The sequence below is a fragment of the Lithobates pipiens genome, unplaced genomic scaffold, assembly GCF_037356315.1.
Source record: "Lithobates pipiens isolate NorthernLeopardFrog02 unplaced genomic scaffold, aLitPip1_a1.2 Scaffold_27, whole genome shotgun sequence".
Classification (NCBI taxonomy): Eukaryota; Metazoa; Chordata; class Amphibia; order Anura; family Ranidae; genus Lithobates; species Lithobates pipiens.
Window position 1 is genome coordinate 101,716,857 of NW_027507788.1, and position 288,358 is coordinate 102,005,214.

Genomic DNA, 288,358 nt, shown 5'->3' on the forward strand with positions numbered 1-288,358 from the left:
TAGGGTTGAGTGAGGTACAGTCTGCTAATCCTTAAGGACTGGTATATCACGGTGCTGGTGTCAGTGCTTTATGTCACGCTGCTGATGTCAGTGCTCTCTATCACGGTGCTGGCGTCAGATCACTCTATCACGGTGCAGGTGTCAGTGCTCTATATCATGGTGCTGGTGCTGGTTATCATCTCCTGCACCCTCTTCTTTGCCTACCCTGACCTTCCCTCGCCTCCATTGTCTCAAGAGTCCTGAATTTTCAGAATTTCACATATAATAAAAGAATGCTTGTAGTTGTCGATCCCAGATTCACCTCATACATGTGTTATGTCATTGGCCATGTGGTGGGACTATGTGTGCACAGCTAGTAATTATTTTGTGGCTGCAAATATGACCTCTAGGTTTGTAAAGTTCACCATCCCTGTGCTGTGCTGACTTCCTCCTGGGGCTGCTTATTATGAGGGGCTCCCACCATCCATGTGCTGTGCTGACTTCCTCCTGGGGCTGCTTATTATGAGGGGCTCCCACCATCCCTGTGCTGTGCTGACTTCCTCCTGGGGTTGTACCTCTGCTGTGCATATTATGAGGGGCTCCCACCATCCCTGTGCTATGCTCATTATGAGGCGCTCCCACCATCCATGTGCTGTGCTGACTTCCTCCTGGGGCTGCTTATTATGAGGGGCTCCCACCATCCCTGTGCTATGCTGACTTCCTCCTGGGGCTGCTTATTATGAGGGGCTCCCACCATCCCTGTGCTGTGCTGACTTCCTCCTGGGGTTGTACCTCTGCTGTGCATATTATTAGGAGCTCCCATCATCCCTGTGCTATGCTCATTATGAGGCGCTCCCACCATCCATGTGCTGTGCTGACTTCCTCCTGGGGCTGTACCTCTGCTGTGCATATTATGAGGGGCTCAACCATACCTGTGCTATGCTCATTATGAGGGGCTCCCACCATCCCTGTGCTATGCTGACTTCCTCCTGGGGCTGCTTACGGTGCAGGTGTCAGTGCTGTATATCTCGGTGCTGGTGTCAGTGCTGTATATCACGGTGCTGGTGCCAGTGCTTTATGTCACGCTGCTGATGTCAGTGCTCTCTATCACGGTACTGGTGTCAGTGCTGTATATCACGGTGCTGGTGTCAGTGCTTTATGTCACGCTGCTGATGTCAGTGCTCTCTATCACGGTGCTGGTGTCAGATCACTCTATCATTGTGCAGGTGTCATTGCTGTATGTCACGCTGCAGATGTCAGTGCTGTATATCACGGTGCTGGTGTCAGTGCTGTATATCACGGTGCTGGTGTCAGTGCTTTATGTCACGCTTCTGATGTCAGTGCTCTCTATCACGGTGCTGGTGTCAGATCACTCTATCACAGTGCAGGTGTCAATGCTGTATGTCACGCTGCTGATGTCAGTGCTCTCTATCACGGTGTTGGTGTCAGTGCTGTATATCATGGTGCTGGTGTCAGTGCTGTATATCACGGTGCTGGTGTCAGTGCTTTATGTCACGCTGCTGATGTCAGTGCTCTCTATCACGGTGCTGGTGTCAGTGCTGTATATCACGGTGCTGGTGTCAGTGCTTTATGTCACTGTGCTGATGTCAGTGCTCTCTATCATGGTGCTGGTGTCAGATCACTCTATCACGGTACAGGTGTCATTGCTTTATATCACGCTGCTGATGTCAGTGCTCTCTATCACGCAGCTGGTGTCAGATCACTCTATCACAGTGCAGGTGTAATTGCTGTATGTCACGCTGCTGATGTCAGTGCTGTATATCACGGTGCTGATGTCAGTGCTGTATATCACGGTGCTGGTGGCATTGCTGTATGTCACGCTGCTGGTGATCATCTCCTGCACCCTCTTCTTTGCCTACCCTGACCTTCCCTCTCCTCCATTGCCTTCATGCGCTCCACAGTCCTGAATTGTCACAACAATTTCACATATAAAAAAAGAATGCTTGTAGTTGTCGATCCCAGATTCACCTCATACATGTGTTATGTCATTGGCCATGTGGTGGGACTATGTTTGCACAGCTAGTAATTATTTTGTGGCTGCAAATTTGATTTGTAAAGTTCGCCTTCCACTGAAGTCAATGGGGCCTGCCGCGAACGTTACGGTTCGCGAACTATCGGCCGCATTCGCGGTCCGCGTTCGCGAAACATCCCGTCGAAAGTTCGTCCATCACTACTAGCTATCTTGCTCGTTTTAAATAGAGCTTGCAGTCAGTGGTAGGAGATTGAGCGTGCTGTCTGCGTGCTCTGAACCCAGTATACACTGCTATATCCATCTATATAGCTAGCTATCTTGCTCGTTTTAAATAGAGCTTGCAGTCAGTGGTAGGAGATTGTGCGTGCTGTCTGCGTGCTCTGAACCCAGTATACACCACTATATCCACCTTTATAGCTAACTATCTTGCTCATTTTAAATAGAGCTTGCAGTCAGTGGTAGGAGATTGTGCGTGCTGTCTGCGTGCTCTGAACCCCGTATACACCGCTATATCCATCTATATAGCTAGCTATCTTGCTCGTTTTAAATAGAGCTTGCAGTCAGTGGTAGGAGATTGTGCGTGCTGTCTGCGTGCTCTGAACCCAGTATACACCTACATAGCTCTTCTCTATTTGAGCTATCTGCCATCTGCAGGAGTTAGTGGAAGTTGTGTGTGCCTCCAGCACAATACACACTACCCAATTGCTGGTTTTCCCAACTCCCTTCAGGCCATTACCATGTCTGGAAGGCCAGCAGGGAGAGGCAGACAGGCGCGAGCTGATAAAAGAGGGCAAGCAGGCTCTGTGTCTAGAGACAACAGTGCTGGTCGTGGACGCGGTGCATCATCATCATCATCCGCACGTGGCCATGGGACACGCTTGTCTTTCTTTTCGGCAGCTGGACATGTTGAGCCGCAACATGCCAATGACTTGGTAGAGTGGATGACCAAGCCCTCTTCATCCTCCTCATCGTCTCTAACCCAGGCTCAGGTTACTAGCAAAGCAGCTGCCAACGCATCGTCTTCCCTCCTCTCAATGTCATCATCAGTGACTCCTTCCCTAGACCCACCACGTCCTCCTGAGGAGTCTCCTGAACTCTTTGAGCACAGTGTTGGGTACATGCTCCAGGAGGATGCACAGTGTTTTGTAGGCTCTGATGATGATACTCAGCTAGAGGAAGGCAGTAGCGTGAATGCAGTGAGAGGGGATGCTCAAGAAGGACAGCAATCTGGCAGTCATGTTCCACAAGCTGCAGCATACTGCCAGGTTTGCTCCAGTGATGAAGACGGAGGGGATGATGAGGGCACTGACTCCACGTGGGTGCCTGGTAGGAGAGAGGAGGAGGAGGCACATGTCCAACGAGGCAGGATGCCCTCCGGGGGCCAGCTTAGGGGCAGCACACCAACTGAATCACACCGCAGAGCTCCGCCTGTGCAGGGCGCTGCCTCTGCGTGTTATTCTAAAAGTTCTTTGGTGTGGGCCTTTTTTGAGACGAGTGCATCCGATTGCACCGCTGCTATTTGCAACATATGTCTCAAGTGTATCTTGCGTGGCCAAAACATCAGCCGCTTGGGCACCACATGCTTGATCAGACATATGTTGACCTGCCATGCAGCTCGTTGGCAAGCGTACCTCAAAGACCCACACCAAAGAACAAAGCGGACATCTCCTTGCTCCTCATCAGCTGGCATCTCCAACCCCACTAGACCTTTAGTCCTCTCTGAAACCTGCTCTGAGAGGAATGAAGGTGTAGAATTAGGTGTGTCACAGCCAAGTGCTTCCGGGCACTCTGCTAGCAGTACACCCACGTCCGATTATAGCAGGCAAATGTCCCTGCCCCAGCTGCTGGACCGTCGAAAGAAGTTCACTCCCAGCCATCCACATGCCCAGCGGTTGAATGATAGCTTGGCTAAATTGCTAGCACTTCAACTGCTGCCTTTTCAGTTGGTAGACTCGGCCCCCTCCTGTGAGTTTGTACAATGTGCGGTTCCTCAGTGGCAGGTCCCCAAACGCCACTTTTTCTCACGGAAGGCGATTCCGGCTCTCTACCGGCAATGTCCTTGCCTCGCTGGACAGGGCGGTCAGCGGTAAGGTGTATATTACCACTGACTCATGGTCCAGCAGGCATGGACAGGGACGTTACCTGTCTTTCATGGCTCATTGGGTCACTCTTCTGGCAGCTGGGAAGGATGCAGGACAAGGTGCAGTAGTGTTGGAGGTTGTTCCGCCACCACGCCTCCAAAATGCTACTATTGGTTGTGACACGCCTCCCTCCTCCACCCCCTCCTCTTCTTCTTCCTCCATGGCCTCTTCCAGTGCTCTGTCCTCAGAAGCAGCGGTGCTCTGTAGGCGTGCCAGGGGCTACGCAAGTATGCAGGCAAAACAATGCCATGCCGTGCTTGCACTGGTTTGTTTGGGGGACAGGAGCCACACTGGGGCGGATGTTTTGTCAGCTCTGCAGGGGCAGGCCGAGAGGTGGTTGACGCCACGCCAGCTTAAGCCAGGAATGGTGGTTTGCGACAATGACACCAACCTCCTCTCCGCCCTCTGATAGGGACAACTGACCCATGTGCCCTGTGTGGCTCACATCCTTAACCTGGTGGTGCAGCAGTTCTTGGGCAGGTACCCGGGCTTACAGGATGTCCTGAAGCAGGCTAGGAAAGTCTGTGTGCATTTCCGCCGATCATTTAATGCCTGTGCTCGGCTGGCTGAGCTCCAAAAGGAGTTGAACCTGCCCAAGAACCGCCTTATATGTGACATGCCCACCAGGTGGAACTCAACGTTGGCCATGCTGCAGTGGCTGCACGCGAAGCAGAGGGCCGTCAATGAGTACCTGTGCGACTATGGCACCAGGACAGGGTCAGGGGAGCTCATTTTTTTCTCACCACGCCAGTGGGGCATGATCAGGGATGCATGCACTGTCCTGTCACCATTTGAGGAGGCCACAAGGATGGTGAGCAGTGACAGTGCATGCATCAGTGACACTGTACCTCTTGTCCACCTCTTGGAGCATACGCTGCGTGGAATAATGGACAGGGCCCTTGAGGCAGAACAGAGGCAGGAAGAGGAGGACTTTCTTGCCTCTCAAGGCCCCCTTTATCCAGACAGTGTTACTGCTGTGCCACCCATCACACAGGAAGAGGATGAGGAGGAGGAGGAGGAGGATTGTGTCAGCATGGAGGTGGAGGCTGGCACTCAGCATCAGCAGCAGCAGCAGTCTTGTAGGGATGATTTACAGTCCCAAGAAACCCGTGGACTTGTACGTGGCTGGGAGGAGGTAGCTGCGGATCATGTTGTCCTTAGTGACCCAGAGGACTCCGGACCGAATGCCTCAGCTAACCTACACTGCATGGCCTCCCTTATCCTGCAAAGCCTGCGGAAGGATCCTCGTATTCTTCGGATCAAGGAGAGGGACCATTACTGGCTGGCCACTCTATTTGATCCACGGTACAAGGGTAAGGTTGCCGACCTTATCTTGCCGTCGCAGAGGGAGCAGAGGATGAGACATCTCCGGGAGGCCTTGCAGAAAGGTCTGTGCAACGCGTTCCCAGAGACTGGGAGGTTACAAACTCCTGGTCCTGGACAACGTGTTGCTGAGGCATCGGTCAAAAGGAGTGGTGGAGAAGGTGGCCGTCTGACCGATGCTTTCAGACAATTTTTTAGTCCGCAGCCCCAAGGTATGATCGGTTCCAGCAACCATCGCCAGCGTCTGATTTACATGGTGCAGGAATACCTAGGGGCAAGGTCAGACTTGGACACCTTTCCCACCGAAAATCCTCTGGCTTACTGGGTCTTGAGGATGGATCACTGGCCAGAGCTTGCACAGTATGCAATTGAGCTACTGGCCTGACCTGCATCCAGCATTCTTTCGGAACGCACCTTCAGTGCTGCTGGTGGCTTTGTTACCGATCGCAGGGTGCGCCTGTCCACCGAATCAGTTGATCGACTGACCTTCATCAAGATGAATCAGTCTTGGATCACCCACAGCTACCAAGCACCTGAAGCTGATGTAACCGAATAATTTTTTTGGAAATATCACATCCCTTCAAGACTGCCTATGCTGATGCTGAGTGACTGTCCTGTTATGTTGATTGTCTATCCTCTTCCTCCTCTGCTGATATGTTGGAAGAACATTTTTGGTTCTGGGTGATGCCATCAGCCCAATTTTTCTGCCCCTGTTTAACAGGGGCATTTAATTACAATTTTTGATGCAATGCTTTGCAGCAGGGCTAATTCCTGCACTAAAACTAGAGTATATGGGAGAGGTTGCAGTGTCGTGGCACCAGCACCAGTGCCTAAGGCCCAATTATTCTGCCCCTGTTTAACAGGGGCGTTTAATTACAATTTTTGATGCAATGCTTTGCAGCAGGGCTAATTCCTGCACTAAAACTAGAGTATATGGGAGAGGTTGCAGTGTCGTGGCACCAGCACCAGTGCCTAAGGCCCAATATTTCTGCCCCTGTTTAACAGGGGCGTTTAACTACAATTTTTGATGCAATGCTTTGCAGCAGGGCTAATTCCTGCACTAAAACTAGAGTATATGGGAGAGGTTGCAGTGTCGTGGCACCAGCACCAGTGCCTAAGGCCCAATTTTTCTGCCCCTGTTTAACAGGGACATGTAATTACAATTCTTGATATAATATTTCACAGGAGGGCCAGTTTCTGTGCCCACCCAGAGTAACTGTGAGGACTTGTAGTGTTGTGGCACCAGCACCACAACCACCAAAGGTCAATTTTTCTACCACTGTTCAACAATGGCATGTAATTACAATTCTTGATCTAATCGTTCACAGCAGGGCGCTCCAGTGCCCACCAAGAGTCACTTTGAGGGCTTACAATGTTGTGGCAAAACCAACACCTTGTTCCGCCATTTCTGCAGAGCATATAGGGCAGGCCCCTACTTTCAAACATCCAATTTACAAACATCTCCTACTTGCAAACGGAAGGAGACAACAGCAAGTGAGATGAAAAAAGACAGACGGCAAAACATATTATACAGGGGTGTTAACCCTTCCCTATGTTTTCCAAAAAGCTTAAAAATCGTTCTTTTGACTGGAGCTACACTTTAAAAATTTACCAGTTGAAAATGACAAACAGATTCAACTTAACACAACAAATCTACACAGTCCCTGTCTTGTTTGCACCGCCTGTATACTGCTGTTCTGAGTATATAGGGCCTGGGGGCCACACGTATTTCCTTTTTTTAATATGGGTACGGGGTTCCCCTTAATATCCGTGCAAGACCTGGGCTGGTAATGGGCAGGGAGGGCTACCCATGCCATTTTTCTCAATGATTTTCAACCATATTGCAGGAACCAGATATAACATTAAAACCGCAAGCAGTTTGAAATGACGTTATTTCCCTTAAATGTCATTTTGTGCAGGGACTGTTATAAACACGGGAAACACGTGGCACTTCACAGGCATACTATAGACACCCCCCAGGCACGATATTTAAAGGAATATTTCACTTTTTTTTCACTTTAATCGTCATTAAAATCAGTGCTCCCGCCAAAACGGACATTTTTGAAACTCTTTTTTTTGCATTGACCCATGTCCCCTGGGGCAGGAGCCAGGTCCCCAAACCCTTTTTAGGACAGTATCTTGCATATTAGCCGTTAAAATTAGCACTTTTAATTTCGAACGTTCGAGTCCCATAGACTTCAATGGGGTTCTAACGTTCGTACGAATTTGGGGTCCGTTCGAATGTTCTGGTGCGAACCGAACCGGGGAGTGTTCGGCTCATCCCTAATCCTGATATGCCTTATGTCCTGTACATAACTTGCTGAGTACCAAGCAACTTCCCCAGAGCTCATACACTGTAAGAGATCAAGATAAATTCAATAGATTTAATACAGTACGTATATAAGATGGAACATATGTGAAGGTGGGAGGAGCTAGTGAACCACTAAAAGACCCCAGAACACCTGCCAACATCCCGATATGCAACTAGACAGGAAATTTCCCAAGCGTGGACTTTATAGGCAGGTTGGGGGAGTGTGAAAGAATATTTACTCTTTCACACTCCCCCAACCTGCCTATAAAGTCCACGCTGAGGCAATTTCCTTTCTAAAAGGATGGAACATATGGCAAGCCTGGCAATTTTTTTAAGTTGACGGAAATCTGGTACCCTTTTTTTGTGAAGATTAACTCTATATGGGTTTTTCTCAGTGCAGGAGTTCTTCTATGAAGTGTCAGACAAAGAGATGAATGATGTATATTGTCCTCAATTTGAGACTGCACACATGTTGACACATATCTTAACAATCTTAACAACCTACACCCCATCTCTTTGCTCCCCTTTTTATCCGAACTCCTTGAACGTCTGGTCTACAACCGGCTAAGTAACCACCTCGCCAAGAATAACCTTTTTGATCCCCTTCAGTCTGGATTGCACTCTCAACACTCCTCGAAAACTGCTTTCTTTAAACTCACAAATTATCTACTAACAGCTAAATCCAATAGACTCTATTCAAAACTCCTACTCTTAGACCTCTCTGCTGCCTTTGGCACAGTGGACCACCCCTTCCTCCTCAAAAAACTCCACTCCTTTGGTCTTCATGACTGTACTCTTCACTGGTTCTCCTCCTACTTATCCAACCACACCTCTTGCACCTCTCCTATTCTCCATCTACACCTCCTCCCTGGGTGAGGTAATAGCCTCCATGGCTTCCAATATCTCTATGCTGACGACACCCAAATCTATCTCTATACCCCTCATCTCACTCCTTCAGTCTCTTCACGTATCACTAACTTACTAGCAGACATATCAGCCTGGATGTCACACCACTTCCTCAAACTCAATTTATCTTAAATTGAACTTATGATTTTTCCTTCCCCCCTCTGCCTCTGATCTCTCTGTCAAAATCAATAGCATTACTAATAGCCCATCCTCGCATGCCAAGGTTCTAGGTGTAACCCTGGACTCTGAACTATTCTTTCGGCCCCACATCCAAACACTTTCCAAATCTTGCCGTCTCAACCTCCACAACATCTCCAAAATATACCCCTTCCTAACCAATGACACCACAAAACTCCTAGTTCACTCCATGGTCATCTCCTGCCTCGACTACTACAACTCTCTCCTCACGGGATTACCTTCACATAGGCTATCCCACTTCAGGCCATCAAGAATGCTGCTGCCAGGCTCATGCACCTTACCAACTGCTCAGTGTCTGCTACCCCTTTCTGTTAATCCCTCCACTGGCTTCCACTCACCCAACAAATTGAATTGAAAATTCTAACTTACAAAGCCATCCTCAACTCGGCCCCCGGCTACATCACTGACCTAGTCTCAAAACACCAACCTACTTGTTCCCTTCATTCCTCCCAAGACCTCCTGCTCTCTAGTTTCCTCATCACCTCCTCCCATGCTTGCCTCCAGGACACTGGAACTCCCTACCCCAATCTGTCTGACTATCTCCTACTCTGCTTGCTTTTAGACACTCCCTGAAAACCCTCCTCTTCAGAGTAGCCTATCTGGCCCCCACCTAACAATTGTACTTTTACTTTCTCCATCAGATCATACCCCACAGCTATTACCTTTTGTAACACTTGCCCCTCTCTCCTAGATTGTAAGCTCTAACCAGCAGGGCCCTCCGATTCCTCCTGTATTGAATTGTATTGTAACTGTACTGCCTGCCCTCCTGTTGTAAAGTGCTGTGAAAACTGTTGGCACTATATAAATCCTGTATAATAATAATAATATTAATATCTTCAGCTACTGGTCTATTTATTTTAATAATCTGTACACTTTGGCCTACGTTTTCTTAAACATGTGTGTTTGTTAGATTTTTGTTTTTTTTTCATGAATAAAATATATTTTTGTAAATTGAGAATACATGTATAATTGGTTTATCACTTGGCAGGTGGTTCTTACTAATCATTGTTATACATTTTTTTGAAACTATTTGTTGGGTTTTTGACTCAAAGCCAGGGTTTTTAACAAAAAAATTCCTTTCTGCTGGAATTTATTATACCCGGTGACTCCTCCACACTTGGCTGCAGCCTCAAAAACACTGCAGTTGGTGCAGTCAAAGCAGGCCTGTACCTCCAGCTTAGTCAATCACTTAACAGTCTTAACTTAATTTTTGCCTATAAGATATACTGTATATAGGATAGGAATTTGCCTATAGAAACATGCAGTGATCAGAGACCTAGGATGCATGGGGCAACAGAGCGATTTACATTCTTTATTACAGTTTAGTAGTGGTCCAGTGTGTTTCTGTTGCTCGTCGAACACATAATGTGTTGTCTATATTTTGGAGGCTTGTGGTTAAGATTTTGTTCTGTTAAAATCCCCAAGTATATTGAGAAAGCAGTATGCAAAGATCTTTTCTATGCTTATTATCTGTTCAACCAAATGCTGTAATATCTCCTTGATACAGTCTTAACCCTTTAAAGTCCACATTTTTCAATGAGTTAGCGTGACTCAAAATGCGCGCTACCAAACGGTGGAGCAGAACATTAAAGGGTTAAGATGTGGAATGTAGACACCAACAAAAAAAAAGGACGTACATTCCCAAGGTGAATGAAAAGGCTTGCAGTTTATGAAGGGAGACTACATAAGTAGTGCATATTTTCTTTAACACTTTGACATCTGTACACCAACCTCTGCTAATGTACAAATAGATTCCACCTCCCTTTTTTTACCCTGATAGCTCCATTACACAGCCCACTTGGTGGAGTTGAAAGCTTGTTAGATGTTAGATGTTACATTTTCTAGGATAGGATCACCTAGTCAGACTTTGGTAAAGCAGAGTACAGCAGTGCTTGAAAAGTAGGTATTTACATTGTTGTGGAGTAGTACTTTTGTTGGCCATTTTAGTTGGCCATTAAGTTGAGGTTTGCCAGATTAAACACAGGGAGCAGAGTTCAAAATCTCAGTTGTTTGTGCTTCACTTCCACCACTGGCATCTCCTGTGTCTCTGCCAGAACACACAAACAGTTGAGCTGCAGCTTCTCCGGTTCCCTGCAAAATAACTACTTTAACTTAATTTGAAAACAGACAAAAAATGTTGTGGGGTGAATTGTAAGTTTGGCAGCCCTTCTCTGGTGTATTTGATCAGAAAATAAGAGCTGGAAATTTGACAGACAAAAAAAAAACACACACCACGTGTGGCACCTTCAGAAAGTAACTATGAATTTCAACTTAATGACTTGAACACACACTCAAATGCACACACCAATATCTATGCTGCCACCACTCACAACTTACAGACTTGTGAGGATCCTTGACCTTGCCCCTGACATCCTCAGTTAGTACACTCTGCACTCAAGCATGATAGCACCCAGGTTTTCTCAGACCATACATACTGCTCTCACCAGCAGGTATAGGTTAGCTAAATCAGCCAATACTACTTATAAGCAAAGTGAAACCACACGCTCAGAGTCATTTACCATCAGCCACCCCTAGAGGGAAATTAACAAAATGTCAGGCTGGGCTCAGCCCTTCCTTCTCGGAGCTGGTCGCTCAGCTGTCAGCTAATTGCCAGCTCCTATCTCTCCACAGTGACTCACCTGTTGATGATATCCTGCTCGTCAGTCCTGCCTACTTAAGCCATCCAGTCCAGATGATCTCTGCCATCACCTTGGTCACATCTCTAGACACGCTCTCCTGTGTTACTGTTAAAGACTTGCTTAGCTGACATTCCTTCTGGCTCCAGATCCTGCATGCGGTTCTACTACACTGTTCTCTGGCTCCCTGACATTTTGGCTTGTCTGACTATCTTTTCCGGTTCTAGAACTCTGGCTATGTTTTGACTAGGTTTACCTTTTTTTGATCACTATTAAACACGTGTGATTTAACTGTACTTCTGTCTCAGTCTTATTCATGGTTTCTGACACAAAATCCAGCTAGCTAGACTCACAAAGGCAGATGCAATTTTTACTTAGTCTGGAGCACGCTTAAGGTTATGCAATTGCTAAGTTATTCCCACATTCTTTTGAAAATCTCCAAACTATCCTGTGAAATGACAACCTTTCACAATGTTCATTACCACTGCCCACACATAAAAATACCAAGCACAGAGAAACCTGTCTGGCAAAGAGATCTATCCCTGCCTATGGGGCAAACCGGAACTTACACACACTGGTACTAAACGGCATGCATTCAGGCTCACCATCTCATTCTCTGTAAACCAACTACTGTAGTAAAAATAGATTACATGAAATAAAATTATACAAATATAATAAAACTAACATCACTGTAAAAATAAAAACTTAGCCTACCTTTAAGTGGTTCTAAAGGCAGAATTCTATGCATTAAGGTAAAAAACCTTCTGGGTGCATACACCCCTTCCCCCCAGCCCCCCTCTTATACTTACCTGAGTCCCATCTCGATCTAGCAATATGCATGAGAGCAGCAGCTCTCCCGAGCCTCTCTCTCCCCATTGGCTCTCACAGCAGTGGGAGCCATTGGAGAGAACAGAACAACCGGCTGGGGACCCAAAAGAAGAGAATCAGGGCAATGGCTTTCCACAGAGCAGATAAGTATAACATGTTTGTTATTTTGAAAAAATCCTTTAGAATCACTTTATAAGATAGCTTCTGTGATAAACTTGCCATTCACTTTTTTTCACAATGTTTTCATGTTTTGAAAGTAATTGGTCACCTCCACAAGTCTGATGCTGGAGTATGTAGGGCATTGTACAGAGGTCAGCAGTTTCTAGGGCAAGTACAGGGGTCAGCACACCAAGTCTGACAAATAGGCTGGTCCTTAAGTGGTTAAATAAAAAAGATCTTCTACTTAACTGCTCCTACTCTCCTGATTGTGCCTTCATAGCAAGCCACTTGCTATAGGGGCATATGTGTGCGTGTGCTCCCGAGCTGGGCTGTGTTCATCTATAGACACACAGTGTGGCTCGGCCATGCCACCCACTCATGGGCGTCCCCAGGTAGGGGCAAGGGGGTCAAGTGCCCCCCCCTGGAATTGGGGATCAGATCTTAAATTTAGCACAGTTGCGTCGCTATCGGGGCTTCCTGCCCACTCCGTTCCTTCCCTATTGGCGATAACTGAGTGCCAAACAAAGGAAACCAGGAGAGGAGAGCATCATGGGACATGTAGTCCCAAAGATTGTCAGCCACATTTGCCACAGGGAGGAGGCTACAGCTCGATCAAGAGAGAGATTGAGAGACTGCAGGCTGGAAAAAAGCTGAGGGAGAGAGCGCTACAGGACAAAGAATGAGGAGTGTGCAGGGGCAGAAGCTAGAGAGAGAGCCACACTTCCCACTGCCACCAGGGAGAGCCACACTGCCCAGTGCCACCAGAGAGAGCCACTCTGCCCAGCACCACCAGCGAGAGAAACACTGAGCCACTGCCAGGGTACAGACATGTTACACTACTGACCAGAATCTCCCCCCAGGGAACCCAGAGTGAGCGATCGTCCAGCCGGAGGGATCACTGCTGTAGTTTCGCTGGGTCTGGTAAGAGGGCCTGTTGGTCATTATCCATTACTTACCCTAGGAACTGTACTACGTCTGTAGTCTCTGACCATGATAATGTGATAATTACATTATCGAAAATGGGCGGTGAATGGTTGACCCTAAAATGATGCCCCCCCTGAAAAAAGTTCTGCGGACGCCCATGCACCCACTCCATAATTTCAGTATTTGTTTGACAGCAGCAAGAACTAATGGCTGCCACTGCTATCAGTGCAGCCTGTGAGAGCAGGGAGAGGGGAGAGAAGAACTGCAGCTGGGCACAGCTCTTGATTGATACAGGACCCAGGTAAGTGTTCGGAAGGGAGGTGGGGAGAACAGGCAGTGGAGAGCTTTTTACCTTCATCCAGAGAATGTATGAAGGTAAAAAAGAGTTTAGAACCACTTTAATATCTCCCTCATAAGTTTCCTTAACCTTAGCATGTTTGACTTGTCTAACATCTCATCTCTGAGCAAAAAGTTTTTTGCGGGAAGTTTTATAATTATGCACTGTATGATATGGGAGTTATGAGTTATTACATTTTTCAGAATTTTTAAGATTGTAATATACACATTTGTCTCATAAGATGAGGAAATTAGAGTGACTCTCTCTAGTATTTACACAAGTGGGTGAGTGCAGTGTGGTGCAGTTGTAATAATTCACACACAGTAGAGATGCAATCATTATAATTTGTATTGCAGAAAAGGAAGAACTTGTATTGTAGTCAAGGCAAACAGTTCACCACAAACCAGGAGGGAGAGGACTCAACCAGGAGCATCATGAACACCAAAAGCATGTAGCGGAGCAGGTATCAGCTGAACTGACAGTGTCTGTCTAGAGGGGCAAAATGCAGCCTGGCTGTCTCACTGTAAGATGTCCAAGGCAATTTTGAGCCCTAAGCTTTCCCTTCCCATTTGGCACTTCTACCTGCCACTAATACTGTCCCTGACAGACAGGGAACCTGTCCCTACACTACCCACATGCAAATGTGTGCCAAAACCTGGGGATCAGAGACAGAAAAAGACTCTTTTGATCCAAGATGGCTACCAAGGGTTACCTGGAGGCAGCACAGCCAATCACAACGCTGCCTCCAGGGATCATAAAACCAGGGAGAAACCAATTTGGCCTTGGCTTTCTCTCCAGGCTCTGATGCCCCTCTGGTCGGCACCACATATAGTGGAGGAAACAGGCTACAAAAAAAACTCTTTCTGCTCTATCCAAGATTACAAAAAGTTTGGCTTTAGATATGCTATAAGGAAAGGCACTGTCTTGGAACTGGAATTCATATTCTACTACCACTTTCCCCACCCTCTGCTTGAAACAATTAGGAATTATTTTCAGAACTTTGATGAACTCTGTCATGTTTACATGTTTTACTCGTTTAGACTTATTTACTAAAAACCTGATAGCAAACCATGTTGGAAGATTTAAAAATTTGTAAACTCGAATTGAACTTGAATTATATGTTCAAAATAACAATTGGTCCTGCCAAAAATATATTAAGCTAATAACTTCTTGAACTTTCTATGTTTGCTGCTCTGTTCTTGGTTGGAATTATTCCTAGCTTTCTTTGTGAACTACATAACAACTCTCCCCTATGCTATGGAGATGAAGGTGTTTTGTAGAGCTAAAACATTTTGGGGGAGATTTACTTAAATTGATGCACACAGAATCTGGTGCAGCTGTGCGTAGTAACCAATCAGCTTCTAGGTTTTATTATCTAAACTTAATTGAACACGCTGAAGTTAAAAGTTGACTGGTTACTATGCATAGCTGCACCAGATTTGGATATAGTAATCATTTTATGAGTGCTTATGGATTTCAGAATCAAGTAGGTTAAGTGTGAGCAGGTTAATTTGCTAAGTGCTGGCAAAAAATCAGTCATTAATTAGCCATTGCATAGCAAGAACTATTCAGCTCAAAACGTAAAAACAGCAGGGGCAGCCAAAATACTCGCACTTGAGTGTCAAGTGTTAATATAATTAAAACCAATTTAAGGTACATTTTATAAATTAAATACCATCAGTTGCATCCTATTTAAAATTTGGTCAGGCAAAGTTGTTGGAAATGACTACACAAATAAAATGCATTTTCTAAATTAGCCCTCTAAAATTTTGACCATAAGCTAGAGATTCGGCTGGTGCATTGGATCTCTTGGAACATTTTCCATATTTGATAACAAACATTTCAAAGAACAACAGAACCACTCATATAATATCAACATATTCTGACATACAATTGCCTTTAAACAGATATATTTTCTATCTTTACATTAGTATAATTTCAAATATTATTGACTCAAAGGAATTAACTATAATTTTACCCATTAGGTGAGTATCAGAAAGTTTAAAGTCCATTCATTAACATGCAGTCATCCTAAATCTGAACTTATTTTTGCATAAGCTCTTGGCCATTCTAAATAAGGAGCTCTCCAATATGCAGATTTAACATCAGAGAAATCAGAGGTCTACCATCACTTTGCAGCACCCCCAGCTCCTTAAAGGACAATTAGGGGTTGATTTACTGAAGCCAGACAAGCTGACCCCTTAACCCCCGATGAAGACACATGACCCTATAGCGTAACGCATAGGGGAGAGGCTTGATGACGTCATCACGCTCTTCAGATGAGACAGTGTGGTAATTATACCAGCGAGTGGATTGTACATTGATGACCCTGTATGTGTTTATGTACATTGCATGCAAGGCATAGTTTGGTACACTGGTAGCACCCTGAGCAAGTGAGTGTACACCTGGAAGTTTGCGTTTTTATGGTTAATAAATTAATCTCAAGGATAAAGTACTGTGTTTGGCGCTTTCCCTTTCTTTATGTACAGGTGAATGGAGACATTCACGAACGATGCAGCAGGTTAAGAGGTTTTTGTAAAACCCTATGATTTGGAACGTTTTTAGTCCTCTAAGAGAAACACAAGCCTACATAGACCATATTTAAAAGTGTGGTCATATATCTGAGGTGAGAGCACCTCTGGCGGAGGAATCACTTAAAAAAACACAATTTTTATTGAAGCAAAAACTTGCTTTTGTATTTTCTTTGCATGTGATTAAATCTTTTTTGCTATGTGGATGTTTTACCACATTTACCAAACTAAGTGTAATTTCCTTGAATGTGAACATCTTATTTGCCTTTAATAAATCAACAAATGTTAGCCACCTATCAACTTGAAAAATCAATTGCTTAATTAGAAAGTGGGACGGATAGGTTCAGTCCTCCACTGTCCCCACATAAACTGAGATACTGCTCTGTCAGATTTCAGGGCAAGATAACTGTTCATGTAAAAGGCACCCCAACCAACCTACTAACCTTGCAGGTGTTCCTGTACCGTTCCTTCCTGTACTTTAACTTAAAAAAACCCTGTACTTCCAGGTATGAGGGAGCATGTGACCTCCTCCCGCGTGACAGTGTACAGGTCTAGCAAGTTAATGAAATATAACAGAGGAAGCATTGAAATACTAAGCAGTGACATTACTGCTCTCCTTAGTGTCCAGCACCAACCAACAGTGAGGATTCTGATTCTTCCTGGAGGAAGGAGCAACAGGGGTTGGTTGCCAAAGTGATGATCAGTGAGTTGAGGGAGCCCCCTTACATAGACCCTGTTACTTTGCCCTGAAATGGCAAGGTGAGAGTGTCTTTTTAACTATATATAAAATACTATTCCTTCTTCTCTTGAAACACTCTGTATTTCTTTTGTTGTTAATCAACACTCTTCACATGTTCTATGCAGCTTTGGCATATGGGTTGCTACATCCATTTTAAATGTGAAATAAAAGTATTTTTTGATTCTTGTAAGAAAAGACATTGAACATAAATCAAAATTAAATGACTCAGAGACAAACAGCAAATTATTTATCACACCCACAAAAATTATATTCTGTATTTGAGACAGCAAAGGAGAAAAAGCAGCATATTTCTTTCTACAAATACCTATATAATAGATTGTAACAGGTTTTGCTCTTTCTTACTGTATATGTCTTGCTGTGTTTTCCAGTTGACAAATGTGGTATTATAGAGGTAGCAATAACTGCAGCTAGCAGGCCATCATTAATGTTTCACTCTAAATGGGTTCTTGCTCCAAGACAACTGACACTAAACAATATCCATGACACTAAGATCTATTTATCCCGCCTTGCATTTTCCTCGCCGATCTTGCTGCTGAAACCGTCTCAGTTTGTGTGCCCAGACATCACGCCAAGGTAGTGACAGGCTGTTCTTATCCAGTATCACACGAGCAGGATCTGGAGATTCCTCATCATTACCGATGATCAAATAAGACTTTCCTACTTGAACCCGGAGGCAATCACATGCCAAATCTTGATCTGGAACCCATATTGGTTGATCACCACGTCTGATGGGAACCCTCCGCTGTCTATATACTGTAAGCACGTTAGCTGTAAATTGCCACCATTCTCCAGATTTCTCCATAGACAGTAGCTGGGCCCGGAGAACTGTAAAAAATAAGGTAGACATAGCATCATCTCATGTTTAAAATGTTATACTGGTAGAATGCTTACTAAACTGGTATGTGTGGTGTAGCAAAAATCTCTACCAACACAGGGCACAAAAATCACTGTCTTTACTTTTCTCTGCACCATTTAAGCATTTTCTTTATTTACTCATTAGAGGTACTTATATAGCGCTGTCAGTTAACGCAGCACTTTACATATTTTCTATACCTTCATATTAATCCCTGCCCTCAAGAAGCTTACAATCTAAGGTCCCTAACTCGCATTCATTCATACAAATACTAGGACCAATTTGGACAGGAGCCAATTAACCTAACAGCATGTCTTTAGAGTGTGGGAGGAAACCTGAGTAACCAGAGGAAACCTATGCAGGCACGGAGAGAACCTGCAAAGTCCAGGCAGATAGTGCCATGGTTGGGATTCAAACCAATGACCCCAGTCCTGCTTGGCGGAAGTGCTAAACACTTAGCCACTGTGCTGCCTCAAAATATTATCTTGATATTTTGTCAGCTAAAAAGGCTTTCATACTCACAAGTTTGTCCTGATCAGTGATTATCTGCAGGGTAGGTATGTTCATTACAACACCTTTCATGTACGACAATGTCAAGGCTGATACAAAGACATAAATCAAGTGTGACATGGTGCTACAGGCGATTTCATCTGATCAGTGCCACAGCAAGAGCTCTTGGCTGCCATGCTGGAGCCACTGTCTCAAGCAAATTTCATATTCTGCACCCTATTGACCTGGGTATTACACTGGTTACGGAACCACGACTCTACTTTTACCAACTAATACAAAAATTGATAAAGAAATAATTGTAATGCATTTTATCACAGCATATGAAATGGATTGCTGGACTTACAAAACCATTCTGATACCCACATTCACCAAACATTAGTGGAAGAACTGAAAACACTGCTATAGCTTTACTTTTAACATATACAACTTTCTTATTTAAAGCTTAAAAGCAAACTATTTATAAAATAGTATCTAATATTTGATCACAGATCTTCAGATCTATTGGATTGCTTAAGAAAATGTATGACCTTGTGACTGAGCATATCCTCTCAGTGTGCATATATATATATATATATATATATATATATATATATATATATATATATATATATATAATATATATATATACATATATATATACATATATTCATAGAAGGCAGTTGTTCTATAGAAAGCAATCATAGGTGGTTTAATGACAGTGAGTCTAAAATGACAAAAAATGTTGAAAAGTTAAATAGCAGGATGATTGAAGATTATTTTTAGTATTTTAGAAATAACAAGGTAAGTCTGTATTATGTTGTTATTAGGCTGCTTGCAAACCAACAGATTATCATATGCATTTGCAGCACCACTTAAAAAACAAAAACACTCCTCAGAAGTTTGAAAACTCCCAGTAAACAACGCACCATAAAAATTAAAGTGATGACAGTTACCATAAAAGCGCATACAACATAATAAACAATTTATAAAATCTTACAATTTATAAAATCTAACAATTTATAAAAGAGCCAGCAAAATTCTCTAACGATGAAGTTCATAAAAGTGTGCAAAAATAGTCAGTCCTCCACCATCAGGTATAAATTGCCTGCAAACCTTCCAGTGTATGATCACACATGTTACCCGACAGAATGAACACTCACCAGACACTTGTGCTACAACAGGTATAGCAAATAGAGCATGGTCTAATCAGCTTATATTACACCCCCTGCAAGCCTCAGGTCAGTGTCTTTTTACAAATGCCTCCTATGCCCAGTAATGGATGTCACTACAGCTCATAAAAGGAGCAAACCAAAATCATAGTGCAGTATAGTTTATTATATACTAAAAGCCACCAAGATTAAAACCCACTGTGAAACAATCACAAATATACAGCTGTGCACTTACATCTCTGACCACTGCAGACAGAAGTATGCAGCAGTGTGACATCATCTCTTAGACAGAGCATTTTAGATTATACGACCATGCTGTATTTGCTACAGCTGTTATAGCCAAGTGTTTGGTGAGTGTCCATTCCTATGGAGTGTTGGTTTGTATTACAACTTCTATACTTGTACTCCCCCCAGAAGCTGCTTGGTAGATTGACTACTCTGTTCTTTGGCCTCAACTCTGTAAACAACCTTGGCCCCTCTGACACACCTGGTTGAATGAAAGTTGCTGCAAACTCTTAGCCCTTGTACACACGGTCGTACATTTTGACGGAAAATGTCCGGATGGACCGTGTTGTCGGATAATCCGACCATGTGTGGGCTCCATCAGACTGTTTCCGTCAGAATATCCGACCAACAAAGTTTTAGATTTGGGCTATAACATTTTCCGACAACATGATCCGATCGGACTTTGTCCGATCGTTTGTAGAGAGTTCCGATCGGACAAAGTGCAACGCATGCTCAGACCAAAGCTATTGGCTACTAGCCTGAACGTAGTCCTGTCGTAACTAAATTACGCCATCACGTTACGAATGTTACAACTTTGTCCGACCGTGTGTATGCAACACCAGTTTCGGACAAAATCTAATTTTGTTGTCGGAATCTCCGACCATGTGTACGAGGGCTTACAGGAACACCAGTATGAAAAAAATGCACCCAGATGTAATTCAGTACCAGAAAATAAACACCAGACTGGTTAATGTTAAATGTTAATGTTAAATGAATTCAGTGTATTATCCACTTGCCGACTGCCCTATAGCAGTTTCACTGCTACAGGGCAGATGTATATATATGTGATCCTGCACTTCTGGGTATTGGGAATGAGTGCGTGCCATTGGAGGCTCGCTTCCGCTGTAATTCTACACAGCAGGAGCCGATCAGTGGGTCCTGTGGACTTAATGTCTTCTGGCACCCGCTGATCGTTCGGTACCAGGCAGAACAGCAGTCTGCCAATGTAGGCAAGGCAGATTGCTATTCTATCAGTAAGGAAGGCATGGATCCTGTGTTCCTGCAAAGTAGGGACCTGGATCCATGCAGGAACACAGTAAAAGCACCTCCCACACACAGAGATGGTAAAATACCCCCAAAAGAAAGCTCTATTTGTGGAAAAAAAGGACAAAAGTTTATTTGGGTACAGTGTCGCACAACTGTGCAATTGTCAGTTAAAGTAATGCAAAAAATAGCCCGGCCATGAACGGGGGTAAATCTTCCAGAGCTGAAGTGGATATAATTGGTTGAGGTAAATGCCAGTATGTATATAATGAGAAAATAGAGAAATAGGTCAACCACAGCTCAGTAAACAATTGAATCACTAGGTTATAGCAGTTTAAAATAGAGTTCCATATTGAATTTGTTTTATACCTGATAATCTATAAATCAGCAGTAAGGATGAGCCAAACCCCCCCCCCCCCCCCTGGTTCGGTTCGCACCAGAACATGCAAACAGACCTAAACTTCGTGTGAACTTTAGAACCCTATTAAAGTTTATGGGACTCGAACGTTCAAAATCTAAAGTGCTAATTTTAAGGGTTAATATGCAAGTTACTGTCCTAAAAAGTGTTTGGGGACCAGGTACGAAATTTAAAGGAATATTACACTTTTATTGTCTCACTTTAATCATTATTAAAATCACTGCTCCCAAAAAAAAGTCAGTTTTTAAAACTTTTTTTGCATTGATACATGTCCCGTGGGGCAGGACCCAGGTCCCCAAACACTTTTTAGGACAGTTCGCTCAGCGGAGTCCCCCAGCTCAGTGGGAGATCACTCCGTTGACCTACGCTGAGACGGCGGATGACAGGTCCGTCTCTGCTCACTGAGCAGGGAGGGACCTGTCAGAGCCCCATTGATTCTTATCGGGAGAGCGGACTAAAAACAAACAGCATGTCCGTTTTCATCAGATCTCCTCCGATCTGCCAGATGGATGGCTGGACGTATTACCATAGGTCTGTCTTGAGCGGATCAGATGGCAGGCGGGTGTCAGAGGACACCCGCCTACCCATTGGAGTCAATGCGTGGCCCGCTTGGATCCGTCTGAAAAATGGACAGGCAGATCCGAGCGGACTTGTCATGTGAAAGGTGCCTAAGACTTAGATCTTCATACGGAGGTTCCTATTACTCCGGATAACCAATAAAGTCCTTATAGAAAAGCAATTTTAAAAGACAGTCCTTCCTATAATTCTTCAGCTGGCCAAAGTTGAGGTCCAGTCTTTCCGGTGGTGCACAAAAGCACATTTCCATTAAAGTCTGCATGCAGTGAATAAGACTGTTAGTTGGATTGTTAGTTAGATGGCTAGTCCATATGTACTCAGTCTCTGATAGTAATGATTTATATATAGATTAATAGCCGCAATGCACTCTCACTAGTCCCAGTGATACCACAACTTTGGTCCTGCCGTTCATAGCTCATATCTTCACCTGCCTGTCCTCAGCACACAGGTTTAACAGTGCTCTGTTTTCTGTCTCAGGCTGCAGGTTTGTAGCAAGTTAGTGTGCACTCAGAAACAGTGATATTCCCAGCAAGAAGAAGTTCTCTTTCTAAAATCCAAAAGAAACATTGCTTCTTTGCCCTCCTGTTAAGAGTGTATATCTGGGAGTTGCAGTCCACATTCCATCTACCCCCATACAAAACCATCTTCCCAGACTACACTTTCTAGAGTTCACTGCAGCTTGCATCAAAGTTCCTCAGTCCATCATGCCCATCTGCCCTCTCTGCTGGATAGATGCTGAATGGAACTAAAAGCCAGCATAAGATTCTTGTAAAGGCACACAAAGCAGCTGCAGCACAGTGTCTTTATGATGTCCCTTTTCTAGACACGCACCTGGCTACATACATGTTTATACCTTTACATCTGCTGTATAGGTTAAAATGCCTTTACTATACCCAGGGAAAATATGATGCATGCTAGTCTCAAAATCAAGACTTGAAAATTAAAACATTAATTTGGATATAATTCAAGCATTAGTTGAATATGAGGAAACAATTTTCTCACTAAGTACTCAATTTTAAAGGTTATCCTGGCTTTATATTGCAGCTGACACATAAAATACTGACCATAAAATGCATGAAAAAAAAATCAGAAGACTGAATGTTGTGGTAGTTATACCTTAAAGAAATTAAACCGTCTTCTTTGGAATCAAGTGAAAATGTGACTGTGGCTATCTACCGACAGAATAATGATGACTTTAATCAAACGCGGATATTTTTCTCACTTAGAATAAATTAAAAACAGGGCAACGTAGAAGTGGTAAAGCTTTTTAACCTTGATTACAGAAAAAAAAATTGTGATAATGACCCCTTCCTGCAATATTAAAATATATCTAAAGTAATTTTTTCTTGTTTTAGTTAGATTATGGAAGTGTTAAACCCGTGACAATTTTGCATTGCTATCTGCATCCAAATTAGGAAGATTTGCCCTCTCTAAAGTATTGTTTTTATATAAACTTTAAGCAGTAATCATGTATTTATTGTTAAATAAATGACCAGATTATAGCCAGTAATGCTCAGCTCTGTTGGATCACATTAATTGAGTTACGCATGGCCACCAGTATTTCACTGAACCATATAGATAGTTGTTTTTTAGCGTAAAAAATAAAGAAGCCTGGCCATAGAAAGGCAGATCTAATTTGCCTGCCCTCAAAGATTTTTGATTACTATGTACTAGGAGGTAAACTCTCAGTTGTTGAAGTATCTTATAAGATAATAATTTATCTAAGAGATTATCCAATATGACTTTTTACACATACTAAATATTGTTGCTACTGATGCTGGTATCAGCCATATCAAGGGCTACAATTACGAAGGATATAGTATCCCTAGTTATTCAAATATACTAGCAAGAATAATACCTTATATAATTGCAATAAAATAGGTTTTCCACTCTTCAAAAAAAGCTGAAAATCCCTTTGGTGCCAATGCACTCAGAGCTTTTTCAAACAAGAAATTTGATGCAGCTCTTCTCTCGGTATCCCACTGGGATATCAGTACTTAAATAGTGGTGGATTCCTATGAGCTAAGGTCCGAGTTGTTTCCTGTTATTCTGCACTCCTACAGAGGAATGTTTTTAGAAACCATTTAATAAAATATATGTCTAACTTATGCCAATGTAATTTTGCATTACAATTGTCTTACAATATCTTGAACAGTCTTCTAAGACAGCAAGCTTGAGGGCTCTGTAGTATTACTCTAATGTATACATACACCTTGGGTGGCTGCACACACTTAACCTGTGACCTCATGCCTTTAATTTGAGCTGTTGCTCTGTTGCTCATCATTTGTTTGAAGACTGTTTAGTTTTATTGGTCCTGACATAAAGACGATCAATCACAGAGACTTCTTTTCTTTGCTTCTTATTCTCTTACCACTGACTACGGCTTAAGGGCCCCTTATCCCTTTCTTTACAGGGTGCTTGCCCTGGAACTCACTGTGTTTTTAATGCACAGTAGGCCACCCCGAAAGATGTTTAACCCTTCATCTGAATGTGTGTGCATTATACAGTACACAAAAGATAAAGAGGTACTCAACACATTTTGCAGGTGAAGACTCATGTGCATTTGTTTATGATGTATGTCTATAAATAAATGCTACAGTCATCTTAAATCTAGTCTCCAGTCTAGCCTTCTGTTTTTAGTCTTCTTTGCCCTCACTTCTTTAAAAGCAGCAAGAGGAAATCAGCTTAACTTGATAATTCCCTTTGTGCTCTTAAAAACATTCTTCTTACGCAGCGGGGCTTGGACCCGATAGTTCTATCTCATCTCTGGCTTTCAGTGCTCACTTTCCTTCCCAGCCGAACATTGCCATTTTCTCAGAAGCCATGGCTTTAACTAATCCCATGAAATGATGATCCTTCAGTCATCTTATCCCAGCTGTGCCCGTGGGATCAAGAAAAGGACCCGCTGGGAGGAAAGTGACCCAAAGCAAGCAGGGAGTAAAATAAAAGCCATGGAATTCAGTGCTTCAGCCCTACTAATTAATCTATTTGCATCTAAAAGGTCCTTCAAACTGAAGGTCTATCACATCTCATTTACTGACCATGGTTAAAAAAAAAAAGAAACACAGCATGGCTATGCTGATAAAATGGAACCTTGCTTTTGCTTTTACCAGTTCTGTTCTATTATTGCAAAGAGAAATTCTAAATGGTGGGTGACAGTTAAAGCAAGGTTGAAATCTTTATAAAGAAAAACAAATACAGAAAAATGTTCAGGGAAAGCAGCTTCATTAATTTGATGTGTATTTATATGTAGAGAATAAACATCATAACTGTGCTGTGCTTTGTGACAGTATTTGAGTGCAGCAGGGAGACAGAATTATGCATCCCAACTGTACATATCAGGACAGCTCTGCAGAGCTTAGAGAACTCCTAAAGGAGAGGAAAAGTTTGAACATTATTGTGACTTTTGTAACACCAAGAAATTCAGGTTTAGTTCACCCTAAAACAGTCTGTGAATATGATAAGCCTTTTATTTTGCACACAAAGGTTCTTTATTGCTTGCAAGTTCGTTCTGGCCACAATGCAAGAAAATAATTAGGTTCTCCAACATTTATATTTATGTAACATATAATTTTGTATAATGTTCTCTATAGAACATTAGACCATATTTCTATATGTGAAATAAAGATCTCAACATGTCTATTTATTCTCCATCATCTTCTGCTAGCATGGACACTAGTAACCATGGACAACAGGGAAGCAAAATCTACATCCACACAAATTTAAGGGGTCTATTTATAAAATAATTGTGTCAATCATTCACATAGCTGTCACAAATCAGCTTTCTTATTTACCTAATACCATATATACCAACCTGAATATAAGCTGAGGCACCTCATTTTGCAACAAAAGGCTGGGAAAACATATTGACTCCAGTATAAGCCTAGGGTGGGAAATGCCACAGCTACTGGGTAAACAGTGCCCATCTGCAGCCTCACTGTGCCCATTTGAAGCCTCACTGTGCCTACCTGTATCATCAGTGCCCATTTACAGCCTCACTGTGCCCACTTGCAGCCTTATTGTGCCCATCTGCAGCCTCACTGTGCCCATTTGCAGCCTAATTCTGCCCATCTGCAGCCTCAATGTGCCCATTTGCAGCCTCACTGTGCCCATTTGCAGCCTCATGGTGCCCCTCTGCAGCTGTACCTGTGATAACTAAAACAGCAGGTGTCTCCCACTTTGTCATGCCCATCTGCAGCTGTATCTGTGATAACTAAAACAGAAGGTGTCTCCCGCTGTGTCATGCCCATTTGCAGCTGTGCCTTTGATAACTAAAACAGCGGGTGTCTCCTGCTGTGTCATGCAGTCTGTTCGGCCGTCCATTGTAACAAAGCCCTGCCTCCTCCTCGTCCGTGATAGATGGAACACTGATACCTTTTCCAAGAATTGTATCAGTGTTCCATCTATCACAGATGAGGTGAGGAGGAGGCAGGGCTTTGTTACAATGGCAGCCGAGCAGCCTGCATGACACAGCGGAAGACACCCGCTGTTTTAGTTATCAAAGATACAGCTGCAGATGGGCATGACACATCGGGAGACACCCGCTGTTTTAGTAATCACAGGTACAGCTGAAGATGGGCACCCTCACTCGAGTATAAGCTGGGGGGGGGGGGGGGGGTTTCAGCCTAAAAAAAGTGTTAAAATACTCAGCTTATACTCGAGTATGTACGGTATGTTTATTTCCTAGGATTGTGAGGCCTATCTTGTGTCAATAATGAGGTATTTTCAGGAAAGTATTGCATTACAGCCTCCAGATGGAGATGACAAATGATATAAACATAATCACAAATTACAGTGAAGATTCCTGTCAGCTGTGTAAATGACTGACACATTTGCATAGTAATGTTTTTATAGACACCTAAGTGTTTTCTTATATAGTACTAGACCTGAGACCGTTATTGTGTGCTCCTTCATATCTACACATAGCTCCCAACTAGCTGGTGAGAATGCCTACATAGGATAATTATTTAGGCCTCTGAGATCTTTGGGCTTCCACGGCTGGAGCTGCATCTCATCAAAAACAATGAATGATCTCCAAGCATTATCACAAGCTTGGAGCTGCTTTATAAAGGCCTTCTGTTCTGTGTAAGTGAGCATTCCCCAAGTTTCCCTCTTGTTGAAAATGATAAATTATCACAATCATTTTACATACCGTAGTCCTTTTTGCAATACTTGCGTAGATTCATGTGCACACGGCTGTGAGATGGCTTACAATAAGACTGGCATTCAGAGACTAAAAAAAAAATCAGATATTATCAAATCTAAATCCTGCTACACAGCAAAACTCAAATACTGCTTTAATACTATACAGTAAGTTTGATATACCTGATCCTGCTTTCCATTCCACAGGATATGCTGCTGTTGTAGTCATCTCCTCTTGAATCCCTAGTTTTAAGCAAAATAAATATGTTAATGTTAATATATTGCAGTAAAATGTATTGATAAAATGTACCAAATCCTGTGTAAATGATCAATTTTCCAGGTATCACCAGAGCCTAGTTTACATAGCTGTATCCTTCAAGCATGCAGACAATGAACCCCCTAAGTTCATTCCACAACCATTAGAAACCTTTCCTTTACACAGAAAAATATATTCAATTTGTCAAGAAGCAAAGCCATGCCAAACAAGTAGACAAATGCTATGTCTATGTATAATATGGAATTTTATGTAGCCCAAAATAATGAAAAAAATACCATTCAAATGCCCCCTAAACTATCATTCAGGTCAGCATGTGGATAGACTGGTGCAAGACAAACAGGATCAGCTTTTCAGGCTTGAACAAAATGGAGGCCGTCCTCACACAAATACCAGCTCTCTTTCATGAACGTGAATAAAAAATGTAAAACATGGCTTCAGCTCCTATTGTTCACCTGTAGAGAACATCTGAGATGAATGAATGAATAATTTGTATAGCGCTCAAAGCGAACTGAATCCCATCATTGAATCATTTCATCTTTTTCGGGGGGCTTAATTATAGAGGCCCCTATGATTAAGAAAGGACAAACTGTGTCTGAAGAGTTATCTGCAGGTGGAGAACAGAAGCTGAAGCCATCTTTTACCCATTTCATTCACATTCATGCAACAGGGAGTCAAAAATACAGTCGGGGGGGGGGGGGGGGGGGCGTTAATATGTACTCAATCACTTCTCAGAATTGGTGCACGCATAGGCAGATAAACAATTCCATGATATGGATAATGGTATGGTGATATAAAGAATCATCTAGTAAATCAAAGGGTATTTACTATCACCATACGGTGCTATACTGTTATTCTTATTTTTAACTTTTTATATAATTATACAGTATTTATAAATTCAGTCTAATGTCTGTTCAAATTTTTGGGCAACATACGATGAGTTTTCAGGACTGGCTTCCTATTTTGACTGGCCCCAAATTTATAAAAAAAATGTTTTCAATAAATTTGTATTAAAGACAACTTTAAAAAATACACTCACCTTATAATAAACAGAGTGCTTAATGTATTGCTTAAAATTACTTACGGACACAAGGCATATGGGGAGATCGACTTTGTTGGTATCCTTGAGTGCAGCGATTGCATGTTAGGCCAGTCACTCCAGTCTTACATGGGCATTGACCAGTTGTTTGGTTGCACATGCCATTGACAGCCCCTATTGGGTGACACTGGCAAGCTGCAGTAATAAAAAAAATAGTAACAATAGTAAAAACATTAATAGGAAAAACTTGATTTATCTGTAGTATCTATCCGTAACACTCTGTATTTTTTAGACAGGATGTGCTTTGTAAGAGTCTTTAACTGGAAATGATTTTGGGATTTTTGCACATTTACATGATTAGCAAATATATAATAGAATAACTAGACCAAGACTGTATTGTTTTAGAAAGTGCCAAACATTCCCAACCATTTCAGATGTGCTGCCTGCTCAGTGCTCTAAAGCTCATTGTCAAAAATCCTCTCTGCCAGGCAATCTCTATCCAGTTCTATCAAGGGCTCATACTTCATATTTCAAAGATGTATGAATTCTCTATAGGAATGAAATGAGAGAACACCACACTTGCAGAGGTCACGTGGAAGGAGTTTTTACAAGAAAACACTGGATCAGAGAAAGGTGAGGCAAGGAAGGGTGAGAGATCTCAAAAATAAATGTACTGAAATCTGAAGAATCCTTTATTTCCAGTAATATTCAAATCTGTTCAAAACTTAATCAAGCTGACTTGGATATCAGGAGTAAGACAGATGTGCAATCACAATTTGAATGCCAAAATATTGTTCTTCTGAAAAGACATCCGATAAACATGCATTCTTGGAATATTCCAGTTTATTTGCTCAAAGCTATGCAGGCAGTGGTGTATCTAAGGTATGGCAGCCATGCAAGTGCCATGGGCACCATGGGAGGGGCGGCGGCAAAAAAGCTGCCCCACGCACGAAAAATAACTTCCACCTGTCCTCCTGCGGCTGGCTCTCACACTAATATAGCCCCTGGCACTGTGGCCAGCCTGCTGGAGTGTTGCGCCGGCAAGGCACTTGCTAATGGTCACTTGGCCTGGGGAGGGGATCGACAGGCGCACGCTCCCATAACGGCTGATAACTGGCCAGACCAGGTCCACGTAGAGGGTAGGGTTACTGGTGGAGGCACAGCCTAATGCTCCATCTACCCTCCTCTGTGTGGCTGGCATTATCTTCTCCTCTGAGGGTGGTCTGTGACATCACATGATGTGAGGAGGAGAACAGAGGAGTCACTTTATGAAAGAACCCCCAGGCAGCAGGATTTGCAGGATTTGCAGGATTAGCACTGCAGCCTAGCAGGTACTGATCTTGATCATCATCATGTGTGCCTCGATTCCATCCCACTGCCAAAGAGAAGCAAGCAGCCAATCAACTATAGTGCTGAATGTGGATTAAATAAAAATGCATAGACATTGATATCATAAATAAAGTGTAATAAAGTGATTTGTGCAACAGTAGGTACTACTTCTAATTAAAAGTAGTACCTGTTGTTGCACAAATCACGTTATTACACTTTATTTATAATATCAATGGCTATGCATATTTATTTAATCCATATTCAGCACTATATTTGATTGGCTGCATCTGCTTGGGCCTGGCACACATGCACAATCGCACATGATGACGATGACTTAAAGTCATCATCATGTGCGATTGTACGTGTGTGCCAAGCAGAAGCAGCCAATCAAATATAGTGCTCAATATGGATTAAATAAATATATATCATAAATAAAGTGTAATAAAGTGATTTGTGTAACAAGCTCATTGAACTGTTCACATTCAGTGAAAGTTCATGTACTTTCACTGAATGTGAATAGTTTAATGAGCAGAGGCAGACTGACCCGTTGGGCTCTCGGGTATTGTCCGAGGGCCTGGGGCCATTAGGGGGCCGCATAAGAGGCTCTGCAAGACTGCAACACATATAGTCTAGCACAGCCAGCAGCTGTAATAAGACCTTTCATGGCGCGCTGCCTTCCGCCTCCCCTTCCTTCCCTCCCATCCACCCCAGGTGCTTGTACTGTACATTACATCACTGGACAGAGGAGAAGAGAGGAGGGGCTGGTGGGATCAGCGTGCCCTGAGAGATCTTATTATTACATTCATTAGGTGAGGCTGTGTACTTTTTATTTTTTACAGGAGTCTAGAGACAGCAGGGCTGCCACCATCGGGGAGAGGGGGGAGGGGCAGCAAGTACAGATGAAGGGGGCCTGGGCCCCAACAGGACTGCAGGAGGCCCCATGATGTCTCCTGGTCCCACCCAGTGTCCCCTTGTGTCCCCTCCCCCACACAGTGTCCCCTGGCACCCCCCTGTGTCCCCTGTCTGCACTGCATCCCTCTCTGGTCTCATCGCACTGCGTCCCTCTGTCTGTCCCCAGCGACCCTCTCTGTTCTTGTCGCATGTGTCCCTATCTGTCCCCGCTGTCCCTCTCTGTCCTTATCACACTGTGTCCCTCTGTCTGTCGCCAGTGTCCCATCCTGTCCCTGGCATCTCTCTCTGTCCTCGTTGCACTGCCTCCCTCTTTGTCTGTCCCCAGCGTCTCTCTCTGTCCCTGGTGTCCCAGTCTGTCCTCATCACACAGGGGCGCAGTTTCAGTGCTTGCCATAGGTGCCATTTTCACTAGATACGCCTCTGTATGCATGACGTACAGGGAAAAGCAAAGAGATCATCCTCTTGTATAGGGATGAGCTTCAAGTTCGAGTTGAACTCATTTTCAACTTGAACATTGCCTGTTCGCCTGTTCCGCGAACAGTGAACAATTTGGGGTGTTCGCGGCAAATACGAAAAGCCGCGGAACACCCTGTACAAGTCTATGGGAGAAATCTAAAGTGCTAATTTTAAAGGCTAATATGCAAGTTACTGTCCTAAAAAGTGTTTGGGGGCCTGGGTCCTGCCCCAGGGGACATGTATCAATGCAAAAAAAAGTTTTAAAAATGGCTGTTATTTCGGGAGCAGTGATTTTAATAATGATTAAAGTGAAACAATAAAAGTGTAATATTCCTTTAAATGTCGCACCTGGGGGGTGTGTATAGTATGCCTGTGAAGGGGCACATGTTTCCCCTGCTTAGAGCTGTCCCTGCACAAAGTGTCATTTCTGCAGGAAAAAAAGTAATTTAAAATCACGCTATAATGAATTGTCGGCTCCCCGTAATACAGAGAACAGTCATTGAACGTCATTGATAAAAAAAATAAAGCATGGGGTTCCCCCAAATTCAATTACCAGGCCCTTCAGGTCTGGTATGGATATTAAGGAGAACCCTGCATCAATCCCGCCCCCCCTGTTTGGTGGCCCTCCTCATATAAGAAATGTCAGGCTGCTGGGATCCTGCAGTGTCTCCGCCAGTGGAGACAGAGGAAGGATGGATGGACTGCGCTGTTCTGGACGAAGAGATCACCCATTGCTGGATCAGATCAGCCATCGCTGAACCCAGGAGAGATGATCATCCGTGGCTGAATAGCAAGAGTGGATTACCACCGCTGGAATCTTTTTTTATTTATTTTTTATTTTTAATAAAGAACTTTTTCAAAAGTATGTTTGTCTTTTTTAACATTCTTTTACATTTTATTTGAGAAATGGTAGGGGTACTTTTGTACCCCCTTACCATTTCAAACAGGGGGGCCAGGATCTGGGGGTCCCCTTGTTAAAGGGGGCTTACAGATTCTGACAAGCGCACTGCCCGCAGACCCCCACAACCACCGACCAGGGTTGTGGGGATGAGGCCCTTGTCCTCATCAAATGGGGACCCCAAAGCATTTCAAACGGGGGGCGGAATATGGGGGTCCCCTTGTTAAAGGGGGCTTCCAGATTCTGATAAGTCCCCTGCATGAAGACCCCCACAACCACCCCAAAGCATCCTCCCAATGTTGAGGGCATGTGGCCTGGTACGGTTCGGGGGGGGGCGCTCTCTCCTGGGACGCCAGGTTGCGTGCTCGGATAAAGGGTCTGGTATGAATTTTAGGGGGAACCCCACCTCATTTTTTTTAATTGATGTGGGTTCCCCTTAATATCCATATTTAGGGGGAACCCCGCATTTTTTTCTTTAAAATTGACACAGGGTTCCCCTTAATATCAAAACCAGACCTGAAGGGCCTGGTAATTGAATTTGGGGGAACCCCACGCTTTTTTTTTATCATTGACTTTTCATTATAGCCATGAGTGATTTTAAATGACTTTTTTTTCCTGCAGAAATGACACTTTCTGCAGGGACAGTTCTAAGCACGGGAAACATGCGCCCCTTCACAGGCATACTATACACACCCCCCAGGTATGACATTTAAAGGAATATTACACTTTTCTTGTTTCACTTTAAGCATTATTAAAATCACTGCTCCCGAAAAAACGTCAGTTTTTAAAACTTTTTTTTTGCATTGATACATGTCCCCTGGGGCAGGACCCAGGCCCCCAAACACTTATTAGGACAGTAACTCGCATATTAACCTTTAAAATTAGCACTTTAGATTTTGAATGTTTTAGTCCCATAAACTTTAATAGGGTTCTAAAGTTCACATGAAGTTTAGATCTGTTCGCAGGTTCTGGTGCGAACCGAACCAGGGGGTGTTCGGCTCATCCTTACTCTTGAACCACCTTATCCAAATTGGCCAATGCCATCTTCGTTAAGGTTGGTTTGTTAGGGATGACTTTGAAGATTTGCTGCTCTCAGAAATTTAGGAGGCGCTTTCAACCTTTGTAGGGCTTATTGTAGATATAAGAATGCGGTTATAAGACTGGTAAAATAGCCCCATCTCACCTCCTTTAACTGATCACTGGCAGTAAAAAAAGAAGAAAAAATCAAAACGTCTATTTTATTTACCAAAAGCTGGGGTTACGTGATCCTCCAGTATTTTTTCTTCCTTTGTTTACATCAGGTGAGGTCCTTCTTCCAGCGTTCATATCACTGATGCAGACATTCCTACTGGCTCTCCAGCGGTGAAGGTCTCTTCAGGATCCATAAGAGGAGCATTATAACAAGGGAATGGTAGGGGACAAACTGGCTAGTGATGATCTGCATTGTTAGATCAGTGGGCCCCTGCATCTAGAAATGACACCAGCTAGGGGCTTGGAGGATGGAACTAGGGTAAGTATAACTTGCTCAGGCAGGTAAGAAAAATAAAAAAAAAACCCTGCTGGATGACGTAAAGGGGGGGACAAGGATAGGAGGGATGGGGGGTGGTCATAGTTTGTCTGGAGTGGGGCTTAAAGAAGAAGTAAAGTCAAAGATCTTTTGGATCTACTTCTACTGTTCACAGGAGTGCACTTAGTTCTGCACTCTTGTTATCCAGACTCAGCTGACAGGTTCAGCCCCTTGTTGGCTGAAATCACTCAGCCAGTCCAGACTCTAGAAGAATCCCAACTTCAATGTCGGCATCCATCCAGATGTCTGAACGGCAGCCTGCTCAGCCTCTCATTGTGCCCCTAAGAGCCTGAGCTAGCTGCTCCCTCCCCATCCACAGTCCAATGCTCCAATGAGCCCTGGAGGGGCAAAGGAGAGAGCCAATTAATGAAAATGAGAACTGAGTGATCAGTGGTCATTGGTTGCTCAGCATCTCAGAGGTGACAGGGGACTTAGGCTGTGCACACCTAGGCGAGTATGATCGTTTATTATTTTGAAATCCCACACTTCTCTTTTAAACAGTAACAATCCTACTTATTAAAAAAAAAAAAAAAAACATTTTTGCAAAATACACATAGGACAGTGTCAAATGATATAAACTTCTAGCAGATGTGGAAAATCTTCATACATCTTAATTTTGTATAATTGTTCAATTATGTACATATGAAAAAATAGAATTGCAAAAATTATGTTCCTTTAACAGAAAACGGTAAAACAATTCCAGCTCCATCAATCAGTTATTCGAATACTCTCAGAAAACCTTTTCTCCCAAAAATCTTTCTTAGATTAAGTGTTTCTTTACACTGTTATCTGATGTCTTTGGGCATTTTATCATTGAAAAATCTTGCCTAAAGACTAGAACAAATGTTTTAACATAAATCCAAACAGTGAAAGATGACATCTGTACTTACGCTTACAGGCTTTTCGACTGGCTATAGCTTTGCTCAAGTCACGTTTGTAACCCTGTTTACAGTAGTGACAATGGCGCCCGGCAGTGTTATGACGGCAGTTTAGGCAAATGCCTCCACTCTTCCTACCAGACAGCTTGTAGAGTTCCATGTTAAAACGACAGCGATGAGAATGTTGATTGCACTCGCAAGCTAAAAGGAAAGATCCAAATTGATTTATAATCTATAGTATTTATCATTATTATTATACAGGATTTATATAGCGCCAACAGTATCACTAATAATATGTTGTTTGGACAAACATGAATATAAAATAAAAAAAATTTAATATAACAATGCAAAGAATAAACTTTTAAGAAAACACTTTAGCATTTTGGGTCAATTTTACTTTTTGTGGCATTTAAATTAATGTTTGAAATCTGTTTTTAACAAACCAGGGAAGTTCTTTGTTGATATTTACTCTGAGGGTATTTGCACCTAAAAAAATAGTGTGAACTAGAGTACCATGTGTTAGTTACAAGCAATGTACTGTAGTAAGTTTTTTGTTTATTATGGTAAAAAATGTATTTGCTTATTTTACTTTTTTAGTCAGGTGCACTTTGTTTTGCAAATAAATATTTCATCATTGACAAATGATTTCTAGAGCACTGCAGGTTACACAAAGAGACAAGACAGCAGTAGATGCCTTCCTTTGTCTGAACAAACCTTAGGCATAGTCATCCAATAAGGAATGAGTCAGTGCCCTGACTGATTCGTGTGTGTGTGTGTGTGTGTGTGTGTGTGTGTGTGTGTGTGTGTGTGTGTGTGTGTGTGTGTGTGTGTGTGTGTGTGTGTGTGTGTGCTAATTTCATCTTGAGCTACTTATCTATAAAACAATATAAATTTTACAAAAAGAGGGTGAAGGAATTTCTAAATGAAAACTAAACTCCACCGGACATCTGGATAGGAAACGACATACTATTTGTGTGAAATATTTCATGGTTAGGGCTGGGTTCACATTTGTCCGGCTGCGGTTTCCAGCCTGGGGTCTGGTGCGTTTCTGTTCACCGGTTCAAGTGTGACTCAGGCTGGAACTTTTGCCTGAATTTGCACCTGAACCGAACTCAAAAACGCACAGGACCCTTTTGGAAACTGCACCATGGCCACCCAGGACATGTGTGAACCAGCTCCATTGAGAACCGGTCACACTCACATGCCATGTGAATAGGATGCATAAAAACTGAATCCAATTCGCAGATATGTGAAAAAAAAATTAAACTACATTTTTACTTATATATCCTGACAATATTAAAGCGTAACTCCACTTTTGTTGAGAAAAAGCTTTGTTACAGATTCCTACCTTTTGTTATTCTGAAGAAATCCATGTGTGTTTGTCTGTGCCTCTGTTCCGAGTAAGACCCTTTTCACATTGAGGCAATTTACAGAGGCTACAGCGCTTAAAATAGTGACTGTAAAGTGCCTCTCCTCTCACTCCAGTGTGAAAGCCGAACCGCTGGCAGAACCGCCGGCAATACTTTTTTTCAGCAAACTGTTTGCAGGCTTTCTTGTGCATCATCTTTAGAAGAGGCTTCCTTCTGGGATGACAGCCATGCAGACCAATTTGATGCAGTGTGCGGCATATGGTCTGAGCACTGACAGGCTGACCCCTCCACCCATTCAATCTCTGCAGCAATGCTGGCAGCACTTATACATCTATTTCCCAAAGACAACCTCTGGATATGATGCTGAACATGTGCACTCAGCTTCTTTGATCGACCATGGTGAGGCCTGTTCTGAGTAGAACCTGTCCTGTTAAACCGCTGCATGATCTTGGCCACCATGCTGCAGCTCAGTTTTTAGGTCTTGAGCTTGGCAATCTTCTTGTAGCCTAGACCATCTTTATGTAGAGCAACAATTATTTTTTTCAGATCCTCAGAGAGTTTTTTGCCATGAGGTGCCATGTTGAACTTCCAGTGACCAGTATGAGAGAGTGAGAACACCAAATGTAACACTCCTGCTCCCCATTCACACCTGAGACCTTATAACACTAATAAGTCACATGACATCAGGGAGGGAAAATGGTGATTGGGCCCAATTTGGAACTTTTCACTTAAGTGCATACTCACTTTTGTTGGCAGCCGCTTAGGTATTAATGGCTGTGTGTTGAGTTATTTTGAGGGAATAGCAAATGTACACTGTTATACAAGCTGTACACTCACTACTTTACATTATAGCAAAGTGTAATTTCTTCAGTGTTGTCACATGAAAAGATATAATAAAATATTTACAAAAAATGTGAGTTTACTCACTTTTCTGAGATACTGTAATTCCTGAAAATTAAAGAGGATGTAAAGTCTTATTTTAATTTTTTTTCCATATTGTTTTATTAAGGTATTTATGCAAGTACAAGCCAAATTTGGAAAAAGCAAAGAATAGTGGAGGTTCACCATTAGGAAAACAACTAGTGGAGTTGTAGGCAAGCATTAATGCTCAAACAGAACATATCAATACAAGTAGAGTGATAAATATAAACTATGTGCAACTAGGCGTGAAAAAGAAAGGGCAGTGGAGGTTTTCAATACTATGACTTTCACACCTGTTGATGGTAAAGTATGTAAGGGAAGGTGAGTAATCCCAAGATGTCCCTACAAGCACAGATTGGGTTGGAGTTCCCCGATGGTTGTGATTGTCGGGGGAGATATGATCGTGTAAGGGTGGTAGGACTAAGACAAAGGGCCAGGGCCCCTGTGTTCAGTAAGCCAGTTGTTTCAGTTGGTAAGACATTTTTCTATTTGAAAGTGTGGTTTAGAGAACTTATATTCAAGATGGCATTGTGTGTTTAGGATGGTATTAACTTCTGCTGTTGTAGGTGGGTGGGGACATTTCAATCTTCTGGCAACAGCTAAGTGTGCTGCTATAAAGATGTGGGTTACAATGGTTTGAAAGTGGGGACGCCACAAGGAAGATTCTATGCCTAGTACAACCATCAGGTGAATAGGGCTAAACATAACATTAGTTATGGAAGTAACCAGAAGGGTGACATCTGCCCAGAAATTGCATAGGTTGGGGCATTGCCACAAAATATGGAGTAGAGTCCTAGTGTTTCCACAATTTCTCCAGCAGTCAGATGATGCAGTGGGATATATGCGTGCCAGTTTAGCAGGAGTAAATTATCAATTATGGAAGATTGTTTGCATCGATTCCAAATGGGTAATACAATGGGAAGCTTTTAGAGTGGAGGCCAGAGCTTGATGCCATTGTGAGGTGGTGATAGTAAGGTGGGTTATTCGCTCCCAATATTGCATTGAAGAGTTTTTGATCAACGGTGTTGGGTTTATCAGTAGTTTGTAGATGGATGCAATGCCTTTGGAACATGGGTTGGGATGGTTGTAGAATTTCACTAAGTCCAAAAGTAGAGGCTGATTGGTCCATCTTGTATGGGAGAGAGCTGAGCATATCTGAAGATACATGTAAAAGTTTCTATGGTTCAGTTGATATTGCTGACATAGGTGTTGAAATTAGCTCAGATTTGTTTTCAAGGTTGAACTGGATGGACTTGTGTCTTTTTTCAACCTGACTAACTAGGTAACTAACTATGTAACTATGTAAGATGATTAGTGGTGAACAAGTTTCTAATGGTGTTAATACCTGCTTTGGTCCAGGGAGTAAGGGAGACCTGTGGCATCAAGAGCTCCAGGGAGGAAAGGGGCAAGTACGAAAGAAGTTCCCATGGTATGCCATGGGTTTGTTGGAGTAGGGACTTCCAGGTTTTTATTGTTGCGTTGATAGTGTCCAGGAATGAGAAAGAGGGTTGTAGCGGTAGAAGTAAGGCACTCAGGAATATCTTGGGATCAGTTGAGAGGGCTGATCTCTCAATTTGCAGCCAAGTAGGTACTTGAATAGGATTCCACCAGGCCTTGGATTGATCAAGAATTGTATCTTTATAGTATGCTGCAATGTCTGGGGCACCCATTCCCAGCAGATTTTGGAGGAGTGCACAGGATATGGCATTTGAGCCTGGATCATTTGCCATTCCAGATGAAGGATACCAGGGTCGCTTGTAGCTTGGTCAGTTGTGTGGATAAAATAGGAAGTGGGAGAGTTTGGAATGTGTACAAGCTGTGGGGTAGCAGGTACCTTTTTGTCAGGGCTATGCGGCCCACCCAGAAAGCATGAGTTATTTGTAAGCTTTGGGAGATGCATTGCAATTTAGAATGTAGAGCATTTAGGTTGAGTTGGAAGAGTTGAGAAGAAGGTGAGAACAGCTGAATAACTAAATATTGGAGAGTGGAGTTAGGTGCCCATGAGAAAGGAGAGATGAACACAATGTTACGTTTGACAGTCGGATGCAGACAAATATCCAACATAGAGGATTTGCTATAATTGATTTTGTAGTATGAGCTGGTGCTAAAGGAGGCAAGCAATCATTGAAGGTGGGGGAGGAAGTTGACTGGATTAGTCAGAGAAATGATAACGTCATTGGCATAAAGGCCTATTTTATGGGTAGTGTCTCCGACCTTTATGCCAGTGATGTAAGAGTCAGTTCATATAGTTTGTGTCAATGGTTCCATTACTAAGGCAAAGATTAGTGGTGATAGTAAAGTCTTATTTTTTTATTGTACCTACAGGTAAGCCTATAATAAGAATTACCTGTAGGCACTGTGAATATCTCCATAAACTTGCACAGTTTAGGAGATATATGGGGTGCATGCAACCGATGATGTCATTGGCGCATATGCTCTGAAGGTCCTGCTTACCCTGCTGGACCTTCAGAGACTGTATCATAAATGGTGGCTCCCGTGCGCACTCATAGGAAGAAACACCGGGGAAGATGTAAGCTGTCTAAGCGCTGTGCGGGTGCCATTGGAGGGCTTTGTCCTAAGGTAAATATTTCATACAGTTTTTTTTGGGGGGGGGGAGGGGGGTTCTCTGGGTTTACAACCTTTTTTTTTTTTTAATACAAGAGGAACTTTTATTTCTGAAAAATGGGAGTACAAAAAAAAAAAAAGAACAACGAAAACAGAGCAATGCATGTACATGTTACATACATAGGGTCAGAGGATACATCATGTATAGTATGATGGGCATTGATAACTTCGAGTACATTATTTGGTACTTATACTACATCACATTACATCAATTCTCTAGTATGTCTGGTTTACAACCTTTTTGAGTGATTTCCTTACAGCCCCCAGCACTAGAACCCACATACTAAGATTCCCCCTCTATTTCTTTTCTGGGGACAACCCAAAATTTGTGATTTTCTATTAGTTTCACTTTCAATGATAATAGTAAACAGGACAAATAGAGAGGGAGAATCTCCCTTTTGGGGACACAGATAGCAGTAAAAACCTGGTAGGTGTTCTAATATATTTCCACTCTATCCAAAGCTAAAAAAACAATTGAGGTAGGGAAGGAGTAAAATATTTTGAAGAAGTGCTTTATATATTAACCTAAAATTCTTTTCTTGATCATACATCACGGGACACAGGAGCTTCATTACATAGTGGGTTATATAGGCACCTCTGGTGATTGGACACTGGTTAACCCCCAATTAAGGAGAATTCCTCTCCTATATAACCCCTCCCATATGGGAGGCACCACAGTTTTTTCGCCAGTGTCTATGGTGGTTGTTCACGTAAAACATGTGCTATGAAGAAAGCTCTGTGCAGGTCCCTGCGGGGGCCTAAGGGCTACAACAAACCGGATCCATATCTTGGGCTGATATTTTGACTCCCAAGATGATATGGTACCCGGGCCTCATCATCCGAAGAAACAAGGTTTTGCCTGTAAGTCCTCTCCTATTGGAAGACTGGGCTCTGGAAAAACCAGACTTGGTGTACTATTTACATAGTGGCACGAAAGTTTCTGGCAGAGTCTTTTACAAGGTCCAGGTAGGAGGTTCTTCTGAAAAAGAACCCCAAAAAAACCTGAAGGTTGGCACAACTCTGCCCGACGTGATGGGGGAAGGCTGGAATCTGTCTGTTTTCAGCAATTCCTGCGGCGAGGACAGGTAAGGGAAGTTAATCCTATATAAATTATATTATGGATTTCTTCATTGAGTAGTAGTATGTCTTACCTGGTTTCCACCACTAGAGGGAGTAAGAGCAGCCTGATGCATACTTACATGCCTTTCAGTACACACGCTCAGTGAAGCCTGGTTCTCGAGATGTCTCACGTCTCCACTGCAATCCCTGCCACAATAAAGTTAATACAGGGGTCCCACGTAGTCTGGGGGTCCCACACAGCTCCGATGGCATTTCCCTTCCCACCCTGGATACAGGCGGTCCTCGTGCATGCGCGCTGAGCGTGCGTGCACATGCGCCGAGCGTGCTCCCAGGCTAATGGAGGAGGGGGAGTGTGGTTGCGAGCCGTGCACGTCGGTGTGCACGGCGCTGTACTGCGCAGGTGCCAGGCGGCAGTTTTAAAAAGCCCAGAGCGTCAGGGGGCTGTAAGTGGAGACACAGGAGCCGTGGGCAGTAAGCATCCCAAGGGATTGGATCCAGGCAAACCTTAGACACCTACTCAGCATCAGGTTGTGCAGTTTAAGCATATATATTTATTGTGAGACTTTAAGCACAACAGTGATTGCACTTTGTACTAGTACTTCTGCTTTGTAGCTTAGGACTATGTCTCCTCGTAAGAGGGTCTCAGGAGGAGGTAACAAGGGCACTGGTAAATCACCGCCTAGGTCCAGGGGTTCTAAAAATGCCTGTAAGTTACCATCCCCCCTGCAAGACTGGAGCCAGCCTCACAGGATGAGTCAGTGCCCCTGTCAGGTTTTGCAGCCTCTCCTAATTATTCAGCCCCGGTATACGTCACTGAGGACTCCCTTAGGGCTACATTGGAGGGTTTTGAAGGGAGAATCGTGAATTTTATTTCAGCTTCCCTGAAAGATAGCAGGAAAAGGGGTAGATCCCCTCCCTCTGCTGAGATTCCTCTTTCAGATGACACTTCTGACAATGAGGAGAGATCTCTATCTTGGGACAGGGATATTAAGCAGTTGGATGGATCAGAGGAAGAGGAGAGAGTCCCCCCCTCCCAGGCGCTCAGAAAACAGGTGCAATATTATACTGAATTGGTGCGTACCACATTCAGAATGCCTGCTGCTGAGGTCGCTACGTCCTCTGTTTCTTCCCTGGGAGTCAGGAAAGTCCCACAGACTGCCTTTTCATTTCCAATTCATCCCTTAATGGATAAATTGTTGTATGCAGATTGGGGACATCCCGATAAACTGTTTTCTCCTCCTAAAAGGTTTTCTATGCTTTATCCTCTGGAGGAAAGCTTCACCAAGAAATGGGGGGTCCCATCTGTCGATGCGGCTGTTTCTTGCGTGAATAGAAACCTGACCTGTCCTTTGGATAATGCTCAGGTATTTAAAGATCCAACTGATAAGAAGCTGGAAACATTATTAAAAACCTTTTCCATGACTGGCGCTGTAGTGCAACCTACAGTGGCAGCTTTGGGGTTGAGCACCAAAAATATATGTAACCGTTGACTGTATGATTGATATCCTTGATCCCTCATTTGTATAGATATATACTTTGTTTTTTTCTTTTCCTTTTTGGAAATTTGAAAAGGTTGTTATTATGTTTGATAGGATGTCAATTAGGTCTTAATTGTGCAATTTTAAGGAGGAAACTTTTTTTCCCTTTTTTTGTGTAAAAGGGAAACTGAACTTTTTCCTGTTCTTTTTTAAATTGTCTTTTTTATTTTAAATAAATAGAAATAATTATTTTTCATACTGGTCGTGTTTACAACTTTCTTTATGCCTAAAAAGTCCAACTGAACCCACATTTTTTTGAGGTCTTTTTGTGTGAAGGTTCTTTCATTTCTTTTTTATTTTTTTCCCCTCATTTCCCCTTTTCCCTGTCAATATTTATATTCACAAAGCTTTGGGGTTGTGTCAGTTCCTCAAGGAACAGGTTAAGCAGATGCTTGGCCTCCTTCCCAGTGAGGAAGTGGAGAATTATGCAGAAATACCTCAAATTCTGTGTTTTATGATTGATGCGATTTTGGATTCTGTCCAACAAGCATCTCGTTTGTCTCTCCTGTTAGTACACATGCAAAGGGCCCTATGGCTAAAGAATTGGGCAGCTGAGCTATCATGCAAAAAGCATTTGATTGGGTTCCCGTTTAAAGGGGAATGTTTGTTTGGAGAAGAATTAGACAAATTCATCCAAAAAATTTCAGGGGGTAAATCTACTCTCCTGCCAGTCAGAAGGAGCAAACGCCCATCATTTAGGCGTTCCCTTTCTCCCGAAGCATCAAGCTCTAAGCAGTGGCGACGGCCTTCTCAACCCTCCTCTACAGGAAAGGCTCAAGGCCGGGCCCAGGGGCAGAAGAAATCCTGGGGGCGAAAGCCTGCCAAGCAGAGCCCAAAAGCTTCCTTGTGAATGGGCGCCCCCGCTCGGCCGAGTGGGGGGAAGGCTCCTGCAGTTTGCGGGAGCCTGGCGGGAAGAGATCCGGGACAAGTGGGTGGTCTCTTCGGTATCTCTGGGCTACAAGCTAGAGTTTCAGGAGATTCCACCTTCTCGCTTTCTAAGGTCAAGGATCCCCAGGGACCCAGTAAAGCAAAGACCGCTATTTCTGGCCTTAGATCACTTACTATCCCAGGGGGTGATAGTAGAAGTGGACCCAAAAGAACAGGGTTCAGGGTTTTACTCGATTCTCTTCACCGTTCCAAAGCCAAATGGAAGTGTCAGACCTATCCTGGATCTGAAGGATCTGAACCGGTTTTTACGCACCCGGTCCTTCCGAATGCAGTCAATTCGCACTGTGGTCTCCTCCCTGCAAGGGGGAGAGTTTATGGCATCAATAGACATCAAGGATGCATATCTCCATGTGCCAATTTTTCCCGCACACCAAAAGTATCTAAGGTTCGCGGTAGAGCGGCGCCATTTTCAATTTGTGGCCTTGCCGTTCGGGCTCACTACGGCCCCTCGAGTCTTCACAAAGACTCTGGACTCTCTCTTGGCAAACCTAAGAGCTCAGGGTATAGCCATCTTGGCTTATCTAGACGATTTGCTTCTCAAAGAGAAAACAGTAGCGCTCCTGAACCACAGTGTTACCAGAACGCTAGAACACCTGGAACGCCTAGGTTGGATTATAAACCTAGAAAAGTCATCCCTACAGCCTGCTACCAGGTTGGAATACCTGGGTATGGTTATCGACACCGCTCAGGGCAAGGCGTTTCTACCAAGGCCAAAAGCCTTGGCCATTGGGGATCTGGTGCGCCTAATTCTGGGCAGAAGATCTTCCCCCATTCGGTTGTGCATGAGACTGTTAGGGAAAATGGTCGCCTCCTTCGAGGCCGTTCCATTCACTGACTTCCATTCAAGGCATCTGCAAAGATGCATCCTTGCAGCTTGGAACAGGAAGCCCCAGTCCTTGGATCTTCCTATGCGTCTATCCCCAGGGACACGCAAAAGTCTCGTCTGGTGGTTACAAACCGAGAATTTGCTGAAAGGCAAAACTTTTCTTCCTCTTCCATGGAAGATTATTACGACAGATGCCAGCCTGACAGGCTGGGGAGCAGTGTTGGAGGAGACGTGCTCGCAGGGGAAATGGTCTGCAATCGAGAAGCTATTGCCCATAAATGTCTTGGAGATCCGGGCAGTTTATATGGCTCTCATAAACTGGTCTTTCAGACTACGGGGTCTCCCTGTTCGGGTTCAGTCCGACAATGCCACAGCAATGGCCTATATCAATCACCAGGGCGGTACCAGGAGTCTGGTTGCGCAAAAAGAGGTGAATCGCATACTTGTCTGGGCAGAAAGGCATGTTCCATACCTTTCTGCAGTCTTCATTCCAGGAGTGGAAAATTGGCAGGCGGATTTTCTGAGCCGCCAACAGTTGAGCCCAGGAGAATGGGCTCTGCACCCCGACGTATTTTGGAACATATGTCGCAGGTGGGGTACTCCAGACGTAGATCTGTTTGCATCCAGGTTCAACAGAACACTGGACAAATTAGTGTCAAGGACAAGAGATACACTCGCTCAGCGGTCGGATGCTCTGACAGTTCCCTGGGATCAGTACAATTTGATTTATGCCCTCCCCCCCCCCGTGCCCGCTGCTGTTGCGGTTCCTGGGAAGAGTCAAGAGGGAGACAAAGTCGGTTCTTTTGGTAGCCCCGGCTTGGCCCAGGTGACCGTGGTACGCAGAGATCATGAAGTTGGCAGTAGGCAGGCCATGGATCCTCCCTGTCCGGCCAGATCTGCTCTCACAGGGTCCAATTTACCATCCTGCTTTACACAGTCTGAATTTGACGGTTTGGCTGCTGAGACCCACATTCTGAGAGACCGTGGGCTTTCGGGCCAGTCCTTTCTACTCTGGTCAATGCCAGAAAGCCGGCCTCCAGGCTTATTTACTACAAAATCTGGAGGGCATATGTTTCCTGGTGTGAACTCAGGGAATGGCATCCTAGAAAGTATGTCATTAGCAGAATCTTGGCCTTCCTCCAGTCGGGTCTAGAAATGAATTTGGCCGTAAGCACTATCAAGGTGCAGATTTCGGCCTTGTCAGTGTTTTTTCAGAAGCCACTTGCATCGCATTCCCTGTTGCGGGCTTTCATCCAGGGGACTATGCGGATAAGGCCACCAGTCAAACCTCCGGTATGCCCATGGGATCTGAATTTGGTTCTCTCGGCTTTGCAGGGGCAACCTTTTGAACCTTTGCATCTGGCTTCGTTAGTTCTTTTGACTAAAAAATTGGTTTTCTTGGTAGCCATATCCACGGCTAGAAGAGTGTCAGAACTAGCAGCTCTCTCCAGTGAAGAGCCGTATCTAATTATTCATAAGGACCGGGTGGTAATGCGTCCCAACAGGTCCTTTCTGCCTAAGGTGGTTTCAGGATTCCATTTGAATCAAGATGTAATCCTACCATCCTTTTTCCCGGACCCACTGTCCGCAGAAGAGGAATCTTTGGATGTGGTAAGGGCAATCAGTATCTATCTTCAGGCAACTGCTCAGATAAGGAAAACGGATTGCTTATTTATTTTGCCGGAAGGCCCTAGGAAGGGCCAGGCGGCATCAAAATCCACTCTCATCTGGCGCTATAAGGCCCACAGGATAGCTAGTTCCGTAGTGCTCACTAGAGGTGGACTGGGGGCCCCGGACCTCCTTAAATATTATTATGCTACACACTTGAAACCGGTCATAGTATGGTCACATAGAATGTCATCCAGTGTGTGGTCTGACATTGAAATGAGCATTACTACCCCGGTCCACCCCTGCTCGATGATTTGGGCAGAATTGGAAACCTCCATACATCAACTTAGGAACCTTTCTCTCCGCCCCATGCTCTTTACCCTTTCTATTTGGAAGAAATGTACCCAGCGTTTCTCCCTGACCTCTCCGTGCTCGCCATTATTAAACGTATTGTTCAACCCTGACATCCCGGACAGCCTGTCTTACTCGCGCATGCTCCCTTGGACACGTGCGGGCATTTTCCAACTTCGTAATCTGGTACATCCACTTACGCATTCGCTTCTATCCTTCGCTGATATTCAACGTAAATTTCAGGTCCCCAAGGGTTTGTTTTACTCCTATCTTCAAATCAGACATTACTTTAGCTCCAAAAACCCCACCCTTACCTTGAATAACCCTACCCCTTTTGACCTTCTCTGCTCCCAAGGTCCATACCAAACGAGACTCATCTCTGAGATTTACAAGTATTTACAGGCCTCTCCCTCTCTTTCTGGCCCAGGTCACCTCTATATGCGCAAGTGGTCTCGGCTTCTTGGCCAGACCATTACCACCCCCCAGTGGCTGAAAATTTGGGAGACTGCCTCTAAATCGTCTCGATGTGTAGAACAGAAAGAGACAATCTATAAAATCCTAATGTTTTGGTACAGGACCCCACAGCTCCTACATAAATACGATCCCTGGGCTTCCCCACTCTGCTGGAGATGTCGGAAAGGCTATTGGATCTCTTTTTCACATCTTCTGGGAATGTTCGGTCATTAAACCTTTTTGGTCCTCGGTCCATGTATATTTGCAAGAACTTTCCGACACCATCCTTCCTCTAACCCCAATCCACTTTCTGTTAGGCTTACCCTTTCCTGACCTGCCTGCCAATGTCCAGAAACTTTTAGGCTATATTCTACTGGCAGCAAGATGGGCCATACCAGTCAGATGGCTGTCGCAGTCCCCGCCAACGCTCCCACAGATATTGCAAACTCTGGAACAGATCCGTAGGATGGAGCACCTTACCGCTGTTATTCATGATACTTTACCTAGGTTTTCCCGAGTTTGGGACTTAATCCGGGACTCCCTACTGCCCCCCCTTAAAGATTACTTGATGTCTTTCCTTACCCCCCCCCCGCCAGTATATGTCTCTCCCCGAGGATGCCTCAGTCTGGTATAGGCTCCTCCCGGAAATGAGCGTACCCCAGATCCAGTGGTTGGCTATGCTTTTCTTGCAGACACGTAGCTATCTGGCCTACCCACCCATTGGACTCTTTCCTACACCCCCCCTCCTGACTCTTCCCCCCTGTCCCCCCCGTTACTGGATGCATTACTGCTTTAACTGTGCCTGTGACTTCATATTGCCTGACCATTATATAACTTTTTTTTTTCTTCTTGTGTTTATTTTCTGTTTATTTTTATTTTCTTGCTCTTTGGCCTATGGTCTGTAACATTGTTGACACTGACAATCATTTGTTGTTATACTTCCCTTTGTATATTCTCTCTGAAAATTTTCAATAAAAATACAATTGAAAAAAAAAATCCACTCTCTCAAGGTGGATTAGACAGATTATTTCTCAGGCCTATAGTGTTAAAGGGAAGATCCCTCCTTTTCAAGTGAAAGCGCACTCAACTAGGGCTGTAAGTGCTTCTTGGGCAGTGCATCACCAGGCCTCCCTGGTTCAGATCTGTAAGGCTGCAACTTGGTCATCAGTCCACACATTCACCAGATTCTATCAGGTGGATGTCAGAGGGCAAGAGGATATCGCCTTTGGGCGCAGTGTACTGCAGGCTGCAGTTTAGGTCCTCCAGTCCATGGCGGTCTATAATTATGATCTGTGTCTCCCCCCCTCAATCTGAGCATTGCTTTGGGACATCCCGCTATGTAATGAAGCTCCTGTGTCCAGTGATGTATGATCAAGAAAATAGGATTTTTATATACAGCTTACCTGTAAAATCCTTTTCTTGAGAGTACATCACAGGACACAGGGCTCCCGCCCCTCTTTGGGTTTTATGTGGTTTCCTATTGCTTTGCTACAAAACTGAGGTGCCTCCCATATGGGAGGGGTTATATAGGGGAGGAATTCTCCTTAATTGGGGGTTAACCAGTGTCCAATCACCAGAGGTGCCTATATAACCCACTATGTAATGAAGCTCCTGTGTCCCGTGATGTACTCTCAAGAAAAGGATTTTACAGGTAAACTGTATATAAAATCCTATTTTTTAACAGCACCCTTACCCATTTCAAAGGATACGACTAAAGTACTGCTTCCAAAAATGAATGAGAAGTGATGAGCAGTTAATTTTCATATCTAGAGAATGACCAACACCCACAATAACTTTGCATCAGAAGTGTTCCTTACAGTACATTAACCTAACTGATGGTCAACAAAAATCATTTGAAAATATGGAAATAAAATATTTTTCTCCTAGATGAGGACTATTCAGTTGTAGTATTCTTAAAAAGTAGACACATAGGAACAACATTCCTCATGATTTACCTATGGCTGGGTTCACGCTATGCGAATTGGACGTGGGGTTCCCCAAATCCAAATCGCTTGACAAGAGATTGAGACTGGCTATCAATGGAAGCGGTGCACACATCACCAGAGCGGGGGAGCAGAGCGAATTGCACAGGAGTTCTGTGCGTCTTTGGTATTGTTTCAAATCCAAATTTGGGCAAAAATTCGGGCCTGATTATTCCCTGGAAATGGAGAACAGGGACGCACCGGACCCCTGCTGTCAGCCGCATCCATCTGCAGTGTGAACCTAGCTTAACAGTTTTTTCTCAAAAAGGTAGGTCATTTTTTCCCCCTATTTTCTTTTAAATTATGTGTTCATATTGGATGTAGGTTTTGCCTACTGGAATTAAAAGTTGAGGAATGATGGATCTAGGCTATTTAATTGACTCGTTTGACGAATAATGCATTGTAAAAATTCATTATAAACCAAACAATGAAAATTCATTGTACCCTCAGAGTTCTTTATTCTTTTATTCTCTGTGACAGGAACACTAAAAGATTAAGGAAATGTAGTTGAAATCAATTATTCTTACCAGCCCCAGTGAAGCTCCCCTGCTGTTGGATTTGTGCATTATACTATAGGTGAAAGAAGAGCATGCTTCATTGCAGTGGAAAATCAATAGCTAAGTCCTGGAATGTATCATATGTTTTCTTCCCTGACCTCCAGCTCTAGAGGTACATTAAATTAGTAGCTATAAGTTAAGAAGCGACATGTAAATCTTAATTCCTTTCAGAAGCCCAAAGAGTTAGTGCAGCCATAAGAGGTTAAAGCTAGAGTTTTTACATCTATTGAGTTTTTAACATGACAGGCATAATGGTATTCTGCAGACTTCTCAGCTGTTAATTGTCTGCCTGGACTATTGCCATGTAGTTTAGTATTGTAAAATTATTTATAAGTGCTCAGCATGACCCTGAATCTCCTTTAATGTAATTTAGTTCTTTCATTTTTACCAGTTCCAATGAATGTTGTGAGAATTATCAATCATGTACACTTCTGATAAATAAACTAACAGGGCTCTCTTAGCCCATGATGGCTTTATGTCTGTAGAAAACTAATATAAAGCAACATGAATTGTAAAATAGATCAAAAGGGATTATCCATAAAGACAAATGAAGATGTCAGAATTGGTTCAATAGTTGGCTGGTTTCTTTAAAAATGTAAAAAAAGCTAATTCTGATTTATGATTTTTTTTTTCAAAATAAGGAATTGTAATACAAATACATAAATACAACCAATTAGGAGTAGGCAGGAGGTTTGGGTTCACTGCTACCATGGGTTCAAGAAAAAATCTCAGGATTCGCAAAGTACAAAATTCACAAACTTTTGGATGAAAAGTTACTGCCCTTTGGTCCTGAACTAGTTAACAGCTATATCAGCAATATGAGGGAGCTGCTGAGCAGGAAGAGTTTAGTAGCCTGAGTCAGACATCACTGCACAGTCAGAACTGTAGTCCAAAGGAGAGAGAGACTCTGTCATTATTAAGAGCATTTCAACTGCATTTACCAGGAGGAGGGGAAAGAGCTGCGTTTTCTCAGGCTGTACAGCTACCTTTTGCCATGAGGGAGACCGGAGAGGGCACATGGCTGTCCAATGTGCATCATCACTGTTGCATGACAGCTGTCTGAGTGGGATCCAGAGTGCTGAGTTTAGGGGTGCCGACAGCAAGAGTCACCTTAGTGCAGAGCAGAAAGTGAACTAATTGCTGTGTGTGACCAAATAGTGCCCCGGAATATCACTGGGGCTGGTGAGCTGCTACTGTGGAGAACTAGAGACAGAGACTGAACCCATTAGGAACTGACCCTACAGTACAATACAGTACAAGAATGAGACAGACAATATTACACTGGAAGGGGTGCTTAAATTTATCCGCTTTTATTTATTTATGTAAAACTTTTATCCCAAAGGAAAAACTGATTATAATGTATTAGTTGGAATCCAGCTTTAATTTATTACTGTATTTAAATCTACTAGTACCTTTACACCCCCCCCCCCCCAGACTGACAGTTGTGCTGTCCAAATTTGCCCCCTGTGCTCATTCATCCACAGTGGTATCTGTATATCACAGGAGGTGTGTTACTAGCCAGATCACCAGAATACCAAGGGAAAACAAAAGAAATCTAATACAGCCACCCCATTTAATGATTGTTGTTCTGCAATATATTACATTTTTAGTTTTGGTTTTAAAACCAATGGACAATGTGAATCAGCACAACAGCCTATAGTTTCTATTGGGAGAGAATGTAATGGTGATTTACAGGCAGGAGATAGTGGGAAATGGGGCAGAGCATTTTTTACCCTATGATACAAACTGAAAAACAAGGACCTTTGGGGTTAATTTACTTAAACTGGAGAGTGCAAAATCTGTTATGAATGATAGCCAATTGGCTTCTAATTTTAGCTTGTTCAATTAAGCTTTGGCAAAAAAAGACTGGAAGCTGATTAGTTTCTATGCAGCGCTGCACCAGATCTTGCACTCTCCAGTATTAGTAAATCAACCCCTTTATGTCAGTATTACCAGCGGATATTTTCAAGAAAGCTAGCGATTAGAATGAACATAGGCTTTTCATGTAATATTATTATGCCAAAGATAATCTTCTTTAACAAACTAGTTGAGTTCTTCAAATTTCAATGCTAAGGTGTGCCCTGCCATTGTACACAGCCCTCTACACACAAAAATCCTTTAAAGAATACAAATCTATGATGACAACAACTGATTGATAGCTGTTTTTTTAATCTTTAACACATTAGCTAAATTTTTCTTTTAATTATGATCGTTTCCCATTTTTTAGATTATAGCTTTTAGCTTGGGGTGATTAATGTGCATTAGGCAGCAGTTACTGACAGTCTTTTCAAGAGCTTCCTTTTTTGTCCCACCTCACTTCCTCCTTTCAAAAAAAACACTGCAGAACCTCACTCCACGTGCACCGCAGCCCCTTGGCATATCAACATATACTCAAAAAGTGCTTGATTTATTTTTTTAGTTAAAAAAATTTAGCACTACCCCCAAAGACATTGCAGATGACAGGGTTCCATTCTGCTGCACAGCCTGTCACATAACATTTTCAACTTTCATCCAGACACAGTGAATAGTCCTTAAAGTGAATGTAAACCCTCACATATACTCAGTGAGGTGAATAGCTTCAGATGATACACAAAGATGAAACAATAAGTTTTACATGTATATCTGCTGTCTTTCCCTTTCTATATTCTTTAGAATGTTAGAAGAATGCTTATATTGTGTTAGGATTTTTACTTCCTCATTCTGCACTGTCAGTGTAGTGTTGGATTACATTAGGAGACAGCTGATTGGAGGAAACATTGGTCGAAGAATGGAAATGCTTTCAGAGCTCTGCTCTGAATAGACCAGCACTGTGCTAATCTATTTATAGCAACCTCCAATGACACAAATTTCAGACTGTTTTTATCTCCAGTCTCAAAGAACTTGTCAGAAGTTATCAGGCTGATAACAGAGCTAGGGACAGAAGAAACACAAGGTGCTTTGGAGAGAGATAAGAAAACACTACAGATATACAATGTATGTGCCCAGCTCAAATTTCATGAATCAGTTTTAGTTTAAGCTTTGTTTTTGTGTTTTTTTTTTTAGAGGGTGATAACTTGGATGTGGATAGGAATTGTGAGATATCCAACTAGACAGTGACAAAACCAGGAAAACTTCTTCCCTATATACAGCTCTACTTGATACTCTGTACAACCCCAATTGGTTCTTCTTTAGTGGCTAACAGTCTCTGTTAGAAGAGCTACAACCTCTTACAGGCTAGGAACCCTCTCTAGTAGCATACCGTGTTGTGAACTGCATCCTGAAGTACCTTCAACTCCCCTGTAGATGCTGGTCCAGGCTCTACAAATGCAGGAAAATGCTAGCTCACCTGGCAACCTCTTCACCCACCCACCTGGCTGCTTCTTCACCAGCCCACCTATCTGCTTCTCTTCACCAGTCTACACATCTGACTCTCTTCACCAGTCTACCCATCTGACTCTCTGGAGAACTCCCAAGGCAAGGTTAGGCACACAGCTGTCTTCAAGAGAGACATGCTACATGTGGAAGTCTCTCCCCTTGTAAGTCCCTGCACTGTGCTGTAGTACTCTCATTGTCCTTCTTGTTAAAACCATTGCCTCTCCAGAAAGACTACTTCTGTTTTCAGGATCCTCCCAGGCCAGCGCCTAAAACCCAGGCCAGAGCAGAGCACCCCCCAGCCTCAATGGCCACTGACAGTCTCCTCAGCTCTCTATCTCCATCTCAACTGCCCTGCCAGCATGACTCACCCAATACGTAAGGGCTAGCCCAACCACCCTGCCAGGACCTCCACACCTAATTAAGGAGATCAATCCTCCTGGCCTTCGCCCACTAGCCTCTAGAAGTTTCTCCAAACTTCTAGACCCAGGGGGAGGCACCAGAGACTTGTCTGCAGGAGTCACTCAGCCCTAAACTCTAATAACCCTGTCCCAGATTCAAGAACTCCAGGCTTACACATGGGGCAGGCTATACTTTACCTACTCTCACACTAGTAACACACTAGAGGGTGCTACACAAAGAAAAAATGTACATATTGGTTGTATTGGTAACCCCTGTTATGAGTGTTTAGTAGTCCTCAGTGATCTAGGTCTGATCGGTTTTATTAAAAGTCAGCTTCTTAGTCACAAATTACCTCCCCCACCTGCTGTGCAATGGCCCCTCAATGACATGACATGGGCAGCAGGACAAGCTAGTACCTCAAGCACATATTGGGCCACCTTCAGCCAGTGGTGAATTTTTGAAAGTCAATACTCAATTTTTAGTTAGAGCCTTTTGTCCAAGCCCACAATTGTTAGAGCAAATAAAAATAAAATAAAACAAATTAATATTATATAAAAATGTAAATCTTCAAATAATGTTCAGTGAAAAAAAGAATTCAAAATTGTGACGGGGTGAGAAAATATTAATGTCGGACAGCCTCCAGAGAAACTGGTCTGTCTTTAACAACTAGTGTGGAGGTGCCAAGCTGGCATGCAGGCACTTAGTGTATAAGGGGTTTGGGGACTTTTAATTTCTGCTCCAGCAAAAACCTGGCATGGGAATATGGTTACTGGAGATGATGCTGAAGGCACTGGAAAGTGCTGATCTGAGTTTCAAGACATTACTCTGGAGAAAGGTAGGCAGGCCTTGGATAATGAGTGCCAGGGAACCCCACAAAATTCCAGACAGGGTTTTACTTCCCTCCTGCCATTGCTTTTACCCAGTTTGTGTTGCTGTTACTGCTTGTGCTTGTTTCACCATAATGCAATATTCTCCACATTTAACCTAAGCTCCCTAGAGTCTCTTCTTGTACCAGAATGCCATTGAAGGAGATGGAAGAAGCAGTAGAGCAACAGGAGGAGGGGAAGCTGGAGGAAAAGGTGAAGGAGAAAGGGAAGGAGGAGTAGAAAGTGGAGGAAGAGATCACATTAGCAAGCACATCTCCACCTATTACCTATTATTTGACAACACCTCTACTTTTTTTAGGCTTGATTACCATTTTCATTTTCAATAGTCCTCATTTGAGCTGGAAGCCTAGGACCATGGTATTCTACAATACATTTTTGCTGCTCTTCTGCCTGGTCAAAGAAGTGTTCTCCTACATTTATTGCTTCATGCCCTTCCACCTGCATTGTGAAAGGGCAGGTATCCTATGGCCATCGTTTTTTCCCCCTGCAACTATACCTCCAATGCCCTGACTATAATAAAATAAATACATATTAAAATAAAATATAACTGGCTACTGGGATGCCTGGAAGAGAAAAGAATAAACTGGCAAATCAAAGAAATTGCAGATATGCCCGGCCTCTCCTGTATGCAGCCCAACCACCACATCAATACAAAAAATACATAAAATAATACAAATAAAGTATATAACTGCATATGAAAATACAAATGAATAAATTATATTTTATATATTATATATTATATTATATATATAAAATGCTGCAGGGTATCTGCCAATCTGGGAAAACCCAGGCCAGGAAATGACCACTAGATTATAAGGTTTTCAGTGCAAAGAGCTTGGGCTTAAAGTGCCGTGACATGGAGATCATTATAGTGGAGCTCTTTTCTGCAGCTCCAGATGGCATTTCTGGAGCTGCAATATGCCGCCTCCTTCTTCAGGGTTACCTGAAGAAGGAGGCCACGCCTCCGAAACATGTTGTCCCAGCAACTGCACGAAGCATACTAGAGGAGTCAGCTGCTCTCGCTGTGCATCCCCTCCCCTGGCCACGAGTAGCGTCAGCGCCGGCTGGTCCGAGCATATGCCTTGTGCGGCATGTGATATGAGGAAGCAAGCGGCTTACTGAAACCTTTACCACGCTGCCAGCTACCTGTGAGCCAACTGATCCTTACAGACCAGGAGAGGTTGTTTAATGCCATCTTATATCAGATGTTTATGAGTGCAACCCTCCCTTGTTTACATATTGAATTTTAACAATTAAACGATAATATACTAGGGTCAGCATGCGCTCTCTCTTGCTTTGTATATTTTCATACACTAGAGTTGGTGCCTTTAAGAGAGCTAGTCAAGTCCTCTATGAGCCTAATATCCTCAACTCGACACAATCATTTTGTATCTTTGGTGGTGAAGGGGCCTTCCACTGAGCTGGTATTGAAGAGAAGGTTGCTTTCCCTAGGTGTCACACTACAGATTTCTTTGTACAGAAAATGGCACTGTATTGTGGTGAAGGTGGAAGAACACTTGCATTTTGTGGCACTGCTATCTGTATATTTATAGATGATGGTGTGTCCAAAAATTCTGCAATCTTGGGCAAGTCCAAAAAATATAAAGCATGTGATCAAGCCCAGAACCATATATCAAAAAAGTGTCTGCGAGGGAAGGAAAAATGGCATGCAACATTAAGAGTGATGATCTTATAACCTGATTCCTGATACCTATTGCTAATGGAGGACTTGTAATAAAGAGTCAAGATTTTGATGTGTGCCTCTGGAATAGAGTAATCTGGAAGTCTTTCTCCCATAGATCTAAAAGGTCCAGTGGTGTCCCAGAGGTCTCTGTAAGAAGTAGTTTATTGTTATAAGAAAGAGAATGTCTCACCTGTCCAGTAGACCTGCATTCACATGCAAACTTAGTTAGTGGGGTTCAATGTTAAAGTGGTTGTAAACCTCAGTCCTGAAATCTGAACAAAGCACATATATATCTGTAGTGTTTACTTGTCTCTCTCCAAAGCTAATTTCTTGTCATTTCTCTCTGGAACTTCACTCCTCTGTTATCAGCATGTGCCACTTCCCTGTCCCCTCCCCTGTGCCCCTGATAGATAAAGAAGGATTCTAAAAGGAATACACGGATAAAGAAAGAATCTAAATTCAGCACTTTTAAAGGGATGCAAAAAAAAAAAAAAACCTGAAGATAACCAATAAAAATTATGTAGGAGGATTTGTTTAATCTGGGTGTATCATCTGATGCTGTTCCCTTTACTGGGTATATGTGAGGGTTTACATCCACTTTAAATTTTAGTTACATCGAACCCCTTCTCAATCAGTCCTTGGCTGATTTGCTCACCCCTACTGTTCAATTATTCCTCACTCTTGTGGAATTCAGACAATTATCATCTATTGTGATTTTAAAGGCATTTTACATTTGCATGTACATGTTGCTGCAAATCAGACACTTTTAAAACTATACATCTAGACGTAGGCAGATAAATGTCATTGCTGATATATAATAAAATATTCATTCTAGTAAGTGAACTTGTAATACATTTTAATAAAGCTTTCCTACTTACCCACACATTCATGTGCATTACTTGGTGTTGCTCTTTGCCAGGGCCTGTCATAATAAAAAGGCTTGCAAGCATCACATTCTGGACCAATGGTGTTATGTTGGCAGTCACACATAAGTCCATCCTTTGAAGCAGTACAACGGGAAGCATGACCATTGCATTTACACCTTCCACCAACCTGAAGTTCAGAAACTCCATAAAAAGCAGTCTTCCTACGGATGCCCAACTTCTTACCATGGTGTAAACGGTTAAAGACTATGCGGATATCTGTAGCAGTCACCCAATCTTGTAGAACTGGACTGTATTCAAATCTACGGGCTGATGGGCGACCAGCCAATGGCATGAAGGCTACAAGTCCTTTAGTGAGAGGTTTAAATCCTGTTTGGAAATCTGTACAAGTAGCTTCATGCTGCATGGGTTTTGTAATGGCACTAGTAGTAGCTTGGTCATAAACACGACGGCAATGAGTAGAGTAAAACTGGAAAGGGATCCAAGTCTTTCCATGGTCCATGGATTTATAAATTGCCATAGAATCAGGACGGGGAGAACAGAAACGCAAGCTGACATAAACAAGCTCAAATCTACGCCCCAATGGTAAGGTCAATGTCACATTTTGTGGAAATGTTAAACCACTTTCTGACCTCCAGCATGTTTGAGCATCTGTGTCAGTCATATAGGAAGGTGGGTAAGACGTATCAAGTTTTTTCTGGTCACAAAGCTGACATCTGCGTGATGTCACATTTGTAGAGTCTAGAAAATAACACAGTTTTTGTGGTGTTCGTCCACAAGTGCTGGAGGTGATCACCTCTTGTCCAAGAGCCACATTGATAAAATCAGGGATGCAGTACTTCGGCCTCTGTTTGGCATCATAGCAGGGGCTATCTGGAGTCCCACGGTGGGTTGAAGCTTTGTTGGAATTGCTCTCCTGTCCCTTGGACACTGGGCACAGCAAGGAGATGATATAAAAAGGAAGAAAACCCCACAATATTCGAGGCATGACAGAACAATCAGGATGTTGGAAACATTACCTTAAAGAAAAAGAAAATGTATTAATTATGTAATAACAAAACTAAAGTAGAGTTTACATGTTTATTAAATATACTCAACAGATTACAAGGCTGTACTTTATATATCATTGTCATATATTGTGCTAAGTACTACTAGAAACAGTTAGGAAAACTCTTAATTTATGTAATGCAGAGATTCATCGAATCTGTATAACCAAATGAATACAAAAGTGTGGAAAATAAATAATGGAAGGTATTGCACATGAAGCCATGGGGTTGATTTACCTAAACTGGAGAGTGCAATATTTGGTGCAGCACAGCATAGAAACTAATCAGCTTCCATTTTTTTTTGGTCAAATTTTGATTGAAAAAGCTGAAGTTAGAAGCTGATTGGCTACCATGCACAGCTTCACTAGATATTACACACTCCACTTTTTGTACCCCTATGCACTCCCTATGTGCTGAATTTGATCATGTAAACTGATATATTAAAATCCACATCGTACATAGTATGTATTGATAAGGATGAGCAAACTACTTGCAGATTATTAGTTACCAACACTATCTTGATGTTCACCATTTACCTTCCATGTGTGCTTTTTCTGTGACATTAGTGGGCCATCCTACCTGTCATGGTTATGCAGTGATCTTTCTCTGTTTGCTTACCTCCCTTCATGTGTTCAGACTAAGAGGCCAGCCACTTCCACCTGGTGGTTTTTATAACCTCTCCTCTAAGCGTGGCTCCACCCCAGGCCCTATCAGGGAACCCTATATTAACCCGTGCACTGCAAGCCAGCAGGGCTGATCAACCATTGTGTATTCATTATGTGTTTGGCTTCATGTTTCCTGCTTGCCGTGTGCTCTACTTTTGACTCTGTTACCGACCTTGGCGTGTTCTCTACGATTCCTGTCTGCTTACGACCTTGACCTTTTGCATGTCTCTGACCATCCCTGTCTGCCTGTGACCCTGAACCTTTGGCGTGTACTCTGTTGTTCCTGTCTGCTAGTTGCCCTGACCTCTGCCTTATCCCCTTACTATTCTTGTTGTTCCAGCCTGCTGCTTCCTTCTCCTGTAGTCTACTGTGAGTGTGAGCTGTGAGACCCTGGAGGCCGTGACCTGGAGCCAGACTGCAGCGAAGTCCATCCTCACCACTGGAGGCTCTGGTGAATACCTGCTGGCTCTTAGATTCTGCACCCTGGAGAATCTATGCTCTAGCTCCTACTGGGATCTGTGTTAGTGATCCAGTAGACCTGTGTCCTGAATCTCCCTGGGTACAATCTGCAGCAGTCAGTCCTAGTGTCCACTACCTAGTGGTGCACTTACGGAGTGCATCTGTCACCTGCTCTCAGGTGACCTGACACTACCATCTTCTCTGAACCATCTAATGTAGCCAATTAACAAGGATGAAGTTGCTACTTTTAGGGCAGGACTTTGTGAATTTCATCATCAGTTATAGTAGAGTGATTACTGCTTTACTGCTCTCAGTATCCTGTGCAATTCCGCATTAGTTCCAGTGTAAGAAGTGGATGCTGCTGTACTGCGCTAAATGCCATTTCTTTCTAAAAGGGTCCCATAAAATGCAACATTCAGTTTTATGGCCAAAATACTTTTGGAAATGTAAAAAAAAAAATCTGCAAGGGAAAAAAATGTTCTCCTGGCTTCTGCCCATAGTGCCTAGGCAAGGGTGACATCACCATTCTTTTTCAAAGATCCTGGGCATTGCTGAGTATTAGAGATGTAAAACATGCTTCTGCACTGGAGCATCTTCTCAGGAGATTTTAGGGAATCAGCAATGCCCAGAATATCATCATATAAATGATGATGTCATCCCCTACAGTATGGGTGGTAAGGGAAAGATAATTATTTGACCTAACTTTTTGTTAGGTCAAATAATTCCATTTTTTTTTTTTTTTGCATGAAAGGTTGGTTTTATTTTCTGTCAATAAACAGTTATTGCATGGCATGTCTACTACTCTCTAAAGCAGGGGTAGACAACCTGGGGCCCTCCAATTACTCCCAGAGGCATGATGGGACTTGTAGTTCTGCAACAGCTGGAGGGCCCCAGGTTGCCTACCCTGCTCTAAAGTCTCTATTTTTCTTCTTAGGCCGCGTACACACGGGCGGACTGTTCGCCCAACTTTGTCCGCTGAACAGTGTTTCAGCGGACAGTCCGCTCGTGTGTGGGCTTCAGCGGACAGTTTCAGCGGACAGTCTGACGAACAAAGTTTTTCGGAATTTCCGTAAGACTGTCCGCTGAAACTTGGTTTGAGCGGACAGTCCGCTCGTGTGTAGGCTTGCTCGACAAACGAAGTCTCGCGCATGCTCAGAAAGAATTTACACGGCGAAGGTTGCATTGCAGTGTATTGGACTTCGAATTTCTCGTCCCGTCGTACGTGCCGTTCACGTCATCGCGCAAGTTTTCAGCAGACTGTTCGTTCGTCGTGTGTGGTCAAGTCCGTTCATGCTAATTTTGAACGGACTGTTTGTCAAACTGTTTGACGAACCTAGTTGGGCGGACAGTCCGCCCGTGTGTACGCGGCCTTAGATTGATAAGCAGGCATTGTCAATGCAAGTTGGCATGTTAAATGTCATAAATTTTATTTGGTAGAATAAACGCCCCAGATTTTCAAAACACATTCTTTATAAATCGCAATCCGCTGGAAGTCTGGGTCTTCCTAACCTTTGGTTCTACTTCTTAGCTGCATGGTTTTCCCAGATAGCGCAGTGGAACATCCCAAAATCAAAGTACCCTGGGTCAAATTTGAAGCCAATTCCGATAGGCTTTATTGCCTCTTGTCTATTCTATGGTCTCCTTCCAACTTTACACATAAACTTACTTCACTCAACTCAATTGTTTCTCATTCTCTCACCCTCTGGCACCATTATAAAAACAATCTTAGCCTAATTTCACCTGTCCTTCCAGGCTCATCCTTTCTTGGGGAACCACTATTCGCCACAGAGTTCAATCACACTGAAAGTTTTGCATGGTTGGGTTTCAATTCCCTGATCACCTTAGCGGACCTTCAGATTGGAGATACATTTGCTGTGTTCGATCTCCTCCGCACACAAAAACAAATCCCACTTTGGGAACACTTTCATTTTAGGCAAATAAGAAATTTTTATATCTCCCATTACAACCTTACCGCTTCACCCCCACGTCCTTCGAACAGATCTGCCGCAATGCCCCCAGAGGTAAGGGCCTTAGTTCAACTCTCTACAAAACAGCATTGGCTTCGTATCAGTTTCAGGCGAACCTCTATATAGAAATAAATGGGAGTCTGACTGTAATGAACAGTTTCCCCCCGGAGGACTGGGATACCATGCTGACAAACCTACGGAAGGCCACTAAATCACTGCTGGTTAGGTAATGACCAGGTGGTATTACACTCCTGCCAAACTCCAGGTAATGTTCCCAGGAATGTCTGGACTGTGCTATAGAGGCTGCCAACTACCTTCAGACACATTTTTTTGGGATTGTGCGCTGCTAGCCCCAGTTTGGAGAAGAATGACCGCCATCACTTCTGCAATATCTGGAACTCCTTTGGGCTCACAATCCCAATGTGTTTACTTGGAGCAACAATCCCAGGGATCCTCCATAGGGAAGAATGTCTCATACATACTATTTGTGTATCTACTCTGTGGGCCATTGCCCTTCAATGGAAATCCCCTGTAGTAACTCTGTCCTCTATTCTGGACAGAGTTGATGTGGTGATGATGGAAAGGATTTTGTATACCCTACAAGATAAGTTGCACCTATTCGATCGTAGATGGGAAGCCTGGAAAACTCATAGGCACATTTTGTTAGCACAAGGCTAAAGGCAGTTCATGGTTGTTATGTCTTAACTGCTTGATACCTTTGTATGTACCTTGGCTATATCTCTTTTTATGTTAGACATGTGCACTGTCAATAAATTTGTTTTGTTTTGTTCTGTTTCGTATTAGCCATTAATTCTTATTTCGTAATTCGTGTCCGAAACTCAATCTGGATTTGTACGAAATACGAATTTTCGTTAGGTTTGTTAACTTTTTGTAATGATTATGAACATTCTGTATGATGAATTTAAAAAGCAAAAAATACCTTACTCAATATGGTAGTTGTCGACTAATTCTGCTCATTATGAGGGGCTCCCATCATCCCTGTGCTGTGCTTACTTCCTCCTGGGGCTGTACCCCTGCTGTGCTCATTATGAGAGGCTCCCACCATCCCTGTGCTGTGCTCATTATGAGGGGCTCCCACCATTCCTGTGCTGTGCTGACTTCCTCCTGGGACTGTACCCCTGCTGTGCTCATTATGAGGGGCTCTCACCATACCTGTGCTTTGCTGACTTCCTGGGTTTTCAACTTCATCATAATGAATAATTGTAATTATTATGACAATAATAAAACAATATTAACGAACATTCTTATTTTGTCAGATTTTGAATCTCACATCGACTACCAGTACCAGTCTCCCACTCCCATATTAAAAAAGATAATTTTCCCAACCCTCACTCAGCAGCAGAAGAAAACCTCTGATTGGTCAATAAAACACCAGTCACGTTTCCGTTGTAACGGAATTTGGATTCAAAATTCGTCAACAAAATTTTGTATTTCGTATACAATTCGGAAGCATAGAAATTTGTATTTCGGATGCTTCTGAATGTACGAATTTTCGATTTGTATGAAACGAACTGCACATGTCTATTTTCTGTATGCTTCGGACTTGGGCCTTCTCCTACTCATGGTATGCTTTGAATGTCAATTTTATGATGTATACTGTTACATGATTGTACGATTTTGTTTTATTCTTTATTATTTTACCTTCTTTAAAATAAAAATAAAAAACATTTGTAAACAAAAAAAATGTCATAAATTTATTGTAATTTTGTTTTTGGTTTACAATAACACTAATGCTAAACTGCTGTGCTTAATAAGTAATGTGCTTAATAAATGTATGGTAGTTTTATTTTTTATTTTCATTTTTTTTTGGGGGGGTTACATTACATTATAAATGGGGTCCTAAGCATACCTCACCTGCTCCATGGTATAAAAATAAGTCTATATTTATGCTATACGTTTCTCTGTGACATTTGCAGATGTGTTCAGTAAAGAAAGTTCCTATAACCCAAAAGAGGCAGTTTTGTAAAGATAGCTTGATTTGTTATACTAGGTTACCATGCTGCACTGTCTGCATTGCTTTACTACCATGTTTGGTTTAAATGTGACCTCAAACTATTGCATGCTTATTAAAATATATGTATGAATGGTATGTAACTTTTTTGGCACATATCCTGTGCAATGACTTAAGGAAAGTAGTAAATTGCCAGGAGCATTGTGTATCCATCTTTTCCACTTCAGTACTAACTGAAAGATTTGTTTGGCATTATTTTGTTTTATCTACGTTTCTTCACACCATTTTACTTTTCTTTTTCACATGCTTTCCAGAGCAAACAGTGTGTATATTCACATTCTGGTGTGAAATGTACTGGCCAAATATTAAAGGAATGTAAATGTGTGAATTCTTATGGAGCAGCCTTCCAAACTCATTAGACACAATAATGTTATCTGACATCCATGGCTTGATGAGATCCTGTCTAGTAACCAATCTCCAAGTCTCTATTGTTCAAAAAAACACAGACCTCGTGTCAACCTTAATGTAATGTGACAGCAGTTCAAAAGAGTACGTTAATTATTAATCAATGATAACTTAAAGATAAAGTGTTTTATCATTGAATGAGGTCATTATCAGTAAACAACATAATCTTCTAGTCCCTATACTGGCGATTCTTAAGATTTCAGTATTTTCAGTAAAAACATGCTCTCAGTTGTGATTTCAAAGTTACCTAAAAGCATTTTAGTTTTTTTTAGTTTTCATACTATGTTTAATGTGCAATTTACATATATGTAAGTTCTTCTTTTACTGCCTGCCTGTCAAATTGTGTAATCAAAATTCTTGACTGGTTTAAGAAAATCAGTTACAAGGTTAGGCTGATGAGTGTTTTCCTCTCTTTGCTTTACACAAGTAGGAGACATGCTGTTGACAGTCCAAGTATCAGTTTATCTCACGGGAATAACAGTGATTGAACAATGTTTTCTAACTTGTCCAATTATTTTCTTTCTAACATCTGTTGGTTGGGCCTTTCTGCAGCTACCTATAGAAATGACTGTTGCCCAACTCAACCAAAATCATCTCATGTCTATAGTTAGTTTAACACTATATCTGATTTACAATAAATAGAAGGCCTTACTCCTGATGCCAATCAGTGCTGAGCCTGTAGTTATCAGATTAAAAAGAAAAAAATGTTGATGATGTAATGATACTTGATATAGGAGCTTACAAGAAAGGTGTCTGTGATTCATCTATGCCTGATGTATACAAACTTGTTATAGTTGTATTTGCCCAATGGTAAGTTCAATCAGTTATGACTATTTGTGTATGGCCCACATCATTGTTATGGTGAGAAATATTCTTATTTTTCATGGCGCTCATTTATTCAAGCTGTTCAAAATATCTATGTATACATTTGTATCAGTTTCATACCACATTACATATCAAGCAAAAAGATGCAATTCTAAGTTGTCTGGATGCATTTCTACTAATTTTTTTAATTGTGATAATTTAACAACTTTAAGTGCAAAAGGAGAATCAGTTTACTTCCACCTTAAGGCTGGGTTCACACTGGAGAATGCAGTGGCTCACAGCCGCACATAGAATCCGGTGCATCTCCATTCACCGTTTCTGGTCTGATTTCATTAATTTTTGGCTGACTTCAGACCTGAAATGGACCAAAAGATGCAATTTGCATCAGAGCCGCTATGTAGATGTGTGAACCGGTCCATTGAGAGCCGGTTCACACATCTCCTGACATGCAAATTGGATGCGGAGAAACCCGCATCCAATTTGCAATAGTGTGAACCCAGCCTAAAGGGTAAGTAACATATAACATGTTCTAGCACCCCCTTCTTGGGCTCCTCTCGCAAAACTGCATCATTAATTCACAGGAATCTGTCCCATCTGCCACTGCACACTTGTAATATAACAAGAATTTAAATTAAGGCGCCACACAACTTTATTCCATTAAAAGTAAGAAGTACAATCCAAAAAAGTAGCCTACTTTTTTGGATTGTACCCCTGACTTTTAATGGAATAAAGTTGTATCTGGACCTCTTAGCAGTAGAGTGGCCCTTCAATTTCTATTCTTGTTACATTACATTACAAGCCATGGAGACTGTGGAGATCCTCTCGAGTGTAGAGGCTGCCTGTCCAGGAACCAGATAATTTAAACCAACATCAATACCTTGAGATAAAAATACCAGCAAGATAACACTTTGGGTCCAGTGCTATCTTTCCACCTTCCTCAACTGCGCACTTGTTGTCCTTTGATACTTTCTTCAGCTTTCTACCTAAAAGCCTATATGGAGGGATGTGCAGAAAGCTGGAAGACAGATCTGTAGGAGCCTGCAATGCTTTGTCGGCTCCTGCTGGAGATAATAATAAATGCACATTTCTGTCCTGCAAAAAATATGTGGATTTATTACTTTTTCCTTAATGGTGAATTTAGCTTTTAAAACCTTATTGTACATTTAGTGTATATTAGCTAAAGGAAAAAAGCTGGAGGCTGTAACTTCAGGAGCCTGACATTTTACCCCTTGACACACTGATATTGGGTGTAATGCTTTGCAGACTCCTGTGGGAAAAATTATAAATGCATTTTTTTTCCTGCAAAAATATGTGCATTTATTTATTTTTTTCCCTGAAGGTGAACTTAGCCTTTAAGACACTTCACTTACTCATGCTGAGCCTTACATGGTGTTCAGTGAACAAAAATCCTTATAACAACAGAAAAGTGAGTTAAACCATATGGAAGCTGTATCTGTTCACAATGTATGCCTCTCTCATTTCTGCAGCTCCCCCAAGCAATCCCATCCACCTGTGTATCATTTCTCATAGACAGTTTTACAAAGGTACTGGGTGTGCATCTACAGACAATGTAGTTGATTTTCTAAAACTGGAGAGTGCAAAATCTGGTGCAGCACTGCATAGAGACCAATTAGGCCCCTTTCACACTGGAGTGGTGGCGGCGTTGGCGGTAAAGCGCGTAGACACATTTCACACATACATCTTGTGCTTAATCATTACCAATGGTAATGATTAAGCACAAGATGTATGTGTGAAGCGCGTCTACTTGACCACAGTTTGGTGTCTTTGGTGTTATCTTTGTGAAACAAAATAAAAGGAAATCGGAAGTTGTGGATGTGCAGCCATTTCTTTCTTCTTTCTAACCATAATCCACTGTTGGAGACCTATAAATCTGATACAAACACTCTTTTTCTGAAAGTTGCTATTTGCATAAGCCTTTCTAACTGGTTATTTAGGCCATCTAATAACTGAGCACAGAATTGTGGGAGTCAGATGGCAACATTACATTTGCTCCATACCTGAGAGAAGCTGGTTTTTGAGCATGCTATAGGGAAAATTGGGGAAATTGGAGAGCACACTAAAGGTTGGTGCAGCATATGATGCCTACTTTACCGCCTATGAGGTTGATTTAATAAAGAAAACATTTTTCCCTTTGCAAGGGAAGCTACACTTTGCAAGATTATTTTCTACAGAGTTTAATAGATGAGGTGAAGCTCTGCTGACATCCACCACACAATCACATGGAAGCAAAAATGCTGCTTTTTAAATTCTCTTGCACATGATTGGGTATTCATTGCAAAGGAACATTTCACCACAATCACTAAGCTCTGGGGAAAATTCCTTTGCAAAGTGAACAACCTATGAGCCTTTAGTACCATGTTTTGTCTAAATACATAATCACTTTAGGCAAGAACATTTTTTGTGTCCACTACTTTATTTTCTATAATGTTTTATTACCATTATGTAATACATCCAGACATACATTTTTATGAAGAAAAAAATAAAGTAAATAAAACACATGAATAGAAGCGCACACATTGCAGTTCATATGCTGCAATGTTATTACTCTAGTTAAATCTTACTTTCAGCTCTAGCCAGTAAGTAGCACTGTGGGCTCATTGTCCCAGCATAGGACATGTTCATCTGCCAAAGAGCGAGACGTGTATTCCCTCTGAATGTAAAGTGCTGAAAGAACATCTTGTAGCAGCAGCTCCACGTTTAATCATGTAAGTTGGATTATCTTGCCACATCCTGAGAAAGTTTACCAACAAACAAAACAGGAGCATTTCACTGACAGCTCTTTCCTCCGTCCCCAGCTTGGCAATTAATTTGTTCGGAATCTGGCGGTGGATTTTTTTTGTGTGATACACAGATAGGGGTTTAATGGGCATGTGATGACAGACATAAAGTTTGTCTTCACGGAGCAGGCACGGACAGAATTAGCCCAGTTGCACAAGCGTATGGGCTGCAATTACTTTCTGTTTAACCTTATATTTCCAGCTGCTTCACTGCAATAGATATTCTGTATTTTGTTTTATTTCTTTTGTTCATTTTTCAACTTTAGCAGTCCTCCAGTTTATAGAAAAATATCTTAGTGCTCCTAAATTTTGAGTATCTTCTGTCCCAAAACCCCATTTACACACACACACACACACACACACACACACACACACACACACACACACACACACACACACTCATACACACACTTACATACACACCCATATGCACACACACACAAACACACATATGCACATACACACACACATACGCACACACACACATATACACACACTTACATACACACCCATATGCACACACACACAAACACACATATGCACATACACACACACATACGCACACACACACATATACACACACACGTATACACACACACACACACACACACACACACTTACATACACACCCATACACATACACACACATACACAAACACACACGCACACACATACACATACACATACTTACATACGCACACACACAAACACACACATACATACACAAACACTGTCCTTTATCAGCATGCACAGTGAAAAATAAAAAGTAGACTGATTTATTAACAGCGTTTAGACTGTTCGCACCAAAATTATGGGAATACTGAACACTTGTTTACAGTGGAAAGTACCTGATTAGTGTATATCCCAGCCCAGATTTGTAGAAAGGTTACATAGCCCATGTACATTGTATTATTCTTTCAGTACACTCACTTATAGTCAAGGGGTATATTGGTTTGTATGGTCTCAAAGATTAGTCATCTGGAATAGAATGATGAAAGTTAGAGGAAGTAACATTTAGTTCAAATGTATTTATGGGAGATTAATTCAATTAATCTACGGTAATTAAAGATGTATTTAGAGGCACAATGATATGTTCTAAATATCGGATGACTGTAGACAATTGAGTGCAGTTTAAGGTAAAGTAATTTGTAAACTGTAATTGTCAGATGTTTTTGAACTACATTTCCCATGATGCTCAACTACACTGCAGAGTGGATGAGCATCATGGGGCGCCAAGGTTTGCCATCACTGATCTATACTATAGTAGAGTCTATATAAACCCATGGCCTTGCAATAAATGTGTTTGTGTTTTAAGAAAATATATGTATTGTACATGGACAATTTGTAGCAGATTTATAGATAAGGATCACCATATTGCTGTAATATGATTATCTCCTATGATTGCCTGCTCCATCTAGTGGTCATAGTTCAATATTATTTCAGTTGAGGTATTTCAGAAAAATACCAGATCCTGGCCACTAGATGGAGCTGATGATAATATTACAAATAATACCATGATTATTCATTTTACCCAGGACTTTTTCCCCAAAGAATAGGTGCAGGTACTCCTAGCTCTGTCCCTTAGTTCCAACCCTTACCCACATCTCATTACCACCCTTTTTAGAGAATACAGAACCAAGTATAATTTTGTAGTGCTAAGTAATTTATATAGAATGTGTTAATAAAAAACACAAAAAGAAGTTACGTAGTTCCCCTACAGCCAGCAACAATAGAGCCCCCCACAACAATAAATTCTTTCCAGCAACAATAGATCTCCCAGCAGCCAGCAGCAGGAGATCCCACCCTCAACAATAGATCCCCCTGATAAACAATCAACTCCCTATCGACATATGAACCCCCCAGCAACAATAGACCCTCAACAATAGATCCCCCTAGTGACAATAGATCCCCTAGCAGCCAGCATCAAAAGACCCACCAGCACACCCATCACCTCTTGCCATTACATACATTCAGTGCTGGAGGTGCCGTAGCTGCATTCCCCCATGTTTCCAGTGAAAAAAAGCCCTGAATATACCTGTTTGAATACTTAAGACATACATATGGCAAATTATTTATACATAGATTACATATTTTTGTATATGTAAAATTTCAGATTAAAGTGGCACACTTTGATCTGGTAAGAAGAATAAACACTTGCTTTAGGAGGTTACCACTAAGCTATTATTTAACAATATCCATATTCATGGCAGGTCTTACATTTATCACCCTCTCTCACCACCCTATTGCAGAGTTGAGAAATAATTTCATGGACAAAATCCAATCATCTACACAAGAAACTTTACCTGTTCCATCATTTTATAAGAGCAGACAGGGTCTGCGTTACTATAAGATAAGTCATTTTTGATTTTGGGTGGCAAAGAGATTGCTTTGTCCTGTATAGATTTTGGCCACACATTAGAAAGACAAAAAAAAAGAAAGAAAATGTCATGGTTGAAAGAATGACTAAATTAATTAAAAATAGTTATATGAAAATGGTAACATGCATATTTATGTGACTGAGATACTGGTAAAGTTTGCATAAGTTCATAATATATTATGTACCCACAATTGATAATACCCCAGAGATCTACTTAACTAAATATACATATACTATTCATAAAATGCATAGACATACTGTATATAACAGAAATATTTTCCCAGAGTATGTCCCAGACATGCCATAATAAGGTATCAAGTTGGTAAGTTTAGCAAATGGTTTTATAATAATGGAATTCAAGCATTAATATAACACTTTAAAAAAAATATATATATATATTAAAATTATGAATTTAAACTACAGCCATGAAGCAGTAAGGCTTTAATGAGTTTCGGCACTAGTTGGTAATAGCAAAAAAATAAATAGCTATTTTTATTTTTTACTTCTCAAAAAATAGCCATAAAAAGGAAACACAACAAATGGGAAAAATAGTATTTATTTTGCAACCACTGATATATGGTAGTAGTTAAATAATGCGCCAACAGACATTTCATAATCATTGTTTAAAATCTGAAGTTCTGACAACACCAGAAGGCAACTGAGCTGACAGAGAGACACCCTAAATGTGGAAACCCAGTCACTGAAATTTCGTATTTTGTTTAACACGTTAATCTAATTTCAAATGTCATTTTCAATTCTATATATCTTCATTTTTTATTAAGATATTGCCTGCTAATCCTGCCATAAAGGGTCTTGTTTAGGCACTTCCTTTTATGAGGTGCCAATGCTTCATCCTTGTCTCCAAGTTATGCTTTGCCTTGTCATTCTGGGGTTGATTTACTAAAACTGGAGAGTGTAAAATGTGATGCAGCTGTGCATGGTAGCCAATCACCTTCTAACTTCAGCTTGTTCAATTAAGCTTTGACAATAAAACCTGGAAGCTTATGGATTCAATGCAGAGCTGCACTAGATTTTGTACTCTACAGTTTTAGTAAATCAACCCCAGTGCTTTTTCATTGAAGACTTTAAAGTAAGGGTTTAACTTTTTTTTGGAATCATACTTAACTCGGAGCGATGCTGCATCTATCCCCCGGAACCTCTGCACTGAGAAACAGGCAGTTGAACATTGTCAATCACTCGGTTCTGACAGTTCCCCAAAAAAGAGAGCTTCAGACTGTCAGCTCTCTTCTGTGCTCCCTTCTCACTCACTGAAGCGCTGGGCAGTGGAGGGGCGGGGCGGGCTGGCTCAGTTTCCCAGTGTCTCGCTGAAAGGCTGAGTGAGGTGTCAGCCCAGGCAACTGGCAGATCTACACTCCATGGCCGGGATGACGTGGTGACTGGACTGATATCCGTGACGTCAGCAGAGAGTGGACTTCAGAACGATCTCCGCTGAAAACGGATCACAGGAGTGCAAAATGAATTGCACTCCTGTGATCCATAGGAGAAGTCCAGCCAAGTAAACTTTGTATAGACTTCTCCTTTAAATGGCTGTACAAATGACACGCAAAATATAGGAAGCGCCTAAAAGATGTTAGAGGACATCAGCTTCACTGAAATGCAGAGAAAGATGAAAAAAGTGAAAACAGAATTTTGTAAAGCAAAAAAAACGAGAAAAAAAAACCCAACATAGTTACATAGTTAGTCAGGTTGAAAAAAGACACACATCCATCCAGTTCAACCTTAAAAACAATAAATAAAAAAAAATAAAATAAAATTGTACAATCCAATATACCCAATTTTATACCCACAGTTGATCCAGAGGAAGGCAAAAAAAAAAAAAACAGCAACATGACAATCGTTTGGTATTACAGAGTGTTTAGCAAACTAAATGATAACCAATAAGGGTTTAGATCTTCTTAAAAGTCTAATTCCCTTTTATTATCAAACATGCGTCATGTTATGTCCAAGTAGATGAAAATTTATGCAAACACATTTTTTGATTGACTAGTAAGAATATTGTATGAGTTGATGATGACCTGAATTCAAGTGAAACAAATACCATTTAAAGAAATATGAGACCTAAGTATATTCATTATGTCAATAACAGCAGCTATATATTACCAAGAATTTCAATGCTAACAAAAATAAATATGATCTTCAAACTACTGGCTTTATAAAAAGTTTAATAAAATAGATTAGACCTTCTGAAAGTCCAGCTGTAGGTTCTCCACATCCCTTAGGGACAACCTGTCTAAAGCATGAGGAAAATACATAAATCAAATGTTGCTTCAGGTTATTTAAAATATTTGGGCTGGTGTGCTGCCACATGCTTTCTCTCTTCCTCCTTCTTCTCCATTCTCAAATCCTGTTCCAATGCCTAATTTGTTTCACATAATACAAGCTCTCCTACTCTTCAAAGAGAACACCACCATGTGTGTCTTACTCTGTTGATCCTGACTGTCCGGTTCAGAGTGTGCTGTGAATCCTCTCTATGGTTCGGTGAACACTAGATATTTATTTGAGACTGCAAAAGACATTAATTTTTAAAATGCACACCTGCTTTTAGCTAAGTGACCGATATAGAATGTTTTCACTGCAGAGGATAAAACAAAAATGAATGTTCCTACATATTTTTGTACTGATGAATTTACAGTACTACAGCATGTAAAATATTAATTAGAAAATTATTTATAAGCCTTGAAAGATGGTTAAATATGCACTTTCCTTTTGGGACTAATTAAAACTGTTATTTTTTAATAGCTTAAAGTAAGTAACAGATGTAGTAATAACATATGTTATAACAAAAGTCTACTAAGAACTTTCACTAAACCTTTATAGAAACTTTGAAACTTAAGACAAAAATATAAGCACCTCATTTGGCACCTAAAACTTTCACTATTAGAGTTTAAAGCCTAGTACACACTAGTATTTTTTTTTCATTCAACCTAGAAGCACTGAACGTAAAAAACCTGACAGCTCAGGTCAGAGCCGCTGTACTAACTATGCAACGTTAGTACAGCGATCTCCCCTGCTGTGCTATTGTGTTCTGACAGGGGGACACCCCTTCATTGGCTGGGAGCGTTGACCGGGAACTGATTGGGAGACGTTTTTCACTCATGCCCCATCGGCAGAAGCCAGGCGAACGGTCGGCTTTTGTTGAACCAGCTTCAGTACAGAAGGGACGAAAGTTGGCTGATTTCTATTTAACCAGCCAATGCCACCCGACATTCAGCCCGTATGTACTCGGCTCAAGGAAACACTATGATAGATGATAGATCTACCCTATCTCAAACCATGAGACCACACCATGTTATAAACAACATTTGGAGAAACAAGTGTACTGAATAAGACCAAAAAACATGCTTATAGTAATGATACCAATCTAGAGGTCATAGTAAATATTCTAATGCCGCGTACACAAGATTGGAATTTTGGTCCGAAAAAGCTCTGATGGTTTTCTCAAGCTGTCTTGCATACACACGGTTACACCAAATTCCGACCGTCAAGAATGCGGTGACGTACAACACATACGACAGGACTAGAAAAAGGAAGTTCAATACCCAGTAGCCAACAGCTTCCATCTCATAGTTGAATCTGAGCATGCGTGAGTTTTTGCGTGTCGGAATTGCATACACACAATCAGAACTTCCGATAGAAAATTTTTCTGTCGGAAGAATTGAGAACATGCTCTCAAATTTTTGCTGGCGGGAATTTGGCCAGCTAAATTCCAATGGAGCATACACATGGTCGCATTTTCAGATGAAAAGCTCTCATCGGCCTTTTGCTGGCTGAAATTCCGTGTACGCGGCATTACTCTAATACCTGCACCAACTGGACAATATTTTTAAAAATAACAGCCTTGTTTGAGGTGATTGTAGCCATTAAAATATTACAGGCTTGTTTGAGGTTTGAGGTTTTTAGTCAGAACAAGTACAGAATAAAATTTCTGCAATTTTTCTGGCACTTGTGTCAACTATGCTTATTCTGGGTCTGTGAATTAAAGTATTAAAGCTATGCACAGCTAGGCGACTCTTTTTTTTTTTTTTTTTTTAGGAGGTCATAATTTGCTCATGACAAAGTTATAGTTTAACCACTTCCCGACCAGCGCACGACGATGTACGTCGACAGCATGGCACGGGCAGGCATATTGGCGTACATGTACGTCCAATATTCGTTGCCGCCGTGCCGTCGGGAGCGCGCCGCCGGCGGCGCGCTCCCGCGCTGGTCGGGACCTCCGTGAGTCCGGTCGCGGGACCCGCAGACTCGATCGCCGCGGGCATCCCCGCGATCGTCTCACGGAGCGGCGGAATGGAGGAAATGCTGTATAAACAACATTTTCTCATTCTGCCTAGCAACTAGTGACGCTGATCTCTGCTCCATGTGATTGGAGCAGAGATCAGTGTACACTAAATGAAAGCCCAACCCCCCCACAGTTAGTAACACACCCCTAGGAACACTTAACCCCTACACTGCCACCCACAGGTTAACCCTTTCACTGCCAGTGTCATTTACACAGGAATCACTGCATTTATATAGCAGTGATTACTGTATAAATGACAATGGTCCCAAAAATGTGTCAAAAATGTCCGATGGGTCCCCGACAATGTCGCAGTCACAATAAAAATCGCAGATCGCCGCCATTACTAGTAAAAAAAAAAATAATAAAAAATGATTAATAAAAATGCTATAAAACTATCCCTATTTTGTAAACGCTATAACTTTTGCGCAAACCAATCAATAATCGCTTATTGCGATTTTTTTTACCAAAAATATGTAGAAGAATACGTATCGGCCTAAATTGAGGGAAAAAAATGTTTTTTTATATATTTTTGGGGGATATTTATTATAACAAAAAGTAAAAAATAATGCGTTTTTTTCAAAATTGTCGCTCTATTTTTGTTTATAGCGCAAAAAATAAAAACCGCAGGGGTGATCAAATACCACCAAAAGAAAGCTCTATTTGTGGGAAAAAAAGGACGTCAATTTTGTTTGGGAGCCACATCGCACGACCGCGCAATTGTCAGTTAAAGCGACGCAGTGCCGAATCGCAAAAAGTGGTCTGGTCTTTGACCAGCAAATTGGTCCGGTCTGAAAGTGGTTAATGACCAATTATTTATTTCAAATGCAATTATTAAGAGATTATGACAAGAGAACATCATGTAAAATGCTACACATTTGCACTTCCCAATTCCACTTTCTATAGACTGCTATGATCCACATTCATGATTTGTTGCCAGACTACACCCTTTCCCTAATCCTAAAAAAGACACTGTAGCTTTACATGTGGTCAGTAAATAATAATGGAAAGATAAAGAAGCTGGCCACTGGTTTCAAAAGGACAAGCAGCCAGGAATTTGAGGAACCGCCAATGCTAAATTGTTTTTATTAATGCAAACTATTCACTTTCTCTGACCTTCCAAATTGTAACTCATATTTTAAAGGCCCTTTAAATTATAATTTAAATGTTTACTTGCATTGTTTTTTTTACGTTCAATAAATTCATTTTTATTCACTTGCAACGTGCTTTTGAACTTGCTAGGAAATTTGACAACAGCTAGAGTCCTCCAACTCTTATATAGCTTCAGAGGAAGGAGCCAAACAGAACTCTATAGATTGCCAGTTTTCCACCAAAATGACCGATTTGAGTCTTTTGGAACTGCTGACATCAATCAAAGAAGGAAGCATATAGAAGTGCTTTAGGATGTCTACACAAGGAAGGTAAATACCATGCATAAAATAAGTTAAATGTACATCTTATGGGATGTTTTTTGTTGAACTGAAATGTTTGGTGACATGGTATCTTTACTGCTGTAAATTGTCTTGCGCATCATGTATACCAAGCATACCTTATATAAAATATATTACCAAAAGTATTGGGAAGCCTGCCTTTACATGCACATGAACCTTAATTGCATCCCAGTCTTGGTCCATAGGGTTCAATATTGAGTTGTCCCACCCTTTGCAGCTATAACAGCTACACTCTTTTGGGAAGGCTGTCCACAAGGTTTAGTAGTTTGTCTATGGTATTGTTTGACCATTTTTCCAAAAGCGCATTTGTGAGGTCAGGCACTGATGTGGACGCGAAGGCCTGGCTTCGCAGTCTCCGCTCTAATTCATCCCAAAAGGTGTTGAGGTCGGGACTCTTTGCAGGCCAGTCAAATTCCTCCACCTCAAAGTCACTCATTCATTTCTTTAAGGACCTTGTTTGTGCACTGGTGCGCAGTCATGTTGGAACAGGAGGGGGAAATCCCCAAACTGTTCCCACAAAATTTGTAGAATTAAATTGTCCAAAATATCTTGGTATGCTGATGCCTTAAGAGTTCCCTTCACTGGAACTAAGGGGCCAATACCAACCGCTGAAAAATAACCCCACACCATAATCCCCCATCCACCAAATGATTTGGACCAGTGCACAAAGCATGGGCCGTAAAGACATGGATGAGCAAGTTTGGGGTGGAGGAACTTGACTGGCCTGCACAGAGTCCTGACCTTAACCTGATAGAATACCTTTGGGATGAATTAGAGCGGAGACTGCAAGCCAGGCTTTCTTGTCCACATCAGTGCCTGACCTCACAAATGACCTTCTGGAAGACTGGTCAAACATTCCCATAGACACACTCCTAAACCTTGTGGACAGCCTTCCCAGAGGAGTTGAAGCTGTTATAGCTGAAAAGGGTGGGCCAACTCGATATTGAACCCTGCGGACTAAGACTGGGATGCCATTAAAGTTCATGTGCGTGTAAAGGCAGGTGTCCCAATACTTTTGGTAATGTTGTGTATTTCGTATTGCTTTACTTTAAAATAAAACAAGTTAATTTATAGCAATCGTATAAAAGAAAAAAAATGGAAGGGATAAAAACTATCCTCTTAAAACCAACCCAACACATTTTGTAAGTCTGAGTATTTTGAAATCCATTTAACCAACCTTCCTGAATCTACTGGGACACAGTTGGATGCGGAAATACAACAGATGTGCCAAGTTGCATAGAGATTACATTTTCCTCTTGAATTTATGACCAGGAAAATAAACACTAAAAGAAAATAATTACTATGGCTATACTTTATTGCCGCAATTGTGCAGGTGTCCTTAAAGAAAATTTAAAACTGTCCAAACCTGCAATACACATGTCTGTATATCTAGATAAAATTTACAGTGCTCTAGTACCATATGTCATATTGCTCGGGCTTAGTTGTTTACTTCTGTTAGCAGTGTAGGTGGTAAGGCTTAGCTGGTGCCAGTTATGATTGAAAAGAACAGGATGAGAAGATATGCCATAAATAAAAGCAAAAAAGAACATAGGAGAATGACTACAAGGACGTTGTATAACTGGTGTTATGATGGATGGTTAGGGAGAATAAGAACTGCTGTTTAAGATGTGTTGATAGAGGAATTAGATTTTAGGAGGGTGAAATGGTATGTTAAAAGGGGATGACCCCTAGAGGCCTAGTGACCTTTTCTTGCCAAGTGGATTAGGAATTTGTATAAATGATCTAACTCAAACCAAGTGAACAGCACATAACATTTCTTCGTTTTCCATAAATATGCCACCTTAGTCATTTTCAAATAAAAGATAGATGTACTTAGAGTATTTATGTTTTTATAGCCTTTTTTCTTTAAACTAATAAGTAAATATTTTGTTTCTCTTAGCTAATAAATACATTTAATTAGAAAAAAACAAAATGCAAGAATTTAACAGATATGAACACAATGATCATCATGTATAATCCAGTTTCAACAATAACAATAACAACATTATATTATATTATATTATTATACATTTCATCTTGGTTTGTTGTATGCTACTTGAATTCATTTGGATACATTAATGAAGCACTGTAAATATTCTTGGCTACATTGAGCTGGATGTAATGTACTTGTTTTTTTTTATTTTATTTTTTTTTTGTAATCCTTTGGAAAAATTATAAACAGGTATTGAACTAAAAAAGTTGTATTTTTCAAAATTGTAATTTACATTTTTATGGATATATTAGAGTTAGAAAATGTATATGAACCTTTTACTTATTTTTATTCAATAGTTTATTAGAATGTAAAGCTTTATGCTTTTATAATTAACAGTATTGAATCATTTCTTTTTTTTTAATTTACGGTAGTTATTTCTATTTCTAAGCAAAATAATACTCAATAAATATTAAATCTGCACAGTCTACAGCCATCATTTCAAAGGGGTACTAGCATTATCTTTAAAGGAAACACATCATTATGCAAATGTCCTGAGCTTATCTTGTATTACAGTCTGCAGAGAAAGAAAGACACTGTAAAGGAAAACATTATTTCCGTTTTTAAATAGTTTATAATTAAAACACTTTGGTCTGCAATATTGTCATTCACTAAGCAGGTTTAAGGTTTTCTTAACTTCCCTGTAACTGAGCAACTTGTTTTGCTAACACATTATCTTCAGCACTAAACACAGCTAATCTAAAAATCCCCTTGCATTATCTTTAATTAACTGGATAAGATGAGGAAAATGCTACCCCTGTTGAGAAAGTGAAAGTGACAGATGAAAGTCATAACAATATATAGGCTTTCAAAAAAAAAAGAAAAAAAGCAATGTACATAATGTTCATAGACTAAGCTGCTTTATTTACTTTTTAGTCATTTAGATTTTTTTTTTTTTTTTAAATAAATCAAATATTTAAAAAATAAATTCTAATGAGATATATTTATTATTCATTACAATACATATATGTACAGTGTATTTGGCTGAAACTTTTGGTGTATATATTTAAATGTAAAATCAGATAAGGCACAAAGGTATTTTCTCTCACCAAAACAGGTTTGTTTAGTTGAGTGACCATTTGGGCTGATTTACTAAAGGTGTTAACACTCTGCGCACAATAAATTATGCAAACATTTGCTTCAATTATCTATTCACGTGAAAAGCAGATTCCTGTTCAATTTAAATTCTCAATCACATACATTCGCTTTTCATTTGATTGGATTATTGAATTGCATATTTGCCCACTTTATTGTGTGAAGATTCTCAATTCCTTATGTAAATCATATTATTCCCTACTCTGAATATTATATTTAATATATACTTTTAATCAATGCCAGATATATAATTATAAACTGAAAAAAATTCACTTTGTTCTGGACAGAAAAATGTTACTAAATAAATGTAACCTACTATACTGTCATTTTGTAGAAACCCCTTGGAGATTAGGTGATAACCTTTATTAGATCATTTTTTTTATTAACGATTTATATAGCGCCAACAGTTTACGCAGTGCTTTACAATGTATAGGGGAGACAACACAATTACAGTACAGTACAATAGAAAAGGTACAGGAGGGCCCTGCTCATAGAGCTTACATTCTAAAGGGAGGGGGTGGTGGTACAAAAGGTAATAGCTGCAGAGAATGATTTGATGGGGGCGGCTCGGGGACAGTTAGGTGGGTGTGGGATAGGCTTCCCTGAATAAATGAGTTTTCAGGGAACTCTTAAAGGTGGACATTTAAGATCATTTAAGATATTAGACTTACTGACGTGGTGCGCTTGTTGCTCATTGGTGCACTGTGGTGATATTCCATGTTAATGGCACTCCAATGCACCTGGCTAAAAGATGTGTGTTGTAGCACACTATGAGACACAGTAATGCACTACTGTGCATTTTCATGCATGCACAATATCGCACCACAATGGTGAAGACTGCCTTAACCACTTTCAGCCCCACTCTTACAGATATACTGCAACAGGGTGGCACGGGCAGGCACATTTGCGTATATATATATATATATATATATGGGACTGAGCCTTTTTTGGGTTAGACGCGGACTCAGCGAATCACTGCTATTGGTATCCGGAAACCGCGTATCATGTGATCGCACCAATCACAAGATAACAACGTAAACAACCTGTCATGAATGGCTTTCGATTTATGAACAGCTTGCTTAATATTGTGAACTGTGATTGGCCCAAAGCAATTACATGGTGCCTGGCTACCTGTACCATATGGTTAGCTTAGCCAATCACAGTTTACAAAAATAATCAAGCTGTTCATGAATGGCTAACCTATTCACGACAGCTAAAACAATTGTTTATGCAATGATCATCATTGTATAAGCAAAAACAGTGTAAAAAAAAATCCTAATTGGCCCCTCAAAGGAGTACAGTATTACTATGGTGACACTGAATAACTCTGATGAAAACATATAAAAAAATGGTAAAATAATAAAAAAGTAAAAAAAAGATTAAAAATGTAATACAAATGTATTTTTATTTATTTTTTACATACTGTCACTAGTCAGTATTCCTGATCACCGTCATGCCAGTCATATAATGCCACACTGTACTGGTGACAGTATATAAAGAAAAATGTGAAGAAAAAAACATTTTTTTAAATTTCAACACTTACTCAGAAAATGTTGACAAAAAAATGACAACTTCAAAAAACTCTCTATGCCTCTTACTAAATGCTTCAGGCTGTCTGCTTTCCAAAAAGTGATCATTTGGGGGTTAATGTACTGTCCTTGCAGTTTGTAGACTCTATAACTTCTATCACACAAACCAATTAATATACATTATTTGTTTTGTTTTGTTTTTTACTAAAGACATGTAGCAGAATACATTTTGGCCTACATTTATGAAGAAATTTGATTTTATTGGATATGTTTTATATTTTATAACAGAAAGTAGAAAATATATTCTTTCTTTTTCCAAATTGTCTGGTCTTTTTTGGTTTATATAATATAAAATAAAATAAATAAATAAAAAAAAAACCCAGTGGCGATCAAATACCACCAAAAAGAAAGCTCTATTTGTGTGAGTTGCATGACTGTGCAATTGCCAGTTAAAGTAGCACAGTGCTAAAAAGCAAAAAAATACCCTTCCGGGAGTCAAATGGTTAAAGTCTCAAGCTTTTGGGACATTCCTTAAGTCACTTATTGCATTATAGACCTACTGATCTTGAAAGCTTAACTCTTTAATATTATAAATTAGCCAAAAATGGGTATTACTTAGCCCCTTAAGCCCTGGACCAATTTGCAGCCAAAGGACCAGGCCCCTTTTTGTGATTCGGCACTGCGTCACTTTAACTGACAATTGCGCGGTCGTGTGACGTGGCTCCCAAACAAAATTGGCGTCATTTTTTCCCTATAAATAGAGCTTTCTTTTGGTGGTATTTGATCACCTCTTTTTATTTTTTGCGCTATAAACAAAAATAGAGCAACAATTTTTTTTAAAAATTTAATATTTTTTACTTTTTGCTATAATAAATATCCCCCAAAAATATATAATTTTTTTTTTCCTCAGTTTAGGCCAATAGGTATTCTTTTACATATTTATGGTAAAAAAACGCAATTAGCGATTATTGATTGGTTTGCGCAAGTTATAGCATTTACAAAATAGGGGATAGTTTTATAGCATTTTTATTAATTTTTTTTTTACTAGTAATATCGGCGATCAGCGATTTTTATTGTGACTGCGACATTATGGCGGACACATTGGACATTTTTGACACATTTTTGGAACCATTGTCATTTATACAGCAATCAGTGCTATTTAAATGCACTGATTCATGTGTAAATGACACTGGTAGTGAAGGAGTTAAGCACTAGGGGCAGTGTATGACGTTATGTGTTTTTTATTGTAGGGGGCATGGTCTGGCATGTTACGTCACTGATCGTCCTTCCCTATAAGAGGGAACAGACGATCGGTGACAGCCACACAGGGAAGCACGGGGAGAGGTTTATTTACACAGACCTCTCCTTGTTCTTCATCTCTGTGACCAGATCGCGGGACACCAGCGGCGATCGGGTCCGCTGGTCCCGCGGCCACAGTCACAGAGCTCAGGACCGGATCGGGAGCGCGCCGGTGGCGGTGCGCTCCCGTACCCACGGCTGGGCACTTAAAAAGCAACGTACAGGTATGTGCTTGTGCCCAGCCATGCCATTCTGCTGACAAACATCAGTGGTTATCCCTAAACACATACAGTGCATTTTAGCCATGCCAACATTCCCTCCTCACAGGATTTGCATGACAGCTGCAGGGGCCTATGGCTCCCACTGCTGCCTGTGTCTACTAAGAGACCAGGGAGAGAAGGAGTGGTGCTGCAGCTGGGAGAATGCTGGATCGCTGAAAGGAGGCAGGTTAGTGTTATGGAAGGGGGGAAACAGGTATCGGGGCATTTTTAACCTTAAGCCCCCTGGTGGTATTCCCGAGTCTGGCTCAGGGTCAAAATGTTGTACCATTAGCGGTAACCCCGAGCCAGACTCAGGACCGCATCACTGGATCCAGGATGAGTATACGTACCTTATCCCCTGAATCCAGCGATGTCCCCCCCGCTGTACGAGCGAGCCATCCTCCACTTGATCTATCACATCGCCGGGCTCCGTTCCCTGCGAGCGTTGCGACGCACGGGGATGGAGAACAGCGCCAAATTCAAAAAGTAAAACACACAGTATACATACAGTATAATGTAGTCTTACAGATTACATTACTGTATGTAATCATTTCACATCCCCTTTGTCCCTAGTGGTCTGCCAAGTGCCCTGCATGCAGTTTTATATTATAAAAACTGTTCTTTCTGCCTGTAAACTGGAGATTGTCCATAGCAACCAAAAATGTCCCTTTACAGGAAAAATGGTTTTAGACCAGCTAGAAAACAGCGATAAAAAATTGGAATCACTCGCAGAATTGAGAGATATCGATTTGTGGGGACATCCGTCATCAAATATTGAAAAGTAATGACAGTGACAATTCTGCAACTGAGCAAATTTCAGTGTTTTTGATTTGATTACATTATTGAATATTTTTTATTATTGTTATAATATTATTTGGTATAATTATTTATAGTTATTTATTATATTATAATTTATAATTTCATTTTTCAAACTTTATCATACCCGGATGTTTACTAGACTCTGGTTTGGACAGATTTAAGTAAGTTATTCCTAAGAATTACAGGACTACAATATAAAACGCCAAATTTTCATGCAAAATAATTGTACCGCTTTCAGCACCTAAAATCTGAAATAATCATACCGTCAGGGAGGTTAATGTATATAATGTATTAAGGTAAAAAATGCATAGACTTTTAGAATCACTTTAAACTCAATTGTTTTCTCTATGAATTTATGGCTAACATGTCACATTATATTGTCTATAATATAAGGGCAACAGATAATGGGAATCCTTTTTCATTATCAATTTTCTTGAGTATTGATGATTCTCAGTGAGGTATTTTACTATATCACTAGAGACTGTACACTCATCAAAATGAATTTTCACATAGATTAGTGACTATGGAAAAGCTACCTCCAATTTGAATACCCAATTTTTAAAATGAAAAAAAAAAATGTTTTTATCAGCATATGATGTTATTAATAAGTCAAGTCCAATGCTGATTTCTTAGGTCTCTTACACATTAATGTAATAATTTACTAATCTGTATATGCATTATTTTGCTGGCAGAATAATCCTCAGTTAAAAACACAAGTTATATTCCATAAAGATATTGCATATAAGCGCATACAAGCATGTAAACATACATATAAGTATAAGTCCTGCATGCAGCTTTTTATTTATATATAATCATGTTTTTTTCTGGATATTTTGATGTATTGCTATAATACCTTCCTACATGTCTATTAGATATGAAAGCTCCTGAAGTCCATCAGAAACTCCAGTGTTCCAAAATATCCAGTGCTGTTCAATAAATTGATATCCAATAGTGACAGTTCAAAAATATTCATGCAGTGTTTGAAAAGTGCAAGCAGGCTCCACCATTATATCGCTCCACCTTCAGTGCTCTAGTAGTGCACCCCCCGTTTCCCCCAGCCTCCCACCTTAATTCAAGACCCCTCAGGGTCAAAAGCACTTGAAAGGGAAAGATGCTGTTTTTTCTTCAAATGACCCGCTCATCCATAAATTCAAAACGTAGTGTAACCCCCCTGAGGGAGGAGCCAGGTGTCTTGTCCGTCACTTCCGGTCGCGGCCGAGACCGGAAGATCCTTTGTTTACAAGCGCAAGATAGTATATTTAAATGTAAGTGTGGATTTTATATTTTTATTACAATTTTTGGATTACTACACATGAGAGTCCCCCTTTCTTTCCCCATGATCTGTTACACTATGTTTTGAGTTTATGGATGAGCGGGTCATTTGAAGAAAAACCAGCATCTTTCCCTATCGCAGTGACCTATTTCACTTCCGCCGCTTACTCTGTCCTCCATCAGTGAGGACGCGCATGCGCAGTAGGGAACCAGGAAATGAAGCCACGTGAGCTGATGGACAGATCGGCTTTGGCTGCCGACATCGCAGGCTCCCTGGACAGGTAAGTGTCCATATATTAAAAGTCAGCAGCTGCAGTATTTGTAGCTGCTGGCTTTTAATATTTTTTTTCAACGGACCTCCGCTTTAAATCTGGCACTGAGGCCATTTCCTTTGACTCCCCAGCCATGGCTGCTTGTGAGAAGTCACATACCTCTAATGTAGGGTTACCAACATTCCCCTCAAGTAGAGACAAAATAGTAAAAACATTTACGCCAGACACACTTCCAGAACTGGCTGCCTCCCCCCGCTTCCACAGTTCTCAAAACAGCAGATCATAACATATGATCATCATCATAAGATCATAGCAATATGGGACTTTAACAAGTATTTTATATGCCTAGCATAGTTTACTAGTGGATTTCTTTGTCTGTGGAGCTGCACAGGACACATGCAGCCTGCCATATGGAGAACAGGCTCAGAAGGTGTCATCTCCGCTTCACTGGGCACCCTGAAGGTGTGGAAGGTAGGGACCTGACCACTTGCCTTGAACAGCTTCTTATTACCACCTACGGCCAGGAGTCTTTCTCTCCCACCCTGGCAGTTGAAAGGGCCCATCGCATGCCACCCAGACTTCTTCATCAGGGGACTCCCCCCGCACATTCGTAGCTAGGTTCCTCCAGGGGTCAATTCCTGGGGAAAAAAGTGTGGGAACTCCCACCCAAGATCCACTCCCCCACCAAAAAAAAAAAAAAAGATACGCTCATATGCATATATATATATATATTTCACATAAAATACAGTGACTGCAAATGTGACATGCTACAAGAGATGACCAGACTGCGAATGTGACTACAGGAGATGACCAGACTGCGAATGCGACTACAGGAGATGACCAGACCGGGAATGAGACTACAGGAGATGACCAGACTGCGAATGCGACTACAGGAGATGACCAGACTGCGAATGCGACTACAGGAGATGATCAGACTGCGAATGCGACTACAGGAGATGACCAGACTGCGAATGCGACTACAGGAGATGACCAGACTGCGAATGCGACATAGTACAGGAGATGACCAGACCGGGAATGAGACTACAGGAGATGACCAGACCGCGAATGCGACTACAGAAGATGATCAGACTGCGAATGCGACTACAGGAGATGACCAGAGTGCGAATGCGACTACAGGAGATGACCAGACTGCGAATGCGACTACAGGAGATGACCAGACTGCGAATGAGACTACAGGAGATGACCAGACTGCGAATGCGACTACAGGAGATGATCAGACTGCGAATGCGACTACAGGAGATGATCAGACTGCGAATGCGACTACAGGAGATGATCAGACTGCGAATGCGACTACAGGAGATGAGCAGACTGCGAATGCGACTACAGGAGATGACCAGACTGTGAATGCGACTACAGGAGATGACCAGACCGGGAATGAGACTACAGGAGATGATCAGACTGCGAATGCGACTACAGGAGATGACCAGACTGTGAATGCGACATAGTACAGGAGATGACCAGACCGGGAATGAGACTACAAGAGATGACCAGACTGCGAATGCGACTACAGGAGATGATCAGACTGCGAATGCGACTACAGGAGATGATCAGACTGCGAATGCGACTACAGGAGATGACCAGACTGTGAATGCGACATACTACAGGAGATGATCAGACTGCGAATGCGACTACAGGAGATGATCAGACTGTGAATGCGACTACAGGAGATGATCAGACTGTGAATGCGACTACAGGAGATGACCAGACTGCGAATGCGACTACAGGAGATGACCAGACTGCGAATGCGACTACAGGAGATGACCAGACTGCGAATGCGACTACAGGAGATGATCAGACTGTGAATGCGACTACAGGAGATGATCAGACTGCGAATGCGACATACTACAGGAGATGACCAGACTGTGAATGCGACATACTACAGGAGATGATCAGACTGCGAATGCGACATAGTACGGAAGATGACCAAGTAGCTAGTTTTAAAATTTAAACCTGTCCTCAGCCCCTTTATGGCACCTCCTTTACATTCCTGTCCTCACCCCCTTTGTAGAACCCCCCTTCACATTCCTGCGCTGCCTCCCTTTTATATCACCTCTCCTCATTCCTTTCAGTTTCTGATACTTTCCCCCTCCCTCCTTCATAACAGCCCCCTCTTCCCTGTCTTACCTTACACAGGACACAGCAAATGACATCGGAAGTGCAGCAAAGGGATGGACAGAGGGCGGGACCTGCCCCAGTTAACTGATTGGTTGATAGAATGCAGAGCAGTTCTATTAACCAATCAGTTAACTGAGCCAGCCCCTGCCCTCCGTGCATCACTGTGCTGCTCTTCCGATGTCAGCTCTGTGAAGACAACACAGCTAGCAGACTGTGCTAGAGCCTCGGGCGGCTCTGGTCCTGCAAAGGGAACGGCGTTCCTGCTGTGAAAAAAGTGCGGGGACGCCGTTCCCACGCGTTCCCGCAGGACTCGAGCCCTGGGTTCCTCAATTACAAGGATCGAGATGCAGCTCTAAGATTGGTCAAGGGAAAGGGCAATATACCTCATGGGAATATTAAGATGGCTATATTTCCTGACTTTTCGGCCACCAAAGCTTCATGGACACAAAATGTAGGCTGCAAATCCAACACCTAAAGTATTCTATGCTATTCCCTGCACGTCTAAAGGTGGAGTTGGAAGACCATGCCCTCTTTTTTGAAGATCCAGAGGAGGTAATCACTTGGCTGGAACACTGTGAAGCTTCTGGTGGAATGGCAAAATAAATGACAAGTAAGCTGGTCTGGGCCTATACCTCTGTAATGGCACCACACTCAGGTGTTTCTCCCTTCTTCCCTTTTTTTGTTGCTTCATTCCCCCAAGATGCTGCCACTGGCAGTGATCCAGAAGAACCACATTCCGGTTATGTTCTCCTATGCCCCACAGTTACTTCAATTTAGGGGAATTTCCACTGAATGACCAGTTGTCATTCCACTGAATAATTTCTACAAAATGACTCCCGGGAGTGCAGCTTCCCTTATAGGGTCCAATTACTGTTCATTATTACTATTTGCCCTTTTATATCTGTTTTTGACATTGTAACTCCGGAGACAATGCTGTCCTACTAGAAGCATGCAAAGCGCAGCAAAACTTTGCCCAATCTTCAACTAGGAAACATAGTCATACTAGTAGGTCTGGATACTAGGTCTGATCCTCGCTCTCCATCTTAACCAAGTTATTTTGACCCTGATACACGAGGACCAAGCAGGTTTTATGCCCGGCCGTAACACCTCGTTCAACTTCAGGCAACTATTCATTAACTTACAAGTGACACATGATAATGTAGGTGAGTGAGTAGTGGTGACATTAGATACAGCCAAAGAATTTGATTCGGTAGAGTGGGAGTATCTGTGGAGATGCTTGGAGGGATATGGCTTTGGACTTAGGTTCACCAAGTGGTTTCAATTACTGTATCAAGCTCCGATGACCAAAGTGGTGGCTAATGGATGGCCATCCACAACATTTCACCTCACCAGAGGCACACACCAGGGCTGCCCGCTGTCCCCACTATTGTATGCCCTTGCAGTAAAACCACTTGCCATATCCATCTGAGAAAATCCAGAGTCTAGGGTCTTTAACGGAAGAAATCAGTATGTATGCTGACGACACATTGCTGTACTTGGCTGATTCGGGTCAGATTGCGCTCCATACGATAGAACAATTCAGGTAATTTTCTGGATTTAAAATGAACTGGGACAAGACCCAAATTTTGCCCGTAGATAGCTTCCCACCCTCTAGGACATAGGCCTAACTCCCACTACAACGAGTAAATTTTATAAAATACTTAGGGATCCATATATCCCGGTCCCTAGCTGATTATATCTCCCTTAATATAGACCCTCTCTACACTTTAATCAAATCCAAAATAAATGGTACTCTTGCCCAAAATGCTTTATATCCTTTGGCACACCCTGGTTCACCTTCCCCTGAAATATTCTAAATCCTTTGAGGCCCTACTTAAGCCCTTTGTCCGGGGTAGCAACAGACATAAACTGGCCTGGCAGACTCTTAAGAACCCCACTGATATAGGCGGCACAGTTGTCCCAACCATTCCATATCGATAAAACTGACAAGGAGAGATTCAGTATACTCCTTTGACCAACCTCAGACCCAATTTGTGTGATTGCAGTGGGATCTAGGGGAGCTAACCCTAAGGGAGATAGTAAGACCTTATTATATCACTACAGATGAATATGGGATATTGTTTATGAAAAATTAGGGATACCACAATATGACTTCACTCCTCTATGGCACAATAAATTACTATCTGAACTCAAGATTCCCAACACAGAGATCTGGGACACACGGGGGATATACTACTTACGTCATATCCTCGTGGCTGGGAATCTTAAAACGTTTAACGCCCTTCAAAGTGAATTTGCACTACCAAATCATATGTTCTTTCTATTCCCACAAGTCCGCCATGCCATAAACTCACAATTTCCTAGTGCTATTCCACAGCCCACCCCTAACGCTATTATAGCAATAGTCAAAAGCAAAGACCCTCAAAAACTTCAACCTTCTACAGTATGCTTATTACTCCTTCTTCAACCAAATTGGCATATGACAAGTTAACAATACTCTCTCTTATAAAAAAATCTTATACATTAATAGAGGATGCCCAGCCAAGTACCATAAGATCTGGGAACGCTGGCTATGTGATTCCGAAACCAGTAATTAAATGGTATTTTGACTGTCCAGGGGTGTTATATATGAAATGTAATTGCACTATGACTGCACGCTCGTGTGGGGTTCCACACCTTAATCCTCTTTATCACTCCTCTGTTTGTCACACCAATATACATGGAATTTACTAAGTACATTTATATTCCCTTATTTGTTCTTTTTTACCTTGTAATGTATTGCCTGTATACCACTAAATGCCACTTGTCTCCCATTTGTGTCTATAAAACACTAAAAAGTATTTTTTATGTTACTGAGATCTGGATAGCTCATTGTAGTGTGAGTAATCTAGATATGTGATATATGGCAGTACATGCAGCTTGATCTAAAGGACATGCAATCCATGATCACTATTCTCTCTCCAGTAAACATAATAAATGTAATACAATATTATTATTATTCACGATTTATATAGCGCCAACAGTTTACACAGTGCTTTACAATGTATAGGGGGGACAACACAATTACAGTACAATACAAAAGGTACAGGAGGGCCCTGCTCATAGAGCTTACATTCAGGTGTGGGAATTATTATATCTTAATGATGTGCAAGAGGTGTGTATGAAATGTTTTAAAGCATACACTGCTACAATGGTCAAAATTGGAGTTTGTATAAAGGCGGAGAAGGATTTACGAATCTTATTCTTTTAAGATCAAAATGAGAGGATGCTGTATTTCACCCATGAAATTATAATTAGCATGAGGCAAGCTACAAACTGCTTGCACACTGGTACCTGATAGTCCTCTAGACCTTTTTCCTGTGATCTCAAACCAAGTGTTGGCATCATGGAGTAGCAGGTGTCACAATTCTTCATATCTTCTTCTGTGTCCAAAATATAGGTTACTTTATTTTGGAATTACCCTATTTTTCCTTTTCAATAACAATAAAGTTGTTTTGGAAAACAGTGCATTTTGTTATGGGAACAAAGGCCTTCATTAAAGCCTCTTGGAATTAATTAGGTGGCCCAGTGCTTCACCAGGGTTTAAGACAATAAAAATATAGAAGATCCCACAGCATAATTAACTGCTCTGAGGAAGTCTTCCAGAATAGATGGGTTTACTAAATGAAAATTAGTCTAATAACAGAATATTGTGGAAGGTTTGGTGCCATCCTAAAGTAAAGTTAAAATTACAGCTGTGACCCAAAAGAGACTGGTATTTGACCTGCTTTTGAGGGGATGTAAGTCCTCAATCCATTGCTATGAGTACTGGCTTGGGGGGGGGGGGGGGGGGGGACTCGTCCCAACTCCTACGGTCACTGTGTAGGTGCAGATCAACCAGGGCTCCAACCAGGCCATGCCCCCAATGCATTTTGCTCCACCCATCAGAGGTTAATCATGGGGAACAGGCTGAGGTTGCTATACACTGAAGATCAGCTCTAACAGTAGTCTGAAACATCAGTTAAAGGAAAGAGTAGGAACCCTCTTTTAAAACCCTCTAGCTCTGATACTGCTTCTCTCATTAAGCCCCAATTTGTTTCCTATTCTCTTTTCCCTCATTCTTTCTGCCCTTTTTCTGTTTTTCTTTGCATTCTTTTCTTTCTTTACTCCCACCCACTTTGATTTTAAGTGGTATTAAACCAAACGTGTAATCAACTTTAGCTTACCAATCATTCGATGTGGTGGCTGCATTTGTTTTCTTTTTGTAGGATGTTTTGTCTCTGTCTGCACCTTGTGTTCTCTCCAGTAAAACACCTCCTTTAATAATGTCCACACTCTGGATGAAGGAGCACAGAGACACATTTGGACAGCAACATTGTCAATTTGGGGGTGGAAGTGCTAGATGTACTAACATATTTAGCTACACAAACAAATTGAAGCCAAACTCCAGCTACGTAACTCTTTGTAAGCAGTTACAGTAAAAGTGTTTTCCCTATTTAGATGAAGTTTTTGCAATGTATAAATGCAAGCAAGTTTTTCTTTTTACCGGCTGTTGTTTAATTAAGGGAGCCAGAAATTAATTTGGAACAAAGTGTGGAAGAGAAAAGGCAAGATATGAATAGAAAGTTATATATATATATAAAATTAGATTTTAGGGGGTAGTTTACACATAACCCATTTCTTTAAAATCAGATTTTCTTAGTTTTTCTGTTTAATGTGATGGAACATTACTTCATTATAAAAAATGTTTTTAAAAAAAGGAAAATAAATCAGTCAAAGGAATGTATTGCAAAGCCCTCCACTAACATGTCAGCAATGCTTAGTCTTTGCCTTGGCCCTGCAGGATTTTTATTCTGTTTAGAAAAGGAAAATAAGCCGCACAGTTGGATTTTGTATTGTACTAGAGTTCTTATCCTTCGGGACTTCCATCCCACCCCCTCAAAACACTTCTGACTTCCCCTCTGTTTCACCATCTGTTCTATATCCCATTTTCATGTTTGCCTTCCTACTCAAATATTTTATTTTTTGCAGAATGTACTTTTTGCTGTACCTTTTTAATAGGTCTGAACAGGGTGAGAGCTGTCCAGCCCATGACTGCATTAAATCCACTTTAAAGGTAATTTTTAACTTGCTTTTTGCTATATGTAAATAACATTAAGCAACCAGTTTGAAAATTGTGCATTAATTAATTAATAATTCCTGACTTATTTATTACACAGATGTAACTGATTTATGGAGATTAAGCATGCATTTGTATGAGCTATTGCCCAGTGGAGTGTATAATTTATTTACTCCTATCACAGTCATGTGCATGCATATACTGTTTACACTTACTGTACTCAGATAAAAATGCCAGAACAGTAAGAACACCCCTGAAATTACCCTTTTTTTGAAAAATAGACACTCCGAGGTTTCCATTTTTTTTATATGCAAATGAAGAAACATGCTGGCATTGAAAGAGTTAAAACTAAAATTTTGGTAGTGATGTACTAGATACATTATTGCCAGTTCATACACAGCGTTAAAGTGGTTGTAAAGCTTATTTTTTTTTATAAAAACGAAAAACATGCCTATACTTACCTGCACTTTGCAATGGTTTTGCACAGAGCAGCTCCATTCCTCTTCTTCAGGGTGTTCCAGCCCCCTCCTCTTTATTGGATGCCCACATGCAAAGCCACTTTCCATGGGGGTACCTTTGTGTGCTCACTCCCAAGTCTCACTGCTGCGTTCATTGACACAAGCAGCTCCCGTGTCATTAGATTTGATTGACAGCAGTGGGAGCCAATCTGCTATCAATCTGTCCAATGAGGATGAGAGACAGCGGCAGGAGCTTCTGTGCTCATGCACATTGCTTGATCAGATGGGCTCAGGAAAGAAAAAGGGGGGTCTGGGAGATAGCTGCAGAAGAGAAGGTTTTTCGCCTTAAGGCATAGAATGCACTAAGGTCGAAAACATTAACCGCTTAAGCCCCGGACCATTTTGCTGGCCAAAGACCAGAGCGCTTTTTGCAATTCGGCACTGCACTGCTTTAACTGACAATTTTGCGGTCGTGCGATGTGGCTCCCAAACAAAATTGACGTATTTTTTTCCCACAAATAGAGCTTTCTTTTGGTGGTATTTGGTAAAATAGCGCCAATTTTGAAAAAAATATTTTTTTTTCTTTTTGCTATAATAAATATCTTCCAAAAATATATAGAAAAATATATATTTTTTCCTCAGTTTAGGCCGATACGTATTCTTCTACATATTTTTGGTAAAAAAAAATCGCAATAAGCGTTTATTGATTGATTTTATGGCATTTTTATTCATATTTTTTTTACTAGTAATGGCGGCGATCAGCGATTTTTATTGTGACTGCAACACGTCTGACAATTTTGGCGTGATTTTGGGACCATTCACATTTATACAGCGATCAGTGCAATTAAAATTGCATTGAATACTGTGTAAATGTGACTGGCAGTGAAGGAGTTAACACTAGGTGGCGATGCAGGGGTTAAGTGTGTCCTAGGGATGTGTTCTAACTGTAGAGGGGATGGGCTAGCTGTGACACATCACTGATCATAGCTCCCGTTCACAGGGAGCTATGATCAGTGACACTGTGACTAGGCAGAATGGGGAAGCTGCTTGTTTACATTAGCATCTCCCCGTTCTTCCTCTCCATGAGACGATCGTGGGTATCCTGCGACCCGACTCACGGAGGTCCTGGCTGGTGCACATGCGTGCCGCTGGCAGCTCTCACGAGATGGCATAGCAGCAAATTTAAAGGGACATACAGGTACGCCCATTTGCCCAGCCGTGCCATTCTGCCAACGTACATTGGCGTGCGCTTGTTGGGAACCGGTTAAAGTGGTTGTAAAGGCAGAACTTTTTTTTATCTTAATGCATTTTCTGCATTAAGATAAAAAGCCTCCTGTGTGCAGCAGCCCCCCTAATACTTACCTGAGCCTCTTTTCTTACCAGCTATGTCCACATGTGCCTTGTCCGTGCGGGACTCTCCCTCTTGATTGACTGGGATACAGCAGCGGCACCATTGGCTCCCACTGCAGTCAATCAAACTCAGCCAATCAGGATAGAGAGGGGGTGGGATCAAACCGTGGCTCTGTGTCTGAATGGATACACAGAGCTGCAGCTCACTTTAAGGCTTTAGAACCATGTACAGGTCACATACAGTGGGAGGATGGAGATGAGATGGTTAATGTGCAGATGATGTACATGAATAAGGGAGGTAGAGTGTTAGAATATAGTTCATATACAGAGACAATATTCAAATCAGATGTGTAGGTGAGGAGAGGTAACAAAGGGGTTAAAAAATGTAATTGAATGGATGGATCTGCAGCTGATCATTCTTTTTCTATTTAACAAATTATTGTTATCTATCTCCTACCTCTGTTGTAAGATGAAAGGGAGGGAGCAACTATGTAAACAATAATATGTCATCACTAAGAAAACCAATCACAGTGATCACAAGGTGCCAAGCTCCTCGGATTGTCTCGATACACTGTCTGTATTTACTGTACATAGCTGTCTATTGATGGCTTTGTACTTAGCAGTTATTGGGGGAACATCCCCAAGATGCTGTTTATGCAGTGCTATTTTTAGACAACATTGGGTAAATATCGGCCTGCCAATCTGACATAAAATGTACCCTGGTGGTATGGTTTAGTACTCAGAAGAGGCTACATGGTCTAAGCCCTTGTACACACAGTCGGAGATTCCGACGGAATGTGTCCGATCGGACCATTTTGTCGGATATTCTGACTGTGTGTGGTCTCCATCGGACTGTTTCCGTTGGAGTATCCGACGGACCAAGTTTTCCAACTTGTTGGTAAAATTTTCTGACAAAATGCTCCGATCGGACATACTCCGATCATGTGTAGAGAATTCCGATCGGACAAAGTGCCACGCATGCTCAGATCAAATTCCTACACCAAAGCTATTGGCTACTAGCATGAACGTAGTCCCGTCGTAACAAAATAACGTTATCGCGTCGGATTTTCCGACAACTTTGTCCGACCGTGTGTATGCAATAGTTTCGGACAAAATCCGACGGACATAATCTGACGGATTTGGTTTTTGGAATCTCCGACCGTGTGTACAAGGGCTAACACAAACTCAGTTAGAAAAAGATTGATTATATGTATTGCTCCTTTTCACCCTTCCAATGTAGTTTACTATTAAGTACCTGTGTTAGGTACTGTACCTCCCATGCCTCAATTATAGTGAAGGGGCAGGGCTCTGAAACATATGGAGTCACCCACTCCCAAGCAGTCAGATCAATCCCCCAATAGAGCATATCATTCCTGGATGAGTTGTTGGATTCCACTCTTCCAAGGGTTCACATGAACATCACATAACCTGCACATTATCACTTGTTATTCTGGCCTTTGAAAGTGAACAGTTTTCTTGTGTCATGACCTGACATGCCATTGGAGTCTTTAAAAACCAGGAGACTTTTGATTGTCAATATTCTCTGATCAAGTTGATGCTTTTTTAATGTATTTTAACATAAAGTTTTGCTCATACAAGATACAATACACTCCAAAAGTATTGGGACACCTGAACTGTAATGGCCTCCCAGTCCGTAGGGTTCAATATTGAGTTAGCCCACCTTTTGCAGCTAAAGCAGCTTCAACTCTTCTGGGAAGGCTGTCCACAAGGTTTAGGAGTGCGTCTATGGGAATGTTTGACCTTGCTTTGTGCACTGGCCCAAATCATTTGGTGGATGGGCATTATGGTGTGGGGTCGTTTTTCAGGGGTTGGGCTTGGAGCCTTCGTTTCAGTGAAGAGAACTCTTAAGGTGTCAGCATACCAAGACATTTTGGACAATTTTATGCTCTCAACTTTGTGGGAACAGTTTGAGGATTTTGTTCCAACATGACCTCACACTAGTGCACAAAGTAAGGTCCATAAAGGCATGGCTGAGTGAATTTCGAGTGGAGGAATTGACTGGCCCACACAGGGTCCTGACCTCAACCTGATAGACACCTTTGGGATGAATTAGAGCGGAGATTGCGAGCCAAGCCTTCTCGTCCAACATCAGGGCCTGACCTTAAAAATGCGCTTCTGGAAGAACGGTCAAACATTTCCATAGACACACTCTTAAACCTTGTGGACAGCCTTCCTAGAAGAGTTGAAGTTGTTATAGCTGCAAAGGGTGGGCCAACTCAATATTGATTAAGACTGAAATGCCATTAACCACTTCAGCCCCGGAGGATTTTACCTCCTTCCTGACCAGAGCACTTTTTGTGATTCGGCATTGCGTCACTTTAACTGACGATTGTGCGATCATGCGACGTTGTACCCAAACAAAGTTGACGTCCTTTTTTTCCTACAAATAGAGTTTTCTTTTGGTGGCATTTGATGGCCTCTGTGTTTTAGTTTTTTTGTGCTATAAACAAAAAAAGAGTGACAATTTTGGAAAAAAAACGCTATATTTTTTACTTTTTGCTATAATAAATATCCCCCAACTCCTCAGTTTAGACCGATATGTATTCTACATATTTTTGGTAAAAAAAAATCGCAATAACCATATATTGTTTGGTTTGCACAAAATTTATAGCATCTACAAAATAGGTGATCATTTTATGGCATTTTTTTTCTTTTTTATGAGTAATGGCAACTATCTGTGATTTTTTTCAGGACTGCGACATTATGGCGGACACATCGGACATTTTTGACACTATTTTGAGACCATTGTCATTATACAGCGATCAATGCTATAAAAATGCATTGATTCCTGTGTAAATGACACTGGAAGTGAAGGGGTTAATCCCTAGGGGGCAGTGAAGGGGTTAAGTGTGTCCTAGGGAGTGATTCTAACTGTGGGGGGGCTGGACTTCAACACACAGGACAGTGATCATTGCTCTTGATGAGAGAGAGCTGTGATCACTGTCCTGTCACTAGGCAGAATGGGGAAACGCTTTGTTTACAAAAGCACCTTGCCATCTTCCTCTCCGTGACACGATCGCAGGCACCGAGGACATTGAGTCCGTGGGACCCGCGGTCACGGGCACGCTCCCGCGACACCGCTTCATAAAGGGGACGTACCTGTATGCCCTTTTGCCTATAAGCGCCATTCTGCCAACGTGCATTGGCACGCACTGGTCCGCAAGCGGTTAAAGTTCATGTACGTGTAAAGGCAGGTGTACCAATACTTTTGGAAATATAGGGTATGTATCGGCCAAACCCAGTACACTCTGTTTGCTTACTGTTTTACAGTTAGTAATGTAGGTTTGTACACATCAAAGCAGATTGCAATATAAAAGAAACAATGAGAGCATATTCCAGTGTATGAAATATGACCAGCTAAAGTAGGACAAGTATTTTTCTGTAGATTAGATGAGACCTGAAATGACATTGAGTGACATAAGGTGATCTTTCTAATAGTGAGTTACAACACTTTCTCTCCCTCTCTCTCTCTCTCTCTCTTTCATCCAGACTCATCACTACTTTCTGCATACTTTAACAAATATCATACTGTAAAGCGAAGCAAAGCGATAATAAAGATTGGTAATTACATTTATTGTCTGTCTTGATCCATAATGCATGCACTGGATGTTATACTGAAAGTGAAATGCTTTTTCTTATTTTTCTGGTAGAAACTGATATGAACTTTACCATATGGTGAGGATTCGGACGATCTACTGACACAAATCTACTGATCCTGAGGTGGTATACCGTACTGAAATAAAGTTTGCTCCAAACTTTGCTAGATCAAAAAATTCTAGCTCATAACCAGTGGCATGTGGTTGCCATCATCCCTTCTAATGAGTACAAATTTGAAAAGGACCTCTGTTTGGTGGGATTGTAAAGGCAACAATATAAAAAAAAAGAATCATAAAATATATAAATTTATTAACATCAATCAGTCAAAATTGTACATGACAGAAAAGAAAAAAAGAGAAAAAGAACAAACAATGCGTATTCTAGATTACATCTAAAAACAATTATTGGTGTGATACTATCCATTTTTAGGTTCCAGGGCCTCCAGAAGCTGGTGGTAATGGAATAAGCAGGTCATCCAACATGTTTCGATATTTCAAACACTATACTCTTGATCAGGGATGAAATATTGTAACATGCTTATACACCATTGATTCACTGAGACATATGCATTCCCCCTGTGGCTGAAGAGGAGAGGAAATCTCCACCCTATTAAAACAGGTCCACCCATGGCCCCTCTGACATCTCACGCAGGGAGACTGAACATCACTATCCTCAAATGACGTTTAAAAAAGGAATATGTGAGACTACACTGGAAATACCTATTGTGAGGAAGTGAGGGGCTAGATGATGGGACTCCAGTTCCAGATCTCCTAATCTGTAGTGTCCTGTGACCTCTCCATTGGCAAAAATGGGAATTCCCATGAAATGTCAGAGGGGCCATGGGTGGACAGTTTTGCCTAGAGTGGGGTTTAAAACCCCTTGCCTTCCCTCGTGCACCCTTCTCACCTATTCCCCAATTTTTTCCTTAAAATACAATTAAACTTTTTCACTTATCTAAGTTTTCCTTCACATGTCCCACTGTGGCATCTCTTGAGGAGACTAGAGATCCAGCCCTGCAGTCTGTATCTGCTGCTGATTTATTTTCCTTTTTGAGTTTGCAAGGCCTTCAAAGTCTGCAAGGACCCTCCCGTTATTTAACAGGATCCTCTGCTGACAGCAGAATGTAAACAAAAGAGCCAACATTAAGGCATGCGGTTTCCAAACCCCCAATCCATACCAGGCCCTTTGGGTCAGATACAGATTTGGGGGGCCTCATGCCAGAAAAAATGTAAAAAATTATATGAGGCCCCCAAAAATCTATATCAGACCCTTATCTGAGCATGTAGCCTTCCAGGCCAGGAAAGAGATGTATGAGCATGAGCCCCCACACGTCTGAACCATACCAGGCCACACACCCTTAACCACTTGCTTACTGGGCACTTAAACCCCCCTCCTGCCCAGACTAATTTTCAGCTTTCAGCGCTGATGCACTTTAAATGACAATTGCGCGGCCATACAACACTGTACCCAAGTGAAATTTTTATCATTTTTTTCCCACAAATAGAGCTTTCTTTTGGTGGTATTTAGTTACAGCTGGGAGTTTTATTTTTTGCTAAACAAACAAAAAAAGATGCAAAAAAAAAAAAATCCTGTTTAATAGTTTGTTATAAAATTTTGCAAACAGGTCATTTTTCTCCTTCATTGAAATGTGCTGATGAGGCGGCACTGGTGGGCACTGATAGGCTGCACTGGTGGGCACTGATAGGCACAGTTAAGGCGGCACTAATAGGCACAGATAAGGTGGCACTGATAGGCACAGATAAGGCAGTGCTGATGGGCACAGATAAGGCGGCACTGATGGGCAAAGATGGGCACAGATAAGATGGCACTGATGGGTGGCACTGATGGGTGGCATGGAAGGGTGGCACTAAGGGGCACTGATAGGTACCACTGATGGATGGGACTGATGGGCACTGATAGGTGGCTCTGATAGGTGGCACTGCTGGGCACTGATGGGCACTGGTAGATGGCACTGATGGGCATGGATATGTGGCACTGGGGTGCAGCACTGTTGTTGAGGCAGATTGTGGGCACTGATAGGTGGCACTGTGGGTACTGCTGGGTGGCACTGTGGGTACTGATGGGTGGCACTGTGGGCACTGATGGGTGGCACTGATGGGGGGGCACTTTTTTATTAAATAGGTAGCACTGTCAGGGGGCAGGTGGGCACTGATACGCTGGCCGTGATCGGGACTGATGTCCCGATCACGGCCGCCGGTGATCGGCTTTTTTTTTTCTCCTCAGCGCGAGGAGGAAAAATAGCCGATTACCGGCTCTGTTGTCTCACATGATCACCTGCGCGCCGCTGTCTATGGCGCATGCTCCGTAGACAGCGGTGCCTGTGTTTTGGCAAATATCTCCTAAACCTTAATCTAGGCTTACCTGTAGGTCAAAGTGGTTTGTAAGGGTTTACAACCACTTTAACTTTGGAGGCTACTTTGTCAGGGATGACTGCCCCTGGCAAAGCACCTTGTCCCTGTGTTAATGAGGACAAGGGCCTCTTCCTTGGAAACTCTGGCCCCCTGGTTGTGGGGGTGTGGGGGGTGACTTATCGGAATCTGTAAGCCCCCTATATAACAAGGGGCCCCAGATATCCCCCCCTCAATGTCAGTGAGTATGTGTTACCCCTACTCAGTCACCTAAAAAAATGTCAGTAGTAAATTAAATCACAAAGACAGTTTTTGACAAGCACTTTATTTAAAAAAAAAGTCCCAAAATGTATATCCATCATCAATCATGATGAACGATGGTTGGTCAACCTTCACTAGAACACTGCCCGCTGACACCCAAAATCTGCTGCTTGGCTCCTGCCTACTGACACTCTGCTTCTCCCGCTGCTGAAATAAACGAAAGGGCGGGATCAGCCAGTGGCCTTAACAACCAGTGACTCCTCTCTGCTGCTAAGAGCTTCTGGTTCCTAACAACTAATGCAAAAATGGATGCAAAAGCAGATGCAAAAATGGACATTGTTAGTTTACTTCTGTTTACCTCCATTTAAGTCTGTTTAAATGGAACAGGACAGAGATTTGTTCCATTTAAAAAAACAGACCCGAACGGATCATATGTTTACATCCGTTTTCACATAGAAATGCATTGCTATCCTCTTTTTATTTGTCAACGGATGGATGAAAAATGGACAGACAGAACATCTGTGTGAAAGGGACCCAAAGGTGTTTCTTTTATTAAATTATTTTAATACTGTTAATTTCCAGAGTTTTTTTTAGTCATTTTTACTATTAGGTATGAGCAAGTCGTTTTACATGGATAATTCTATTTGAGTATGACATACTTGCCATTAGGAAAATGTACCAGAATATGATAATTAGTGGCAGAATATATTAAAAGTTTAATCTCTTATGCATATTGTGAGTTTTCTTTTGCTATCTAGTGTCATCTACTGTTCTGTGAATTTAAAATGTTTCATATTACAGCTTTCCTCTAATCGAATTAGCCTGTGAAGTTGGGGTGACATGCTGCCAATTGCTTTTGTTATTTATGGAACCTAATTGTTTTGCTAATTGCTTTCTCTGTTGCGAATTGTCCTCTTCACATTACGTCCCTACTGTGCAAGCAACTTTTCTTTGATCCACTCTTTGCAAAAGTGGCCATCAAGTTCAAAGTCGTTTTAGTTCAAAGCTGGGGATTATTTATGCCTTCAAACAGCTTTGAAATCCCTAAAGAGATAGCATATTATTATTTATTATTCCATAGTGAGAAAAACAACAACCAACCAGCAACCAAGGATTAACATATGGACTCATGTTATTGAAAGGAGAATGAATGAACAGCTGTATGTTAAATGAGGAATTGCAGTGCCAAAAAAACAACTTAACATTTAATTTGGTCTACACAAACCCATTTTGCTTACTGATTGCAGGTTCCTTTAAGATATCATTGGTGGCTTCACCTTCTCTGTGTGGAATACCAGATTCCCCCCAAGTCATATGTCATGCTTGGAAGAGCATCACCCACATATGAACTTCTTCCCAGCCTCCTGAGGACGCTACATTGTGAAATACTTCAAGTAAAGATTGCTCCTCTTTCAACAAGAAAATCTATAGGTTTTTTTTTAAAGTGTTTACATAATTATATAAATAGTATGACGACTCTAAAGGGGAGGGTCATAGGTGAAAGGATATTTACAACAATACCTTTGTATTGACACAGGGGGGTTTATTTACTAAAGGCAAATCCACTTTGTACTACAAGTGCACTTGGAAGTGCATTCACTGTAGATCTGAGGGGGACATGCAAGGAAAATAAAAAGCTGTATTTTTGCTTGTACATGATTGGATGATAAAATCAGCAGAGCGTCCCCTCATTTCAGATCTTCTCCTCAGATCTATAGGTACTGCACTTCCAAGTGCACTTCTAGTGCAAAGTGGATTTGCCTTTAGTAAATAAACCCCATGGTGTGTAGGATTGTTCACGTTTATGAATTTTTCTCTTTCAAATTTTTTATTGGTTTTAATGCAATTTACACTGGAAATCAGCAAAACATTGTCCCAGATGGCACACAAAGCAGAAGGGTGGGGGTGGGGATTAATGAAATGCCATTTTCTTAATGTGAAGAGGAAACAATTGAGACTTAGCTCGATCATGGGAGATGAAGGCCTGAAAAATGTCCTTTTACTGTAAGTCTGGAGCCCGGAACTGTAGCTGACAAACTATCATCCTAGTACTGATCATATAATAACAGGGGTGGCAATCAGCTCCAAAGGTAAGGTGAGGTAAGTATACCATGGGTTTTGGGGATGGTAAATGTAAATTAAGGGGCTAAGAAGTGTCAGAGAAAAAAAGAGACAGAGAAGAGCTTAAGTAGAGGAATGGAAAGAATAGGGGGGAAAGTAAGGTGGTTGGGAAAGGGAAAACCAGAAGAGAAAAGGAGAAATGGGATGGAGGGTTTCGGTTGCAATAACCTTCTGCTGCAGCACCTTAGAGAAGAGTTTTCAAGGGACCAATAGCACAGAGTAGAGGAAGTCTGCCAGAGTAAGGAGTATGGTAAATATAACATCTTATTTTTCACTTCTAGGAGTGACTATAGTACAGTGAGTATGGCTGGATCCACAGAGGTGAGTTCATAAGTAACCCAGGAGGACGAGAGTTTAAGAAATTTGTCATCCATGTCTGAAAAATGCTTGATATCTTCACATTGATCACGAAACTGTGTACATGAATTTTGACCTCATAGGATAAAAGGGATTGTAATTTTTACGCAGAAGCTACGTTTTGTTTTAATACAAGGAAAATAAATGTGGCCATTGTGCAGTGGTATCCTCAGATGGAATAAGGTTTGTATGAGCTTAAAAAGTTTAGAACAGAATGTGGCAGCAAATGGCAAATTTGCTCTTAACTTCACCAACCTTGTTTCAGCCCCTGATACTCTTATAGTTTGTTTTGCTGCTGGGAATATGAATGTGACCAGCCCCTAAATTACTTATTTTAAACAGTTTTCTAAAATTACCTACCCTAGATGGGACCAGATAACAACAGGTCAATTATGTTGACAATTAGGAAGTAAAATTGGAGGAGCATTTACAAATGTTCAGCTAAACCTATAACCAGTCCTCATTGGTTTTAGTGGCAGGGAATGTCAAGAGCCATTCATTAACATAAGATTAAGCCTGGGGGGAGGAAAGGGCCATAAATGGACAAATACGGTAGTGATTAGTTCGGTGGAACAAGGGTCATCAGAGCAGATAGGTCACAATATATAAAAATATTTGAGATAAGAGGTGATGGGAATAAAGGAGTTATAAGGGACCCAGTGTCAAATTTGTGTGAAGCACAAAATCTCCCCGGGAGAAACTTGATGATGATGTCTCAAGACCTCCCAGTATATAAGGTCCAAGGAACTAATTAATTGGTGTATAGTTGTGAAACCATTATCTGACCCTCATTGATATGCCCTATTTTTTTTCAGGTAGGCTGAAACATAAGATTTCCCAGAAAGGTGTAAAGAGAGGTGAGCAGAGATTAAGAAGCTGTAAAACCTAAGGGAGTTCCAGACTGTGTGCTGAATTTACTTCTGGAGACACTTTATTTAAAGGTATGTATTGTGTTTTAAGTTATGAAAAGATTTTTAATTTAGTGCTGGTGTTTTTTTGGGGTTTTAAACATTTTATGAGAATGGATAGAGGGTACTAATTATGGATGGGCGAACGGTTCTGCCAGTGCATAAGTTTGGGCTGTTCGCTGTTCGGATGTTCAATGAACAGCCCCTCAAACCGACCACAATCCATTGCAGAGCTGAACAGTACATTGCAAGCCCTGATTGGTTGAAGCAGTGAAAGCTTCAGTCAATCAGGGCCCAGAGCACTGTCAGAGTCATGATTGAACAATGTCATCATGACTTTATCCAATCATGGCTTATTCCTGCCTCACAGTATAAAAGTATTCTTTCAATGGCAGGCATTTTCAGTTTGATTTTGGCATAGAGAGAGATAGAACAGGGCTCTATTCAGTGCTATTAGTTAGTTAGTGTGTTATACTGTGCTATTTTGCTTTAGTGTCAGTCTAGGGATAGTGTGAGTGTAGTGAGGAGGGCCATCATTCAGCTTTGCATATTGTGCAGCTAGAGTAGGGACAGCTCAGATAGTTTCACTGTAGTGTAGCGAGACCGTGTCATTCATACATACATTAGTGTAGAGTAGGGACAGCTCATATAGTTTCAGTGTTGTGTAGTGAGACCGTGTCAGTAATCTTTACATTAGTGTATAGCTAGAATGAGGACAGTTCAAATAGTGTCAGTGTAGTGACGGTTGAACACTATTTGACTGCGTTACTGCCAGTTTAGCGCTATTTACTTCTGTGTGTGTTACTGCAAGTTTAACGCCATATAGTTTTGTGCGTTACTGCCAGTTTAACACCATTTACTTCTGTGTGCATTACTGCCAGTTTAACACCATTTACTTCTGTGTGTGTTACTGCCAGTTTAACGCCATATAGTTTTTCATGCGTTACTGCCAGTTAATCGCCATATAGTTCTGTGTACATTACTGCCAGTTTTAACGCTAACATTGTTTTGCATGCATTACTGCCAGTTTAACATCATATAGTTTTGCGTGCGTTACCGTCAGTTTAATGCCATATAGTTCTGTGTGCATTACTGCCAGTTTAACACCATATAGTTCTGTGTGCGCTACTGTCAGATTAATGCCATTTACTTGTGTGTGCAGTACTGCCAGTTTAACGCCATATTGTTTTGTGTGGGTTACTGCCAGTTTAACGCCATATAGTTTTGTGCGTTACTGCCAGGTTAACGCTATATAGTCTTGCATGCATTACTGACAGTTTAACTCCATATAGTTCTGTGCGTCACTGTGTGTTTGGCGCATTATATTGCAGTATATTATAGTGTATCCATGGAGTGTGTCTGTGTAGTGTGAGTACTCAAATTAAAGCGCACCAAACACCACTTGACATAGATTAAAATGCATCTACGTACAGATTTCAGCTTCTTCTTTACATTTTCTTATAAGCACCGCCCCCCTCCCTCCCAATAATGTCTGGGAGGACAACAAGGAGAGGCAGTTGTTCTCTTGGCACTCTAAGGGGGCCAGCAACAAATGTGTCCACAGGCAAAGTTAGATACGTTGGTCAAAAATCCTCAGGCAGGGCATAATTTCCTCCGTTTAGTGAGTTTGCCTGTGCTATCCAGCCACAGCAGGCAGAGGAGGTGGTGGACTGAGTTACTAAATCTTCCTCATCCTCCTCATTCTATGTCATGCAAGCAGAGACAAGTGTTTAGTCCCCTGCAGTTGCCAGAGTGGATAAACCTGCCGCCTTGTCCACAAAGAGTAATTTTTCTGCACCTGTTTAACAGGTGCATATCATTGCAATTTTTTTTACAGCAAGGCTAATTCTTGATTTGATTCAAGATTACCTCTATAGGGTTACAGTGGGAAGGCAACACTGACACCAAACTATCAATTTTTGGCGACCAGTTACTTCTATCCAAAGTCAAAGTGATACCAGAATGTATCCAAAAAATGTCCAATCTTGTTCCCAGTGCACTACTTTGTGGCCTCATCATACACACTGGCTCCTCAGCTGTTGCTGAGCAAAATAAAGGCAGCTTGCAGGGAAAATGTCATTTTTGTTGGCTTTATAAATGCAGTTATTGCTGCAGAAGATAAGGGGACCCCCCAGGCACTATATTGGAAGGAATTTTTCATTTTTATGCTTTCACTTTAAAAATCAAAAATTTTTTTTTATTGATACATGTCCCGCAGGGCAGGGCCCGGACCCCAATAACCAATGTATGCACAATTACTTGCATATAATCCTTCAAAATAGGCACTTTTGATTTTGTATGTTCGGGTCCCATTGACTTTAATGGTGTTCATTATTCGGGGTTCAAGTGCTTTGCAAGGGGGTAGTCTTTCCTCCCCACCTTGCAAGGTACCCATCCAATTTTAAAAGCCAAAATACATGATATAGTACGGGTAGGGGTGTTGCAAGCTTGCTACCTTCCCTCGCCAGGCCTCACAGCCTGCATACCTGGGTAAGGGTATGGTTAAGGAGAACTCCATGCCGTTAAAAAAATAATAATTACTACATAACCCCCGCAGCTCTTAGAGGCTTTTTGTATAATTTTTTATGGCAATACATTGCCAGATTATAAACCAGCTCCATACTGGTTTATAACTTAACAATGTAAATACAAAGATGCTGAGTTTAAAAAAATCATGTGTAATTATATTCATATAGCTGCTGATATGCACATCTAATTATGTGCACTGTGTGGAGTTCTGTGCACTCGGATATCAAACATTTTCAGATCTATCTTTTCAGAACCAAATCTGTGATGATTTGGACAAACTGAGCATTTTCGTGAACATGAAAAGCAACACTGCTTCTGTTCTTTGGGGTACAGGAAGGGCATGGATACATTTTTACATTGCCTTTCTCTGGTAATTTTGATGTTAAAGTACTGGCCTCTAAAAAGTGTGTATTTAATAAGTATATTTCTTTGAGCTAATATTTTTTTTTATATATATATATATTTTGTTTGTACTATATTTGACTGTAGAGTAGCTTTTTGTGTTTATAAACCTTTCTGTAATTGTGTTTCTGAAAGGTCTCTGTAAAATACTTTATATCAACTTTATATTATTGTAAGCTCTCGAACTTAGCTACAAAACTGCATGCAGTGTGGGGATTAATTAAATTAATTACATCAAATGAGAAACATATTGGACGTTAGTTAATTTGGATTATGCATCATCAGGTCCATAAATCTTCCAAATTAGTTCAGAGTTTACTAACATCTACTTTTTAGCACTGCATTAAATTATTATTTTTTCACAATTAGCCATTAGCATGCTGGGGGATGTCAGTTCAGCAGCTGCACAATGTCGTTTTCCTTTGATTTTGCCTTTACACTAATTAAGAGTTTCTGCTGTAAGAGCTTGGACCACATGCAATAGATTATAAAAAAAACGGTAGAGTACAAAAGACATATCTTTTGAGATCCAAATGCTTTGTGTGCTTTTCATGAATGGTATGTGTATTCAATTCTGGGTAAACGTGTTAACTCCACTGATTTAAAAATTAATACCTGAGTGGTGTATCTTGGTGTATTTTGATCTGTTGAAGATTATAGTAAAGTAATAAAGTAGGATAAAACATACACTTACACCCCTTATGTTAATGGAATTAATTGGCTAAGTTTGCCTTGGCCTTTACAGCCTTATGCGCCTTTCAGAAAAAGGAGAGTGTATTAATTTCACTGTCTAGAAAGCTAAGACATGAGCTGATGTCCTTATGTAGCTCTGAGTATAGGTAGAATGTTAATTGCATCTCTTAATGAAACAAAGGCTTTTTTGAATCCTAATTAGTTGATGGTAAACTACTTACAAGTAAACTTTTCTTGGTGTCGTATAAGTTATCAAAAGAGTCATACAATAAAATAATGAGCAAACCTATTAAAATCTGCTCTACCATTAATTCCTCTGATTGTGCCCGTTACTTCATTCACTGCATTACATTATGCTTAATCTGCACTTTTTTTTTTTTTTTTTTTTACTTTTTTTTGCAGTTATATCTTTTTTGTTCCAATTTCATGAAAATACTCTCTGCTGAATATTTACACACATTTTACCACTATTGAGTTAAACATGGTTTTATAAATGTGCAAATATAAAATGTGACACATTGGCAAAGTGCATATTTTATTTACACAGCCCTACTGAAATTATACATTTAAAAAATGAATTGTAACTAGTAACTTGACTTGAGCATAGTTGAGTCTTCATTTTACTGAAATTTTGTAAAAATTAATTTTAGTCAATGAGGAATGTAAAAGTAGAGATTATGTAATGCCTAACAATAAACTTCTCTTATTGTATGTCCCCCTGTTGTTCTGATAAATGCAGGTGTTTTTTTTTTTTAATTTATGCCTTTTTTTGACAAGGCATAGGAGATTGACTGTCTGATTAAGGCACTGTAGCTTGCTACATCTCCTACGCTGCCAGGGTAATAGTTTTGTCACTGGTCACTGCATCCTGAAAGCTGAATCAAATTTGTATATATGAGAATTCTTTACCGTCCGTGATTTTAGAACTTTGGGGAAAATCAGTTTTTTTTAGGAAACAACAGCCAATAAAAAAATGCATTGAAGCTGTCAATTTTTCTTTCTTTTACCAACGGTTTATTAAAACCTGGGATTATAAGTGTTGTTTTTTTTCCCTCAAAATAACAAACATGTTATACTTACCTGCTCTTTGCAATGGTTTTTCACAGAGTGGTCCCAAACCTCCCCCACTGGCACTTTTGGTTCCTCCTCTCTTCCAAATTGCCTCCATAGCAAGCTGCTTGCTGTGCGGGGACAATCCTGAGCCGGGCTGTGTATGTCTGTGTATGTCTTTAGACACACATAGTGATGCTTGGCTCCAACCCACACTCCCTGTTTATATGATTTGACTGATAGCAGAAGCCAATGTGGTTGATTTACTAAAGGCAAATGGACTGACTGTGCACTTTGCAGGTGCTCCAGAGCTTAGTAAATGAGCAGAAACTCTGCTGACTTTCATCATTCAATCACGTGCAAGCAAAAGTGCTGTTTTATTCTTAATTTTCCTTGCACATGATCAGGTATACTTTGCAAAGTGAAGCTTTACCTCACTTACTAAGCTCTGGATGAACTACACTTGCAAAGGGCAATGTGCAAGTCTATTTGCCTTTAGTAAATCAACCCCAATAACTCCCACTGATCTTAGACAAGCAAGTACAGCACTGGACTGATATAGGACCCAGGTAGTTTTTTTTTTAAAGGGGTGGGGGGGCTGGTGCTCTGGTATTGGAAAGTTTTTAATCTTAATGCAGAGAATGCATTAAGGTAAAAAAAAAGCATTTTGCCTTTACGAACCACTTTGACCTATAGGTAAGCCTAGATTAAGGCTTACTTGTAGGTCCAAGAAATATCTCCTAAACCTACATGGTTTAGGAGATATTTGCCAAAACACGGGCACCGATGTCTACGGCGCATGCACCGTAGACAGGCGCAATGAGCACACCGCTGTTAACGGCGATGTGCCGCGAGTGGCAGCTCCCGTGCGCATGCGCGGAAGTGACGTCATCGCGGCTCCATTGTATGACAGCGCCGGAGCAGCGAGACCCACCAAGAAGATGGAGGCTCTGTACACAAGGGGACAGCAGTGACTTCGCTGGCTCCTGTGTCAGGTAAGTGACACATAATGGACTACTATGCGATGCATAGTAGTCCATTATGCTTTACCTTTGCAGGGAAACAAAGAGGAAGTAAACCCATCAGGGTTTACTTCCAGTTTAAGATTCTATGCACACTGAACTTCGCTGCTTCTACAGGAGTTTTGCCTGTAGAAGCAGCTCAATGTTATCCTATGTGTCCATACACATTAAGACATTTAGAGGCATATTTTAAGCTCAGCGCTTAGAGGTTTTCTGGAATATGTTTTTGAGAGGAGTTTTCCTGTAGAAAAAAAACACTAAACGTTCCTAAACCCTTGTACAAATACCTCTATATGAGTGTTTTTTTTAAACCCAGTGTGCATGGACTCTAAAGATAACATTGAGTTACAGGTTGGGTACATGGTTACAATGTAGAATGTTGTTCCATACAAAGCACAAGCAGGAAAATAGGTCGGAATCTCTTAACGCTATCCCTAACAAGTTCAGTTTCCTAACACTAACCCAAATAATACTTCAGTTTTTTTGTAAACTGCATTGGTAGCAAAGTCTGTCAGCTCAAGTTTCTAAGCACCTTTACACCATGGAATATGTCACCGCAAGAAGAGTTAGTACTTATATTACTATGTTCACTATACTAATAAAATGCATTCAAATTTTAAAATGGAATATGTGAAAGAATAGAAAGAAAAGAGTTAAAGTGTTACTAAACTCAGGACCCATTCGTCACTATATCTGGTCTCTCACAGCACACAAAACATGGAAATGCAATTATTTTTGGAAGTATAAACTGCTAAATACCTTTTCTCATCAGCAGTATATAGCAGTGATGACGAGCCTTGGCACCCCAGATGTTTTGGAACTACATTTTTTACTACCCATGATGTGCATGCACTCTGCAGTGTAGTTGAGCATCATGGGAAATGTAGTTCCAAAACATCTGGGGTGCCAAGGGTCACCATAATTGGTATATAGCAATCTTGTGACTTCTATCAGTGTCTGGTTAAAGCTTTTTGGAGGAATTTTCATTCTCCCATGACTGTCCTATGAGGCTGCAAGACCCCTGAACCCCTGTGCTAATCACATGCACCTTCACAAGAAAATAAAAAAACCTCTAGCAATATACATCAAACTGACCATGTGTAGTATGTCCCCAAGGCTCTGTTTTATCAGGAGATGGATTAGGGACTGTGGAAGAAGGGGAGGATCAAAGAAGACAGGATCAAACAGCTATTTTACACAATGTAGATGATTTAGCTCTCAGGTTCCACAGTTAGTATAACAATATAGGGAAAAAACAACAATGGGTAGTGGCGCAGGTTATAGTATGATAGCATGCCATGCAAGTTCATACAGTAGTCCTTTGAGCATAAACAGCTCTGTGTAAAGATGTACAGTCTGTATTGATAGGGCAGCCTTGTGAGGGGAGTTGAAGCCACTCCAAATATGTAAAGAGAAAAAACAAAGCAACAGGCGCCTCTTAGTAAGGCTGTTTGAAATTTAATAGCCAAATGCATTAAAACACTCACGTGTAAGTATCTGTTATCAGGCACAGGGGAGTCCAGTTTAGTCACAGTCAATCTCTGCAATCAGGATGGTAGTGTGTTCTGTTTGTCCATGCAGCCAGCGTCCTGTTCCACAGAAGACTTTGGGTATTCGGGTGGGATCCAAAGTGAGGCTTGGAGCACAGCTGGACAATCACAGAGGGGCTGGGTTGCAGAGTTCAGTGAGGAGACTGTGCTGCCATAAAGCAAAGCATTTCTGAGCATTGCCACCAAGGGAATACACAAGGTGCATGCTCCTTTCTCAGCTTGAGAAAGGAGCGCACACCTTGTGTATTCCCTTGGTGTGCATGCTCGGAAACGTGTCACCAGTACAGTCACCTCACTGAACTCTGCACTCCAACCCTCTCTGTGATTGTCCGGCTGCGCTCCAAGCCTCGCTTTGGATCCCACCCGAATACCCAAAGTCTTCTGTGGAACAGGACACCGGCTGCATGGACAAAAAGAACACGCTACCATCCTAAGACTGAATGTGACTACACTGGATTCCCCTGTGCCTGACAACAGATACTTCCATGTAAGTGTTTTAATGTATTTCACTATTACATTTCAAACAGTCTTACTAAGAGGCGCCTGTTGTCTTGTTTTTTCTCTTAGTATAACAAGCAATGCTTTACTGCAGATACAGGCTGATTTTACTGTTGTGGTTTTATTAACACTTTAAGAACTTGAGTCAGCAAAAAATGTGCATTACAGACATTACCATCTGTTTATTTCAACAGCCAGGGAAGCTTCCAGGACTTGCTGCCCTCTTTAGATTTGGGAATCTTTCAAACTAAATAGAAATAAAAAAAGGGGACACACCAGCCTTGTGCGTTACCTGGGATGCCATTCATTGTATAGATAACATAATAAATATATTCACAAACCAACTTGGTCATAAATGCATAGAAAAAAACAGAAAAGTCTGCCTTGCTGTGGATCACACATACCCTGGTGATGAGACTGACTTAGGCAACACTCCATGGCAGATTCAGTAGCTTATGTGTTTCGAGGGACATGCCCTCTTTATCAGAGCTGTAATGAAGAGTGGTATGCCCTTCAAAATGTTTTTTATACAATAAATGGTTTAGGAGGTAATGTAAGAGGCTGGTATATCGGCTTTTTGGATCTTTGGTGGAGTGTCTGAAAACCTATTTGTACTTGCATGGAAGATGGGTGAGCCTTAAAACTGATTTGCAAAATCAGCACACCTGTTTGGGAAAATTAGAAAAATAAGAAACTGATGGGCCATATATATCAACAGCATGCAGGATATATAATTATAATTTTGTGGTTAAATAACTCTTTAGGATTATAGTACAGCCATAACATTAAAAATAACTCTTCATTCAGGAAAAAGGTAAGTAATGCTCCAACTTTGTAGAAGACATAATAGGGTTGATTAACTAAAGGCAAATAGACTTTTCACTTTCCAAAGTGCAGTTGCACTCTGCATGAGTTGCTTCAGAGTTTCGTAATTGAGCAGAAGCTCTACTGACTTCCCTCATCCAATCATGTGCAAGCAAAAATGCTGTTTTCTTTAATTTTATTTGCATGTGATTGGCTATTCTTTGCAGAGTGACGCATTAAGGATTAATTATTTGCATTAAAGGGATTGTAAAGCTTTGTTTTTTATTTTCTAAATAGGTTCCTTTAAGCTAGTGCATTGTTGGTTCACTTACCTATTACTTCGATTTCCCTTCTAAATGTTTTTTTTGTCTGAATTTCTCACTTCCTGTTTCTCCTCAGTAAACTTCACACCATCATCCGAGCGGTGTTTAGTCAGCCAGAACAGCTTACTGAACAGCTTACTGAGGAGGAACAGGAAGTGAGAAATTCAGACAAAGAAAAATGAGGGGAAGGGAAGGGAAGGGAAGAAGGGAAATCGAAGGAAAAGGTAAGTGAACCAACAATGCACTAGCTTAAAGGAACCTATTTAGAAAATAAAAAGCAAACCTTTACAACCCCTTTAAGCTCTGGAGCAACTACACTTGCAGAGTGCACAGTCTATTTGCCTTTAGTAAATCAACCCCAGTGTGCCTCTTCCTATCGTGTCTGCACTCCCTATGGTTATAACCAAATCCACTACTTCAGCCCCAAATAAAACCAGGTAGTATTTCTGTATTTGAGAAACATGTTATAGACCCACCTACCTTCCACAGAGCAGTACTTAGCCATTAACAGCTAACCACCAGGCCAGGGCACAGTCACAGTCACTGAGCAGGGGCATACCTACAGTAGATATATGCAATTATCCTTTAGAAAGCCTACATTTGCATACATTTTTCAGTTAGGTTAGTAGTAGACATCTACCAAGCTTTATAGCAGCAGTAAAGTCCACTTTTTGAAGTTATACCTTCAGGCAAGCCTATAATAAGACTTGTAGGTACAGTAAATTTACAGTTTAGGACATACTATAATCGCAGCTGGTGAGGTCACCGGTACATGCGCTCTGTGCTCTTAATGGATGGCGGTGATATCATTACAGCTCGGCCATTCAAACGGACAGAGCCTGCGAGCCCGGAAGGAACACTAGGTGAAGATGGAAGCCCTGTCAGTGATGAGAGTGTGCTGCTGGAGGGCTTAGTTTTAAGGTAAGATTTTAATAATGTGGGGGTAGGCGATCCATACTCACACATATATTGCAAGGACCAGATTTTTTTTGTCACGACTTTACCATCACTTTAATATTACTTTCATTTTCTTACAGTAAGTATCTAATCATTTAAAACCACAAAGGATGTGTTTTATAATAAATAAACAGCTGACTAAACAGGCCATACATGCTCCAGTGTATACCTATCACTTACTTTAGATTTAATAGTTTTTTCTGATTATTATTCTTGGATGATATTTCAGAATTAAGCTGCCAAGAAATTCTAAGCTGCACTTCGGTACTTTGGCAATTAAATATAATTATGTCATTGACAAAAGAATGTTTAAGCATTTTCCCTCAATATGTAGTATTTATATATCCGATGGAAATTAATACGCACGGAACGTCTTGTGATTCACAATATATTGAATTAGTAAAACATTTTGAAACTTAATCTTTTAGACTCTATTGGTCAAAAGAATTTTTCAGTACAACATGAAAAATCAATTTGAGCTATTTCCTAAGGCTCGGTGCATTGATCCAGCAATCCTTGTCAAATGGAGAAAGATGAGATTTTTTTTAATAGTCTGTGGTTTTCTGCTGGAGATTTTAGGGTACAAATCCAGAGATGGAATTTAAACAATGTATCAGCCTTTTTTAAAGCTTTTTATTTTAATTCTGTGTATAAAATGACACACATTTGCTTGCTTACTTTTTTTTTTTTTTCAATACCTAACCACTTCAATACAGGGCAATTTTACCCCTTTCCTGCCCAAGCCAATTTTCAGCTTTCAGCACTGTCCCGCATTGAATGACAATTGCACGGTCTTGCGACACTGTACATATATGAATTTTCATCTTCCCCCCCCACAAATAGAGCTTTCTTTTGATGATATTTGATCCCCACTGGTTTGTTTATTATTTGCACTACAAATAAAAAAAGTCTGAAAATGTTGCAAAAAAAAAAATGTTTTTCTTTGTTTCTGTTATAAAATTTTGTAAATAACTACATTTTCTTCTTCACTGACGGGCACTGATGAGACAGCACTGATGAGGCAGCACAGATGAGGTGGCACTGATGGGCTCTGATGAGGAGGCACTAATGTGCAGCACCGATTAAACATGTTGGATCAATTATTTTGTGTGCAGGCGTTTTACTTCTGTTCAATGATCTTCGATGGCCAGTCGTAGTATTGCACCCAGCACTATTCTGACACTGCAGTGAGAGGCGTGCCTCCACTGGAACGTTGTTATTAGACAGCTTGGGCTAATGGTACTTTACCATTGGTCCAAGACTCCAAGCTGTCCATTGAACTCAATGCCTCTGATAAGAAGGGAGGAGAGGCACTGTGAGCTCACCCTCTCAGTCTGCTGAAAACAGAGTGTACCAGCTTGTATTTAAACGAGCTGCTCTGTATGTAGCTTCTGACAGGTTGCGCAAGGAGCCCCAGATCTCTGGAACCAGGTCATAGGAGCCCAACATTTTGACCAGTGGTGGGGTAGAACTTCAGCTGTGAACCCAGGTTGCCAAGCTATGACCCTTAAAGTTTAATAGTTTTTTCTTATTATTATTATTTTATTATTATCTATTTATTTTTTGTGTTCATGGCAGGTGAGGCTCTGCATTACCTGTCTCCCCTGACTGCATATCCCTGACTTATTCTGGGTTACTGAAATTTACTTAGGTAAGTGACAAAAAAAACTCAGTAAGGGTTGATTCACATTTTTTTTTTTTGTGTGCTGTTAAGTCAGTCAACCAGAATAGAATATTAGAAATCTAAAATGTCATAGTAACGATTGTCAAGCACCTTGGAGGCATCCTCGACAGACGTATTCTGAATTTGGTCCCTGCAAAAATATTTCTAGATATACTGCATATTGCATGAACATTATTTACCCTTACATTTTAGTGTGATTTTATTTAACTCTGTATATTGCCAAAAAATGTTTTACTGCATTTTGTTACGAGACAAAAAACTAGCAAATTAAAAATGTAACATATATAGCAGTTCACATTGTATTTAAATGTTAATACAAATTACATTTCCTTTCAATCTGCAGCACTGTAAGTTCTGTAAAATTCAGTGCAATATGGCTACCTGGAGGAGTTTTATACACAGTTGATGTATGGAAAGCCTCCAGAAATGTAATTTCCTTCTTGTGTGTTTGGCACACAAATCTTCACTAAATTAAAGCGGAGTTCCACCCAAAAGTGGAACTCTCGTTTTTACTTCCCCCCCAGTGCCAAATTTGGTACCATTCAGAGGGGAGGGGAGGGGAGAACGGGGGACCCCTTCCCCACTTCCAGAGATGGGTAGCTGCTGACTTTCAATTTTTTTCACCCAGGCTGGACCTCTTCTTTAAAAGCCAGATTTTAGGCATCCTCTGCAACTAAAATTTCATTTTTAGTAAGATGCTCCTAATACATTCAAAAGAAGCTTTCCTCATTTGAGCCCTGCAAGTGCGGCAGTTGATCAGTAATGAAAAGTGGCTCCCATTGCGAATCAGTATCCAAAAATGAAAGGTTAATTATAAATGATAAGGTTAGAAATAAATGTAAAAACACACTGATGTGGATGCTTGTGAAAACTACTCTCTTTTTAAAATATTTATTACTGGACATGACAGACATTTCCAAAGCCTATGACCAAGGCTGCTAAAAAATATTACACACAAGTATTTATAACATATTTATAACATATTTTTTTAAAGATAAGTTAACAGCAATGCCATTTTTTTTGATGGGACCTTCCCTAAATAGTAAAATGAATTGCAGATTGTGGCTGTTTCAAGGAATATTTCCTTGACAGGCACAGAAAATCTTTCTCCCCAAGTGATGAGGCTGTCTGTGTTTATTTTAAATAAGCTTCATGCATGTAGAAAGTTATCAGTTGTAGGAATTCCAGCTCGCTCGTTTCCCTTTACATTTCATGCATTTATGTGAACAGATTTTTTTTTATCTGTGCAACAGATGTTGCTGTCTGTAAGGATATGAATGAATTAAATTATATATGAGTTATGAACGTGGTATAAACTATTTTGCTGTCTATTAAGATGTGTTAGCACTGAAAAAAATGCAGTAATTATGTTGCTTCTGTGCTACAGCATATTACATGGCTCATTTAGGTAGTTTGCATTACACATCTCTAACTATAAGTTGAATAATTTTTCAGCAATCTGTAAAACAAGACACTGAAGGATCTGTAAAATTATATTACAAAATAAACTTTGTTTCACTAGTGCAGCCAATTTGTACCTCCTTTCAATCTCAATCAGGTAGAAAGAACTAAATGCAAATTGAAATTCCCTTTAGTGTTATTGGATGTTTAATTGAAAACTGCAAACTTTTGTTAAGTACACTTTTCACTGTCAAGTTATCATATACAAATAAAGTGCACTTGTAAATCGTTTATTTTAGCAACAAACAGCGTACTCTTTGCAAATGATGTTTGCTTAAAAGGATAACAGACATGGTGAACTGCCCTAAAAGCAAGTCCCTGCACCATAACAGACATCTCCACCAGCACCTACAGCCCTGTAATGTTTGTTTTACAGAAATTTCTAACAAATCTTTTTATGTCTTTCAGCATTCCTGTTTCTGCCATGAGACTTTTGGTGTGAAATGGAGCATCTTCTAGCTAATAAAAAAAAGTGATAATTTAATAGATAACACTTTTTTTTAAACAACTAGTATAAAGATAGTTTTTAACTAAACCAGTATGAATTAAAAGAAATGCTTTAATAAAAATGATTGGATTAAAAAAAAAAAAAACAGTATGAATTGGAACCACAGTATCAGTGTGACTGTTTTTTAACCGCATCCAATTCACATAACATATTAATTTAATCAGCTCTCAATGAAGCTGCTGCACACATGTGCGGGACGGCCGCGGTCCATTTTTGATAAGGGTCCTGTGTGTTTTTGGGTCCAGTTCAGATGCAAATGCAGGTAAAAATGTGCACCTGAATCAGTGAACAAAAAAATGACCGCACTGTAAACCGCAGACATGTGTGAACCCAGACTTAAAGTAGAACTATTGGCAAAACTTTTTTTTTTTTTTTTGGATAGAAAGGGAAAGGTTATAACTCCTATCAGGTTTATTTTTTTCATCATCAGTGTCCCATTGCAGAGTTTTACCTTCACTTCCTGTCCCATAGCTCACTTCCTGTCCCATAGCCAAACAGGAAGTGAGGGGAAATCCCTAAAAATTAAGAGAATTCCTTGAGGACCCCCAGGTCACCAGAACTAGTGTTCCCATTGAAAGATTTCCCCTCTATTACTTCTCTGGGGACAACCCAAAATTTGGGATTTTATTTTACTTTCACTTTCAATGATAATGAAAAATAAAACAAACAGAAAGGGTGAATCTCCTTAATGGGGACACAGACCACAATACAAACTGATAGGTGTTCTAATTCCATTTTTTGTTTTGGGTAAAAAGCGTTAATATTTCTGTAAGGTTTTTATTTTTATCTGTGACTGTCAGGGATACCCTGTGACAAGGCAGGCACACAGCGTGCGCGCGTGTGCGCACATGTGGTCCTGCGAGAATGAGCCACATGGGTCAGCGGTGCGTGAACATGCGCAGAAGCACATGGCAGGTGCGCGTATGCACGAACGTGCGGCAGGAAAAGACAACAGCTGCTCCAGTACAGTGCTGTCTGATCTACAGCTTTACCTGAGTCTGATCCTGTACCTGCTGTTATATGATCCTGCTTCATCTGACTACTGCTGCCTTCTCCTCTTCTGACCTGGCCTGCCTTGACTCTGCTATTCCTGAACCTGCTTACCTTTTGTTGCCGAACCACTGCCTGCCTACTGACTACTCTCTGCCTGCTGTATTTACTACCTGATTACCCGTGTTTGACCTGGCTTGTCTCACCTTGCTCCAGTCTAGTCCTGATCCAGTTCCTGCCTAGATCCAGGGGTGGCTGGCCCACACCTGTTGCCACTGCTTCCAACTGCCTCTACAGTCCAGTCCATCCAGTGGATCTTCTCTATGTATCTGTACCAGCTACCACGGATCATACAGGCACTCCTATCTCACTGCGCTCTTGTACCACTGTTAGAACCACAGTGGTCCCCGAGCCAGAGCTGTAAGTCCTTGTACACACGGTCGGACATTCCGACAACAAAATCCGTCAGATTTTGTCCAACGGATTTTGTCCGAAACTGGTGTTGCATACACACGGACGGACAAAGTTGTCGGAAAATCTGACCGTTCGTAACATGATGAAGTTTTTTCGTTACGACGGGACTACGTTCAGGCTAGTAGCCAATAGCTTTGGTCTAGGAATTTGACCTGAGCATGCGTGGCACTTTGTCCAATCGGAATTCTCTACAAATGATCGGACAAAGTCCGATTGGATCATATTTCGGAAAATTTTACAGCCCAGCTCTAAAACTTTGTCGGTCGGATATTCCGACGGAAACAGTCCGATGTAGCCCACACATGGTCCGATCGGACATTTTCCGTCAGAATGTCCGACTGTGTGTACAAGGGCTAAGAGAGGTCTCCTTCTACAATTGGCTCTGATACCAGGTATGTGACAGTATCAGACAGCCATGACTGAGCCTACAGAAGGAGCCTCAAAGATGGATGAAGTGGGCCACCACCTCTCGACTCTCACACAAGCTGTACAGTTCCTACATGAGGGGTACCTTAAGTTGGAAGGACAAATTCAGACTCTTCCTGTCAGCTCAGCTCCAGTATCCTTCACTACACCTCCAGCTGAGCCCAGAGTTCCCGTTCCTGAGAAGTTCTCTGCGCTCTTGTACCACTGTTACAACCCCAGTGGTCCCCGAGCCAGAGCTGTAAGAGAGGTCGCCTTCTACAATTGGCTCTGATACCAGGTACATGATAGTGACCCCCAGACAGAGATCTTCCCTTGGCTTCTGTCCCCATGATACCTATACAAGAAATTAGGGAAGTAAAGTACTGGCACAGGAAAGCACAGACAGCAGCAATACAAGCTTCAAGAAAATTGGAAAGAGTTCATCTTTCACATATAGAACCATGACTTTTAAGGTCACTTTTTCTCAATGTGTGAACAACATGAGTCATATTGTCAGTAATGATACTTGTTCCCAGCAAAAGCTTAGAGGATTCTTGAGCATAGAGTCATCTATGTCATTCCTATGTCAAAAATGAAAAAAATGTTTTGCCTTTAGTTACACTTTGTTTAATAGTGTTATGCCGCGTACACACAATCGGAATTTCGGACAGCAAAAGACCAATGAGAGCTTTTCATCACAAAAATGCGACCGTGTGTATGCTTCATCGGAATTTAGGTGGTCAAATTTCCACCAGCAAAAATTTGAGAGCATGATCTCAATTTTCCCAACGGAAAAAGTTTTGATCGGAAATCCCGATCATCTATAGCAATTCCTACGCATGCTCAGAAACAATTTGACGCATGCTCGGAAGCATTGAAATTAATTTTCTTGGCTTGTCTTGTCATAGTTTTGTATGTCACCACGCTTATGATGGTCGAAAGTTCAGCAAACTTTTGTGTGACCGTGTGCATTTAAGCCAAGTTTGAGCAGAATTCCGTTGGAAAAACCATCATAGCGAGAATTCTGATCGTGTGTACAAGGCATTACAGTTCACCCAGGTGCATGACCTTACTACTCAACCATGTTACTGTTTAGACCTGTAAATTGGTTGCTCAGGCCAGAACACTTGCATATAGGGAAAGTAAAATGTTACATTTTAGTCAGCAGTCCCCAGGTAGCAGCCAGTGCAAGGGTTTCAACAAAGCCTGGATGGGTGAGCATGCCTAGATGGGTGGGTAGGCCTTCAGGAGGCTGCCCAAATGGGCACAGTGAAAATGGGTATTTAAACAGATTTTTTTTTAATAAATAAGAGACCTGGTATTGGACAATAAAGCTAGAAAGCCCAACAGTTCTACAATACTGTGGTCAGTATTTTATTTTTATTATTATTATTTTCTTTTATTAAAGCTGATCTCAGCCTTTTTCTTAGACTTTACTTATGTTTTAGTGCAGAGATATTTAGGTTGAGTTACTTAAGGCAAATAAGCTGTTCATTTTTCATGTGAATTTTCAATTTTCCAGGGAATTTTCCCTTAGCTTAGTGAATGAGGTGAAACTCTGCTAACTTCCATCATCCAGACATCCACAAGAAAAGAATAGTGCTCTTTTTCTTGCACGTGATTGGGTATACTTTGCAAAGTAAACCTTTATTACATTCACTTAGCTGAGAGAAAATTCCCTTGTAAAGTGAAAGTTCCTTTGCAAACTATGCTCTATTTGCCTTTAGGAAAACAACCCCTGTGAGTTCAAAGGATCCCACTGGAGTGAGATAGGAACTCAGTTTTCTTGGTAAAGCCGGGTCTTATCCAATACATCTCCCCACATGACCTGTACCACATCATTTAATTCACCTTTAAAATAAATGTAATAAAAAAGAAGGGACAAAAAAAAGAATGGATTAAACATTTAGCAGATGGATTCCTGAGAACTGGTTAGACAAATGCTGGTAGAACAGATTTAATTTTTTTTACAAGAATCTCTTAGTGACAATATTAAATATAATGTATCTGTTATTTCAGCTTTCTGTATGCTTTGCAGGCTGAATCCCCACATACATCTTTTACATGTCAAGAATTCTAGTATTGTGATCTCTGCCTTTGAATCCTCGTCACATCTTACAAGAGAGGTCTTATAAAGGGGGTTCATTCTTCAATGCAGATTATACTAAATCACAAAGAATGCAAAAGGAGCAAGATACCGCATGGATGAGACTTTGATTGGTTTTACTGCTATTTAAATACAGCGTTTTCCTTCTTTAATTATGTTTATCCCCTTTTATCAGCCAAACTACAATTTCCAATGTGAGGTAGCCTAAGGCTAATATATACAGTAGTGGTATGGGACTGTCTTTGTTCACTTCTCTCTTACAGCACAGCATGTGCGTAATTTGGCATCACACTATCTTTTACAAGGGTCAGCTATAAAATACACAGGGGGAGTCAGTGCAGTAAATATAAAGGATGAAAAAAAAAGGTTAATGGATGATTTACGTTTTTGCAGTTCAGTTGATACACAATAATAGCAGCTGTGTGTGGCATTGCAAAATTATAAAGTAAAGTTCTAAAATAAAAATAATTTTTTTTTTTTTAAAAGCTATAGTTGAGAATTCTCCTGATAGCCAGTCACAATTATTATGTAAATTCTCAGTACTTAGTTTCCAATCCTGTCTCATTTCTCAAATAGCTAATGAAGGGTACACGTGTCTCTGATCATCTCTGGACATTTTTGAAAAAAAAAATTTTATTTACATTTAATTCTACAATTCTGTGTGGTCTTCTATTATTTACCAGGCTAGGTGGTATTGGAGATCAAAGCAAATGATCCATTCATTAAAAGTGGTTGTGAAGATGGAAAAAACTTGTGAACTGCGGCCTGAACCTTGGGCAACACTAACAGAGAGTGGTGTGGGACGGGGTGGCTCATTTTTGAAAAGTATTGCAGATTGTCAACTTTAAGACCAGGCTTTTTCTAGCACTTTTTGTTTACAAGTTGAAATCGGTATTTTTTGCTAGAAAATCCCTTATAACCCCTACACATTATACGGTTTTGCAAATGCAATGTTTGGATAAAATACACTTTAGTAAATAAAATAAAAAAACACAATATATACCCCGTTTTTTTGTTTTATAAAATGTGAAAGATGATGTTACACAGTCTGAATAAATAGATACTTAACATGTCATGCTTTAAAATTGCACACGCTCGTGGAATGGTGAAGAACTGCAGTACTTAAAAATCTCCATAGGTGATGCTTTAAATGCATTTACAGGTTACCTGTTTAGAGTTACAGAGGAGGACTAGTGCTAGAATTATTGCTCTCGCTCTAATGTTCGTGTTGATACCTCACATGTGCGGTGCGAATACCGTTTGCATATGTGTGCACAACTTATGTATATGTTTGCTTCTGCACGCAAGTGCGGAGGAATGGGGGCGCTTACAAAAACAATTCTTATTTTACTGTTGGATCATTTCTCGGGTGAGCCAGTGAAAACTATGCCCGAGAACACCAACGAGCAGCGGAAGAGGAGCCGCTCAGAACACTTTCATGAATAAAGACAGCCGCTGGCTGTAAATAACAATACCGGGGTAATGGCTGATAACTACGTATTGCGTTCTTTAATCGGTTATTTCGCTATACAGTATATAAATTATTAATAATAACAGTAATAATAATTGGAATAGTGGTAGGGTAGTATCTGTGAAGCTTTTTTAGACTATACAATTGCACATGTAGAATATACAATTTAGTGTTTTGTGAAAAGTGTTAAAACTTTTAACAGCTACCAACATTGTTCATAAAAATGTCACTTGCTGTAGTTCTCACTTTTCACTAATTTTAATGAAACAATAAAATATGTTTCATGTATTGTGTCTGAGTACTCTATAATGTCTACAGTTATTGCAAGAGATACAGTACAGACAGCAGTAAAACAACTGGATCCCTTTGTCATGGATGTTATAGGCATGCATGGATAATAACATTTTATACATACACAATTTACAGTGAAATCAATCCAAGCAGATGGTAAATGCAATTTATGTTAGGATTCGGTTGGTTAAATGCAGCTTTACTATATGAAACACCTGTAGTACAATGAAGTTCTCAAGAATTTAAGAAAAATCTGTTTACTTTATACATAATAAAGATGCACTATAAGTATTCACATAAAGTTATGATTACAGAAAAAATATAAATTTTTGTCTTGTATAACATATTAAACATGATAAAGGGGTCGCAGATAAAGTATCAGTTTCCTGACAATAATTTGTAGAAGAACATGCAGGTTCAAATAAAAATTTAAAATATGCCCATACTTAAAAGTGACTAAGGGAAATGTCTGATGTATTTTAGTAAGCCTTGTCTGGTGTCATCTGATACAATTCTGAAGAGAATTCGTGGAGACAATCAGCAGTGTTATGTTATTACTCAGATACAGTAGAGTGGATATATTAGCAGTATCTAATCAGAATATATTTGCCACTAGATGAAAAAATATATAATTTGTGATTTGCGGTTGGCTACACACTACAATATACAAAACAAATATACAAAGGCCTTTAAAATTAGCTTCCTTTGACCCTTCTATTACCAATAAAGGAACTTCATGGTAGCCCCATACAAGTATTTGGAGACACCTCTGACACTGGGGTGAATGTAAGCTCAAGTCATATTTCCAAGAGTTGCTGAGACCCAAATATTCAAAAAGGTTTCTATTTCTATACACAAGCACAATCTTGTGTTTTGGACTTTTGATGTAAAAAAACAAGGTGTCAGGAGTCTATGGTAGTGAGCTCTTGTAGATCGCCAACTTGTGGAGGCGTGAAGTAGAACTCCCAGCCTTCTTCTTCACCAGAGACTCTGGTAGTGGGGATGGACCTGCAGCAAGATGGAAAAAGGTCGTGGTCCCCAGGTATGCCTAGCCAAGGATGCGGAGGCCACTCGCGTGTGAAAAGTACACACAGCAGGCAAAAGGGAATCTAGAAGACAAGCCGAGTTCAGGGCAGACAACCAACAAGCACAGATGGTAAACAAAGCTGGGGTCGGTACACAGGTAGTCAGACAAAGTATGGACAAGGCATATGCAAACGGGACTATGAAGTTGCTCAGGCAATGTAGGTTACACTGAGCATGTATTAAATAGACAGGCAAACTAGAGGCGGGCCAGGAAGTGATGGAAGGAAATAAAGGTCCACAGAATAGCAGACGATGCCCATAGGGGAGCACAGCCAAGCCACACATGTGAAAGTAATCAGGTAGAGAAACACTGAAGCAAGGAGGTAAGAGCAGGAAACTGCAGGCTAACTTGTGACATGAGGTTTTTTCAAAAAAAAATTTATGAGCTTTTATTTTTTTCATTTTTATGGCAAATAGGCACCAACAACAACCAACAAAACAAAACAAACAAACCTTCAAGTCAAGATCAAATCACTGTTCCAATGAGTATCAACATCAGTTTCATACATCATCACCTAGATTTTCCCAAGTTGTTCACAGATATTAAAAAGATATTCAAAAATATTCATAGATATACAAAAATATTCAGAACGACTCCAGAGCAGATGGTATATAGGTCTTTGACATGCCCCACCTCACACTAATAACATATCTACTATTTATAAAGGATTTAAATTGAAATTAGAATGTGATGCAACAAGGAATTTTCTCCAGATTCTTTCAAATTTGTGCGTTAAACATAAGCGTATTTTTCAAACATATTTATCCATTTCCCAAATCCAGTCCCCAAGGGTAGGAGGGTTGGATGAAACCCAATGAGAGGTTATCAACTTGTGTGCTATAAAAAGAGATCTTATAATAGCCACTATCTGATTATTATCCGTGCTATTGGGATTTTCATAACCCAAAAGGCATGAAATGGGGTCTGGAGTCAGCCTGGTGTTATTTGCAGAACTTACTATATCCAGCAGTTCCTGCCAGTACCCAAATATCATTGGACATCTCCAAAACTGGTACATAAAGGAACCAGGAGATTGAGCGCATCTTATGCCTACAGAGTTGTCTCTCCTGCCTACCCTGTACAACAGTTCTGGGGTACAATAAGCTCTATGCAAAATAAAAAAGTTTAGTCACTCTATGGGTAGGAGATATTGAGGCAAGCTGCACATTCTGCAATATTAGATCCCATATATCCCCTAGAATCACATCTGTTTCTGCCTCCCATCTTTGCTTACATGGAACAGTAACATTAGAAAGCATTTCAGATAATAATCTCATATAAATCTTAGTAATAATGCCCTTAGTAGTATTTGCTCTAGATATACTGTCCAAGATAGGAACAGAAGAGAAGGTGACCATTGAGGCCAAATCTGGAGTCTTCAGAGCATGTCTGAGGCCGCGTACACACGGGCGGACTGTTGGCTCAACTTTGTCCGCTGAACAGTGTTTCAGCAGACAGTCCGCTCGTGTGTGGGGCTTCAGCGGACAGTTTCAGCGGACAGTTTGACGAACAAAGTTTTTCGGAAATTCCGAAAAACTGTCCGCTGAAACTTGGTTTGAGCGAACAGTCCGCCCGTGTGTAGGCTACTTTCGAAATGAGCAAACTGTTCCCGCTCGGAGGGAAGTCTGCTAATTTCGAGCGCAGGTAATTACGTGTGCAGGTAGGCGGGGCCCGCGACGGAGACGTCGCGGGCTACGCCGCCTGGAATGGACTTAAAGGGGAACCCCAACGCCGAAAAAAATCGGCGTGGGGGTCCCCCCAAAGTCCACAACAGACCCTTGTCCGAGCACGCTACCCGGCCGGCCAGGAAAGGGGGGCGAGCGAGCGCGCCCCCCCTCCTGAGCCGTACCAGGCCGCGTGCCCTCAACATGGGGGGTGCCTTGGGGAAGGGGGGGCCGCGCCCCCCCCCCCCACCCCAAAGCACCTTGTCCCCATGTTGATGAGGACAATGGCCTCTTCCCGACAACCCTGGCCATTGGTTGTCGGGGTCTGCGGGCGGGGGGCTTATCGGAATCCGGGAGCCCCCTTTAATAACGGGGCCCCCGGATACCGGCCCCCCACCCTATGTGAATGAGTATGGGGTACAATGTACCCCTACCCATTCACCTGTAAAATAAAAGTACCCAAAAAAAACACAACACACGAGATAAAATATTTTATTGCACAGCTCCGGGGGTCTTCCGTCTTCGGGGGTCTTCTCGCCGGACTCCTCCGCTATCTTCTTGTAGCTCTTTTGCTAGCGGAGGAGTCCGGCTTTCTTCCTCCCCGCCGCCGGCCTCTTCTCCCGACTTCGGGGGTCTTGTCCCCCTCTTCGGTTCTTCTGCCGGGCCACCGCGCCTTCTTATAGCTCTTTTGCAGGCGGTGGCCCGGTCTTCTGTCGCCATGTGACATATACCATGTGACACCGCCCCATTGTCACTATATAAGTGGCCGCACAGCGCGGCTCTGGCATTCCGGCCAGAGAGAGCGACGTGTCAACATCTCCTGGAGAAGAACAAGAAGAACAAGAACAAGAACAAGAATGGAAGGCGGTGGCGACAGCGGCGACAGCGGCGACAGAAGACCGGGCCACCGCCTGCAAAAGAGCTATAAGAAGGCGCGGTGGCCCGGCAGAAGAACCGAAGAGGGGGACAAGACCCCCGAAGTCGGGAGAAGAGGCCGGCGGCGGGGAGGAAGAAAGCCGGACTCCTCCGCTAGCAAAAGAGCTACAAGAAGGAGTCCGGCGAGAAGACCCCCGAAGACGGAAGACCCCCGGAGCTGTGCAATAAAATATTTTATCTCGTGTGTTGTGTTTTTTTTGGGGTACTTTTATTTTACAGGTGAATGGGTAGGGGTACATTGTACCCCATACTCATTCACATAGGGTGGGGGGCCGGTATCCGGGGGCCCCCTTATTAAAGGGGGCTCCCGGATTCCGATAAGCCCCCCGCCCGCAGACCCCGACAACCAACGGCCAGGGTTGTCGGGAAGAGGCCCTTGTCCTCATCAACATGGGGACAAGGTGCTTTGGGGTGGGGGGGGGCCGCGCGGCCCCCCCTTCCCCAAGGCACCCCCCATGTTGAGGGCACGCGGCCTGGTACGGCTCAGGAGGGGGGGCGCGCTCGCTCGCCCCCCTTTCCTGGCCGGCCGGGTAGCGTGCTCAGACAAGGGTCTGTTGTGGACTTTGGGGGGACCCCCACGCCGATTTTTTTCGGCGTTGGGGTTCCCCTTTAAGTCCATTCCAGGCGGCGGAGCCCGCGACGTCTCCTTCGCGGGCCCCGCCTACCTGCACACGCGCTCGAAATGAGCGGACTGTTGCCTCGTGTGTGGGCGAGTCCGCTCATTTCAAAAGTTGCGCGGACTTAGTACGACGAACAAAGTTTGCCGTATTTGTCCGCTCAAAAAGTGCCGTGTGTGGGCGTGTTCGTTCATTCAAAAGTTTGAGCGGACTGTTTGACGAACTTAGTTTCGGCAGACAGTCCCCGCGTGTGTACGCCGCCTTAGTTCAAAATATAAAAAAAAAAAAAACATTTTTCAATCTAAATTAGATTCAGTTCAGAGTTTTTGATACATTTTCAATACTCCATCAGAGTACAGTTGTATCAAGGTAGTAATTCCTGCAAGTTCCCATCTGGAAAATCCTGGCAGTAATAGGATTTCTGGAAATGCTCTGTTCGACCATAATGCCATAAAAAAATAAGTTAACACAGACCCATCCATCCTTATACCAAAGAAAAGGTCCCCGTTCCAGCAACTGTGTGACTTCCATGACTATATTTTTCATATTCTTTCGACGAATGTGAGAAAAGTGCCAGAAACTATTTTGAAAAGAAGAAAATATAGGTCTTATGCACTATATAAGAGTCTGGGACTCCATTTGGTTAAAACATGTAAATGCTGCAAAAAATCCGTAAGGTGGCCACATGCAGCCCCAAATCCACAGTCTGAGTGTATGGGGTAAATGGAATTCCAGATCTCATCTATAGGTGGGTCTGATAACTCTGACTCAAAGAAACCTATTAAATAATTGCTTAAAGTTTATGTCAAGCTTAACAAAAATTTCTTAGTTTTGGATAGACCAGGGAATAATAAGTACCCCTGTCAAATGTTTAACACTATTCAGGGCTCCTTTACGCTTTCCCCTACTTTAGAAAAAGACTATGTTTTTGGTAATGTTTTAACAGACAGAAAGTGAGTATTACTCTTCTACGGCAATACCGACAGAGATAAAGATACTTTTTAGTATAGTTATTAACCACTTCAATACTGAGCACTTAAACACCTTCCTGCCCAGACCAATTTTGAGCTTTCAGCGCTGTCGCAATTTGAATGACAATTGCGCGGTCATGCTACACTGTATCCAAATGACATTTTTATCATTTTTTTTCCACAAATAGAGCTTTCTTTTGGTGGTATTTGATCACCTCTACGGTTTTTATTTTTTGCTAAACAAATAAAAAAAGACAGAAAATTTTGAAAAAAAATATGTTTTTTTGTTTCAGTTTCAAAACTTTGTAAATAAGTAAGTTTTTTCCTTCACTGACGGGCACTTATGGGGCTGCACTGATGGGCACTGATAAGGTGGCACTGATCGGCACTGATGAGGTGGCACCAATGAAGTGGCACTGATGAGGTGACATTGATGGGCACTGATATGTGGCACTGATAGGCGGCACTGATGGGCACTGATAGGTGGCACTGATGGGCGACATGGATAGACACTGATAGGTGGCACAAATTCTCACTGATAGCTGGCATGGATTGGCATGGATAGGTAGCATGAATGGGCATGGATAGGAGGCACAGATGGGCATGGATAGGCAGCACAGATGGGCATGGATGGGCATTGATAGGCGGCATGGATGGGCACTGATAGATGGCAGGGATAGGCACTGATAGGCTGCATGGATGGACACTGATATTGTATTGTTTTGTACTGATGGATGCCAATCAGTGCCAAACAATAATGCATACCAATCAGTGATGCCCATTGTGGGCACTGGTTGGCATCCATTTTGGGGACTGATTTGCATCCATTGTGGGCACTGACTGGCATACCTGGTGCTGGGCATCCCTGGTGGTCTGGTGGTGTCCCTGGTGGTCCAGAGTGGGCATCCTCTGGGGGCTGCGCTGATAATTGATCAGCACAGACCCCCCATCAGAGGAGCAGCCGATCAACGGCTCTTCCTATTTCCTAGGAAGACGGCTCTTCCTATTTACACTGATTGGACACGGCTGATCATGTGGTAAAGAGTCTCTTTACCGAGATCGTAGTTGCGGAGGATCAGACTGACACCCCGCAACAACGATCACTGCGATGCGTGCCTCAAAATCCTGAGGATGTCATATGACGCCCAGTCAGGATTTTGAAACCACTTTGCAGCCGTCATTCGCCTATAGGGCGGGTGGCAAGTGGTTAAGAAAACTTCAGGAAAAATTACTTTTCAATTTTTGTAAGTATTTAAACTCACTGAGTGAAGGAACAACTATGCACAGAGAATCGTTGTTAGCATATATTACTATCTTATTAACCACTTGACAACCAGAAGGTTTTACCCCCTTTGTGACCAAGGCATTTTTTGTTATTCAGCACAGTGCTACTTTACCTGGCAATTGCTTGGTCATGCAACACTGTATGCAAATTAAAATCGCTTCATTGTTTCACACAAATAGAGCTTTCTTTTAGTGGTATTGGGTTTTTTGTTTTTTGTACATCAAGGAAAAAAATGTTTTTATTAGTTGCTGTTATAAAATTTTGCAAACAAATAATCTTTCTTTATAAATTTAGGACAAAATGCAGTCTGATACATTTCTTTGGTAAACATAAACCAAATCAGTGTACATTATTTAGTCTGTGAGTAAGTTATAGAGTTTACAAACAATGGTATGTACCGTATATTTGAAAATCAATCAATCCTGATGTACTGATACTGATATGTACTGGCAAGGTTTTTGAAATTTGTAGTTGTAATTTTTTGTCCCAATTATATGGAAAATAAGAATTACATTTTTTTCTTTTACTCTCAGGGGGTTATCAGGGTTTTTTTTTTTTTTACACTACTATTGCTTATAACAATGATGATTACTGTTATAAGCAACAGTTTTAGCTGTTATGAATGGCTTTCAATCATGACCGCTTGCTTCATATTGTGATCTTTGATTGGCCACAGATTGAAGCCCATGATGACCAAATGAATACATATGAATCAGATGGGCTTTGTTCTTGGGAGGGAGGGGGGAAATAACACCATTAGGATGCTATTGTTTATCCATAGTGCAGGCGATAGTAGGTCCCCAGTTCTCCTTTTGTTTATAGATGCTGAAAAAGTTTTCAACAGAGTGGACTGGAGATTGATGTTTGCCATGCTGGGAGAATTAGGTTTGGGTTCTAGGATGAGGTAGTGGCTAGCTGCCCTATGTCAGTATCCTACAGCTAAAGTACGTATCATTGGCATTCTTTCTCAACCTTTGGAGGGGTGAGGATTGGTGATGTGCGGCATATGCAGACAACATAGTGCTCTACGTCTCTAGTCCTAGACGTATACTTACAAATGTCCTTAAAGAACTCAAGTAGTATGGAATTTTATCTAATCTAAAAATCAATCTGACAAAATCAGAGATTCTGAATATTACTGTTTTAAAAAAGAAGAAATATTACAACCGCTTGCTGTTTGCATGGCAGATGAAAGAACATCATTTTTCAGGTATATAATTAACACCAGCCTTGGATTTCCTATATAAGGCAAATTATTCTATCCCATTGTTTACTTTTATTAAGAAATATCTGAATCCCCTAAGGTCCAGGTCCATGGAGTGGGAGATTTTTTTTTTGTAAAAATGCACATTCTATCCAAGATATTATATAAATTTCACATGCATCTGATACATTTACGACATGTATTTTTTACCTGTACTGCGATCTCTCATGTTGAAGTCTATATAGACAAGGAGGTAAGAGATCCAGGATCACTAAAGCAAAAGGAGAAGGGGGTATAACAGAACCAGATTTTAAGAGGTGTTACCAAGCAAGTTATAATATCCTTTATAATTGACTGGACCCAAAATGTACATTCTAGCATTTGGGTTAAGATAGAAAAAGGCTTGAGAAGCTGTTGTTTTTATCAACCTGGTTTTGTGACCTTTATAAGGAGACTAACCCACTCACAGTAATGCCACGTACACATGATCAGACTATGCAGCTGTGGACCACCGGACTTTCAAGTGAACGGACTTGGCCACACATGATCACTCCAAAAGTCAGATGAATTAGAACGTGATGACGTAGAATAAGGAAAGTCATAGCCAGTAGCTGCCCTATCATCGCTTTTAGTCCGTCGGACTAGCACACAGACGAACGGATTGTCCACTAAAAGCCGAGTCTGGAGGACAATTTTGAAGAAAGTCTTATTTCTAAGTCCGCTAGACTTTTGGGAAGAAAAAGTCCGCTGGAGCCCACACACGATCGAATTGTCTGGTGGACTCTGGTCCGCCGGACTAAGTCAGCCGGATAGTCCAATCGTGTGTACATGGCATAAATGTATTTAAGATTTGGGACACAATACACAATCAATTCCACTGGGAGTATAACTCACCATTATTACCTCTCACAGGCACTAATTATTTTGTTAAAGAGAAGGTAGAGCATTTTTGGATTGGACAGAAGAGGACACATTCAAATTGAACTATGTAATGTAATTAGGGTTTATACATTGCAGGAGTTACATCAAAAATAAGGGTACACACTCTTAGATTTGTGGAGATATGGGCAGATGAACCAATTTATATCTTCTGTACCTCAACTTTACAGCCCAGAGCCTGCACTGACAGTTCCCCCTCCCTCCTCCCTTACACGGATGGTAGAAGAGAGAGCCAACCTGCTCCTTCTCCTCCTGCCCCTCTCCTCCTGTGTGCGCATGATCAAATTCAGGTGCTGGGCTTCATACTTCCTGTGGTGCACAAAGGAGGAGAGGGGGGGAGGAGAAAGAGAAGATCGGCTCTCTCCTCTCTCCCCCCCCCCCGGTGTTCCGCCACTGTCAGTGGGCCCAGCGGGATTGCTTACTGTAGGTCTCTGACCTAAGAACGTCTCTCTCATAGAGCCCAAAACCTGCACTGATATCCGTGTGAGGGAGGGGAAACTTTCAGTGCAGGTTTTTGGGCTCTATAAGAGAGATGTTCTCAGCTTAGAGACCTACTGCAAGCAACCTCGCTGGGGCCCCTGACAGTGGCAGGACACCAGGGCCTGTTTGCTAATGCGACCTTTGCGACCCTAGTAGTTCCACCACTTGTAGATCTTAAAATGTCTGAATCAAACTTTAAATTGTTGGCAAGATGCTATGTAATGCCAATAAGGGTGCAGAGGCTTCAGCCAGAAATACCACCTTTGTGTTGGGGGGCTGTATCTCTGATGGAAGATTTGCATATATGGTGGCCCATCAAACCATGGACTTGCTTGCTCCATACCATGGATATTTTGGTGTTACGGTATAGGAGATCATTAATTCCACATTTAATTTATTTTAAAAACACTGGTGTTCACAGCATATTTCTACTGTGAAAGAAAAAGTAGATTTATCTTTAATAGAGGAATTATTGTACTTGCACAAAGATTTTGTGTGTGTGTGTGTGTGTGTGTGTTTTTTTTGCCTACCTTAACTAAAGATTGGATTGGTTTAGGATATATTAGGGGGATTGAGCTGACATGGATGGCAGGAGGGGGGCAAGTGAGGAGTACTGGGTTAAGGACTGTGTAAACCAAGTGCCATTGAGGTCTAGAATGGGATAGTTTAAAGTAAGTTGTTGGGGAAAAAGGAGCTCTCAAGATCCTTAATAATAATTTGTGAATAATTTAGTGGGGGCAATATTAAGACCCCTTGTGAAGTGTCTCAGTGGCGTTAAGGAAGAAGTGAGAGAATCATTGGGACATTACCCTATGTGTGGGAAGGACCTATTTTATTGTCTTGAGTTGTAGTGGAGGGGGAGGAGAAAGGATGCCATAAAATATTTTGTGTATGGTATATTGTGGAAAATTTAAAAAAATAAATAAATAAATACAAATCAAAACACTTTTTAGTAGAATAGGAGAAAGCTGAAACCCCTATATTTTTATTGTCCCCATCACCGATTTTTCCCTGTTCTCTGTTTGGTAAAGCCATTGTTATTAGGTCATAACGTAAGGGAAATCCCTCTAACAGAGTCCAAGATAGCGGGGAAAACCACAGAGGGTTTTTTTTTATCCTTCCTTACTAAAATTTTAAAAAAAATTTAAGCTTGGCGCCTTATTCTATAATGGGCATATGGATTGCTAGGTTTGCTCGTTGTGAAATGTAGTTTTTACTTTTTTGCTTGCTTTAATGTTTCTACCCAAGTAGTCATTTTTGAAACAATACAGCAATATATTGTATAAGATATATCGGATATGAGTCCTTTGTTAGCATAAAATCATTTGTGTTTTAGCAGAGTGTTGTCTAAAAAAACAATGCCAAAATGTGTAATCTATACCAGATAGTTGTGAAAAGCAACAAGTACCCATTAATGTACTTTACAAGTTTTTTTTAGCCTCAATCACATGCCGAGTGAAAGATGACAAAAGATAGTATTGAATGTCTGCCAGCTACCTGCTGCGATCCACATTTCATCAGAAACACTATACTTACTATTTAGAGTGCCACTGGGCTCACACAGACTATCCTATACTGCGTATAAAGACTGATTTCAAGGAACATGCAGTGTTTGTTTCTATCCCAGAGTTTTAGAAAAATAAAGACCACCCGGACAGTACAAGAACCTGTATTTGTATTTGTCAGAGGAAATCATAAAACTATTTTTAAAACGTAGTACTCGGCATCAATGCGTGTGGCTTAGCAAAGCACAGAATGGCTTTGGAATGCTGTAAGTTCAACATATGGGTTATATTTGTAAAGCTGGTGATTTCAATGCTCTAACCAACTGAACAGACTAACCTTTGAACACTCACACTCTTTTAATCTGTACCATTCTTCTTTTCTTTTTTATGTTGGCTCTCTGGATTACACTTGGCATTATCACTCATCTGTGCTGCTGATTGCTTTGCATAGTGCATGTCTCCTTTTAAAACTTACATTAATTACATTACATACAGTGTACATACAATGTAATTACATACAATACAAAAATGAAAATCACTTGAGTATTAAAACTCCCAAATAGGTAAACATTAGTAATATGCGTTCTATTGAAATGCTTTGCAATTACCTGTTGCTCCTGCCACTCGCCAAATCAGCAATTGCCTTCCCATGGTCCATTGATATTGCTCTCTGGCCGCCATTGAATTACATATAGCCTCAGTGTTGTTGACACCAAGGAGAAACTAGGATAGTGATGGACCAGAGAACCTTTACTCACACTAAGGAGATCAATGATATGGTTGGGAGGGGGAGAAAGCGGGAGAGGGGGTGAGAGGGAGAGAGAGGGGGGGAAAGGGGGAATAGTGGGAGGCGAGACCAGGAGGTATAAGATAGATGGGGGAGAAAGGGTGAGGGAGAGGGGAAGAAAAAGAGGGGGAGATGGGAAGAAGAGAGAGAGGGTCTTAGAGAGAGAGAGAGAGAGATAGAATGAGATTGGAAGATGGAGAAAGAGAGGGGGGAGAGAAAGGGAAGAAGGGTGGAGGAGACAGAAAGAGAAGGGGGTGAAAGAGAGAGTCCTGAAAGAGGGAGAGAGAGAACGAGGGGAGAGCTACAGAGGGAGAAAAAGGTGGAGGGAGAAAGATGGGAGGTGAGAGAGAAAGGAAAAGGGATACAGGGAAAGACTAAGCCATGCCTCCGATGCATTTCGTTCCGCCCCCTGGAGCTTAGTTATGGGGAACATCGGGGGTGTGGCTTGGTCAAGTCCAGGCTGAGGTTGCCACTCCACTCACTTCCCTATTATCTTTCAGATGTGTGGCAACAGGGGTCACCCCTTTTCCCTTGGTTTCATAACAGTTAGGCTTAATGTACACGGGATGTTTTACAACCTCTCCTGAATGATTTAATTTGACAGATAGTAACCGACGTTAAAAAACATCAATTTTTCTCCAAATCTGTTGCCCTTCCTATAGGTTTTGCTCCCACTGATTTAGCCCTTATTAAACAAAACTACTCCTTTACGTGGGCCACTTCCCACATACCCTACTTGGGAGTAGGACTGCCCGGAAATTTTCGCGATCTCTTTGGGGTTAATTACCCCCCATTGATTAGAAAACTTAAAAATACTATTAAGAGCTGGCTTTCTTTACATATTCCCTTTATAGGGAGAATCACAGCGCTCAAAATGGTCATCCTTCCCAGGCTGTTATATCTGTTTCGTTCCCTACCAGTTAAGGTTTCTAAATCTTTTCTCCTCAACCTTCAGTCCCATTTTAACAGATTAATTTGGAGTAATAGGCCTAGGTTTGCCAGGGGAGTCCTATACAGCTCTATGAGAAGTGGAGGCCTAGGGGTTCCTCAAATTTGGTTGTATTATCTTACCTGCAGATTTACGCAACAAGCACAGTGGTCGATCCCTAACTCCAGAGTTCCTTGGGTGCAATTTGAGAGTGATTCGATAGCACCCTTTTATCTCCCTGGCCTTATGTGGTCAACGCATCGACCTCATTCAACCTTATGCACGCTTAATATTATAGTTGCGGACAGTCTACTACTGTGGCACCGCTACAAACACAAATACAACCTCACTTCGGAGAGCTCTATGGGCGCCTCTTACCTGGGGGATCCTGGGTTCCCCCCAGCCTATCTCCATCCTGAGTCTTTCAGATTGTGGGTTCAATGCAAACTTACTCAGTTAAGGGACTTCGTGACGGGTTCTGATTTCACTCCCTTCTCGGTATTACAGACCCAGCACCAACTCCCCGATGGGGAACTTTTTAGATACCTGCAAATCCGTCACTTCTTTCTCTCCCATTACAGACTCCGGTCCCCGGTCCAACTCACCATCTTTGAGGATTTATGTTTTAACTTCCCACGCCAAAAAGGCCTGATTTCCCTGATCTACAAAGCTCTTGAGGGACTTAAGCCGCGTACACACGGGCGGATTGTATGGCCTACTTAGTCCGTCATACAATCCGACGGACAGTCCGTCATACTTTCGAATGAACGGACTTGACCACACACGGATGCACAAACAGTCTGTCGAAAGCTTGCGCGATGACGTGTACAGCACGTACGACGGGACTAGAAATAGGAAGTCCAATACACAGCAATGCAGCCGTGTAAATCCTTTCTGAGCATGCGCCATTCTTAGTCCGTCGAACTAGCCTACTCACGAGCGGATTGTCCGCTGAAACCAAAGTATGACGGACAATATTACGGAAATTACGAAATACTTAGTACGCCAGACTGCACGCTGAAAAAGTCCGCTGAAGCCCACACACGAGCGGACTGTCCGCTGAAATGTGTTTCGACGGACTAAGTAGGCCATACAGTCCGCCCGTGTGTACCCGGCTTTACAGTTGTCCAGACTCTGAATTATAGATCACAATGGGAACAGGAGCTTGCACTGGGGGCCGGTGTTGTGGACTGGGAGGAGGGATGGGACAAAACGTGTAAATGCACCAGATCCTTAACAATTAGGGAAACGGCTATTAAAGTAATTACCAGATGGTACTACACTCCGGTGTGTTTGCACAAGATTTACGTTCATACATCCCCAGCTGTTTTAGAGGTTGCAATCACCTGGGCACCTTTGTTCACATTTTTTGGGACTGTGAGTTGATTCGACCAGTTTGGCAGGAGGTTTTGAGAATGATGGATAAGCTCGCTGGTCGTGCGTTGTCCCTTACTTACCACCACTGTCTTCTCTTCCAAACCCCGCCGGACACCCCTAAACCCCTAGTAAGGCTCGTTCATTCCATCTGTGTCTCTATGCTATGGACTATAGCATTACATTGGAAGTCCCCATCGATCCCTTTATCTCAGGTTCTCTCACGCATTGATCAAGTAATGCTGACTGAAAAGATTTTACATACTCTGCAGGACACGACTCATATATATGACCTAAAGTGGAACCCATGGTTCCTATTCCGATTACAAAAATGATTACACCTTGGGTTTTTTCTCTTGGCTATCTGAAAAAAAATGTATTATTTTTTTATTTTTTTCTTTCTTTCTAGACTTTTCTCATTTCTTTCTTAGTGTTGTCTATTTTTATACATTACAAATATGAAGGTCAGGACATTGAATATTTTAGCTTTCCCTTTCTTGCAATCTTTCGTTGGATGTAAGATCTATACCAATGTTTATATTCTTTGTATGGTCCGTAGAGTCCTATGGTCTGTTTGCCATTTTATTATAATCTTGTCATCCAACTGCTTATGATGTATATGTCATCTGATCCTTTTTGCTGACGCTGTTTTCTATTTATCGCTTTAATAAACTTTTTTGAAAACAAAAAAAAAAAACATCCATTTTGCAGCATTTACATGCTGTGTTTAGCCACAGTTATCCGTGTTTGCATTTAGAAGCGTTTTTTAAATGTATTTATTTATTTTACACACGTTTACAAACTGTTACAGGCGTTTGCCATTTCAAATTCCTCTGAACATCCATTCTGAACGCATTTTGTAGCTTTCCAAAAAATTCTTCTAAACTCAACTGCCTAGAAATGACTATAAACGACCCTGTGTACATGTGCTGATAAGATAATATAGAGGAGAATTCAGGGGCAGTTAAAAAAAAAGCCCAACTGCTCCTAAACGTCAGTTTACCAGCAGCAGTGTACATGAAGCCTAATTAGGCAGCATGCATGCAGCTGACATCTGAGCTGACTTAGACAGTTGCAGGTTGTAATTAGAAAATTTGCATTTTTTGCCCAGTTCCCACACAAACCCTGCAGAGCCTGGCAGCAGGCAGTCATTTAACTCTAGTGCCCCCTCAACCCCCTCCACAGGCTCAACATGAAAATGTGCACAATCTCATATCTCACTGTACATCAAGGGGTTGGAGTGCATGTGGACACACTCAACTGCCGTCTGCTGTCTCTGCCTGCAACCTGTCAGAACTGCAGCATGGAGCTAAAGAGGCATTTCAGGGCTCCTCCTGCTTATGCTTCCCTGTAGACAGGCTGGGAAAGATCTGGGTCATGTGACCGCTGTATATCAATTAGAAAAATATATACTTAGATGTTTCTTTTTATTAAAATATTTACAGTGCCATCATCCACATTCAGAAAGAGAAGGGATGATGTAAATGATAGGCAGGGAGGAATATGTTACATAATATTATGTAGTATTTCATACTTGCCTAACTAAACCAGTGTTAATTTTGTCAACAAATACGTTTTTGTCATAATTTTCGTCAGTGGCATTTTTAGAGTGACAAAAACAAAACTAAAAGTACACCACATTTTCGTTCACTCATGGAAATTATGACAAAAATCGATTCCAATTTCGTTAATAAATGAAAACAAAATGAAAATGTGAGGCAGGGATATTTACCCTCTGAACTTCTGGTTTCCCTGGAGCTCTGCCTGCTTCCTCAGGATGGAGACAACTGACTCTGCTATGCTGTCACTGCGAAACGAAGCAGCAACTATCCAGGTCAGTACCATCTCCCATTAAGTCTCCCTTCCATCTCACACCTCCCTCCCCTTCTCTCCCCCCCAGCACAATTCTTGGGGTTCAGTCCTGTCATCCACCTTCACTACTTGAACGGACTCACTGCATTTTTTCCCCAGCAGTTGCCATCACAGACCATTGCTCCATCCCCTCTCCGCCAGCGGTCACCGCTCCTTACCCCTCCCACCAGCAGTCCCAACAGACCTCAGCCACATACCACAGATTCATCTCCCCACCAGCCCTCTGTCCTTCTCCTGCATGAGCACATATCCACACAGCCAGCTGGCTTGCGGACCACTCGTTCTCCTTGTCAGCTGTCACAAAGGCTACAGTCTCCCATCCCAGCTCATCATCCCCTACATGTCCTTCAGATTCCCATGTGCCATTGACTATCTATTTCAGTTCACTTCATATTAGCCTCTTCTACCCATTTATCTCCCCGACACGCTCCCATAATTCTCCCATATACTCTACTCCCAACATTTGCAACTCCCATTCTATGCCTCACAACATAACAGATAGGAGATCCATTCCAGTTCATTTTGTCACCTCCCCTGGCCATATCCTCTCTCCCACCCAAACCCCCCCTCCCCCCTTGAGCTCTCCCTTCATCCCTCCCATCTTTCCCCCTCGCTATCCCAAGCCATCCTTTTTCCCCCAAGTCTGGGTCCACACACTCTAGTCCTCCCCTTTCTCCCCTCCCACCTATCCCCCACTCTACCCTCACCACCTCCCTGTCCATCTTTCTCCTCCCCTTCTCCCCCCCTCACCCTCCCCATACCATTCCCAGACCCCCGGCAGACTCTTTGACTACAGATTTCAGTGTCACAGACAGACCAATTTGTGATATAGCCCCAATAACATACACTAGCAGGTCAGTTACTGAATTATTATAATTACTTTAAAAGGGAGTTTACTTATTAAAGTATTTTATTGCATGAATTTTAGAACACATTACTTTTTAAGAAGCTTCTCTTATCTAGTTCAATGTTTTGCTTCTCCTTCCCTTCGGCTGTTTTTACTAGGTTTTAAATACTATGTCAAATAGACATATACGTATATGTTTTAAATAGAGCTTCACTCCACTGTACAATGTTCTGATACATGTCATGTAAAAGATTTTTACCTTTCAACATTTTCACATATGTACATCATGCTATATACATACAGTGGGGAGAACAAGTATTTGATACACTGCCGATTTTGCAGGTTTTCCTACTTACAAAGCATGTAGAAGTCTGTAATTTTTATCATAGGTACTCTTCAACTGTGAGAGACGGAATCTAAAACAAAAATCCAGAAAATCACATTGTATGATTTTTAAATAATTCATTTGCATTTTATTGCATGACATAAGTATTTGATCACCTACCAACCAGTAAGAATTCCGGCTCTCACAGACCTGTTATTTTTTTTTTTTTTTAAGAAGCCCTCCTGTTCTCCATTTATTACCTGCATTAACAACACCTGTTTGAACTTGTTACTTATATAAAAAACACCTGTCCACATACTCAATCAAACAGACTCCAACCTCTCCACACTGGCCAAGACCAGAGAGCTGTGTAAGGACATGAGGGATAAAATTGTAGATTTGCACAAGGCTGGGATTAGCAACAGGACAATAGGCAAGCAGCTTGATGAGAAGGCAACAACTGTTGGTGCAATTATTAGAAAATGGAATAAGTTCAAGATGATGGTCAATCTCCCTTGGTCTGGGGCTCCATGCAAGATCTCACCTTGTGGGGCACCAATGATCATGCGGAAGGTGAGGGATCAGCCCAGAACTACATGGCAGGACCTGGTCAATGACCTGAAGAGAGCTGGGACCACAGTCTCAAATAAAACCATTAGTAACACTATGCCATCTTGGATTAAAATCCTGCAGCACACGCAAGGTCCCCCTGCTCAAGCCAGCCCATGTCCAGGCCCATCTGAAGTTTTACAATGACCATCTGGATGATCCAGAGGAGGAATGGGAGAAGATAATGTGGTCTGATGAGACAAAAATAAGGCTTTTTGGTCTAAACTCCACTCGCTGTGTTTGGAGGAAGAAGAAGGATGAGTGCAACCCCAAGAACACCATCCCAACCATGAAGCATGGAGGTGGAAACATCATTCTTTGGGGCTGCTTTTCTGCAAAGGGGGCAGGATGACTGCACCATATTGAAGGGGGATGGATGGGGCCATGTATCTTGAGATCTTGGTCAACAACCTTCTTCCCTTAGTAATAGCATTGATGGGTCGTGGCTGGGTCTTCCAGCATGACAACGACCCAAAACACACAGCTAGGGCAACTAAGAAGTGGCTCTGTAAGAAGCATCTCAAGTTCCTGGAGTGGCCTAGCCAGTCTCCAGACCTGAACCCAATAGAAAATCTTTGGAGGGAGCTGAAAGTCCGTATTGACCAGCGACAGCCCCGAAACCTGAAGGATCTGGATAAGGTCTGTATGGAGGAGTGGTCCAAAATCCCCGCTGCAGTGTGTAAACCTGGTCAAGAAGTACAGGAAACATATGATCTCTGTAATTGCAAACAAAGGTTTCTGTACCAAATATTAAGTTCTGCTTTTCTGATTTATCAAATACTTATGTCATGCAATAAAATGCAAATTAACTATTTAAAAAGCATAAAAATCAACCTGCAAAATCAGCAGTGTATAAAAAACTTGTTCTCCTCACTGTATATATTTCTGTACAATTTTATTTTAGATTTTCCACTCCAAGAGTATATAATGAGTTTGGAAATTGTAGAGAAATGCATAAATAATGAATTACAATTTAACTAAACCCATTCAATTTTAGTCGACTAAATCTTTAGTACATTTTAGTCGACTAAAATACGACTAAAACTAAAACAATTGCAGAAGACCAAAATGGGACTAAAGCTAAAATGGGATTTTGGTCAAAAGACTAGGACAAACTAAATCAAAATTTGCTGCCATAACTAAACACATATTTTTATTTTTATTTGGGAATTACCATTATAAACACAATAAGTACATGCGTATGTGCTTTTTAAGTGTCATTTCATGAGATAATTTATGAGGGCGTGTTTAGGGGTGGGGCAACTGGTGGCGAGTAACCCTTGAGGCCTGGCTACTAGCTCAAGGCTTGAAATTTTGAGCCCTGTAAAAAGATAACCAAGGAATTGAGAGTGCCAATCAGCAGTATTCAAACTCTAATCAAGAAGTGGAAAATTAGGGGTTCTGTGGAAACCAAACCACAGTCAGGTAGACCAACTAAAATTTCAGCCACAACTGGCAGGAAAATTGTTCGGTATGCAAAGAAAAGCCCACAAATAACTTCAGGGGAAATGCAGGGCTCTCTGAAAACATGTGGTGTGGCTGTTTCAAGATGCACAATAAGGAGGCACTTGAAGAAAGATGGGCTGCATGGCCGAGTTGCCAGAAGAAAGCCATTACTACACAAATGCCACAAAGTATCCCATGTACAATATCCTGGACAGCACAGAGACAAGCCTCAAACCTTCTGACACAAATTCATTTGGAGTGATGAGACCAAAATTTAGCTTTTTAGCCACAACCATAAATGCTACATTTGGAGAGGAGTCAACAAGGCCTATGATGAAAGGTACTGAGGTGGATCGCTGATGTTTTGGGGATGTGTGCGTTACAAAGGCACAGGAAATGTGGTCAAAATTGTTGGCATGATTAATGCAGTATGTCAGTGTTTCTCAATTCCAGTCCTCAAGGCACCTCAACAGGACATGTCTTCAGGATTTCCCTCAGATGAAACAGCTTTGGTAATTACTAAGGCAGTGAAACTGATCAAATCACCTGTGCAAAATAATGAAGAGCCTGAAAAAATGACCTGTTGGTGCGCCTTGAGGGCTGGAGTTGAGAAACACTGCAGTATGTTATCAAAAAATGCCGGAGAAACATTTGCATTCATCAGCCAGGAAGCTGCAGGGCGTACTTGGACATTCCAACATGACAATGATCCAATATACGAGGCCAAGTCAACCTGTCATTGGTTACAGCAGAATAAAGTGAAGGTTCTGGAATGACCATCTCAGTCTCCTGACCTCAATATCATTAAGCCACTCTGAGGAGATCTCAAATGTGCAGTTCATGCAAGACAGCCCAAGAATTTACATTAACTGGAAGCTTTTTGCCAAGAGGAATGGGCAGCCTTACCATCTAAGAAGATAAAGAGCCTCATCCACAAATATCACAAAATACTTCAAGCTGTCATTGATGTTAAAGGGCAATACACTGTATTAAGAACTGGAGTATGTAAATCTTTGATCAGGGTCATTTGGGTAGTTTCTGTTGCCATTGTGATTTAAAAAGAGTAAATATAGTTGATTGATAATAAATGGCTTCAGCTTAACACTAACCATGAATGAAAGAAAAGTTTTTTGTAATTATTCATATTCTCTGAAAAATGGCCAAGCAATCATAAATTCTGCCAGGGTATATAAACGTATGAGCACAACTGTACTTGCAGCAGTTTTCAGTAAATCTTCCCTCTACTAGACATGTGCATTCGTTTTTGTCCGAATGCATTTTTGTCCGAATTTCAGGTATTTTCGTTTTAGTTTTGACAAATGATAACGAAAGCGCAGAATCCGAAAAACGAAAGATCCGACATAAATAAATGCTTTATTTTCGTTTTCGTTGTTACAACAGTTCGATATAGAATAGGAGAATCGACATGACTCTGACAATAACAATCTATGTCTATTGAACCTGTGGTCAAATGTGCCTAACCTTACCTCTATTAGTCCAAGATTATATAGAGAAAAGATTCGACAGAAAGAAAATATTCGACATAGAGAGAAAAGATTTGACAGAGAGAAAAGATGACACCTGACAATGTGAGACTTAGACCATTCATTCAACATGAACGATGGAGATTTGACAAAGCAACGAAAAACACACACGTTTATAATAATATTCGACGGGGCATTGAAACTGTACGACACTGCAAACATACATTTCCGGAGTCAAATGCTCCACCTATAGGCTATATAGAGTTTAGCAGCTTCGTTGAATCTTCTTTATACATTCGACAGACACCATAAGCCTTCAAAGACAGATTCGACCGTAATTCATGTGGATTTTCGGACGAATGCAATTTTTGAATGAAAAACTAAATAAATTAAAACAAATTTTGGGAGTAACTAAATACATTTTTTTTCCGGGTGAAAACGACATTCCGAAACAAAATATTTCACTCTGCACATGTCTACCCTCTACCTAACACCCTCCCCCTTCCTCATTGCTGCACCTGGATGCCATGGCCATTTTTAGCAGGCCAAGATTTCACACTTCCTGGTAGTGTCAAAGTTTGACAACACCTTCTCATCCACTATAAAGCCTTATTGGCCTATCACTTTGATGGAAGAACGTTTTCAATGTTAGATGGACAGCATGTAATAAGCCTGATTAACTCAGCCTCATTGTTATCCCCATGAACTTGATCTAATTACAGATTTCTAACATATATAAGAGAACTGTTCAACAATTTGTTTATTGGTTTTATGATTGTTGATTTAAGGTGGGGCTTAAAGTGGTTGTAAAGCCTTAAGAATTTTTGCCTTAATGCATTCTATGCATTAAGGTGAAAAATCTTCTGTGCTGCAGCTCCCTCCCTAAGACCCCCCATCTCTTACCTGAGCCTGATCTTATCCAGTGATTGGAACAAGCACAGCGGCTCAAGATGCTGTAGCTCTCCTCATTGGTCAGCGATCGGCTCTTGCTGCTGTCAATCAAAAGATGTGACACAGGAGCAGGAGGCGGGGCTGATCCTCTTCTTCCGACTAGGGACCCCAGAAGAAGAGGGTCGGGGCTGCTCTGTGCAAAACCATTGCACAAAGCAGGTAAGTATAGGCATGTTTATTATTTTTATTTAAAAAAAATTGAACATTAGTATCACTTTAACTCTTGCAACATTACATTATATAAATATTCAAACTTTTCTCTTTTAAAAATAGATAAGAACATATATACTTTTTGTTCTTTAATTCCCTTTGTATGCAGTTTTTCAACCTACTTCTGCCTTTCTGGCTTAAGCCAAAATTATCCACTTAAGGACCGCCTCACGCCAATATACATCGGCAGAATGGCACGGCTGGACACAATCACGTACCTGTACATGGCTCTTTAGGTGCCCAGCCGTGGGTCGCTAGCGCGCCGCTTGCGCGCCGCTTGCGCGCCGCTAGCGCGCCGCTAGCTGCACGCTACCGAACCGGTCCTGAGCTCCGTGACCATGGCTGTGGGACCAGTGGACCCGATCGCCGCTGGTGTCCCATGATTGGGTCACAGAGCTGGAGAACGAGGAGGGGTCTGTGTAAACAAGCCTCTCCCCGTGCTTCCTAATGTGGCTGTCACCGATAGTCTATTCCCTTTTATAGATCAGTGATGTCACATTCCAGGCTACACCCCTACAATAAAAAAACACATAATGTCACACATAACCCCTACACTGCCCCCCTAGTGGTTAACTCCTTCACTGCCAGTGTCATTTACACAGGAACCAGTGCATTTAAATAGCACTGATTGCTGTATAAATGACAATGGTCCCAAAAATGTGTCAAAAATGTCCGATGTGTCCGCCATAAGGTCGCAGTCACAATTAAAATCGCTTATCGCCGCCATTACTAGTAAAAAAAATATTAATAAAAATGCTATAAAACTATCCCCTATTTTGTAAACGCTATAACTTTTGTGCAAACCAATCAATAATCGCTAATTGCGTTTTTTTTACCAATATATAGAAGAACATGTATCGGCCTAAACTGAGAAAAAACATTTTTTTTATATATTTTTTGGGGATATTTATTATAGCAAAAAGTAAACAATATTGCTTTTTTTTTTAATTGTTGCTCTATTTTTGTTTATAGTGCAAAAAAGAAAAATCTCAGAGGTGATCAAATACCACCAAAAGAAAGCTCCATTTGTGTGAAAAAAAGGACGCCAATTTTGTTTGGGAGTCACGTCGCACGACCGCACAATTGTCAGTTAAAGTTACGCAGTGCTGAATCGCAAAAAGGGGCCTGGTCCTTTGGCTGCAAATTGGTCCGGGGCTTAAGTGGTTAAGTCACTGCTCAGGCCTGTAGACTCCTGAGATATCATCATCATACATCCCACAAGTCTTCAAGGCCTTTTCTAGTAATCTCAAAATTACAGCAGTAGCGAAAGGTCAGGATTTTGGTTGCATCCTCCTACCTACCTGTAAATCGGTAAGTGGTTAAGCGGGTTCAAACTATATATTAAATTTATAAAATATTTGCACTGATGTTTGAGAATGAGTAGAATAATTAATTCAATAAATAATCAAATCTAGCACCTAACAGATATTATCAAGAACTCAGAGTATGTACCTTTAATGAGAAGGTTGGAAACTTAGTTGCTAGCTGCAACTATTACAATATTCCTTCTGATGATATCTATCTATCAATCATCATGTTATATCTGGCTATATATCTCTATTCAGAGAAATAAATATACATTTTACCAAGTCATACAAATTTTTAGGTATGTGTTCTTTATTTTTATAGAAATTTGACCCAAACAGTATGGTTGTAGCCCTCCAGCAATGTAAGATGTAGATTCTAAACCTGCAGGTTATAGAAAACAGATGATGGCCTGTGAACACACCATACAGTGTTGTGTGAACATCCAGTTACCAGTTTTCTAATAGCTTCTGTGCATACAATCTTCCTTTCCCTACTAAATGTTTGCTCATGGGAACATTTAAGTGAGAATGGTCTAGTGCTGATGACTTAAAAAACGTACACTGTGACATTATTATTATTCAGAGGATTCATCACTGTTAGTGGAATTGATGGATGTCTGTGATGAACAGCAGAGAAGGCAAAGTAAAGTCAGCAAGTTCTGATGTAGACTAGTGGTCAATTTTTATTCATGATTAGGCTCAGGCTGGAACAACAAAGAAGCCTTGGCAGTCAAAGCCCAGTAAAATACATCTGCTGTGTGTGTCCATAGATTTACAAAAACGAAAGGCTTGACTGTGTTTACATACCAAAATGGATTTTCTAATTTAAAATAGAGGTCTAGAAAACATTTAAAAGTTAAGGTTAACCACTTGCCCACTGGACACTTTCACCCCCTTCTTGCCCAGGCCAATTTTTATCTTTTAGTGTTGTCACACTGACAATGACAATGACAATTGCGCGGTCATGCAACACTGTACCCAAACAACATTTTTATATGTTTTTCAAACAAATAGAGCTTTCTTTTGGTGGTATTTAACCACTGTGTTTTTTAATGTTTGCTAAATAAACAAAAAAAAGACAGAAAATTTCAAAGTTTGTTGCAAAATTTAGCAAACAGGTAATTTTTATCCTTCACTGATGTGCGTTAATGAGGCTGTACTGATTAGCAGTGATAGGCTGCACTGGTGGGCACTGATCAGGTGGCACTAATAAGGTGGCACTGATGGGCAATGATGGGCACTAATAGGCTGCACTAATGGGCACTGATAAGGAGGCACTGGTGGGCACTGATGAGGAGGCACTGATGAGTTGATGAGCTGTAGCACGGTTGCCAATTGATTGAGGTTGCTTGGAACCACAGTAAATGCTGTCAGGATAGAGAGTGGAAGCAGATAGGGAAAAATCAATTCCCCCCATCTGTTTTGTAATAACTGAACCTTGGAGGGTCATCTGGATGTATACATTTGGTATTTTGCTGCTTGCCTGGAATTATAGTCCCAAAGAATCTGAACCCAAGAACAAAAATGTTATATATTGCAGCTTACGTAGGTATGGTGGCTGGATAGATTTTCTTTTTTCAGTCTAAGTACATTTTCGGCATGTACAGAGACATTCATGTTGCTCCTGCTATAAGCCCAATGTCCTTTCTGTGCACTGAACTAAAAGTTCAAACAATATTATCAGCTTTGGACATGCCCCATCATACAAACATATTGGTCGGAAGTGCACAAAATAATAGCAGAGGTCACTACCTATCATCTGGACAAAACTCCAGCCCAATTTTTACTGCATTATTCCGATAAGTCAACCCGCTCTTATTATAAGTCTCTAGCAATGCACATGGTTAATGCTGCCAGAACATGCATCCCATGCAAATGGCGCTCCCCTGACCCCCCATTACTCCGGGATTGGTTTAATCACATTAACACTATTATGACAATGGAAGACCTGATTCACCAAGCTAATGATACTCCTTCGAAATTCACGACCACATGGGCTTGTTGGATTCATTTTAAGACCACTGATCCATATAAACGACTCATGCAGGTTTGATTGCATGGATTAAGGAGCAGACCCCTCTCACAGGAAGATACCCTCTGAATAGGAGTCATTTCTCACCATGGATTTCTCTGAGCTCTTTGAATCTGATCTAATAATGATTTTTACAAATTCCCCTGCAGACTTTACAAATTTTTGTAACTCTGTGATCTCATCATACTTAGAGATCACTATCTCTATTAGTCATTCATCCCCTCTGTCTATACTTATGACAAATAACATGGCAGATATATTTACTCTACACAAAACAACCTCTGCGATTCGGTGGACCACCTTTGAAGTCTAGGTAGCGAGATAGCTTGCCATATGATGGTTTATAGTGTTTTCTTTATGTCTTCTCTTACGACATTTTTCTTTTTGAGGAGCCGCATAGTATCTTGAAGGCTATCATTCGTTTGCTGGCGGCTGCGTCCGCCTTTATATTATAACAAATGTAACCGAACCAATGATTTCCACTGACTATGTACTGTTTTGATCTCATGTATTGATGTGTAAACTTCAATAAAATGTTTTGACAAAAAAAAAATATATATTATCAGCTTTCCTAGTTTTCTTTTGTGCGCTAAAGAATACTATACGATGAGGAAAGAGAGTAGCTCAGGGTGACAACATTATTCCATAGATAATTTACTGTGAGTGGGTTTTAAGATGTAGGATAATCAGGTAAATATAAAGGAAAACAGCCCAAAACAAGTAAATGAATGCAGCCACTACATCTAAGGACTAATTAGCAACATTATATTACATTTTAGTTTTGGGGTTTATATATGTGTTAAAACTTAAACTCTGATAACTTGGGGTATTTTTTTTTCTGTATATGTCTTTATGCTATATTAATCTACATTACAAAGAATTCTATGAAGACCAAGGATTACAGTACAGCAGATGCTGTTTGCTTTGCAGCTACTGTTTAATTGTCTAATGGCAAATTTGTACTTCGTGTCACAAATTAGGGAACCGACTCTCACTAAGGGGCAGAGTGGATGCCCAGGACTTTATGTAGCAGCTGGGTGGATAGTGATGATATACAGGGTGTATACTGAGTACTGAGAGCCCTGAAGTGGGCCAATTTGCGGAATCTAAGAGGCACCCCCTGGTCTTCACCAGAGCAGATGATACTCTAATGGAGCACTGGAGTAGTAGGTACACAGAGTAGCAAACAGGAATGTATGAGAACACACAGAGACACAGGGAAGAAACACAAGTTTGAAATGCAAGTGCAGATAAAAAGGAACTGATTGAAACTCACAGAGCTGCAGACAAGCAGGAAATGTCTAGAGTACAGTGGAGGAAGAGAGACAAGACACTGGTAGGAATGCACAAGATAACAGAGGTAGAAAACACAGGGAACACAGGCATGGGGTAACAGGAAGGGATACACAACACTGGAAACCATGCACACTGGGAATTCTGGGATACAGAGGCAAACAGATTAGTAGCACAAAGGAAGAGAAGCTCAGAGAAAACACAGTATCAATCACTGGGGCACCCAGGGGGTCTGGCTGCTAGCATGTAGACATGTTTCTTATACACTGAGCAATCCACCCACTAGCCTTTTAAATAGTACCCCACTGGGATTGGCTGGAAGCTGGCAGCTGAACCCAGAGGGAAGGACCAAGTGCTGAAGCTGGGAACAAGTGAGTGTGACATTTAGCCAATTGATGAAGGACTATTCTCTGCAGACCCATGCAGACAACGTGTTTTTTTCATGCTTTACATCAGGGGTCTCCAAACTTTCTAAACAAAGGGCCAGTTTGCTGATCTTTAGGTGGGCCGAACGTTGGTATCAGCGGGAGAATAGTAAACCATCGGGAGATAGTACCCCATAGTTGGTAGTGGGAGGAATAGTACCCCACCGTTGCTGTCAGTGGGAGGATTAGTGCCCCATCGCTGGTGTCAGTGGGAGGAAGAGTGCCCGATTATTGGTGGCAGTAGGAAGAATAGTGCCCCACCCTTGGTGTCAGTCGGAGTAATAGTGCCCCATCTTTGGAGTCAGTGAGATGAATAGTGCCCCATCTTTGGTGTCAGTGGGAGGAATAGTGCCCCATCATTGGTAGTGGGAAGAATAGTACCCTATTGTTTTTGTCAGTGGGAGGAATAGTGTCTTGTATCAGTGAGAGAAACACTGCCCCAAGGGCCGGATATAGACAAGCAAAGGGCCACATCCGCCCCTCCTCCCCGGGCCACAGTTTGGAGCCACATCCGCCCTCCCTTCCGGGGACACAGTTTGGAGACCACTGCTTTACATTAACCACTTGGGATCCGCGCTATTGCAAAATGACGGCAATAGCGCGGACCCACATTTTCGGGACTACGTCTATTGACGTAGTCCCGGTTACGAGCGGCCTGCGCGCCCCCTGAGGGGCGCGCGCGGCGCGCTCTGTGATCGGCGAGTCCGTGAGACTCGCCTGATCACCGATCCGTGTAAGGGGTCGATCCCGACCCCTTATCACGTGATCAGCTGTCAGCCAATGACAGCTGATCATGTGATAAAACGGAGCCGGTAATCGGCTAGTATTCCTCCTCGCGCTGACAGCGCGAGGAGAAAAAAAAAAGCCGATCGCCGGCGGCCGTGTTCGGGACATCAGTCCCGATCACGGTCAGCAATATAAAAGGACACCTGCCCCCTGCCAGTGCCCACCTGCCACCCGCAGTGCCATCCTGAATAAAGTAAGTGCCCCCCTGTCAGTGCCACCCAGCAGTGCCCACAGTGCCACCCAGCAGTGCCCACAGTGCCACCCAGCAGTGCCCACAGTGCCACCCACAGTGCCACCCAGCAGTGCCACCCACAGTGCCACCCAAAATCTGCCTCAGGTGCTGCACCCCAGTGCCGCCCATCAGTGCCCAGCAGTGCCGCCCATCAGTGCCCAGCAGTGCCACCTATCAGAGCCACCTATCAGTGCCACCTATCAGTGCCCATCAGTCCCATCTATCTGTGGTACCTATCAGTGCCCATCCGTGCCACCCATCCGTGCCACTTATCCGTGCCACCCATCCGTGCCATCTTATCTGTGCCCATCTTTGCCCATCAGTGCCGCCTTATCTGTGCCCATCGGTGCCGCCTTATCTGTGCCTATTAGTGCCGCCTTAACTATGCCTATCAGTGCCCACCAGTGCAGCCTATCAGTGCCCACCAATGCAGCCCATCAGTGCCCACCAATGCAGCCCATCAGTGCCCACCAATGCAGCCTATCAGTGCCGCCTAATCAGCGCACTTCAATGAAGGAGAAAAATGACCCGTTTGCAAAATTTTATAACAAACTATTAAAACATGATTTTTTTTTTTTTTTTTTTTGCATCTTTTTTTGTTTGTTTAGCAAAAAATAAAACTCCGAGCTGTAACTAAATACCACCAAAAGAAAGCTCTATTTGTGGGAAAAAAATGATAAAAATTTCATTTGGGTACAGTGTTGTATGACCGCGCAATTGTCACTCAAAGTGCATCAGCGCTGAAAGCTGAAAATTGGTCTGGGACTGAGGGGGGTTTAAGTGCCCAGTAAGCAAGTGGTTAAAGAAACAAACTGAGTTTCTGAGACATGCAAATTAAACTAAAGCTCCACCTGTTGGCTCAAAGGCAACATGTAAAATATTACATTGCTATAATTCATATTTACTTGACTTGATATTTTTTCAGTCCTTACATTATTAAATATATGGAAAAAAATCAAAGGAAAAACTCTTTACATCTGTCCTGTAAAAGGATTAAAAAGATCAAAAATTCTCTGATTGTGAGGCTTGGAATTAACCGATTCAGCCCCGGAAGATTTGGCCACTCAATGACCAGGCCATTTTTTGTGATTCGGCACTACGCCGCTTTAACTGACAATTGCGCGATGGTGCGAAGCTGTACCCAAACAAAATTGATGTCCTTTTTTTCCCACAAATAAAGATTTCTTTTGGGGGTATTTGATCGCCTCTGCGCTTTTTTTTTGCGCTATAAACAAAAGAAAAGTGACAATTTTTAAAAACACAATATCTTTTACTTTTTGCTATAATAAATATCCCAAATTTTTTTCCTCAGTTTAGGCTGATATGTATTCTTCTACATATTTTTGGTTAAAAAAAAATCGCAATAAGCATATACTGTATGGATTGATTTGTGCAAAAAAATTATAGTGTCTACAAAATAGGGTATAGATTTATGGCATTTTTATTATTATTTTTTGTTTACTAGTAATGGCGGTGATCTGACATTATGTCAGGACTGTGACATTATGGTGGACACTTTTGACACATTTTTGAAACCATTGACAATTATACAGCGATCAGTGCCATAAAAATGCACTGATTACTGTGTAAATGTCACTGGCAGGGAAGGGGTTAACACTAGGGGGCAATCGAGGAGTTAACTGTGTTCCTTATGTGTGTTTCTACCTGTGGGGGGATGGGACTGTCTAGGCGGAGAGAGAGATCGCTGTTTATACATAGTATGAACACACGATCTGTCTCCTCTTCCCTGAAAGAACCAGCTACGGGCACACACTATGGGCACGCTTAGTGGGCAAAAGACGAAGCGATGTAAGGTAACGTTGTTTCACCCAGCCATGCCATTCTACCACAGTAAAACTGCAGCGGCTGGTCGGCAAGTAGTTAATGTGCTCGCTTTAATAAATCATCCATAGCCATGCAAACTTAAATAACATTTATATGGAAAGCTGGCTTAGAATACACATAGAAACATGACTGCACAAGCTGTGGTTCATAAAGCATGAGCTGCAAAAATAGTATGGCAAAGACATTATTGCATTCTCCTTCAAGGTAAAAAAAAACAGAACTTTCTGCAAAGGCCACTCATTGTTCATGTGCTTTTAAGCCTTGAGTTTTAATGGAACCTTTTTGTTTGCACGCTGCAAATAAACATGTTCTAAGATAAACCAAGTAAAAAAAAAAAAAAGTCTGTCAAATGGGGTTATAATACAAACTTATTTCAATATGGATTTTAAACATTTTGCAGCGGTATGGTCCAGTTAGTTCACATCAATAGCACACCAACATATATATCATTTGGTGGTGGTGGTGCAGAATGAGGCACTAAGGCCGCGTACACACGGGCGGACTGTCCGCCCAACTAGGTTCGTCAAACAGTTTGACAAACAGTCCGTTCAAAATTTGCATGAGCGGACTTGACCACACACGACGAACGAACAGTCCGCTGAAAACTTGCGCGATGACGTGAACGGCACGTACGTCGGGACGAGAAATTCGGCGTCCGATACACTGCAATGCAACCTTCGCCGTGTAAATTCTTTCTGAGCATGCGCGAGACTTAGTTTGCCGAACAAGCCTACACACGAGCGGACTGTTCGCTCAAACCAAGTTTCAGCGGACAGTCTTACGGAAATTCCGAAAAACTTTGTTCGTCAGACTGTCCGCTGAAACTGTCCGCTGAAGCCCACACACGAGAGGACTGTCCGCTGAAACACTGTTCAGCGGACAAAGTTGGACGAACAGTCCGCCCGTGTGTATGCGGCCTTACAGCTACACTTAGACACTGGAGCATTGTTCCCTTTGTGCTAAAAAATAATTTACTATAGCAGTGCAAGTTAAGGAGATATTCACAGTACCTACAGGTAAGCTTTATTACAGGCTTACCTGTAGGTAAAAAATGAAAAAGTTGGTTTACTACCACTTTCAATTTGTTTATTAATGATAAAGAGGTTGGAATCAATAGTTGATACCAAATTATCTAGGGGAAAGACTTCACAGTCGCATCACAGTAAGACCTTACCAAAATAGGGGGTTTGACAGCTACAGGGCAGATGAGGTTCAATATTGAGAAATGTAAAGTTATGCTCCTGGGTGCCAAAAAAACACAAGCAAAATACACATTAGGAGGGTCTCCCCTGGGAGAATCAGCAATAGAGAAGGATCTGGGGGTGTTTGTAGATCACAGACTTAGCAATAGCATGCAATGACAATCTGCAGCTAACAAAGCTAGTACAATACTGTCATGCATTAAAAAGGGCATGCATTCCCGAGATAAATAAATACTTCTTCCACTTTACAAAACACTGGTTTGGCCTCATCTTGAATATGTAGTTGAGTTTAGGTTAACCAATCTTCAGGAAGGATGTTGTTGAATTGGAAAATTAAGTGAAGGTCAACACAATGAATAAGGGTTGTGGAGGACCTCAGCTATGAGAATCAAGTACATAGGTTACAGTTATTCACTCATGAGACGAGGTGCCTAAGAGGGCAAATTATTACAATCAAAGGTGACTCCATTAATTGTGATAAACTGTTTACTCTAAGGTCCCTGAAGAGAACATGCAGCCATGAACTGAGGTTAGAAGAAAGGAGGTTACAGTTTAGATTGCCAAAAGGATTCTGTTAGAGCAGAAAAAATGTGGAACTCTGTCCCCCAGGAACTGGTACTATCTGAGAGATTCAACAACTTCAAAAATGTACCAGGCTATGAGAATTGTTAGAGACTAAAAATCACACCCACATCGATTGAACTGACTAGACCGTCTTTTTTTAACCTTATGAAATATGTAACTATGCAATGGTAATTTAAATACAATTCAGATACAATTTACTATTTTTCTCGTGCCTCTGCAGACTCTAGGGAAATATCAGGGATCCCCATTGGTGTCCTCATCACACTCCATTTGTTTGGTGTGAGTTCCTTCACTTACCAATAACGATTACCTACAGTAGTGACAAATGATAAACAAACTCATAAATCTCAAGGGGTAAGATGTTTTAATTTTAATTTTAATTTATATAACCTAATTTGTAATCTCCTAATTGGAGAACTTTGTCATCACATAATTTGTGTCTATGAATTTGGATTATATCCATAGAATAGAATGTTTTTTTCTCACAAATATTTCATTTTTCTGTTTACTAACAACTATGCCCTAGTTCTAGATGTATTTAATCACTGCCCTGGTCTAACTGCAGATCAGAGTGGAATTACTCATTACAACTATCTAAGTTTATATCTGGAGTCTGTGAGGGACACATTGTGTGCCCCCTAGGACTCCTTATATTTACACAATTGTTTTTTTTTTTTTATATATATATAATTGTTTATTTATTTATTTTTTGTATATTTTCAGTTTTTTCTGTATATCGCTGTTTGCTGCAATGTCCCGAGGAAGCTCAGAAGAGCGAAACATGTAGGAAAGAAACAATGCAGGCTCAATAGTATACAAATGTGGTAATTTGCGGAATCCTGTAGAATCTGCACCAGTGTTTGTATATCTATATTCGTTACACTATATGTATATGGAGAGAATTGTTTTCCTTATTTAAATATGTATTTTGTACATTTAATAAAACTTTATAGATTTTAATTATTGTGTTTATATATATGGTACCGTTATAAAAATCCCGGGGGTTGGTTACCCTCCAGTCCCCTGTTAGCCTTTTTTTCCCTTTCTTTTCAAAAATTTTTCAATTGGGATGTGGTACCTTTTTTATCCATTCATGTTATTGACCAATAGCCTTCTCTATATATATCTTTTGTATGTAACTATGCAATGACAAAAAGTATTAGATGAAAACAAGTTTCTTCATTATTTCTTTGTGTTATTTCTTCTGCTCCTCACTCATTTAAAGATGAATTCCAGGAATTCAGCTCCTTTATAACAAGTGAAGGCATACTATGAGTTAAGTCCAAGGAGATGCATGGCTTCTGGCCTTATCTCTATTATTTACATCCGAGAGTTTAATTATTTTTTTTAAGTGCCCCTGTTCCCTGTGCTAGCATGCAAAAGCAAAAGAGCATCAATTCTGTCCACATGCAAACAGCGTGTATACGCTGCATACATGGATACGCTGCATACTCGGATCTTGAGCAGTAATTCTAGCACAAGATCTCCTCTGTAAATCTTAGGTGGCAATCTGTAAATGCTTTTAAATCATCACCTATGGATAGTAAAATTTACGTTGTTTTTCGCCATTTCACGGGCGTGTGCACTTTTAAAACGTGGCATGTTTGGTATCTATTTACCGGACGTAACTTTTATATTTTACAAAAAAATATGTTATCTATTGTGTTTTTTTGCATTACAATTCAAAAAAGTGTATTTTTTCCCCAAAATTTGGTTTGCGCAATACAGTGTGATTTAAAAAATTTAAAAACCCACCAATTTATTCTTTAGAGCCTCTGCTATAATACTTGGGGGTTCTAAGTAATTTTCTAGCAAAAAAAAAACCGAATTGTTGCACGTTAGCAAATGCCAGAAAAGGCCTGGTCTTCAAAATCTAATTTAAAATCTCAAAATCACCAAATGTGTATAAGGGCAGGTTCAAGTCTATATTTATTTAAATTCTTATCTAGATTATTAAATGTACTGTATGTGATAAATTTCAAAAGTTATCTCTAAATTAGCCTTTCAACAAATGACTATAAAGAATTAATTTAGATAAAAATATATTTTTTTCCCAATCTTTGTCATTGGTGTAAATTACAGCAACATCAACAGTTATCTGTTTTGTACTAAGTAATGAGAACTAGCAGACGTGACCAATTAAAAACAATTAGAACTTTGAAATGACTTATGATTGCACTTTGGGGCTTGTAAGGTTAACGTACATATTGTAAAAATCAGTGTAATGTCTTCAGCCAAAGTTACATCTGTTTAAATAATACGTCTAAAGCATTTCAACTGTTCAAAAACCATTCACAGCAAAATGAAAGACTACTAAAGGGAAGATTCATAGCAGGGATGAATTACAAATTACAATGAGTATAATCCTAAATCATCTGTAGGTATTTTGAATATTTATTTATTTTCTATTTTGAACTAAAAGGTATTGTACTTTTTAGTACTGAATGTTAATTGTAATTAAAATGGAAACATACGATGACCACTATGCAGTTTCAGAAATGCTTTTCCTGTTTCTGCAATAAAAAATAGCTCATGTTGAAAGTATCCCCCAGCTGCTAACTAAAAGATACATGTTTGCAAATGTATTTAATCACCTGTGTCTGTCCATTCTTTTTCCTCGGCATGACAAAGCTGCAGTGTTCTGAACAGGGAAGACATTTCTGCAAAGTAAACGAATGAGTAGAAAGAAAATGAAAGAAAATGTAAGTGGGACTTTCAGTCTAGGTTCATATTGGAGCGACTTGTCATGCGATATTTAGAGATCAAATCACATGACAAGTCGCAGCCTATTGGTGGCAATGACACTGTTCTAATCGGTGCTACACCAATTTTGCGTCACCGCACCGATTTGCAAAAGTAGTTCCTGCGCTACCTTTGTCAATTTCAGTTGCGACTTCAATAGACATCTGTACATGAAGCCACACAGATGTCTATCAAGTAGCACCTGAAATTGCACTGACCTTGCTACTTTGAAATTGCGCTACTTCAAGTAAAGTAGGCGCGATTTCAAAGTAGCATCAATGTGAAACAGGGCTCAAGGTGCTTGAGGTGTTAACCCCCAGAAAAAAAACATACATGCATGTTTTTCTTGGGGGTTAATGCTTCAACACTTGAAGATCCACTTACTTTTCTTCTCTATTCATTTATGTTATTATTTGGGATGCGGTGCATTATGAGGATCTGATATACCTATAGATTAAAATTCTGCTAAGTAAGTAGATCTCTTTCTCTTTACTCTTTATGACAATCAGTAGAGGTGAGCAAACCTTTCCATTTTTGGTTTGGTCTGGGTTTGCCAAACCGAGTGGGTAGTCTCTTAAGTCTTTGGGATGCAAAATTAGCTTTTTTTCCTAGACTTTTCAAAGCTAAAAGGCTAAAGGATATATATATATGTTTTTAAGGGAATGGGGGGGGGGGGGGGCTTCTGGGTACTGCTGCTATTGTGGAAATGTACCAAATCAAACTTTTTTTAATAAAATACCATTTAGCAGGGCAACTTTGAAAATACATAAATCCCTTAATAACATGCTTGAGGGATATCTAAAAGTGCTGTTACAGAACAGTATCATATACTGTAGTACTTTAACCACTTCACGCCAACCGTATGCAAATATACAGCCCCACTGGACTGGTCTTTTTTCCCACGAGGCTGCATTTTTGCATATCTCCCTTTGTGCTGGGAGCGCACCACACATCATGCTCCCAAACACAGAGACCGGCGTCTCACCAAGAGCCCCAGACCCCATTCTAAAGATCGAGACTCGGAACATCTGATTCTGGTCACCTGATCGCTGTGATAGCCTCTGATTTGGTATCACAGTGATCAGTCACTGTGAAGCCCACCCTCGTGTTATCTGTCTCTGTGAATGGATGATACATTATATCATTCTCTGTCCGTGCAGAGGTAGAAAAAAAAAAGTGTGTGAAGAAAAAATAAATAATAATAATAATAAAAAAATGTAACTTAATTTTGTAAAAAAATACCGAGATCAATGTTTGATCTAGGTCACTGCCAGGGTTAGTATTTGGGTCAAGGTCAGAGACAAAGGTCAGGGTCAGTATTTTTTGGACAGGATTTTTTTTTTTTTATTAGTATCAGTGTCATTTTGTGTCAGTGTCAGTATGTTTAGAATTAAAAATAAAAGCAAAATGTGCACTGTTGTTTCTGGGCGGAACAAACAACAGCTAACATACACATATGTGGTATCGCTGCGATCACCAGGATCAGGAGAATTTATTTTGGGCTGTTTGGTGGTAGGTTATGGTAGTAGCAAGAAAAATACAATTAAATTATACAAAAATATTTCTTTTTTACTATTTTGGGCCAGTTTTCCTTTGATAATAAGAAAAAAAAATCAGGAGATAGCCATTACCATTTACCATTTACCACCTAATGCAAACCCAATTTGTCATGAAAAAAACAGGGTATAATCCACCTGGATGCACAAAGTAGTTGTGATACTAACACATGTCAAAATTGCAAAATTGGGCTTAGGCATTAAGTAAAACAAACGTGACATAAAAAGAAAAAATTGTGTGTAGTTCCCCACTAAAATTCAAATCAGGCCCTTAACCAGGCATGCATCCTGGGAGACTAATGAGGGTACACGCCTCCTCCTGAACCAGACTGGGCCACATGCCTTTTAAGATTTTGGAAGGGGCAAGGGGTGGTGAGGGAGTCCCATACTATCCCTAAACATTCACGGCATGCCTTGTGCTCCATTTTACAATGCCACTACCAAACACCCCTCAGCACCCCCAACCTCATGCTTTCATACCAGGAGAATAAATAATAAATAAATAATAGGGGTAATAGGCTGTATATAGTTCTGACTCTCTTGGACTGTGTACCATGCATACAACTGACCACTACACTCTACGCATTACATACATCAGACCACTTCACTATGAACATTATATACACCTGTCCCCTGCACTATTTACCTTACATACTCCAAAAACTTCCACCCTGCACCTCATATATTTCTGACCTCTGAATTCAGTGCATAGCATTATATTTTGAGCCCCTTCTGCTGTCCTTTTTTTCTCCTTTTGGAGTCAAATAACAGTTAAAGTTCACTGTAGTCAGAACATCTTGAAAATCTCCTTTATGCAGATTTTTTTTTAACATATTGAAGCCTTTTTTACTGATTAGTTTAGTCTGAATGTCCACAATGTGCTTGTAAAGTGCTTGAAAATGCTTGTCACAAGGACTAATGGGTATTTTCACAGCTCAAATATGCTTCAAAACAATTGACACTGTTTTTTTTTTTTTTTCTTTAAATGCTTCTAAAGTATTACAAACTATGTTAAACATGCTTGAAAAGCTCATACATTCTCATGTGTTAATGCTAGTTTATGATGGGCATTTTCAAGCTCTGCTGATGTGAAGGACACCTAGTGAGTAATCGGGCCCGTTTTGTCATTTCAGTCAACCCTAGTCCAAAGTTCTCCTTTAATTGACTTTCGAAGACCGTTGAGCTCATATGCTAGCCTTGAAATAAGAAAATATTTTAATTTGAAATGAAATATTCTGAGCTTTCTTGAACATGAAAGACAATTATGTAGTGAAGATATACAGCTGGAGCATATTTGTGCCATTTCATTGACAAACATGTACTATAAGTGTGAAAGCTCCATACATCATGTTGACATTCTGCATGTAAGAGATACCATTTGTTAGATTCATTCTCCTGGCTGTCGTGTTGTGGGACCTCACCACTTTGGGCAAAACCCTGGCATGGTTTGCAATATGTATATTGTTACTACTGAATTAACATTAATGCACATTCTGTATATATAGAGTATATATACAGTGTGTGGGTGTGTATTTGTGTTATACTATATATGTTGGCTGTATTCCTGTTTAAGGATTTGCGGCTCTATACAGACAATCTTTTGATGTACACATATTTTTCACTCTGCACAGTTAGGCAGCTGACACACAAAGTTCCTGATTAAGCAATTAACCTTTCCTGGCTGAGCAAATCAGCTTCCTATGTCACCCCTGCCCTCCTCAATGGCGTGTGAATTAGAATGGCTGTCCAAAACTACAAACTCATTGGCAAGTAAAGCAATAAGCATATATGTATGTAAAACAGCTGTCAGTCATTTTGATACCTTAAATTAAAGCAAACATGTGCTTTGATTTTCAATATATCCAAATAAATTTAATCTCTTGCCCTTGAAATTTGTTAACTGCTTTAACCAGCAGTAAACCTGCAACTGATCATGTGTCTTTGAAGAAAAGCCTGCCCCCTAAGAGCTTATTAATATTTACAATTTGATGGGGGTGGGTGGTACCACCTCCAAACTGTTTAAGTTAAAAAGGCAGTACACAGCAAGCCCTTTGCATGTTCATTTGCACCCACTGCAAGGGAGTAGGGCAGCTCTACAACTGGCCCACAACCTCTTGCAACACACATGGTTGTGGTGTGGTGGCACGGTATTTAAAGGGCTTATGCCGCGTACACACGAGCGGACTTTTCAACGTCCAAAGTCCGACGGACTGAGTCCGTCAGACTATTCGATCGTGTGTGGGCTGCAACGGACTTTTGACTCGCCAAAGTCCGAAGGACTTTAGAATATGGAACATGCTTCAAATTTTCCCGACGGAACTCCGCCGGACCCGGGTCCCTTCGAAAACTCTGCTCGTGTGTATGCTATTCCGACGGACTAAAACCGACGCTAGGGCAGCTATTGGCTACTGGCTATGAACTTCCGTATTCGAATCCAGTCGTACGTCATCACGTTCGAATCCGTCTGAGTTTAGTGTGATTGTGTGTGGCCAAGTCCGCTCCGCCGAAAAGTCAGTCAGAACTCCGTCGGAACTCCGGCAGAACTCCGACGGAACTCCTTCGGAAGTCTGTCGGACATAAGTCCTCTCGTGTGTACGGGGCTTTAGGCTGTGAGAAGGCGACATCACCACTTCGCCACCTGCCAAATATCTATGAAAAACGATCAGATCATTGATTCATTTTCAGAGGTGTGGCACTGACTGCCACATGTGTGAACATAACTTACAACAGGAGAATGTGAATGAAATGCAGATGTGCGTTTCTACCAAACATCAACAGTTAAGATCGTGTAATGAGCCTTCCTAAAGCACAAGCAAGCCTATACCTGACATTGTTTAATGTTTCAGCATAAACATTTTATATTTTTTATTCACCTGCCATATTGGTATAATTTGCCTAATTTATTTCCAAAGGGACAAAGTATCTAAAGCACTGATGTTGGACATTATAATCTGTTTTGATGTTGTGTATGGTACTTGATCTAATTTCTTATAGAGTAAGCTTTTGAAGTTCTCCCAATTCTCTCCACTGGGCCTCTGTGTCCCTGACTTCCAAGAACAATTCTCAGTGTTCTTATATTAAACAAGCCATGGATTTTTCACAGATAAGCGCACCTGACAAAAGTTATAAAATCGCATTACCTTCAATGTTATTCTAAATAAGATAAGTTCTGGAAAAAGACTCAATAATCTTAATTGCTAAGAAGTGTTTGTTTTAAAGGGTTCTGCGAGATCATTAATTAAGATTTAATATATACAGTAGCTCACAAAAGTGAGTACACCCCTCACAATTTTGTAAATATTTTATTCTCTTTTCATGTGACAACACTGAAGAAATTATATTTTGTAAATGTAAATGTAAAGTAGTGAGTGTACATCTTGTATAACAGTGTAAATTTGCTGTCCCCTCAAAATAACTCAACACACAACCATTAATGTCTAAACAACCAGCAACAAAAGTGAGTACACCTCTAAGTGAAAATGTCCAAATTGGGCCCAAAGCATCAATATTTTGTATGGCCACCATTATTTTCTAGCACTACCTTAACCGTTAAAATGTTGTCGCTGGAGTCCTCTTCCACTTCTCCATGACGACATCACAGAGCTGGTGGATGTTAGAGACCTTGTGCTCCTCTACCTTCCATTTTAGGATGCCCTACAGATGCTCAATAGGGTATAGGTCTGGAGACATTCTTGGCCAGTCCATCACCTTTACCCTCAGCTTCTGTTTGGGGTCATTATCATGTTGGAATGCTGCCCTGCAGCCCAGTCACCGAAGGGAGGGGATCATGCTCTTCTTCAGTATGTCACAGTACATGTTGACATTCATGGTTCCCTCAATGAACTGTAGCTCCCAAGTGCTGGCAGAACTTATGCAGCCCCAGACCATGACACTCCCACCATCATGCTTGACAGTAGGCAAGACACACTTGACTTTGTACTCCACATCTGGTTGCCGCCACACATGCTTGACACCATCTGAACCAAATACGTTTATTTTGGTTTCATCAGACCACAGGACATGGTTCTAGTAATCCATGTCCTTAGTCTGCTTGTGTTCAGCGAACTGTTTGTGGGCTTTCTTGTGCATCATCTTTTAGAAGAGGCTTCCTTCTGTGATGACAACCGTGCAGACCAATTTGATGCAGTGTGTGGCATATGGTCTGAGCAATGACAGGCTGACCCCCCACCCCTTCAACCTCTGCAGCAATGCTGGCAGCACTCATACATCTATTTCCCAAAGACAACCTCTGGATATGATGCTGAGCACATGTACTCAACTTCTTTGATCAAGCATGGCAGGGTCTGTTCTGAATGGAATCTGTCCTGTTAAACCGCTGTATGGTCTTGGCCACTGTTCTGCAGCTCAGTTTCAGGGTCTTGGCAATCTTCTTATTGCCTAGGCCATCTTTATGTAGAGCCTAGCCTTCTTTTTTTCAGATCCTCAGAGAGTTCTTTGCTACGCGATGCCCTGTTACACTTCCAGTGACCAGTATGAGAGCGTGAGAGCAATAACACTAAATTTAACACACCTGCTCCGCATTTACACCTGAGACATTGTAATACTAACGAGTCGCATGAAGAGGAAGGAAAATGGCTAATTGGGTCCAATTTGGACATGTTCACTTAGGAGTGTACTCACTTTTGTTGCCAGTGGTTTAGACATTAATGGCTGTGTGGTGAGTTCTTTTGAGGGGACAGCAAATTTACACTGTTCTACAAGCTGTACACACATTACTACATTACTTTACATTGTAGCAAAGTGTAATTTCTTCAGTGTTACGTGAAAAGATAGAATAAAATACTTATAAAAATGTGAGGGGTGTACTCACTTTTGTGAGGTACTCTATATATGTATATACAAATGCCCCCCCCCCCCCCCAGGAGCTATCACCATCACTTCATGAACAAAGACAAATCACCGTAGCCTCCTAGCTCACTCTTGCATAACCACTGCTCAGGCCTCAAACTCAGACCTTTCACTGGTACTTATGACCATTACACAGCACTGTAGTACAAGCTTTGAATCCTGATGCTCATGCTAATGCTGGACAGTCTAATCTAGACCCCAGCAACTGATTTTAAGGAAGCTGGGGAGATGTTGGAAAATACCTAATTTTACAAAGTTAATGTCATGACAAAAGCAAGTAATATTAGGCAGTAGGGATGAGCACCCCCCGATTCGGTTTGCAACAGAACACACGAACACCTTTAAAGTCTATGGGACACGAACATGAACAATCAAAAGTGCTAATTTTAAAGGGTTATATGGAAGATATTGTCATAAAAAGTGTTTGGAGACCTGGGTCCTGCCCCAGGAGACATGTATGAATGCAATTTTTTTTTTTTAAACTGATGTTTTTTCTGTAGCAGTGATTTATTTAATGCTTAAAATGAAACAATAAAAAAGAAATATTCCTTTAAATATCGTGCCTGGGGGTGTCTATAGTATGCATGTAAAGTGGTGCATTTTTTAGAACAGTAACACAGCAAAATGACATTTCTAAAGGAAAAATTGTCATTCAAAACTAATTGCGGCTGTAATATATTGTCGGGTCTCAGAAATATAGATAAAACTCATTGAAAAAAGAGCATGCCCCCCCCCCCCAGTCCATTACCAGGCCCTTTGGGTCTGGTATGAATATTAAGGGGAACCCCCGAACCAATTTTTAAAAAAAAAATTGTGTGGGGGTCCCCTTAAAATCCATACCAGGCCCTTCAGGTCTGATATGGAAATTAAGGGGAACCCTGCACCAATTTCTTTTAAAAATGGTGTAGGGGTCCCCCCAAAATCCATACCAGACCTTTATCTGAGCACAAACCCTGGCAGGCTGCAGGAAAAGAGGGGAGACAAGAGAGCGCCCCCAACCTGAAGCGTACCAGGCCCCATGCCCTCAACATGGGGAGGGTGCTTTGGGGTAGCCCCCAAGGGCACCTTGTCTCCATGTTGATGGGGACATGGGCCTCATCCCCACAACCCTTGCTCAGGGTTTGTGGGGGTCTATGGGTGAGGGGCTTATCGAAATCTGGAAGCCCCCTTTAACAAGGACACCCCCAGATCCCAGCCTCCCCCTGTGTGAAATGGTAATGGGGTACAACAAATGTATCTCTACCATTCCACAAAACTGTCAAAATGTTAAAAACAACAAGACAAATCTTGGGGACAAGTCCTTTATTAAAAAATAAAAAAATAAAAATGTCCTACGATGTCCATTCATCTACTTCTTCAGACAGTGACAGACCGAAAAATAAAAATAAATCTGCAACCGATCCTCCTCTATGTGAGGCTCCCGCCGTGTGACGTTTCATCGCCTTTGACAGTTCTTATATAACCGAGGGCGGGGTCACCCGGTGATGTACATGGGTGACCCTGCCCCCCTCTAACGCCATAGGGAAGTCCCTGTGCCATTAGAGGGGGTGGGGTCACCCAGTACTTCACCCAGTACTTCACCGGGTGTCCCTGCCCTCAGTTATATAAGAACTGTCATCACCGAAGAAGCGTCACGCGGCAGGAGCCTGCCATAAAGGAGGATCGGTTGAGGATTTTTTTTTCTTTGTCGGTTCGTCACAGCGAGATAGAAGAAGATGAATGGACATCATGGGACATTTTTATTTTTTAATAAAGGACTTGTCCCCAAACTGTATCTTGTCGTTTTTAACATTTTGACACTTTTTTTGTGAAATGGTAGGGGTACACTTTGTACCCCGGTACCATTTCACTCAGGGGGGGAGGCCCGGATCTAGGGGTCCCCTTGTTAAAGGGGGCTTCCAGATTCTGATAATCCCCCTGCATGCAGACCCCCGCAGCCACCGGGCAAAGGTTGTGGAGATGAGGCCCTTTTCCCCATCAACATGGGGACAAGGTGCTTTGGGGGGCTACCTCAAAGCACCCTCCCCATGTTGAGGGCATGTGGCCTGGTACAGGACAGGAGGGGGGTGCTCTCTCCTCCTCCCTCTTTTACTGCAGCCTGCCATGTTGTGTGCTTGGATAAGGGTTTGGTATGGATTTTGGGGGGCCCTACACCAATTTTATATACATTTTGGCACAGGGTTCCCCTTAAAAGCCATACCAGACTTGAAGGGTCTGGTATGGATTTTTTGGGGGGACTCACGCCATTTTTTTTAACTTGACAACTGGGCACTTAAACCCCCCTTGTGACCAGACCAATTTTCAACTTTCAGTGCTCTGACACTTTGAAGGACAATTACTCAGTCACTGTACCCAAATCATTTTTTTGTCCTTTTTTCATACAAATAGAGCTTTCTTTTGATGATATTTGATCACCTCTGGCTGTTTTTTTGCTCTATAAATGAAAAGAGACCGAAAATTTCGAAAAAAATACATTTTCTCAGTTTCTGTGATAAAATGTTGCAAATTATAAATTTTTCTTCATAAATTTTAACCACGATTTATACTGCTACATATCTTTGGTAAAAATAACTCAAATTAGTGGATATTATTTGGTCTTTGTGAAAGTTAGAGAGTCTACAAGCTGTGGCGCAAATCATAAAAAATTTATCACACCTGATGTACAGGTGGCCTATGTCATTTCTTAAATAAATAAAGATGTGATGCGCTAATTACAAGACATTCAAATAGCCACAATAAAACTAAAATTGTGCAATTATAGAGCTGTATAAAGTGCAACCGTGCATAAATAAATCAGAGAATAACACTATACATATATAACAATGAACTAAAGTGGAATTGCAAATGAACCATAAGGTGATTACCTAGTGCAAAAAAGTGACTCTATGTGCAACAAACATGAATTGAACATATATATTAAAATATAAGATGTATGCACGTATAAAACGTGTAAAAAATGAAGCCGAAAATATATATGTGCAAAGAAAAATAAATAAATATTAAATCCAAGTGACAATTAAGATTTGTATAAAATGTCCCATACACAATCAAATCAAAACGTGCAATTCGGTAGGCACACTCAATTAAACGTGCAATGTGCTGGGTAGTAAATCCATTCGTGGTGATCCGTGCAGGTAGTGTAAATGCTATGCAATTACCTCACTGCTGTGGGTAACACAGCAAAATTAATAATGGACACAAATCAAAACGTGCGATTCGGTAGACACACAAACTTAAACGTGCAACGTGCTGGGTAATAAATCCATCCGTGGTGATCCGTGTAGATAGTATTAATGCTATGCAATTACCTCACTGCTGTGAGTAACACAGCACAAATTAGTAATGGACACCAAGATGATTGCAGGGATGGCTGTATAAACAAATTTCTTTGGGAGACTTCTTTTAGCTTCCTCATGGATGGTAGGTAGACTCAGGGGAATGAATCAGAGAAAACCGCCATAGTGTAGTTGTTTTAAAATATAACAATTTATTTAAAGAGTTTAAGTGAAGCAAAAAAGTAGGCACATTTGACAGACAGCAAGCAAAACCGGATACGAACGTCACTTCCGGGTGTCCTACGCGTTACGTCGTCGAGACTTCAACTGGGATATTTTACCAGGGTACAGGAAGTGATTTATAGGTGTACTGGGCGGACCTACGCCGCCCATTTCATTAGCATACCATTGCACCGCTGTACATAGCGCAGCGATGCTAGTGGGGGCGGACCAATACACAAAGGACAAAGCTAAATGCCCTCCCATCTGGGAGTGAGTAACATATATGGGCAGCAGCGCAGAAAAGGGGAACGAATGAAGGGGCGGGGGGAGGGGGCGAAACGAGCGTTCTCCTTATTCAGCATTCTGAAGCATGACCAAATATAAAATAATATCAGCTACACATAGCGCCGTACTGAAATTTGGAGCGTACTGACTATCGCTCTAATACTATAGAGCGATAGAGCACGCCCGGCGGCCATTTTGTTGGAGTTAATTTAAAATTATGCAAGTGGCCATATTTTTGGTGGTCAGACAGCATCTGGGGAGACAGTTTCATGTCAGCAGTAGCTGAAACCGAAGTTTTATGAGAAAAAACATGAAACCAAAGCAAACAAAAAACTACACATAAAAAACTATTATATCCTGATAGATCAAGAAGGATGATGACCAATGAATAGGAAAATATCAAAAATTATAAAAAATGTCCAGCTCGTATCTATAGGTAAAGATACAAGAAGGTGTGCATAGGCAGCTATATTGGAAAAATAATTATTTAAAAAAGAAATGTTTTTTTTCGAGCAATATTTGAAGGATGGACTAGTTCCTAGACGGTTAAGGTGGGATGTACCACCTAACGATGGCCTGATGGACCAGGAGTCAGTAGACGAATGGTTCAAATTTTTTAATGAAAAAGGATTGGAGCTATTACAATTCCTGATTAAAAGAAAACAGAGAAAAATTAAGATGGTTGAAGATAATATTAAACAAATTAAAAATGACCTAGAGACACACAAAGATTCTGCGGAATTTCTCACATTGACAACTCAGCTTAATAAAGACCTGATAAAAAAAGACAAGGAAGTCCAAACAAGGAAGAGCAAAAAATATGCGAGAGATATGGGGGATTTTAAAAATGACCAGGTCTTCAGGTGGCAGAGCCAGCTGGGACGGGTAGATCCCATCTCCGCTTACTCAACACCTGAAAGACCTGTAAGAATGGAGACTCTGATACCTCCAACCAATCCCACTGTAGTGCCCTATAAGGTACCATCTACAAGTGGACAAACAAGAAATAAAACTAATGAGTCCCCAATAAGAAATAAACCCAATGTGGGACAGAACCACCCCAAACAGTCTACACCCCAATACCCAGAGGGAAGGCCCCCGTATAATTCTCATACGCCAAAAAAGGGGTGGAAAAAAACGCACTGGAAAAAAGCTTATAACAAGAAGGTGAATCAGGGTGATCAATGGCATCATCCCCCCTATGAACAGCCTCGAGCCCCCTACTATTCTCCTCAAACAAGGAACCCTGCTCCGTATTTTGACCATAATCGAAGGGAGAGAGAGGATTGGGGACCAGCACAACCCTACTATCGTCCCTATGATCATTATTCAGTCCCCACTTACAACCACTACGCACCATTGAGGGACTATCGAGAGGATGAAAGGGAAGATCAGTACTATCAAACTTACTATCCCGATCCAAATGAAAATAGGGCTTTTTTAGGAAGAGGCCCGGATCATCATCCTCCGAGGGCGAGGGATATGCAGGGAGACAGAGAATTAAGTCCAAAAAGAAGAGAGGCAGAAGAGCAGGAGCGAGAACTCAAGCAAAAAAGAGAATAAAGGGAGAAGGAGTATTTAACTTGAGTGGTATCTCGCTAACAACGGAAGAATTGGCAGTATTAGATAAAGGCCTTAAGTTTGCACCTAAAAAGAACATGAACAAATTTGAGACCTATGTAAACATCCAGAAGTATATAAGGGGCCTAAATATGAAAAAATACTTCTTAAACAATCCTAGAAATATCCACGCCCCTCTACCCGATGATATCAAACATAGCACTTTTAAGAATAAATCTGTTTTTAACCCTCAAATTGGTAATAATAAATTTGTAGATGTTTTTAAGAAAATTGTCGCAGAAGATTTAAAAAACCTTGACACTAAGAAACACACAGAACCTAATTATATGAGATGTGGAATGAAACGTCTCAGCGAGCGGAAAGATATAGTGATCCGTCCAGCCGATAAAGGTGGAGGTATTGTAGTCCTGTCCAAAACGCAATACAATGATAATATGGCAAAATTGTTGAGCGATACTAAGACCTACACTACTTTACCGAAAAACCCTATCTTCAGAGGAAGAAAGGAGCTTGAACTTGTAGTGCACCTTGGTCTGAAAAAAACAATTCTGAGCAAAAAAGAAGCTCAATACCTTATGCCAGAATCAGCAAGAACACCAATTATTTATTATCTACCCAAAATCCACAAGGACAGGACCAACCCTCCACCTAGGCCTATCGTAAACGGCATAGATTCCCTTACCTCAAGGATGGGATCCTATATAGATAATTTTTTGCAGCCCACAGTACAGAAGACGAAGGCTTATCTTCGTGATACCAAGCACGTCTTACAGATTTTGGAGGAGCTTGCACATGATGGACCTTTTATTATGGTTACGGCAGATGTGACTTCGCTTTATACCATAATTCCCCACCATGAAGCATGCGAGGCCGCTAAGTGGGGTTTGAGAAATCACTCTGACCTTATTTGCTCTCAAAGAAAGTACTTAGTCAAATGCCTCGACTTCTGTTTAAAAAACAATTATTTTTGGTTTAACCGGACGTTTTATCACCAAACTACAGGTGTTGCCATGGGGGCTAAGTTTGCCCCGAGCGTGGCCGGTTTATTTATGGCTAGATGGGAAGAGCACGCAGTATTTTTAAACCCACCTGAAGAACTAGTGCTATACAGGCGCTATATCGACGATATTTTAACACTTTGGAAAGGGAGTAGTGCCAGCCTGAATTTGTTCCAACAAAAATTGAATGAGAACAATTTGAATATAAAGCTGACCTGGAACTCAGATGAGAAAGATATTGCCTTCTTGGATCTATTAATTTCACAAAAGGATGGGAGAATAGAAACCAAGACACACTTCAAAAGCGTAGACAAAAATAGTTATCTCCCAATAACAAGCTGCCACCATCAAAACTGGCTCTTCAATATCCCTAAAGGGCAATTTATGCGCTTACGGAGAAATTGCAGCAAAAAAGAAGTGTTTCTTGAACAAGCTGAGTCCATGGGACAGAGATTTCAGGAAAAAGGATATGGCAAGAGTATAATTCAGGAAAAAATATCAGAAGTGGAAAAGATGGATCGTGAATATCTCCTCAAAGACATGAAAACACAACGTAAAGATAAAAAAGGAGTAGAAGGAGCAATAATTCTGGATTATAATAATCAATATAAAAATGTAGAAAAAATAATCAAAAAACACTGGCACATCCTCCTGAATGACAAAGATCTACACGAAGTCCTACCCCCTAAACCGAAGTTCATCTATAGACGCGCCCCCAGTCTCAGAGACATGCTAGTCAAAAACATACCCGATCCTCCCGTGAATAATTTCACGTTTTTTACAGGGAAAGGTTTCTTCCCCTGTAAAAGGTGTTTGGCGTGCACGAGAGCGAGCAAACCGAATAAAGTTTTCGAATTTTTAGCCACAAGTACCGGCAATACACATAAGGTTAAAGATTTTATCTGCTGCAATACAGTAGGCGCAGTTTACGTTTTAGAGTGCAGTTGCGGCTTACAATACGTAGGCCGCACAAAAAGGCCTTTAAAAACTAGACTCAAAGAGCACATACAAAATATACAGAAGGGGTACGATAAACATAATGTTTCGAAACATTTCGCTAGTCATCATAACAGAGACCCCAAGCATCTTAAATTTTGGGGCATTGTCCCCTATATCAAACATTGGAGGGGAGGTCACAAGGTGAGGACCTTGAGTCAGATAGAGTCCAAATGGATATACACCCTTGATACTTTTGCCCCCAGGGGTTTGAATATAGAATTCGATTTAAACTGTTTCATTAGCGATTTTTAGCCCCCTAATGTTATCCGTGTGTGCGCCATTGATTTTTTAGGTTCCGTGTTGTTATCTTCGTTTTACCATTGATATATCTTTTAAAGTGATTCATTTATATATTTTCACTAAACCTCATGCGATTTTTTAAGACATGGCTTCATGTTTTTAAGTTATATGGTTGAATCTTTTTTGCGATTTTTATGTATTTTACCTTTTTAGATACATTTTTATTACACATACTTATCTATATTTATGTGGTTTTAAAATAATTGCTATGTTTTGATGTCATCCAGAATATGTACGTCATCTCCGTGTTTCCATAAAAATACAAATTTTTATGCACACTCATTACTGCCCAGTAAAATATTTTTGGATATATGTTCTATTTAAAAAAGTTTTTTAGAAAAAAACATTTCTTTTTTAAATAATTCTTTTTCCAATATAGCTGCCTATGCACACCTTCTTGTATCTTTACCTATAGATACGAGCTTGACATTTTTTATAATTTTTGATATTTTCCTATTCATTGGTCATCATCCTTCTTGATCTATCAGGATATAATAGTTTTTTATGTGTAGTTTTTTGTTTGCTTTGGTTTCATGTTTTTTCTCATAAAACTTCGGTTTCAGCTACTGCTGACATGAAACTGTCTCCCCAGATGCTGTCTGACCACCAAAAATATGGCCACTTGCATAATTTTAAATTAACTCCAACAAAATGGCCGCCGGGCGTGCTCTATCGCTCTATAGTATTAGAGCGATAGTCAGTACGCTCCAAATTTCAGTACGGCGCTATGTGTAGCTGATATTATTTTATATTTGGTCATGCTTCAGTATGCTGAATAAGGAGAACGCTCGTTTCGCCCCCTCCCCCCGCCCCTTCATTCGTTTCCCTTTTCTGCGCTGCTGCCCATATATGTTACTCACTCCCAGATGGGAGGGCATTTAGCTTTGTCCTTTGTGTATTGGTCCGCCCCCACTAGCATCGCTGCGCTGTGTACATCGGTGCAATGGTATGCTAATGAAATGGGCGGCGTAGGTCCGCCCAGTACACCTATAAATCACTTCCTGTACCCTGGTAAAATATCCCAGTTGAAGTCTTGACGACGTAAGGCGTAGGACACCCGGAAGTGACGTTCGTATCCGGTTTTGCTTGCTGTCTGTCAAATGTGCCTACTTTTTTGCTTCACTTGTGAGTAGTTTTAAACTCTTTAAATAAATTGTTATATTTTAAAACAACTACACTATGGCGGTTTTCTCTGATTCATTCCCCTGAGTCTACCTACCATCCATGAGGAAGCTAAAAGAAGTCTCCCAAAGAAATTTGTTTATACAGCCATCCGTGCAATCATCTTGGTGTCCATTACTAATTTGTGCTGTGTTACTCACAGCAGTGAGGTAATTGCATAGCATTAATACTATCTACACGGATCACCACGGATGGATTTATTACCCAGCACGTTGCACGTTTAAGTTTGTGTGTCTACCGAATCGCACGTTTTGATTTGTGTCCATTATTAATTTTGCTGTGTTACCCACAGCAGTGAGGTAATTGCATAGCATTTACACTACCTGCACGGATCACCACGAATGGATTTACTACCCAGCACATTGCACGTTTAATTGAGTGTGCCTACCGAATTGCACGTTTTGATTTGATTGTGTATGGGACATTTTATACAAATCTTAATTGTCACTTGGATTTAATATTTATTTATTTTTCTTTGCACATATATATTTTCGGCTTCATTTTTTACACGTTTTATACGTGCATACATCTTATATTTTAATATATATGTTCAATTCATGTTTGTTGCACATAGAGTCACTTTTTTGCACTAGGTAATCACCTTTTGGTTCATTTGCAATTCCACTTTAGTTCATTGTTATATATGTATAGTGTTATTCTCTGATTTATTTATGCACGGTTGCACTTTATACAGCTCTATAATTGCACAATTTTAGTTTTATTGTGGCTATTTGAATGTCTTGTAATTAGCGCATCACATCTTTATTTATTTACTTTTACCAGTGAGAGACAACTCATTCAGTGATTGCTGCTTTTTTTCATTTGCTATTCTCGCCCTCTCCTATTTTTTCCCATAGAGCGCGGAAGTCTTTATACACCCTCACTATGTCATTTCTTGCGCCCCGAACAAGCCAGGAAAGTACAAATACCCCCCCAAATGACCCCTTTTTTGAAAGTAGACATTCCAAGGTGTTTAGTAAGATGCCTGGTGAAGTTTTTGATGTTGTAATTTTTTCCCACAATTCTTTGCAAAATTAAGATTTTTTTTCCACAAAATTGTCATTGTAATAGGTTATTTCTCTCACATGGCATGCGTATTCCACAGATGACACCCCAAAACACATTCTGCTACTCCTCCTAGCCACATAGAGAGGCCCAACATGCAGGAAGCACCATCACGTGTTCTAGGAGCATAAATTACATATCTAACTTCTTGACTACCTATTACAATTTTGAAGGCCCTGGAGCACCAGGACAATGACACGTAATACTGGCATGGCACTGATGACAGATGGCACTGATGACACATGACACTGATGTGGCACTGATTGCAGATGGCACTAATACGTGGCACTGATGACACGTGACACTGATGACAGATGGCATTAATATGTGGCACTAACATGTGGCACTAATACATGGCACTGATAACAGATGACACTAATACATGGTACTGATGACACATGACACTGATGACAGGTGGCACGTGACACTGACAGGTGGCACTGATGACAGATGGCATTAATACGTGGCACTGATGACACGTGACACTGATAATGGATTGTACGTGACACTGACAGGTGGCACTGATGACAGATGGCACTGATACATGGCAGTGATGACACGTGACACTGACAGATGGCACTAATAGGTGGCACTGATGACACATGACACTGATGTGGCACTGATGATAGATGGCACCAATATGTGGCACTGATGACAGATGACACTGATACGTGGCACTGACAGATGACACTGATACGTGGCACTGATGACACATGACACTGATGACGGATGGCACTTATATGGGGCACTGATGACAGATCCAAAGGGCCTGGTAATGGACTGTGGGGGAATACCATGCTGTGTTTTTCAATGACTCTTATGTGTGTTGCCGGGATCGACAATTCATTATAGCTTTTAACTTTTAAATTAACTTTTTTTCTTTAGAAATTTCATTTTGTGCAAGGACTGTTGTAGACACGAGAAACATGCATCACTTTACAGGCATACTATAGACACCCCCAGGTACGAAATTTAAAGAAATATTTCACTTTTATTTTTTCACTTTAAGCATTATTAAAATCACTGCTCCTGAAAAAAACAGCAGTTTTTAAAACTTTTTTTTGCATTGATACATGTCCCCGGGGGCAGGACCCAGGCCCCCAAACACTTTCTATGACAATAACTTGCATATAAGCCTTTAAATGTATCACTTTTGATTATTCATGTTCCTGTCCCATAGACTTTAACAGTGTTCATGATTCCGAACAAATTTTTTGCCTGTTCACATGTTCTGCTGCAAACCAAACCGGTAAGTGTGTGGTGGTTTATATGCTTTAGTAAGTGGATTCAAACATGCTTGGTCTATACTCAAAAAAAGTAAAAGAATACCTCAGCATCAATATGCATGCCTATTTTCATGGTAAGTTAAAAAGCACTTCCATAATCTCCACTGAATCAAATTTGCTTCTCTCTATGATTTTGAACTCTGTAAAGATGGATATCTCACTGAAAAAATCAACATGGTTTTGTACCAGCAGATAAGTGTGTCATTCTCTGAATTTTGCATCAACTGCTCTCTCATGGGACCATTCTCATACTCTGCAAGACCTGCTTATGCTTATTAATATTTATGATTTGATGGAGTGGAGAAGTGGTACCACCTCGAAACTGCTCCCCCTTAAGCTTACAATGGAAGTTGATGGGGTTGTACACTTGTTACTGTCACAACACTCTACTTAGTGGTCACGGCAAAAATTATACCATGTTCAACTGCACCCACTGCAAGGGAATAGGGCAGCTCTACAACTGCCCCACAATCCTTTGCAACACACATGGTTGTGGTGCAGTAGCACAGCATTTACAGGAGTTAGGCTGTGAGGAGGCGACATATCACCACCCCGTTGCCTGCCAAATATCTCTGAAAAATTATCCAAATCATGGATCACTTTTCAGAGGTGCAGCACTGACAGCCACATGTGTGAACATAGCTTACAACAGGAGAATATGGATGAAATGCAGATGTGCGTTTCTACCAAACATCAGCAGGTAAGATTATGTAATGAGCCTTCCTAAAACACTAGCAAACCTATATCTGACATGGTTTAATATTCCAGCGTAAAAATTTTATATTTTTTATTCGCTTATGCAATATTGGTATCATTTTTAGAATTTATTTCCTATGGAACAAAGTATCTAAAGCACTGATGTCGAACATTATAATCAGTTTTGATGTTATGTACTTGATCTCATTTCTGATGCCTTAAGAGTTCCCTTCACTGGAACTAAGGGGCCAAGCCCAACCCCTAAAAAAAAACCCACCATAACCCCCCCCCCCCCCCCCTCTACCAAATGATTTGGGCCAATGCACAAAGCAAGGTCCATAAAGACATAGATGAGCAAGTTTGGGGTGGAGGAACTTGACTGGCCTGTACCTCAACCCAATAGAATACCTTTGGGATCAAATCAGAGTGTCCATTTACACTGAATTTATCTAATTTTGTCATTGTTCTAATCATTACACTCCCAAAAATCCAACCCCCTAACTTTTATTCTCAGACATATATCCAAGGATTTACAAAAAACACTTATACATATCAATGATAACAATCTTAGGCTGCCACTATGGGGTTTATAGGTTTACTCAGCCATATGATACACCAGAGATCAGGACATAATCTACATACACTTAACCCGTGTACACACGGTCGGACATTCTGACAACCAAATCCGTTGGATTTTGTCTGACGGATTTTGTCCTACGGATTTTGTCCGAAACTGTTGCATACACACGGTCGGACAAAGTTGTCGGAAAATCTGATTGTACATAACGTGATGACGTTATTTTGTTACGATGGGACTATGTTCAGGCTAGTAGCCAATAGCTTTGGTCTAGGAATTTGATCTGAGCATACATGGCACTTTGTCCTTCGGAGTAGGCTACACATGATCGGAGTATGTCCGATCGGACCAGTTTGTCGGAAAATATTTCCAGCAAGTTAGAAAATTTGGTCCGACGGATATTCCGACGGAAACAGTCCGATGCATACCACACACAGTTGGAATATCTGACAAAACGGTCCGATAGGACACATTCCGACGGATTCTCCGACCGTGTGTACAAGGGCTTATATGTACATAATATACATACACTATATATTAAAACTTCCCTATTAGGGGCTGTCCCAGGATTTATTAAACCTAAAATGAAATATATATTTGACCTCTCTGGGAATACAGCCATATAATGGAATTAACCCTAATGCTTCTGACTTTACTTGGGCCTGAGAGAAGCTTTGTTGAGTAGTGAGATGTACATTCTATAGTGTTCTATGGAAAGCCAACAATGACAATGGATCCATGTATCTATTTGTTTAATTGCCACATAGTAGAGCTCTTCTATTGCACTGACATGTAAAGTGCCTGCTCACCATTGTGCATCATTGGCTCTGTTTCAAGGGCACCCCCACTTGAGAGAGGTCAATTAAGTCTCCATCAGAAAGTGATACAGGGGACCTGTTACCTCTCCTATATACAGTATGTATTTCCCTTAATTGAATGAATACACACTGTAGCAGCTGTGGTGTTACATCATCGCTGAGGTATGTGCATCAGTGCAGGAAATTTCCCCCAGTAGGAGCTGCATATGCACATCAACACACTGTGCCGTATTTTCCCACAGGTGACCATGATTGAAGCAGTTTTCTGAGTTAAAAAAGTGTCCCCCAAAAGGGGCCTACATAGATCTATGGCCCCATGTCTAAAATTGCACATGCAAGTTTATAAATGTTTATATTCTAGCCCTTATATTGAATGATCCCTTATAGGGACTTCATCTGTAAGTACAAAAAGTTTTGAAGATTACAATACACTTCAAGGCAGGTGGGTCTGTAGCTTTGAATGCATATATCCAACAGTCATCCTATTCTAATATACCAAAACATGTGCTTAGTGCTAGACAAATGAATTAAATCCTTCAAACCATGAGCAATACTCCCAGACATTTGAATACTCAATACCAAAAATAACACATATATATAAAGAAAGTGTTGCATTGTTTACAATAAGTCCCAAAAGTAATCATGCAAGAAAGTCCACTGTAGGGATGAGCCGAACACCCCCGCCCCCCCCCCCCCCCCTGGTTCGGTTCGCACCAGAACCTTTGAACGGACCTAACATTCATATGAACTTTAGAACTCCATTAAAGTCTATGGGACTCGAACGTTTGAAATCAAAAGTGTTAATTTTAAACGGTAATATGCAAGATATTGTCCTAAAAAGGGTTTGGGGACCCGGCTTCTGCCCCAGGGGACATGGATCAATGCATTTTTTTTAAATGGCCGTTTTTTTGGGAGCACTGATTTTAATGACGATTAAAGTGACAAAAAAGTGAAATATTCCTTTAAATATCATGCCTGGGGGATGTCTATAGTATGACTGTATTACAGAAACAGAACAACACCAGCAAAAAGGGGTATCTTCTGGTGTATACTGTGCAGGAGGCACACAACACCCACTCTAACAGCTGCAGATGTATGTATAACAGAAACAGAACAACACCAGCAATAAAGGGTAGCTTCAGGTGTCTACTGTGCAGGAGGCACACAACACCCACTGTAAATGCTGCAGACGCCTGTGTTACAGAAACAGAACAACACTAGCAATAAGGGGTAGCTTCAGGTGTATACTGTGCAGGAGGCACACAACACCCACTTTAACATTGCTAGGTTCCCAAGCAAGAATACACTGTCCCTGCCTATCTTGCTGTTTCCCTGCTTGCCAACACACTACACAAGGCTGCCGCGCTGGTGGCCTTATATAGTGTGGGGGGTCGTGTACTAAACCTCCCTGAGCTATAATTGGTCACAGGTATCTTGTGGGCAATTATGTCTCTCCTCACTGCCGGTGCTGTGATTGGCCAAGCATGCGGGGCCACACGAATATGGTGCGAACAGTCCACAAAGTTGTGAATTCAACGAACAAGTGAGCGGCCCGTGTTCGAGTCAAACATGCCTTCGAGTAGAACACTGAGCTCATCCCTAGTCCACTGTAATGAAAATATACTTTTGCCAACTTTTCTCCACATTCAGTGCTTGCACCACCACCTGTGTCTCCTTACCAAAAAGTAAGATTTAATTTTCAAAAGCGTTTCTACAAAGTTTTCAAATAATCCCAGGTTGGATGACTGACTCATTCTTTTAATGGTAACAGCCACAAATAGTACCTAACCCCCACATGCTGGCCTCGGGCAGGATGGGTAGCTCTCTCTTCAGCACGCAGCAATATTTATCACAAGGCACATTATAAGATCCCCAGTGCAAAGAGAGGAACAAAGAAAACCAAATAGTGTAGCATTATTTGAAAATAAATCCTTCAAACCATGATCAACCTAACAGCAATACTGGCAGACATTTGATACTCAATGCCAAAAATAACACGTATATATAAAAAAAAAGTTTGCACTGTTTACAATAACCATAAAAGTGTCAGTGTAAATTAAAAAGCAAAAGAGTCCCAGAAGTAATCATGCAAGAAGTCCACAGTGATGAAAGTACACTCTTGACAACTTTTCACCACATCCAGTGCTTGCACCACCACCTGTGCCTCCTTATCACAAAATAAGACTTAATTTCCAAAAGAGTTCCTACAATGTTCCTACAAAGTTTTCAACTAATCCCAGGCTGGATGACTGACTTATTCTCTTAAAATGGTAACAAAAAGCAGTACCTAACCTCCATTTCCTGGCCTTGGGCAGGATGGATAGCTCTCTCCTCAGCAATATTTATCACAAGGCACAATATAAGATCCTCAGTGCACAGAGAGGGACAAAGAAAACCAAATAGTGTAGCATTTCTGGAATAAATCTTTATTAAACATGCATATATACTCACTAAATGCGGAAAAATAAAAAGGACAGTTCATTCAATACCGATGCTCGTCTGAGCTGGCATGATGATGTCCCTGGTTTGCTCTGTCCTAATGTATTTCATCCCCTAAGACACTTTCCGAGAGAAGATGTGGTTTAATAGTTAAGTCAGTCATAGACAGTTTGAATCTCTGAGATTAGGACCATGTATGGGCAGGCTTATTGTACCCAAGTCAATCCATCAATCGATTTAGGTACAGAGTGTCAGATTTATAGGATGCGTTTATTGTCAGCAGCAATTTCAGAAAATCATATCACTTATGGCCTGCCTTAATCAGAGAGAGTGCTACCAGTAAACTGTTGCACACAAACCCTTACCCTAGTAGTTAGTACTCTTGCCATATCCACCAAGTATTTTTACTGTCTAACAGGATAAAAAGAACAATTCATGTAGTATAAAACGTGAATTTCTTTTCATTCTAAACACCAAGCCTAGGAACAAAAAAGAAACAAAGTCATGCAATTCATACTATAGCATAATAGGTAATGTACTTAAAACTTTTTACTTTAAACATAGGAATGTAAAAGTTCTAAGATGCTTCTACACATGTTGGAATTTGTATTACTACTTTATTTACATTTGAATTCAAAGGATGTGAGATAGCTGAACCACAGCAAATCATCATCTAAAGGAATGCTTTTTTTATTAAATAAAAATAAAAAAACAGTTTTCATGGGTCATCAGCTAGGAAGCTGAAATCTTCTGTTCTTCCAGACTGTTGTCATGTGGAAATATTTGAACAGCAAACATATTTATTTCTTTAACATGCTTATGCACAGCCCCTAGTAACTGTGAGATGCATATGTGGGTTTTGGAATTTTTGAAGTGCCAAGCAGGCGTATCGGTAACAAATAGCAAATAACAAAGATAATAAACCCCTTTTAGAGCCAAGAAGATCAAAAGCATGTTATATCCAAGGGAAAGTACTTTTGTACCATCTGAATAGACAGTCAAGATTTTATTTATCTATATATATATATATATATATACATATATATATAGATAGATAGATAGATAGATAGATAGATAGATAGATAGATAGATAGATAGATAGATAGATAGATAGATAGATAGATTAATAGATAGATATACAGATAAACACGCTATAATTTTATTTTAAGAGGAATTTTGCCCTTAGTCTTCTCTAGGTCAAATACATTATCTGCTATCTAACTTATTAAATTAAATTACACTGCTTTGCCATCCTACACTGGTTTTGTAGTATGAATATATGTTTATTACTTTTATTATTACCAATATTCATTCATTATTATTTCTTATACTGCTATTTCTTTTACTATTATTATACCTATATTTATATTTACATTAACAAAGACTAAAGTGCATAAAAGAGGTAGCGACATTAAACACTTTTTAACATATTAACATACAGGACAATTTGAAAAGGTAAATATAACAAAAAATTTATTCAAATTTCTTCTGCACCTTTTATGTGAAATTATATTTTTGCATTGATATGGATTTTGGCTTGCATAAATTATTTATTATATAGAGGTTAAGCAGGTAACATTAAACGATAAGTATTAATTTGTTATCTTCAACTTTAAATATTCTAAACATTAATATACAAAAGTATGAAAAATGTGTTTATACTTCCAAGATGTAATGAACATTTAATATGCTCCACAGATTGTTTAGTGAGTTTCCTGCACTAGGGAGCCATCTAATTATTGAGTACTGAGGACATGAGAATTTTAATTCAGTTTGTAAAACTAACCTTTATTGACATTTCTTTCCTGTTTTCACATTACACGGTTTGCCTAAAAGATAGATAAGGAAGCAGTACTGGTATGCATTCCTAATTAACCAGGTACTCAGGTTACCATTTACTACAAATTTGCAAAAATCAGATTCACTCTGTAACAATTAACACTGAAAACAGTAAACGATACTAATCGCGGGGTAGCAAGTATAATTGAAGCAAAATGACCTATGAAGATATTGAGATAACATGCTTTCTGAGCTGCTAAGGAAAGGAAAGCAACAAGCCTAATTCACATTAAGTGCTTGAAATGTGTTTTATGTTTACCTTTTATTTACTGACTGTTCAATTAATTAATGAATTGGTGAATGTCTATACTTTTTATTATTCCATTAAATACATTGAGCATACATAAGAAATACTTTTATCAACTTACGTAAAACAATTTATAATCTCAAATATACTGAAAGTAAAAAAAAAAAAAACCTTATAGTTGTGGCTTAAATATTCAGGGCAATAGCAAATATTTACAATTAACTAAAAAGTTTGCAGGTCATTAGGCGAAGTTAGTGATTTTCGGATAAGCAGACTATTCAAGGGTAATACATTAACACTATGTTACTGTACTATAAAAGAGAAATATTATTCTATCCCTTTTGTTATAAAGGTAATTTTGTACATTCTAATATATTTTTTATTCTATATAGCAATATTGTATTTTGTCTGTCCTTTACAGTAGTGTATAAAATATGTATGCATTGTTAACAAGAAAACATGAGGTAAAAGAAACCAATAGACATCCACTTATACATCTTAAATAAATTCACCTTCTCATAGAAATATTAAATCTATAATTGATAATTTGCACATATGCCAGTAAATACCCCAGCATTTCTACAAAAAACACATTGTACAGCAGTTATAAATATAAATGGTAAATGGTAATTTAATACATTTGAATATTTTACAAGGTACAATCATGTCATAGCCCTTCCTCAGGCACTCTCTTTATTTGGGATCATTTACTAACGGATAAATGTTTTAAACCAGCTGTACAAATGTACATGGTCTTCAATCTATTAATCATGTTAAAGATAAATTTCCTTTTTAACAATATTATTGGACTCTCAAACCAAACAGTGATTTGTTGCTCTTGTAAATTTTTATTTTTTAGAAAATTAGCCCTATAATTTCTATTGTGTAACTTTTTACAAAAAATCTCATAGTCTGAACAATTTCATTCTGTATCTATTTTCAAAATTTAAAAATAAAGGAAGCTTAACTTTTACATGATGTTCGATTTTTTTGTAACTTATTTGAATCATCATTATATAGAGAATCAAATATTGAAATATTCAAAATATTATTTCACTTTACGTATTTTCCAAGAACAAGACATACTGACAGCCAAAGTTTGTAAGTTTGATGGCTATCTGCTAAGGGCTTAAAATATTTTAGTTAAAGTGCATCTATTCTTTGCCAATTCAGGGTAACATAAGGAGTTCACTGGATGGTTTCACTGTTTCCCTACCGGGACCCCATAGAATACCTGGTGATCCAAGTATGGGGAAGGGTGTTGTAAGTAACCAAGAACAAAAACTGTCACATGGTGGAAGCATAAGTGCTTTAGCCCTGTCTAAACTCTAACCTAAAACCAACCCAAAACATATAAAGTGTTTTAAAGAGAAATGGAACATGCAACCAAGGATAAATGAGGTAGGTATCAGAAGCCAAGGGGATGATCTATTCAGGAAGCATGTACTTGTCTTCTTTATGTCTAAAGGTTTACTCTGCCTGAATATAAATTATTGTAGAAAAGCATCAGATTTAGAGGGGTCAAATGACAATTTCATTTTGTGCGGGGTACAAATGATCACAGCTAAGAAATGTCTGAGCATGTCTGGTAAATTAGAAAAAATTTCAACAATTAACTTTTATATTTGCTAATTCTGCAGAGATTAGCCACTGCCACAGCAAACTGTCCCAAAAGCAGTACTATAGAACGTACTTTATGTGTAATAAATTGTAGATCTACCTTTCAAAATTTTGCTAAAAGACTTTTACCAAATATTTAAAGTACTTCTTAAACCAAAACTTTTTTTAGTTTTTGATAGAGCAGTTAAAGGTTAGAACTTCAGTAATGTTTTATTGCAGATGTACTCACTTGCTGTAGCCTTGAGCTGGGGAGATTCAACCTCTCTATTTGTCCTGTGAACACTGGGGATAAGGAGGAAATCTTTCATTGGGAACATGTTTTAACTACCGTCTAAGGTAGAATTTAGTGACCTCCTTTTAGTATTAATTTTATAACCTGTTATTGCTGTAGCAATAGAAATGTAGTGGGGCTACTCCCACAATTCAAGAGTTATTATTATTATTATTATAATTATTATTATTATACAGGATTTATATAGCGCCAACAGTTTTCACAGCGCTTAACAAAATAAAGGCAGACATTACAGTTACATTACCATTTGGTACAAGAGGAATCAGAGGGTACTGCTCATTAGAGCTTACAATCTAAAAAGGTAGGGTCAATTGATACAAAGGGTAAAAGGCTGTGGGGGATGAACTGATGGAGTAAGTAAAACAATGTATTAGTTAGAAGCAGGATAGGCTTCTTTAAAGATAAGAGTTTTCAGGGATCGTCTAAAGATATATAGATTAGGGGACAGTCAGACAGATTGAGGTAGGGAGTTCCAAAGGATGGGAGAAACTCTGGAGAAATCCTGGAGGCGAGCATGGGAGGAGATAACAAGGGAGCTAGAGAGCAGGAGATCTTGGGAGGGCCAACGAGAGCGACTTGGTTGATATTTTGTGACTAGGTTGGTGATGTAACTGGTGGTAAAGTTATGGATGGCTTTGTAATTTTTTTTACTTTAAATTGTATTCGTTGAGTGAGTGGAAGCCAGTGGAGGGATTAGCAGAGAGGGGTGGAGGACACTGAATGGTTGGTAAGGTGGACGAGTCTTGCAGCAGCATTCATTATGGACTGAAGGGGGTAGTCTATGTAAAGATAATCCAATGAGGAAGGAGTTGCAGTAGTCAAGGTGAGAGATAAACAGGGAGTGAATTAGAAGCTTGGTGGTGTCATTAGTTAAAAAGGGGCGTATGCTGGAAATTTTGCGTAGGCTAAGGCGGCACGATTTGGACAGGGATTGTATGTGGGCCTGAAAGGACAGTTCAGAGTCTAAGGTTACCCCTAGCACCCTGGCATGTGGGGATGGACTGATAGATGTGCCATTAATCTTGACAGAGAAGTCAGGGGAAGGGGCATGTGGTGGAGGAAATATTAAGAGCTCAGTTTTAGATTCAATTTGAGGAAGTGGTTTGACATCCCAGCTGATATGTCTGTTAGTAAATCAATGATGTGTAAGGAGACTGATGGGGTGAACTGAGGGGCAGAGAGATAGATTTGGGTATCATCAGCATATAAAGGGTAATGGAAGCCATGGGAGGCTATCAGCTGACCCAGGCAGGATGTGTAGATTGAGAATAGTAGAGGTCCAAAGACAGAACCTTGGGGGACCCCAACGGTAAGAGGAGTTGGAGAGGAGGAAGTGGAGTTGTAAGTGACACGGAAGGTGCGATGAGATAGGTAAGATTCAAACCAACAGAGAGCGCAGCCATGGAGACCAAGCAAGAGAGTGAGAGATTGAAGATATGAGTTAAAGTGTGTAGGATTGAGCCAGATGGTGATTGTAGTATTTAAAAAGGAACAGGATCCAGGGGGCAGGAGGTTAGGTGGGCGTTAAAAAAGTTTAGTGACTTTCTCCATAGTAGCTGGGTTAAAAGAGGGAAGTATTGATTGTGCAGGAGGACAAGGAGTGTAAAGTGAGGGAGATATCTGTAGAGTGGAGCTCTCGAGACAAATTGTCTCAAGCTTATTTTTGAAGTGATTAGCAATCTCCTGGGCAGTGGGTGGAGGTAATGAAGGACAAAGTAGAGTGGTAAAGGTAGAAAAGAGTTGACAGGGACTGCGTGAGAGGGTGTTAATGAGAGTTATAAACTAGGTCTGTTTGGCAGTGTGGAGGCAGGAATAGTATTTTTGGAGGGTAGATTTATATTGTCTGAAATCTTGCTGTGACTTAGTCTTACTCCAGAAGGGTTAGGATGGTGAAGGTTTTTATGGGTAATAGGCAAGGAGGAGGAAGATAGGGAGAGAGTGAAACTAATAAGGTGGTGATCAGAGAGAGGAAAAGGAATATTGGAGCGGTTGAGCAGAGGGCAAAGGTAGGAGAATATGAGGTCAAGTCAGTTGTCAACAGAGTGAGTAGAAGCGTGTGCCCATTGTTTTAGGTCAAAGGAGGATGTTTGGCTCAGCAGCTTAGAAATAGCGGGAGTGTTAAGATTAACAGGGATGTTGAAGTCACCAACAATGATTGTTGGAATTTCAGAAGAGAGAAAGTAGGGTACCAGGCAGAGAAGTTGTTGAGAAAGCTCCAGGGGGTCGAAAGATCACAGCAATTCTCAGTGAAACTGGAGAAAATAGACAAATACAGTGAGCTTCAAATGAGGGGGTGGATAAAGAACATGAAAAGTGCTTTGAGTGGATAGGAGGATTCCAACACCACCTTATTTCTGCCTGCTAGGCCTGGGAGAGTGAGTCCACGGGAGGCCACCATAGGACAGAGCAGCAGGAGAAGGAAAGTCAGATTCTTTAATCCAGGTCTCAGTAATTGCAAGTAGGTTCAGAGAGTTTGTGATAAATAGGTCATGGACGGTGGTGAGTTTGTTACAAACTAAGCAGGCATTCCAAAGGGCACAGGAGAAGGGGACGCTGGTTCTAGGCAGAAGAGGAATAGAAATGAGATTGTGTGGTTTGCGGCCGCTATCAGAGGATGGGGGGTACTGGGTATGTTGGCTGAAGGTAAATTATGGCGGTCCAGGATTTGGGGAAATATTTCCAAAAGTTAGGAGAAGCAGAAGGGTGAGAGAGGTAATATGGGAGTGTGACTTGTGGGGGGGCACGTCCCAGTGTCCTGCAGGTTTTATTGGTATATGGCTTCAGAATTAGCAATAGGTGATACATGCAGTAATAAGATGAAGACAGGAGGGAGGGTGATATATAAGCTGTGGGGTGGAGAAGAGGGATGAAGACAAGAGAGTGTAAGGAGAGAGGATGCAACTGTGAGGAGTTAAATGCTACTTTTTGCCGAAAGTACCTTTAAATGCAGTTCTGCTTACCTTAATATTCCCCTTGGCTTCCTCCTCACCATGCAAATGGTCACCCAAAGCTTCTTCTCATCAGAAATCTCTTCTGTTGAATTCTGTTGTCATCACATACAATGCAGGACCAACAGTTCTGCACTTTAAGTGAGAATGTTGAGGGCCCACCCACCACCTAGAACATCAAAGGGAAGTGGAGTACGCTAGCTGCTAGGTGAGCAAGGGGTAAGGTAAATAAAACTGCTTTTTAACAGTACCCTAGACAAAAATGAGCACTCAGCCCTTCCAGCGCAAGGGTAGTTTTATATTTTCCCCAAAGTTCAACTAATAAGATGTTTATATAATCTAGTAGATACAGAACAAAACTGTCAGGTTACAAAACAATTGCATGCGATAAATACATACAAAAAATAAAATGGATTATACTGAACACTTTGCGGTTGTTTTACTAAAGACAAATAGACTGCACTCTTTGCAAGTGCAGTTACACGCATTTTCCCCAGAGCTTAGTGAATGTGGTAAAGCTTCACTTTGTAAAGTATACCCAAAAAGGCACAAGGAAAAAATAAATAAATAAATAAATGTTTTTTATTGACCATGATTGGGCGATGAAAACCAGCAGAGCTTCCCTACATTCACTACTCTTTACTCTGGGTAAAATTGGTGCAACTGCACTTGCAAAGTGCACAGTCTATTTGCCTTTAGTAAATAAACCCCATTGCGTAACTGTGTACAGCTTATTACAATAATTACAATGATTATCATTGCCAAAATTATTACAGGTGCATATTCCTTCTGCTTTATATACTCCCTTTGAACCTCATCTAATAAAGTTTAAAGTGAGGCACAATGATGTAAACTGAAAGTGTGTTCTATTTAACCATCTCAACCAGGGATTAAAAGAAAAAAACTGCTTCTCCGCATCTTTAAATGTTTGAAATGATTACATTACTGAACCAGGCCCACCATATCTGTTTACTAAATGAGAAATTTCTAGGGAAAAAATCTTCATACCTTGGGACTTTTTCATGCATACCAGTATCAGTTAGCAACTACTGTTTCTACTACCATAGCACGTGTGATGTATTTTGTTTTGATTCCAGATTACATTCATGTAAAGTGCTGAGTGGCCTGGAAGTATAAATCTCTGGGTTTTTCTAACAGCAAGTTGGACATTGATACAACAGGGACAACAACAAGAATGCATAACAAGAATGCAACTATAATTTTTCAACATAGACACTTACAAAAAATACATACTGTATGCTTTGGAAAATAACTGTCCTGTGTTAAGAATATGCTACTTTTATGGAAGTGTCCTGGATGTTTATAAGAACTACAGGTAGTAGTCTAGTTGATTTAATTACGGTAGTAATATTCTAAAAGATTTAAACTAATTATTTTTTCTACAACTCTGTAAAAAGAAGCATAACATGAACTGTAAGTTGTACTTTAGCAGAAAAAATGCATTTTAATATTTAATTGTATTATTATTATTATTATTATTATTATTATTATTATTATTATTATTATTACTATATCATGTTGATACAGATGATTCAATATTATTCTCATACTGATTTGACAAATCACATTTAAAGAATTATATAGATGCAGCTAATTTCTGAGAGCAGGAAGTATATAGCTTTCGGGAAAGTTTAAATAAAAAAATGACAAGTCAACTGGAATATGTCTGTGCAACATCAGCTCTTATTTACTGGGAGTATGAATAATTGTAATATCTGTAAAATGAAAGTCTCCTGACCTAGTGTGTTATCATGCACACATTGAAGATATTAATATGCTTTATATGCGTGTTATTTCTTTTCAACTCCCCTGGAGCCAATTGTGATGGAACATTTGTATGTGTTATAACTAAGTTATATTAATGATAAATCATCTGTACTTTCCAGTAATGATTTTGACGAAGCATAAATTAAGGAAATATAATTTTTCAAATGACAGAATGGAAGAATAATAACAGATTTTCAACTCATAAATATTACATTTTTAAAATTGCAACTGTAAAGTTTTTTTTTTTTATTTGTTGCACATTTTTACCATTTAATGGCAAAAAGCAGACCACAGTGTTAGCACTGTCATACACTATTGTTTTATGATATAACTTTAAATAGGTCTAGGGCAACCATACTTATATAGTTTGTGTCCAAAAGCCTTAAACACTTTTCACCCAACATTCATACCAATTTTAAAGTAATGTAATTTTCTCTGTGTTCCCATATGTACTGAATCATCTTTGCTCAATTGGAAGAGAAAAGTAGCAAACAAAGAAAGAAAAAAAAAAAACATTTGAGCCATGAACTGCTCCTATTAGAATGATATGGGTTTCTATCACTGAAGGCCTATCACTGAAATATTTCATACACAGCGAGTCTATCACATGATTAGACCATAATTAATCCGATTTTGCAACAATTTCTCAATGTTTGGACAGCCATATAAAACAATGCTGTATATTATCAGTGAAAAAGGGTGATACTTTTCATGCAGAAGATTTGCTAGAGATGCATGCAAATAAAAGCACTAATTTTGTCTATTTCATTTTGGACAGAAAACCTTTATTTACTAATTTGTCAGACCTCAAACTACCATAAGACTTCCTGATCAGAACAGTTTTTAGTTTGCTTATACTGGTTTTTACTTTTCATGTTTGTTATTCCTTCTTACTATTAAAACGTAGTATGAGATTTAGTTAACCACATTGATTTTTGGGTCTTTCTTTTTTCCACTAACAAAGAATACAGCAATCATTTGTGGGAAAAAAAATTGATTATTTATCATAAAACTATTGCTTTCTAAAAAAAAATTATCTGTAGCACTTACAATTTTCAATTAGCCCACCTGCAAAGCCCCACAATTACCTTGCCAGTGAAGTCCAGCTAATGCAGCTGGTGTTGTGGCAATGCTGCTGCACTGACGTGATCTCAGAACAGAGTTGCCGCTCTCATGTAGAATATGTCTGCTTGCACTGCTTGCACTGCAGTAAGATGAAAAATGTTTTGTGAGGGTGTTCCTAGAGGCATTGTCACTGCTGCTTAACAAGCCTGGCCACAAATAATCCTGCCCATTGCTTTCTAGATTGACATAATTGCCACTGTTACTGACGCCTTCCCACTGTTAGCTGCAGTGTCTAAGAGAGGGAATGTTTGAGACATAAATGAAGTAGGATTTGGCTCAGTTAGGGAAAATAAAGCAGGATTTTTGTTTACTTTATGATGCTTATGCAAGTCATTTGATGTGTTACTTGTTTAGATTGTCACACAGGAGCCTTTAGTTGTAATTTTGCTGGCCCCAGACTGATACTATTATTCTAAAATCCCAAATACACTGTTACGTTGTTGCATAATATGGAAAACATTCTATGTAATTTATGTCTATTGTGGAATAAAATGATGGTTCATACCTTGGTTTATTTTTGGCATTTGATTCTTGTTCTCTGATGAGGTTAGTGGCACCATGTACATATTACTATCTGAGGCATTCACCCAAGAAGCACTGAACAATGGATTGGTATAACATATCAAACTAAAGCATAATGCATTTAATTAGCATTTAATTTGAAATTCATCAGGACTTTAAAAGCATGGATTTGTCATGTTCCCTCCCCGTTTACATGGTCCCCATTAGAACTTTTGCACAACCGATCACCTGTAGACTGAATTTTACTGCAGGCATTTTGTAATTTTTAGTGTAGTGTAGCTACAATGTATATCCTTTTGGATAGAGTAGGGAAGAGTTAGAACCTTGGTAAAAAAAAACGCTGTCTGTGTCTCCGCCGAGGAGATTCCCCACTCTGTTTGACCTGCTGACCATTGTCACTGAGTGGGATAGTAAAGGAAAATTCTAAAAAAAATTCTAGTTGTTATCAAGGTAAGAGGTAAAGGAAAATCCTTCTGTGGGTAAACCTGTTCATGTGACAGCTCTTTAAGATGGAAATTTTCTTCCCCTTGCTAGATTCCCTTTCATTTCCTGTTGTGTCTGTAGGACAGAAAGTGAAGGGAAATCTCTGCAGTGGAACACAGGCAACAAAAAGGAAACTGATCGAGCAGGGAAGTTAAAAGTCCCTATCTAAAACAAAGAAAAAAGTTTTGGCGTTATGTATACTAAAAATATTGGCACTAAAATCAGCATGATAGTTCAACAGATAGTGGGTACCGATGTAGAAGACCAACATATAGGTTGGGTTTAGGTTTCCGAAGGTGGGGCAGACTAAGGGCTATATTTTAAAGGAAGAGCAATGGTTAGGGCTTAGGGCTGGGTGTGATAATTTAATTTACAGATGTTTTTAAGTAGTGCAAAAACTGTTGGATCAAAAACCCGTAGCAATGTAAATGTCCTGAAAACTAAAATAAAACCAGGCTTTTTATTAGACATCTTCCTAAACTTTCTGCTGAGGACTTTTGTAACATATGTATAAGATTGTAACCTCTAATATAATAAGTAAAAAAATTATATATATATGATATATATTGTTCTATGCGCTAGATAGAAAAACCCACATGTATGATCCCATAAAGTTTTTTTTTTTTACATTTTATGTTTCAATTGTACCAGAAGAATAATAGAGACTTCAAGAGAACTGACCCTTTTATTGGCAGCAGACACCTTGCAGAGCAGTACGGGCAGCCTGGGATTACAGAATTGATGTTGCTCACTATGTAAAAGTCCAGTGCCCTTATGTCACTGTCATCCTCTTTCCATTTGAAAAGACTCAGTGCTTGAGTTACAAAAATAGGATGTTAAAGATTTGGAATGTTTTCCAAGTTTAAAGAGAATTGAAACCTTTGAATTCAAAGGGGCTGTCCCGCTTACACTACTGTACATTTTCTCAGGCAGAAAACAAATGTGAGGACATGCAAGAGACATTTATACCAGGAAAACAAGACCATTTCTGAGGTCGCTTTTTGTGTTACCAAGTTACGGAACATTGTTCTGAATGATCGACTGTGAAATCACGGTGTTACTGGGTGTGCTTCACACAACCACAACGTAAAACCAGAGCTCATCTTTAGGACCATTCTTCCTAATAATGTATTCTGTTTTGCATCACTGGCTGTTTATGCTGCTTTGCCTCACTTAGTCTGAATTGTATTTCCGCTACCGTGGTGAAAATTAAAATAACTGCATGTGAACCAGGCAAATGACTGGTTACCATGAAATGAGAGATTAATACTTATGATGTGTCAAGGAAAACTTTTGAGATGAGCTGTAGTAGGTCATTGTGTGGGGTGATTTTACTATCACTTATGGATTCTATACATGGCATATAAAAAGGGAGGAAGATTTAAGGAAAGGGCAGATAATGCTAATTCTTTTATTCTACACAGTTCAGGTACAACATTTGTAACATAATATCATGGATATATTTATTCATTTGTTTCTATGTACACCTTTCATTGTTTATACCGTACCCAAGTAGGTTAAACTTAGAATTTACAATACATACAGAATTAAGATATTACAATTTAGGTGCACCGCAACTGTTTTTATATCATTCAGTTCAGTTTACACTTTAAAATTGGATTGTTTAATTTACTTATCAACTTTTTATTTCTAATTAATAATAAACTTCTTCTTATTTTCTAACTGTTAATATTGTATTTGTTTTGCTGTATTTTTTAATTTTGCACTGTTCAAACTTTAAACATTTTAATTGACCATTTATGAATTTATCATACTTACAATATAAGGCTTTTATTGCATGCACTATGTGGTCATAATAAAGAGTATACTTTGCAATCATTTTCATCTTAGAACATACATATACTGAATACATTCACAGTTGTAGATCACATCCCTGTGCCTGGAATTCCAAGCACAAACATCGTTCCAGCACCTCTCATTTATAACAACTCTATTTGATTAGGCAGCGATACAAGCTTTCCAAACACTAGTCTAGTGACTGTTTAGCATGGTTCTCCCTTTGAAGCTTGGCTATTGCCTGCCCATTGCAGTTAATATGTAAACTAATAAAATCAAGCTTCCAAAACCTTTAGCCTTAAAAGGATTAACAAAAAGCTTTGTGTTAGTTCACAAATTAGCCCATGTTTGAATAAAAAAAAAAAAAAAAAAAAAAACAGAACATTAAAACAATGGGATTTATATCATTTTAGTGAACATGCAAATACAGAATATAAAATGAAGAGAGATATTAGGTGTTTCTTTATTTGTCAAGTAAAACATGGCTAATCAGTACAGATTTCCTACAGGTAAATGTGCAAAAGCAACCAATCGTTCTTGCTTATAAGCAACCCTGCTACATTTCTGCTAAAACATTTTTTATTTTTAAAGTAAATAAAACAGATAATTTAAATAGAGACTTTTGTTAATTTAGTAATCATCCAAGCAGTAAATTATTTTAAACAGAGTCGCTATTTTAAGAGAGATAGATAGATAGATAGATAGATAGAAAGATAGATACATAAATACATACATAGATTAATAGATAGATAGATAGATAGATAGATAGATAGATAGATAGATAGATAGATAGATAGATAGATAGATAGATAGATAAAATAATAAATTAAATATGCCCATTATATTATATATATATATATATATATATATATATATATATATATATATATATATATATATATATACACTTTCTTATTTTTTTTCTTATTTTTTAATTTATGAATTTATATTGCACCCTGAAAGCCATTTAGTTAAAAAAATAAAATAAAAACACCCTAGCTTAGTTTGTTAGTCGACATTGTGATTTAGAGAACTACTTTAAAGTGTAAAGTAATTACAACCTCCTCTACTTCCAGAGTGATAAATATCTCACTTATAATGGATTTACAAACAGGCAGGTTATTAGCACAGATTTATACAGTGATGTATGTTGTGGAAAGCATTAACCAAATCTCTTTGAAACAGCCACTTATTAAAACGCCTTAATGATTCCTCTCTACCTTTCAAAGGTGTGTTTTGAGTGCACAAAGTTTTGTCCACAGGCACCTCACCAGATTTAATTAAAGTGGAAAGAAAGCGCTTCACGTGCAATTAACTCTAACTTCTTTACTGTGAAGCGAAAACAGGATAGAGACTGCTTAGTCAGGACTTAGACAAGAAGGAGTTAAAAGCAACAGGCAGGAAAAAGATCCAACAAATAAACACAGCTAAAAAGTATATCCCTGGCAGCAAACATAATGGCAAAGTTTGTGTTGTCACTTACCATTTTGCTGACATCTGCTTTCATTGAAGTGTAGAGTTTTTTAGTGGTTTGAATTTTCTCTCATTTGGTTTAAATCACCCATAGCTGTGCTATAAGTTTAGGACAGAACATTTCCCTCCCTCTTGCATCTCTGGAAGCATGTCTGACACAGCTTAGGCTCAGGATGGATGGGTGTAGTGGATAGACTTGAAGTGTGTATTCCTTTTCTAGGCACAAATGTTTGAAGAGCTCAACCTATTGAGGAGGGTTTGTTTTATTTGATACTAGGGTTGGATGGTAGTACCATTCAGAGGCACAGAAGTAATTGCATCACAGGAGGGACTGGGTGGAGTTCTAGCTGTGTGTGTCTGTGTAAGGGGGGGGGGGGGGGTTATACTGAAAGAGGAAGACAGATGGGGAACACTAGTATAGGTGATGGTTTTGTAAATATACTGTTGGGAGAATGAGCTCATGTCAGCTCCATAATTCCCAGTTGACTGAGCCATATGCTTTTCAGTCCAGACACTGTTAATCTTATTTGCATGTCTTTTACTGTAATAGCCAATAGGGTCAGAGAGATAGTATTGCTTGATGACATGAAAAACATGTTTGAAAAGTACTGTGAGCAAAGATAAGGTAAAGAATTGCCAATGAGTTACTGGCAGTCTTGATTCTCTGGTGCAAGTTTGAAAGTAAAAGCTAGCAATTGCTTGGCACGTGTGACACCATTGGTGTTCGTAAACAAGCCCACTTAAAGTGGATTTTTAGTCAGAAAATGAAGTCCAGCTAGATCAATTCAGGCTGGTCCCTTTTGCTGTACAACATTAAAAATAAGTGCCTATACTGTTTGTAAAATCCAGTAATAAACTATCTCACCCTGCTCTGCACATGCTCAGTTGCTCTCCATTTGTAGGCACTTTTATGATGAATTTGTAGAGGCCGATCTGCTGACAACCTTAAAATGGAACATTACTCATAACAACTTGATAAAAAATAATGCTCTTAGCAAGGAACATACATTCTACATTGACCTCCCTGGCGGTATGATTATGTCTGATTTTTGCGTCTCAAAGCGGTTCATTGTTTTGCATGGAAATTTGTTTTATATTGTTTTATATTGTAGGCCTTTAATTCTTATGCCCTGTATACATGGTCGGATTTTCCGACGGAAAGTGTGCGATTGGATCATATTGTCCGAAAATCCAACCATGTGTGGGCTCCATCAGACTTCTTCCGTCTGATTTTCCGACGCATAAAGTTTGAGAGCAGGATCTAAAATTTTCCCATAACAAAATCCGATTGCATAAATTCCGATTATGATTAAATTATGAAAGCTATTGGCTACTGGCCCGTTTATAGTCCCAGCGTACGTTGTTGACGTCACCCCGGAAAAGATCGTATTTTCCGACAACTTTGTGCGACCGTGTGTATGCAACACAAGTTTTGGCCAAAACCCGTCAGAAAAAATCAGACGGATTTTGTGGTCGGAATGTCCGACCGTGTGTACAGGGCATTAGGAATAACTCATTTAAATCTGTCCAAACAAGAGTCTAGTAGACATCCTGGGTATGATAAAGTTTGAAACACAAAATCATTAATTATAATATAATTCATAATTCATATAATATAATTCATAGCTATAAATAATTATAAATAATAATAATATAGTAATAATATAAATACATTTTATTCAATAATGTAATCAAATCAAAAACACTGAAATTTGCAAGTGATTCTAATTCACTATTGATGTTTTCTAGCTGGTCTAAAACCATTTTTGATGTAGAGGGATGCTTTTTGGATGCCATGGACATTCTCAAGTTTCCAGGCAGAAAGAACAGTATATATAATATAAAACTGCATGCAGGGCACTGAACAAAGCACTAGGTACAAAAGGGACGTGAAATGATTTGATACAGTAATGTAATCTTACAGATTACAGTGTATTACGTGAACGGAGCCCAGAACAGTAATTCATCGGGCAGAGACACAGTGGGGGGACCTCGCAGGATCCTGGGGACAAGGTAAGTAACCTGTACATGGATCCTGCTAGGCAATCAAGAATGTGACTCGGGGTTACTGCTTTTGGCATTGAAAATTAACCCCCGAGCCACACTCGGGATTACCACTAGGGAGGTTAATAATTATGCTACCAAAATTAGTGTGTGCTGTAAATTGCCTCCAGCATTGCTCCTGTTTCTTCTTGCCGGAGGCTGACATTTTGCTGAAGCCCAGAGCCCCAGCAGTAAATCATAAAGGGGAACTAAAACCATCAATTTACAAACAACTGCTTGATTTGATACTGTCAAAATATGAAATGGATGATGTCATAACTAGGAGGGTTTAATTCTGCTTTAAAGCTGTCAGCAGATTGGCCTCTACAAACTCAGCAGTGCCTAAAAATGCCTAAGAATGGAGAGCAACTGAGCTTATGCAGATCAGGGTGAGTCAGTGTATTATTGGATTTTAAACAGTACTTTTTTTTAATGTTTTACAGCCAGCCTGAAGTAATTTAGTAGGACTTAATTTTCTGACTAAAGTTCCACTTTAAAGAAGAATTAAGTCATCCTATGCTTTACAGCCAAGAAAGCTGCTTCTGTTTGATCTGCAACTACCATGGTGCTGAACAAGCGATCAGTTATGACACCAGTCATTTGATGTGTTGACAGTTTGGTTGAGCTAACAAGCAAATGTGACAGTTAGAAACCCCAGCATTTCAGGAATATAATTTTTTGGAACCATTAAATCAATGGATTTATTTGCACTTGATCAATTACTTCTGTTCAGGGGCTCTGGGCTTCAGCAAAAATGGCATCCTTCATCAAGAAGAAAGAGGAGCAATGCTGGAGCACGCACTAATTTTGGTAGCATAATTATTAATGTCCTTGCTAAAGAACATTATTTTTTATCAAGTGGTTATGGGAAGAGTTTGGTTTTAAAATAAATTCCCTCTGTAAATTTTTTGCTCTGATAAGGAAAATTTCCCAGTGGTCGGCGACAGGATCGTTAAAAATTGCACCTGCTCCAAGTCACTGGCTGAATGCATGAGGTGTAGCTCACTGGTGGAAATTCTGAAAGATGTCGCTCACCAGCAAGAGAACGATATCTCACTTATTCAGCCAGCGAGGGTGATCAGTGCAAAGGGGGTATTTCTTTACCCTGCAAAGCAACTCTGTCGCTGGTGAGGATCGAAAGTTTGTGTATAACAGGAGGTTGAGCTCTTGCAGAATATTCTTAGTCAAACCATCGACAAAATAAGGCTATGTCTGTCACAATGCCCAGAATTCCAAATAATAAGATAATAAGAAGGGGATTTTTAAACAAAGAAACTTAGAACCTCAGACTACATAATTTTTTGAATACAAAAAATCTTTATAACATCAAAATATAGGAGCTGGACCAATAGGCATTATGTTCCCAGATCTACCGTTAAAAAAATAAAAAAATAAAAATATATAAAAAACATATCTGCGTCCACTGAAATTGACCAACTAAATATCCTACATTATCCAAAGTTTAAAATGAATAATAAATACTATATATATATATATATATCCTGTCCATTCAGGAGCAAACAGATGGCAATCCAGAGATATGTATCTTTCACCTGATTGTATTCCATGCAATATATTATATGGTCTGATGCCCTAAGATTCTTCATTTAAAAATTCCTTTCTTCTTAGGATCACAAGTTTGACATGGACTTTGCTCAGACTTTGCTATCTGGCAAATGTTTCAAGGGCACTATTGACTCAGGAATGGGCTTAGAAATGAGCAAAGCCGAAATCCAGACATTTTAGGGTTGATTTACTAAAGGCAAATAGACTGTGCACTTTACAAAGTGCAGTTGCTGCAGAGCTTAGTAAATGAGGTAAAGCTTCACTTTTCAAAGAATACCCAATACCCAATAAAAACCTGACAGAGGTTCCAGTCTTTCCCACAGTACTAAAAATTTGTTGTTGATGTTTGCATCACCACTGGAGACATTTCCTAATGCTTTGTTTTCCCAAAACAACATTTTCTTCCGAAGTGTGGCTTTAAGGGAGGTTGGGTTTATAAGAAAGCTGACAGCCTATGGCTTCCTTGTAACAAAGAATGAAACTTTAGTTTATGACACATTCAGTATTCTACTATTTATTGTCCTTGATTTGCACAGGACTCATTTGAGATTTTTTAAGTTTGTTACTTATCAAAGTGTATGTAAAGCCAATTTTTTATTAGTTGTAAATAGAGCAGAGGGTGGTTAAGTTCCACTTTTTCGAAAAGTGCAGAGGGTATCTATAGTCCTTCTAATAAAGCATTTGTTACAGGAGTTTGTACTGGCACTCCCTGGCTCAGAACAGCAGAAGATAGGGTAAGTTTTTTTGTTTTTTGTTCAGGTCCCAGTTTAGCATGAGGGATTTGATTAAAGCTAGATGTGTTTGTTGTTAGTGTTAGAGGTTTATAGTATTAGGTAAAGGTAAAGGTTGAGGCCTCTTTTTTTTTTTTTGTTGCTCCTAGGCGCGATTGGCGTTTTTTTTTTCCTGCCTCTATATGCCCCCACAAGGCTTTTAGAGAGAGGGACATTTAGAGGCAGAAAAAAATGCACAACCAGTGCCTCCAAGAGCAGCAGAGTTTTGGCAGAAAACCCCTTGAAGTGTCTAAACGTGTGTAAATGCACCTAAGTGCTAGCAACGTTAAGCACTTAAGCGTTAATTAATTTTAATGGACAGTATAAAATTAATATTCTGGCCAAAGAAATTAATTAATGCCGAAGGGCTTGATGTGTCTGAATGTGCCTAATCAAGTTACACAAGCGTCAATAGTTATTCCTGCCAAAATTCTGCTACCAGGAGTAAAATAGTCTACACATGATCGGACTTTCTGACAACAAAACCGTGGATTTTTGGTCGAAGGTTGTTGGCTCCAACTTGTCTTGCATACACACGGTCACACAAATGTTGGCCAACAATTATGAATGAAGTGACGTACAAGACATATGTGATATCTCCATTATAAACACTAGTTTTACAAGACCGAGTGCTTCCAGCTCGTACTTGATTTTGAGCATGCATGAACTTTTGTGCGACAAACTTGTGTACACACGATTGGAAAGTCTGACAACAAAGTTTTGTTGGTGGAAAATTTGAGAACCTGATAGCCAAAATTTGTTGGTGGAAAGTCTGACAACAAATGCTCGATAGAGCATACACACGGTCGGACTTTCAGCCTACAAGCTCACTTTCAACATTCCCCGTCGGAAAGGAAAAACGTTCTGTGTGCATGAGGCCTGAGGATTACGTTTAGTGTTAAGGTTTAGAGTGTTGGATTTTAGGTTGTGGTATGGGAAGAGATTACGTGTTAAAGGTTTACCAGTTGGATCAAATGTTTGCGTTAGGAGGATGGTTAAACATTACCATTAGCTTAAAGAGTGTGTAGAGCCAAAACATTTTTTGTAGTTTTGATAGTGTGGGGAAAGGTTAGCAACCCTGTGAAGCTTTTACTGCTGTTTGTGTCTATACTGGGGAAATTCATCCTTTATGTTTGTCCTGGTGACCATTGACACCAAGACAAAAAGTGATAGGAAATTTGAAACTTTACAGTCACTGGTGCAGATGGTTAGGCAAAATCTTCTAATAGGGATACATTTTTTCTGTGTCAATTGTCTAAGCCCTTGTACACACGGTCGGAGATTCTGACGGAATGTGTCCTATCGGACCGTTTTGTCGGATATTCTGACTGTGTGTGGTCTGCATCGGACTGTTTCCGTCGGAATATCCGATGGACCAACTTTTCCAACTTGCTGGTAAAATTTTCAGACAAAATGCTCCGATCGGACATACTCCGATCATGTGTAGCCTACTCCGACGGACAAAGTGCCACGTATGCTCAGATCAAATTCCTAGACCAAAGCTATTGGCTACTAGCCTGAACGTAGTCCCGTCGTAACGAAATAACGTCATCACGTTATGTACAATCAGATTTTCCGACAACTTAGTCCGACCGTGTGTATGCAACATCACTTTCGGACCTCTTCCGGAATGAATTTGTCGGAATTACTCAGACGGATTTGGTTGTCGGAATCTCCGACCGTGTGTACAAGGGCTAAGAGGGAATTTCTCTAATTGTAATTTCCTCTGACTTACCATTGCTTCTTCAGGACAGGACATGAAGGTCAACAGGACACAGGAATAACAAATAAAGTTTACTACTTAAGTGTAGGGGAGGTTAAGTGTAAGGGAGGTTTAGTGTTAAAGTGGTTGCAAACCACTACTTGTTGTACATAATAAACCGGGTACTAATATTTATAGGTAAAGTTGATCCAGGGAATGTCCAATTGCCTTTTGGGGATCACAAAGGACTTTTGTTCACAAAGGACTTTTGTTCCCCTGCTGGATCCAATCGGATCATGCTTTGCTGTTTTTTTTGTTGCCTTCCTCTGGATCAGCTGTCAGTATAGGATTGTGTATATAGGATTGTATTTTTACCCCCATTTTTATTGGTTGAACTAGAAGAATGTGTGTCTTTTTTAAAACCAGACTAACTATGTAACCCTTCCATATACCCAGAGAAGTGACTGGCCACAGGTGATACACAGTGGTTAAACAAATGTTCTTGGATAAGTTGTACCTTTCTGTCTAGAGTTTTAACTTCTCTATAGCCCTTCAAAGTGCGGAATTATGAAACTTGTCTGAGGTTTCAGAAAACAGGGGGTGGGGAGCTGAAGCCACACTCTGCAGAGCTCAGTGAGGAGAGCTCTGACAGCTGATTGGAGGGAAGGAACACATCCCCTTCACACAGCACACAGGAACAGAGCTATGACTGTCAATCAGCTGGAGGTCCCTCCCCTGTCACCATTTTTTCTCTTGGTGTCAGGAAGTCTTGTCAGAAGTGATTCATGCTGAATGAAGTAGCAGACAAAAGTGACACTTGGTGCTCTTAATTGAAACAAGTACACACTATATAGGGATATGCTTTGTTCATATTTCATGTCTGAGGTTTATAACCACTTTAAAGTCTTGTTTTAGGCAGAGGAGGTTAGGGATTATCTGGTATTAGGGAGAGGTTGGGAACTTTAGGCTCTGCAGTGAAAGTTATTTGTGCTGGACCCCCAGCATCGAGAACTATTATACCACGGTTTAACGTTTTTTTTAGATATGCATATGAAAGAGGTCAACTTGGTGTAAGTCATTTTATCAATCTGTTTTACAGTATTTAAGATCTTGCTTCATGCAGGTTCTGTAATAATACTTGAGCATGAAGGTAGTCCTTTTGATCCCCTTTGCCAGTGATGCCATTGCTTTTTATAACAATAGACTTTCTGCAGTAATGATTGGTAGTGGTGCTGGACAGACCCAGAGACAGGAGAGACACTTCAGTGGGTCAGATGGGGAGCAGATGACAGAGTTTGAGCTGCCTTAGTGCCTATTATCTTTTGATCTGTTTGTAATTCCAGCTCTAGCATACTTGCAATTGCTTGAAAAAATATTTTTTAATAACATTTTCTCCCATCCAATACTTGGGTAACCATAGTTAGTTCTTTTTAGCTCCTGTCGCCTCTTCTTCTTTGCTTCTTTTTTCAGTTTTCATCCATTTGGTTTGTTTTTGTTTTTGTAAACAAAATTACAAAGGTTATTTAATTTGTACATGACTTCTTTGTGCTTTGTACTGGAAAGAGACAAATTGAGCATCATTTAAAGTCCACAACCTGTATTGTTGCTGACTAGGGATGAGTTCAAATGCATGTTCAACTCAAACATCGGCCGTTCGTCTGTTCGGCAAATTCAGAACTTTGTGAACCATTTGCACCAAATTCGTGTGGCACGAACGGCCCACAATGCACTACGCCATTGCAGTGCATTGCTGGCTCATGATTGGCCAAGTATGCACTGTGACCCCGCATGCTTGGCCAATCACAGTGCTGGCAGCAAGGAGAGCCATAATTGGCCACAGGCAGGATGCCTGTGGCCAATTATAGCCTAGGGGTTTTAGTACACGCCCCACACTATATAAGGCTACCAGCGTGGCGGCCTTGTGTAGTGTGTCCCCTGTAGTCCACCGCATCCATCTTCTCGGTGGGTCTCGCTGCTCCGCCGCTGTAATTCGGTGAAGGCGCGATGACGTCACTCCCGCACATGCGCACGGGAGCCGGCACTCGCTGCATATTGCCGTTGACTGTGGCGCGCTCAGTGCACCTGCACGCCGCTATCTACGCCGCGTGCGCCGTAGAAAGGGGTGCCTGTCTTTCGGCAAATATCTCCTAAACCGTGTAGGTTTAGGAGATATTTCTTGGACCTACAGGTAAGCCTTAATCTAGGCTTACCTTTAGGTCAAAGTGTGTTGTAAGGGTTTACAACCACTTTAAAGTGGGTGTTGTGTGCCTCCAGCACGGTATACACCCGTAGCTACCCTTTTCGCTGGTGTTCTCTAATACAGGCATGTGCAGGAGTTAGTGGGTGTTGTATGCCTCCAGCACAGTATACACCTGTATCTATCCTTTTATGCTGGTGTTCTCTAATGCAGGCATCTGCAGGAGTTAGTGGGTGTTGTGTGCCTCCAGCACAGCACAGTATACACCTGTATCTACCCTTTATTTCTGGTGTTCTCTAATACAAGCATCTGCAGGAGTTAAAGTGGGTGTTGTGTGCCTCCAGCACAGTATACACCTGAAGATACCTCTTATTGCTGGTGTTGTCTGTTGCATATCTTGCATATTAGATTAACTTTAAAATTAGCACTTTTTATTTCGAACGTTTGAGTCCCATAGACTTTAATAGGGTTTTAAAGTTCGTACAAATTTTTGGTCCGGTCGAAGGTTCTGGTGTGAACCAAACTGGGGGGTGTTTGGCTCATCCCTATTGCTAACCATGTCCACCCCTTTATGACTACAGTGTACCTATCTTCTGATGGTGAGACCCAGCAGGATAATGCACCATGCCACAAAGCTAAAATCATCTCAAACTGGTTTCTTGAACATGACAGTGAGGTCACTGTACTCCAATGGCCTCCACAGTCACCAGATCTCAATCCAATAGAGCACCTTTGGGAGATTCACATCATGGATGTGCAGCCGACAAATCTGCACCAACTGTGTGATGTTAAAGGTCAATATGGACCAAAATCTCTGGGGAATATTTCCAACATCTTGTTGAATCTATGCCATGAAGAATTAAGGCAGTTCTGAAGGCAAAAGGGGGTCCAATCCGGTACTACCAAGGTGTACCTAATAAAGTGGCTGGTGAGTGTATAATGTATCTGACATATTCTGTGTTGCAGTAAAAATATTTTTTAAGAACATGCTTGTACATGACTATTCTCCATATATGTCTTTTGTTTAGATCTGGATGAGCTGTACTTTCAATCAGCATAATTTAGAGAAGTGCAGTATGTGACAATAGACAAAGAATTTTCAGATTGACAGAATCTGGCACGTTACCTTTTTACCATTGCAAGAAATGCAGAAAACAATTTAGACTTTTTTAAAATTTAGTTATTTTTTGCTGATTTCTCTTTTTAAAACAATATCCACCTTTTTGCATATAGTTATGCCATATAATCCGTATATGTAGATATCACAATAGAACCACCATGGCTTTAAAGACAGGTGTGCTGGGAGCAAATATGTGTTAAAAATTGTAAAGCACAAGCAAAGAAAATGTGAGAATTAGACCTTTTCTTTCTAGTAGTTTCTATTCTTCCCGAGTCATGGCTGTTTTCACAGATGACAACCTTTGAATAATGAGCAAGTTTTTGGTCAGGTTCCAGATAACATTTGAAAAGGCAACATCACAGAGGGAGCACCTGGTTACGTACCCAGGTGCAAAAATGATTGTATTTATTTTACAGAACAGGATGTTTCTAAAATAGTTAGCTAATACACATATTACAAGAAGACAGGAGGTTTGAGGGACGCCCGCACAAATACATATTTAGGACACAATCTTTACTGTTTTTGCATTTAGGTTACATGCATTCCAGGCTATGGATGGTGGACCCCAACCCCCCCTCATTTCACAGCAATTCTTTTATGTACTCATTAATCCTCAAGGGTCTCTGCAGAGTAATTTGGCTGGTACTTCCAGAACAAATCAGATGAGGATCATTTTAGGTCTGTAGAGGAGAAGTATGGCCAAAGCTCTTTTGGCCAAACCTCTCAAGTGGGTCACAGGGGTGCACTTAGTTTTGCACTCCTGTGACCCAGTATGCTAGCAGGGTACCAGATTGTCTAAATAAAATGAATTGTTATGGCTTATTCACACTCATGCATTTTTCTTTGAGGCATTTTCCATTTAAAAACAAAGTAGTCTAATGCTCATTTGTCCTATGGTCCTGTGCCCAGGGGCGGATCCAGAGCCTAGTCTCGGGAGGGGCACTGCCAGAAAATAAGGTGTTGCTTATAGAACACGTTTGTATTAAAATATATGTATTTAACATATCATACAGTCATAACCTTGTTTAAAACAGTGACACTGTTTTAAAGTGTTAGATGCATCCCCATGCCGGCATCCCATTTATTTGTATTCTAACACATGGCTGCATGGACACAGCCACTATGTCCCAATATGACATGCTGGTGTGGGTACCTGAAGGCACCTGGCAAGCATTCTGAGACCCACGCAGGACATATTGGGACACAAAAGCTGTGTGTGACATTAGAAATAAATGGGATGCCAGCACAGGGATATGTACAAAACTTTATTGGACATTCCTTTTAGTATATCCCACACTTTATCCATCCCCAAGTCAGTTAAAGACAGCCCGCATGTCTGCAGCATGCCCCCTGTGTGAATGAGGCCTAAAGATGAATTGCTGTGGCTCATGATGATGATGATGATGATGATTGGTAATTGTAATACACAGCATGGAGGGGGGTAATGTACCGACTGATGCATTTGTGACCAATGGCAATTAATTAATCCCTTTGTGCTGCATTAGTAGCATTGTTTTTTTTTCAACCCCATCATGCTGCAGCATAAAAGGGGTTAATTAATAATGATGGTGCCACTGCCACTAATGCAGCACAAAGGGGTTGATTTATTGCCATTGGTCATGAATGCATCAGTGAGTACATTACCCCCCTCCATGCTGTGTATTACAATTACCATTCTAACTGCATTAACACCCCTCCCCCCTCCCCTTCCCTCCAAGTGTTAACCACTTCAGCAGTTCACACAGCTAACACACTGTTAAGGAGTTAAGGCAGTTAAGTGATCACTCACTTGCAGACAATGCAGATGGGCTCACAGGTCGGACAGCATCTTGTCTTGAATCTCGCGCTCCCGGCCTCTGAAATATGACGTCACGCCAGCCGGGACTAGGGAGCTCCTGTCGGGTGGAGATCACTCCGCCTGACTGGGAAGTAACACTGGGCACGTCCGCACCGCTCTGCAAATAATACTACACAGCGTGTAGCGGCGACCCCAGTTTTACCATGGTCTTTACCCCCATATGGACACCACCGCCTGGGCCCCTCTAAATGAACGGATGGGGCACACTGACTATGTCTTAAGCCATCTTGGAGTGGGGGAAGCAGAAATAAAGTCCCTGCAACTGCATTTAGACGATTCCTCGCCAAACGTAAATAGGTGGCGGAGGGAGAAAGCCTTGAAGTGAAATATTTTCGGGGGGGGCAATTGACCCGTTGCCCCCCCCCCCCTGGATCCGCCCCTGCCTGTGCCAGCATCTTTTTTTCGGTGTCAGTCTTCTGGCCTCTTCATTGGCTGGCCAGGGTGATGTCACTCCTGTACATATACAGTCATCCCGTCACTCAGAGACTGGCCCACTGCTGTAAGCTGATCTGCACATGAGAAGACAGTGAGCAGGCAGGTAGGGGCATTTTATTGTAGCAGAAACATTGCATGTCTAAAAGCCTGCCTGATCACTGTTTCTTACAGTGGAATGTCAGTTTAACTTTGAATCAATGGAAACTTATATCAACACATGCGTCAATATTTTTTGACATGGGGCAGTTAGCTCTGTAGGTAGATGCATTTATACAGTGAGTTTACTCCAAGCCAGAAGTACATTTCAGGCCTTTTCCTGACAACTTTTTTTAAAGGAAAGCAAAAGTTCACAAATAAATTTCTTCCCACACAGGGGGCCTCACCATCAATACGAGAAAACAACATTCAAGCTTCCTGACTCTCTTTATCAGCACTGTGGTTCCGGCCTCATGCCTCGGTCCTGCAGACCATCTAGAACCTGTCCCCAGTGCTAGTACATACATGCTGTACCTCTGACAGCTATGTGTCTTTCCTCTACAACTCCCAGCTGTTCCGTTTCACATAGACTTTCTCTCAGCCTTTGGTTTTGGGCACCTCTGACCCCTGGATGAGACCCTGTCTCTTGGCTTCTTTCTCTCAGACTCAGGCCTCTAGTTTGGGGCACCTCTGACCCCTGGGTGAGACCCTGTCTCTTAGCTTCTTTGCCTGTCCCATCCAGGACAGCACAGTGTAGAGGGGCACCCCTTGTCTCCCTTACAATCACTGACCCCTTTGGAAGAGGGGACGACTGACCTCTAGTCCTGTCTTTCCTAAAAGAAAAGAACACACCTATTCCATTAGTGGACCTGCTGCCTGACTCAGACTGCCTTATCACATAGTAGCATGGCCTCACTCTGCCACAATGCAGTATAATGCACTCTGACATTCATCAAAAACTGCAATACACAATAAAAAATAAACAACACATGATAATGCTTATCAATTCACGTTGACATAGTTCAAATTGACATGGTTTGATGTGTTTCCATTGTTTTCAACAGAAAACACATTGGGGGAAAACGTATAGGTGTGACTAGGCCCTTAGACTATGCACACCTTTTGCTTTAAGGCACCTGGAATTAATTTGACTGGATTAAATTAAAAGCTCAATTTTGGCTTTAAAGACTATTCCATTACATTCCTGTTCTAAAATAACAACTAAGGTTATAGCATGCTGATTGCTTTTTTAGCAGACTGCTAAGGGAATGTCAACTGTATATATAATCATTTCATCTGAAATTATTTTTCAGGTCATCTTTCTGTCTGAATAAATCATTATGCACAGTAGTAGGCTTTCTGTATCCTCTCAAAAAAAACAAAAAGTACAAATCAAGTTTTAGTAGCACTATTGGGTTCTAGTTTTTATCTACTATTACCAGGGGACTGCATTGTGTGGTCATTAAAAAAAAAAAGTAGTACTATCTTATTTTAACCTCTTCATATCCGAAGATAATTGAAAATACATATCCCCCCCAAAGGAAAAATACATATTCTGACCAAATGGTGAATTAATTACCATGACAATAACAGTTTTTCTGATTTCACATTGTTTTTCTAAGAATATACATGACTTCAATACTGTACTCTGCATATCTTATTATAGACAGAAATAGTAATAGTCTAGCAATTTTTTATAACAGTTACAAATATGCATATTTAAATCAAAATATTTTTTATATATTTGTGCTAATCGTAGACAACAATGGATTATAATAAAAGCTGCCACGGGACCCAGTCTCCAGTGAGGCCCATTAGGGTGCAAAATAGGTTGTGCTAGATCAGTTTTACCTTTGCAAGTGTAGCGCTACCCCCATAAGGCTGCTGTAATGACTGATACATCCCTAAAAGTATAACAAACTTTTCCTATCCCCTCAAGCACAAGTCCATTCACACCTGCTTCAATAACACAGTCTAGGAAATGTCTTTTTAAGATGTATTGCTTAAAGAAACTTCAACAGGAGAGGGGATAGGGCATGGGATACTCCAAAATGACATTCTTCTCCTTGAGCTCTTTTGGGTGTTGGACAGTCTAATGCCTCACAGCTGGTGACCATGAGGCAAGTCTCTGAGCAGTCTAAGGCCTCACAGCTGAAGGCCACGAGACAAGTCTCTTTGGCATCTGGTTTGCCGATTCACAATCTCTGGTACCCAGTGCAATTTCCAGAATAATACACAGTCACAGCGATCAATTTAAGGTCCTTACTCACAGGTCCTCAGGACCTATGCCACCTTCCAGCCTCCTCTGGATATGGACCAGTGAGTGAGACAGTCTATTACCAAACCAGATTCCTTGTGGTGAGATCCTGCAATCAGATTCTAAAAAGATCCACTCAGGGCCTCAGTCCTGACAGGGTTGAGGGCTCTAACCAGCTGCATAGTGTATGGGCTGCCTGAAGGCAGCATCCCCTCAGGCTCTGGAACTCTCCTGTGGAGAAAGAATCCAGTTCTCCAGCGCTTCAGACTATTTATCACCTTTTCAGCCCCCTACTGGAAACTTCTCTCCAGGGATTAGCTTGAGCAAAAATATTCAGGCTGGTTATTTGCAGCTCCCTCCCTAAGCTCTAGAAGCTTCTTCCAGAGGCAGGGGGAAGTAGTCAAACTCCTAGCCTGTGAAACCTTGAATAGGCCAGGACAAAAAATCACTGCTGCCTTGAGTACAGAAGAAGCCAAAAACAACATTTATCTACACAAGTATTTTTTTTATTTTTAGAAGGTCATCCGCCTACTAGAGGTTTCCTAAAGTAGAAGTAAAGGCAACATGTAAATAACCTCCTAAATTCTACATCTAGTGTTTCTCTTGTACTCGTTGATTCTAATAAAAATTTAAAGAACATTTTCTGTGACTAACAACATGGCAGCATATGAACCGGTCCCCTTAGGCTACATTCACACCAGCAAGAAAGCTTGCTGCAAATTGTAGAGGCAGGAATTTTCTGATTCCTGCTGCAGCTCTAATCAGCTAGGCACAGCCATTGCCTCATTCACTATGATAACAGGTCAGCAGCCACAGATATACACTGCTGTCTGCACATCCAGCAAATACCTGCAGTAATCACTGCACATTGCACAAAAAGTGTGTCCAACAGCCACCACCCAAGGTGGCTGTGCAGAGAGCCATGAATAATGTCGGTGACCTGTCATTACAGTGAACGGGGCTGGCGGCCTTATCTACCCGCTCAGAGTCTCTGCAGAAATTGGAAGACTCCTGCTGCTACAATTCAGACCAGCATAAATCCCTGATGTGAATGTAGCCAATAAACTTGAGGCTGACCACTTGTTCCTACCCAGGTGCAAACTTCATTGTATGGACCCCTAAAAAGGCTCTTTGTGTGGGTGCTGTGGCTGGCATTTTGAATTGTTGCCTTGCTAAATGCAGGCCTGTTTCCTAGGGGCACCTCATGGTAGATTCCTGGTGTGTACATTCTGCACATTCTGACTCTGAGTATGTAGGCTCTGCATCTGTTTTTCCTCCAGTGGTTCTTCCTGGGATCTAATGGACCCCTTTATGGCAGATGGAATGCTTTCTGAGTTCCACAGTGGCTTCAGTGGATTGAGGTTACCTGCCTGGCAGCATGTGGGTGATTTGAAATGTAATTCTATGTTTTTTTAAATTAAAGAAAAAATAATTATGATGTTGAAAATTCCCTTTGGGGGATCTATGTACATACATGCAAAATATTATTGTAAATTTGTTGCAGTTTCTGTTCTGGAGAGAACCTTTTCATTATGTCCTGTTTTCTATATGGCAAAGCTTGGTTCATTAACTATCTTGTGAAATCTCAATGCAGTATCCACATCCCTATAGCAGTAGTTAACCCTTTAGGGGTTTCTTACCAAACAAGCTATACTCTCATTGCATTGTTTTGATAGCTTTATTAAACTTTATCAACTTCAGTTTGATGTAGATTGGTAACTTTACCTACAGTAGATACAGTAGCAATTGTACATGTTATATCATTGTTATAATTATTATTACTATACAGGATTTATATAGCGTCAACAGTTTTTGCAGCACTTTACAACACGAGGGCTGACAGTAAAGTTACAGTATAATTCCATACAGGAGGAATCAGAAGGCCATGCTTATTAGTGCTTACCCTCTAAGAGGGAGGGTCAAGACATACACAAGGTAATAACTGAGGAGCTGAAGGAGAAAATAAAAGTACAGTTGATAGGTATAGGCAGGATAGGCTTTTCTGAAGAGAAGGGTTTTTACGGAAAATCTAAAAGTAGACAAAGTAGGAGATAGTCAGACTGATTGGGGTAGGGAGTTCCATAGTAAGGCAGAGAAGAGTGACACCACTTCAGGAAAACTGTAAAGATACCTCGCAGTTGTGTAGACAGCCACAACTGGTCAGCGACCAGAAGAACATGTACAAGGAGAGATTGGCAGCACTTCCAAAGATAAAACCACTTCATTATTGAAATTTCATAAAAGCAGCAACATGACACACCTGGTTTTACATTCCTGTGCTTAATCATTGCTGATTGCCCCTAGTATCCTTATTCCTTATAAACTCTGGCCGATAGGTGTGATACATAGATGAAATGTATCCCCACACACCAACGATCTCCATTCTGGCAGCCTAATGCCGCGTACACACGGTCGAACTGTATGACGTACTTAGTCCGTTGAAACACATTTCAACGGACAATCCGCTCCTCGTGTGTGGGCTTCAGCGGACTTTTTCAGCGTGCAGTCCGGAGTACTAAGAATTTCGGTTTGCCCAAAAATCTTTCCGTCGTACTTTGGTTTCAGCGGACAATACGGTCGTCAGTATGCTAGTCCGACGGACTAAGAATGGCGCATGCCCAGAAAGGATTTACAGGGCTTTGGTGTGTCTTGGACTTTCTATTTCTAGTCCCGTCGTACGTTCTGTACGTCATCGCGCAAGCTTTCGTCGGACTGTTTGTGTATCCGTGTGTGGTCAAGTCCGTTCAGTGGAAAGTACGCCGGATTGTCCGTCGGATTGTATGACGGACTAAGTACGTCATACAGTTCGACCGTGTGTACGCGGCATTAGTCCTATTGAAATAGCAACATTTGTATGTAAAAAATACTTCTGGCATAAATAATGAAAAAAAAAAAAATAATATATATATATATATATATATATATATATATATATATATATATATATACCCCACAAAATATCTTTACCAATAGGGAAGAAAAGTGAACTAAAAAGAATAAAATATGTGAAGATTATGATAAAATAAAAAGAAGTATACATATAAAGACCTATATTAACTTATCAAAACAAACATTGCCATTTTAATTGGACTTTGGCTGCCGGAGTGGAGATCTTTGGTGTGTGGGGATCATTTCATTGACTGATCACACCTGTTGGCCAGAGTTTATAAGGAACAAGCATACTAGGGGCAATCAGCAATGATTAATAAAAAGAGTGTGAAACATGTTTGCTGACCAAGCACATACCCTGTGTGCCATGTTGTTGCTTTTATGACGTTTCAATAAAGAAGTGGTTTTATCCCTGGAAGTGCTGCCAATCTCAACTTCTTCAAGGGAGTTCCATATGATGGGAAAGGCTCAGCAAAAGTCCTGGAGGCGAGCATGGGAGGAGGTGACAAGGAAGCTAGGGAGCAGGAAGTCCTAGGAAGAACGAAGAGAGAAATTAGATTGGTATTTTGAGACTAGGTTAGTGATGTAGCTGGGGGAGCAAGTTGTGGATGACTTTGTATGTTGTTGTTAGTACTTTGAATTAAATTTGTTGGCTGAGCAGAAGCCAGTGGAGGGAATGGCAGAGAGGGATGATAGACACTGAATGGTTGGTAAGGTGGATGAGCCTGGCAGCAGCATTCCTGATTGACTGAATGACCAAGGAGTGAATTAGAAGCTTTGTGGTGTCATTGATTAAGAAGAAAAGTTTTATTTATCTTAAAAATATGGAGTTCTTCTTTAAATGTGCTCAGTATTCTTCTTCTTCTTGCTCCGGTGTTCTAGTCCCGCTGTGTGACGCTTCTTTTCTTCTGACAGGTCTTATATAATGGACCTCTGGCGCACGGTTCCGTTATATAAGAACTGTCAGAAGAAGAGAAGTGTCACACAGCGGAAGCATCCCATTGCACAGAGCGGCCCGAGAATGAAGAAGAGACGCCGTAGAGGAAGATGCCAGCCGAGAACACCGGAGCAAGAAGAAGAGGATCGGATGAAGAAGAAGATGGAGGAAGAAACCGAAGGATGAAGAAAGGAAGAAGGAAGAAGACCAGAAGAAAGAAGATAAAAGATTTAATAAAGGAATTGTCAAAAACTGTCTCTTGTAATTTTTAACACTTTTGTCACTTTTTTGGTGAAATGGTAGGGGTACTCCCTTACCATTTCACACAAGGGGGAGGCCAGGATCTGGGGTCCCCTTGTCAAAGGGGGCTTCCAGATTCTGATAAGCCCCCCACCCACAGACCCCCACAACCACCGGACAGGGATGTGGGGATGAGGCCATTGTCTTCATCAACATGGGGACAAGGTGCTTTGGGGGGGACCCCAAAACATCCTCCCAATGTTGAGGGCATGTGGCCTGGTAAGGTTCAGGAAGGGGGAGCTCTCTCGTCCCCCCCTTTTCCTGCGGCCTGCCAGGTTGTGTACTCGGATAAGGGTCTGGTATGGATTTTGAGGGGGATCCCCATGACATTTTTTTATTTTTGGCACTGGGTTCCCCTTAAAATCCATGCCAGACCTGAAGGGCCTGGTATGTATTTTGAGGGGGACCCCACACCATTGTTTTTTGGAGCAGGGTTCCCCTTAATATCCATACCAGACCTGAAGGACCTGGTATGCTCTTGGGGGGGGAACCCATGGCATTTTTTTTTATGAAAGTTGCCTGGCTTGGGGGTGACTTAAAGTCGTGTTGTAAGTCGCCCCAAGTCGCGCTGTAATTCACACTCAAGTCATGTCCAAGTTGCCTCCCAAAGTCGCGCTGGAAGTCGTGTTGCCCCTGTGTGAATGGACTGTTAATGATACGGCATGCGCTATTATCAATTGTGCCGTCATATTATGTGTTGCGCTTATGCATGCGCCTGTTCATACGCTCACTTGATAATTTATCTGGTGCACAAATTGAGGTATAAACTGGCGCAGCGCATTCATCTTAGTAAATCAGCCCCGATATCTCTGCGGGAGAGACCAGTTATTGGGTAGTCGGCAACCATTGAACCATATACTACGCAAAGTGCAGCCCGTACAGCTATTGTGATTTGCACGGGAGTGCCATACTGCTGCCGTCAAATGGCGGGCGGTCAGCAATTGTTTAAATGTTAATTCAGAAAGAATGCAGTAAATATTATAAATTACCAAAAACACAATAGGGTTGTTTAGTATAGTTGTGTGATAAGTAGCATCATGGCTACATATCACACAACTCTAATCTTAATCTAATCTCTAATCTCTAATATCTAATCCTCCTGTAGACAATTCTGGCTCAGTCTCTGGCTCTATGCTGAAGTGGTTCCCCCAGTTAACAGACTGGACCATTAACTCTTTTCACACACAGGCTGCCACTTGTTTAGCTGAGCTGAGAGGTCTGCTGAAATACAGACTACCTCTGTCTCTTCACATCTCAAACTATTACTCAGTATGGATTGCCTTGCCTTACATGCATCAGTTGTAAGCTGTTCTTGTAGCTTATATGAGCCCTGACTGAACCCTAGAAGTACTATGCTCAACAAATATCACCTTCATTCATTTTCACACCAGTTATTGGGCCCTTTCATTGCTAAATGAGGCACTATATGTATTTTTACATAGTGTCAAACCATCCATCAATTACAAAAAAAAAGTCTTACATTTATTATAAGGTATACATTTAAAAAAAATAAAAATAACATGCAAATTATATTTACTTGCTCTGTGCTGAGTACTTCCTCTTTTCCTGAGGTCCCCCCTACACTTTTGGGTCCTCCTCTTCTCGATGTGCCACCATAGGAAGCCAGTTCCTATGGTGCACACCTGTGGGTTTGACCCCAAGCCATGTTGCCTGCATCCACAGATAGTGCAGCTCAGCCCCACCCTCCACTCCCTCATTACAGGATTTTGCTGACAGCAGAGGAAGCCAATAGATCCAGCTGTCTCAACAAAGCCTGTAAGACTGGGGAGAGCTGCTACATAGCACTTGATTAAGTGAGGACTCAGGTAAGTATAAGGAGGTGGGTGGAGGGGCCATAATAATACATAAACATTTTTTACCTTAATACAGGGAATGCATTAAGGTAAAAAAATATTTAGACCTTAGAACCACTTTCAAGCTGAACTCTGGGAAGGTGACAAAACAACCCTTGAGGTAGGGCCCACACACTGCATGGGTTAAATGCTCATTTATTTTAGGGATAGCTGAGAAGGCATTAGGCCAGCTAAAGCATTGTACTCCTCATCCTGAAGCCCCTATCTCACAACGGGGTCCCAGGACAATCATACAGAAGGCAGGGCTATTAACTGTGCATTGTATGTGGTGGGGGCAAGAATGCAACAGCAGCATGAAACACCTAAGGCCCCTTTCACACTGGGGCACTTTGCAGGTGCTACAGCGCTAAAAATAGCCCTGAAACAGCCACTGCTGTGTCTCCAGTGTGAAAGTCCCCTGGAGCGGTGTGCTTGCAGGACATTAAAAAAACTCCTGCAAGCAGCATCTTATCTTTGGAGTGGTGAAGCAGCGGTGTATACATCACTCCTAAACCGCTCCTGCCCATTGAAATAAATGGGGCAGCGCAACTTTGCGGGCAGTTTTAACCCTTTTTTCGGCCGCTGGGGGGGGGGTTCAAACTGCCCCGCTGCCGGGGGGAAAAGTGCCGCTACAACGAAGATAAAGCAGCGCCAAAAAATAGTGATGTTATACCGCCAACGCCGCTCCCGCCCCAGTGTGAAAGGGACCTTAGAGAAAAAGCCATGGGAGATCGATCACAAAGATTGAAGGATCCTGCCATAGCCAGGAATAAAGTAAATCTTTCTCCTTTTCTGTGTACCCCTTGACTTAAGAGAATTTAAACTGCTAGGATTGTCTATGGCATTTCTTAAGTTCAGCTTTAAAAAAGTTGAAGATCAGAGAGTGAAAGCATTTAATTTTCAATTATTTATCACTACAATTGTATCTTTGAACAGTTCAGCATTTACCAGACAAATTTTGATCCATGCCTGGGCAGGTAGGTTGTACAGAGGTCCAACTATCAATCAACATCTGTACAACCTCTCTGTGGGATTTCCCCCCATTTGGTCAGCACTGTAGGCTTTAGCCTGCAATGCTGCTTAGCATATTTTGACAACGGGGAAGTCTCCCCGCTGTCACAATACAATGGCACAGTGGGGAGGATTCCCCTATCCACATGATGTAGATTTGGCAATCAATTCCATTTTTTTCATTCAACTCACTATGGTAGTTGAATGAAAAAAAAAACAGACTACTTTATGCCTTTACCCTGCACTTCAAGTGGTGCAATGTACTGAAGTGTACTGAAAAGTGGCATTTACAAAAAAAAAATACTTATAAAATTGCTACGAAATGATTTTTCCTGACTGCTTTATTCAGTTTGTAAGCAAAATGGCCAGGGAATGCCCTCAACATTTTTACCCCCAGACCTTTATCCGAGAATAGGGTCTGGTAGGGATTTAAGAGGTGGCTTAAAGAGGGGACCCTACAAATAGAACGTTATAGGGTTCCTCCTAAAAATTCATACTGGTCCCTTATCCTTAATGCTGGTCCCAAGCCCCAGAGGGGTTGCTCTGTCAGCACAGGTGCCAAAATAACCTCATGCAGAAAACGAAAAAAAAAACAAGGTGGGGGTCTCCTCCAAAATACATCTTATTTCCACAGTTGACAGCTCATTGTAACCAAAAGTCTGGGGATTTAGGTGATGCCGTTGGCTAAATATCGTTATGAAATTATTTGGACAATAACGCCAACAAGCATGGGGAAATGTCATTTGTAGTTCATCAGGGCAGATCAGCTCAGCGGGTCAGCATGTTTTGTTTTAAAGGGTGGGTGCGCATTGTTTATTGTGATTGACATTGCCCCTGTCACAGTATGGTGCACTCATTTACTTTGTATAATTTTCTTGTGAATGAGTACCCAGGGCTACTAGGTACTCCTTACTCATTCATGTAGGGGGGTGTGTATATCAGGGGGTCTTTTATTTTAAAGGGGGCTTCAAGATTCCAATAAGTCTCTTTGTAGACCCCAATATCCACTGAACCAGGGATGTGAAGAAGCTATTTTGATGGGGATAAGGTCTTTGTCAGGGGGGCCCCTTAGAATGGAAGCCTCTCCCTGTTGAGGGTGGTCCCTTGGTATGTGTAGCGCTACCCCCGCAAGAGCTTCTGGTGAATTAAAGTATCTCCCACCCTGCACAGCCAGGCACACATCATTTTCCACAGCACCCTGGAGAAAAGAAGCAGTCCTTGCAGCTTTGTTTTGCGATGTGATGCCCACTTTATTAAAATAGTAGAACTCTTCAGGGACACAACTATATACAGTCTGTATAATATATACACACACGTTCCTTCTACCTCCGGCACAACTTGCTTGTAGAATAATTCCCAGGACCAGCTTGCACTGCATGGCTGGTCTGACAACAGCACAATCAAACCAATAGCAATAGCCCTTTACAGTCTGGGACCGCGGGCCCCCTTGGTAGTGTAGCAAAAAAGCCCTAGTGCCCAGCTGTCCTCCTCCTGTGGCTACTGATCCTTGCACCACCTCTTCCGGCACTGCCAGCTCACCTGAATGCAGCTGCCCCTTTCCCTATCCCTCCTGACTAAGACTCCACAGTCCTCCCAGACTGGCATCCATCCCAAACTGCTTGTACCCTTGCACCCAGTCCTCTCAGGCATTCCTCTCAGTCATCTTGACTGTAACACTCACCAGACACCTGGCTATCTTCTGCCTTGGAGATTTGCCTGGCAGTCTTCTCTAATTTTCTCCCGTACCTCTGTTTAGGACACCTCTGTGTGTTGTGAAGGAGGTCCCTTCCACACCCAAGCCCAGGCCCAACGTCACCTCCCCAGGCTCTTACCCTCAAGGGCCACCGACAGCCTAACACTCCCTCTCCAGCTTCCACCCAAACTTCACTGCCCTCAGCTGGGCTGACCCTGAGTATTTGAGGGAGCCTGCCCCTGCGAACCCATCTTTTGGGGTTGGTCAGGGCCCTCAGAATACTCCAGGCAGCACCTCCTCACCTCTACTCCTATTCCTCTATAATCTTGTGCAAGTTTCCAGAAACAGGGGGAGGTCTCAGAGATGCTGCCTGTGAGTCATCCAGCCCTCCCGGAGTCACCAGATTAACAAAACAACACAGGCTTGGCTACCAGCCAAGTCTGACAAGTTACCTACACTCTCAAAATCAATTCCAGCACATTAGAGGGTGCTATATATGGTAGGATAGGAAGGGTTGATTCATGCTCATTTAACTATTGAACTCTCTTTCCTGGTCAGTCAGTCTGTAGAATAACAAGATTTTGGGAAGACCCCACTCATTGTTCTGGTGTTTTTTTTTTGTTTTTTGTTTTTATTTTTTGCTTGTTTGTTTATAGCATTGGGTTTGCCACTAAATGGATGACTTCCAGGTGCAGCAGCAAGAGACTTGGCGAGTGAGAAAACTGGCCATTAATTTCCAGTAAACTAAACTCTACATGGCTGATAATTGTAATTGAAACTCTACTCTCTGCATCTTTCTCACAAAGCCTCACACCCAGCAATGTTGGTGTACAGATTACAGGGTCTTCTCAGCTGATTCTGTTTTCTCCCTTGTAGCTGTATTCATCCAAGAAAATCCTATAAACGGCACATCATTTAAAAACAGTAAAACAAATTAAAATCAGCAGTAATGTCACACTCTAGAATTGCTTGAGGCTTTTCTTTTTAAGGCTCTCATTTACTAATAGACAATAAAACCAATTTTACTCAATGTCTATCCGCTATGATGATGCCACAATATATTACACAGTTGTGGGAAATATTAGAGATTTCAGTAACACTGCTGATTAATAAATGTGGAGTTTGACCAATACGAGACTAATGATGAACAGGAGCAGGAAGCCCTCAATGTACACTGTGATTGTGATTTTCAGGGCCTGTAACTTAGAAAGCCTGTGAGCAGTTCTGAAAGAAATTATTCTGCTTCATTGTCCTTAGTTGCATCTAAGGATTTCTAATGATTATGGTAAGGTATAACTGGCTTTTTTGCCTCAGTAAATAACTGTTTTCTAAAGCTAAGACTCTTCTACATTGATATGATGATCTTTTCCTAGATTTTCTCACACCTGGTTCCACATTGTCTCTACTAAAGCCATGCATGAGCCATAAATTTTCACTTCCACTGTCTATACATCTGGCAAGGTGTCTGTTTCTTTTCAAGTGAAATCCATACATTTAGCAATCCAGTGTGTATGTGTGGTCAGTCTCTGTTTTTAGCAGTTGGTCTCAGCAAGGCCTTTCCTGGCTCATTGACCACACATATTTGTATTAATTTACTAGCTGTCTCAAAATTTGTGAGAGATGTTTGAACCCTCATGGGGGGTTTGTTATTTGACATTGTGGAGGAAGAGTAGGAATCTTTTTTGCCAGGCAACACATTGAGTGTCATTTACTAGCATACACTATATACTTACATTTCATTTAAATGCGGGGCCAGATATTTATGGCTCTGACACACATTTTAAAATTGATGATCTGTTGAGGTTTATTGTTACAATGGAAAAGAAGGATGTGGCCAATGTACATGTGTGCTGTATGTGGGGTGCTTTCATAATGTTATATTTACAAAAGGCAAAACCAGCTAAGCATTTTTAGTGCTTTCATGGCTTTAAAGTACAGTGGAACCTCCCCGGTCCCTTATCCAAAGCTTCCACCCTGATAGAACAAGATCTCTCCTTGATCGACCTCTATGCACTGCTTTGGGGACATGAGCGAACCCACAAATCCCTTTCAACACTATCTCCCTTTACTAAAAACGCGCATACAATTTGGTACCGCAAAAGGGAGAACTATGCGCTTTCCACCGACCCGAGCCCCCTTACACCGCTCTTTGAAAACCTGGCTCTCCCGGAAGGTAGCTTGGCGCAAACTCTAGACAACTATAATAGAACCTCCTGGCCCACAGCACAGCAATTTGTCCACAGTACCTGGGGCACCTTTGTAACAGACCGTTCCACCACAGCCTCCAACATAACATGGCTCACCCGCTTTCACCTGACCTCATATTGCAAGAAACTTCATAACTCCAAACAGATCCACAGACCTCTTACAAGCTTTGAACAACTATGCTCACTTCCAGAAACCCCCAAACACACCCTGTCCCTGATCTATAAAATTATCATACACACAGTACCCTACCGAACTATACGAAAATGTAGTCAGAGGAGCTGGGGAGAGACATATCAGAGGTAGAATGGAGTAAAGCTTTTATATTTACTCACAAATCATCTATCTTGAGCTACACTCAGGAGAAAAACTACAGGCTGCTATCTCGGTGGTACCGAGTGCCAACCAATCTCGGGATCATCTACCCTTCGGTCACCGACATCTGCTGGAGATGTAGTTCTGCAAAAGATACGTACAAGCACATCTGGTGGGATTGTGACGGTCTGGACTCAGATCTTCCACATTTACTCTGAAATGTACGACAAACCCCTTACTCCCTCCCCCTACATCACACTCCTCTCCATACTACCTGGTACTGTCAAATCCCAAAAACACGGCCTCCTGAAATTTTTCCTTAGTGCATGTAGGCAACTAATTCCTAGACACTGGAAAACATCCAACTCCCCATCCCTTTTTGAATGGGTGAACGAGATAAACAGTATCATGCTTATGGAAGAGATGCAAGCCAAATCCCTAGATAAATATGCAAAATGTTCCTATATCTGGAGTATTTGGAGGCATTACTCTACCTTAGATAAACTGAAACATAGACTCTCTATAGCGACCACCCCTTAATCGGATAGCCCACCCCCAAAATGGGGTCCTTGTACCATGATCTGATAACATCTGGTTGGTCTGAGGCCCGCCACCTCATTCCCCTGCCTTCCCTTTCCCCCTCACCCTAGTTCCCTCTTTCTTCTCCCCGAACTACCCTCCCTCTATATCTCTCTCACTTTAATTTACTTCTAACCTATTCCCCCGTAGCTATATCTAGCCACACTCTGAAACTGTAAGCACTCTAGTCCTAATTGATATTGTATTTAAATCGGTCCTGAGACCTGGTATATACCAGCACTTTTGTACAGATAAATCTCTTAAGTTTTGCTTAGATACATCGGTCTGCCTGGTTGCTGAGCACAGCAGGCTCCCAATGGGGTGCCCGGACCACGGGAGATCACAGTACTACCATTACTTGTACAATGTATACAACCCTACCTCAATGACTTTCACTCAGGATATATGTATAAAAGACATTGAATGTACTACTTATTGAATGACTTGTAAATGTTATACCAGATAGACCATTGTTGGGTACCTGGTCTTTTACCTGTTCCTTTTTGTTTTATTTTTCTTGTTTACACATGTTTTGGAAACAATAAAAACGTATTGAACCATAAAGTACAGTGGAACCTTGGATTACAAGCATTAGGGATGTTCGAGTCGAACATCGGCCGTTCGTCTGTTTGGCGAATTCAGAACTTTGTGGACCGTTCGCACCAAATTCATGTGACACGAATGGCCCACAATGCACTACGCCATCGCAGTGCATTGCTGGCTCATGATTGGCCAAGCATGCACTGTGACCCTGCATGCTTGGCCAATCGCAGGGCCGGCAGTGAGGAGAACCATAATTGGCCACAGGCAGGATGCCTGTGGCCAATTATAGCTCAGGGGGTTTAGTACATGCCCCACACTATATAAGGCTACCAGCGTGGCGGCCTTGTGTAGTGTGTTCCGGCGTGCAGGGAAAGAGCTAGCTAGGCAGGGACAGTGTGTTCTTTTCTCAGGCATCTTAAAGTTAAAGTGGGTGTTGTGTGACTCCAGCACAGTATACACCTGTATCTACCCTTCATTGCTGTTTTTCTCTAATTAGGGCATCTGCAGGAGTTAGTGGGTGTTTTGTGCCTCCAGCACAGTATACACCTGTATCTACCCTTTATTGCTTGTGTTCTCTAATACAGGCATCTGCAGGAGTTAAAGTGGGTGTTGTGTGCCTCCAGCACAGTATACACCTGAAGATACCCCTTATTGCTGGTGTTGTCTGTTGCATATCTTGCATATTAGCCTTTAAAATTAGCACTTTTGATTTCGAAACGTTCGAGTCCCATAGACTTTATTAGGGTTCTATAGTTTGTACGAATTTTCGGTCCGTTCAAAGGTTCCGGTGCGAACCGAACCCGGGGGGTGTTTGGCTCATCCCTAACGAGCATAATCCATTCCAAGAAAATGCATGTAATCCAAAGCACTCGCATATCAAAGCGAGTTTTCCCATAGAAGTCAATGGAAATGAAGATAATTTGTTCCGAATTGATTTCTATTGCATGCAAAACCGCATGTGGCCAGAGGTGGGGGGCAACATAGATCCTTGGAAATACTCGGGGACAGCTTGGTTGAACTCAGAAATCTTCGGAAAGGCTCAGAAATACTCGAGAATGGAGTATTTCCGAGTGTTTCTGAGTATTTACAAGTGTTTCCGAATGTCTCCAAATGGTTTCGAACCATTCTGAGTATCACCGGCACCCCGCACCTCTGACCAAATGCGGTATTGCACACCACATTGGCTTGAATTCTGCTCGTTTTGCGAGACAACACTGGCAAACTGAGTCAGGATTTTAACCTCCCTGGCGGTATGATTATTTCGGATTTTAGGTGCTGAAAGCGGTACAATTATTTTGCATGAAAATTTGGCTTTTTATATTGTAGTCCTGTAATTCTTAGGAATAACTCACTTAAATCTGTCCAAACCAGAATCTAGCAGACATCCCGCGTATGATAAAGTTTGAAAAATGACATCATAAATTATAATATAATAAATAACTATAAATAATTATACCAAATAATAATATAACAATAATACAAATTATTCAATAATGTAATCAAATCAAAAACACTGAAATTTGCTCAGTTGCAGAATTGTCACTGTCATTACTTTTCATTATTTGATGACGGATCTCCCCACAAATTGCTATTGCTTAATTCTGCGGGTGATTCTAATTTATTATCGCTGTTTTCTAGCTGGTCTAAAATCATTTTTGATGTAAAGGGACAGTTTTGGTTGCTATGGACAATCTCCAGTTTCCAGGCATAAAGAACAGTTTTTATAATATAAAACTACATGCAGGGCACTGGGCAGAACAATAGGGACAAAGGGGATGTGAAATTATTACATACAGCAATGTAATCTGTAAGATTACATTATACTGTATGTATACTGTGTGTTTCACTTTTTGAATTTGGTGCCGATCTCCGTCCCCGTGAGTCGCAACACTCGCAGGGAACGGAGATCGGCTCCGCGATGAATCGAGCAGAGGACGAGCCGCTAATACAGCGCGGGGACATCGCTGGATCCAAGGGAGAAGGTAAGTAAACCTTCTCCTGCATACAGCGATGCGGTCCCGAGTCTGGCTCAGGGTTACCGCTTTTGGTACAAAACTTCCACCCCGAGCCAGACTCGGGAACACCGCCAGGGGGGTTAAAAAAAAGTTGCTCGTCTTTCAAAACACTCGTTAACCACGTTACTCGATGACCAAGGTTCCACTGTATAACTAATGCCGCGTACACACGAGCGGACTGTATGGCGTACTTAGTTCGTCATACAATCCGACAGACAGTCCGTCGTACTTTCCACTGAACGGACTTGACCACACACTGATACCCAAACAGTCCGTCGAAAGCTTGCGCGATGACGTGTACAGCACGTACGACGGGACTAGAAATAGGAAGTCCAATACACAGCAAAGCACCCTTCCGCCATGTAAATCCTTTCTGGGCATGCGCCATTCTTAGTCCGTCGAACTAGCATACTGACGAGCGGATTGTCCGCTGAAACCAAAGTACGACGGACAGAATTTCGAAAAATCCGAAATTCTTAGTACGCCGGACTGCACGCTGAAAAAGTCCGCTGAAGCCCACACACGAGCGGATTGTCCGCTGAAATGTGTTTCGACGGACTAAGTACGCCATACAGTCCGCCCGTGTGTACGCGGCATAAAGGCAAAACTTTCTTTTTTAATTTGGATAGAGGGGACATGTGCATGAACATCTATTATGTTTTTACTGCTGTCTGTGTCCTGTTTTGTCCTATTTACATTATCATTGAAAATGAAAGTAAAATAAAAAACAGCATTTTTGGTTGTCCCCAGAAAAGTAATAGAGGAGAAATCTTCCAATGGTGACACTAGTTCTGGTGACCTGGGGAGCCCCAAGGAATTCCCTTAATTTTCAGGGATTTCACCTCATTTACAGTTTTGGCTAAGGGACAGGAAGGTAAGGACAGAGATGGCAAAAAATCTGACAGGGGTTATAACTCTCCCTTATGGAAGAGCCCTGGGGCCATCAAAAAAAAAAAAAAAAAATCTGAATTCTGAGTTTGAAAGTCAGAATTCTGACTTTGAATCTCAGAATTCTGACTTTAAAACTCAGAATTCTGACTTTGAATCTCAGAATTCTGACTTTGAATCTCAGAATTCTGAGTTTGAAAGTCAGAATTCTGAGATTCAAAGTCAGAATTCTGAGATTCAAAGTCAGAATTCTGAGTTTCAAAGTCAGAATTCTGACTTTCAAACTCAGAATTCTGACTTTCAAACTCAGAATTCAGATTTTTTTTTTTTGATGGCCCCAGGGCTCTTCCATACTCCCTTACTCTATCCAAAAAGAAAAAAAGTTTTGCCTATATTTCTACTTTAATCGTTTTTTCGTACGCCTCTTACTTGAATATGGTGACACCCTCAAAACCCTGTGACACAGTGAGACAGAGAATTGTAAATAGTGTAAATAGAATGATTAATAAAAAAAGAGAAGCAGTTGTGGTAATTTAAAGTGGAGTCACAGTATTGGATTTGGAACATCAACATGTATAGTAGACCGCTTTTTTTTCTCTAGCTAATCTAACTATAAAACTTAAAATAAAATATAACTGCGCTACCAGAAATTCAAAACACAATACAAGCAGCCAACATTGACAATAATACAATTGCATAAAACAAGTCATTCAGACATCAAATTGCGATAGACAGCAATTCCTCCATCCAGGTGATGTAAACCTCAGCTATGCCAATACACCATCCAATCTCGGGGTATCCAATCCTGGACGTTTTTTTGGGTCAAAGGTGGTCAAAAGGACAATCACACCCCAAATAGGTGCGTAAAAAATGCAAACAGAAAAAGAGGGAAAAAAACAAAAAGCCTCTTCATAGAGCAGATTAATCCGATAGGAAATGTTTTATTAAAACAAATTTAAAAAAACAAGATACATGTATGTACAAACCCTCAATGAAGAAGGGTACAAAAATACAGATATCAATGATATCCCGAGATTGGATGGTGTATTGGCATAGCTGAGGTTTACATCACCTGGATGGAGGAATTGCTGTCTATCGCAATTTGATGTCTGAATGACTCACCACCAAGGTGTGTGGGTCCACACCTTCTGGTAAGCGTATCCATTACCTTTCATGTTTATAACGTGGTATCTGTATGAAGGGTGGCATCCAGCTGCTGTCTTCACCTCTGGGGTATTTTGATGTGTGGCATTGCAACAGATCCTGACTACTCTCTACCGTGAAGTGATCATCTAGGATTATAGAGACTATTGCCTTTTCTTATGTAGGGTCTTGGTATAGTCCCAGGCCACTTAGTACATCCATTATTTGAACTTTTTTTGTTTTTTCATGTCACGAGTCACAAAGACTTTTTCACACTTGTGTAGTTATACTAAGTGCACTTGCCTTTATTTGGTGTAGCTTGGCTACGCTATCTATTACATTTATATTTTTTTGTGTGTTATAATAACACTTCTCTCCACCAGGTGTTTTCTATTTTAAGCGCTACATTTTTTGGTTTTTAACTATAAAACTTGTTTATGGGTGAGCCTATGGGTTTTCTTGAGGCCCTGAAAAACTGCACAATCACAAATTACTTTCAAAAGCAACAAAGTAGCAACCAATGTACAGTCTCTTTAACCACTTCAGCCCCGGAAGGATTTATGGCACTGCGTCGCTTTAACTGACAATTATGCAGTCAGGCGACGTTGTACACAAACAAAATGTAAGTCCTTTTTTTCACAAAAATAGAGCTTTCTTTGGGTGGTATTTCACCTCTGCGTTTTTTTTTGCGATATAAACAAAAAAGACAGACAATTTTGAATTAAAACAATATTTTTTACTTTTTGCTATAATAAATAATCCCCCCAAAAATTTAAAAATACACATTTCCTCACCAGTTTAGGCCAATATGTATTCTTCTACATATTTTTGGTTAAAAAATTGCAATAAGCAGGGGCGGCCTGTCTATTAAGGGCGCAGGGGCGCCACTGCCTCTCTCCACCCACTCCCCTATGACTAATGGAAAGATTCATGCATAGCATGAATCTATCCATGACCACCGCTACCACCTTCTATTCAGGCATCCGGACCCTTTTCTGACACGGGGCTGTTTTTTTTTCTTAAGCACCTGATTAGAGCCACAGGCTCTAATAGGCTTCAAAAAAGGTGGACTCGGAGCGCAGAGCATTGCTCTCGCAGTCTACCCAGATGTGTTAGAAAAGCAAGTGAATATTTGCTTTTCTAACACTGAACTGCTTCTCCACCAATCAGGTAGCGCCCCGATTGGATGCCTAGCAGATTGAAGAAGAGAGGAGGGGGAAGCATGGAGGACACAGGAGCCATCCCACAGCTTGCTGTCGTCACCCACTGCCTGACCGGCCACTAAGATGGGGTAAGTGCCGGGCAGACAGCTTGGCAGGTGGGGGTCACAGTGGTGGCATTTGATGGGCACAAGTGGTGGCATTTTATGTGCACAAGTAGTGGCATTTGACGGGCACAAGTGGCTGCATATGATGGGCACAGTAGCTGCATATGATGGGCACAGTGGTTGCATTTGATGAGGCACAAGTGGCTGCATATGATAGGCACAAGTGGCTGCATATGATGGGGACAATGGCTGCATATGATGGACACAGTGGCTGCATTTGATGGGGCACAAGTGGCTGCATATAATGGGCACAATGGCTGCATATGAATGATGGGCACAGTGGCTGCATATGATGGGCACAGTGTCTGCAATTGATGGCACAGTGGCTGCATTTTATGGGCACAAGTGGCAGCATATAATGGGCACAAGTGGCTGCATATGGCAGGTACAAGTGGCTGCATATGATGGGACACAATGGCTGCATATGAGTGGCACAGTGGCTGCATATGATGGGCACAAGTGGCTGCATATGATGGGTATAAGTGACTGCATATGATGGGGAACAAGTGGCTGCATATTATGGGCACAATGGCTGCATATAATGGGCACAAGTGGCTGTATATGATGGGCAAAAGTGGCTGAATATGATGGGCACACTGGCTGTATATGATGGGCACAGTGGCTGCATTAGATGGGCACAAGTGGCTGCATATGATGGGCACAAGTGGCTGTATATGATGGGCACACTGGCTGTATATGATGGGCACAGTGACTGCATATGATGCGCAAAGTGGCTGCATTTGATGGGGCAAGTGGCTGCATATGATGGGCACAAGTGGCTGCATATGATGAGGTACAAGTGGCTGCATATGATGGGCACAAGTGGCTGCATATGATGGGTACAAGTGGCTGCATATGATGGGGCACAAGTGGCTGCATATGATGGGCACAGTGGCTGCATTTGATGGCACAGTGGCTGCATTTTATGGGCACAGTTGCTGCATTTTATGGGATCAAGTGGCTGCATATGACGGGCACAAGTGGCTGAATATGACAGGCACAAGTGGCTGCATATGATGGGACACAAGTGGCTGCATATGATCGGCACAATGACTACATATGAGTGGCACAGTGGCTGCATATGATGGGCACAAGTGGCTGCATATGATGGGTACAAGTGGCTGCATATGATGGGGCACAAGTGGCTGCATATGATGGGCACAGTGGCTGCATTAGATGGGCACAAGTGGCTGCATATGATGTGCACAAGTGGCTACATATGATGGGCACAATGGCTGCATATGATGGGCACAGTGGTTGCATTAGATGAGCACAAGTGGCTGCATATGATGGGCACAAGTGGCTACATATGATGGGCACAATGGCTGTATATGATGGGCACAGTGGCTGCATTAGATGGGCACAAGTGGCTGCATATGATGGGCACAAGTGGCTGCATATGATGGGCACACTGGCTGTATATGATGGGCACAGTGGCTGCATATGATGGGCACAAGTGGCTGCATATGATGAGGCACAAGTGGCTACATATGATGGGCACAAGTGGCGGCATATGATGGGGCACAGTAGCTGCGTATGATGGGCACCGTGACTGCATTTGATGGACACAATGGTTGCAATTGAATAAGTAATAAATAAATAAGTGTATATTGATTGGTTTGCACAAAAGTTATAGAGTCTACAAAATAGGGGATATATTTACGGCATTTTTATTGTTAATTGTTTTGTTTTACTAGTAATGGCAGTGATCAGCATTTTTTTGCAGAACTGCGACATTGCGGCGGACAAATCGAACACTTTTGACACTTTTTTGGGACCACAGTGATCAGTGCTAAAAATAGTCACTGATTAATGTATAAATTACACTGGCAGGGAAGTGGTAAACACTAGGGGACGATCAAGGGGTTAAGTGTTCCCTAGGGAGGTGTTTCTAATTGTGGGGGCAGTGTACAGACTGGAGGAGGAGAGAGAGAGAGATCGCTGTTCCTGATCACTAGGAACAGATGCTCTCTCTCTACTCCCCTATCAGAATGGGGATCTGTTTGTTTACATTGACAGATCCCAGTTCTGACTCTCTGTGGAGCGATCGTGGGTGCCTGGCGGACATTGCTGGCACCGGCCACGAGCATCGGCTCCGGCGCATGCTATTGCTCTTAAAGCGGGTGACGTACACCTATAGTGATTCACGCTGCCATGCCAACCTGCCGCAGTATAGTCAGCAAGCAGTTAAGATAATACACACATTTGGAGAGGAATTCAAGAGGATAGTTCCTCTATGGTTTCCTGAGTCACTGGGGAAGCATCCAATTGAATGCTGCTACCCCATGTGACTCTGGCAGCCATCTTGGGTCAGGCAGAGCCTATTTAAGGCCCTGGCTCCCACATTTGGCACGCATTTGTGAGTTGATAGAGTGGGGACAGGCAACCGGCCTCATAGGGACAGAACTAGTGGCAGGGAAAGGTTCATGATGAGGAGGAAAAGCTTAGGGCTCAAAATGTTTCTAAACACCCGCCTGTTCGCTCACAAGATTGCCAGGCCACATTCTTCCCCTCTCTACAGATGTGGTCAGCTTAGCTGCATTCTGCTGTCTACATGCTGTTTGAACAGTGTTGAGTGTTTCCAGTATGGCTGCCTTCCCACTGGGGGATTTGTGAACTGTCTGCATTATTTCAGTACAAGTTCTTTCATTGCACTGGGACTGAGTGTGTTATTACGCAGCACTGCGCTGCACCCCACCTACAAGATGATCCACCTTAAAGAAAGTCTCACTTTCCAGACAGTTTACTTTATATACCAGACACTAATGCAAATCAGTTGTCTGTATTTATCTTCTGAATAGTGTTTCCTTGACCATGCATTAGTCTTTCACAATTCTTCCTGCTGAGATGAATAAATAACGAAAAATATGGCAGTTCTGTGTTGCAATAGAGTAATGCAATTCTATAAACTCGATAGATAGTCTCTTTAGCATAAGGAACTTCTTTGCAAAGCGAATGTGGCACTTAAAATGAAGCAGTCAGCTCTCCTCGGTCCTCTTAGCCCTTGTACACACGGTCGGAGAATCCGCCGGAATGTGTCCTATTGGACCGTGTTGTCGGATAATCCGACTGTGTGTGGTATGCATCGGACTGATTCCGTCGGAATATCCGTCGGACCCAATTTTCCAACATGTTGGAAATATTTCCTGACCAACTGGGCCGGTCGGACATACTCCGATCATGTGTAGCCTACTCCGACGGATAAGGTGCCACGCATGCTCACATTCAAATTCCGACACGGAAGTGCTCGTTCAGGTAAAACTACTGCTCGTAAGCGATATAGCACATTCGTCACGCTGCAATGTTAAAAATTCTTTCATCAAGCGCATTCTCTTGTTCTTTACAATGCTGCAAGAACGAACTTCTTTTGATGCTCATAGTCACACACACTTCTCCCGAACGGATTTCATTACTCTTTTTTAACCATTTCAGCAATACAATTTTAGTTTGCATCACATCTACACAATTTTTGATTTGTTTTTTTCTTTTTTGGATGTTTTTTTGGGGGGATTCCCTAAAAATCTCCTTTAACCACTTCCCGACCAGCGCACAACGATGTACGTCGACAGAATGACACGGGCAGGCATATTGGCGTACAGGTACGTCCAATATTCAATGCCGCCCTGCCATCGGGAGCGCGCCGCCGGCGGCGCGCTCCCGCGCTGGTTGGGACCCCCGTGAGTTGAGTCCGGTCGCAGGACCCGCAGACTCGATCGCCGCGGGCATCCCCGCGATCGTCTCACGGAGCGGCTGAATGGAGGAAATGCCGTGTAAACAGCATTTCTCCATTCTGCCTAGCAACTAGTGACGCTGATCTCTGCTCCATGTGATTGGAGCAGAGATCAGTGTTCACTAAATGAAAGCCCAACCCCCCCACAGTTAGTAACACACCCCTAGGAACACTTAGCCCCTACACTGCCACCCACTGGTTAACCCCTTCACTGCCAGTGTCATTTACACAGGAATCACTGCATTTATATAGCAGTGATTACTGTATAAATGACAATGGTCTCAAAAATGTGTCAAAAATGTCCGATGGGTCCCCCACAATGTCGCAGTCACAATAAAAATGGCTGATCGCCGCCATTACAAGTAAGAAAAAAAAATAATAAAAAATTATTAATAAAAATGCTATAAAACTATCCCTATTTAGTAAACGCTATAACTTTTGCGCAAACCAATCAATAATCGCTTATTGCGATTTTTTTACCAAAAATATGTAAAAGAATACGTATCGGCCTAAACTGAGGGAAAAAATTTTTTTTTATATATTTTTGGGGGATATTTATTATAACAAAAAGTAAAAAAGAATGTGTTTTTTTCTAAATTGTCGCTCTATTTTTGTTTATAGCGCAAAAAATAAAAACCGTAGGGGTGATCAAATACCACCAAAAGAAAGCTCTATTTGTGGGAAAAAAAGGACGTCAATTTTGTTTGGGAGCCACGTCGCACGACCGCGCAATTGTCAGTTAAAGCGACGCAGTGCCGAATCGCAAAAAGTGGTCTGGTCTTTGACCAGCAAAATGGTCCGGTCTGCAAGTGGTTAAAGACAGTTTGCTCATTTCTCCTTTTTTTGTGTGTAAACTTACAACAACAACATTATTCTATTTTTGATATTTTGTTTTTCTTTTTTAATCTACAGGAGGTTGTTTAGTGTTGCTGCCCCTTGTTATTTATTTCACTTTGTATTTTTGAAATGTACCTGCCTGCTCACAAATAAACTGGCCTTTTGGAAGGAAAACACATTACACAAGTATTTCATCAAACAAAAAAAACTTTTATTTTGGTCGCTAGAAACTAAAAATAGGAACGCAGCACTGGAGAAACTTCTTAACTTTGGTGCAGCCTTTGGCCCCCAGGGCAGACATGAACAAATTATAATTGAAAAAATTGGTGGCCTGAGGAGTAGATATCTCAGGGAGAGAAGTCTGGTCCCGAAGTCCTAGAGAGCAGGAAATCCAGATGCCATTTCTGTCCCCAGGATGTGGATCTTCAAGTGGCTGCATCTTCTGGAAGACCAGACTCAACCCAGGCCATCACTCTCTCGTCTTCCTTCGGCACTTCTCACCAGGCATCCTTCCAAGCTGTGGCTGGGCTCCTGTAGCTGGGGCAGGAGGAGGAGGGCATTGGTCGACCTCCTGGCTGCCACTTGCCACAGCCTCCCCCCGACTGAGGTCTTCCTGTATATGAAAAGGGGACATAGTTTTAGTTTCTTAATCATCAATCACACCATTTTGTGATCCTGGCTTTTGCAAATTGAATGTTATCAAATAGAACAGACTATCATTCTGAGCCCAGAATTTTTCTTTCCCGTCCCAATCATTTTTGGCCACTACTGTCTCTTGATATGTAAACCACTTTGAGAAATCACAACTTACTGATCAATAAGAACATCTAGTTAACATCATTAAATGTAACACAAGAAATATGTTCAACAATGCAATACCTGTCTCAAGCTGGGCCCCACCACATGTTGCTGCCTGGAAGGCCCAGGTTGGACATCAGAAGCCTCAGCTGGGGGTGAAGGATGCCTTGAAGGAAGCATGGAGAGTGGTGGCCTGAGTGGTGGCCTGGGTACCCCTTGGTCTACTAGAAAATGCAGTGTTAGGAATTTACCTTGTGATCAGTAAAAACTCCAGGTGTTCTGAGAAGCAGGAAAATTTATTTCTGATGTGGCCCACAAAAGAGAGACATGCTTACAGAACAAAAGCTGAAGAAAAATGTCTGCCAAAAGACTGTGTCCCGCCTTCACATACCCCATAAGAATAACATCTCTATGCTTCTATTGGCTGAGGGAACATAAATAATGTTGTCATGGCACAGAATGGCACTTTATTAGCTATTCATGTTCCGTACATTCTTAGGCTATCATATTTAGTTAAATCGAATCATCCTACTTACTATGGAGTTAATTAGGACAAAACAATACAATGAGTTAATACAATAATGTGCTCAGAAGTAAGCTTTTTAACAAATCAGTCTCAGGACTATTGTTTTTCTAATAGTCACACAATAAACATTTAAAACTTTTCTAACATTCCCTCCTCTTTGTGCGACTATTTTATCTCAACACATTTCGATGAAAGTCCCTGTGTTATACACTTTCGGACTGTATGTCATTAAGTTGAGCTTCAATGTCCACATAGGTATCCTCAGAGGTAGAGAGGGTTTGATACATTGTTCTTGAGACTGCAGTTTCAATGAGTTTTTGTGAAAGTCCTCGAATACAGGGAATGCAGCAGCATCCGCAAGTGACCAAAATGGCCAAAGCCACAGCGATTGAGATCAAACATGATGTGATAAATCCAGTCCATTTACCGAACCATCCTTCAAGCCAAGTTGTGAATGGATCATTAATACCTGAGTTTTCCGCCAAGTCATTCGATAGCGCAGTCAGTCCTTCCAAGGCTCGGTTAATGTCCCTCCAGGAGCTGTATTGTAGGGATAAAGGTACAACACATGCTACCAAACATTTTGCATACCCCTCCTCTTTCAGCTAAGACCATATCTAAAGCCATTCGGTTCTGCCAGGCCATTAGAGATGTGGGGGCTAACTATTCTGCTAGGACCTTCACAGCATCCCTAGTATAGTTTACAAATCGTTGTTGGTTATAATATATATATAATTAATCCAGTCAACATTTTTATTTATAGTCACCCACCAGAGAAGAGACGCAAACCCAGCTGTCACCTGATTCCTGGCTTTAAACTCATCCGGCACCCCGCGAGGAACCCCAATCTCATCTATGTAGATCTGAGAGTCAAATGACCCCAAGGGAGAGCTGTCCCTCCGATACTGTTGGTGACTCTTAGTCCACGGGTATTCTGACAGGATTCTCAGGGGCATAGCCAGCTGGACCATAGCGCAATCCCCTTGGGCATTGGCCGGTAGTCTAGCTCGCAGTTTCTTATCCCCAAACATCCACCAGACATCAGCTCTCTGAATGTCATGTCCAACCCAGTCACCGTTGTCCGTGTTAATCCTCTCCACACAGTAGTCATCAGGCAGTGACCCAAGATCCACCGTGCTACAGTTCCCTGGGAGTGCAAAACAAGTAAAGTTGCCCGGATAAGCGGTAACCGCTGGAGGTATCTGAGGTCTCTGTACTGGGGGAAACAACAAACTCAATGTGTGACAAGTATAATTTGTTTCAGGTTTATAGCTCTTATTATACAATTGCAACATACATTTTAAACCTTCTGGATCTGTATTGTGATCTAGAGGAAAAGGAACTGTTGCTAAATGTGGTCTGGCTCCGGCACAAACTAAACAGTTTTCCTTTTTCAGAGTTCTAACCGTGTACCTCAACCATTCTAACCACTCTTTTTTTTTTTCTTGGTAGCCCGTCTCCAAAGCTATGGCATCCTCTATTGTTACGTTAGCGAATCTTATAGTTATACTCAGAACTTCTATTTTAGTATGGCCTTCTTCTTTCCCTTCTGAGTCTACCTTTTCCTGTTGTCTAGTTTTATTTGGTGGTAATACCTCAAGGAAAAATGTTCCTGAGGGATCAGTTCCTGACACCCATGCTCCCATGCTTGACATCCTGCCTTATTCCAGAGCCAGCAGATATATTTATCTGCCCATAGAAGTCCTCTAGTCCCAGTTGTATCCCCACAATCTGCAATCTGACAGAAGTCTACCAGTATAGTGCTAGTTATTCCCTCTATAAAGGTTAGATTTAATGCTTTTCCTGTTCTTTCCCAATCCAAAGGTTCCTCTACTCTTCCATAATGTATAACCCCTCTTATGGATGCCTCTCCTAGAGTCACCAGTAACCCAAGGATAATTACTGTCCCTTTCATCCTAACCAGCTACAGAGTTCCAGCGGATAGGATAGGGGAGTTGGAAGGGGAGGGAGACTTCACCGGTTTGAGACAAGTCCCACCTTGTGTGAGACCTCCCTTTGTAGCCGGATTTTCTGAACCTCTGGTAGCCATCTGGCCCTACTCTGCCTGTAAAACCTTTTTACAATGGGACTGGTGAATCCAGGTAGACCTCTCTGCAATCCTTATCACAGTAGGGGTAGTTAAAAGGACTTTGAAAAGACCATCCCACCTTGGGGAGTACCACTGCTTTTTTCTTATTACTTTTTATTGAGACCCAATCTCCCACATGCACCTTTTTCATCTTCTTTTGGGGGTGTGATATACATACTGGTCACAGCTACTAGTAGGCAATACATCCAATTATTTTTACCTATTTCTTCCATAGCTTTTCTCAGTTTGCTTTTTAGAATGCCATTATGTCTTTCTACCAATCCAGCTGATTGGGAATGATGGGCACAATGGTATTTCCCTTTAATTCTCATCACTTCTGTCAAATGTTGTATATTTGTTAATTACAAAATGGGGTCCATTATCACTGTAAATCCTTTCAGGGATTCCAAATCTAGGAATAATATCTCTTAGTAATGCTTTGGCTACAGTCTGTGCATCTGCACTTCCTGTCGGGAATATCTCCACCCATTTGGTCAGGGTGCCTGGGTACCAAACAATATTTCTTCCTTTCACATTTGTCTAATTCAATAAAATCCATGCAAATGTGTTGGAATGGATATTGTGGTATAGGGAAATTCCCTTTCTGTGGTCTTATACCTCCCTGAGCATTGTGTCTTGCACATATAAGACATTGAGAGCAAAAAGTTTTTTGAGTAATTTGTGAATACATAGGCTGTACATACTTTATTTAACCACTTCAGCCTCGGACCAATAAATACCTTAAGGACCAGAGGTCTTTTTCCAATTTCACACTGCGCTGCTTTAACTGGTAATTGCGCGGTCATGCAATATTGCACCCAAACGAAATTTGCGTCCTTTTCTTCCCACAAATAGAGCTTTCTTTTGATGGTATTTGATTGCCTCTGCGATTTTTATTTTTTGCGATATAAATGGAAAAAGAGCGAAAATTTTGAAAAAAAATGATATTTTCTTCTTTTTGTTATAAGAAAAATCGAATAAACTAAATTTTAGTCATACATTGAGGGCAAAATTTATTCAGCCACATGTCTTTAGTAAAAAAAATGTCAATAAGCGTATATTTTTTGGTTTGCGCAAAAGTTATAGCGTCTACAAACTAGAGTACATTTTCTGGAATTTACACAGCTTTTAATTTATGACTGCCTATCTCATTTCTTGAGGTGCTAAAATGGCAGGGCAGTACAAACCCCCCCCCAAATGACCCCATTTTGGAAAGTAGACACCCCAAGGAAACTGCTGATGGGTATGTTGAGCCCATTGAATATTTATTTTTTTTGTCCTAAGGGATTGAATAATGACAAACAAAAAAAAAAAAGTACAAAAAGTTGTCACTAAATGATATATTGCTCACACATGCCATGGTTATATGTGGAATTGCACCCCAAAATATATTCCGCTACTTCTCCCGAGTACGGGGATACCACATGTGTGGGACTTTTTGGGAGTATAGTCGCGCACGGCATCCCGAAAACCAATCACCACCTTCAGGATTTCTAAGGGTGCAAATTTTTGATTTCACCCCTCACTACCTATCACAGTTTCGAAGGCCATAAAAAGCCAAAATAGCACAAAACCCCCCAAAATGACCCCATTTTGGAAAGTAGACACCCCAAACTATTTACTGAGAGGCATGTTGAGTCCATGGAATATTTTATATTTTGCCACAAGTTGCGGGAATATTACAAACTTTTTTTTTTGTTGCACAAAGTTGTCACTAAATGATATATTGCTCACACATGCTATGGGCATATGTGAAATGACACCCCAAAATACATTCTGCTGCTTCTCCTGAGTACAGGGATACCACATGTGTGGGACTTTTTGGGAGCCTAGCCGCGTACGGGACCCCGAAATCCAAGCACTGCCTTCAGGATTTCTAAGGGCATAATTTTTTTATTTTACTCCTCACTACCTATCACTACCTATCACAGTTTTGACGGCCATAAAATGCCAAGATGGCACAAAACCCCCCCAAATGACCCCATTTTGGAAAGTAGACACCCCAAGGAAACTGCTGATGGGTATGTTGAGCCCATTGAATATTTATTTTTTTTGTCCTAAGGGATTGAATAATGACTAAAAAAAAAAAAATGTACAAAAAGTTGTCACTAAATGATATATTGCTCACACATGCCATGGTTATATGTGGAATTGCACCCCAAAATATATTCAGCTACTTCTCCAGAGTATGGGAATACCACATGTGTGGGACTTTTTGGGAGTCTAGTCGCGTACGGCACCCCGAAAACCAATCACCACCTTCAGGATTTCTAAGGGTGCAAAGGCCATAAAATGCCAAAATAGCACAAAACCCCCCCAAATTACCCCATTTTGGAAAGTAGACACCCCAAGCTATTTACTGAGAGTCATGTTGTCTGAACGAAAAAAAAGAGATTGATCGGTGGGTATGCCCACCATTAGATACCTCCCTTCATCCACCCACTTCTAATGATGGACATACATGCACCATTTATATATGCCGAAGCATGGGGGCATCCTCCCGCAAAAAAGTTATGCCGCGTACATACGTTCAAACTTTTCCATGGGCAAGCCCTCCGTCGGAATTTTGACCGTATGTACGCGGCATTAGGAGCAAAATCACTCCTCCACCCCTTATGCCCCCATGCTTCGGCATATATGCTCTTTTTTAACTGTGGTGGTGAAATCACCTCCTACAGCACTGGAGTCGCGGCTTTATGTATCGTGGGAGCAAACGCTGTTGCTGTCAAGATAAATAAATCCACGCTGCAGCTGAATGGCGTACCTGAAAACATGAAAAATGGTTAACAATAACACAGTAAACAGTAAAGTATAAAAAATTTGAGAGAAGAGAGAGAGAGAGAGAGAGAGAGAGAGAACAATAAAACGACAACTATTTTTGGTTTTTATATTTTATATTTTTTTTGGTTTTTTTATTTTACTTTTTTTTTTTTTTTTTTTTTATACACTTTTTTTTGAACTGTAAACTGTAACTGTAACGGTTTGGGTCTCTCAAAATGCGATGGCATCTTGGGAGACCCTGTGTAAGTGTGCCTAGCCTGTGAAATGCTGTACCCTACGCTAATACTTCACTAGTTCATGGTAGCGTTCAAAACACTCACCCTGACAAAGACCAGGATTGCCAGGACAGCGTGGACAATAAGAACGGGTGTCACGCCTATATCCGCGCTTGCTACAGACACGACATATTTTTTGGGGGGCTCGTTGGGTAGGGGTACTCGGGAGGACATAAGAATAATGCCTCTCATGCAGCCGGCTTACTGCATTTGGTTGGGAATGGTGAGGTACAGAACCGTCTGGAAACAGAAGCTCTGTGACAACCTCTCTTTGGAAGAAAAGAAAGGTTAATGTTCCGCCTGAAGTTTTGTATAGCACAAAAGCATTCAGCAAAGCCAATTGAAATAAGTAAGCAGACACTTTTTTGTACCAGCGTCTGGTCTTACGGGAAGTTAGATACGGCGCCAACATCTGGTCATTGAGGTCCACCCCTCCCATATTTTTGTTATATTCGTGGACACAGAGGGGTTTCTCCACAATACCAGTCGCCGTAGAAATTTGGACCGTCGTGTCTGCATGAAGGGAGGTAAGAACGAAAACATTCTTATTATGCCTCCACTTCATAGCGAGCAAATTATTACACCGATAGCAGGCTCTCTCCCCCAGCCTAAGACGGGAATCTACAAGCCGCTGGGGAAAGCCCCGGCGATTAGGTCGCACGGTGCCACATGCTCCAATCTGATTATCAAATAAATGACTAAACAGTGGCACGCTGGTGTAATAGTTGTCCACGTACAAGTGGTACCCCTTTCCGAATAAGGGTGACACCAATTTCCACACTATCTTGCCAGCGCTTCCTATGTAATCAGGGCAGTTCTCCGGCTCTACGTAACTATCTTTACCCTCATAAACCATAAAGCTCCATGCATAGCCTGTGTCCCTGTCACAGCACTTATAGAGCTTGACCCCGTATCTGGTACGCTTGTTGGGAATGTACTGTTTGAATGACAAGCGACCAGTAAACTTAACCAGGGACTCATCAACGCAGACAACTTTTTGGGGAGTAAACAAGTCTGCAAAACGTTGGTTGAAGTGGTTTATGAGGGGCCGAATTTTGTAGAGCCGATCGTATTCAGGGTCTCCACGTGGACGACAAAGTTCATTGTCACTGAAGTGCAAGAACCGCAAGATCTGCTCGTATCGTTTCCTGGACATGGAGTTAGAGAACACGGGCATGTGGTCAGCCGGATGCGTGGACCAATAAGCCCGCATCCGCATAAATTTATGTGTGCCCATGTTGAGGGAAAGGCCCAAAAACGTCTTAAATTCGGAAACCGTAACTGGTTTCCAATCTCTGGCAAGAGACGGCAACTGGGGATTAGCGGCGATGCGTTGACCAGCATATAAATTGGTTTGGTCCACAATAGATCTATAGAGATCTTCCGTGAGATACAGAGAATAAAAATCGAGTGGCGTAAAATCATCTGTATCCACCTGAATACCGGGTTGGGCAGTGAATGGGGGAAGTACGGGTTCTGCAGAAGTGGTGGGCACCCAATTGGGATAGGCGAATTCTGCAGGAAGGGCACTATGGGTACGACGGGCCTGTCTTTGTCTTCTTCTTGGTGGCAGCGGGACACTACTTGTGCTTGCCACCTCGCCAGCTTGAACTGCACTTATGGGACTCGCCACGTCACCACGTGATACTGCAGTGCTGGATGTACGTCCAGGGTGTACTAGGCCGCTGGTGCTTGCCAGTTCACCAAAAGGATGAGCGGCGCTAGTACTGGCTCTATACTCCATACGAGGGACTTGCGGTTCCTGCACCTCAACAACATCAGAAAATCGGGGTCGGGTACGCCTGACAATAGCAGGGACCTCTTCTTCGTCGTCAGAGCTATCTGACATGGAGGCGCTGTCCTCTACAGGTTCGTATTCTGAGCCTGAATCTGACAGATCAGTGTCTTCCTCTTCACTATCTGTCATGCTCAGAAACGTGTAGGCCTCTTCACTAGTGTACCTTCGCTTTGCCATTTTGGGCTCTAAATTTAGGGGTACAGTAGTGAGACTCACAGGTAAAAAAGCACCTAGCCTGTCAGCGACTGTATAAAACGCTACCAAAAAAACTGTTAGCGATCGCAGGGATCAGGCCTGACTCTGCGAACGCTGCAGTTATGTGTGTTGTGTTTTGTAAGTGACAGTGATCGATCGATACTGCACTTGGGTGGGCTGGGCTGGGCTGGGCTGGGCAGAGGGGCAAAACGCAGGTGCTAGCAGGTATCTGGGCTGATCCCGCTAACAATGCGTTTTTTTAGAACCCTAAATTGCTGGGCACGCTAGTATAGATCTGATCAGATCAGATATTGATCTGTTCGGATACTATACCACTAAGGGAGGTGTATGCTTTGCGCGTGTGTGTTAGCGGTGCTGGCACTAACCTAGCACTGCCTGGGGCGACGCAGACCCTTTCTGACCCTAAAACCAAATTTATATCACCCGCCGGGTGATCAGGGGGTTAAACCTTTATTAGGTAATAAATGGCGGGTGCCCTGATGCTATAAAAAGCGAACTACCTAACCAGCGTCACCCGTAACACTTATACGGTGATCACTGGTGAAAGGGTTAACTAAGGGCAATCAGGGGTTAAAACCTTTATTGGGTATTTATATGGGGGTACCTGAAGCTTTATAAAAAGCTGACGGGGAACCTAAATAACTAAATAACTAACTGGCTAACCAGCGTCACCAGTGACACTTATGCAGCGATCGCTGGTGAAAGGGTTAACTCTATGGGCAATCAAAGGGTTAAAACCTTTATTAGGTTATATATCGGGGTACCTAACGGTATAAAAACCTGGCGTTGAACCTAAAAAAAAAACTAGCTTCCTAGCGGGACCAGTGACACTATTGCAGCGATCAGAAAAACGATCGCTTAGTGACACTGGTAAAAGAGGGTGAAAGGGTTAACTGGGAGGGCAATCAAGGGGTTAAACCTTTATTAGGGGGGGGTAGGGGGCTACCCTGGACCTAAAGGGGCCTAACACTAGCTGCCCTGACACTTTTTACAGTCACAACTGACACTAAATGTAGTGATCAATAAATAAATGAACACTGCATTAGTGACACTGTGACTGGGGGGGGGCGGGGGGCCGATCGGGGGGGGTGATCGGGGGGTGACTGGGGTGAAATGTGTGCCTGTGTGTACCTATGTGTCAGTGGACTGTTGGTGCACTTACTTGAATGTCTTCACTCCTCGCTGTCCGGTTCAAAAAGACCGCCACGAGGAGTGTGACATCACTTCCTCCTCCTGTGTTTACATTTTCACAGGGGAGGAAGTTCGTCACTGGCCAGGAGCGATCGAGAGGGGATGGGCGGAAACCAACGGCCATCCCCTCATCGCCGATCGCTCCGGCACCGAAAGGGACCGCCGTATCTAGCGGGAGGGGGTCCGATCGGACCCCCCACCCGCTAGAAGGCATTCACGTACATTTACGTGATTGTGCCTGCCTGTGCCATTGTGTTGACGTACATTGGCAATACGGCGGTCCTGAAGTGGTTAACATCTCAGTCATCCCCCTGTTTGACACATGCGTTACTCCATGTGTCAATACTGTTGCATACCTAAATAAAGATTTTGGTAATACCGGTTTCCCTTCAGGTGATGTGTAAATGTCATCAATTATTGTGTAACCCTTTGTTTTCCAATATTGTTTTTTTTTTTTCCCAGGGGGGGCATTTTGCTGCATTTCAGTAAGGACTGTATGATCTATCTGTATGATTTCCTGTTCTGTCATTATTTTATGTGTTTCTTGTGCCGCTATTTTGGCTTCTTCATCTGCCCTTTTATTTCCCTTTGAGATGGGGTCCGTATATTTTGTGTGTGCTTGACATTTACAGATTGCAAGCTTTTTTGGTAACTGTATTGCATCTAGGAGTTCTAAAATGAAGTCCGTATGTGAAATTGGTTTACCACTGGAGGTGACCATCCCCCTGTTTTTCCATTGTTGTGCAAAAACATGTCCTGTTGAAAAGGCATATTGACTGTCAGTGTATATGGTTACAGATTTTCCTTCTGACAGTATACATGCTCTTGTCAGTTCTACAAGTTCTGCAACTTGTGCTGAATAATGTTTTGGTAGTGGCCCCGCTTCCAAAATCTCATCCTGTGTCACTACTGCATCTCCTGTTGTATTTGTGCCATCTGGATTTTTCTTACTAGAACCATCAACAAAAAGTATCATGTCAGGGTTAGATAACGGTATATCTTGCAGATCACGTTGTGGCAGTACCTTTTCAGTGATGGCAGCAGTGCAGTCATGTTTATACCCGTCAGTAGGAAGTAGTAGTAGTGTGGATGGTTTTAATGTAGTACACCTCTGTATTGTTAAGTGAGGTTTTGTCAAGAGTATTGTCATGCAGGAAAGGTGTCGTGCTGGGCTCAAATGTGATACCTTTTGTTGTAACAGGATAACAGACACTGCATGTGGTGCCTTTTCAGTTAGTAAAGTTGAATAAAGACACCAGTCCATCCGGTTCAGCCTGAGTGAGTGTCTAGCCCCTACCCCTGTACACCCACATCGTTCTCCACCCCCAAGGATCCAACGTCCCCATTCATATACCAAGGCCAAACCGGGACAGAAGCCAATCAACCCACCTGCATGTCCCCGGAGTGCGGGAGGAAACCAGAGCACCCAGAGGAAATCCACGCAGGCACAGGGAGTACATGCAAACTCCAGGCAGGCAGCGCCATGATTGGGATTCGAACCAGTGACCCCCTTCACCGCTAGGTGAGAGTGCTAACCACTACACCGCTGATGCTACCAGTGCTTGTACACAGGGTGGAAGTACTCTCGTTGCACTGTCTATTTCTGTAGAGTAATCCTTCCTCTAAAACCACCTGTGCCTCTTCCTCTATGAGACCCCTCTGGTTCTGCCTCAGCAGTGTACTCTTCTGCATCCTCCTCTCCTTCATCACCTTGCACAAAAACCTTTACTTTCACATTCTTTTTTGCCTTTGTTTTCAAATACTTCTCAGAATGCTTAGCATATTGTAAAACATCTAAAACTGATGCAGTTCGGTAAGTAACCATGTTTTTAACAATGTAATCCTTATGATCCTGCTTCAATCCATTTAAAAAAAACAATCTTTAGCTGTTGTTAATATGCACTATACACATCCTCAGCTTCGGGGAGCCCGGAGAACACTCTAAAAATCTCTCGTAATTTATTTAGGTAGTCACTGACACTTTCCTTGTCTTCTTGTACTGTCATATTTATTTTTTTGCCAATCAGTCCGTTGTACCCATCTAAGATGGCATCTGTTCAATAAGGCAGTCAACCTGTTCCCTAAGTCTGGGCTTTCTGGAGGCAATGGATCCCCCCGTCCCTGTGCATTTTCTGGGGCACAGGGGTATTCCTCACCGTCCTCCACACCATACCTAATAGGAGGTTTACTTAGTCTCTTGGCTCCTGCTGGGGCACCTAGTACATGAGTTATGGCATCAGTTAATGTTTCAAGGATCGATCTGTTCATCTCCAGGACTGAACTACTGTCTGGAGAGATTGAGGAAGTGGAGTTGGGGTTTTGTTCAGAGGCGGTTTCTTTGACAGGGGTGGATGTCACAGGGAAGGTGTTACTCTGGGCAGTTACTTGCACCTGAGGGGGAGGACCATTATAGGGAGGTGGTCTCTGGGTGTAGCAGATGAGATCATCCTCTTTGTCCACTAGGGACAATTGGTCTTGGCATTTTTCCTTTGTTCTTCCTTCTACCCTAATTCTAGCATGCTGAAGCCAATACTCCGCCATTTCCAACCCATACCTTTTTTGAACTTTGGGTCCTGACATTTTAAGCTTATCCACAGGGCCCCAAAATAGAACTTTCTTTCTTTTTAATTTTTTTGTTTAGTATTCTGATTCAGAACTTAGCCTTTTGACTTATAAATGTACCCAAATATAAACAGCATTGCATCATTAACACTTCACAGTTGAAAGTCTATGAATTCTAAAAATAACTCCAATCCAATATAAATATTTACTTTAAGACTATTATTCAGACTCTTTCCCACCAAAAGTCCTAATATTTTCACAGATGCACAAATTGACTTCTGTCAGGCAATCTGCATTTTCTTGTTTCCGAGAAACAGCTTCTTGACCATCGTAGTAATGAAAACATCCTCATTCTTTTTTTTTTCTTTTCTTTTCACATTCATCAAGCCACCTGATAATAATTCTACAACATTCTATTTACTCCAAAGTGCAATCTACCTTCTTTTTCTTTTATGCTAAGTTTCAATATTTACAATATAACCCTTCTGTATTGTCATAGCTAATCAAGGGTTAACTTTTACAACTTCTGGCAGAAGTAATCCTTCCATGAGGGGAGGGGGAGGGGGAGAGTGAGTGCAGTGCGTTAGGTGAAGAATGACTTCTTATCTTCTTAGAAATATGCAGCACAAAACATGTAAACGAACAAAGCAATACAAGAGAAAAAAAAATATCAGCACTCCCCACACTATCGAGAGAATCAAAAAGGGTTAAACATGAACAAAGATAAAGTAAACACACACAGAAGAAAGTTAGCCTTGCGATCTTTGTAGATCACTTAACTAAACAGCGCTTAAATAGTCAGGCATTCAACCTCTGACATTCGGTATACCTCAAATCTTTTTGTTATCTGTCCGGACAGCGGGCGACGTAATGTTTTACCTTAGACAACGTCCCCAAGTGTCTCTACGAGCATTGGACCACCTAGAATATTATAGGATCAATACCAATGTCGGCAATTACAACACATTAAACCAGAAGCAAAGAGAAAGAGAAGAAAAGACTCTTAGAAAGAATTAATAATAATTTAAATTATCTTACCTCTCAAACACCTGGACTGGATCACACAAGGTTCGGAAACAGACAGTGGAATCCAGATCTTTTGGCCCCGCCCCTTTTTCACCAATAACATTGAATGGGGGGACTTTAATATTCAGTGAGCTTCAAAGTCCAATACTCACCGAAGTTTTGTCGGGCTGTCTGATCTGAAAACCAGCATGTTGCTTCCGGCTCGAAAGACCAAAAATGTTAGGAATTTCCCTTGTGATCAGTAAAAACTCCAGGTGTTCTGAGAAGCAGGAAAATTTATTTCTGATGTGGCCCACAAAAGAGAGACATGCTTACAGAACAAAAGCTGAAGAAAAATGTCTGCCAAAAGACTGTGTCCCGCCTTCACATACCCCATAAGAATAACATCTCTATGCTTCTATTGGCTGAGGGAACATAAATAACGTTGTCATGGCACAGAATGGCACTTTATTAGCTATTCATGTTCCGTACATTCTTAGGCTATCATATTTAGTTAAATCTAATCATCCTACTTACTATGGAGTTAATTAGGACAAAACAATACAATGAGTTAATACAATAATGTGCTCAGAAGTAAGCTTTTTAACAAATCAGTCTCAGGACTATTGTTTTTCTAATAGTCACACAATAAACATTTAAAACTTTTCTAACAAACATCATTAAATGTAACACAAGAAATATGTTCAACAATGCAATACCTGTCTCAAGCTGGGCCCCACCACATGTTGCTGCCTGGAAGGCCCAGGTTGGACATCAGAAGCCTCAGCTGGGGTTGAAGGATGCCTTGAAGGAAGCATGGAGAGTGGTGGCCTGAGTGGTGGCCTGGGTACCCCTTGGTCTACTAGAAAATGCAGCCTGTCAAAGTGAACCCTCCTGGGGTAATAAACAGAATCTGAATCTCCTGCTCTCAAGGACTCCAGGTGCTTCTTTCTCTCCCTGAGATATGTAAGCTTCATGGCCCCAATTTTCCAATTCAGATAGGCCATGTCTGCCGTGGGGACCATAATCCGCAACAAAGCAAGCAGTTTCTCCAGTTCTGCATTCCTCTTTGTTCTGTCAGTATAGAACTTGTTGTGGAACTGCCACAGGCAGGGCATCTCCATGTACAGTTCTATGAATAGCCCCATAAAGTTTTCATTTGTGAAAGGATCCATATTGTCTTCAAGACACAACACAAGATAAACCCTCAAATACTAATAATGCCATTAAAAACCCTCCTAATCTTGTCCCAACATCGGCCTAGATAGGAGCAGTCTAGTCTAGTGAAGCACCAAGTTAAAAATGTTACCTTCGTTTCCACGTTCGTCGCGTCGGCGCCTCACTCTCTTCCCAGATCGTACGGGCGATACACGCGTGTTGCGTTTTATATACAGTGCGCATGCGTGAAACTCCGCCCGCCCCTGACGTTCTTTCCAGACTATTCCCCGCCGCTTCGCTTCTGGCGCAGTGGGGAGAGCACATGGCGGAGAGAACGCAGGTGCGCACTAATAATAGTTCCACTAACGAGGAGGAGGGTGAGGAAAGCCCGGAGCCTGAAACGTCCTGATCCAGGAAGACAAGATTTAAGGCCTCAAATATGTCTTTTGGAGAGATGTTGGAGATGGTCGACATATTGAACAGGACCGAATATGATGGGAAGTATGGACCTTACCCAAACCCAAATATCAGAAAGGCCAAGATCATGAATAAAGTTGTGAAGAGTCTTCTGAAGAATTTTGGGGTACACCGATCCAAGGATCAACTGAGAAAACGCTGGTCAGACCTGAAACTGAGGGAGCACGAGCAGTACCTAAGGATCAAACGTGTTCTTAAAAAAAGTAAGTAGTTGTCGTGTGTTCATATGATTATTCTTGCTTGCATACTGCTCCATGTGCTTTGATTTCATGTTGTGCATTTTAAAATGGCCACTTTCAAGTTCATGGTTTCGTCCGTTCGTATGAAACATCGTTCTGCAGAGAAGTATTCCAGCTTAACAATGTGTCCCCAATAATGTTCTCACCTTGTAACTCGGCCTAAAAACACAATTGTACAACACTTCCAAGCAATGTTTCTGATTCCTATTTCGGCCCTCTGTTTGCTAATTAATCTTTGTTTACATTCTCATAGGAAAGAGAAGACTCTGCAAGTATGAGGACACCAGGGACCACACCCCTCCCAAAGAAGGGCAACTTCCAAAAGCAGAAACAGAGGAGCAGGAGCAGGAGGAGGAGGAGGAAGGAGAGATCATGGAGGTTGGACAAATTGTCACCACAACAGGTGAGTGTAAGAGAACACAGCTTCCGGTAAGCTCGTCAGTGTATATCACCATATTTGGATTACATGGTGTGTTTGTTTGCTTTGTTTTGTAGGTGATGTGGAAGAAGATTCCCGTTTTACCAGTGAAAGTGCCCAGATCTTGATCAGGGAGATAATGGGGTGCAATCGGGATTTGGAAATTGTCCAACAAAACATCAATTATGTTAAAAATAAAATGAAGAACATCATTGATGTTTTGGGGAGAGCGTGAAACAACAAAAACTAGATAGGGTTTTATTTTTGCTATTTTAAAAACAAAATGTTGTATTTTTCGAAATTCAAAATTTGGAAGATGCACAGAGTGTGTAAACATGCGCTATCTCCCATCATGGAGGATCAATGTGCGTGTTTTGTGGAAAGTGTCTGAGATGAAGGGGTTACAGCCCCAAAGCATGTACATTGATCCCCCATGATGGGATATAGCACATGTTGACACACTCTGTGCATCTTCCAAATTAGTTTTTTTCAGGGGTGACACCCCATGTGATGAAGGCAATATCAGCCCAGTTTGTACATACTCATGTCTGATATTGTCTTCACTTTTCAAAGTTGAACTTTGTAAGTTCCTGTGTTCTGCATTTTACGGTTTGATACATGCCTGTTTACACAAAAACAACAAGGAAAAAAAAAATCTGATTAAACTCTGTTTTGGATACACAAAATCTCTTGGTTTGTTGTAAAAACCTTTTCAAAACGCACATATGAATGTGCTTGTATTAAAAAGTTGAATTCTCAACAATGTGTGGCTTCCTTTTTCATTGCGCATAAAATGTATTTGTAGTCAAATTTTCGTTTGTGCTGAGGAGTGTGATTTACTAAAGGCAACTCCACTTTACACTCCAAGTGCAGTTTCATGTGTACTTTTGCAGTGCACTTGTAGTGCATAGTGGATGTGCCTTTAGTAAAAAACACCCACAGTGAGGTGTAAATTTGGACAATCATGCCATTTTCCTGCCATGGTGCTGAAAATGAGCATGATTTTGGTCAGTAATTCACTACATACATTAGTTAACAAAAACAAGGTGTGTGTGTAGCAGACCCACAACATAATAACATTATCTGAAGAAGAGACTGTCCCCTCATCTCGCTCTGAACTTGGGTTTGCACTGTTGGTGAAAAAGGCACAACTTTAAAAAAACTGGCAAAATGGGAGGCCACAGTCTGCCATTCCTGTGGCATTGAAGGACACTGTGTAGTGAAACAAGAACAAAAACTAGTAATTTGACAAATCAACATTGCAAGCAGATTAGACACCCACATTTTTGGTAAAAATTATTATAACATTTTGTGAACTGAGTATTTAAAGCCTAAAGTATAACCCCCCCCCCCCCACCCCCCATAGGATGGGCCCTTGCTAAAAAATGAGGGGGGGGGGGTGTTTAGGACAGGTAACCCTCTCCACTTGATTGAGAGCTGAATGCCTAAATAATGTGTGATACTTTGGGAAGCCCCTCCTTACTTACACTATTGGCAGCCCACCAGACAGGTAATAAGTGTCATAATAACAAAATGGAAGTACATTTTGACATTCTGCTAGTACATAGCAAGAAAATTAATGTGTTAAAAAAATAAAAATAGCATTTGAAAGTATTGAGGCAGGCCCTTGCACTACATGCTTTGGTGAATTTGTCCATAAATGTGATCATGAAAAAGGTAGGTATAGTGTGTATTGGGTTTGGTCAAGTCATCTGATAGAAGATTGCTATCAGCTGAGGTAGCAGTTGGGGAGAGGGGGGTTACTAATGAGTTTGGCACAACTCCAAAAATAAAAGACATTGTTAAGTGACTAGACTATAGTTTTATGGGCCAAGAAGAGCATGGTGGGGAAGTTAGTGAGGCAAATATGCATGAGGACAAAGGGGCAGAGTATATGAATTAGAGCATATTGCAATGATGGTAATTAGGAAATGAGGAAAGAAATGCAAGACATTAGCAATCATGAAATACATAGAATGTGATGTTTAACTAGTTGCTGACCGCCGGCCGTCAAATGACGGCCAGGCGGCGCAGCTATTGTGGCGGGAGGCCGTCATATGACGGCCTCCCGTTTAAACAGGGATGCGCGCGATCGTGCGCGCGCATCCCTGTTTCTTCGGTGGCGGCGTGTCACGGAGACACCGCTCGCCACCGAAGGGGGTGAACAGCCATTCGTTATGGCTGTTTACCACGTGATCGGCCGTGATGAAGTCACGGCCGATCACAGATGGTCACACCCCCTACGTGCACGGCGCATGCGCGCGATCGCGAGCGCGCTGCGCGTGCACGTCGGCGGCAGCGTGTTCCCCGGGAACACTGCTCGTCACCGACACTGGTAAACAGCCATTGGCTGGCTGTTTACCCACGTGATCGGCTGTGATCCTTTCACAGCCGATCACTAAAATGTAAACAAACCGCGGTAACGGGATGTTACCGGGTTCTCCTCCTCACACACCGATCGTGTGTGAGGAGGAGATTGCGGTAACATCTCGTTACCGCATACAGTGTACACTAAACATACTGATTGCCCCCCCCCCCCCAATAAAGAGGACCTGTCACCACCCCTCATAGTACCTGTCAATCACAGTCCATCAGAGTACCTGTCACAGTCCATCAGAGTATTTGAGTACCTGTCCCAGCCCATCAGAGTACCCGAGTACCTGTCCCAGCCCATCTGAGTACCCGAGTACCTGTCCCAGCCCATCTGAGTACCCGAGTACCTGTCCCAGCCCATCTGAGTACCCGAGTACCTGTCCCAGCCCATCTGAGTACCCGAGTACCTGTCCCAGCCCATCTGAGTACCCGAGTACCTGTCCCAGCCCATCAGAGTACCCGAGTACCTGTCCCAGCCCATCAGAGTACCCGAGTACCTGTCCCAGCCCATCTGAGTACCCGAGTACCTGTCCCAGCCCATCTGAGTACCCGAGTACCTGTCCCAGCCCATCTGAGTACCCGAGTACCTGTCCCAGCCCATCTGAGTACCCGAGTACCTGTCACAGTTCATCTGAGTACCCGAGTACCTGTCCCGGCCCATCAGAGTACCCGAGTACCTGTCCCGGCCCATCAAAGTACCCAAGTACCTGTCACCAGGCCATCAGAGTACCCGAGTACCTGTCACCAGGCCATCAGAGTACCCGAGTACCTGTCACCAGGCCATCAGAGTACCCGAGTACCTGTCACCAGGCCATCAGAGTACCCGAGTACCTGTCACCAGGCCATCAGAGTACCCGAGTACCTGTCACCAGGCCATCAGAGTACCCGAGTACCTGTCACAGTCCATCTGAGTACCCGAGTACCTGTCACAGTCCACCTGAGTACCCGAGTACCTATTTGCAGCCCATGTCTCATAGAATATACGTTGGGGTGTTTACTTTCCAAAATGGGGTCAAAAGTGTGATGGGTAGGAATGAAATAAGATGTGTCATTTATGCTCCTAGAACGCCTGAACGTACTACTTCAATGTTTGGCCCATCTATGTGGCCAGGCTGTGTAAAAGTCCTACACATGTGGTATCGCCATACTCGGGAGGAGTAGCAGAATGTATTTTGGGGTGTAATTTTTGCTATATACATGTTATGTGTTAGAAATATCTTATAAATTGACAATTTTGTGTAAAAAAAAAATGCATTTTAATTTTTTTCCACATATTCCAAAAACTTCTGGAAAAAAATGAACCGTTCAAAAGACTCATTATGCCTCACAGATTATACGTTGGGGTGTTAGCTTTCCAAAATGGGGGGATTTTATGGGAAATTCCATTGTCCTGGTACTCCAGGGCCTTCAAAAGTGTAATAGGTGGTTGAGAAATGAGATGCGTCATTTTTGCTCGTAGAACGTCTGAAGGTACTACATCGATGTTGGTGCTCTGTATGTGGCCAGGCTGTGTAAAAGTCTCACACATGTGGTATCGCCGTACTTGGGAAGAGTAGCAGAATGTATTTTGGGGGGTAATTTGTTGTATACATATGCTGTGTGTGAGAAATAACCTGATAATATGACAATTTAGTAAAAAAAAATAAAAAAAAAATAAAAAATCTTCATTTTGCAAAGAATTGTGGGAAAAAATGACAACTTAAAAAAACTCACCATGCTACTTACTTAATACCTTGGGATGTCTACTTTGTAAAAAGGGGTCATTTGGGGGGTATTTGTACTTTCCTGACTAGTTAGAGTCTCAAGAAATGAGATACACCTGATGTACTGAAGGCCTCATCAGAAGTGATCAATTTTCAGTGATTGGCACCATAGTTTGTAGACTCTATAACTTTCACAAAGACCAAATAATATATACTAATGTGGGTTATTTTTACCAAAGATATGTAGCAGTATAAATTTTGGCCAAAATTTATGAAGAAAAATGACTAATTAGCAAAAATTTATGACAGAAACGAAGAAAAAGGCATTTTTTTCACAAAATTTACGTTTTATTTTATTTATAGCACAAAAAATAAAAAACCCACTAGTGATTAAATACCACTAAAAGAAAGCTCTATTTGTGTGGAAAAAAGGACGCAAGTTTCATATGGATACTGTGTTGGATGACTGAGTAATTGTCATTCAAAGTGTGAGAGCGCTGAAAGCTGAAAATTGGTCTGGTCAGGAAGGGGGTGTAACTGCACTGTACTGAGGTGGTTAAGGATAAAACTTAGCATAATATAGTCCTTCTGCAGGAGCTGAATGATGGCAGAACAGGTCTCTGGAATAATGACCCCCAAAACCTGGGGGGAGATGCCTGTAGAGAACTTGAGGTCCTGAAGACTTCTCCCTGTCACCAAGTAGCGCAACGTGGCAATGAGCCTCTGCTCCGGAGTGATGGCTTGCCACATGCAGGTATCCTGCCTACTGATATAAGGGGTCAGCAAAGCCAGCAGACGGTGAAAAACGGGGTCCGTCATCCTGAGAAAATTCCTGAAATGATCTGGATTATTCTCGTGGATCTCACGGAGCAAAGGCATGTGCGAGAACTGGTGACGCTGGCGCAACCAATTCTTGGTCCACAAACTCCTCCCCTCCCTGTTCATGGACCGGGTTTGTGTCAAAGTAAGAACCCCAACACGAAGCCCCTGCACAGCACAAACTGTACGACGAGTACGTAGACGAAACATGGTTTGAAAACGGTCGGCTGGTCAGAACGGACACCAGAAAGCACCGATAAACAGCAAGGCCTGAAAGAACGACCTGAATAGCAGAAGCAAGCAGACAATAAAAAATGCCTTTCAAAGCGTACTATACCAAGATATAGTCCACAATGATCAACAAATACTTACTGACTGCACGCACTGATTATCAGATACGCAAAGACAAGCACAAACTGAAGAGTGGTAGCGATCTGAATCACAAATCTAAAAAGCGCGAATCGTCTCTCACCAAACTTCTACTAACACGCGATAGACACGAGATCAGCAGAAGGAGCCCAAAGGGTGCCGGACGTGGTGCTGAACTTCCCTTTTCTAGTCCCGCCATACACGGCTTACGTCACCGCATTCTTGGCAACCGCAAAATCAGACAACTTGGTCCGACTGTGTGTATGCAACAGTTTCGGACACAATCCGTCGGACAAAATCCGTCGGACAAAATCCGATTTGGTTGGCAGAATGTCCGACCGTGTGTACAGGGGCTTAGGCAGGCGGAAGAAACAGGTGGAATCCATTTCAGTACCTCTGTACCATATACAGTAGGGACTGAATAAACAGGAATCTAACTGAATAATCCAGCAGGATGTGTCCCTGAAGTGTTTACCAGCTACCCTCTTCCAGAAAGTACCCACTCCTATTTCCTTCATGGTCATCTTGGTATAGTCTGAAATCAAGATGTTAGCAAAATGTCGAGAACATGATCCGATCGCGTCAATTCCGATCGTGTGTAGCCTAGTCCGACGGACAAAGTGCCACAAATGCTCAGAATAAATTATGAGACTGAAGCGCTCGGTCAGGTAAAACTAGCTTTCGTAATGGATATAGCACATTGGTCATGCTGCAATGTTAAAAAAAATTTTTTTTTGATCCATAAAAAAGGTTTATCAAGAAAGTGCAGGGTAAACATACACCGAGGTTACATAGCCACTTGTACAACTTCAAAACCATCAATACCAATCATTCTACACAAAAATTGTTTAATGCAGCGCATTCTCTTTTTCTTTATAATACTAGAAGAATGAAGTTGTTTTGCTGCTCATATTCACACAGACTTCTCCAAAACGTATTTCTTTATTATTTTTCCTGATTTCATGAATAAAATATTTGTATTTGTCAGATCTCCCGAATCATTTTGTATTTTGATCTTTTAATTTTTTTTTTTATTTTGTGGTTGCTTTTTTAATCAAGATCTCCTTTTTTTACTTTTATTTGTTTGGTGTTGGTGCCCCTTGTTAATTTGACTTTGTATTTTTGAAATGTACCTGCCTACTCCCAAATAAATTGTCCTTTTTGAAGTAAAACACATAGGCAAGTATTTCTTTAACCAAAAAAAAAAACTTTTGTTAGATGTCATAAGCAAATAAACATGAAGGCAACGCTGGAGAAACTGGTAAATCTGGCAAAGCCTTTGGCCCCCAGGGCAGACATCAATTATCTAAATGCAAAACTGGTGGCCTGATGAGTTCATACCTACGGGGGAACAGTCTGGTCCAGAAGTCCAAGAGATCAGGAAGAGCATGTCCCCAGGCTGTGGTCATACAAGAGCCTGCATTTTCTGTCAGACCAGAATGAACCCAGACCATGACTCTCTGGTCTTCCTTAGACACTTCCCTCCCGTCTTCCTTCCAGGCTGTGGCTCTTGTTCATCAATCACACAATTTTCAGCTCATGACTGTTGCAAATTGAATGTTAATAAATAGAACAAACTATCATTCTGACCCCAGCATTTTTCATTCTTGTCCCAACCATTTTTGATCACTACTGTCTATTGATATGTAAAACACTTTGTTAAATCAGAACTTACTGATCAATAATAACATCTAGTTAACATCATTAAATGTATGACAATAAATATGTTGAACAATGCTATACCTGACTCAAGCTGGGCCCCTCCACATGTTGCTGCCTGGAAGGCCCAGGTTGGACATCGGAAGCCTCAGCTGGGGGGGGGGGGGGGCGAAGCCTTGAAGGAAGACTGTAGAGTGCTGGCCTGGGTTCCTTCTGGTCTGCCTGAAAATGCAACCTGTCATAATACATCATCCTGGGTACATAAATGTTATCTGCACCTCCTGATCTCGGGGAATTCTGGACCTTCCTGCGTACCCTCAGATATGTACTCCTCAGGCCAACAATTTTGGCCTTCACATAGGTGATGTCTGCCATGGGGACCATGGTCTTCACCAAAGCAAGCAGTTTTTCCAGCGCTGCCTTACTCTTTCTTGGGTCCTTATAAAAGGGGTGGTTCATCTGCCACAGGCAGGGCAGATATCAATGAATATGCCAAGAAAATGTGGTTCCTTGAAGGGATCCATGTTCTCTGCAAGACACAACAGAAGACAAACCCTAATGTCAGGCTAAACTCTTCTAATCTTGTCCCAATATAAGCCTCAATCTAGGAGCAGTATAGGCCAGTGATGTACCAAGTTAAAATTGTACATTCGTTTGAACGATCGGCGCTTCCACTACTCCTTCCTCCACTTACAGATTGTACGTACGACGCATGCTTGTTATGTTTTATATACAGTGCATATGCCTGCCCCTGACATTCTTTTCTATTCCCCGCCCCTTTTCTTTCGGCACAGTGGGGAGAGCACATGGTGGAGAGACAGCAGGTGCATGATAATTCCACTAACGAGGAGGAGGACGAAGGCCCGGAGCCAGAAACCTCCCGATCCCAGAGGCGATTTAAGGCCTCAAATATGTCTTTTGTAGAGATGTTGGAGATGGTGGACATATTGAAGAGGAATGACTATAATAGGAAGTATGGTCCTTACCCAAACCCAAATATCAGAAAGGCCAAGATCATGACTAAAGTTGTGAAGAGTCTGCAGAAGAATTTTTGGTATGGCGATCCAAGGATCAACTAAGAAAACACTGGTCAGACCTGAAACTGAGGGAGCACAATCAGTACAGAAGGATCAAGCGAGTTCTTCAAAAAAGCAAGTAGTTGTCGTGTGTTCATATTATTATTATTGCTTGCATACTGCTCCATGTGCTTTTATTTAGTGTTGCACAGTTTAAAATAGCCACTTTCATGTTCATGGATTCAAGCGTTCATAGTAAAGATTGTTCCTTTGCTCACTTCAATTACAATGTTTTTGAAAGTTGCACTTAACTACATTTGTTCATGCTTATTTCTAGTCAAAGGATGTTTGATGTCTAGAGGGGTTTATAATAGAATGAAATGAAAACTTGATTCAGTGTAAAGGAGAGGACACTCAGTAGCTGTTTATACATCTGGACTCAGGAGTACTAGTGTGGGAAACCAGAACACCCTTTTTATTAGTGTGTCCCACACACGTGCTCCAGTGGATACCATCTCTCAAACTTGCACAAAACAGGTAAGTATTCCAGCTTTAAAAAGTGTAAAAAATAATGTTTTCAGCTTTGAACTCTGCTAAAAATTTTGTATGACACTTCCAAGCAATGTTTCATATTCCTATTTCTGCCCTCAAATATCTGTGTGCTAAAAAGTACTCCTTTTTTACATTCTCATAGGGGAGAGAAGACTTGGGGTGTCTGAGGACATCAGGGACCCCACACCTCACAAAGAAGGGGAAATAAAAAAAACAGAAGCAGAGGAGGAGGAGGAAGGAGTGGTTGTTGAAATCGGCACCACAACAGGTGAGTGTCTGAGACCACAACTTCAGGTAAGGTAATCCATGTATGCCTGCATATTTATAATATACTGTGTTTTTTTGGTTTATATTTAGGTGATGCGGATGTTGTGGAAGAAGAATCACAGGTGAGTGTCTGAGACCACAGCTTCAGGTAAGGTAATCCATGTATGCCTGCATATTTATAATATACTGTGTTTTTTTGGTTTATTTTTAGGTGATGCGGATGTTGTGGAAGAAGAATCACATTTACCAGTGAAAGTGCCCAGATCCTCACTGGGGAGATAATGGGGTGCAATCGCGATTTAGATAATCTCAAGAAAAACATCAATGATGTTTATCAACACAGTTTGGACATACTCATGTCTGATATTGTCTTCACTTTTCAAAGTCGAACTTTGTAAGTTCCTGAGTTCTGTATGTTATGATACATGCCTGTTTCCTCAAAAACGGCAAGTTATATTAATGTTACCAAAAATAATGTCATATACACCAAATGTGTTGGTTTGTTGTAAAACCCTTTTACAAACCCACATGTGAATGTGCTTTGAGTAAAAAGTTTAATTATCAACAATGTGTGGCTTCCTTTTTCAATGCGCAAAGGCAGTATTTGTGGTAAAGTTCACCATCTGACTCAATCCTACACTCCTTAACTCATATCTTCAACCTCTCACTCTCTACTGGCATCTTCTCCAACCCTCTAAAACATGCACTAGTCACTCCTATTCCAAAAAAGGCCTCTGACCCAACCAATCTTAACAACTTAAGACCCATCCCTTTACTCCCTTTTGCCTCCAAACTCCTTGAATGTTTAGTCTACAACCGACTGAGCAACCACCTCATTGAAAATAACCTTCTTGATCCCCTTCAGTCAGGATTTCGCCCACAGCACTCCACAGAAACTACCCTCCTAAAACGACTTGTTAACAGCCAAAACAAACAGTCAGTATTCCATACTCTTACTCTTGAACCTTTCTGCAGCCTTTGATACAGTTGACCACCCCCTCCTCCTCAAAAAACTTAATTTGCTTGGTCTCCATGACTGCACTCTCCGTTGGTTTGAATCTTACCTATCTCTTCGCACCTTCAGTGTCACTTACAACTGCACTTCCTCTTCTCCAACTCCAACTCCCCTTTCCATTGGGGTCCCCCAAGTCCTCTATTATTCTCTATCTACACGTCCTCCCTGGGTCAGCTGATAGCCTCCCATGGCTTTCACTACCATTTATATGCTGATGACACCCAAAGCTATCGCTCTGCCCCTCAACTCACCCCATCAATCTCCTCACGCATCACTGATCTACTAACAGACGTATCAACCTGGATGTCAAACCACTTCCTCAAACTTAATCTATCTAAAACTGAGCTCTTAATATTTCCTCCTCCTTCACGTGCCCCTTTGCCTGACTTCTCTGTCAAGATCAATGGCACATCTATCAGTCCGTCCCCACATGCCAGGGTGCTAGGGGTAACCTTAGACTCCGAACTGCCCTTTCAGGCCGAAATACAAGCCCTGTCCAAATCATGCCACCTTAGCCTCCGAAACATTTCCAGAATACACCCCTTTTTAACTAATGACACCACCAAGCTTCTAATTCACTCCCTGGTCATCTCTCGCCTCAACTACTGCAACTCCCTACTCATTGGATTACCTTTACATAGACTATCCCCCCTTCAGTCCATAATGAATGCCCCTGCCAGACTCATCCACCTTACCAGCCATTCAGTGTCCTCCACCCCTCTCTGCCAATCCCTCCACTGGCTTCCACTCACCCAATGAATAAAATTCAAAGTACTAACAATAATTTATAAAGCCATCCATAACTCTGCCCCTAGTTACATCACTAACCAAGTCCCAAAATACCAACCAAGCCGCTCTCTTCGGTCATCCCAAGACCTCCTGCTCTCTAGCTCCCTTGTCACCTCCTCCCATGCTCACCTCCAGGATTTCTCCAGAGCTTCTCCCATCCTTTGGAACTCCCTACCCCAACCTGTCCGACTGTCCCCTAATCTGTCCCCTATCCATCCCCGATCCCTGAAAACCCTTCTCTTCAAAGAAGTCAAAGAAGCATTTCCTGCTTCTAACTAACACTGTTTTACTTCGTCCATCAGCTCATCCCCCACAGCTATTACCTTTTGTATCAATTGACCCTTCCTTTTTAGATTGTAAGCTCTAACGAGCAGGGCCCTCTGATTCCTCTTGTACCAAATTGTAATGTAACTGTAATGTCTGCCCTCATGTTGTAAAGCCCTGCGCAAACTGTTGGCGCTATATAAAACCTGAATAATAATAATAATAATAATAATAAAGTTGTTGTTTTCTGTGACAATGGGTGTTATTTACTAAAGGCAAATCCACTTTACACTCGAAGTGCAGTTTTAGGTGCACTTTTGCAGTGCACTTGTAGTGTATAATGGATTTGCCTTTAGTAAATAACACCCACAGTGCTTTTTAATTTGCCCCAATCACGCCATTTTCATGACTCCACACATTTCTGTCATGGTGCTGAAAATGATTGTGTGTGTAGCAGACACATAACATAATAATATTATCTGAAGAAGGGACTGTCACCTCATCTTGCCCAGAAATTTGTTTTGCACTGTTGAAGAAAAAGGGCCAAAAAATAAACAAAAAAAAAAGCTAAGAGACACCTAAAACAAACCCAACCAGTAAATGAAAACAAATATTATTCCAGTTTGAAAGAGAAATATATTTAAAAAATGCCTCTCAGACATTGTCTGGCATATCAATGGCTGCCCTACCCACAAAGTGTATCTGTTTCTGACCACGCGGGTGTTTGGGGGGGGGGTAAGCCAGGATGACCAGCTTTAAGTGCCATGAGGTTGGCATGTTCTGGAAAGTCTGCCTCAGGCCCAACTGAGGCCACATAGTTTGGAGAGTACTTTTTAAAAAAAATTGTGCAGAATGCAGCAGGAAAGCACTATATGGTTCAGTTTATATTCTGCCATGTGGATGGGTGTCAAAAATAGGCGGAACCGGCTGGCCATTATCCCGAAAGCGTTCTCCACCACTCTTCAGGCTCTGGGCAGCTGGAATTAAAACCCCTCTGGTCCGGGGTGAGGGTCCTCATCGGGAATAGCCGCATAAGATGGTCCCCCAGTGCAAACACTTCATCCGCGATGAAGACGAAGGGGAGTCCTTCCACATTCTCTCCACCATCTAACATCCAGCCATTTTTCCCCATGTCCACATACAGGAATTCGTATGTCGCTGACACCACTGCCAATATCACAATACTATTATACCCCTTGTAATTATAATAGTAGGACCCATAATTGGGAAAGTCCCAATGGGTGGCAAAGTGGGAGGCCACAGTCTGCCATTCCTGTGGCGTTGAAGGAAACTGTGGAGTCAAACAAGAAAAACATTTTTAATTTTGCACATCAACATTGCAAGCAGATTAGACACAAACATCATTATAACATTTTTGGAAATGAGTATTTAAAGCCAAAAGTATAAGGTCCCCTTATCAGATTCCTCACCCCATCTGATGGCCCATTGCAAAAAGTTAGGGGGGGGGGGGGTGTTTTGGAGAGGTAACCCTCTCCACTTCATTGAGAATTGAATGCATAAATAATGTGTGATACTTTGGCCAGCCCCTCCTTACTTACACAATTGGCAGCCCACTGGACAGGTAAGAAGTGTCAAAATACACAAAAAAAATAAATAAATAAACAAACGGAAACACATTCTTACATTCTGCTATTATCTATCAAGATAATAATAGGAGAAAAAAAAAGCTTAAAACTTAAAACAGTAGCATTTGAAAGTATTGAGGCAGGCCCTTGCACTACATGCTTTAGTGAATTCATCCATAAATCTGAGCACAAAAGAGGTAGGTATAGTGTGTATTGGGTTTGGCAAGTCAGCAGATTGGTATCAGCTGACTTAGCAGTTGGGGGAGGGGGGTTCCTAATGAGTTTGGCCCACCAAAAATAAAAGCCTCTGGCACTCTGCATGGATTTAAGGACACACATAACATTTGTACACATTTTAGGGGGTGTTTAGGGGAAAGCACTACTATGGAGCTGACAAAATACATTGCTAAGTGACTAGGCTATATGTGTTTATGGGCCCAGAAGAGCATGCTGGGGAGGTTAGTGAAGGCAAATATGCATGAAGGACAAAAAAGGAAGTTTAAAAGCTAAAAGCTTCCAGCATGCATGAGGACAAAGGGGCACAGCATATTACAGCATATTCCAATCATGGTAATTATGGAACGATGAAAGAAATACAATACATTAGCAAACATTAAATACATAGAATGTGATGTTAAAGGAGAAATCTTACCTTATCATCAGGATTATTCTCACAGATCTCACAAAACAAAGGCATGTGCGAGAAATGGTCACGCTGGAGCAACCAATTCTTGCTCCATGAACTCCTCCTCGCCTGTTCATGGACTGGGCTTTTGTCAAAGCTAAAAGCCCAACGCCAAGCCCCTGCACAGCATGAACTCTACGATGAGTACGTACCGGCTGGTCAGAATGGACTAACAGAAAGCACCGATAAACAGAAAGGCCTGAAAGAACGAACTGAAAACCAGAAACGTGTGGACAATAAGCACTGAAAATCAAAGCATACTATATAAATATAAGCCTCAATGACAAACAAATGCGAACTGATAAGCAGATACGCACCGACAACCACAAACTGTAGAGCAGTAATGATCTGAAGCACAAGTCTGAAAAGCGCCAATCATCTCTAACCAAACTTCTACTAACACGCAATAAACACGAGATCAACAGAAGGAGCCCAAATGGTGCCACACATGGTGCTGAACATCCCTTTTATAGTCCTGCTGTGCGCATTTTACATCACATGGATTGGGGGTGGGGGACGGCCCCTGAGATTTAAGAGCAATAGAGCTCTCAATCCTATATTCAAGATGCTTTCAGGGGATTCCAAACCTGAGAATGTCCCCAAGAGCAGAGGCACACTTTAATAGAAAACAAAGCATAATAGGGCACTTCAAATTTAGATTGGTTACCACTACTCAGATTGGCTCTATGAGTCCAGGCAGGAGGAGAATGACTCCCTCTCTACTGTTCCCTGACACCACAGGCCCAACTTTACACACCTATCTAAGTCAGCAAATAATGGCTTAACTTTATAGATAAACTGTCCCACACACCCAATACATATGCAGAGCCCTGAATATGTGTGTGCGGATCTGTATGGCCCTAAACACCTTCAATACTTTTTGAAGAAAAGATAAGTTTGGTGTCTTCAGCTAGCCACTTTGGTTGGTGCACTTTAACTCCTGGGTAGCAGGGCAAACAATACAACTGGCCCAGATTATAAAGTGAAACAGACAGGGTTTTGTTCAACAAGGTGAAAAGACAATGGTGTCTGTTTACAATGTCCCAGATATGGATAGCCTTATCCTTTATCCCTAGTAGAGATCAATGCTATTACCCTAATCAATGTTCCCACTACAGACTGCTAAAGTCCAAGGGCCACACATCATATACCAAAGGGCCGCAAGTTGGACACCAGTGATATAGACTGATGGACCCTCTACTTCAAGAGAGTAAGTCAAATCCCCAAAAAAGACTAGGTTTGAGAAAGTAGATTCTCAAAAAAAGTAGAGCTCAAACTTGGTCATGAAGGCTGAGATCATACCTGTGCATTATGTTAAGACAGCCAATTTTAAATCGGCTGACAATGCACCCCAGAACCACCAAAACTACACCTGACCCCTTTTCTCTAATGAGACACATGTCAAAGGGAAAGGCAACCATTAAATATAGTATATATTTTAGCTCTGTTTATACAAAGGAACATGATGGTTCTGGATAAGATCCACAAACAAACAAACAAACAAACAAACAAACAAAATGAATGTGAATTAATCTTCTATACCAGATGGCTTGCACATGTTAATCCCCTAAAAAGTACATTAGGACAAAACCAACACTTCCTGTTTGGGAAGACAACATACTGACTCTGTTGTGCTGAAATTTCAAGCAGTGTTGTCAGCTTTCTCCATTTCTCTTTTGCTGGACTATAGAACACATTTCATTTTCCTCATCGCAAAAACATATGGACAAGGTGTTCTGTAGATCAGAGGAAAAACTGGGCATTGCACATATCACTCCTCATATTTTCAGTGCATCAAAGTTGTTATCTCAAACAGGAAGTTAAGAGAAATATACATTTCTGTCACGATCAACAGGTATTTTATTGTACTATTACAATGTTTTGCCCTTAGAGGCACTTTAAAAAGTGAGTTAGAAAAAAAATGAATCACTGCACTCCAGGTTGCAGCAACTTTCCTTGTGCCTTGTTTATTTAACCACTTACCGACCGGTGCACGCCAATGTACATTGGCAGAATGGCACAGACTGGCAAATGGGCATACAGGTACGTCCCTTTAAATTTGCTGCCGTGCCATTGCGTGTGCACCACCAGCGGCGCACACGCGCTGGTTGGAACCTCCGTGAGTCTGATCGTGGGTCCCACAGACTCGATTGCCGCAGGGATACCCATGATCGCCTCACGGGGAGATGCTAATGTAAACAAGCATCTCCCCTTTCTGCCTAGTGACAGTGTCACTGATCTCTGCTTTGTATAATTGGAGCAGAGATCAGTGACATGTCATAAAGAGCCACGCCCCCCCCACAGTTAGAAACATGCTCCTAGGACACACTTAACCCCTACACTGCCACCTAGTGGTTAACCCCTTTACTGCCAGTGTCATTAACGCAGGAATCAGGGCATTTGTATAATACTGATTGCTGTATAAATGACAATGGTCCCAAAAATGTGTCAAAAATGTCTGATGTGTCCGCCATAATGTTGCAGTCATGATAAAAATTGCTGGTCACCACCATTACTAGTAAAAAAAAAAAATTATTAATAAAAATTCCATAAAACTATCCCTTATTTTGTAAACGCTATAACTTTTGCACAAACCAATCAATAATTGCTTATTGTGATTTTTTTACCAAAAATATGTAGAAGAATACGTATCATATATGTAAGAATATGTATATTGTAAACTGAGGAAAAAAATATTATTTTTTATATATTTTTAGGGGAAATTTATTATAACAATATGTAAAAAATAATGTGTTTTTTTCAAAATTGTTGCTTTTTTTTTGTTTATAGCGCAAAAAATAAAAACCACAGAGGTGATCAAATACCACCAAAAGAAAGCTCTATTTGTGGGAAGAAAAGGATGTAAATTTTGTTTGGCAGCCAAGTCGCATGACCGTGCAATTGTCAGTTAAAGTGACGCAGTGCCGAATCGCAAAAAATGCTCTTGTCTTTGGCCTGCAAAATGGTCCGGGGCTGAAGTGGTTAAATGGCCATAGTGGATGCCAATGACAGGAATATGTGGGAAATGTTGCACCATTTAAATAAATGAGACTAGTGGCTGCAGCCTGCTGGAATGCAATGAGCCTGAACAACACACAAGGATTTTGCACTGGGGCCTCATGCGCCTGAACCCCTTGCCTACCAATGTACATATATGCATTTTCTGATGTTCAGAAGGTTAAAACAAGCTCACAGTTGCTGCTGCAATAGTGAGTATGATATTGGGTTTTTTAGCCAACAAGTGGCTGTCATGTAAAAGTGATTTGAGTGGCAGTGGATCCGTCCAAACATTTTTACAATACTTAAAAGTGGTGTTGGTTCAGACCTATCATTCTCTGGTTGTGTTAGTTGGGAAATCAGCTAACCAAGCAGATTTTGCACTTGATTAGCTGCAAAAGAGGGCAGGGGGGCATTGGGGGCCTAATAGACAACTGATATCTCAATAAAGAGGGCCTGTCAGCTGCCCATGCTATTACTTAGGGGCTTGTTAGTTCCATTTTGAATAAAAAAAAGTTAAATCTAAAAAAATAAAAAAAATAAAAATTAAATGGTACTAAAATAAATAAAAATAATAAAAAAAATTACAATTATTTTAAAAAAGCACTCTGTTCTTCCTGTAATACATGTTAATGCAAAAGATTGCATAGGGCCCATATGTGTATGTAAAACACCCCATGCACCACAGATGTAAAGTATCACCATGAATGTCAGAGTGAGAGCCATAATTCATGGTTAAATCTAAACTGGTAACTTGTAAAGGCTTTCAAAGTCACCTATGGAAAAATGTTAGTTACCGTAGCTTTTCATTAATTTACTAATTTACATGGGCATGCAGTTTTGAGTCTTGACATTTTTGAATTTATTTATTCCACATAGCCCCACCTTTTTTTATTTTACAAACAAATTGGTAGTATGATGTGTTTGTGTTTTGTTTTTTTCTAAAAATATGGTCTTCTTAAACAGTTACTTAAATATCATGCGGCATCAACAAAATTGCAACTACTACCATTTTATGCTACAGGGCCTCTGCTTTCAGAAAATATATAGTTTTTTGTGTATTCAAATTTTCAAGAAGATTTTAACATGTTTGCTAAAAAAAATTTAATAAATGCCCCGGTAGAAAAGTGGAAGCAGTATACATCTACAATCAAAAGAGTTGAGCCTAGTTATTTTTGTTCTGAAGTTTGTAATGTATAGAGATTCTTTATTGACTGGCTTTGTGCTCAGAAATTGGCACAGAGTAAACATGGTATATTTAAAAAATGTACCAAGGTCTTCACCTTGTAACTATAGACTTGTATTTGTAACTTCTATTCTGGTAAAGGTATTTGAGGGAATGGGAATGGACTGCATACAAATATAAATATACTGTAGGTTATGCAAGATAATATCTTAACAGATAGCCAGCATGGGTTTATGAAATGTCAAAGAAAGCTGCAATCATTTTATGAGGAAGTGAACAGTAAATTGGGCAGATTAGTGGTTGTGGATGTTGTACTTTTGGAATTTCTTTAGCATTTAAAATGGTTACTTAGTAAATGTTAGGGCTTTTTTTCAGCTAGAACTTGGTGGAACTCAGTTCCACCACCTCTGGCTCAGACCTTCTGCTCCCTGCGCACCATCACTGGTAAACACAGAAGTCCGCCTTCTGTGTTTACCAATGATGGTTTGTCTCCCAATGGTTCCCACAGATCTGATCTTCTGAACATCTCCTACTCAGTGCAGGATGGTAACAAGGGAGATGCAGGTGCCCCCACTAGATGATCTCCCTGCAAGTTAGAGAGGAGGAGTCACCTACAGTGTGCAGGGAGGTACTAGTGCCTGCTGGGTGCTTCAGTTTAATACAGCAACAAAAGTAAGTAATGTGGAAGATGGTGGATCTTTTAAGGGGGGAGGGGAATATAGGTGAAATGAGGAGGGAGTTGCATGCAGAGGTCAGTGCTGAAGAGGGGTGAAAGTGATATGTAGATAGGGGATGCAGAGGTAAGCAGCTGTGGATGAACCCTAAACTCTGTACTGTGTACCAAGCGCACCCTGGGACTCTGCATGTAGTGCATCCCTAAACTCTGTACTATGTACCAAGTGCACCCCGGAACTCTGTACATAGCGAACCCCTAAACTCAGTACTATGTACCAAATGCACCCTGGAACTCTGCACATAACGCACCCCTGGAGGGAGGGGATTGTGATTGAGTTATTGCACCTATTGTCTGAGAAAAAAAGCCCTGGTAACTGCTAATGTATTAAATAAAGTTTGAGAGAGAACCAATATTTTGAATGGATAGAAAACTAGCTTAAGATAAAATCCAAGTATGGATGTTTTTAAATACTTACATTAGTCCATCTTGGATCAATATAACCATGCATACTGTATACTACACCTGGTCAATCCCCCCGGAAGCTGGAAATCACTATAGTAGGCACCGCTGCTCCAGTGATCTCCACTAGTTACCATGATTCACACTGAGTGGTTGTCCTCCTACTTACTGAACACAGGATGTTGCTCGCTGCGCACAGGCGTCAGTGCAAAAACACATGCATTTTCTCAATTGATATTGATATCAATATTCTGTGATTGGACAAGCTGGAGAGGTGGGGCAGTGTTGGCACGATCTTCACCTTGTCCAGTCAAAGAACACTTAGGCCCCTTCCACATGAGGAGGATTGGCTCCATAAAATCCGGCAGCTCATCACAAGTTTGGTACATCTCTGGTCACTGAATGGGGAGGGGCCTGTCAGAGCCCCACTAATTCCTATGGCGAGATCAGACAAAATGGACAGCATGTCTGTTTTCATCAGATCTCATCCAATCTGCCAAGAAGGATGGCGAATGTATTGTCATACGTCTGTTTTTAGCGGATCGGATGGCAGACGGGTGTCAGCGGACACATCTCCACTGATATCCGTCTCACCATAGGAGTCAATGGATGGCCCACTCAGATCCGCCTGAAACAGACGGATCTGAAGGGGCTTGTCGTGTGAAAGAGGCCTAAAGTTTTGAAATTGCAAGTTGGAATTAATGTAATTATGTAAAAAGATCTATACTTGAAATTCATCTTTAAAGCAGTACTAAACCCAAAACAAACATTTATTATTAGTGATGACTGTATTCATTTCCTTTTTTAGGTTTTCTTTCTTCTATTTTCATCTGGTGATCTGGCCAGTAAGTCTGCTGTTTTAAAAAAAGCAAGCTCTGCAACAGAATGTATCAGTTTACATGGATGAAATGAGACAAGCCACTTAACACTGACAGGGGTTCTTAAAATGGTCATCTTTTATTTATGCATGCAAAACATTTTTATCCCAAAAGGAAAAAAAACTGTTACTGATTATATAGTATGAGCTGGATTTTGGCTTCAATTTATTAGTGCATGTAAATCTGCTAATCGGTTTAATACTCCCCTTCACCCAAGACTGACAATGTTGCTGTCTGCTGTGCCTCCTGTGCTCATTCCTCAAGAAAAGATCAACACAACCTATTGAGTTACCTCTACAAAACCTTATTGGTATATAAAATGCAAAAGAATAAGCTGTATGCAACAAAACCAGTAGTTGCTTACTGTTTTTGTTACATATGGATTATTCTTTTCCTCCTTGGACTACAGATGTCCTCGGCTAGTTAGCAAGGCCTGGGATTCCAGCTTCTACCCTGTGGAGCTTTTGCACCTTATTCACCCATTGTGATTTTAAGCTGGAGTGCTAGCTCTTCAGGGTACAGACAGGTCTCTTTGTCACTATTTATGTATTATATTGAGTTTGTGCAGGCAGATAAGTAGGGAGTAGAGGGCTCTGGGTGGGGGAGGGTAATACCAGCTCCCACGGGGGGGATTTCTTACACTTTCGGGTAGGGTTTATATAGGAAGGGATTTTCTGGTTAGGGTTGCTTTGTGTTGTGGGATTTTTGAGTAGGGGGATCTCTGGGTTCTGATGCTGATTTTCTTGGATTTTATATCCCAATACATTTCCGTAGAGGTAACTCAGTAGGTTGTGTTGATCTTTTCTTTCTTGTTTTTTATAATTTTTTTGATATTCAATATTTGATTACACCTAACTCTTAGCCCACGTACACACGGTCGGAGATTTTGGCAACCAAATCCGTCGGATTTTGCCCGTCGGATTTAGTCCGACGGATTGTGTCCGAAACTGTTGCATACACACGGTCGGGCCAAGTTGTCTGATTTCGCAGGTGGCCAAGAACGCTGTGACGTAAGCCGTGTAAGGCCGGACTAGAAAAAGGAAGTTCAGCACCACGTCCGGCACCCTTTGGGCTCCTTCTGCTGATCTCGTGTTTTAGTAGAAGTTTGGTGAAAGACGATTCGCGCTTTTCAGATAAGTGATTCAGATCGCTACTGCTCTTCAGTTTGTGCTTGTCTTTGCATATCTGATAATCAGTGCGTGCAGTCATTAAGTATTTGCTTCTCATTGTGGACTCTATCTTGGTATAGTACACTTTGAAAGGCATTTTTTATTGTCTGCTTGCTTCTGCTATTCAGGTCGTCCTTTCAGGTCTTGCTGTTTAGCGTTGCTTTCTGGTGTCCGTTCTGACCAGCCGACCGTTTTCCAAACATGTTTCGTCTACGTACTCATCGTACAGTTTGTGCTGTGCAGGGGTTCTTACTTTGACTTTGACACAAGCCAAAGGGCTTGTGTCAAAGTCAAAGTAAGAACCCCTGCACAGCACAAACTGTACGATGAGTACGTAGACGAAACATGTTTGGACGACCAAGAATTGGTTGCGCCAGCGTCACCAGTTCTCCCACATGCCTTTGCTCCGTGAGATCCGTGAGAATAACCCTGATCATTTCTGGATTATTCTCAGGATGACGGACCCCGTTTTTCACTATCTGCTTGCTTTGCTGTCCCCTTATATCACCAGGCAGGATACCTGCATGCGGCAAGCCATCACTCCGGAGCAGAGGCTCATCGCCACGTTGTGCTACTTGGCGACAGGGAGAAGCCTTCAGGACCTCAAGTTCTCTACAGGCATCTCCCCCCAGGCTCTGGGGATCATTATTCCAGAGACCTGTTCTGCCATCATTCAGCTCCTGCAGAAGGACTATATTCTGCTAAGTTTTATCCTTAAACATCACATTCTATGTATTTCATGATTGCTAATGTCTTGCATTTCTTTCCTCATTCCCTAATTACCATCATTGCAATATGCTCAAATTCATATGCGCTGCCCCTTTGTCCTCGTGCAGATTTGCCTCACTAACTTCCCCACCATGCTCTTCTTGGCCCCTAAAACTATAGTCTAGTCACTTGACAATGTCTTTTGTCAGCTCCATAGTATTGCTTTCCCCTAAACACCCCCTAAAATGTCTACAAATGTCATGTGTGTGCTTCAATTCATGCAAAGTGACCTTTTTTGTGTTTTTTGGAGTTGTGCCAAACTCATTAGTAACCCCCCTCTCCCCAACTGCTACCTCAGCTGATAGCAATCTTCTATCAGATGACTTGACCAAACCCAATACACACTATACCTACCTTTTTCATGATCACATTTATGGACAAATTCACCAAAGCATGTAGTGTAAGGGCCTGCCTCAATACTTTCAAATGCTATTTTGATTTTTTTAAGACATTAATTTTCTTGCTATATAATAGCAGAATGTCAAAATGTGCTTCCATTTTGTTATTCTGACACTTCTTACCTGTCCAGTGGGCTGCCAATAGTGTAACTAAGGAGGGGCTTCCCAAAGTATCACACATTATTTAGGCATTCAGCTCTCAATCAAGTGGAGAGGGTTACCTGTCCTAAACATCCCCCCTCATTTTTTATCAAGGGCCCATCAGATGGGGGGGATGGGGGGGGGGGTTAGGACTCTCATAAGGGGACCTTATACTTTAGGCTTTAAATACTCAGTTCCCAAAATGTTATACTAATTTTGTCAAAAAATGTGGGTGTCTAATCTGCATGCAATGTTGATTTGTCAAATTACTAGTTTTTTTTCTTGTGTCACTACACAGTGTCCTTCAACGCCACAGGAATGGCAGACTGTGGCCTCCCACTTTGCCATTTTTCGTCAAGTTGTGCCTTTTTCACCAACAGTGCAAACCCAAGTTCAGAGTGAAATGAGGGGACAGTCTCTTCTTCAGATGATCTTATTATGTTGTGGGTCTGCTACACACACACCTTCTTTTTGTTAACTAATGTGTAGTGCATTACTGATCTAAATCATGCTCATTTTCAGCACCATGGCAGGAAAATGGCATGATTGTCCAAATTTACAAATCACTGTGGGTGCTTTTTACTAAAGGCACATCCACTATGCACTACAAGTGCACTGCAAAAGTACACTTGAAACTGCACTTGGAGTGCAAAGTGGAGTTGCCTTTATTAAATCACACTCCTTCTCAGCAAAAACTCAAATTTCACTACAAATACATTTTAAGCCCAATGAAAAAGGAAGCCACACATTGTTGAGAATTCAACTTTTTAATACAAGCACATTCATATGTGCGTTTAGTAAAGGTTTTTACAACAAACCAAGATATTTTGGGCATCCAAAACCGAGTTTAATCATATTTATTTTTTAGTTGTTTTTTTCTGTAAACAGGCATGTATCAAAGCGTAAAATACAGAACACAGGAACTTACAAAGTTCAACTTGGAAAAGTGAAGACAATATCAGACATGAGTATGTACAAACTGGGCTGATATTGCCTTCATCACATGGGGTGTGACCCCTGAAAAATACAAATTTGGAAGATGCACACAGTGTGTCAACATGTGCTAACTCCCATCATGGGGGATCAATGTACATGCTTTGGGGCTGCAACCCCTTCATCTCAGACACTTTCCACAAAATATGTGCATTGATCCCCCATGATGGGAGATTGCGCATGTTTACACACTCTGTGCATCTTCCAAATTTGGAATTATGCAAAATACAACATTTTTTTATAAAAAGCAAAAATAAAACCCTATCTAGTTTTTTTGTTTTCACACTCTCCCCAAAACATCAATGATGTTCTTCATTTTATTTTTAACATCATTAATGTTTTGTTGTACAATTTCCAAATCCCTATTGCACCCCATTATCTCCCCGATCAAGATCTGGGCACTTTCACTGGTAAAACAGGAATCTTCCTCCACATCACCTAGAAAAAAACAAACAAACACACCATGTAATCCAAATATGGTGATATACATTGATGAGCTTACCGGAAGCTGTGTTCTCCGACACTCACCTGTTGTGGTGACAATTTGGCCAACCTCCACGATCTCTCCTTCTTCCTCCTCCTCCTTCTCCTGCTCCTGCTCCTCTGTTTCTTCTTTTGGAAGTTGCCCTTCTTTGGGAGGGGTGTGGTCCCTGGTGTCCTCATGGTCCCTGGTGTCCTCATACTTGCCGAGTCTTCTCTCCCCTATGAGAATGTAAACAAAGATTAATTAGCACACAGAGGGCAGAAATAGGAATATGAAACATTGCTTGGAAGTGTTGTACAATGGGTTTTTGGGCCGAGTTACAAGGTGAGAACATTATTGGGGCCACTTTGTTAAGCTGGAATACTTCCCTCCAGAACGATGTTTCCTACGAACGAACGAAACCATGACCTTGAAAGTGGCCATTTTAAAATGCACAACATGAAATCAAAGCACATGGAGCATGTATGCAAGCAAGAATAATCATATGAACACACGACAACTACTTACTTTTTTTAAGAACACGCTTGATCCTTAGGTACTGCTCGTGCTCCCTCAATTTCAGGTCTGACCAGCGTTTTCTCAGTTGATCCTTGGATCGGTGTACCCCAAAATTCTTCAGAAGACTCTTCACAACTTTATTCATGATCTTGGCCTTTCTGATATTTGGGTTTGGGTAAGGTCCATACTTCCCATCATAGTCGGTCCTGTTCAATATTTCCACCATCTCCAACATCTCTCCAAAAGACATATTTGAGGCCTTAAATCTTGTCTTCCTGGATCGGGACGTTTCAGGCTCTGGGCTTTCCTCACCCTCCTCCTCGTTAGTGGAACTATTATTGCGCACCTGCGTTCTCTCCGCCATGTGCGCTCCTCACTGCGCGGGAAGCGAAGGGGCAGGGAATAGTCTGGAAAGAACGTCAGGGGCGAGCGGAGTTTCACGCATGCGCGCTGTATATAAACCGCCACACATGTGTATCGTCCGTACAATCTGGGAGGAGAGTTTGAGTCACGGACGCGGCGAACATGGAAATGAAGGTAACATTTTTAACTTTGTGCTTCACTAGACTAGACTGCTTGTATCTAGGCCGCTGTTGGGACAAGATTAGGAGGGATTTTAATTGCATTATTAGTATTTTAGGGTTTGTCTTGTGTTGTGTCTTGCAGAAAAAATTGACCCATTCAACAATGCCCAATGGGGCTATTCCTCGAGCTCTACATGGAGATGCCCTGCCTGTGGCAGTTCCACAACAAATTTTATAATGACAGATCAAAGAGGAACGCAGCACTGGAGAAACTGCTTGCTTTGGTGCAGATCAGGGTCCCCACGGCAGACATGACATATCTGAAATGCAAAATTGTGGCCACGAAGCTTACATATTTCAGGGAGAGAAAGAAGCACCTGGAGTCCTTGAGAGCAGGAGATCCAGATGCTGTTTATTACCCCAGGATGGTGCACTTTGACAGGCTGCATTTTCTGGTAGACCAGGGGGTACCCAGGCCACCACTCAGGCCACCGCTCTCCAGGCTTCCTCCAAGGCATCCTTCACCCCCAGCTGAGGCTTCTGATGACCAACCTGGGCCTTCCAGGCAGCACCATGTGGTGGGGCCAAGCTTGAGACAGGTATTGCATTGTTGAACATATTTCTTGTGTTACATTTAATGATGTTAACTAGATGTTCTTATTGATCAGTAAGTTGAGATTTTTCCAAGTGGTTTACATCTCAATAGACAGTAGTGACCAAAAATGATTGGGACGGGAAAGAAAAATGCTGGTGTCAGAATGATAGTCTGTTCTATTTGGTAACAGTCAAATAGCAAAAGCCAGGAGCACAAAATGTTGTGATTGATGATCAAAAAACTAAAACGATGTCCCCTTTTCATACACAGGAAGACCTCAGTCGGGGGGAGGCTGTGGCAAGTGGCAGCCAGGAGGTCCACCAACGCCCTCCTTCTCCTCCTGCACCAGCTACAGGAGCCCAGCCACAGCCTGGAAGGATGCCTGGTGGGAAGTCCCAAAGGAAGACCAGAGAGTGATGGCCTGGGTTGAGTCTGGTGTGCCAGAAGATGCAGCCTCTTGAAGATCCCCATCCTGGGGACAGAAATGGCATCTGAATTTCCTGCTCTCTAGGACTTCAGGAGCAGACTTCTCTCCCTGAGATATCTACTCCTCAGGCCACCAATTTTTTTATGTCTCATTTAGTCATGTCTGCCCTGGGGTCCAAAGGCTGCACCAAAGTTAAGAAGTTTCTCCAGTGCTGCGTTCCTAGTTTTATTTTCGAGCAAACAAAATAAATTTTATTTTTGTTTGATGAAATACTTGTGTAATGTGTTTTCCTTCAAAAAGTAGAGTTTATTTGTGAGCAGGCAGGTACATTTCCAAAATATAAAGTGAACTAAAGAACAAGGGGTACCAACACTAAACAACCTCCTGTAGATTAAAAAAGAAAAAGAAAATATAAAAAATACAATAATGTTGTTGTTGTAAGTTTACACCCAAAAATAAAAAGTAAAAAAAAAGGATAAATGACCAGTGTCATTAAAGGAGATTTTTAGGGAATCCCCCCCCCCAAAAAAAACATCCCAAAAAAACAAACAAAAAAAAACATTGTGTAGATGTGACTTAAACTAAAATTGTATTGCTGAAATGGTTAAAAAAGAGTAATGAAATCAGTTCGGGAGAAGTGTGTGTGACTATGAGCATCAAAACTTGGTTCTTGCAGCATTCTAAAGAACAAGAGAATGCGCTTGATGAATGATTTTTTAACATTGCAGTGTGACGAATGTGCTATATCGCTTACGAGCAGTAGTTTTACCTGAACAATCGCTTCCGTGTCGGAATTTGAATGTGAGCATGCGTGGCACTTGGTCCGATGAAAATGCTCTACACATGATCGGATTAGGTCCGTCCGGCCCAGTTGGTCGGGAAATCTTTCCAACATGTTGGAAAATTGGGTCGGACGGAGATTCGGACGGAATCAGTCCGATGCATACCACATGGTCCGATAAGACTCATTCCGACAGATTCTCCGACCGTGTGTACAAGGGCTAATTGAGACAGGGAAGTGCCTAGCACTTTCTTCTTTGATTGTACAGAATTCTCAGAATCCCCCTTTTTTTTTTTTGCTCATTCCTCTATTGTTGTGACTCACTAATACAGGAGGTGTGTTACTGGACAGATCAACAAGTGAAAACAGAAGGGAAAAAAAGCCCCCCAAAAAAAGAAAACTGATGCAGAAACCACATCTAAAGAATGGTAAGCTGCAACCACTACAGTGGTGTAGTGGTTAGCACTCTCACCTAGCAGTAAGAAGGGTCACTGGTTCAAATCCCAACCACGACGCTACCTGCCTGGAGTTTGCATGTTCTCCCTGTGCCTGCGTGGGTTTCCTCCAGGTACTCCGGTTTCCTCCCACACTCCAAAGACATGCAGGTAGGTAAATTGAGTTCTGTCCAAAATTGGCCCTAGGATATGAATGGGGACCTTGGATTGTGGGCTCCTTGAGGGTAGGGACCAACATGAGTGTGCAATGTACAGGGATGGGGACAATTGTAGACACTCACTCAGGTTGAACTGGATGGACTGGTGTCTTTATTCAACCTAACTAACTATGAAACTATGAAACTATATACAGTAACACTTTTTTTATACTGCTTTAAAGACTAGATATGTGCACACTGACATATTTTGTTTCAGAATTTTGGTTTAGTCTGAAAAATACATTTATTTAGTTAATGTCAAAATTAGTTTTTATTAATTTCATTTAAAAATGCATTTGTCCAAAAATCCAAATTAATTAAGATCGAATTTGTCAATTGAAGGCTTATGGCATCTGTCGGATGTTCTAAGAAGTTTTGACGAAGCAGCTAAACTGTACGACGCCACAGTTGTACATTTCAGGTCGAATGCTCCGCCCACAAGCAACAGTAGAATTCTAATGTTGTTTGACTAGTAATAATTACAATTAATAATTATTATGTCAGGTCACCTGAGACCAGGTGACAGATGCATTCCGTAGGAGTCGGAAGTGCACCGTTAAGATAGTGGACTCTAGGAAGGTTCAGGAAGCAGGTCTACTGGATCACTAACACAGATCCCAGTGGGAGCTAGAGCATAGATTCCCCAGGGCGCGGAGTCTAAGGTCGCGTACACACGCGCGGACTGTTTGCCCAACCTTGTTCGTCAAACAGTTTCGGCAAACAGTCCGCTCAAAATTTGCATGAGCGGACTTGCCCACACACGAGCGGACTGTTTCAACGAACTGTTTGCCAAACAGTCCGCTCAACTTTTGAAATGAACGGACTCGCCCACGTAAGGCGGAGGCAAATCCGCCCATTTCGAGCGCGTGTACAGGTAGGCGGGGCCCGCGAAGGAGACGTCGCGGGCTCCGCCGCCTGGAATGGGCTTAAAGGGGAACCCCAACGCCGAAAAAAATCGGCGTGGGGGTTCCCCCAAAGTCCACACCAGACCCTTGTCCGAGCACGCTACCCGGCCGGCCAGGAAAGGGGGGCGAGCGAGCGCGCCCCCCCTCCTGAGCCGTACCAGGCCGCGTGCCCTCAACATGGGGGGGTGCATTGGGGAAGGGGGGGCCGCGCGGCCCCCCCACCCCAAAGCACCTTGTCCCCATGTTGATGAGGACAAGGGCCTCTTCCCGACAACCCTGGCCGTTGGTTGTCGGGGTCTGCGGGCGGGGGGCTTATCGGAATCCGGGAGCCCCCTTTAAGAAGGGGGCCCCCGGATACCGGCCCCCCACCCTATGTGAATGAGTATGGGGTACAATGTACCCCTACCCATTCACCTGTGAAATAAAGTACAAAAAAAAACACAACACAGGGAAAAAATATTTTATTGCACAGCTCCGGGGGTCTTCCGTCTTCGGGGGTCTTCTCGCCGGACTCCTCCGCTATCTGTGTGTAGCTCTTTTACTAGCGGAGGAGTCCGGCTTTCTTCCTCCCCGCCGCCGGCCTCTTCTCCCGACTTCGGGGGTCTTGTCCCCCTCTTCGGTTCTTCTGCCGGGCCACCGCGCCTTCTTGTAGCTCTTTTGCAGGCGGTGGCCCGGTCTTCTGTCGCCGCCGCCGCCTTCCGTTCTTCTGTCGCCGCCTTCCGTTCTTCTGTCGCCGCCTTCGGTTCTTCTGCCGGGCCACCGGGCCTTCTTGTAGCTCTTTTACAGGCGGTGGCCCGGTCTTCTGTCACCGCTGTCGTCGCCGCCGCCGCCGCCTTCCGTTCTTGTTCTTCTTCTTGTTCTTCTTCTTCTTCCCCAGGAGATGTTGACTCGACGAGCTCTCCGGCCGGAATGCCAGAGCCGCGCTGTGCTGCCACTTATATAGTGCCAATGGGGCGGTGTCACATGGTATATGTCACATGGGTTGGTCACATGGGTTGATGTCACATGGGGACTATGACATCGTAAGGGGGCGGGGTCACCATGTGACCAACCCATGTGACATATACCATGTGACACCGCCCCATTGTCACTATATAAGTGACCGCACAGCGCGGCTCTGGCATTCCGGCCGGAGAGCTCGTCGAGTCAACATCTCCTGGGGAAGAAGAAGAAGAACAAGAAGAAGAACAAGAACGGAAGGCGGCGGCGGCGGCGACGACAGCGGCGACAGAAGACCGGGCCACCGCCTGTAAAAGAGCTACAAGAAGGCCCGGTGGCCCGGCAGAAGAACCGAAGGCGGCGACAGAAGAACGGAAGGCGGCGACAGAAGAACGGAAGGCGGCGGCGGCGACAGAAGACCGGGTGCAAAAGAGCTACAAGAAGGCGCGGTGGCCCGGCAGAAGAACCGAAGAGGGGGACAAGACCCCCGAAGTCGGGAGAAGAGGCCGGCGGCGGGGAGGAAGAAAGCCGGACTCCTCCGCTAGTAAAAGAGCTACACACAGATAGCGGAGGAGTCCGGCGAGAAGACCCCCGAAGACGGAAGACCCCCGGAGCTGTGCAATAAAATATTTTTTCCCTGTGTTGTGTTTTTTTTTGTACTTTATTTCACAGGTGAATGGGTAGGGGTACATTGTACCCCATACTCATTCACATAGGGTGGGGGGCCGGTATCCGGGGGCCCCCTTCTTAAAGGGGGCTCCCGGATTCCGATAAGCCCCCCGCCCGCAGACCCCGACAACCAACGGCCAGGGTTGTCGGGAAGAGGCCCTTGTCCTCATCAACATGGGGACAAGGTGCTTTGGGGTGGGGGGGCCGCGCGGCCCCCCCTTCCCCAAGGCACCCCCCCATGTTGAGGGCACGCGGCCTGGCCGGCCGGGTAGCGTGCTCGGACAAGGGTCTGGTGTGGACTTTGGGGGAACCCCCACGCCGATTTTTTTCGGCGTTGGGGTTCCCCTTTAAGCCCATTCCAGGCGGCGGAGCCCGCGACGTCTCCTTCGCGGGCCCCGCCTACCTGTACACGCGCTCGAAATGGGCGGACTTTCCGAGCGGGAACAGTCCGCTCATTTCCAAAGTACAGCGGACAGGCCCACACACGGGCGGACTGTTCGCTCAAACACGGTTTCAGCGGACAGTTTTTCGGAATTTCCGAAAGACTTTGTCCGTCCAACTGTCCGCTGAAACTGTCCGCTGAAAGCCCACACACGAGCGGACTGTCCGCCCAAACACTGTTCAGCGGACAAGGTTGGGCGAACAGTCCGCCTGTGTGTACGCGGCCTAAGAGCCAGCATGTGTTCACCAGAGCCTCCAGTGGTGAGGATGGACTGCATTGCAGTCTGGCTCCAGGTCGTGGCCCCTAGGGTCTCGCAGCTCATGCTCATGGTAGAATACAGGAGAAGGAACTAGCAGGCTGGAACAACAAGGATAGTAAAGGGATAAGGCAGAGGTCAGGGCGACTAGCAGACAAGAACAACAAAGTACATGCCAAAGGTTCAGGGTCACAGGTAAACAGGGATAGTCAGGCACACGCCAAAAGGTCAGGGTCACAAGCAGACAGGAATAGTTGAGAACATGCCAAGGTCGGTAACGGAAACAAATGAAGAGCACACGGCAAGCAGGAAACAGGAAGCCGAATACACAATTGTTGATCAGCACCGCTGGCTTGCAGTGCACAGGTTAATATAGGGTTCCCTGATAGGGCCTGGGGTGGAGCCATGCTTAAAGGAGAAGTTATAAAAACAGGCAGGTGAGAGTGGCTGGTATCTTACTCTGAACACATGAGGAGAGGTAAGCTGACAGAGAAAGATTACTGTATAACCATGACATATTATTACTAGTCAAACAAGATTAGAATTCTTCTATAGTCTATGGGCGGAGCATTTGACAGTAAATTCGACTGTATGTTTTTAGCTGCTTTTTCGATTTCTTCATGTCTCTATAATGTCAAATCTTTTCTCTCTATGTCGAATAATCTTGGATTAATAGAGCTAGGTTAGGCACATTCAACTGCAGGTCCGATAGACACAGATCGCTATTGTCACCGTTATGTTGAATGTTCTATCTATCTATATCGAACTGTTGTCGCAGCAATAAGAAAATATAATGGATACGAAAATAATGCATTTTTTATTTTGGATCTTTCGAATTTTGGATTCTGGCCATTCCTTTTCATTAAAACGAATATGATAAATCCCCGAAATTCAGTGGAAAATGCATTCTGACGAAAACGAATGCACATGTCTATTAAAGACTGCATTAGACCTTGTTCACACGGGTGCACATAAGCATATATTCATGTAAAGGCCATGTTTTGCCTGCACAGTGTGCACAGGTGTTCTGTGCACCATATTTCAGGCAGTCCAATTCATGTTAAGTGAATTATAAAAGATGAACCACTATGGAGAATGAAAAAACTCACTTTTCAGATTTGGGTTCATTATGTCTTATCTTGTTTGTAAATTACAAAGTGTTTGATAATTAAGTACCGTTATGATGGCTGGTAACACAAAACTGCGATTTGAGAAACATCCTTGCCTAATGACTCCAGGCTAGCCCAAGTATATTGACTGAGAGAGCAGCCACATGCAAAATGAGCTACAAATGGGGATACTGTAAATGTAAAAATGTGTACTTGGGCATTAAAATAATGCAGACAACAGTCAGTCTGAGAGTGAGGGAATAAAAATTGGTCAATTAATGATAAAAAATGTGTGTGTTCTTGTAAATTATGCACACTTAATGACAATATTCTATGACACAAATGCAGCTTCTAAAACTATCAAGGCTTTTTTTATATTAAGAGGCTCAAATAGATAGAGATAATTTTGAGCCCAAATATGCAGCTTAGTCTTGAACATAAGTTCACAAAATGTGATGTGGCTAGAAAGAATACAGACAAACAATTATTAAAGGACACGGGGGGCCAAACTTTTGAGAAGAGATATTTAGGTGAGGACATAAACAGCTTGTATACAGTACATTGTAAATAGCCCATACAAAAAATTCAGAGCAAAGTTGTTCATGTTAAGATTACCCAAAATTATTATTATTATTATTATTCAGGATTTATATAGCGCCAAGTTTGCGCATTGCTTTACAGTATGAGGGCAGACAGTACAGTTACAATACAAATCAATACAGGAGGGATCAGAGGGCCCTGCTCGTTAGAGCTTACAATCTAGAATGACAGGATAACACTTCTAGTGACTAGAAAGTCTTGAAGTTTGCTTAGGGAAAGGGTTTCTACTTTTAAGAGCTTCAAAATGTAGTTGTAGAATTGTCTTCTACAGGTGCTAATTCTAGTAAACTCAGAATACATACTGATCAGCCATAATATTATGGCTACCCACCATAACCTGTCATTGCAAGGACTCCACTAGACCTCAAAAGGTGGCATCTGGCACCAAGCCATCAGTACTATTTTGTGAGTTGCAAGATGGGCCTCCATGAATCAGACTTGTTTTTCCAGCATATCTTACAGATGCCCTATGGATTGAGATCTGTAGAATTTGGAGGCCAAGTCAACACTTGAAACTCATTGTTGTGTTTATTCAAACCATTCTTGAACTAATCAGACCAGGCCACCTTCTTCCATTGCTTCTGTGGTCCAGTTCTGATGCTCACGTGCTCATTGTAGGTGCTTTTGGCTGTAGACATGGGTCAGCATGGGCAACCTGACCAGTCTGCAACTACACAGTTTCATATGTAACAAACAGTATAAGCAAAGTACAGGTTCACTTAAAAAGGAGCTCTAGGCTCCCCCCTAAAAAATTTAAAGTCAGCAGCTACAAAAACTGTAGCTGCTGACTTTTAATGATAGGGCAGTTACATGTCCAGACAACCAGTGATGTCCTCATCCAAGGGGTTCTTCAATTGGCTATTGGGTGTTGGCACCACCATCCTGACTAAGGGAAGCCGGCAGCGAAGACTTGCACATACGTGAAGCGTACTGCATTTTGTGAATGGGCCGCAGTCCTCTGGAACCTGTGAAGTGTCCCAGAAGACTGTGTGGGAAGGAGGGGAGGGTGAACCTCTGGCTCAGTTCGCTGCGGCAAACTAAGCCAGAAGTGAGAGTAGGTACCTGTCAGAACCAGTTAACTGCTCCCCCCCAAAAGGTGCCACAAGTGGCAGTGGAGAGGGGAGGAGGCAGACAAGTGAAGCCCCCCCTTTTAAGAGGAGATCCGCTTTAAAGACAAGCTGGAAATCTCTGTAAACCCAAACACCATTTTTTCCCTTTTATATGAAATAGTAGAATCAAATACTTTGTCATGTGGGACTGATTGTATTCTCAGCTTGGTTGGGAAGAAGATCACTGCGGGCACTGCTGACACAGGATATTAGCAAGGATGGACAAAACTGTCATAAACCAGCAAGCTTACTGAGAGATTTGCCAATCAGTGGCCATGTTGGAAGCCTGATACAAAATAACTGAAGCAATATAAGGAAGCAGGGAATTACAGGCAAATCCTGAGTGCCTTCACAACATCAAGGGAAGTGAAGTACCTGTTCATAGCAAACAACTTTATTTTAAAGTTAAAGATTACCGTAATTGATTGGTGGTGGCAGGCAGGAATTCCACTTGGTTTTGCATTTGAGCGGCTTGAAATGTACCCAACTGAAAAGCAAGTACCAACATATTCCAAGGAGTTAATGCTTATATGCATTATCAGCTATGCTCACACATAATAATACATTTTTATTAGAGCAGACATTAACGAGAGTGAGTGCTGACAAGAAAGTATAGTTATTGGTTTTAGATTAATGAATCTTGACATTTTTAAATATAAAATCTTGACACAGATCATTCTTTAAGGATGTTTATTTTAAGAATCCTTAGTGAAAATAGACTAATGAAGTATTACATATGGTGGTGATATCACTAGCACATCCATTCAGGCAAGACCAGACCTCTGTTTCTTATAAAATCAGGTGAGATAAACATGTACTGTACAGTAATATGCAGTAAAATATAACTGCAAATTAGAGGTCAGCTTATACTGGACAGAACTGAAATGTGATTAGATGTATTTGGTTAATGTTCTTCAAATATATAAAATCAACAATAAATGATTATCATATATATATATATATTATTTACATACCCTAAAAGAATTCAGACTTTTTGTGAAGGTCTCAGTATGCTTAAAATATCTCTCTCACTCCCACCCCCACTCTCTCTCACCCCCTTTGCCTCTCTCTCTCTCACCCCCTTTGCCTCTCTCTCACTCCACCCGTCTCTCAGCCACCTCTCTCTCAGCCCCCTCTCTCTCACCCCCTCTCTCTCTCTCTCACCCCTCTCTCTCAGCCCCCCTCTCTTTCACCCCCTTCTCTCTCTCACCCTCTCTCTAAGCCCCCCTCTCTCTCATCCCCCTCTCTGTCAGCCCCCCCTCTCTGCCACTTCCCTCTCTCTCTCTCACCCCCCCCTTTTCTCCCTAACCCACCTCTCTTTCTGTGAACTGGACTGATCGACTCCTGGAGGGGGGTGAAGGAGTTAATTAATTAACAATGTTTTTAGTGAGTAAAGTGCAAAAAGAAGTGGTTAATGTTCTGCCACTGGTCACTGGTGCATTAGTGACTGGTGGCAGTTATTTAACCCCTTTGTGCTGCATTAGTGGCACAGTGTCACTGTCAATTAAAACCTTTATGAAGGGGTTAAAAAACACTGCCACTGTCCACTAATGTAGCACAAAGGGTTTAATTAACACCACCTATGCCCACCAATGGGCAGGGATCACAGCAGAATTTACAGTTTAAACGTAGCAAGACTTAAAAATCCCCCCCCCCCCCCCCGCCTAATGCCTATACTGGCTAACCTGTGTAGAAAAGTTGTATACACCTTTTGCAGGCTTCTCCAGTCCGGTCACGTTATCCCCTGTGTGAGTCAGTGGTGTATGCAGGGAAGAGGAGGGAGCGCCCACAACAGATGGGACATACTGTAGGAACCTATGGGTGATGTCACTGTTTCAGGCTTTACCAGCCATTGTCAAACACTCTCTCCTCTCCCCTGCAGCCACCACTGGCTAACACAGGGGATCATGTGACCGGGGCAAAATGAGAATAGGTAAGTCCACAGGTTAAGGGTGCAAACTACTTGCCTTGCCCCGGGCACTGGCAACCCATACTATGCCACTGCTCATTTCCCCAATTTTTTGGGACAAGGGACCTTAATGCTGATGTGCTCAGGCATAGTGTGTTTACTCTGCTTCAGTTTATGAATGAGCAAGAAGGCTGTGTAGAGCTCTTTGTGTTCATTTATTCTGTGCAGCTGAGGCTGCAGAAAAGAACTGAGCAATGTGTTTCCTCATTCCCTTCCTCTGCCTCAAAAGTGAGACTTCAGGGGTTTAATTAGACCCCTTGATATTTCACCAAAGCTCCTCATTCTCAAAAAGCATTGTGGAAAAAAATGTAAAAAAAAAAAAGAAAACAATTGCAACAAATAATTAAAAAAAAGTAAAAATTATTTAAAATGTAAAAAATAATTAAAAAAATAAAAGACTCATTCACACTGGCTCTCTGTGTAAGCATATATATACATATATACATACACACACGCATATGCATTTGAGCTTTGTGGTGCACACCCTAATAGACATGTACGCCGTCAATAAATTTGTTTTGTTATATTCCATTCCCTTTCGTATTAGCCGTTAATTCGTATTTCGTAATTCGTGTCTGAAATTCAATTTGGATTTGTACGAAATATGAATTTTTGTTAATATGAAATATGAAGGTTCGTTAACTTTTCATAATAATTACTAACGTTCATTATGATGAATTAAAAAGCAAAACATACCTTTCTCAATATGGCAGTCGTCAACTCAAAGTCATTATGCTCATTATGAGGGGCTCCCACCATCCCTGTGCTGTGTTGACTTCCCCCTGGGGCTATATCCCTTCTGTGCTAATTATGAGGGTTTCACACCATCCCTGTGCTGTGTTGACTTCCTCCTGGGACTATACCCCTGCTGTTCTCATTATGCGGGGCTCCCACCATCCCTGTGCTGTGCTCATTATGAGGGGCTCCCACCATCCCTGTGCTGTGCTGACTTCCTGGGTTTTTATCTTCATCATAACGAATAATCGTAATTATTATGACAATAATCAAACAATATTAACAAACATTCTCCCACTCCCATATGATAAAAGGTAATTTTCACAACCCTCACTCAGCAGCAGAAGAAAACCTCTGATTGGTCAACAAAACACCAGTCACGTTTCTGTTGTAATGGAATTTGGATCCGAAATTCGTCAATGAAATTTCGTATTTCGTATCCAATTCGAAAAGCATAGAAATTCATATTTCGGATGCTTCCGAATGTACGAATTTTCGGAAATTCATATGAAATTTTGATTTGTAGAAAACGAACCGCACATGTCTACACCCTAATGCAATAGTCACGCACATCTCACATAGGGACTAGAGATGGAGCAGCAGAGGGCATCTCAAATGAGAACAATCTGACATACCTGTAAATGTCAGAGAATCCTTTTTTTCACACAGGCTTACACTGAGAAAATTATAACCAAGCTTTAGCAACGCAAAAAAACGCAAAAATAAAGAAAATGTGCAGTAATACAAATGACAAACTTGCTAAATAGACTGCCTGTGTACTCCTATGGAAAAGCTCCCTCTGTTACCACACACAGATGATGTCCTTCTGCTGTCGAATCTTGGCTACAGAGGGAGTGATTCCATAGGGACAAAAAGGCCACCTCTTGGTGATTCTGCTGCTGACAATTTGGCAAATTTGCTAGTGGCAGAGTGGCCCATCTGACATCAGCCTTGGACTAAAACGTGCCTGGAGGATTAAAGTAGATATTATCTGTTATCATCTATAGCTGATTCCTTCACTGCAAGATGCCATCTGGGTACTGCCATATTTGTTTACTATAGCAGGTTTTCTGCAGCATTGAATGAGAACATCTCAGCAGGAGATGTACCAAACCTGTTTTCTTTTGGGACTGTCAGACTATTGAGTTGAAACATTTGGGATTATAGCATTTGGTGAGTATTGGCCTGTCACTTAATAATGGCACTCTATTGTGCGGCTTTTGATTATTTTCTTCAATGAGTCTCTGTAGGCACACTAACGTGTCATGTTTGTCCATAATAGAGAAGAATGAGACACCCACATTAATAGAAGCGGATTTCATGTGTCCATAGTCGAATGACCCCTACTCACCTTCATAAGAAATCCACAAAGCTCTATGCTAAAGCTGAATCTCAAATATGGTTAATTGGTTCTGAATCCACTTATACTTCCATCAAGCATCTGCTCCCCAGAGTCCTTCCATCTCCTGGTGTTTTCACTGAGGATTGGACAGCTGCCCTTCACGAAAATTATGAGCTGCAGAGTTCTTCTGTTGAGTCATCACTTTATTGCAGTTCCTTATGCAGATTTTACAATTTTTAACCTTAATAAATCCACAGGGTTTCTTATATAATATGGCACATTCATTCCCCAATTATGCAAACTGTCAGCTCCTACCATCAACTGCTGTAAACTGAGAGTGTGAACATTATGACTGCTGCTTGTCAGTGTGACCTTTTATACTGAGCGAGACGTAAAGAACTTAACACATATCTAAGTATTTGGGAACGTATACAGGCAATTATCATATCTGAACAAATTGATTATATATTTAAAGAAAGAACTGAATGTTGCTGTCATCACTAGTGACACTAAATTAATAACATCAGACAGATGAGTATATGGCGTGAGATAACAAATCAATATAGGACCCCTGAGATCTCTACTCCTATGTTAAACCAATGGTCTTAAGTATAGAAAACTAAAATCAACACTTTTGCAGTGTTACTTTGCCAGCTGTTATATATATATATTTATTAGATTAAATCAAAAGTATTCACCAAATTCTATTGCTGCCTGGATAAATCATTATGCAGCCACAATGAACTCAGTTCCCCTTGCTGCTGGAAGTATTAGGGGCTATAGTGTCTGCTACTGATTAAGGATACACCCGAGACTCAAGACATAAAAAAAAAGAAAGAAAAGCTTCCTTTTCAAGTTATTATAATGGCTACCATTTACCTGATTTTTTATTTATTTTTTTCATTTTCTAAAGGAGCAGCTCTTTATTCTCTTAGTGGCCCCATGGTATGTGACTTTGCCTAATTGCTGTGACACCATGTTCCATGCCGAAGTTAATTCTTTGTGTCACAAAATAACCTTGTGACACAAGCCTGCAGTATAAATAAGCATTCTATACCCCTCCAAAGCACTGAAAATGATTGTGATTGAAATAGGCAGACAGCGATGTGTATGAAAGTGGTGGAATCTTGAATACTCAGGGCTGCTGCTGAAATAGACACTAGAAAAAAAAAAAAGCAGCATGAAATGAATTTATATGTGTGCCACAATACACCTCCACCAAGGCAACACCTAATGCCCCATCACACATTACATTTTATAAATATTCAACAGCTCCATTCCCGAAAAGCCCTACCCTTCAAACATTCTTTCAGGCAGGCAATAAAGTTAGAGGCGGATCGATTTTCAGAAAGCAGTATAGCAGCAGCTAGCAAGTGGTCAGAAGGCAATACTGTCCCATCCTGAGGCTTGTGTTTTAACTTTTTTTTTTAATTGCCAAATGGAAATTTTACATTGAGGAACCGGGACACAACTGTGAGCCAAGCGTTTGGCCTTGCAGTTGTGTCGTGGCCTCATTGATCTCAGTGGCTTAGTTTGACAGATGGTGGCTCCTTAAAGACTCCGCAGTCCAAGTTAACATTGCAACCGTGAAGCAACGCATCATACCCATGGCATGTCTACAGCCCTGTCAGGCTGTAATGCTAGAATTATGGAGTGAATGGGCAGCTAAGCCACCTATTTTTACTGCTAGTGTGAATGAGCAAAGTTGGCCATACACTAGTGAAATATTTTTTTGAAAACTAATTTTAAGAACGTTGATTCGATTTTTTAATCATAAGTGGTATGAAAGTTATATTGTCAAGTTATAACATTTTTCGTACAAATGCTGGTATGAATATTTGTATAAAGATTAATTTTGAAAATCTACTAGTGTACGGCCAACTTGTAAGCTTCTTCAGTGACCCATATACAGTTAAAAATTGCCAATGGTGGGTGTCAGCCCCAATTAATGTACAACGTGATCCATAATGGAAAAGGGAATGGTGAGGAGCACCGGGCTTTGTGACACTCAAATAATAATGGTCATACAAAATAATGAAAAAACAAAAAAACATTTATTGGAAAAGCTAAAACGTCTCCTCTATAGAAATAGGGGACATACCTAAACATTAAAAATGTACAAATAACATATATAGAATGATACATTCTAACGAGCAGGGCCCTCTGATTCTCCCTGTCTTGAATTGTATTGTAATGTCTACCATAATGTTGTAAAGCACTGCGTAAACTGTCGGCGCTATATAAATCCTGTATAATAATAATAACACATTACAGTAAATTCAAACAGATATACTAAATTTTACATTTTGCCCAAGCGGACTGACGCATTTCGACCAGCGTGGTCTTCTTCAGGGGATTGTCCTTGGATAGCACAATGAAGGATTCTCTAAAGTAAACACACACAGTAAATATACTATATATCCACTGCACTCCTGTGACCTACAAGAGAACTACTTTTGGGAATCAGTGCAGCGGCGCAAAGTTGGCGTCGCACCGATACGGTGAGATGCCGACATGTCAAATAGCATGCCAAGTCAACCCAATGTGAATGTGGGCTTATGCATAGTCCAAAATGACCACTCAATCCTCTGTAAACGATCAGTTCAAGGGCAGATGGAATATATAAACAGGTGCTATGTATTTTTTGCTTCATGCATCACCTATCACATTTACAAGTAGGTTTAACTGTGATTGGTGGCTTTGAAAAATGTCTTAGTGCTGGTAATCATTTTTTGTCCGACCTATGTGAGAGACAGCAAAGAGCCATGGAGCAAGGAACCAGTATCACCAGCAGGTGTGTTTTATAATCAGCAGATAGTGGAAATGGGGTGCACTGGTATCATACACCAATGTCAAGTCAAAACTACCAAGCTGGTTGGATAATTTTTTTTGTTTTTGTTTTGACAGGGATGTAGCTTTAACTTTATTGACGGTGAGCATGTATTGCTCATGTTGTAACTTATGCAGGTGTGTATTTTATTTATTTTAAAACTATATTTTTGTCTCTGAGGTGATATATGTATAAGACTTAAAATCTGTGTTCCTCCAAATAAACATTTGTAAAACTCCCAACTACAGTGAAAATTCCAATTCCAAACAAATGATTGAATGGTTTTGATTTTTCAACCACTTTCGATGGGGGATATAAATCTTTCAGTCCAAAGTCTTTCATGTAAAGGATCCTTTTCTTTCCGTTCTCAGCCTCAAACAAGTTGCATCTATTTTCATCCCCACCTGGAAAGGAAACATCTTGTTCTACTTATGCAGAGTAGGCCGACCAGCTTGTAAATTTTGATTTTATGAGTTTGCTTCGAGATCCTTAACTTTCCATTACAAGCTGAGAAAAAGATCACAGGTTAATTAATTGATTACAGACCGTGTCAAAGTTCTGTGGCCCCTTGCAGCAGGTGGGCCTTGAAATCAGAACAAGCTTTATCAAATATCAATAGCCAAATAGTGTAAATTTAATATATATCATTGTAACTGCAAGCGCAAATGGCAAGTAGTACGGTTACTGCACTTAACCAAGCAACATAATTCCAATGTTATATAACACGTCTCTGTTTCCTTATGGTTCCCTCTTTGTTGGAATTCAGATTATTTTTCCAAGGTCTGTGCTATGCTTGGCTATATTTTATAAACTGTAAACTTTAGAGAACACATTGATATCAGAAATAAACATTTATAGAGCTATAATCTCATTGCAGTGAATGTGGAATGCATTGCATATTTTTTTTTCCATCTTTATCTATTTACAAGGTGTAAAGTGTGTCTGCATGTAAGCAAGTCTGAAGAAAAAAAAAAAAAAAGAGAGAAAAGAAAACATGAAGCAAGTGTATGTATTTATAAATGATCTTTGGTTTCCACTTTCCAGATGGGTAATGTTTTCCAATGCATCTAGCTGCAAAGCTAGTAAAAACATGATCTGCAAACACTGAAGTGGCTTACTTATTGTAGAATATTACTTTTTTAGTATAAAAGTGTGCTCTTGTTTTAATTTTCTACTTACCAGACAAACAGTATAACATCCTTTAACCATTTCCTGACCAGGCCATTTTTTCCAAGGCACTGGGTCACTTAAAAATGGCAATTGTGCGAACCCTGGAGTAAGCAAATATTGTCTAAAAACAAGATGCACGTATACTCTGACTTTAATCTTGGTGTAATTTGTGTATTTCTTTCAGATCTGTGCAGTAATCCAGTGTAATCTGTTCAGGTATTTCCTATAATAAAGACCGGTCAGTGCTACTCTCTCTCCTTGTGCAGGGTGACTGGTCATGTATCCGCCCCCTCCTGTAGTTTTCTGCATGCAGCTGTAGTGGGTGGAGACTGCTGGGCCCCTCTCACAGCTCAGCTCTCTGCACAGACTATATACAGGATCGTGATGGTGTCACTGCTACTTGTACAGGCAATTACCATGTTTGAAAAAGCATTCGGTGCACACAAAGTGCATTTAAATGCATTTAAGTGCATTTAAATGCTTTGTGGCTTTTGAGGAATATATATATATATATATTTATTTCCAAGAGTGCAGCTTTAAGATAACAAAAAAAAATGTATCAGTAGTGGTGAGGCATGAGTTTTACTGAGATAATATCAAGAAAGAACATGAGAGGAGTTATAAGGCTACATTCAGACGGCTGCATAGCAGCATCCAGGAGTGGCTTCCGGCAACAGCAATCAGTAATGTTTTGCTGGTGACTGTAAATGCTGCCTGTACACACTGTGTGCCACCAGCAGCAGCTTCAGTGGTGGCTGTCTGGTTTGTACTCTGTACAAATCAATGGCCAGCACCGCTGCTGTTGGCATGTGACCGACAGAGCAGTTATATGTGAATAGAGCTTCCGACTGTCAGCATTTCTTTTGAGTTCTACTCATGCCCAATATGGCTGAAGCTAAACTGCCAATTTGTATGTGACCATAGCTCCTTCATTAGTCGCCTCTGAAAGCAGCAAACTATCCGCTGCTATTCAGAGATGTCCGTTGAAAGTTAAGTAATACTCAATGAGCGTTACATTATGAGGTTGATTTACTAAAGGCAAATAGGCTGTTCGATTTACAAGGAGAATGTTCCCCAAAGTTTGGTGAATGAGGTAAAGCTTTGCTGACTTCCATCTTCCAGTCATGTACAAGAAAAAAAAAAAATTTTTGTCCTTGCATGTAATTCTTTGCAAAGTGAAACTACACCACATTTATTAAGCTATCGGGAAAATTCCCTTGCAATGTACAGCTCCCCGTGCAACGTGAACTGATTATTTACCATTTGTAAATTAACTCCTGTGAGTATCGAAGTACAAGGGAGTCAATAAGCGATAAAGAAGGCAAATAATAGAAGAGTTACATAGAATGAGCTATGAAATATGCATGAAGACTATAAAATGATGGGCAAATTACAAGAGTCAACAAAAGGTAAAGGGTGGCAGATAAAGGAAGAATTACATAGAATGAACTATGAAATGCATGACTACAAATAATGAGTGATGAAAAGTGTGGAATATATATGGGATATGGTATACAGTATATGTGAATATATGTGTATATATATATATATATATATATATATATATATATATATATATATATATATATATAGCACCCTCTAGTGTGCTACTAGTAGTAGTGTAGGAAAAATATAGTTTGGCTCAGGGCTAAGCCTGAGCGATGGAATCTGGGTCAGGGTTCATTAGAGTTCAGGGCTGGATGACTCATCCAGGCAGCTCTCTGGTGCCTCCCCCTGGTTCTAGATTATTAGAGAATGTTCTACAAATATGTCCTGCATATTTAGGTGCATGCTCCTGGTGACGTGCAAGCACCCACTAGCCTACAATGATGAAGAGATGTACGGGTATGCCCATTTGCGCAGCCATGCCATGTACATCATCGTGCATTGGTCAGCAAGAGGTTAAGCTTTTCCTTATTCCCTCTTTTTATTTTATTTTTTTTTTCTTCTTCCAGTTTTCTTTCTTCTTTTCTCTTTTGACATAAGTTTATTATATAATGTTCCACTGGTTTGATGGAACACAGTGGTGTGTTCTACTGGTTTTCATGTGCAATTGTTGATTGTACTCAATGTTTGATGCTTAAATGCCCATTGTGCAGACTGTGTTGTAAATTTTCCTGTCACTGTTTACCAATAAAACCTAATAAACAAAAACAAACAACAACAACAAAAAAAAAATGATGAATACACACATCTACTCCCGTAAGGCCCGGTTCTCTCACCTTTCCCAGATTCTTACCCCCAACCCCCCACCCCCCCCCCCCCCCCCCACCAGAATTAACGAACACCACCTACCAGAGGTGCCTACATATGAGAAGAGATCCCAATCCCATCTCCCATTCCCAACCCTCTCAATACTCCCGCCCACGCCCAAAGCTACACTCATGCTTCATCCTTCATTCCACAACTGAGTTAAGACTCATGCCTACCAGAGGAACTCTCTTCAGGGATTGCTAGAGGTCCGGTGACCGAAACAGTTACTGAGACATCAAAAGATAGTAGGCAAACAACCGTGAATAACCCCATGAAGATATACAATAATACCAATGGAAAACCTCCCATTGGCGCCTCTCCAACAATGAGTTTACTCACCCAATCTAGTACTGCCATACCTCCCAACAACCTAGAGCCTCTAAAGACATAGGGCTGGTGGACTCGCATCAAGCGTCCGGGAACCTCACGGAGATCCTGGTAACCCCCCTAGAGAATGTCAGGGTGTTGATTTGCAGACAACTCATGTTCAAATTGGGTAACCCGTGATGACGTTCTACTCCACCTGGTTGCTCAAAAGGATAACTGCCCTTGTTGAGATTTGATTATTGTTTATAAGTTTTCTTCTTACTGATTCATTCTGTACCGATACGGTAATGTACTCCCTTAATACTTTCGTGCTGCACTGATATTGTGAATTTCTATGTGAATATTCAATCAACTTTGATTAAAAAAAAAAAAAAAACAGCAATTGTATTAAAAAAAGAAAATTAATAATAAAAATCTATCCCCTATTTTGTTGCTTATTGCGATTTTTTAAATTTTTTTACCAAAAATATGTAGAAGAATACATATCATCCTAAACTGAGCAAATATTTTATATATTTTTTGGGGGGGTATTTATTATAGTAAAAACTAAAAAGTATTGTTATTTTTTTCAAAATGTACAGTCTTTTTTTGTTTATAGCGCAAAAAATCTAATCAAATACCACCAAAGAAAAATCTATTTGTGTGAAAAAAAGGACATCAATTTTGTTTGGGTACAACATTGCAGGACCGTGAAATTGTCAGTTAAAGCGACACAGTGCTATATTGCAAAAAATTCTGGTCATTAAGGGGGTAAATTCTTCTGGGGCTGAAGGGGCTTAGAGAAAAAGAGAGGGAGGCTATAGGGCAGTGATGGCAAACCTTGGCACCCCAGATGTTTTGGAACTACATTTCCCATGATGCTCAAATACACTGCAGAGTGCCAGAGCATCATGGGAATTGTAGTTCCAAAACATCTGGGGTGCCAAGGTTCGCCATCACTGCTATAGGGTAAAAGAAGCCCTTGATCTCCTCACAATGGTTCATAAAAGGACTCTAGGGGAGATTTATTAAAACTGGAACACTCAGAATATGGTGCAGCTGTGCATGGTAGCCAATCAGCTTCTAACTTCAGCTTGTTCAAGTAGGCTTTGACAAGAAAACATGGAGCTCGGGTTCACACTGTAGTGAGCACAGACATCGCATGTGATTTGTACCCGCACTGCGGTGCCAATTACATGCGATGTCTGTGCAATGCGAGTTCAGTTTGTATCGCGTTGGATTCACACAAAAAGGTGCAGGGACTTTTTTTCCTACACTGGAATCGGATCGCATGTTCTCACCCATGTGATCCAATTCCTGTCCGAATTCACAGTTCGCACTGCAATCTGTGAACCAATCTGATGGGTGTCATTAACATTGTATTGACACCCACAGTGGTTCACAGAGTGTAGTGTGAACTGCCTAAAGGAGACATGAGATATGGGAACCGGCGCTGGAATTGCGCTGCTTCCCGCATTGCTACAGTGTGAACCCAATCGGAAGCTGATTGATTACTATGCAGAGCTGCACCAGATTTTACACTCTCTGATTTTAGTAAATCAACCCCAATGTGTGTAACAACCATAAGGGTCCTTTCACACAGGCTTTGCCATCAGGTCCACCTGTCGGTTTTTCAGGCGGACCAAATTGGATGCTCCATTCAACCCTTTGGAGCCGCAGATGTCAGCGCTGACATGTCCGCTGACACTGACTGGCGCTATCCGTTCCTGTCTGCCAAATCAAGATGGATGGTGACCATATTTTCCATCCGTCTGGCGGATCAGATATGATCGGATGAAAACAAACAGGCAGTCCATTTTCATCTGATCTCCCCATAGAGGAGAGCAGGACTCTGATAGGTCCATCTCTGCACAGTGAGTGGAGATGGACCTGTCATCCCCCTGCTCAGCGGGGATCAGCGGATCGATCCTCCGCTGTGCAGAGTGGACCGCCCATGTGAAAGGACCCTAACAGCTACGTTATGGCAAGAAGAACAACCTCAATTCGTTTTGGACTTAAGTTCCAAACAGGCGGAAGAAAAAGTAAAAGTGAACCAACAGGCCTATATTTTGTGAGTCTTAAGCCCCATACACACTATCAGTTTTTCTGCTGAGTTTTTCCTTCAGATTTACCAAAACCATATAATATGAGATCAAACCTTAGGAGTTTCAATGTGTATGCGATCAGGCAGGCCCTTCTACTACATGGTTTTGGTAAACCTGAAGGAAAAAATCTGCAGAAAATCTGATAGTGTGTATGGGGCTTTAGAAATCATATCTCATTATTCATATGTAATATCTTCCATATCTTCCATGTGATTGATATGTTCCACTACAAGCATCTATTGTTTTACAGTAGGAACAGCTTTTTTTTCCAATTAAGAGGGATAGGAGATTCAGTAGCATTTAAGAACAGTGGACAAAAAGTTTAATTAAAAAAAAAAAAAAAAAAAAAAAAGAGTATAGCCAACGGTATCTTTTTTTGGGTTTGAAATCCTGGATGCCCCTGAAATTGTCTTAGGCCCCATTCACATGATACGTTTTTCCTGCAT

The 288,358-nt window shown here is 41.4% G+C and overlaps 1 protein-coding gene across 4 annotated transcripts; it reads right to left on the bottom strand.

The window, feature by feature from the left end:
- Positions 1–17,248: 17,248 nt before the first annotated feature.
- Positions 17,249–191,048, bottom strand: LOC143934030 (netrin-1-like). 4 transcript variants are annotated; one of them, XM_077457269.1, is made up of 8 exons: positions 190,739–191,048; positions 137,329–137,388; positions 55,757–56,781; positions 34,308–34,496; positions 28,301–28,450; positions 27,126–27,185; positions 26,953–27,033; positions 17,249–17,851 (listed from the first exon to the last, which is right to left on the bottom strand). In XM_077457269.1, the coding sequence occupies exons 3-8, from the start codon at positions 56,748–56,750 to the stop codon at positions 17,523–17,525; spliced, it is 1,803 nt and encodes a 600-aa protein (XP_077313395.1). In that variant the 5' UTR covers positions 56,751–56,781; positions 137,329–137,388; positions 190,739–191,048; the 3' UTR covers positions 17,249–17,522. The 4 variants fall into 4 exon arrangements, with proteins under 4 accessions (XP_077313395.1, XP_077313397.1, XP_077313396.1 ...); XM_077457271.1 differs by lacking the exon at positions 190,739–191,048 and adding an exon at positions 186,417–186,507; XM_077457270.1 differs by lacking the exon at positions 137,329–137,388.
- Between the last annotated feature and the right edge of the window lie 97,310 nt (positions 191,049–288,358).

Bases quoted from the DNA above. Each gene is read 5' to 3' on its own strand.
- LOC143934030 (XM_077457270.1), bottom strand. From the start codon at position 56,750: ATGCCTCGAATATTGTGGGGTTTTCTTCCTTTTTATATCATCTCCTTG. The intron at 27,186-28,300 runs GTAAGTAATTTT...GCTTAAAACTAG, and splicing joins TCCCCATATGCCTTGTGTCC to GGATTCAAGAGGAGATGACT. The intron at 27,034-27,125 runs GTATATCAAACT...TTTTTTTTTTAG, and splicing joins GGAATGGAAAGCAGGATCAG to TCTCTGAATGCCAGTCTTAT.